The following is a 288,358-nucleotide window of genomic DNA, read 5'->3' as shown; positions in this document are numbered from 1 at the left end:
TTGTACTGTTTACAAGAAATTTATGGAATTTTTTAACTGTTCTTGTGCATCTGATAGTATTTTGAACATGTGACTGAAACACTGTGTGTACACTGCTGCCTTCAAGTCACAAGTTACTTCAGTTTGGAAGTAAATTATAATTAGAATGGGATGTGTTATGTATTTTATTAAAAATATTAGGAAATATTTAGGCAGTTTTAAGTCAGGTCACATTTATTTATATATAATATACCTAACTATATTATCAGTGGTGTATGAAGACCTTAATTGACCAGTTAATGTTCAGGTGGGTGGGCCTGTATAAAACAAGGTGGGCAAAGCTGGGGTGTCTACAGTAAATGTGTCGTAATGAGCACAGTTTAATTTTGTCGAAGTTGATGTTTTCATAAAAATAAGTAGCTACATTTAGCCCTCGTCTAGTGATCCCAGTGCTCTAAATGGTCATTAAACATCTAAAATGGTCTTTGTTTGTAAGTTTTCTGAGAGGTGTACCATACTAAATGCCTAACCTAATAGGCTGCGCACTTGTGCGTCTGCATTTTGAAAAAGTTTCACAAAATGCCTTCCAGGAAAATTCTTCTTAAAATATATAAACATACAAATATATCAAATAAAAGTAGAGCCCCTCTGCTTTTAAACAAACAAACAATAAACAAACAAAACTGGAATTTTTTTCTCTATTTACAAACTCTTAAATATGGGTATTTTTTGATTTTGAGCAAAAAGCTGAAATAATTGGATTTTTGTGAAGGAATTTTGTTAGAGATTAGATTCAGAATGATTAACAAAACATAAACGGAGTGTAAAATTAAAAAATAATGTTTTGCTTCAGTTTTTTTATAAATTGGGTAAGAGCGCCATGTAGGGAATAATCGCAGTATTACAGGTGTTAACCATAAAAACTAAGCAGGAACATGTTTTTCAGTTAAATGTTTTCTCTTAATTGACTAGATAATTTGTCAATGGCGGAAATGAGTTAAGAGAGATACAGTTTGGGACTTTATTTATGTTAAAAGAGTGACAAGACTCGAAAACGTTCTTCCTCTCTCTCACAGATGCCAGAGTGTGCGACCCCGATATATACACATATAACAAATACAGTTTAGAAAATATCTGTTTTGACAAGAATTCACACAGATATAGGGCCCTATTTTAACGATCTAAGCGCAATGTCTAAAGCGCACAGCGCAACATCTAAATGGGCGTGTCCGAATCCACTTTTGCTAATTTAGCGACGGGAAAAATGGTTTCTGCGCCTAGCGCATGGTCAAAAAGGGTTGGTCCAATTGTAATAGGAGTATTTTGGGCGTAACGTGCAATAAACCAATTAGAGTCTCAGCTCTCATCCCCTTTAAAAGCCTGTTGCGCTGGCGCTATGTTTAATCCCTATTTAGATGAAGGACTTTGTAAACTGAAAAACTAAGCGGAGGAAGAAGATCCCCAGTTTAAGATTAATGTTAAATAATTGTGTTGTTTTTCACTTGTATTGAAATTGTTTTTTTTTTTAATTAAAACCTTTAAAAATCGTTTTCTTTTAGTCATGGAAGTAAAATAGCAGGCATTTAATTGCTTTAAATGTATGGCTATCCAATATCATCAAAAAGTATTAATTATTAATAATTTACAAGTATGTAAGATAAGGTTTGTACTCTAAAAATACTTTATTTGTAACAAACAGGAGATAAAGAATTTACAAACGGCTCTCCGCACGTTTCAACACTTGGACAGCGTTTTTTTTAAGCAAAGAGTTTTTTTAAGCATTACTTAAAAATGTTTCTCATCTCACCATATCCACAGGTACAGAGTCATCATATACAATAAATCCGTGAGGTAGCATTTAAAAACATTTAAAAATTGATGCATTTGTTTAAAGCAAAGCATTTATTTACTTACCAGGTTACAGGTGAAGCAGCTCTTTGCGCTTTCTAACGTCTTATAATCGGTCCTCATTTATGTCCAAAAGACTCAATAATAATCTTTTACATTCAATCCTTTAATCTTTCATATTTAAAAGCGTTTTTGTGCTGCTGCGAGTTGTCCTCCCGTTTATAGGCGCATATTACTAATGCGCTCTTTAAATAACATAAAACACATTGCGCCATTGACTTTAGACTTTAGACCAGGTTTTTGTTGGTCAATGACGTAGTCTATTTTAGTTGCCTTAAAATAGCAACGCGTCAACAATGCGCCTGAACACACCTCGTTTTTAGATCAGAACGCCCATGGGCGCATAAAGGGACGCAAATGCATTTGCTATTTAAACAACGTGGCGCTAAACGTAAAAATTGGCAGGGTGGAAATTAGCGAAAGATACTTGCGTCGCGCATTGCACTGCATTGCGCCGGGTGTAAGATAGAGCCCTGTATCTGTTATGTCTGTTATATGAATGTTTAGGTAACTTTTGGAGGAAATATCTGATATGTAACATTTTATTACATCCTTACATTACAGTAAAGCTGTCTGTCTCAATGTCAATCAAACAAAATAAAAGAAAGAAAAGTGTTAAACATATATTTTTCCTATGGTGTTGTTTTTGACTTTGTGTGCGCCAAATCTGTTAGTTTTACCTGTGATTTAAAGGTATGGGTGCAGTGATTTTGTTTTTGAAACTTAAAAAAAGAATAATTTATTATTATTATTATTATTATTATTATTATTATTATTATTATTATTATTATAGTTGTTGTTGTTGTTGTTGTTGTTGTTGTTGTTGTTGTTGTTGTTGAATTACATCTTTCTGGAACATGGCTTTCTGGTTGGGTGGGCAACAAAAATCAAGGTGAGTGGACCTGGGCTAAGCCTCTTCAGTTTTGTTTTTATTATCTTAGAATTATCTTTTGGGAAAATGTAAGTACACTACTGCATTAAAGGGGACATATTATGACTTTTTTCATGTTTAAGTGCTATGATTGGGTCCCCAGTGCTTCTTTCAACCTAGAAAATGTGAAAAAAGATCAACCCAGTAACTTAGTTTTGGTAAACCATTCTCTGAAAGCATGTAAAAAATAGTTAATTGAAATTTGGCTCCCCTTGTGATGTCAGAAGGGAAAAAATTTTGCCCCTTAATCTGCACTATCCAACCACAGCACTGCGCATTAGTGCAGAGAGCAACTCATTTGCATTTAAAAGGACACACCCAAAATGGCACATTTTGCTCACACCTACAAAGTGGCAATTTTATCATGCTATAATAAATTAGCTATATGTTATTTTGAGCTTGAACTTCACATACGCACTCTGGAGAGACCAAAGATTTATTTGACATCTTAACTCTTTCACCGCCAGCATTTTTCATGATTTTCACAAAAGTTTATTGCCTTCCAGAAAATGCTCCTTTTTAAATATATAAACATACAATATATGAAATAAAAGAACAGACCCTCTGCTTTCAAACAAAAAATCTGTTTCATCCTACCTTCATGTGTTCTGTTTTATCACCTCTCAAATATGTGTAGGTTTCATCAAAAACACAACATTTTGAGCAAAAAGCTGAGATAAATCAATTTTTGTGAAGGACTTTTGATAGAGATCAGATGCAGAGCGATCTTTAAAACATACACGAACATACAGCTGTTTGCCCTAGGGCAATACTTCCGTTTTTTATAAGTTGCAGTATTGCGGTATTGCAGATTGACGAGATAACTCGTCAATGGCGGGGAAAGAGTTAAAGTCTTCTGAAATGTCCCCTTTAAACATATCACACTTTGCAATATAGTACAACATGTGATTTTGTTACAAAAAATCTTACCTATTGTGACTTTAAGTTAAGGCTGTAAGTCACACTGAACTGAAACCCCAACACATTTGGTCATTATAAATCCAATGACCAGCTTACAATGTCTATGTTTGACTACTGTATGTATGGATCAGTGTAAATTGGCGTTTATTTTACGTGTTATATGTTTTATGGTTGTGTACCCACAGAAAATATGGTAAATTTACCTGAAGTCAGTCTATAAACTTGCTTTGTGAGTACAATATTTTGAAAGGCTTTTTTAATACACCAAACACAATAACAGCACACAGATTGCACCCAGGCTAAATTGTACCGTGAACATTCACACCCATAATTGTGTTTTTTTTTTATTTGTATTATTGGTTTCCAGCATGAATGTTTTATCACAGCCCTCGGCTCTGAATTCTGGTTAGAAAAGAAACCAAATTTTCTAAAAGACAATTATAACCATGTGTTTGTGGTTATGTGTGTTTATCATATAACTGCAATCATTACAGCAGGACTTATCGCAAATGATGCTACATTTCTAATGGTTTTGTACAAATATCATACCTTTTTTATATTTCTTGACTCTACAAATGATTCTCCCCCAAGCAAGAGTGTGGAAAGTAAAGTATTTCTCTAATTGCCACCTGCATAATTCAGCTTTAACCAACCAAAGTGGTCAGACTTTATTTCTAATTATCTCTTTGGTGTTTCCAATAAAACTAATATAGCAAATGCGGTACATAGCTGGCTTTAATTTTAAAGTAACTCAATGGATTCTCTTAGTGTACCTGCCAGCACACTTAAATTCTGTCTCCATGAATAAGCTGGGATGTAGACAGGGGCGTCATGCACCAATTTTTTTTAAGGGGGCACAGTGTGCACAGCTCACAGAAATTTGTGCATACACAGAGGTTTACAAAATATATTAAAGAGCTTTCAGTCTTTTCCATGGCACTTACATTTCTAACAATCTGAGCGCCTTCATGCAAAAACCTCCAAAATTGTTGACTAAATTTCATATTAAATACTATTAAATCGGAATAATGACATACTGACATTATATTTACATCTGAAAGGGCATGTTTTATTTATTTACGTTTTTTTTAATGACTTGTTTAATTGTGTCATTAATGCATTTTGCACAACAACTGCATTATCCTATAATATTAATGTAATTTTAAATCCATAATGTATATAGCCTAAACAACGAAATGACATAAGCTATAGCCACATGATTGATTTTAATGTTCAATAATGATTTTAATTTTTTTTTAGATTATTAGAGGAATGGATTTTTGCATTCAATTTTACCTCATATGTGAGCATGTGTGATTCCGCGCCCCCGGGATCTTTGGCAAACTAGAATCTCTACTAATATAACAATGAGACGGTCACATTTTAAACCATACATTTTCTACACAGAGGAGGTTAACTGCACATTACCGTAATGGGGTTTGGAAATGTTGCGAGTGTTTCTTTCACGTTTTTAATTCCTCAGATTCCTCAGCCAAATGCAGCAGCAACAGCAAAGCTTGTGAGCGTGCTCAGACACTGAGGTCTGTGGCTACGCTGACTGCAGCGCCTGCCGCCAGAAGTAATGTAACACGATCAAAACGGCAAAAATCTCTGAAAAGTGACAAGGATGCAGCACAGAATTGATAATATTGTGCATATTAAACAGATTAACAGACAAGTAACAGATTGATGGACGCTTCTTTGATTTTGAGGTTGCATGCAAAATCCATTTGGCACGTGCCCACTCAGTTTGAATGGGCATGACGCCTCTGAATGTAGATACAAGTAAACATTTACAACTTTGCACACACTCACAATTTTGTATAGCAAACACACAAATCAGATAGACTACATTCAGTAACATGTTTGCTTTTAATAGATGGATATACGTTACGTACATTATAAGGGTTTAGACGTGTATGGGAAAGTAAAATATAATCATTAAAGATGCAATTTGTATTATCGGCGCCGCTAAATGGCAATAACAATGACGTTGTTTAATGACGCTCTGAAGCAGCGTGGAATTATGGGATTTGTAGCCTTTAACTCAACCGCTGATGGCCATCAATCAGACGCGAACGAGAAAAAACGTTGAAGGATAAGGTAATCAAGTCAATCTTGCGTTTGATGACATCGTTTATTTCATTATGTAAGTTTATATGTGATGTTCAAAACCAAATTGTTAGTCATAGATGTTACAGTTTTAGTCCAAATTCGATGGTTAACACAGCACAGAATTAAGTTTTCAACTTACAATCTACAATAATTTTTTTTTTACATTTTGTATTGACAGTACAAATCTTATTGTGAAGTGTCTTAAAATGACCATTTATATTGCTGTACAATATCTCTTGATGTGCATATCATCCGCGGGAAGACACGCCGATTACAATCTACACACTAATGTTGTGATCAATATAATAGCATACGTTTTTTGAAGGGTTACGAATCAAAACAACTCACCCATCGCGTAAAACACAAGCAGGATCAGAGTCTCTGTCTAGTTAAATGTTGTCGCGAAGCTCTCTACATCCAGATAATACAACACCAAATTGATCCTCTCTCGTTTTGTTCCAAACTCTTTTTGGGTCGTTTGGTTGGCCCGTACGCTTACGGGAGCTGTCTTTGCTGACACAACAGCGGCAGACGGTAAAGAGTAATCCATAAGTCCATAAGCAAGCGCGTATCCTGACAGGCGCTGACGCATAGTTCCGCATTTGTTCACGACACTGGCTGCGTCTGAAAACTCAAGGCAGTGACTTGTTGCCTTGCTGCCTCATGAGGAAATGACTTCGGAGGCATGAAGGCAGCTCAGAGAAAGGCTTTCGGACGTATAAAACATAAACAGAGAGCGCCTTTGTGATAACTAATCACATATTTGAAAACTACAATACTAATTTCTCGCTAGAAATGCAATTAAAATGTGTAAAAAGTGAAAATATATCTTTATTTACACTAAATTTGTGCTCCAGTCGCTTCCTTGGCCGCCATTTTATTTTTTCGAACTCGACCACTGTTGTCATGTGGTTTTTACGTCAGTAAAGGCGGTGACAAAGGGTCACATGGATATTAACGTCATTGACATGAGACTGCACTGCCCCGTGTCAATGTTTTGAATAGAAATTTTCTCACGATTTACAAGTAGTTGAAAAAATTACAGATATTGATAGTAATCAGCTGGACAAAATATATAACACTGAACTAGTGGTTTTTGGACATTTTACTGCAAATATCTTACAAATTGCACCTTTAATATAATAACATAGGTCGTAATAAGGTCCTGGCAGCTGGAGGACGCTTATCCTTAAAACATACCTGTAGGTCTGCTTGCACAAACGGCATATGGGATTGTATTTTTTTCATCCTATTGATTATAATTTAATTAATTAATATAATACAATTTAACACAAATAATTAGAGTATAAATTTAATGATGTTGTAAAAGCAGTAAGGCTCTTAAGGTCTTGAAACACCGCACCGTTTCAATGCTCTAGCAGTGTAAAAATTCACAGCACAGTCTCTTATACTTTATTGTTTACATAACAAATGTGACTATAAATCAGTTTATCATTACACTGTCAAAGCAACAGAGCTAGAACTGCAAACAATTAGGATAACCTGACAGAAACACAGCTGACAGCAAATTACTGCTTTGCAAAATATCCACCCATTTTGCTGCCAATGAGGCCATTTTAGGATCATCATGTCATGAAAATCCTGGGAAGACACTTTCCCCACTGTTTTTGTTGACAAAACATTAGCATGTGTGTTCATCAGTTACAGAGGTAACCAGTCACAGTTCATTTACACAATGGTTATTGATAGCCGAGGAGCGCTTCGTAAATGTTTAGTTAATGTGACTCCCTGCTAATTTCTCTATAATACTACAGCTACATCTGCGTGCTTGTTTCTTACTAATGTGCATGCATGGCGCAGGTGCACTCAGGGCGTGACCGAATCCACTTTTGCGAGTTTAACGACGGAAAAAACGGTCTGCAAATCAGGCGCATGGTCCATAAAAGAGTTGTAACTTAATCTTAATGAGTCATGCTTGTATTTTAGGCGTAACAAAGAGAGTTTACGCACATTGTGCACCCACCTAAAGGCGCGTATTACAAAAGCACCCTTTAAATAAATAAAAAATACTATGCCAGACCAGGTTTTTGCTGGTCAATGGCGCAATCAGTTTCAGGTGACTCAAAATAGCAAAGCGCCAACAATCCGCCTGAACACCTTGTTGGGGCGAACAGATGGGTGCAAGTGCATTTGCTATTTAAACAACGTGGCGCTGAACTTAAAAATTCTAACTGCATCTGGCTGAAACTAGCAAGAAACACCTGCGTCTGGTGTCGCTTGTGCCGGGTGTAAGATAGGGCCCCACATTTATAATTTCCATTGGTGACACCACTGGCACAGAAATTACATGCTTTTAAAGCAGTAAGTACAGAACCCTGTAGAAAGTGTTAATGAAAGTGAAGCAGTAAGTTAATCTTAATAACACAAGACTCATCTTAAAAAAAGCACATTTACTGAAATTTTCATCCTATTCTGCATATCATTAGCACCCACCTGCTGCCACATACTTGGTAATGGGATTCATGTCATTGCAGTGGCAGGAGATGCACTAGAGTGCATTAATCAGATCCCATGCCTCTCCTTTGGGTAACAGCACACTTTTCATGCATGCTAAAACATTAATGTTGACTGGCAGTTTGTGCAAGGGACATCGTCCACCTGGAAGGATGCATACATGTTGAGGGAACAAATACATGCATGGCTTGTTTATGTTTCTAACATCGTTTTAAACACACTATGCTTACCTTTATTTGTTTATTTATTTGTATATTAACACCATTCTAGCATCTATGGCTATATTCATGGTAAGAACCAGTTAATCTATGCACAAGTGGGGGAAAGGACAATTGCAAGAACATGCAAACTCAGAAAGACCTCCTGACCCAGCTGAGACTTGAACCAGGGACTTTCTTGCTGTGAGGCAACAGTGCTACCCATTTAGCCAACACTTTATTTTGATGGTTACCATTTCACATTCTGTTGACTATACTGTAAGTAAAGCTGCACCTATGTGTAAACCAATATTAGTATTAGTAGAGTATTATTAGATTATTAGGGATTGGGCTAGGGTAGGGTTACAGAATAATTTGACACGTACTTGTATAGTCAGTAGAATGCTGCTTGAGGTATCATCACAATAAAGTGTAACCAGATATTTACTCATTCCCTGCCAGGCAATTTTTGAAAAGTTGTCCGCCAGCATTTTTTTGTGATTTTCAGTTAAGTTTTACAAAATACCTTCCAGGAAAGTTTCTTTTATAAATATATAAACATACAAATATATAAAATAAAAAACAGACCCTCTGCTTTCAAACAAACAATAAACAAAGAAAAAAAAGGAAAAAATCGTTTATCAAAACATACACAGAGTTTAACTCTTTCCCCGCCATTGACGAGATATCATGTTTTGATAATCGTTCTGAAACTGATCTCTAACAAAATTCCTTCAAACAAAAAAGGAATTATTTCAGCTTTTTGCTAAAAAATTGAAAAGTTTATTAGCAAAGAAAAAATATATCTCGTCAATCAAGAGAAAACGCTTCCCCGCCAATGACGAGTATTTCCGTCTTTCCGCAATAACGCTATTATCCACTAGGTGGCCACTTTTTAAAACCAGAAGTATTGCCCTATGGCAAGCTACTGCATGTCTGTGTCTGTTTTAAAGATCGCTGTGAATGGGATCTCTATGAAAAGTCTGTCACAAAAATTGAATTATCTCTGCTTTTTGCTCAAAATGTGGTGTTTTTGCAGAAACCTACCCATATTCAAAAGCTGATTACAAAAGAACTACTGAAGGTAGGATAAAACTTTTTTTGTTTGTTTGTTTGAAAGCAGAGGGTGTCTTCTTTAAAATGAGTAAATATGTTTTGGCTTCAGTTTTCTTCATAAATTGGGTAAGTGCGTAAGTGGAAAATTTCGATATTGCAGATTAACATAAAAAATCATCAGGAACACGTTTTTTTATGCAAATGTTTTTCCATAATTGACGAGATCAATGATGGGGAATGAGTTAAGCAAACAGTCTATGTTTGCATTGTGTTGGCAATGTTATACGCATTATTCAGCCTGCCGCCATGTTGATTCCAAACCGAGGCTGTGAGGAATGGAAGTCCAGAGCGTGGGCTTTAAACTTTTTTTTTGGACAGGGATGATGGTCATTCATCCATCAAAACACAGACAATACATAATTTTAGAAATTTCCACAGGACAAACAACCTCAGAAAGCATGGATTGTTCAAATGAGAAGGAACATATGACCTAATTTTTAAATAAAAGCAGCGCAATCTGCACATGAAATCTGTTTTGTTATTAGCCTGATGGCTATTCACTAATTTATAATGTTGTAAGCATCCTTACTGTACTTTAAAATACTAATATAGTCCTATAACTACGTACATATCTCCAATTTGTACAGATTACCAAAAGCTCAAGGCATGAATACGTTTTAAACGTTTCTCCGGTAAGTTTTTTAAGCACATTGACTGGAATCCACAGAACGGGTGTGCCTTATTAGTCTTGAAAAGTGAAGCCGCTGGCTCTTTGATCGCCCCCTGGTGGCTGGCTGCAGTACAAGTCATAAACCCCACCCTCTCCATGCAAACAAATGGGACTCTGCTCTAAATAAAAAAAATATTTACACTTCCAATAAAAGATTCCGAAAGATGGTTTTGGTCCTGTCAAGTAGTTGTTATCACGCTGATATATGTTCAAGTGTTCATTTTTGTGATAAGTTTCATTTTAGCTAATAATTTGATGCTATAGGAACGGGGCGTGTCGTTATGATTGGCGTGGTTGAATTGGTCGCGCGGAGGTTTGATACCATGGCTCCGCCTCTGGCTCCCTGGACGATTCCTTCTGTGCATACCTTGGCTCCAAACTGACGTTATTACGTAACATGGCGGCGACCATGTTCTGATATTTTTGGCTTCAATTCATTAAAATGGAGGGAGGCGATGTCGCGTCATCCATCTTTTTTTACAGTCTATGCCACAGAAGCAGTAAATAACTAAATAACATTTACCCAACATTAATGGGGTTTTACCTCTAACAATACTTGCACAACGAACTATCATGAAAATAACTTGTTATTAAGCCAATTGTTATTAAGTCAGTGTTTATGTCTTGAATAAACATAACGGAGAAAATAAATGGGGCATACTCTTATGGTCTATACAAACTGGAGATGTATACTTAGTTTTTGTCATAAAACATTGTATTGTTGCACTATATTGGTGTTTTGAAAAAAGTACACATTCTTAAAACAAAGAAATTAGTGTTTGCGACCAAAAAATAGGTTTAAAGCGCACGTCATGGGCTGCGTTCCACTCCAGTTTTAGACACGCACTCGTAAACTTCCTTAAACACTTCCTCTCTAGGAATCCTTGTCACCAGTATGTTCCACATTGTCAAGTGGATGAGGGAAGTTTATATGGACAGACCCTTGCTCCCTCGATTTTGACTGAGGGAGTGAGTCTACTTCATATGTACCCTTCAGGCAGCTCTATATACCACAGTGCAACACGATTGTGATGTCACTACAGCAGCTCGTGCTTTGCACTGTTCAAATGATGGAGGGAAAAGTAGTTCACACCTGTAAGTTAGGGCGTTCAATTTGAACCTTCTTCAAATGTTCCGCCAGTAGTAGGCACTTGTACAACGTAAGCCAAGACATACATCCGAGTAAATGAGACTGAGGGAAGTTAGCAAGGGAAGTTCATAAAAAACGAACTGGAACGCAGCCATGGACATTTAAAAATGCTGCATTCAGACCAGCCGCGGTAGAGACGTCAAGCGCGAGCGACTTCAATGTTAAGTCAATGTAAAGACGCGTGTCTGGAGTAATCACAGTGTGTATGAGGCGTTTAGCGCGGCGCAGTAGACGCGATTCCGCCTCAGTCACGCGTTTAGTTCGTGGCAAACGTGCGAGTTGAAAAATTTTAACTTTGGCCGAAAACGCACCGCGTTAACCAATCAGGAGCTTGCTCTAGTAGTGACTACAGGAAGCAAGCGGAGTCGCAGAAGCCTATGGAAGCCCCTCCCATGATGGGAATTTTCGCGTGAATGTCTCGATAACTGTTCAAGCGGCAAACTAGACGCAGTATACGCGATTTTGACACCTCAAACGCTGCTGGTGTGAACCCACGGTTAGTCTCATCCTCAGGCTACGAAAGACTATGGACGTCTGTCCATCACAGCCTCGGTTTAGAATCAACATGGCGGCAGACTGATATAGACAGTTTCATCGGACGCACGTGCAGTGACGCGATACGCGCCTGGTCCGAACTTTACTTCTGTTTTAGTTTTTTTAATGGTCTGACTAGTTGCTAAACTGATCTCTTGAACAAATACCTCGTCGAAATAACAAAAGTTTTGGTTTCCAAGGTAATCCATGTGTTGTTTATTTTGCTTGTTCTATAAATAAACTACGTTTAAAGTACTTTGTTGTTATTCATTCTTAGCAGAGTTTACCGGAAGTTACGTATTGACCACGAAAGCTGCTTGTTTATGTTGTTACTGCTGAAACCGTAATTCACAGGGAACACCCATAAAATATATACCTTGAATGCACTGTAAGTCGCTTTGTATTAAAGAGACTCAAGTGAACTCTAACTATTAGGCCACGGCTGCCCCTTTATAAAGTTTTAAACAAATTAGTAAAAAAAAAAACATTAATATCATAAATGCATTAATTACATTTCAGTAAACCTAAAATTTTTATTGTGGCAAACTCTTTAACACCTGATGCTGTAACTCACTTTCCCACCTAATATTCCTTCAAAATATATTCCAAGCAAAAAAAAATGTTCATCCATGTGTATATGGTTGTTTTGGAGAAACCTGTAATTTACTTCATCAGTTATAGCAATGCATATCTGAGTAAATATGTTAATCGAAGCATACATCATCAATTTAACATGCATGCTTTGATCCATGCAGAGATACAGTGAGGTCAGGTAAGAAAGGGTCAGGTCAAGCCTCCATGTTTCTTGTGCATAATACAAATGTCTTTGAAATGCGTATTATGTTTATCAGAGCCTCTCACGCTAACATCTGTTGCAGTTTTGGGTTTAGGAGCCTTGAGAACTCCCGCTGAAATTAATTAATGGGGTCAGAATCAAGTTCTGTGGAGTTTGGTGTGGCCTGACTGGAATAAAGAAAATTGAAACGAGTAGGTAGGGGGGTCAAACCTTTGGCTGTTCTGCCGCGGAGCTATTAGCATAAATTAATGTATTTTGGTCAAGTGTCTGCTATAGTTCCTGTGTTCTTGGATCAGCATGTCCTTGCTGCTTACTTATTAAAATGCAGGCTGCAATATAACAAGCAAAGGTAGCAGTAAGTTCAGCCAGAGGTTTTGTACAAACTTTGCCCTGTGTTTGTACGATAAGTGTCAGCGGTTTGGTATCAAAAGGTTTAACAGAAACTCTGCATCCTTGTATTAAGGCATTGACCTACTCTATGATTGGCTTGGCTGCTTTTGCATAAAATGGAATTCAAAGTCACCAAGTTTGAGTAACTTTGTCCATGGTTCCCACACCTTAGTTAACTTCAAATTCAAGGACCTTTCAAGGACTTTCCAGGTCCAATACACTCAAATTCAAGGACTAAATGTGGGGACACATTTCAAGTGAGAGCAAGGTTACATCGTGTTACTTTTTAAGAAACATTGTTACAGATCCCTATCGAGGGAACTCGCGCTGCGTCACTGCAGTGACACTTTGGGGACGCCTCCAGGGGTAACTGCATCTGAATGTGTATATCAAATTCAACCAATAGTTAGGCTTAACGACAAAGACAGGGTGACGCGGGAGCCAGGAAGTATATCGCTATCTGAAATATTGCCAAAGACGGCGTTACAATGACGCAAGAAGTATGGCAAGGGAGACGCAGCGTCTCGTTCCCTTCTCAGGGAACAACAGTTACATACGTAACCCTAGACGTTTTCATGTGTCAAACACAACTATGCAAAAAAGCATTTTGGTATGAATCAACATTCAAATACAGAACATAAAAGCATTTAAAGCGAACAGTTTAGCACGTGTGCTTAAAAGTCTAGAATTTTATAATATTATCCTACACTACACAGGGAATTATATGGATTTGTTTTTTCTGAAAACTTCTTGCATAAAATAGATTCAAGCAGTTTCAATGACCTTTATCTATGTATGTATTTTTCAAAAACTTCCCAGGGCCTTGAATTTTTTCCCCCAGATTCACAAACTTTCAAGGACCCGTGGGAACCCTGTTTGTCTTTTAACTTTTTGTCACCTTTTTTGTCTGTAGGAGGAAGATTTTTTAATTGAATAAACCAGGATTTCGCTCAGTTCCTCATTTAAAGCTGGCATGCATATGAATGTTTTTTAGTTGTTTAAATGGTCCGATACACTTATACTGTACAATGCATTCAAAGTATTATGTTCCCTGGGGATCGAACCTTTCACGTTTGCTTTGCTAACCAATAAGCTACAATAATATTTTAACAAAGGTAAGTGAATCATGATAAATTTAAATTTTTAGGTGAACTGTTCCTTTAAAACTTTCATTCTACGTCCCGCAGAGTTTATTACTAACACACCTGTCTATAATTGTCACATAAAACCTAAACATAAGTGTTAAAGCTAAGCTCTGCATGACAATGGGCCTTCAAAAGCAGGATTGGACACCTGTGACTAAAGCATGTTAATGATAATGATTCATGTGTAGTGCACATGCTGTGCGATGTGCACTGAGCAGTTGCCGTGCCGCTCTATACTACAGCATATAAAGTTGCAGTAAACAGCTCTGACATGACTTTAAAGGTGGCTTCCAGGTCTTTGCAAAAAAGCAGTGTTACCCTTGACACAAAAGACACTCCCGAGCTCAACATCTCACAGTCCAGTGACTTCAGGGCTAAATCACCTGTCAGCTTTGCAGTCTGGTACAGAGATATCTCAATTCCACCTTACATTCAATACCATACGGAAAAAAACACACAGGTTTTGAATCCTACTTCAAATTTATTTCTGTTTTGTTTGCTAGCATTTCATTTTATGAAAAAAGGTTCATCATTGTAATTCACTATAATTTGCGTTGCACTGAAATTAAGGTAAGCGTGGTAATAAACAGGTGTTGTAATGGAAACAATGCATTGCATTAGTGTGCCAAGGATGCTTTTGTAGAAGATGTCAATAAATGTACTTAATATATGCAGGTTAAGAATTATGGCTATTTATTTGTTTAAGCTAATGGCACGTTTAGCGCGAGAATATTGATTCTACAGTATTTGTCTCATTATAGATGTAAATATATGGGCATAGCAAACAAGGCATTCTTTGTGGAAAATCAATAATTCATCACCCTCTGATCTGTAATTATGAACTATTTCATCATGTGCTGAATCCTCGTCACAGCTTAAAAGCAAGATGCAGATGAGAACATAGAGATACACATGTAAGGGAGACCGGGACTATTCGTCACACTTTTTACGACATTGAATGTTTGTTGAAAGTCTTTCTTTTGTTAAAAGCACTGAACACACTCTATAGGCGCTAAGTTGGGATAGAATCTATAGTTTTAATAAAATCATTTAAGAGGAAAACCTTAAAAATATAAACTATATAAAACTACATACATATAAAATTTTATTCCGGTTATTTTAAACAGTACAACATTTCAGAAAAACAAAAAATGTAACTTAAAAGGGACACTCCACTTTTTTGAAAATAGGCTAATTTTCCAGCTCCCTAGAGTTAAACATTTGATTTTTTTACCGTTTCGGAATCCATTCAGCTGATCTCCGGGTCTGGCGCTAACACTTTTAGCATAGCTTAGCACAATCCATTGAATTTGATTAGAACGTTAGCGTCGCACTAGATTTTCAATATTTTTCTTATTTAAAACTTGACTCTTCTGTAGTTACATCGTGTACTAAGACAGACAGAAAATGAAAAGTTGTGATTTTCTAGGCAGATATGGCTAGAACCTATACTCTCATTCTGGCGTAATAATCTAGGACTTTGCTGCCGTAACATGGCTGCAGGAGACGCAATGATATTACATAGCAGCCAAAAATTGTCCCCTTAATATTTTTCAATAGCAGGGGACTATTTTCTGGCACTACTTAGGCTATGTTTACACGTGGGCGGCTATTTTCATAAACGGACAGTTCAACCTCTCCGGTTTCAAAAATAATATCGTGCACACATGTCAGTTTTCAGAAAAGTGTTTATTTACACGTACCTGCGCATATATGCCGTCAAGCGAAGCTCAAGCCCACGTAAGCCAATCACCGGCAGCGCTGGTGGTGACGCGAACTGGTTCTTCATGTTGGAGGGAGGAGTTGTTCCAGTAGGTGATCGATGACGTCAAAGTACCGCGAGAGCGAGTTGAGGAATCACACGTAGAGGTCTAATTTCAAATCGCTCTCCCGGTACTTTGACATCATCCGTCTGTCGGTTCTTGCAGCGCTGTATGAAGTCAAACACGCTTAAAATTGCTGACCTCCGAGCACTCGTCTCTGCTCCTCGACATAATGGAGCAACTGTATTTGCAAATACAAACACACGAAACAAGTTTGCACGAACATAAATGTGATCTTGGAAGCGTTCAGAGTAGCAGTCACATGTAAACATAGGTCGCACTTTTGATGTAGGTGTGAGCTCTGGCGCATACTCTGTGACGTTGCCTGCTTAAACATCCGTTTGTCTCAGTTTACATGCAACCGTGCAACTGAAGATTTTCAAGATCTCCACTCAAGCCGGAGTTTTTAGAAACAATCGGTTTCAGAGGCGAGTTCTACGTTTGCGGGTAAACGAGGGGCACAAACGAAGGTAAATCTCTCAGTTTTTAAAAATAACCATGTACGTGTAAACAGAGCCCTAATATCATTGCACCTCCTGCAGCCATGTTACAGCAGCAAAGTCAGATACAACGCATGCATATACTTCATTGTAGGTTAAAGTATACTTCAACGGAATACAGTTAGCAAATACAGTGGTTTGATATTTTTGCATGCTACCTTTGTTACCTTGTTTTTTTTAAAAGGGACACTCCACTTTTTTTGAAAATATGCTTATTTTCCAGCTCCACTAGAGTTAAACATTTGATTCTTTTAATTTTGGAATCCATTCAGCTGATCTCCGGGTCTGGCGCTAGCACTTTTAGCATAGCTTAGCATAATCCATTGAATCTGATTAGACCATTAGCATCATGCTTAAAAATATATCTTCAGCGAGATCTGGAGGCGTTGCAAATACGGCATTTGGTTATAGTGACCTCTAGTGATGATTATACTACATATTGTGCCTTTAAACCGAGTGAGCCTTATATATCTTAAAAAGTGAAGCTGTTGGCTCTTTGTTCGCCCACTGGTGGCTTGCTGCAGGACAAGTCATAAACCTCTTCATGCAAACGAACGGGACTCTGCTCTTAATAAAAAAATTATTAACACTTCCAATAAAATTTTACGAAAGATGGTTTTGGTCCTTTAAGGTAGTTGTTATCACGCTGATATATGCTCAATGTTCATTTTTGTGATAAGTTTCATTTTAGCTAGTAATTTGATGCTGTAGAAATGGGGCATGTCGTTATAATTGCCGTGGTTGAATTGGTCATGGCAGCGTTTTGGCGGATGTTTGATATCGTGGCTCTACCCCAGGCTCCACAGACGATTCCTTCTGCGCATGCCCTGGCTCCAAACTGACATTTTTATGTAACATGGCAGCGCCCACGGTTGGACATTTTTGGCTTCAATTAATTACAATGGAATGAAGCGATGTCGCGTCATCCATCTTTTATTACAGTCTATGCTTATGCTATCTATTTTCCGCAACGGTCATGGGTTTGGCAGGTCGCAGGAAACACACATATTGATTAAATAAATGTACTTCGTATTCACTGTTGCATAAATGTAGCCTAAATGTAATAAAGGTAAATTCCTTTAAAAAGCAACCAACAGTTTTAATATATTTGTTTCATAGTTACACTGCAAAAAATGACTTTCTTACTTAGTATTTTTGTCTTGTTTTAAGTACAAATATCTAAAAAAAAAAAAAAATTAAGATGCATTTTCTTGATGAGCAAATTGACCTAAAAAAATAAGTCTTTAGACAAAAAATATACAATTTAAGTGAATTTGTGCTTAAAACAAGCAAAAATATCTGCCAATGTAGTGAGAAAATTTTACTTGAATTAAGTGTTTAAGAAAAACGAAATCTTATTTCACAATTTTTTTTCTCACCCCATTGGCAGATAATTTTGCTTGTTTTAAGGACAATTTCACTTAAATTGTATATTATTTTCCTTAAAACTAGACTTATTTTGCTCATCAAGAAAAAGCATCTTAATTTAAGAATTTTTAGATATTTCTACTGAAAACAAGACAAAAATACTAAGTAAGAAAGTCATTTTTTGCAGTGTATCTGTTACTTGTTATGTCAGTGTGTTTTTGTTATACATAATCAGTCTTTTCAAAAACAATACAATCTCATGTCAATATGCACCTGTTTTACAAGTTGGCTAATTGGTATGAATTTATACAATCTTATATTCATCTAATATGATATGATTTCACCCCTCCGATGATGGGGTTAGGGGTGCTTTTTCAGGCAGTCTATGTTTTTGTGTGATTTACATTATACAAATTTATACAAAATCATCACCACGTAAAAAAATATGTGTTTTCCTGAACCTGATAACTAGCTCATGTCTACTATACTGTACCGTATGTGCAATGCATGATTTACAACGATGTTGCAATAACATTAACGCTTACATGTGGGCCGCAGAGTCCATCTAATGTTTCTCGGTTGAGTAGCATTACCTTGGCATGTGTTTCAGTGAGTGATGATCTTAAGAAACTGGGGGTAGAACTGCAGTGGGAGAAACCAGCTGTTAGCCATTTGTCTTCATATGGTCAATGAAGCAGTATTCACTATACAGCTGCTTCTGAGGATCCCACTTATTAAGCACATCTGTTGTGCCGCAGAACATGGCGGCCATTTATTGAGCCTGCAGAACTTTTGTTACAAATGAAAATAGAAACTTTTTAAACTTTGGGTCTCATTCACTAAGCATGCGGACACTCTAAAAATGGCTGGGATATTTTTAACCCAATGCTGGGTAAATATTGGACAGAACACATGCTGATATTACACAGCAGCCAAAAATAGTCCCCTTAGTAACTTTCAATGGCAGGGGACTACTTTTTGGTGCTGCATAATATCATTGCACCTCCTGAAGCCATGTTACAGCGGCAAAGTCCTTGATTATTACGCCAGAATGAGAGTCCATATCTGCCTAGAAAATCACAACTTTTAATTTTCTGTCAGTCTAGTACACGGTATTTCCCAGAATTCGGGCCTATTTATGTCCACAGGGTGTAATTCTTTTAAAAACTAATTAAATCTACCACCATCAATTAGTATAAACAAAAACAAGCCTATACTTTTTTATGGCTGCTCTTACTAATAATCTTATCACATTTTATTGGTGTTTTGTGGTACAATATCTGTTTTTGGTGTTTTCCTTCACCAGAGTTTTCACGTGTTGTGCCATATCTCAAACATTATTTATCACAAATTAATAAAAAAATATGCATATGAATTAAATGTTACTTGAACTAATAAACTACATGCACAGATTAAGCATATATATGCATTTTGTACTTTACTTTGCTTAATTTCTACCTGTCCCGTGGTTTCACTGTCATTACCAACACGCTCTGCATAAAGGGACTTTCCCACTCTTTTTCATCAAAAGTTTATTTGGTAGCCATGGTAACCTAATGACATAGTGGAGCACATGTATTTCAAGCTGCAAGACTGATGCCTTGATGTCCAGAAAAGTAAGTAAATCTACCTTTTATTCTTTGTGTTGGGCATGTACACGTATTATGCGTCATTACCATATGTGTTGTATTTCTGTATTTTAAAAAAATTTTGAAATATTTGTATCACTTTAATGGTTAAAATGGTGTACATTACATGTAGAAAGCTAGCTACACTTGCTTAGTCATCATCTTAGCTAGTAGGGCTAGTTTTTGACAAAAATGTCATTACCAACACCGTCATTACCAGCACCATACATATTTTTGCCAATAAGTTATGTATAAATTACAAAAGCATCCTACAATTATACATTTCGGACAATGTTGGACAGTCTCAATGATCACAATTAAAAAGTTTTGATATATGGCATTCACACACAGTAAGCTTATATTCCAAGTCAGGGTAGATTGAAGAATCAGAAATTTAGATACGTAAATGACTATAATTCATCTTGCAAGTAAAAATCTCATTAAGTTCAAGATATAGTTTAGATTCCATGTAAAACCACAAAATGTTTTAAAAGCACTGATTTATCATTTAAGTTTTATTTTTTACATATATTCGATGATGTAATGGTAAGACAAAGCCGGCTATTTTTAAACATTTTTTAAATATTTTTATCACTTTAATAGTTAAAATGGTGTACATTACATGTAGAAAGCTAGCTACACTTGCTTAGTCATCATCTGAGCTAGTAGGGCTAATTTTTTTTGACAAAAATGTCATTACCAGCACAGTCATTACCAGCACCATACATATTTTTGCCAATAAGTTATGAATAAATTACAAAAGCATCCTACAATTATACACTTCTGTCAATGTTGGACAGTCTAAATGATCACTATTAAAAAGTTTTGATATATGGCATTCACTTACAATAAGCTTATATTCCAAGTCAGGGTAGATTGAAGAATCAGAAATTTAGATACGTAAATGACTATAATTCATCTTGCAAGTAAAAATCTCATTAAGTTCAAGATAAATCAGATTCCATGTGAAACCACAAAATGTTTTAAAAGCACTGATTTATCATTTAAGTTTTATTTTTTACATATATTCGATGATGTGATGGTAAGACAAAGCCTGCTATTTTTAAACATTTTTGAAATATTTTTATTACTTTAATAGTTAAAATGGTGTACATTACATCTAGAAAGCTAGCTACACTTGCTTAGTCATCATCTTAGCTAGTACGGCTAGTTTTTTGATAAAAATGTCATTACCAGCACAGTCATTACCAGCACCATACAAATTTTTGCCAATAAGTTGTGTATAAATTACAAAAGCATCCTACAATTATACATTTCTGACAATGTTGGACAGTCTAAATGATTACTATTAAAACGTTTTGATATATGGTATTCACTTACAATAAGCTTATATTCCAAGTCAGGGTAGATTGAAGAATCAGAAGTTTACATACGTAAATGGACTGCATTTATATAGCGCTTTCATAGACCAATGGCCATCCAAAGCGCTTTACATATTGTCTCACATTCACGCACACATTCATACACCGACGGCGGTGTCAGCCATGCAAAGCGCCATCCAGCTCGTCAGGAGCAGCTGGGGTTAGTTGTCTTGCTCAAGGACACCTCGACACTTGGTCAGGTGGAACCAGGGATTGAAGCACCAACCTTCCGGTTTGTAGACAACCTACATGAACCACTGAGCCACTGCCGCCCTGACTAAATGTAAATGTCTACAATTCATCTTGCAAGTAAAAATCTCATTAAGTTCAAGATAAATTAGATTCCATGTGAAACCACAAAATGTTTTAAAGGCACTGATTTATCATTTAAGTTTTATTTTCTTACATATATTCGATGATGTGATGGTAAAGACACATTTACTTGACATTGTTAAGAAAATGGCAAAAAAAATTCATAAATTCCCTTATCTTATGGTCTCAACCAAGCTCATAACGTCACTCCTAACTTAAGGACTGATAATTTAATGTATACCAATTAGTCAAATTTGGAATTGTAATTTTCAAAATTGCAGCAACCCAATTTGGCCCTTAATCTGAGAAATACCCAACTACAGAAGAGTCAAGTTTTAAAAAAGAAAAAGTTTTAAAAAAGAAAAATATCCAAACTCTTTGGTTATTTTTTAGGCGTGATGCTAATGGTCTAATCAGATTCAATGGATTGTGCTACGCTATGATAAAAGTGCTAGCGCCAGACCCAGAGATTAGCTGAATGGATTCAAAAATGGTAAGAATCAAATGTTTAACTCTAGGGAAGCTGGAAAATCAGCATATTTTCCAAAAAACTGGAGTGTCCCTTTAATGCCAATTTTATTAATCAGATGAAAAACGCATATGCTCGAAATACCCACCATTTTCCCTTCCATCTTCAGATAAGTCAAGACAAATGCACAACGAACTGAACGCCTCCTCACCTTCTTCATGTCCTTGCACAGCACTCGCCACATCGTGAGGCCCACAGAGTTTCAGCTCTCCACAAGCTGTCCATCTAACATTGAGCGGATTGAGTTATCTTTGTTTGATTAATGCACTTCCCTCTGCATTGTCAATATTATTTCTCTCTGCATGTTATCTCTGGTCCTGTATGATGGGCGCACGGCGAATATGATGAAATACATTTGCTGTGTACTGATGCATATTGGTTTGAGATTTTTTTGGAGGGCACACAGATCCAACCTTGACTGAAATGGATTTAAAAATGCAAACAATAGCTTTTCTCAGATTTAGAAAGTTTTGTTGAAAATCGTTTTAAACAATGAGAGTATTTTGGTAAAACCCTGACCACACAAAATGCGCAAAATGTATGCTTTTGGATCGAGATATATATATAATCTGTCATTAACATTGAATTTGCCATTATGTATGCGAGCATATCCTCAGAGAAGAAGATGCAAATTTGGTTTTAATTTCCATAAATTTGCATCTTTGAAAAACTAGCAAGGACATAAGAAAGTATTGTGCATTCAACAAGATAGCGTACTGTATTTACTCCCGGTTGAATCAATGTGAGGCTATATTTGTATTTAAAAATGTATCAAAGACCAATCAAACTAATTATCGTTCATGACTGTGGTAGTCATCAGCAGTAAATTGTTGATTATAATTTCCTCTCATATTTCTTGGCAGCCGTGTCCTCAAAAACCAAGTTTACAAGATGAGGTCAGTTTTGATATAAAGTTTTTACCACCTTCATTTACTCTGCTTTAGTTTACATGCCTCTGTGGTGTCTAACCTGATTAGAGTGAAATCTAAATGCCAATTTTTGCTTCAGTGTAGCTCTTCCCACGAGAATAAATCTCTCTTTAATGTCACTGCTTATTAAAATGGACTATTTATAATTTCCATGTTATTAAGAAATTGCACACATACCCTTCAAGTGGATATACCGTAGATGATGCGTCTGATATTTTTCTAGTTGTCTCAGTGAGAAAGTTTTTGCAGTAAGCCTACCAATAAGTATTCTTTATTCAACTGAAATGTTATTTCGCTTTCTGTTAGCATATTGTTGGCCATCTTTTCGTGTATTTAAATCATTCAAAAAGATCCTAATAGATATAGATATGTATACATTTGGTCCCTGTACTTTTTGAAAAGGTACTGCCCCAGTGACATCTTTTATCTGAGAGTGTAGAAAACAATTAACAATACTTTTACAGCACTTCTTAATCTTAGTTAATGTTAAATGTGCTATTAGCAACGTTTGTTTTTAGAGTGTAAAAGTAAAATAAATACTTATGTTCAGAAGATCATAACTTTTTTACAGTACATGGAACACAAAATAAATGTTATTTAACATTGTACAAAGTCCTTTTAAAAAATCAGAGGTTGCATGTCAGTAAATGAGCAATGAATATTCCACATAAAAGTTAACCTAATATTAATTGATAGTGTAAGAGTGCTGCTTTGAGATAAGCATGCTTGTTTTAACCTTCTAGGTTAATGGGATGACTTCTATTGAGGTCAATGTAACTGGGCTTTAAGCCTATAAATACTGGCTTCACGTACAAGACTTTACATGGTCAGTGGGGTGCAGGCGCATGCACATCTGGAAGTATGAAAAAATGCCCAATCTTTTCTCATGGGTTTTTTCTGGCCCCATTTTTGAGCCAATCACCTAAAACATAAATACCATGTGATCAATCACTCAATATAGGAAAATATAGCCATGACATCAGTGATTGGCTCATGGTACAGTACCACCTAATCATACATAGTACCAAAACCTTCATGAGCTACTCTGTTCCTGCGTAGCTCGTGAGGTCATGAGTTCTGTTCCCATGGGAACACACATACTGATCAAATATATACCTTATAATGCACTGTAAACAGTGTTTCTGTGCCTTAGTAGATTTAATAAAAAAGAAAATGAATAAAATTGAATTCTTGTTTATTAAAACCAAAATATAAATGTGAAAGTTTCACGTGCGCACGCGAAACTAAATTAATTTAATTTTTGCCCTGTGTCCACTTAGGGGCTCCGTAATAATCCACTTAAATTTGTTAGAAGGAATTAATTTCATAATTTTGTTTTGAAACTACATGAATGATTTTTGTAAACATAACTTTGCATGGGACTGCATTTGTAGAGTAACATTTGAAATTAAACGCTATTTTATGTATTTTTAACTAAATAAGAAAGACTTGTTAGTGTTTAATGCTCATTTATTTTTGAGATTTAGGAGAGTTTATGTTTCTTTTTTTAAATTTTAGAGTTACCGTTAGACTGCACTGTTAAATGTGACACTGGTTGAATAAATGTTATTGTCTTATATGGATTGGACGATTACCGGTTTCATGATTAACCACGATAAAATGTCCTGGCGATTAGTATTATCATTTAAAATGTAAATATCATTACAACCGTGTTTGATTACAGTGATTTTGAAAACTCGCAGTAAATCTTGTCCAGCTAGAATCAGTTTGACGCAGGCGCTCGCATGCAACATAGTTTAAGGGATAATGCTTTGTATTCATTCATGGTAAACTTATTAGACAGATTTATTTATTTTTTATCACAGAAATAATGTCAGGGACATGAAATATTAAATTGTGATTTTCAAAAATAAAACTTTTTTAAAAAATGTTTTCTGTGTGTATCAGTTCTTTTTGAACATTTCTATCTCATTTTAATAAAGCCATGATAATATTTATAGCCGTGATAACTTTAATTATGATATGAAATTTTCATACCGTCCCATCCTTCAATAAAATTATTGTCTATCCTCCAGTAGACATTATCAGATTCTGAGGTAATAGCCAGGACTAAATTAAAATGTTTATTTACATATTAAGTGAATTTTACTAAGAACGTAAAATGAGTACATCCATAAATCAGTTACCTGTACCAAGAAAAGTAGGTTAATCTAATATTTAAGTAATGTTCCAGTGTTTACTATCCTTAAAAAATGCTGCAAGTTGACTCAATTTAAAACATCCAATGCAGCCACTTGGCTTACTTTTTATAAGTTAGATTTCGGTATTACTTTTTACAATGTATAGTTCACTTCAAATAAAAGTGTCTGCTAAATGTATACATTTTAATGATTTGCCAAGTTTAAATTATTTGTTTTGAATAAAGTAAATTTCCACACCTAATAAATGTTGACTATTTTGACAACACACCAAACGAGACTAAATATGTATTACAATTTCGTTCTTAATGTGTTATAAACATTTGTCTTATGATAAGGTTATATTCAGAAAACAAATTTAGCATACATACCTTCTATAATGCATATTACTCTGCATATTAAAATGCATTCATGTTCTGTTCCCTCAGAAATAAGAACAGCACATTCGCAAGACTCCAGTACTGTGATTATTATGCAGATGAGGTGAACATTTACTTTGAGTACAACGAGGCACTCATTGCTACCCAGCATATATTTGGGAGAAAAATGAGGTCTATTCTTTTAAAAAGTGATCAGAGTCTGAACATTCAGTCTGAGAGGAGATATTAAGATTCTAGATATTAGCTTCTGTTCTTTACAACAGCACCACACAAAAAGATAAAGGTCATGTTGTACAGATTAAAATGAAGTTATTTGGCTTTGTATCAAAGAAGGCAGCTGGGTTTCATTACATGAAAAAGGCTGCCTTTCCAGTTGAAGGTGATTTTTAAAGTACAATCTGTAACATTTTTACAAGTCAGTTTATTTTACGGTGTTTTAGTTACACATGTTACATGTAATTATTATAAGAATAGAAACAACATGCAGAATTACATGCACCTAAACCAAACCCTTACCCCAACCATATAGTAAGTTGTTAGTCATTACGACCAAGTGTGACTTATGATTACATTGTAACAAGCTAGGGTACTGTAAAATAAAGTGTAACCAAAAAATCTGTATCTCGAATAATTTATTTTAGTATACTGTGTGTTCCTGCTTGATTGTGTTATTAGAAATGTAACAATTTAATGTGACACATGCAAGGTCATGAACGCAGTGGTGGTGACTTCTTTTTTCGAGGGCGCTCGATGCGAAGTTCATCACAACATGTATGTAGCCCATCATGTGTGTGGTTCCTTATTTCAAAATATGTGTTCTGCGCGTCGAGTGAACCTGTGCGCATCACGTGTCTTGTAAAAATAAGTGCTTGCTGCAGACGCGTCTAAAGGGTTTATGATAAAAGAGACGCTCGCGTTTGCCAGATACTCGCATAATCTCATGCGTAATCAGAGTTTAGTGTTAAGGGAGTTTCTCATGTGTAATTTGTGACCATGAGCGTCTCTTTTATCATAAACGTTTTTGAGGCGTGTGCAGCAGGCATTTATTTTGACAAAACATGTGATGCACATGGTTCACATGACGCAACAAACACATATTTTGAAAACGCAAGCAACACACGACACGCCAAACACTTATTTTGAATTTGCGCCCCTCGGATGAGCAGTCACGAGCCGCCACTGCATGAAGGTACAAGGTGCTTCTTAGAAAGAAAATAACATTTTGAACTTTTTAATTAACAAATCTTTGTTTAGATAAATATATTATAATGTGTACTACAAGATGTACTAAACAACTCGGCTATTGTTTAGTACATCTGAAACTATAATATTATATTTAAGCAATAAAGTACAAGAGTATGGAGGACAAAAATGACGTAATTGTGTATAAATAAATTAATTAATAAATACGTAAATAAATTAATTCATTACTTATTTATTTCTGCATTTATTTATTTATTTCTACATTTGAAGAGTTTTGTTGCAAAACGAGATAAATCCATTTTTTTTAATTTTTGTCAAAACATGTTTTTTATTATGTTATCATGTTATTATTTTGTTTTATGGTGCTACTTAGCTGTATTTTTTAAGTTATAAAGGTTTAAATTAAAACAAACCAACTGCAGTTGAATTGATATTAATTGGAATGCACAACCAAAAAACAACATTTCTGAAAAATTAAAAAAACGGAGTTATCTCGTTTTGCAACGAAACTCTTCATTTATTTCCATATATCTACATTTATTTTTTATGTATTTGTATATGTACATTTATTTATTTGTTTACGTATTTATTTATTTATTTATATACAATTAAGTTGTGCTGTATCGTGAATAAGTAACGACTGAAGGGCATTGTTAGTAGGGCTGTGTATCGCCAACAATTTATAATTATCTGTTTATTGTAACAGTTGTGTTTTTGCCATTCATTTAGCTTTTGGGGTAACTCATAGAAATAATTAAAATCTCAGAGTTAGTACTTAACTTATGTTTTTTTAAAAGCAGTTTTACAAAGATGGTGCCTTACTCTAGGCATTATATTTGTCTCTCACTTAATTATTCTATATCTAAGAAATCAGATTATTATCAACTATAGTTTTAAGTAGCTCTGTATCTCTTCTCTAGACGTTCACTTTTCACATGCAAATCTTTGACGTGTTTCTTCTCAAATGCGTTAGTACTGTTTTATAAGAGAGTGGCTAATAAAGCCCTTTGCAGTAGTATAGGCTAAGATATCTGCGCTTTCATACTGAACTTATTGATTTTAAATACGCACGTGCATGCACGCGAGAGAGAGAGAGTACGCGGGTCGCAAGTTATGCAGACACGTGCCTCAGCGAGACAGACACGCACAGTGAAAGTATACCCCGCTACCTTTACCTCTACGTACTCCGCGGGACACATGCGTCCTTTTCATATGGATCACGGATCAACAGCAATTCGTCACGTTACTTTTAAAAGTGCATCCGAATCGATACGGAAGGTGCTGTATCGATGCGTGCATCGTCAGGCGTCCATAACGATGTATCGTCGTATCGATATTTTAAACACATCACTAATTGTTAGGCACACAATATTAAAGTAAAAAAAATGAATAAGTGCAACTTTCATGAAGTTAAATCTATAAAAGCATTCCTTCCACAAGAAATAGTCCCTGACCGTAAACAACAACGTTCCAATGTGTAATGAAAGCTCAAATGAAAACAACAAAACGATACGTGTGGTTGCTTAGGGCGCAGTGATAAATAGAACGGTTGGGTGAAGCGGTCATATCGTGAATGAAGCACAGCTATTGACCAATCAGAATCAAGGATTGGAACTAACTGTTTTATAAATGATTTTAGAGCACTGTTGGGGTATGTTGTCACAAAAGCTCATTGGGCACTCAATGGTCTGTATCTTTTCAACTGGGCAACATCAGTGAAAATAACTGAAAGACTTTATTTTTACTGTATAAGGTAAACTATCTCTGGGAGATAAAATGATGACAGCTAGTCCCAGTCTCTGTTTCCAGACAAGAGGAAAACAAACGGTATTATAAAATGACCCACTTTTTTGTTTCACACTAGCAGAGACTTCTCAATAATTCTCCAATTATTGTCTTCCTAGAAATCCATTTCTGAAAAATGTACTCACGCAAGGTGACTAATAATTTGCGCCGTCATGGTTGATACCTGTGGCGACGTCTCAATTTTTATTCGTATCTCACCATGTTTCATATGAATAAAGGCATAGCGATGCTTGTGCTAATGAGGAAGGATTACACTATTCATTATTATTGCCTTGAAAGGATTACCTTGAACAGACAGACTGGCATCCAGAGGTTGCACCCGGGGAAATTAATCTATTTCAGACGATTGCACAGATGAAGTGCCAGAGAATTATGAAAAGGAAAAGTGGACCGCTTTGCACTTTTCGGTGAATGTGGTCTTACTAGAATGAATCGAAGACAAATCCATTGCTGTCTGACAGATCCTTTCCTTAAAATGAATAGAGGCTAAATATCGGAGGTGGGGGATGACAGCCGTGTGATGCGAGACAGCCCAGGGATGAGAAACAAGAATCCTAAACTTTTTTTAAATTGTAAGACATCGGCGTCTTTGAATGCAGGAAGTCTTGTGTCGTTTGAAGTTTTGACAGAACTAGGAAATGACTTTACACTCGTTTGAGGCAGGGTTTGGCAAAATTCAAAAGGTTTCTGTCAATTTGTGAGTTCGAAATTGGATTTTAATTGTCCATGCTTCACAGAACATTGAATTGCAATGAGAAAAAAATCTCATTTACTGATGTAACAGTTACCCAATAGACAAATCAGATTAGTTCATCTTCAATACTGTAACAAAATGTAATTACATCATTCAGTTTGACTTATTATGCCTATTTATTTGTTGCTTGATTTACTTCTTTGAAGTGGAAAATCTGTGAAAATATAAGCTTGATATCTTTAACATTGACTGAGTAAGATCAGGTCAAAAATTGAAAGTCAATCAAACATTATGAGACTTTAGCCTGGATTCCGCAGATAGGGTCACAAATAAACATACCTTAAACTAAGCAACTCTCCAAATTAATAAGGGCAACAATTTTCATCCTGTTTGCTACCCTCCATATAAAATCCCATTTAAATTTAGGAATTTCTGTTACACACGACTCCAGCTTCAGTCACAACCTGACAGGTGATCCAAACATTTAGTGACGGAGGGCTGGCAACATCTCCAAGGGTTTGAAATATTTAGTTGAAAAGCCATCAAAGAAACCCTATTCCTCCCACATATTTCATCTCGGTTGCAATATTCTCGTCGTTTCATGTTGACGATTGCAGGAGATCTAAAATGAAACGAAAACAAGCAGCTTTCAGCTTTCTCTGTCACATCAAAAGCTGAGCGCAACAAGGCACGCAAGGTAAACAATTCATTAAAAGTGGTGGAGGTTACCCCCAATCCACAAAAACAAATGGTTCAATGCTCCCGACAGAAAATGCAGAAATAACTCCACAAACAGGATCTTCCATCCAATGGGTGTTATTCTTTTGAAGATCAGTCAAATCGGGCACATTGATGTGAATTGGTGCATGTTTAAAAGCTTAAGATTCATGAACTAAATGTACTTATGAATATTTGAAGTATCTTGCTGCTGAAGCAGTATAAAGACCATAGGATGGTTGAGCATGTTAAAGGGACACTCCACTTTAAAAAAAAAAAATAGGCTCATTTTCAAGTTAAACATCTGATTTTTACAGTTTTTGAATCCATTCAGCCAATCTTCGGAATCTGTCCGTACTACTTTTAGCATAGCTTAGCATAATCCATTGAATCTGATTAGACCATTAGCATCACGCTCAAAAATGAAAAAAGAGTTTCGATATTTTACTTTATTTAAAACTTGACTCTTCTTTAGTTATATCATACTAAGACCAATGGAAAAGTTGTGATTTTCAGGCAGATATGTCTAGGAACTATACTCTCATTCTGGCGTAATAATCAAGGACTTTGCTGTTGTAACATGGCTGCAGCAGGCGTAGTGATATTTCGCAAAAATTGTCCCCAGCTAGGTAACTTTCAATGTGACCGGCACTAAAGGGTCGGGTACACTTTATCTGCTTTCGGCTTGCATGCGTCCCCGCAGCTTTCAAAGTATACTCACTTGTGCTGTGTCTGAAACCGCTTCCTCGTTCACTTGTTCACTATTCCCTATATAGGAGTCCACTATATGGGGAAGAAGCAAATGAAAATGAGTGAACGATATCGGACACTGACGTAAATACCATGCGTCAGAGAGCTGTCGCAGAGATTCGACATAAACCCTTACACCTGTGCGGCTTTATTGATTGTACTGCGAAATGATAAAGTCTACTTTCTTACTGTTTGTCACATTTGTCATGTTTATTCTATTAGTTAATAATATAGAGAAAAAAACAACTGCTTTATTTACTGTTCTTTATTTATTTTTTATTACAAATGTGTATTATAGATTAAATAAAAGATATCACAATTATTTTTTTACTTTTAAAAAGTAGAAAATAACTTACAACAAGAACAAAAAAATGGTGTTTATTGTCAGTATCATTCAGCTGATTCCAGTTACACGTTTGTCTCACGTTGTATCATGAGAAATATGAGTGAGCGAGTATACATCGATGTTACCCTAAAAATCAGAGTGCATTGTGGATAAAAAGTAGTGAACGAATGTAGGGAATGAAGTTGTTCACTCAGGTTTCGGACACCACTACAAAATGGCCGACACCCGATATAGTGCACTATATAGGGAGCGGTTTCGACACATCTTTGGGCTTCACCGCAGCTACGTGGATGGTCGTGTTCAACACGTATGCAATACAAATTTTTTTTTTTTTTCAAATTATTTCTCTACCAGGCCATCAGGGCAACAATGATTCACGATATTTACAGATCCACCATTGCAAACAAAGTTTAGAACAAACAACAAATAAAAAACAAAGAACAGGAATCAAAAATTATGGTGACGAAAATGCTCCAAAGTTTTCGGTTTCTGGAAGAAAAGACTGTCTATTGCTATATTATTGTTTATAATGGAGTGTCCTGTCTTAATATTTTTACCCGCATGCGCTGTTGTATGCGGACGAAATGAAAATGACGTCATGCAGACGGTGCGCATACCGGACGCCTTTGGTATACTTTCGGCTAAACTTTGTGTAGTTGCAGAGTTGCAGTCGGGACTATTTTCTCAGCTGAATGGATTCTAAAACCTTAAAAATCAGAAGTTTAACTGTAGGGGAGCTGGAAAATGAGCCTATTTTCAAAAAAAAGTGGAGTGTCCCTTTAAATCTGCAATCTTTATGGATCTGGAGTGTTTTATTACATCAATAAGCCCTAAGAAGCAGTTGGTTACCAGTGCATTTTATAACAGCTAAGGGGCGTTGTTAGGCACGACGCGAAGCGGTGCACTGTAACCCCACAGCTTCGCGGGGCTTATTGCTTTTATAGAAGGGTTACTTCTTATGCATAGCAGGATTTCATAAAATAAAACACAAATAAGTTGTAATTATATTAGTAATAAAGATTACTCTTCCGCCAAATAAAGTAGTTCCTCAGAATCAAGTGTGGCTGCATCAGAGCGCAGTTCCCACAAAACACAGATGTAGCAAAGACACAATGAAAATATGATTTAAGACTGTGGTGTTTATTTTTATATATCAACATTCATCTAAAATATACATTAACATTTATATTGTGCAACTGTTGAAATGGATCAAATATGCTTGGAAGCATGCTTAACTCTTTCCCCATCATCGTTTTAAAAAAAAAAAGTTGCCAGTGCCACTCAGTTTTAGGTTAATGGCTTCCAGAAAAATTATCTTCTTTAAATAAATATTAAATGAAAGAACAGACACTTTCAAAACGGTTTCAAACAAAAAACCCTGATTCATCCTACCTTAATTTGTTCTCTTATCACCTTTCAAATTTTCATCAAAAGCGGAGATAATTCCATTTTTGTGAAGAACTTTTGTAAGAAATCTGATTCCGAGCCACGATCAGAACTTACACACGATGTTTTTAGTGTTGAGTGAATGTGTCAGTGTTTAACTTGGGTAAGATTGCAATCTAGTGGAAAATAGCGGAAATATCAATTTAAGAAAACAACTCAGAGAACGTTTTCTCTTTATTGACTCAACAATGTTTATTGACATTTATCTGGATATCGCCATTAATTGTGCAAATGTAGAAAAATAAAAAAATGATTAAAGACTGTGGTGTTTATTTTCATAAATCAGTATGTAGCAACAGTGGCTCAGTGATACTTATGTAATGCGGTCTGAACCGTGGGGTCACCGGGGTATTTTATCACGGCTTAGAACGCGTTTCAACCAATCAGAATGAAGAACCAGAACAGACAATTTTATAATTAGTGTTTAAGTAGGCTATGTTAAAGAGTCATTTTAGCAGTAATGTACAATTAACATTTTCTATTGTTAGCTAGATTTGAAGATGTTACACCCTGAAGTTGTTACAAACCAGTATAACTTTCTTTGTTCTGCAGAACACAAAGGAAGATATTTTCAGTTTTGACACCATCAACTTCCATAGTGTTTTTTTCCTACTATAAAAGTCAATGGTGCTCCAAAACTGCTAGATTTCAAATACTCCATCTTCCTTCAGCAGAACAAAGCCATTTCTACTGGTTTGTAACAACTTCAGGGTGAGTAAATTCTTTTCATATTTGGGTGAACTGTCCCTTTATGTATTATTAGACATACAGATTGAGATCATAAGATAGTGTTGCACTTGTACTGGATCTGAAAGTTAACTGGCCCACATCTTGGAGTGCTTGGAAGGTAAAAGTCCTTCACCTTTGAAAAGGGGGCAGCTCTTGTAATTACGAAGGAGAGGTCCATGATAGGCAATGGGATTTTCTGCACTTTTATAAGATCTTATTCGTCTCTGAGGACTCTTCGGGGTTATTAAAGCTCTTTTTTGTGGAGGAGATCGGACATCGTTTGCAATTTTAGATTGGGTGTTGCGTTCATCTTGTAACCTGCTGCGAGGGGGAGGTGGAGCTGAGTAACATAACCTAGATCAGTGCTTTTCAAATGCTTCAGGATCGATGTTTTAGATTAAGTGGTGACCCTATTAAGTACCATGTTTGTTATACTACTCTATAATAGTACCCCATAGCCCCAACAATATGCCAAATGTTTGACATAACATGACACATTAGATAAAATAGTTGACTTCATATGGGTGTATTTTGATTTATGTGTCTTTAAATGGATCTTTAAAGGGTACTGCCCCAGTAACAGCTTGGGATTATTTGTACTATTTTTTCTGACAATGTATGATTTTGGAGTATGAAGACGTCACACAACCTGCCATCTGCCGAATTTTGGTCTACTTATCTGAGTTTGTTTAGATCATGGATGTCAACAGCAAATGATTTTCTTCTCACATTTAAAAGTGAATATATACGCTTGTTTGTTTTCCTACCCTGACTATGCACAATTATCAGTTGTTTGCTTGTTATTATTAGCGTTCGTGTTAGAGATGCTGTCTGTAAACATATCAGACTTGATCCACCAAGTTTTCACACCACTTTTAACATTTATGTTTGGCGTCTAACTCACAAAAGAATTATAACAATTCCCTCACTATAATAGTGTGAGATGCATCATGGTATATATGCAAATTCGCTAATTTAGAAACACAATGAAGAAATGCGTTTCTCATTATTGCTGCTCTCAAATAATGATATCCTTGACATTTATCTTAGACCGTGACCTTCCAGCATCAGGGCAGAGTGTGCAGAAATTCACTGTTCATTAAAGGTGTCATCTGAATCTACTGCCAGTTGTTAACAGTAACCAGCTTGTTAAAATTGCTTTCAATACTTTGCAAATTAGACAGAAAAGAGATGCGGTAGATGCTGTTTATTTACCCTCGAATAATCACTGCGCAATACCGCGGACAACACAAATACAATTGCAGAATTATTTATAGATTCTTTGTGATCTTTAAAACCTGTCCAAAACACAAAGAAGCATATAATTTAAATCTGTCTAAAATGATTGAATTTTAAATGCTTTTTAAATGATTGAATGGGATGTGAATGTTGTGAATTCATTTATAAAGGGTACGTATGCACAGATTTGATTGTAAAGTGCAACGTTCACATTTATAAAAAACGGTCATTGATGTGGAAAAGTCTGTTGTGCCTCATACATCTTGAAAAGTGAAGCTGCTGGTTCTTTGATCGCCCCCTGGTGGCTGGCTGCAGTACGAGTCATAAACCCCGCCCTCTCCATTCAAATGTACAGGACTCGGGCCAATATAAAAAAGATTACACTTCCAAAAAAAATTCAGAAAGATTGGACCTTTAAGGTATTTGTTCAATTATTCATTTTTGTAATAAGTTTCATAATTTAGCTAGTAATTTAATGCTATAGAAACGGGGCGTGTCATTATGATTGACATTTTTGATTGACAGCTTTTCTGAGCTTCGAGGGAAGATTGAAGTTATAATTAACTATTAACTTCCGATTTCTGTGTTATTTCACACCGACAGTGAGGCCCTGTTTACACGAGAAAGCTCGACGTAAAAATATTTTATAGGAGCCTTTCGTTTACACGGCGACGGCGTTTTTTGGAGCTTAAAAACCACCCACCAGAGTGGAAATCTTAAAAACACCGTCGCAAAAGTCTGTCGCGTACACGTTTACGTCACAGGCACGTGCCAGTTCAGGAAAATAACAACCAACATGTCTGATTATTTCCATATGTCAGACCTTCAAGTTGCCATAGCAGCTCTGATAAATACACTCACCTAAAGGATTATTAGGAACACCTGTTCAATTTCTTATTAATGCAATTATCTAACCAACCAATCACATGGCAGTTGCTTCAATGCATTTAGGGGTGTGGTCCTGGTAAAGACAATCTCCTGAACTCCAAACTGAATGTCAAAATAGGAAAGAAAGGGGATTTAAGCAATTTTGAGCGTGGCATGGTTGTTGGTGCTTGAGTATTTCACAATCTGCTCAGTTACTGGGATTTTTACGCACAACCATTTCTAGGGTTTACAAAGAATGGTGTGAAAAGGGAAAAACATCCAGTATGCAGCAGTCCTGTTGGCGGGAATGTTTTGTTGATGCTAGAGGTCAGAGGTGAATGGGCCGACTGATTCAAGCTGATAGAAGAGCAACTTTGACTGAAATAACCACTCGTTACAACCGAGGTATGCAGCAAAGCATTTGTGAAGCCACAACACGCACAACCTTGAGGTGGATGGGCTACAACAGCAGAAGACCCCACTGGGTACCACTCATCTCCACTACAAATGACATTAATTGAGCATCGTTTAAAGGCGGAGATCTGAAACTTGCAATCAAGAGAGATTGCAATTTATAAATTTCACATCTTAAGAAAATGGTATGCGCATTTTATGTTGGTTCTATTAATCATATGTACGCATTTTGGAGAAATTATCGTGAGGTTAAATTTACGATGGTTTTTACCCAGCATTTTATAAATGGGCCTCAGATGTCTGACATAAAGCTTTATGCAGATAGGTGTCTTCCATCTTTTTTCTCCAGTTTCTTTATGGTTTAGGGTACGAAAAGTTATCTGGCAATTTAATAGGAAGTATTACAAGTGAGATTAGTTAGTTTAAGGGGGGATTTGCTGTTCCTTCTGTTTGGCAACATTTTCCTTTGATTGTGGAAAAGCTCATGACAGCACCAATGAATGGGATTGTTGCAACATGCAGAAATGCAGGTACAACTAATGGTTGGGGATTTTTCAAAACCATGGCGTTTTACTTCAAGGATGTTTCCTTCTCAAATTATGTTGTTTGGTGAAAAATACACTGAACAAAATGATTCATTCAATTTACTACATTTGTTAAAGTGACACCATGTAATTTTTCAACCTTCATAATACATTTTCAAGACCCTTGTGATAGTACATCGACTTTAAATAGGTTGAATGACATGTCTACCATAGCCTGACGGGGTCTGTATCACTTTTACTCGTATTTTAAAACTTAGGGTTTGTGGTAGTAACCAGAGCACAAAAAAAACTACAAAATTCGACTGCTTTACGGCATACGTCACTTCCTCCACACAATTTGTTTTTAACGTGAATTTTGCTGGAGGCTACTTAAGGAGTGTAGAGAGCAGTTTCTATTATGTGACTCTGTGGCACAGTCTTTAGTGTCACGGACCTATGACACGGGCGACCCGGGTTCGATTCCCCTTTAAGGCAATTTTTTATATAAACTGTTGATTCATACATAAATGCGATGTTCTTTATAAATTACGGCGATTATATTGCGTATAGTTCCCTGTATTCAGATGCTGTGTTCACGTATTTACCTTTCTTTTTACTGTGTCTATGATATTTACATTACAATCCAGGATGCAATAGCAGTCAAACTTGCTCAAACTCACACAGTGTAAAACCAAACCCTATTCATTCACCAATCAGATCCGAGCGTTTCTCTCTTCTCTCTTCCTCATTTGCTGCGTTCCGCTGTCACTCGCGTGACGTATTACAAAGCGGCAGACCTAAACGCATCGGTTTACTTGGATTTGGAGCGATTTTCACACAAAAAAGAGGAATAACGAGCGCCATTGCGGAAAATCCTGGTGGCGAGGGAGAGAGAGAGGATGCAACAATATTTGTTTGGAAAAAGGCAAGGAAATACGTCTGGTCGTTTCTGAATTGGAAGGCTGCAGCCTCCGGAGGTCAAATATGCAGGCTGCACACGTCATCAAGCCTGGGTTATTAAGGTAAACTGAGCATTACATTCGCAAGTCATAAGCATACTGCAACAATTTACGATTAACTAAGTATAATAGTCAACTTTGTAATTGTTAATATTGTGAAATAAGACAGTCTTGATGACGTATTAGAAATACGACATCCGGAGGCTGCAACCTTCAGATTGAGAAATGGCTTCTGCCACGACGAGTTCCTCATCAGAAAGTTGTAACATGACTGCGTTTCTCCCTGTTGTCTCAAAATGTTGATCGTTTAGCATTTTAAATGTTTAGTTTTTAGTTTAGTTTTAAGGTTGGCCAGTTCCTTTCCTTTGCGACAGTGCTTGTGGGCTCTAGGGGCGCTAGAAGTGAAAAATACGTGTCTAGCACCCCCTAGTGGCCAAAAGTTTCATGGTGTCCCTTTAAGGTAAGTGGTTGCAATCAATTTATTTAAAGGAACAGTATGTAGGATTGTGGCCAAAACTGGTATTGCAATCACAAAACTTGTGGCTAAAACTGGTACTGCAATCACACAACTGGTGGCCAATACACAACATGACAACATAAACATCAGTTGAAGGCTGCACCTCCACTTTTTAAATGACAATATTCTGGCCAGACCACTGTTGTCAGTGATATAAGTATTTGAAATGAAAATGATTTCTTAATGTCTAGAGACATATCAGAGCCATTTTATGATTAATTGATATAAATTTCTTAAATACTGTTCCTTTAAGCTACATTTAAACAAAAGTTTTTGTTTTGTTCAGCCTTTCTATTTTTTTTGTTTGTTTAAATGTAGCTTAAATAAATTTGATTGCAACCACTTACCTTAAAAAAATTGAGTAAATTGAATGAATCATTTTTTTCAGTGTAGGTTCAACTTTTAGATCAACTTTTTTGGTTTGGTATTTTGATCTGACTTTCCTGTTTCCAAAGCAGATGCCTCAGGTTGCATGATGGCATACTTTTGAATGCTTAAAATTTATGAACATAACTACTCAAGGAAACAAAACAAAAATGCACAATGAGCAATTCTGATGCTATGCTTGATGTAAATGCAAACCCTGGGTCCTGCAGTACACCAAACTCAGCGGAGATTTGCTGTGAATCTACGCAGTGTAGAAACTCATCTTGTCCTAGAAATAAGATTAGATACTCATTTGAGTCATTATAACACCATACTGTTCATGTACTGTACATGAAGGGACCACACAACAGGTGGGCTGAAGGCAATAAAATAGATGGTGTTAAAATGCCATTTGTGTCTAATGTTCCTGCATGTTAGACTTTACAAACTAGTTACATACTACACACAAAATACTAGCTGAACATACGTAGCTATATAGTCTCCTGTCAATAAATATTTACATTTAGGCATTTAAGCAGACGTTTTTATCAAAGATTAGGAAACAATAATGCAATTAGTTATAAGGAGGCAATAATACAAAAAGTAACATTTTTCACTATTCTGAAACGATACCTGTTGAAAGAGCGAAACAGAGAGTTAATAAGTTTTTGATATTGTATAGTGTATAATAAAAGAAACTGTAATAATGTGTCTAATATTTTCACTTTTATTTTGATGCCAAAGACTCTTATGCTTAAAGAAATGAATTTGATTAAAACAGCAATACTGCCATCTTGTGTAAAGAAAGAAAAAAACAACAGTTGAAGATTGTGTGATGATGTGCTTGACATTAACTTGTTAATTTATGATGATACTTTAAGAATATTTACATACTTTGAGAATGACAAGGAACTGTTATTAAAAATATATACTATTAATAGACCAAATAGATCAAATGTATGGTGCATTTTATTAGTGTTTACAATGAACGCTATGCTGAGGTTGACAAAATAATTTATTGTAAAGGTACAAATCTATATATAATTTCATTCGAAACCAAACCAACCCTTACAAAAATTTACCATGGTTTTACTACACTTAAAACCAAAAAAGCATGGTTACTCTAGTAAAACCATGGTTACCACAAAATAACCATGGTTTTCAAAAAGCATAGTTAAACCATGGTTAGTGTAGTAAAACTATTGTTTTGCTGATAGTAATAAATTCACAAAAAAAAACATGTTTACTTCACTTTTAATAAATAAAGAATAATTTTTGTAAGGGAAAGATTGCCCAATGAATTAACTTGATATTTGAAAATGTTATCATAATCATCATACAAGAAAAATTAACCATGGTTTCATTAAAGTTAAAGGGTAGTGACAACACACTGAAAAAATGCTAGGTTGTTTCAACCCATTGGAAGGGTAGGCCTATTGAGATTTTCTAGGTTAATTTAAACAAGCGGTTTGGGTTTGTCCTTATTCTGCTCAACCATGAAACAACCAAGACTTTTTGAGTTGAATAGAAATGTAAATGTCAAAATAAAATAGATGCAGCACATGCAACAGTTTTCATTCTCAAATCTGATTGGTCGAATGGATCGCTCAGTCTGCAACTCACGAGTAAATTACTAGTTTGAAAAGAGGAGAAGAGAGCAAAGAACCTGTCCAGAGGAGAGCTGGTTTTAAAAAACATGTGCTTGTCCTGCGCTATTGAAGCATAAAGAAACGTAGCCTTTGATTACCCTGCTGAAAAAAACAGCATACCAGCAAGACCAGTATATGTTGTGTTTAGGTTTGCTAGTGAACACCAGCTAAACCAGCACCAGCATTAGCACCAGCTAAACCAGCACCAAACCAGCATTAGCACCAGCTTAACCAGCACCAAACCAGCATTAGCACCAGCATCCCATGCTGGTCATACCAAGCATATGTTGTGTTTTGGTGCTGGTATGCTGGTGACCACCAGCTAAACCAGCACCAAACCAACATGGACCAGCATGGGAATTATGCTGTTTTTTCCATCTTTGAAAGTTTTCCATAATTGAAATTTGTCTTCCTTATGTCAGAAGGGGATCTTATTATAATAATACCGCCCATTAATCTGCACTATCCAACCACGGCACTGCCATTTAGTGCAGAGAGAAAGAGAGAAAACAGCACAATTGAGTTTAAATTTCAAATAAACACCATCATTGTGGTCAGTGTTTGCGTTTCATCAGCTCGTTTGCATTTTGAAGGACACACCCAAAACGGCACATTTTTGCACACACCTACAAAGTGGCAATTTTAACATGTTATAATAAATTATCTATATGATATTTGAATTGTAATAGTATTGTGTGATTTGATTTGTTCATATTTGCTTGTTCAGCACAAAGCTTGTGTGTTTTATCGCCTCCAGTACTGCAAGAAAAATGCATTCATTCATCTGCTTCATGTGATGTCTTCACCTGATCGCCCCCTGCTGAAAAAAAAACACACCATCAAACCAGCATGGACCAGCATGGGAATTATGCTGGTTTGATGCTGGTTTAGCTGGTAGTTACTAGCATACCAGCACCCAAACACAACATATGCTGGTCTTGCTGGTATGACCAGCATGGGATGCTGGTGCTAATGCTGGTTTGATGCTGGTTTAGCTGGTGCGCTGGTGCTGATGCTGGTTTGGTGCTGGTTTAGCTGGTGTTCACTAGCAAACCAGCACCAAAACACAACATATGCTGGTCTTGCTGGTATGCTGTTTTTTTCAGCATTTACAGTCCTGCATTTCTACAGTAATTTCAGGACTGTAAATTATTTGTTGCACCAACCGCCACTAGGGTAAGTCTTAACAACAATTTTGTCTAATTTGAATGTTTAAACTTTTGTTGAAGAGAATAAATAATGACATATGTCACTTCATTTTCATTTAGAACAGTGGTCACCAATCCTGGAGCTCAAACCCTAATCAAACACACCTGAAAAACACCTGAAGCACCTTACACCAGGATTGGTGGCCACTGATTTAGGATGTCAACTGAATGCGCAACTCCAAATGTTGTTAAAGGGGACATTTCACAAGGCTTTTTAAAGATGTAAAATAAATCTCTGGTGTCCCCAGAGTACGTATGTGAAATTCTAGCTCAAAATACCCAACAGATAATTTATTATAGCATGTTAAAATTGCCACTTTGTAGATGTGAGCAAAAATGTGCTGTTTGGGGTGTGTCCTTTTACATGCAAATGAGCTGATCTCTGCACTAAATGGCAGTGCCGTGGTTGGATAGTGCAGATTAAGGGGCGGTTGACATCATAAATGGAGCCAGATTATTTTTTCACACGCTTGCAGAGAATGGTTTACCAAAACTAACTGGGTTGATCTTTTTCACATTTTCTAGGTTGATAGAAGCACTGTGCACTCAATTATAGCACTTTAACGTGGAAAAAGTCTGATTTTCATGATATGTCCCCTTTAATGCAGTTATAGTATATGGGTCTCCAAATTTGTTCCAGGAGGGCACCTGTACTGCACATTTTAGTTCCAACATTACTCCAACACACCTGCCTTTAATTTTTAGGTAGCCCTGAACAACTTGATTAGCAGGTTCAGATGTGCTTGATTTAGGTTGGAACTAAAATCTCCAGGAGACAAGGCCCCTTCAGGAACAGGGTTGGAGACTTATGAGTTAAAGGGTTGTTTATCGCTGTTAGGATTATTGTAGCAAACAATAAAATATTTATTTTTTAATAGTATTTGGCCATAAATGCTTAAAGGGATAGTTCAATTTAAAATTTAAATTCTGTCATCATTTACTCATCCTCATGTTGTTCTAAACCTGTATGAATTTCTTTTTTCTGATGAACACAAAAGAAGATATTTTGAGAAATGATGGTATTTATTTATCACACTTCCAAAATATTTTTTCCTACTATGGAAGTCTATGATCACTTACTGCTGTGTGTTTACCGTCAATTCTTAAAATATCTTATTTTGTGTTCATCAGAAGAAAGAAATTCATACAGGTTTAGAACAACATGAGGATGAGTATAATGACAGAATTTTCATTTTTAAGTGAACCATCCCTTTAATTGTATCATGCTTAAAAATGTTAGCACATATCTTTGTGTGGCGCTTGGTAAAAATAAAGATGAACTCATAAAACCAAATATTACCCAGTCAATTGACTTTTAAAGGACAAGTTTGGTATTTTACACTTTAAGCCCTGTTTTCAGATTGTTTATGATGAAATAGAACGGTTTTGACTGAAATTTGGACATATGCGGCTGCCCCGAGTATTTTCAGGTGTTTGTGTTTCGCCTCACACCTCTATAATGGGTTTAATGGTGCACTGGAACAATCCTTCCTAAAATGCATTAAACTTTCGTTTACAAAGACGTGAAACTCACCGAGTGGTCAGGGGTGTTTACTGATATGCTCACAAAAAAATTGCTGAAAAATATGCTTTCCAACAGGTGTTTTAGCATTCGTTGTTAACTTGTGGACCTATTTTTCCAAACGCCTCACACCCGTATATTCTTCCATTGAGAGCTTGAATAATAGACACTCCAGCCCAGGTGGTGGCGCTAATCCGCCTTTGCCAATTGCAAGAATAGAAACTAAGTTCCCGGCGCGGAGTAATACTGTACCTCACAGCACATCTAATACAAGTCAATGGAGTTGGACAAAAACTACGATAAAACCTGTTGGAATGCGTAATTTTTGTGTGAGCATATCAGTGAACACCCCTGACCACTCGCTGAGTTTCACGTCTTTGTAAACGAAAGTTTAATGCATTTTAGGAAGGATCGTTCCCGTGCACCTATAGAGCCATTATAGAGGTGGGAGGTGACACAACAAACCCCCGAAAATTCTCGGGCCAGCATCACACGTCCAAATTTCAGTCAAAACCGCTCTACCTCATCATAAACAATCCGAAAACAGGGCTTCAAGTGTAAAATACTGAACTTATTAAAGGATAGTAAGTGCCGATTCATTATGAGTGCTGAATTCAACTAAAGTCTTTCAGCCAGCAGAGGGAGCCACAACCTGGAACGTGTTACACCCTCTGATTCCTCCTCAATGTTTCAAAGGTCTTTGCCAGTAGAAACATTTTTACTTAATTGCTCACACATACATTGAGATTTCATTTGTTAAATGTGATATATTTTAAGTGCTTTACGGTCTATTTATTTAGACAGTTCACTTAACACATTTAAAACTGACTGTATAGGCTACAAAGAGATCATCTCTATAACAGACATAAAGACCAGCTTTATTTTGTCTCTTTATGAATGAACAGAACTTTCATTGAGTGTGCCTTTAGATGGCTAGATTCATTAATACAGACATGAAGAATCAGTTTCCCAAAATGCAAATGTCAGAAAATGTGGTGGTTTCCCAGACAGGGCTTTTCATAGTCCAAGACTAAAATGCATATTTGAAAATTAATCTTGTACTGACATTTCTTAACATATATCAGTGCCATTGCTTTGTGCCAAGATGAACACCACTATTGTTTTTTCTTTTCTTTTTTTTTGTAAAAACTACTTAAATGTCCTTATGTTGATATACCTAAGGCTTAGTTCTGGATTAATCTAAACTCTGTCCGGGAAACTGCCCCAATGAGGCACCCTTGTGAAGAGTGAAAACTAGTACAGCTTATAAATTACTAGCACACATTTCCCTCCCACATAAAACTTCTTTAGACTACAACTAAATATACAATAAATCATTAGCTTCCTTTATTTTAAATTGTTCTTCCCATTGCAAATGGAAATGTCTTATATCATATGTCATTCTCTACCCTAAAACAAAACAACTTAAGACCACAAAACAACAGTATAGTGCCTGCCTGCATTCATGCATTCCCTTTTTAGATGAAATGATTGTAACACAGTTGTGTTTTGCAATATTACCAGTAAATAGCACAGTTATGCACATTTTTACTACCTCCAGTATACCAGGAAGCTACACGTACAGAAGTTTGAGGAGTTATTGAAATTAGAAGTCAACGTTTTAGGTATACAAAGTAACAATTTGTTTTATATGAACAGTGATCGATATAGACCATTTTGCAAAATGTAAACAACACTGATCCAGAAGCACTTCCTGTTGTTTTTACGTTTTTAGTTCACATTTATTTTACATTTTAATTCAGTTCTAAATGTTCTGTTGGTTGTATTTAGTTCTAATTAATATTAATATTAATATTTTGTTTGGTGTTAAAAAACTAAAACGGGAAGTGCTTCTAGACCAGTGATGTTTATATGCTGCAAAATGGTCTATTACAATGTAGGCCGATTGTCGTGATTTGCTAATATAGCAGTTTTTCCTGTGTGGCCCCCAAAAAGTATTTGTAACACACTTAAAATGCATGAGTGTAATTGTGTTGCATTGCATCATTTATTTGATCAAAAATAGTACCTAATTATTTGATATTAGAAGAATATGTGGACACCTTCTGGTTATCAAATGATGTAAGGTGTCTTAATGTGTTGTAAAGGCACATGTGAACTTTCTGTGAAAAAATACATTTATACATACACTAAAATGACACTGGAGCCCGTCATTTAAAATAACTACAAAGAAAAATTAATTTTGAGGAGTATTTGTTTGCAGATATTTTGTCTTTCAAGTGTGCCCAAATACTTCACGGGGTCACTGTTTGTCTTTGACTGACAAAGATGCAGAGCCTCCTGAGATCAGTTCTGTAATTTGTTCTTTGCAATATTTTCGTATTATCAATCAAACAATGCCTACGTTAAAAATAAAGAAGTTATGTTATACATCCATGTTAGGCAAACATAATTATAGTAGCAATTTTGACTTGTTTTAAATGCAGGGAGCAATAAAATAAACTCATGAGGTTTCGATTTATGATTAGAAATGTTGCTGCAAGGTTATTTTTAGATGCTGTAAATCATTTTAGGCTGCATTGTGCGGTAACACCAAGCATGCATGTATATTCTGTCCAGATCTAATTTCCATACTAAACAACAGCATTTTTTTCTGAAAGTAATGCCAGAAATCTCTATTTTAAAGAGCAGGAAAGCTTCCTCTGTTGTATCCGTTTGTCAGATCATACGAGACCGGCGGTGCAGTGCAGTCTGTGAAGAAGTTTGGAAAGGTAAGTGCACACGGCGAGCTATGTTCCACCGGCAAAGCGCCAGAAATGTCTGCTTGACTGTAAGGGTTTGGCTGTAGCGGGGCCGTCCGCATGTCCCCTGACTTTTTGGGAGTTCCCCAAGGCTCTGTGTATAAAAAACCAGCAGTCACGAAATCATACGAGCCAGGTTCGGGGCCTCCGCTCACATCCTGTTGGATCCTGGTGTGAAATAGATCCTGCTCTGAAACCATGTTGCTGTAGTCGGGCCCGAGAAGCTCCAAAAACTCGGCGGCTTCTGGCGTCCCTCGCTCCAGGTCTTTAAGCGACATGCCAGACGTGGATGTAACTCTGGAGCTGTTGGCCGGCTCCGTAAAGAAAGACGGAGGGAGGTTTCGGTGTCGCAGCGGAGGCTTCTTGGCCCTTTCTCCTCGTACATCCTTCGCCGGGTTGAATAGGGCAGCCAGACTTTTGCTTTGCAGGTTGGCTTGCATCCCGTCCCTCTTGGGTGGCGTTTTGCTGGGTTGAGGTGAATCTTGTCTCTTACACGGCTCCTGAACAGACGCGGCGCCTTGGGAAATGATGCCGGTGCACCTTTTAATCTGCTTCTGCAGGTACTTGCGATGGTTGACTTTCCTCTTGGACTTGACAGGTTTGTCCAATGCAAGTTTGATATTGCTGGAAGCCGAGTCGATGAAGCTGAGAAGATCTCTGGTGGTCTCTCTAAAGTCACCCTCGCAGTCCACCTCACCCAGAAAGCTGCCCTCCAGACCCTTTTCCATCTCGTACTCCATGACCGAGCCAGGAAAGCAGAAGTTTAAGAACTGAGAGTTCATGATGGCAGCTTGAACAGCCATCGCTCTCCTCCACAAGTGCAAGATGTTTGCAGTAATTTCCAGTAGAGTGTCCCTAAAGCATATTATCTCTACATTTCCAGTGTGGCTTGCTAACCCCTGGTCCGGCGGCGGACACGCTCACAGTTCCCCTCTTTTCTGCCCAAGGTTTGAGTTTGGGGGAAGGGAGGATTATTTTAGGGGGCAGGGCTAATGATGTCAGAACATCAAATGGGAGGGGCAGAGGGACCCTGGGACTTAACTCTTTGCTCATGCTTGACCACCTGCAACTAAGAGGGATTTGTCTGAGGCTTCCCACAGAGCAAAAAGACAATAGCCTAAGGGTTTAACTGTCTTGTTGTGTGCGAATATATCCTATTGGCATTTTGCACATTTTGCCTTTGTAAATAGCATATTTGCACTTAATTACATAAATGTTTGCTATAATATTACTAATATTTGCACTTTTTGGATTTATTATAGGCGAATCTAAAAATGAAGAGTTTAGTTGCAAAACGAGATAACCATCGTTTTTTTAATTGTTCAGAAATCTTGTTTTTTTTGGTTGTGCATTCCAATTAATATCAATTCAACTGCAGTTGGTTTGTTTTGATTTAAACCTTTAGAACTTAAAAAATACAGCAAAATAAAACAAAATAATAACATGATAACATAATAATAAACATGTTTTGGCAAAAATGAAAAAAAAAAAATGATTTATCTTCTTTTGCAACGAAACTCTTCAAATGTTTATAAGTTGAACAAGATAAAGATTAAAATACATTAAGGATAAAGTTAAAGAGGTATATTTGTTTATATTTCAGAACAAACAAAGCTTTTATATGCATACAAATTAAAAAAAATTATTTAATGATGAAGACCAACTAATAGATGCTAATGATGAAAAGTGCATCTTTTAAAATGTGTTTATTTAGGGCTGTCAAAAGATTAATCGCGATTAATCGCATCCAAAATAAAAGTTTGTGTTTACATAACATATGTGTGTGTACAGTGTGTTAATATTATGTATATATAAATACACACACACACACACACACACATGTATATATTTAAGAAATATTTGCATTTATATTCTATATATTAGTGCTGGGAATCGCGATTAATCGCATTCAAAATGAAAGGGATTTTTTTGCATAATATGTGTGTGTGTACTGAGTGTAATTATTGTGTATATTCAACCACACACACATACATATAGTCATTTCAGATTTTTTAATTTATATATAATTTTTATTTATTTATTTATTTATAATATAGAATATATAAAAATATAAATAAATATATATACACATGTAAATGTTTTTCCTACATATATACATGAATGTGTGTGTATTTATATATACATAATAATTACACATAGCACACACTCATATATTATGCAGAAAATCACATTTATTTCAAATGCGATTAATCACGATTAATCTTTTCGCAGCACTACTATATATATACATTTATATAATTTATATTATATATAAATATAAATATTTTATATATAAATATAACCAATTTTTCTTAAATATACACATGATTTAGTGTGTATAAAATATAAATAATAATTATACACAGTACACACACATATGTTATGTAAACACAAACTTTTATTTTGGATGCGATTAATCGCGGTTAATCTTTTGACAGCCCTAGTTTATATAGTCAGCATGAATATTATGTAAACATTTATTCAATGTTATTATAAATTTCAGACAGCAGAACTGTTTTATTTGACATTTAATTATATTTTATCTTTAACTTTTCATGCTAGATTCAAGACATTCAAGAAAAATAAGTAAATTTAATAAGTTTTTAATAATTTAGGTTAACTTTTTTTAAATTACATTACATGCAGTGTTATATTTTTGTCTTTTAATTTATCATTTTGTTTTAGGTTACATAATATCCCTTTGGATGCTTATCGGATATAGGTTTTATAAGTCCTTATAGGAGATGTTTGCTTTGGGACAGGTGCTGTTGTTTTTCTGCAACTTTTGAAACTTGCTAGAAGTCGATTTCTCGTGCATTCCCGCACCAGTGGGAATTTTAGCCTGTGTCTGACAACTATTATAGGCTGGCTTTGACATACAGCTCTACATGGTCTAAATAGCTTCTATTCTTCCTCGGCCAGTGAAAGGGATCTTTGTGCCAGAGATTCATTAAACTGCACCTCACAGCCCCTTCGTAAAATGAGGCTCAATAATGAACAGTCGATTTAACTAGAAAAGCTGCCGGAGCTGTTAAATTAAAGGGGAATAAAGTGCAGTTCAAGCCCAGTGTGGCAGAAGAAATTTTGACCTTAAGAAATCCTAGGTATGAGCGAAATAGCCGCTGTAAACAATTTAGCATTCACTGGAAGTTTCTTGGCCAGCAGTGAATGCTGAGGAGGGATCCAACGCTGGGAGTTTCATACGGGTCCGATCGGATCCTGATTTAGGGAAAGCACATCAAAGATGTAGCTCTGATTTTAAGCATTGAAAGAAAACACTTCAGGATGGAGGGATTAACTGAGTGTTTGAATATGGAGAGATTACCATTGATTTAAGGGATAATGTTGTCTTATCAAACAAGTCAGGATTATATGTCTACATTTTAAAGATAACATTTTAAAGTCACGAAAGAGTTCTGTTTAATATTTTAATACCTTTTAAAGTTTAAACAAGTTTTTATTTTTCCATGGCTCACATCGCAGTTCACAAACTTTAAAACTCACCTAAGATGTGCCGACTTGCAGCTGAACTGGATTTGATTCAGATTTACTCCACTAAACTCTACTTTCCCAGACATTAAACCTGTTTATGGCGGCAAGTGTCTTGTTTTAACGCATTCATTGCACTTTTGCATGTTGTAAAATCACGTGCCAGTGGACAGTTTCTGCCGTACCCTTTTTGTTTCTCCCTCTGAGAGTTTTCCCAGGGAATTCTTTTTATTCCCTCCCCATAAGTGCATTTAAAGGTGAGACGGTGAATCATTTGGATGTTGGAAAGAGAAAAGAAAGTCTAAGCGCTTTTGAGATGGGGGACCATCGAGAGGGTCATTATCATGTAAATTGTGATGGAGAAAAGGGACAGTGAAACTGATAGCGGTGATCTAATTATCTGTAGCCCGGCTCAAGCCCCGCTACTGAATGGGGGTCTCGGAGAAGCTGCCATTGCTTCACAATAAACTGTTGTACTACAATGGTGAAATAGCAACAGTGTAAAAACAAAATTTCCTTTGCTTTTTTTGCTATCACATTTTCAAAGTTAAGCTTATGTTAAAGATTTGTGTTTTTAAAGCTTTGATTGTGTTTACAGTGTTCATGTTTTATGTGTAAAAAAGGCGGTATTTTTCACACAATTTACTTATCTGTATAGCGCTGTTTTCACTGTCCTCAAAACGGTCTGATGTCTTCCTTGTTCTATGAAGTCCCTCCTTCAGAAATACGTATCGAGATCTGATTGTGTAGTTTGTTTAGTGTGTTGTGATTCGATAGCAGCTTAGCTTCCCGTTAGCTTAGCTGGCGACTGACGTATTCCTGTGGGCGGAGTTTAGCCAACAAACTGTTCTAGTGATGTCATTAAAGAAGGAAGTAGAGGGCTGTAGTCCAAACCGGCCGTTCGTTGTAGGCTTTGAAAGGCGAATTCTGTTAAAGAAAATATATCGCCTGACAGTGAACTTTGAGCTTTATCATTTTGCAGGTATTATTTATGCTCTAACAGCAACATTAAACACTAACTAGGGTTTAAAAAATGGGATCAGAAAGAACGTGACCTTTAAACATAAACAGTGAAACTGTTTCCCTTCAACTGAGAATGAATGTTAGTTACAAAAATACGAACTCAAATGCTGATCTCAAATTATTAGTTTACTTGTATATTAGTTTAAAGTGATAATTCACCCAAAAAATGAAAATTCTGTCATCATTTACTAACACTCATGTTCTAATCATGAGTTTATTTTATAGATGGTTTCATCGGATGCACATGGGTTGCCATGGATACACACCTGGTCCGAAGTTAACGTCCGGTCTGTGTTTGTTTATTGGTCTGGTTAGTGGCTACTACCCAGTTAAAAATGAAAAAATTTTCCCTGCGCAATAAGAGATTTGGCAGCCAGGCAATAAATCAGGTGTAGTAGTTAATATGCTAGAACTATGATTTGAATATGAACGTAATGTACTGGTTATTTATTTTGCTTGTTATAAGAAAGAATCTGCTCTCGAGGACTCTGTTGTTATTGATTCTTTGCTGTAGTCTACCAAAAGTCAAGTTAAGGCCACAGAAGCCGTTTTAAACACAACTGAAAGTTCCCGGCGGACAGCTTTATTTCAGCCGACTGCCAGCTTTTTTCAGCTGGGCGCTTTGGTAGCTGTGATACTTCAGCTGTGAGCCGGTTGGTTGCTGTGGTAATGTCCCGCCCCTCCTCCACTGTAATTGGACGGCCGTGTGAGAACTGACATTGACGAGCTGAGCTTTTCACTTAAAGTTGAATCTCTTTCAACTCTCGACGCTCAGCGCCGAGCGCGGAAAAACCGCCTAGCTGCTGGCTCATTTGAAAAAAAGCTGAGTGTCTATTGGAATCAATTGAAAACATGCGCCGGCCGCGGGCGTAAAAGCGTTGGTGTGCACGCCCCATACTTCTGCTTTGTTCATCAGTTGTTGTACAATGCGCCGGTTGGTTGTAGTGATATTTTGTCCCGCCCCTCCCTTACTGTGATTGGACGGCTGGGTGAGAACTGACATTGACGAGCTGCGCTTTCACTCAAAGTTGAATATTTTTCAACTCTTGTCGCTGAGCTTTCAGCGCCAGGAAAAATGCCAGCTGTTGGCTATTTTTGAAAAACGCTGCACTTCCATTGGAAACAATTGAAGACATGCGCCGGCATAAAAGCTTTTGTGTACACACCCCCTTAATGTTGTTGCTGCTCATACAGTCTATTCTATTGAACACAGAAGAAAATATTTTGATAAATTATGGTACACTGAAAAAAAAGGATTCATTGAATTTAATCAATTTTTTAAGGTAAGTGGTTGCAATCAATTTATTTAAGCTACATTTAAACAAAAAAAGATTATTAAAGTAAAAGAAAATATTAAACTTTTGTTTAAATGTTGCTTAAATAAATTGATTGCAACCACTTACCTTAAAAAATTGATTAAATTCAATGAATAATTTTTTTCAGTGTAAGCACACAGTTGATGGTACTCATTGACTTCCATAATATTTGTATTCCTCCTATGAAAGTCAGTGGGTACCATTAACTGTGTGCTTACCATCATTTATCAAAATATGAAGAGCGCAAATGCAAAATCCTCTAAATGCCATCTCCATCAAAAATTAGATAACGATATTAACCGAATGCTCTCGGCACGTATTAAATGTTCATCAAATACTTTTGTTCAAAATTTGCTTAATCCAGGCCTTGAAAAATACCGGTTTGTTGGGAGAATCCATAGATAAAAAATATTCATTTACAAGAAAACATGTCAGACGCACTTGTGTAGCATGCACACCAAAGCTTTTATGCTGGAGTATGTTTTTAATTGTTTCAAATGGAAGCACAGTGCTTTTCAAAAAAAGCCAGCAGTTGCCGTTTTTTTCCCCGCGTTGAGCGCCGATCCTCTGCGGTTTTCCCACGGTCATCGCTGAACACAATGTCAGTTCTCACACAGCCGTCCAATCACAGTGGAGGAGGGGCGGGATAAACATCACAACAACCAACCAGCACATCTCACAACGACTGATTAACAAAGCAGAAGTATCACATCAACCAAAGCGCTCAGCTAAAAAAAGGTAGCAGTCGGCGTCTGCCTGCCGTTTTCAGCCGCGTTTAAAAGCTTTGGTGTGTGCATCCCCTTAGAGGGTTTTGCATCTGAGCTCTTCATATCTTATTTTTGCGTTTAACAATAAAGAAACTCAAACAGGTATGTAACAACATTAGGGTTAGTATTTTCCAGACTATAAGTCGCTCTGGAGTATAAGTCTCATCATTCAAAAATGCGTCATTAAAACAAAATAACATATTTAAGTCGCAGTGGACTATACATCGCATTTATTTAGAAAATTATTTCACAAAATCCAAACCGAAGAACAGACATTTAATCTGGAAAGGCGAGTTATTCAACTAAACAATAGCAGACAGAACAGCAGGCTGAATAGATGTCTGTACTTTAAAGTAATATTATCCGTTATTTAAACGATAAACCATAACATACAGAACTTACCTGGAAGGTTGAATAGACTAAATTAACCGAACAAGCCAACTAGCGTGAAGTTTCATACTCGTCATTCCACATCACTGAATCCATTGAATTACATAAATACAGAAGCAGCATATAGCAGATGTTAATGATGTCTCTTGTTTCATAAATGTCAAAATTAATTCATACTGACTTACAAGGCGCACCTGACTATAAGACGCAGCACCAGCCAAGTTATGAAAAAAATGCGGTTTATAATGACAGAATTTTCTTTTTTTGGTGAACTATCCCTTTAAGGAACCGCTAGTAAATACAGTAGGTTGCCTGGAACAGTTATTATACAACATGTGCTTTGATTAACCAGAAATAAATATTTCAGAGAGTCGTGTAATGAATTAATTATTTCCTCTTTAATGGATCAATTTAATGCTGTTTTTTTACCTTTAACTGAAAAGCTAGATAGGGCATACTGTTAAACCAGTTCTTTTCTTGGTCTCATCAAGGCCCTGGGCTACGTACTTGGCTCTTTCATTTATTTTCTCAACAAGTCTCCAGACCGCCCCTTTCTCTCTCTCTCTCAAGGAGCCTAATTTTGGCACGGTGACATCACCAGACGAATAGCCGATATTTTCTTGTCCTCCCGCACAGAGCTTTTGTACATGCTAGTCATTCACGTTTGAGGGCTTGACGCACTGATTCCGGAAACAAGTTTCTATGGCCACATAAAGGCCAAGGGGATCAAAGAAAGTGGGCAGTGGAATACTAACACAGAAAAAGAGAAAGAACTGCATGACATTAAAGAAAATAGGCAAAGGAGATTCCTAAACACTTGAACTTGCAGGAACTGCCCAGTCTATTTTGGGTCTGGATCCAATGTATGAGAATAAAAGTAAAAAGGCTAATGACGTAACACTACTGACTTTTTTGTTTTCATTAAAAAGAAAAACTTAAGACGCTTGTTATGGCTCTTAAAGGGATAGTTCACCCACCCAAAAAAAGAAAGAAAATTCTGTTATCATTTACGCACGTGTTGTTACAAACCTGTATATATATATATTTTTTTTGGTTCTGATGACCACAAAGGAAGACATTTTGAGGAATGTTTGAAACCAAACTTGATCATGAGCCATTGTACGGAGCCCAAAAGCCAGGGGACATGGAGCAAAAATTACTAAAGTTTAGTTTGCATGCGCACATGAAACTATCGCATGCTCCCGTGAAACTTTCGCGTGCGCATGTGAAACACAAAACTAAACTTAAAAAAAAAAACTGGACATGAAGGTTTCGTGTGAACACATGAAAGTTTTACGTGAGCACATGAAACTAAACTTTAGATTTTTTTACTTCAATGTCACCTTAGGGGCTCGGTACCATTGACTTCCATGTTAGGAATAAATAATACTATGGTAGTGAATGGGGCTCATGATCTGTAAAACACTTTCAAAATCATATTATTCATTCAATAGATAAATCCTAAAAATGTCCTGGAAAGATTTTTGAAACTTTTTGTTTGAGATACATTTTTCATTAACACATGTTAATGTTTTATTAATGAGTTATTAAATAAAACATTTTAAAAAGCATACAAATTTATTTACATTTTGTCAATACATTTATTTATTTAGCAGGCACATTTCTCTAAAGCAACTTACAGAATTCAATATTTTGTCTAATACGAGCCAATAATAAGCATAATACACAAAGCTACATTTACACTACAAGTGGGAATAATAATCAACATCCATTTTAAACTACACTTAATCCCTTAATCCAAACTAGCACAAAATATAAATAAAACATTTGTGAAAAACAAATCATATAGAGTCGAATGCAATCAACAAGGTCAAACTAAGTTGAACGGATTCAATGGGGGAGAACAAATGAGGCGGCCGAGGGAACAACATTCATCTTTCCGCTTTTGATTCCTGTCCATGGAAAGCTGCTTAAGCAAACGGAGCACTGAAAGTGAGTATTGTTTGGTTATCGTTACACACTGCACACCCGCCCTGCACACGGAGCATTTACAAACTCAGCACTCGCTCTCTTTTACCCGTTTCCCTCTGACCTCCAAAGATGGGATGTTCCCTGATCCGACAGCAGGTTACACACACACACACACACATCTTGTCCCATTAGTGTGTGGTCTCAGTGTAAGCAGTGACATACTAGTAATACTAGTAACATATATGATTGATGAAAGTGTCAGAGAAGAAGAAAGAGCATTAAATTAATGGCAACGCCACGGTCCTGAGAAGTGAAGTGAAATAGTGTTGAAACCCCCCACCGATTTTCCCTTATGTTTGTCTACATGTGTAAGCTGAAAGACACAATTGATATTCAGTATGGGTACAAAACCGGATTTAATTTATTTTTATTTGCATTTTGTGACATGTTGTTGTTTACACTTTAATGACCAAGGTAATGATCAATTTGTGTATGCTGTAACCACATAAATGCACATAAACCACAAAATGTTTACACAACAACCTTTATTGCATTTTGGCTGTTTGGAGACATTTCACAAGACTTTTAAAGTTTTCAGATAAATCTTTGGTGTCCCCAGAGTACGTATGTGAAGCTTGAGCTCAAAACACCATATAGATAATTTATTATAACATTTTAACATTAGAACTTTGTAGGTGCGAGCAAATGAGCTGATCTCTGTACTAAATGGCTGTGCTGTGGTTGGATAGTGCAGATTAAGGGGCGGGATTATTATAATAAGATCCCCTTCTGACATCACAAGGAGAGACAAATTTCATTGACATATTTGCGTATAAATAGCACGAAGCGTAAAAATCGTGCAATACATACGCCAAATTTGGCGTGCATATACGCCAGTCCTTCCCATTCACTTAAACGCCGCATCTTTTTTTGTTGTTGTTGTTGTTTTATTTATTGGTTTCTCAATTTTATTTTTAAACCATTTTCGCTTGGGTTTAGGGTTAGATTTGAGATTTGCTTAAGGGGGTTATTTAATATACAGGTTTCTCCATGTTTTTGACTATATTTAAGCCATGGTCGCTTGGAGTTGGGGTTAGAATTGGGGTTTGGGTTAGGATGTCATTTTTATATAACAAAAAAAGTGTTCTAAACCTAAAACCAAGCGAAAATGATAAAAAAGCAAAAAAATTTAAAACCAATAAATAAAACGACAGAAAAGATGCGCCGTTTAAGTGAATGGGATGAACTGGCGTATCACATGCACGCCAAAGTGGAATTTGGTGTATGTATTGCACGATTTTTACACTTCGTGGTATTTATATGCACCTCCGTGAGACTGGGTTCGTTTTTTCACGTGTTTGCAGAGAATGGTTTACCAAAACTAAGTTACTGGGTTGATCTTTTTCACATTTTCTAGGTTGATAGAAGCACTGTGTACCCAATTATAGCATTTAAACATGGAAAAAGTCAGATTTTCATGATAGGTCCCCTTTAACAGCCAAAAATGCTGTATAATGCACCAGGCCACTAGTTGGCGATGTTATTTTGTAAGGAAACATGCACCTGCTCACATACACATTCTTATACAGAGTGATAAATACAAACAATTAAGATGGCAAAAGGATCGAGCAGTTTTGCTTGGATGGCCATTGAAGCATTTTAAAGTTGCATACCGTATTTTCCGGTCTATAAGCCACGTTTTTTTTTTTTTACTTGGCTGGTGCTGCGTCTTATAGTCAGGTGCGCCTTGTAAGTCAGTATGAATTAATTTTGACATTTATGAAGCAAAAGACATCATTAACATCTGCTATATGCTGCTTCTGTATTTATGTAATTCAATGGATTCAGTGATGTGGAATGACGAGTATACAAACTTCAGGCTAGTTGTCTTGTTCGGTTAATTTTGACTATTCAACCTTCCAGGTAAGTTGTGTATGCTATGGTTTATCGTTTAAATAACTGATAATATTACTTTAATGTACAGACATCTATTCAGCCTGCTGTTCTGTCTGCTATTGTTTAGTTGAATAACTCGCCTTTCCAGATTAAATGTCTGTTTTTCGGCTTGGATTTTGTGAAATATTTTCTAAATAAACGCAACGTATAGTCCACTGTGACTTATATATGTTATTTCGTCTTAATGACGCATTTTATTAATGATGCTGCTTATACTCCGGTGCGGCTTATAGTCCGGAAAGTATGGTACTTTCGAAAATGGTTACTAAAGTGCAAGTTTATGAAAACAACAGCTGTATAATTAATGTGTAAATGAAAAAAGTGCAAACCTGTGAAAACAGCGATATCATGGACATGCGTATTAGAGGTTCAGTCTACAGGCACGTGTAAAGGCTTATGGCGGCATAAATGGCATAAACTGTTTATGCTACTCCAGATACTGAGTTTCTTAACGTTTATTAAACCAACCTAGTCAGCCATCCAAACAAAACTGCTCAATGCTTTTACCATCATGATTGTTTGTATTTATCACTCTGTAGAAGAATGTGTAGTAGGTGCATAGTGTGCATGTGTGTAGGCCAAGAGAGACATTGCAATTTGTCGCAATGTGCATGCATCGAACGTTAGCACATATCTATGAGTAAAATGAACTATGCAAGGGTGTGCATTTGACTGTGTGCGTAAGCTTTCATATGCGTAAAAAGAAAGACTATACCAAGGGGTTAGGAGTTCCCTCAGTTTTTGCATTACTATTGTAATAAACCAGAGTACTTAACGGGTTGATAACATCCGTGCCATTAAACCACAAATAAGTAGCCAACTATAAACATGTTGAACATGTTAAACTACTTTGCTAGAAAAAAAACTTTTAAAAAATTGCTTTATTTGAGAGCATCAATGACAGACTTTTGGTAATGCTTGTACTGCAAAAATTACATTTGACACTTTTTAAGTTAATATGTAATAACTTTAGTAGTATAGGCAAAAAAATGTACTGAGCACAAATAAATGTAAATGATCACAAAACACTCAATGACACACAATTGTTTAGGGAACAAAAAGTGAAAATCATCCATCACTTAACACTCATCCTTCCTATGACCTTCCCCAATCCCATAAAACATCCTTCTCTGCTCTCTAGCTGTGATATTAATAATAATATTAGCAGGAGGCAGCTTTCCACAGACCAGATAATGTCTAGGTACTGCAATTTAAAGAGGCAGGAGCTGTCAGCGAATGAATGCAGGTCTGGGGAAGTCCTGCAGGTCTGCTGTTTTACACCAGATGCCTCCTGCTAGCTACTTTATTGCTCGTTGTCTGTGTTTGGGTTTTCATTAAATCACACTTGAAAAGGAGAAACAGAAATATAGTTTTATGTAGTTGCGTTTATTGCGTGTTAAGATTGTTTCATGTTCACTTTTACACAAACCATTATTTCAGTAAAAACATAATACTACTACAACCAGGAGTGCAAACCATTTGTCCAGAAAACAGAATATTGGTCATTATATATGAAAATAATAAAAACAATCATATCATGGTGTAAAAAAAATCTCAGATCACTTACTAGGTCCAGCTAATTTTAGTGACCACTAAGAGTTTAATTTCTAAAGTGAGGAAATTACTCCAAAAATCTAAAGACTTAATGCTTAGATAGAATACTTAAAGGAATAGCAAACCTACATTAAAGTCACATATGTGTCATATGGCTTCAAAAGTCTTGAAATTTAGCCCGTTGACTACTTTAATGATACTTTTATGAATCTTTTTAAAGCTTTACATCATGTGTTCACTGCATGTTTGGTTGTATAAGAGACATGTTTGATATGATAACAGTATTTTCATTTTTGTGAATTTTTCTATTTTCAGTATGTTGGGTAATACATTAGGTAAACTTTGACTTTGGCAAAATCTTGCCCCTGAGAGTTGTTGGATTTTTTGAATCCTTTCAATGTAAAACTGCAAAGCCAGTATCCTTCATTTACACACACAAACAGTAAAAAACAATCCCAATAAAAACATTGCAAACATTGACGGTTTTTGTTCAATTTAAGCACCAACCAAGAGACAACTAATTTTGGCACAAAGCAACCAGCACTTCCAAGGCACATAGGAAGTCAATACGACTGAATTTTTTGGTTTTTCTTAACCTGTCCAATTTCCCTCAAGTGCAGTATGTTACGATATGACCATTTCTGGTGGTCATAGTGTCCTTCCAGCCTCTTTGATCCACTTTCTAAAGTACTGCACTTCCAGTGCTCGTGTTTTGATGACCGAGTCTGGATCGTAATTGTTGTTGTAGCGCAGATCGAGGTGATGAGCTCCTTCATCAATCATAATGGCAACCAGAGATTCAGAGATACTTTTGGTTACTCCACCACTCATCCATGGGTCAAGATCTCCATTGCTGAAAATAGGACACTTGATAAGTTTTTACCAAACATAGTATCTGTAACACCTGCTAGGACATATGTCTTGCACATAACATTAAAATAATAATAAATAAAAATAATTACAATGTAAAGGCTTTACTTTAAATCCTGAGGTCAGTAACCAGAAGAGCCTGAGATTATAACTTTTAAAGGGGTCATGTGATGCGATTTCATGTTTTTGGGGGTTTTTTTGTCTGTGGAGTGTTTAAAGCGGTTCGTGCATATACTGTAGATCCGTAAAGTCGTAAAGATTAAAGTCTCAAACCCAAAGAGATATTCTTTCTAAAAGTAAAGTGCCTTCCTAAAATGCCTCATTCAAACACACCCACACATTAAGATTAACAGAAAAGCTAAACACAAATTTAAATAACACGATAAAAAGCTAAATTTGTATTTATTTATTTTTTAAATAAATGACTTAGACAGAATAAGCAGCCAATAAGAGCCCAGATTAAATGTGAACTCCTTCGATATTCTTTCAAATTCATCCTTAGGTGAAACTTCAAGAAGCTTCTTTATAGAATGACACGAGTACGGTTTTGAAGTTTCTAGACAAATGGTGACTGCATATCAGATGATAAAATTTTATTTATTTTGGATGCTTTTAGTCACAACTTAATTCCCAGAGTAACATTTGTGTTATGCCATAGTTTGTATGATTTTTATATAAAAAATATCAAATTTAAGTGATTTTGTGCATAAAACAAGCAAAAAAACCTGCCAATGGGGTAAGCAAAAAAATCTTGAACATTTTTCTTAAACACTAAATTCAAGAAAAATTCAAGACAAAAATGCCTAGCCCCATTGGCAGATTTTTTTTTGCTTGTTTTATACACAAATCACTAAAATTTAATATTTTTGTTCTTAAAACTAGACTTATTTTCTTGGGTCGTTTTGCTCATGAAAAAGCATCTTAACTTAAGAATTTATAGATATTTTTACTAAAAAACAAGACAAAAATACTAAGAACATTTTTTCTTGAAAATCATTTTTTGCAGTGTACATTTTTACTTTTCATGTTTATTTTAGTTTAATTTTAGTAAATTTGCTATGAGCTTTTGTAATTTTACTAGTTTTTAATTAAGTTTTTACAATAAAATTGCTATTCAACCTAAATGTATTTTTATTTAAATTTTAGATTTAGTTTTTATTTTGTTACAGTTAATAATTTAAGTGCCTCAAACTTCATTTTTTTTCCTATAGCAGCATTTCTAATTATCATTAACTTCAAATTTCTACTTCAAGTTTAGTAAATGATAATAACCCTGATAGGCAGTAGACAACAAGGCATCTCAATAGGTTTTTAAAGCGAACTACTACCGTATTTTCCGGACTATATGTCGCATCAGTCAAAAATGCGTCATGAAGAAGAAAAAAACATATATAAGCCGCACTCGACTATGCGTCGCGTTTATTTAGAAAATTATTTCACAAAATCTAAGCAGAAGAACTGACATTTAATCTGGAAAGGAAAGTTATTCAACTAAACAATAGCACACAGAACAGCAGGTTGAATAGGTGTCTGTACATGTTAAAGTAACATAAACATTTATTTACACGATACACAATAACATACAGACTTTAGCTGAATAGGCTAAATTATTCTGCATCACTGAATCCATTGAATTACATAAATACAGGAGCAGCACAGAGCAAACTCTCACGGCTGTAGACGGTAATGGTTTCTTTTGGTTTATATGAATAATTTTGACTTATAAGTCACACCTGACTAGAAGTTCCAGGACACGCCAAACTATGAAAAAAGTGCGACTTATAGTCCGGAAAATACGGTAATTCAGAAATGTTGTCAAATCAGGTCACACTATTCTGCAATTTTACCTGAAAATGATGTTGCTGTGAGCACTTATGTTCCTCCCACCGAATACAATTTCGGCCCAATCTTTTCGTGGCCGGACTCCAAACTGAGCATAGCACTCATCAGATAAGGCTTGGAAGTCCCATGGTTGTGGCTCAAACATGTCATTTATACCATCTGTACACATCGGCATCACCATCTCTGTACAGGCCTGCACAATGAAAGAGAGCATTATGGAATGCTGAAGTCATTCAAATGCTGAATTATGTTTATTTGATAAGTAAAGATCTTTGCACACTGTTGTCCGTAATTTTCGTATGCGTCACGCAGACAAACCTTACACGCTATTTATCTGGTTAGTTATTTTTTTACAATGACAAGCCGGTATGAAATAGGAGTAACAAGGTGATATTTTAAATGTATGGAGTACAAAGTAATTACTCCAGTAAAGTATAGATACCAAAAATTTCTAATTAAGTAATGTAACGAAGTATTTTTACTTTGTTACTTGACACCTCTGATGATGACTTACTTTAGTGAACATCGTTTAATCAAACAACCCTAAAAAACCTGCCCAACTGCCGACTTTGAACCTAGTTAAAAGTACTGAATCATTCATAACACATTAAAGTATTTCAAAATCAATGTGTGAAAATCTTACCTGGTAGAACCAACCCAAGATGCCAAGATTCCCAGTAGCAGTCTGTGAGGTATTGAGACACAGAGCCTCTCCTGTGTAATTGTAGTAAACCTTTACGGCCTGAGAGATACCATGCAGTAGCTGTTTATCTGATACGCCCGTGTCAAACTTGAGATGTGTGCAGACCACCTGGAAATCCCAAAAGACAGCATGTTAAATGTCAAAAGAAAGTAAGAATCCAAGATGGTAGGACAACATGCTTGAGTTTTATAACTGCACAATAAACAGCTGCTTTGTGTGACATGTTACTGCATAACAAAGGCGTAAATCATCTATTTATTTGTCACTGAGAACATTTCATATGTTTCAGTTCACATTAAAGAATGAACATAAATTTGTTGCTGTCAAAAGCCCCAACGTGCTTTACGTGTGAAATCATGTGATTTGCATGTGAAATTGAGTTCAAAGGAATTCAGCAATAGCTGAATTTATCACCAACAAGCTGGAACAAAAAGAAAAAAAAACAGTTCGAAAGACAAAGAAACATTTTACATTTATGGGTGATTCTCGTGAAATTAGACTTATGAGGTGTCATGAAACATTTTGATAAAAAAAGTAAATTCAAAGTAAGAGTATCAAAATAAGCAGCATACAGTTTCAAACATCTCTTCATGTACTATTTTGCACATGATTTCAAATGACATACAAACCAATTTAGTTTTTTTTCACATTTAAGGGGAAAATTTTCATTACCGCAACGTGTCCATGATTGGATTTAGGTTCTTTGACATGGAAATATTTATAATTAAAAAATCTAAAACATAAAAAGCTTCAGTGCATGTTATACTTTAAACATTTACAGTAAAGAAACATGTGGTATTTGGTGATCATTGGTAAATGTAAAGACAATAATAAGGAATATAAATGTGTCCAAGAAAAAATGTTCTCATCCTCCACAACAATTTTCAATCATTGTTTAAGCCCTCAATGAACTAACATTTTCAAAAAAAAAATTGTTGGAAGGGACATAATTGACTGTGAAACTCAAGATGGCTACCAGGTAAGCAGTTATTTTTTCTCTCCAGATGAAACTTGAAATTTTATTTGTCATAGTACCTAGACAACTTTTTAGTTGTCATTACCGAAACATGAGTTTGCAAATGCATATATTTAATGTAATATCATGTTGCGGTAATGATAATTTTTAATAATGATAATCTAAAAAATGTAAATAATTTTATAGGAAATATTTTTAAATCCTCTAAAAATAATGATTATAGTAAGTTCAGACCTTACTCTTATATGTACAAAAACAAATGGCTTCAAGTTTTTTTTCGTGAGAATGGACACTGGATTATATGAGAATCACCCTTATGCATTTTCCAGACACAGATGCATTTGCGCATTCAAACTATTCGTTTATTTTTCAGTATGTATCTTCCCTGCGATTCGAACCCATAACCTTTGCATTGCTAATGCAATACTTTAACAATTGAGCTACAGGAACAAGAAACCTTTACAAACATATCAAGCTATGCATTATCTGAGGAAATTAACGTAATTATCTAAAAAACATTTACAAAACACTCAACTGTGTCTTTCTAAATACTTTCCAGTAAATGGAAACATGCTTAATGAACATTAGACATGTAAAGCCTGGAGCATAGTCTGTTTTATTACGTTTGCACAAATGTAGGTGTACAGTCGTCGAACACAGACGTTTAACACATGCGCATTGCGACAAAATGCAATGCATCTCCTCGGCTACATACTACAGTCTCCTGTAGGCGCATGCACAACCTACGCGTACAATGTATGCAGGGTTTCAAAAATTCGCACTCTTCTAATGATAAAAAATTGCGTCACGCACACGTTATGTGAACCATAACGTTACGTACACATAAAAAGGGCACATACTTTGGCCTTAAGGGATAACGTACAGCAATTTGGTTGTTATCGGAGAACAAAACTTGATGGGTAACTTAAAGTTTTTCCGAATTTTTTTCTAGAGAGCTACATGAATAAAGCATATATGATTCAATCGCACATTTATTTTCAGTACTGACAAAGTAACACAACATTATGTACGTGCTCAGGAATTGTGAGCTTGTGAGTGGTTTTGTCTGAGTTCAAACGAGGTTGTTGCTAAGGTTTTCGTCTGAGATGGTGGTCTGTGCGCGAGATAAGCTACACGCATGTCCGAGCAGAAATGTGTACTATGACAAAAATGGCAGTGGCTGTCCAAAGCATCTTCTCTACTTTTCAGATGGGATTAAGCTTACACATTCATCTCCGGCAACAGATTTCCCACTCCAAAGCTTTCGAAACCCCCTTCTCCCAGTCAGTCACATAATCACATTAGCTTTGTCATTAAAAAGCCTCCTCTTTGCACCCGTTGCCTAAACTGCTTTAGCCACCCATAGGGGTTGAATACATTATCGGATTTGAGGGGGAAAGAAAACTACTCAAGAGTAAACCATCTGAGTCTACACAATCTGCATACTAAAAGTTTAAAAGTTACCAACAAAGAAAGTATAAAGGATGCAACATCATGCTTTAAAAATAATAAGCATTTGATTAGTAAGTGATTTCACTATGTTATCAAAAATAGACTTATTGATTCAGATTCACACAATTAAAGTCTATCTTTGTTCCAGAACCTTGAATGAAATGTCTAATAGTGCTAATAAAACAATAATTTTCCTCTGTATTGTCAAACATATTCAATGAATTAAAATAAAGATGTTTTCATGAGTCAATAAACATGTTTACATCCACACTACTCTCTGACTTACACTAAACAAAAGCTTAATACTCATTGTGACATAATAATAAACCTTTATGAATATTAATAAGCACACTTTGAGTGTTGTCAGAGGTGAGTCAGCATTAATGAGGAAATAATTTGAGTTTCAATTTCAAATGTTAACTACATTTTATTATCTCTAGTATTTTTTTAATTTTATCGTGTTTCATGATGTTTATTGCGACCTAAAATGGCCGACTCACTGATCAGCCCTGACTACTGGACAAGGGAGCTGACAGAGCTCAAGACAAAGTTTCTTGTACCTCAACAGGCCAGCGTGGGAGCGGTTGAAGAAAGTTGGCTTCATACGGATAGTCCACCATGGCTAAATTCACCCAGGTTTCCTGAAGCCATGCCTTGAATCCGTACACATCCTCTTGACTCTTTAAAGAAGAACACAGTCCAAACTCCTGAGACAGCCACTGCAGACCCTCGCCTACAGGAAAACAATCAGATGAGTCTACAAAAACAAGACGTAGTAATCCAAGAATAAACGACAAATTGACAGTTTTAAAACAACTTTTTTAATAAAAAAAAGCCTGAATGACTTTATGGCAGGACACTTACAAGAAACTGTGAGATGCATGTAGTGGCCAAAGAAGCAACAAGTCTAACACAGTGGTGGCTGGTAAACAATCTTTTGGGGTGGGCGCAATGACCCGAAAATCTTTTAAAAAGTGTTTTTGAACAATACCATAGTAAATATTAAGGTATACTACAGTATTTTCTACCCAACTTAAACACTGACACATTCACTCAACACTGAAAACACCGTGTAGTACTGTTCATGGCTCTGAATCTGATCACTTACAAAACTTCTTCACAAAAATGGAATTATCTCCGCTTTTAGCTGAAATTTTAAGGTGATAAGAGAACAAATGAGGGTAGGATGAAACAGGTTTTTTTGTTGTTTGAAAGTGGATGGTCTGTTCCTTCAATTAATATTTTATGTTTATTTAAAGAAGATAATTTTTCTGGAAGGTGTTAAACTAAAACTGGTTGGCAACTTAAAAAAAAAACGCTGACGGGGAAAGAGTTAAAGTTAAGCATGCTTCCACGCATATTTGATCATCACTTCAACAGTTGCACGATAAAGATGTTAATGAGTATTTGTTGAATGTTGATTTATAAAATAAACACTACAGTCTTTAATCATATTTTCATTGTGTCTTTGCTGCGTCTGTGTTGGTTGGGAACTGCGCTCCGTTGCAGCCACACTTGATTCTGAGGAAATTCTTTGTTTGTACTAATTTAATTACAACTTATTTGGGTTTTATTTTATGAAATCCCGCTAACGTTACGCATATGAAGCAACCGTTTTAAAAAAGCAATAAGCCCCTCAAAGCAGTGGGTTACCAGTGCATTTTATAACAGCTAAGGGGCGTTGTTAGGCACGACGCGAAGAGGTGTGCCTAAAACCCCCTTAGCTGTTATAAAATGTACTATAACCCCACTGCTTTGAGGGGCTTATTGCTTTTTTAATACGCTATCGACAAAAGTAGGTGGTCCGGGGCACACAGAGATGTACCCCATAGCCGGTCTGACACAAGCCAATCAGAGAGCAGCTTAAGGTCACCCTGCCAGCCAAAGGTTTGTGTACCTACATAGACACTCATTTGTCTGGTGCCCTGCACATAGAATATACATGTATTCTCGCAGAAACACATACCGTAATTCCTCAAATAAAAGCTGTCATTCAAATAAACGCCGGGCCTCTGATAGTGGCCGGGGGCATGGTCATCGCGGACAAATAAAGGTCGGTCTCAAATTAAGGCCGGGGAAAGATGAGTGCCGGGGGACAATGAGTGAGAGCTTAGCGCGTCAACTATAAACGCCTCGTCCGTTTGGTGAGACACGCACGCGATTCGCGGAGGCTTGTGTGCGGCCCAAAGCGCGAGTATAAACAAAGCATAGCTTACGCGCAGTGTGAGCGTATTCGCGCCAGAGCACGTTTTAAAAGGAGAAACGTCAACTGCGCGAGCACTCACCTTCATCTGCCTAACTTTTTAATGCGTGCAGCAGGGCTAGTGAATATCTACGGTGCACACGCAACAGATCAACTAAGCGATATCATAGACATGTGATAGGGCTTCATACGACTACATAAAAAACACAGCCTTAAAGAGTAACTAAACCCTTAACCAACTTTTTTTAGTTAATGATCTGTAAGAATGATGCTTTATTAGTGCTGTTCATTGATTTTAGTAAGTTTTTTGACATTTGGATATAAAGTGTTTCAATACTACAATATATGGTGTAAAAACGTCTGAGTGCTGCCCTCTTCAGGTTGAACGGTGGCTACTGCAGTTGGATTTTCCTATTGGATGTTGGGTCCAAAAAGTAACTCGTGACGTAAGCAGGTTCAAGCTCGCCACGCCCTTGTTACGATCTCACCACACACTTGGTACGAGTTTAGTTCGTCCCCTCTATCTCCGTTGGGATCTGCCCACTTTTCTTGCATTTTTCAAATATTGCCAGTGGGTGGAGTCAGGCTCTGACCAGGGGTTTAGTTACGCTTTAACATTAAGATGGGTTCCAGTGTCAAGAGAGTGCTTTACCTCCTGCTTTGCTCAAAACAAAAGCATTCTAATGATGAAAGCGTGCCCGAGCTCAGATTGATAAAAGTACAGTGTGAGCGCGTGCAGGAAGTAGGGGGGGGGGGGCGATCGCACTGGGGCATGATTTGGATAATGTGAGCACCGTGTTATCTCCTAAATGCATTCAAGTTCATCATAATGCACAGCTGCCAATAGAGGGCAGTAGCTACATTGGATGGGTCTCATTTAGTGCTAGTGACGACTTTTCAACAACCTTGAAAAAATATACTGTTAAAAAATGAATGATCTCTATCCACTAGAACGCTATCGCTTTTAATTTAACAATTATTTATCAAACAAATGGAATTTAAAATAAAGGCCTGTCTCTAATAAAAGCCTGCTTCAAATAATAGCCTGTTACCTTTGGCAGTTTAGGTAAATAAAGGCCCCGTCTTTATTTGAGGAATTACGGTATATATAAATACAGAAATACAAACTAATAAAAATTGCTAATAATAAATGCTAACATAACTACTATGTGAAAAAAAGCAAATAAATCATTTAATTTCAAAATGATTTTCCAATGTATAATTTACTTATGTTAACTCGCTTAAACAGTCTTCTTCTGTGGATAATTCGTAAAGTGCCGCCCCTGCACCCTCTTTTGAATAGCCGCCACTGGTCTAACATCTAAAAAGCCAAACTGATTGACTATTTGGCTATACAAGTCAAAAAGTTGGCCATTGTTAAACTGCCTTCGGTAATCGAGGAATCATGCGACAAGCAGCACAGAGATCACATTAGACAACCTGTCGCTGTGATGCCATCAATAGCTGCCCAGGACTTCCTGATGTTGCTGCTACAATTTACACCACCGTTAGTGAAATCACGGGTGACCACTTGGTAAAAACCCCCACAAGGCACAATGAACTGCCAGATAGGAGCAGATGCAGCGAGAGCTCTGAAATAAATGAGAAATTAAAGATGTGAAGAAATGAAGACACAAAAATCAAAAGCCCTTATGCTCTATTCCTTCCTTAATATTTAAGAAAAGCATGTCTTTTGTGAATGGCCAATAATACATCTGCCACAGACACACTAAACAAACCTCTAAACCATTTTTTGTTTTTTCAGGGTTCCCACACCTTAACTTCAAATTCAAGGACCTTTCAGGGACTTTCCAGGTGCAAATCCCCCTCAAATTCAAGGACTACATCTTGTTACCTTTTAAGATACATTGTTACAGTTCCCTTTCGAGGGAACTCGCGCTGCGTCACTGCGGTGACACTTTAGGGACGCCTCCAGTGGTAAAGTGCATCTGAATGTGTATATCAAATTCAACCAATGGTGAGGCTTAAAGACAAAGACAGGGTGACGCGGGAGCCAGGAAGTATATCGCTATCTGAAATATTGCCAAAGACGGCGTTACAGGGACGCAGGAAGTATGGCAAGGGAGACGCAGCGTCTCGTTCCGTTCTCAGGGAACAACAGTTACATACGTAACAAAGATGTTTTCATTTTTCAAACACAACTATGCAAAAAATCATTTTGGTATGAATCAACATTCGCATACAGAAGATACAAGCATTTAAAGCAAACAGTTTAGCACGTGTGCTTAAAAAGTGCTTAAAATTTTTATGATATTATCCTACACTACACAGAGAATAATATGGATTTTTTCCCCCAGAAAACGTCTCGCATAAAATAGATTCAAGCACTTTCAATGACCTGTATCTATACATGTATATTTTTAAAAACTTCCCAGGGCCTTGAATTATTCCCCCAGATTCACAAACTTGCAAGGACCCGTGGGAACCCTGGTTTTTGTTTATTCAATTCTTTATTCATCTTCCACAGTAACCCTGGCTAACGTCTTTGAATCATATTCATTTGGAGACTTTTATCAGCAAATATGACATGTATACCCTTTAATAAAGCCCTTAATCAACATATTAAAAGAATAGTTCACCCAAAATGAAATAAGCTGATAATTTACTCACCCTTATTACATTAACTCATTCACCGCCATTGACGAGTTATCTCGTCATTTATGAGTTCATATTTAACTAATAAATATGCCTTTTTGGACGAATTTCAAAGTGAAAGTGTAATACCGCTTGTATCCACTAGATGGCTCAAAATCGAATTTATCAAAAACGGAAGATTTAATGGTTATTTTAACTGCCTTTATGTTTGATAGTCATTCTGAGTCTGATCTCTAACATAAATTCCTTTACAAAAACGCAATTTTTTAAGCTTTTTGCTCAAAATGTTGTATTTTTGAAGATAAATATCCATATTTCAGTGGTTAAATTAAGTAGAAAAAGTAAATATATAATGAAACGTTTTTTCCCCATTTTGTTTGTTTGTTTGTTTGTTTATTGTTTGTTTGAAAGCAGAGGGTGTGTTCTTTAATTTAATATAATTTGTATGTTTATATATGTAGCGCCCCCTGCCCTACTTAGTTGTGTCAAGACTAAGATCTTTAGGGTGGAGCGACGGGTTCTTTAACTGGGGTCTCTCGACTATATGACTCTCACTACTCTGATACCTTAGCTCTTAAAAACACAATAAACGGAACCTTTTAGAAAAAAAACCCAATGTCAAGTATTTATTTTTTGTAATATGGAATAGATTTAGATATGAATTATAGACTATATATATTTAATATTAAGTTGGAAATATGTATAACAATATATAGGTATGAATCACAATAATCAATATATATATATATATTATAATAACCAAATGAGCACTTATTCAATTCAATTACACTCACTTACTGAGAAAACTCAATATAAACAGTTCAAATGTATCACACTGTAATACACAGTAATACCCAGCAATGAATAATTACTCAAATGAAATATCTACACACTTACACTTTTAAGAATCGTTGTAACTGTGCAACTGTAAACTCTAAACAACCATTAAAGTACACAAAGTTTAAATGTGAACACAAAATATTAGTGGGCCCACTCACACACGTAAACAATCACACACACAACCCCACCCGATGCAGGCCTGTGTTGTTGCTTGTGTGCGTTGTGGCCTTTGAAACGTGAAAATGGCCTCTTCACTCAAATGAGCCAAAACAAATTAAATAACAGCAGGTACCTGTGCTCCAGTGATCACTCAAACCACAACCGGAGACATCACACGATCCTCTGTGAATCTCGGTCCTTTCCTCGCGACCCAAGGCAAACTGAACAGTCTTGATGATGCGAGTTGTCCACGGAGTTCGTTTCACTCACGCGATCACTTGTTTACACGACTGTAACTGATCTCTCGAAGTGTCCCACGCAAAGTAATAGATAGCACAACACACTGCAATACTCTGAATGCAGTATATTAGTCACTGCAGTCCGTAACAACGCGAACAGGAGAGTGCAGTCTGTATTTAAATGCTAAAACGGCTCATCAACTGCTGATAAGACGAGTAAAGTGGTTTATTAACCCATCTGCTGGGTTAACATTAGGTATGTTGCTAACTCCGCTGTCGCGGCTGATTTTTTGGTTCCGCTCAACGAAACCCAAGATTTCCTCAGGCGGCGCGCGGTGTTGTGGAAAATACTGCTTCTGTTGGTTTGTTGATGGTGAAATTTCTGAGTTTTAATTCTTAACATCACCGGAAGAAGCATAGGTACCTTCTCGTTTTCAGTCACCACCTTTTATGTTTCACTGCTGGCCGTGCGAGCTCGCCAAAGTCTGTTGTTTGTAAAATCATCGCTGTTTTTACTGAAGTTGAGTAAAGACATTCTTGAAATTGTAAAGACATTTAGTTTAATTGCTAAACTACAAGTGGACGAAATTTTAATAAATTTGAACGACTACCAAAGGTGGTTTTACCTCTACCAAAATCTGCTTGAATGGTAAAGAATGGGGAGCAGCCGTATAGCTATGCAGTAGATGTCTGTATATATAGACTGAATAAAGAGTGTTATTTGGTGTAATTAGTGGTTTGTTTTTTTATATATCTGACTTTTCAGAAGTAGAATATGTAGAGGATATGGCAAACAGCTTATCCTGAAAGATTCAGGTCAATATCTTAAAAATTTAAAAAGTTATAGCTAAAAACGTCATAATTTTCATGATTCGGTCACACATTTTCTTGAATTTTAATGGAAAACATGGGACCAAATAAAGTGATGATTTTCGAGTTTCAAATGGCCAGTACTTTGTTATTCTTTAACCCATATACATGATCTTGGTCTCATTTAAAAGCTTTTTTCAAGCTCTTTCTATCTGAACAACTCGTTTTAGCATTTAACCATTTTGAAAATTTTAGCAACATACCTATTAACATGAAGGCATAAACAAACAAAACACTTTCACATAAAACAAAACCCATATAACACGCGTTTAGCGGTTATCGCCACTCTTTTCTCTCTAGCGCGAGCGTATCTGCCACCGCTCTCTCTCGAACGCAGTTCGTCTCTCCTCTCTCATTTTGATTGACTCAATTAACCACCAATCACATTACACTCTCATATGCATGGGTGGGTTTAAAATAATAAGCATCCAATCACATAAAATACAATCAAACTAGACAGTAACCCGCACATGTTTTCCAAGTGCATTTAAACCAAACTTTAGCGTTTACACAGGGTTTCTTAAAGGGATACACACACATTTTCAGCTCACTTTAAAATGAGAATCTTTGTAAACAAAACACAGTTTAATGAATAGTTTTCTTAAACCTTATTATAAAACAAGCTGATATATATGAATTAGGACAGTTATTTAAAATGAACTTCTAAATAAGAGTAACTATAGCTTTTAAATAAACATATTACTAGTATTATAAACATGACTAGTAAGAGGGTTACATATATTTATAGAAAATGATTTTTCCTGCAAGGAATTTTGTGAAAATTTTGTTAAAATCACAAAAATGCAGGTGGGCAACTTTTCTCAAAAAGGCTGGCGGTGAATGAGTTAAAAAGAAAGGAAGAACCAGGTTATTAATATAACTCCGGCTGTGCTCGGATGAAGAAAGTAAATTATATATTCTCATGGCATGGGTTCATTTTTGGGTGAACTATTCCTTTAAACACTGGCAATATCTTCAGTGATTTGATTAGAAATACATATATTAATGCAAAATGCATTGATATCCTCACCCAACGACAGCACTGGGATACTTCATCCTCAACCAGGCGGCCAGCATTCCTCCATAAGAGCCACCAATGGCGATGACCGGACTGGTCTGTGCTCCCGGGATGCTTTCTTTCAGAGCTTTGATTAAAACCGCAAAGTCAGCTAATGCCTGTTCTGAGGTCAGGTAGTTCAGATACTTTGCATTCTGAAGAACGGGACAATCACACGAATAAGGTTAATTCTCCGGTAACTACAACACACGTATCGCTTTACGTCTGTGGACTTACGCTATAGGACTTGTCTCCGAATGGCATGGACTCTCCGTAGTAGCGATGTTCGGCAAACACAAGCATGGCTCTCAGCTCCTCGGCCACATCCCACATAAAACCCTTATAAAAATCAGAGACTACTTTAATAAAACATTTATCATGGATGGTAACTTTCAAGTTACTGAAGTGAACTTGCTTTCTACTTATTGGACCCACAGCAACATTAACATCAATGCACATTACAGAGAGGGTTTTCATTATTGATATTCTTCATATGTAAGTGTGATTTAAAACAGTAATGGTATATTTACAGTGTTGTTACAGAACCAGGTGATGTCTCCTTCATTGCCGGTGTAAAACAGGATTGGGCCGTTTTTCTGCCAACGCTGAGCATTGAGAAGATACCTCTGCTTGAATGTGCCATTCTCCAAAAACCCAAAATGATCGATCTGTAATCAAACAATAACAGGAAAAATATATTATTATGATAAATACATCTTATAAAAAGGGGTGCATGCAAAGTCTCTTCATGTGGCCACTTTATAACAAATGCAATTCATCATCAGCAGGCGAATGAGCCAAAAACCAGACCAGTTTAAAGCCTGATTTGAACTTTATGATAAGATATTAGTCTGATTTTATGTTATTGAAGTGTAATCCTGACAAACAGTTTTGGAAGCTTCTATCTTTCCTCATTTAAGCAGAAAGCAGCTACGTGACTGAAAAATAGCCGTAAATGATGGGCCTCTCCGGCATTCCTGTCCATAACATACAGTAAAGTACACTGTCTTTAGTCCTGGGTGTTCCCGGGAATCTTCTGGCTCTGAGCCACCACGTATTGTTGAGTGTTAAATCTCAGAGCAGGATGGAGGGACAATTAGGCTCAATTTGTATTAAAATCTATTGCCAGCGTCAGGGATGCCACATTAGTTCCGGTTTCAGCAGAACTCTGATATCCATTCATTGGGTCCAGGGTTTGTCCACTGTCCTTTACAATTTCCATAAACTCTTCAAGTTTGAGGGAATGAGTAAAACGACTGTTAAAATATCTTCCCAGAGCTGCGATGCTGTTTTCTTTTAGTTCTCGTCTTGAATCCCACCCAACACTTAATAAAGAATGTTCTCGCTAGTGTTTTGTTTTGTTGTAAATACCCTCTTTCTCCTTGCGCCGGCCACAAAAGAGGCAGAAATTTTATGAGCCAGTGACAGCAAAAGGACTCCGAGTGCTGACAGCTACATTCATTCAACAGCAGTTAGATCCTGGCTCCAGGTCAAATGAGTGTCAGCTATATTCACACGCTTTAGTGAGTTATTTTGTGTACGCTGATATGTTAAAAAGGAAAATGACTAACAATGAACATTGCATTTTATATATCTGAGTTTGTGAAAACCCATGTAAGTCATTTATTGTCTTCTACATAAAATAATTTTACATAATGTAAAGATAATTCTGTGAAAATATACCCTTGATATATTTAGTATTGACTGAGTAAGATCATGTCAAAGATTGAAATCAAACATTGATGCTCCAAATCTCTAAAGACTTTAAATTTTAATAATTGTATAAAATTTCTTAGAAAAGATTTTAGGTAATATTTAGGTTATGTATCATATTTTGTACTGTAAACAACTTGTGAAGCATTTGATGTTTTTAGAATGACTTACATGTTTATAAAATGTGTATTTTTATTATAAAATAAACATTTTTTATTTTCAAATTAGATTGTGAAAGTATATTGTGGAAACATTTTTATAAGTTTTAAAATGACCAAACATTTAGTAGAATTTAACAAAACACAATCTTTGCTTTTAAACAAGTAGGTTCAATAGTTCAGTTCAAAATTGTGCAGCGCCACCTTTTGGTGGTTTTATTTCTCTGGCACATTCAGCCATGGAAAACATTAAGAGACCACTTCAGTTTTGACTTGAATTATTATTTCTAGATGTATTGTGACCATTTCAGTAAAGAATCTGTTGAATTTCAACAAAAGCAACCCTCTGGATAACAGGACATGTAAAAGACTTGGAGCATGACAAGACCCATTAAAGATGTGACTAAAAATCAGGGTTTTCCCCAAAAAAATACATGTAAAAACATTAGTATTTAGTTAAAACACTGCATCTTTTTTGTTATTTTGACCATGTTTTCCCCATTTTAATTTTAAGTAAATAAATGCAAAAAATTTCATTTAACTGTTAAGCGTCGCCTTTCCGAATATGGGACACCTAAGTTTGCATTAATATTGTTAATATAAATTTTAATCTATCATTACAAACTATATCAACAGTGTTTTATAAAATAAATTATGCAGGGAGAGTAATTGATTCATTTATGAAGAGAGTGTGCCTCAAAACATTTATTTTCTGCTAAATGTCACTGGACGACTATTTACTTAAATGTTTGCAAATTAATTCTTATCTAATCATGACAAACTGTATATTGTATGAAAGCTCCAAGAGTGTAGATTTAACTCAATAGGGTGGGGTGACGCTTAAAAGGTTAAAGGGTACATATCATGAAAATCTGGCTTTTTCCATGTTTAAGTGCTATAATTGGGTCCTCAGTGCTTGTATCAACCTGGAAAATGATCAACCCAGTAACCCAATAAGTTTTTGTAAACCATTCTTCGGTAGGCCTATCTGGCTCCCCTTGTGATGTCAGAAGGGGTTAATACCGCCCCTTAATCTGCACTATCCAACCACAGCACTGTCATTTGGTGCAGAGATCAGCGCATTTGCATTAAAATGGCACATTTATGCTCACACCTAGTCTACAAAGTGTCAATTTTAACATGTTATAATTAATTACCTATATGATATTTTAAGCTAAAACTTCACATCCGGATTATGGGAACACCAAAGATTTATGTGACATCTTAAAAAAGTCTTGTGAAATGTCCCCTTTAAACACCTATAAATAGTAAATCTAGAAAAACTGAAAGAAACAATTAATGGTCTCTTAATTTTTTGCCACAGCTATAATATTAGTTTTATCAGTTTTAATGTTATTAATAATCCCTATTATTATACAAGTATTTTAAACTAAGGCAGCAAATATAACTCAAATATAACCCTGCAATGGGGTGGTTGTGATCAAGTCACATGTCATCAACCTATTTCCTGTTTCTATGTTAAAATAAGATGTCACATGACTCTTGTTATGTTGCCCAAAATCCTCTAATAGGCTGTTTTATGAACAAGAAAACACAATATAGCCTTACTAGTACATGTGAATATAACCAAATATGTAGATTTTAATGGATAAGTCTGAGTTGATAAAATTCAAAACGTTTTATGAGAATTAAAATTAATTGTTTTTTTTTACATCATTTTGAGCCAAAACAATAGTTTTCTACATTTTGCATTTCTTACTGCTTCATGAAACGTGTGCGTGTGTTTTCAAAAACATGTTTATAAGATAACAGGCAAGATCCATACAACAACTGTATGAAGAATAAAGAAGCCACATATGGATGGAATATAAACCCAAAACAACATTTCACTTCCTGAATTCTCGTCCAGTTTTTTCTCATTTTCTTTGTAAGTCTTTTTAAAAGCCTCGTCTGCTTTACTACAAATCAAAGCTGCTCTGAACTGAAGCACACCAAGTGCTGACAATGGCAAAAACCAAGACAATAAGGAAGAAAGTAAGGAAATGGCCTTATCATCCCGAGGGCTCAGAGGATGAGCCGAGCACACACGGTAAAACAATGGCCATCACTTCAGTCTGCACAGGTCAAGCAGTCATTTGGCTCACAGTACGACCTAACAGGGTTGTTTTGTCTAAAGTAAGACGCGGGGTTTTCCTGTGTCAGCCTTTCACACGAACAGCACGTGAAACAGGCAGGTCATTTCTTCAGGCTGAGATTAAATATTTCTAAGATGTAAATTATTAATACTGTGCACCAAAAGCATTTCTGTCAATAATTACACCAAAACTGTCAAAAATACACATACATAAAATTAAAGGACTTCTCACTTTTTCACATTCAGTTCAACAACAAAAAATCCCTTCAGGCAGAAAGCCAGTATCAAATGATACGTCCCTGAAGGCAAAGCCAAGCCTAGAAATCTTATAGTTGCGCTGTTATTTTGTGGGGGCTGAAAGGAAAAGGAAATTTACAGACACAATACAAAGCAGAACGCAGAGATTATCCACACATAAAATATAGGAAATCCTTAAAGGAAGCTGAGTAGTAAGTTAATGAGAAGCCATGGGAAGTTTAAACTGCTGCCAGCTGGAAAAAAAACAATGTGATAACAATATGTTACAAGTTTTATGCTTTCCTTACTTGTCCTTACTCATACTGTGCTAAACCATATACATACAGTATAAGTGGCAAAGTATACAGACGTTATCGGTAACACTTAATAAGGTTCATTAATGTATTAACTAACATGAACAAACCATAAGCAATACATTTGTTACAGTATTTATTAATTTTTGTTAAGGTTAGTTAAAGGTGCAGTGTGTAATTTTTAGAAGGATCTCTTGACAGAAATGCAAATTATATACAAAACTATATTATCAGGGGTGTATAAAGGCCTTTCATAATGAACCGTTATGCGTTTATTACCTTAGAATGAAACATTTTATCTACATACACCGAAGATCCCCTTACGTGGAAGTCGCCATTTTGTGCCACCATGTTTTTACAAAAGCCCTTAACGGACAAACTTTTTTTACTTAGTTGTCTCAGATGATGACATGTTTGTCCGGTGACAGCTACCATAGCTTCTCTATGTGTTTCAAAAGCGAGGGGTGAGCAGTGGACTGAGGCGCTGGTTGCAATTCACAACATCACCACTAGATGCCGCTAAAATTTACACACTGCATCTTTAATAGAAATAAAGCTTTTAATATTGTTTGTTCATGTTAGTTCACAGTGCATTATAAAGTTAACAAGATTTTATTTATTAAGTAGTAATGGTTGAAATTAACATAAAACTAATAAATCCTGTATAAGTGCAGTTCATTATTAGTTCATGTTAACTAATGTAGTTAACTTATGAACCTTATTGTAAAGTGTTACCACGTTATCAATTATAATCTTTCTCAAATAAGCAAAAAATATAAACCTGGTTTACAACTTTTATAAAAGATTTTGAATATTTAGATTTACTAGTCAACCACTGAACTAATAAACAGGTAGAAATGGTTAAGATTAAATTAACACTTAATAAGGTCTCATTCATTAACATTAGTAAATAAATTAGTATGAACTTAAGCAACATATTTTTACAGCATTGATATTTGTTGATGTTAAAACCAATACAAATAGTTTACTGCTTGTTTATTTTAGTTCACTGTGCAAACTAATGTTGTTAACAGATACAACTTTTGGTTTTAAAGATTGTGTTAGTAAATTATGAAGTTAACATTACCTAAAAATATCAAAAGTAAAAGTATTGTTTATTGTTAGACTATGCAATTGACTACTAACTTGACCAATGTGACCCAGCCTGAAATCCAGACTAAAGTCTCAATGTAAATATGAGATGGGGAGCATCAAAGTTTGATTTCTATCTTTGACATGACCTCACTCGTTCAACACCAAAGATAACAAGGTTATATTTTCACACAATGTTCTTTACACTATATAGGACGATTTTATGTAGAAAACCACAGGCAGGGTCACGAGTAGCATGCTGCATAAATTATAGTTTATTCTTCCAAAGTACTTACATATCTAACTACAAAATGTGTGCAATAAATAATGAATAAACTTACCTGCTGATCAAAATAGAAAGTTTTGTATGAGACAGAGCGATGATGAAATAAACTCTTGAATCTGTGTCTGCCTAACAGATGTGGTTTAAGAGCCCATGCATGACAGCTGATAATGAAGATGATGATGAAGAAAACAAAATCGCTACAGGACAGTCGCATTGTTGAGCTGAGTGAGTGAATAATGATTGACCGTCCATATGACTGCTTGAATATGAATACCGATTGCTTATTTACATAAGCGGAAAAAGGAAGCGACCTGTCAACTGACTTGAGTTTGTGGTTGGTCTATGACGCGATGCCTTCAACTTTCAAACTGCAGTCTCAAACAAAACCGAGTCGCTAGAATTTAACCCTGGAAAAGATATCGGTCCTTTCTACACAATATTTGAGACAGTTATCATCCCGATAAATCAAAAAGTGTCTTTTGAGTGCGTGTTCACACAAATCGGATTATTTCTTTTGTTTCTTTCCACTAACTGCATGTTTAAGTAACTTTCAAGTGCAACAACATAACGTGCTTCCGTATTGAAGCACGTGAGCAGCGCAGTGGCTTATGGGTGATGTAGTTTTAGTGTTCTTGTTACTATAACAAAAGATTTAAAAGTCTTCTATGAGTCTCTTACAACAAATGTTAAAAATAAAAAAGGATGAAAACGTCTTTTATTCTGGGACAAATCTTGAAGAGATTATAATATCTAGATCTTAGAAATGGACATGTATTTATATTTATTTATTTTTGTTTTGTTTTTAATAATTTATATATGCTACAGTATATACAGTACTGTGCAAAAGTCTTAGGCCTCCATGCCAAAATTAGATTTGTTGTTTTTGCAATGTTAAAGTGATCATATATAATTGTTTCTCAATCTCTTTAATAGAATACATCCAGAAAATACAAGAAATGTGTATATAGTATTAAAAACCGTATAAAACTGTAAACTAATGTGTCAATTTTTTATGGAGGATGAAAAATGACTTAAGTGTATATAAATGAATAAATATATAAATAAATAAATGTAGAAATACATAAACAAGTGTAGAAATAAATGTAGTGGTGCAAAAATAATACAATTAAAAGTTGATACTTTTGACAAAACAATATATTTATTTGTTTATGTCTGCATTTATTTCTGCATTTAATTAATTACTTATTTATTTCTGCATTTATTCATTTATTTATTTCTGTATTTCTACATTTATTTCTGTATTTCTACATTTATTTATGCATTTATTTATTTAGTAAATTAATTACTTATTTATTTCTGCATTTATTCATTTATTTATTTCTGTATTTCTACATTTATTTCTGTATTTCTACATTTATTTATGCATTTATTTATTTAGTCATTTATTTATTTATGTATTTCTACAATTATTTATTTATTTATGCATTTAATTAATTGCTTATTTATTCCTGCATTTATGAATTTAGTTATTTCTGTATTTCTACATTTATTTATTAATGCATTTATTCATTCATTTATTTATATACATTTAAGTCATTTTTCGTCCTCCATAGTTTTAAGGTAAAATCCCCTCCCACTTGAGCAATAGGAGAAAACTGCAGGATCTCTTAAACCTATAAAATTGAAATTAAATTAAATCCTAATTTCTAATTTTGAATGAATGAATGAATGGATTTTATTTCGAACATGCAAAAAAAAAGTAAAACAAAACAAACAATCATAATAATAATAATAATTATACATTTTTTCCCCTTTTCTCTATTTTTAAAATGGAAAACAAGAAAACAATTTTAACTTACACATGTCCGAAAAGGAGTAGGAATAAGCATAAGCTTATTTAATCCTACCCCCTCTCCACTACTATTTTAAAGAAATTCGTTTTTTTTACTTCATTCTGCTCAAAAACGCTCAAGACCGACGATGCCTAAAGAAGACATTTAGTCCTGAATTTTTTTATTTTTTTTACAATTTCCTGTATTTTCTGTTTGTATCTTTATAAATTTGATTGAAAAATAGATATGGATGGACTTTAAACCTCTAAAACAACAAGTCTGGTGGTGATAGCCTAAGACTTTTGCACACTACTGTATATATATATATATATATAGTATAATTATTTAATTATATAATTATTACAATTACTTTATGCTTATTTTATTTTAGAGCCATTTTGCCACAACTAATTCTAAATTTGTACCACTTCTGATGTGTTTGCAAACTTTTATTAGTTTTTTTAAGCATGTTAAGTGTGTTTTTAAGAAGAATAATAAACAGAGCAGTTCTGAAATTTATAAAATAAATTAAATATATAATAAAAGTGCACTTATTGGCACAGTTTTGTAGGTGAAGTGTTAGCAACATAAAATGTATTTGTTCAGAATATACAATAAAAATAAAAAGACAAATACAATTATTGGCACAACTACCCGAGTACTGTATCAAAATCACAGTGTCATCTTCTAACTACAAATAATCATAAATTGTTTTTAAATAAACTTTTTAAGGGCTTATTTATTTTCAATTCATTATAATATTTACTTTTAATAATTGTAACATTTATTATTTTTGTTTTTAAGGGAATTTTAAGCAACATAAAATATACTTATGCACTTACAATGCCAACATAATTAGTGTCATACCATGTTTATTTGAAGAAATGTATACTTACAGTCTACTGAAAATTAAAACAAAAGGTACACAAACAGAATTGCTTAAACAAAACACCTTACTTTAGGTGTTGAATTGCTGCAGTTGTGTGTTCAGCTCTTTAGTCATGAGAGAGGTATTACACATCACACACATCTAATGCATCACTCACTAAAAACAACAAATGTACAGTTGTAATTACTTGGATAAGAATCTGGTGGTAGTTTTCGCCCTCACTACACAAAGGATTGTTACCCCTTGACATATATTGTACTTCATATAATGAAATGGTGACGATAATAATGTCTATACAGAATAAGTAAGCACTTAGTAATACTACTATATTGAAAATCAGGGTCCTTAAAATGGAAAACAAATAATCCTAATGCCACTGGTACACAATATGGATATTAAAACAAAGTCAAAAATATCCGAAAGAGACAATACTGTGCATGGCACGTCATAGAAAGAAAATTTATACAAAACTACAAAAGGTTATTACTTGAAAATAAAATGTGTTAATAAAAAATCTTAATATTACAGATAAGCAGCTATGTGCAAATATGAAGAAAATGCTTTTTACTGCAAAGCAATTGGCAATGACAACCAAAACAGGCTGAAAATATGGTTCGCTGTTATGTTGAATGAATTTACTAAACTAAATCAATGAATTATCATCACAGATTTCACCAAGACTTCATCCTTAATCTATATGGAAATTCATCACAAAAAAGCAAAAATGCATGAAATGCACGAAATGCTATTTAGCAGCAGGTAAAATACTGAAAGTCTATAGATTCACAGTTACATCGTAATGACAGAGGTACACAGCCAAGGTTGGAGGTACACGTTCAAACTGTTAAAAGTCATAAAATGCACAACACAAATCCAAAACAAAGGCCGAATGAAATCAGGATCATACTACACCACACCATGACAAAACTCATGTTCCTCAAAATGATCCACTGAAACATCAAAACCATTTGTGCAAGAATTCACTATTGACATCTAGCAAATACATATTTCTCTTATTCATACATGAACTTACACACACACAAACAAACAAACAGTTTTCTCTGCCTCTCAAGTACCAAAAGCTTTAAACATTGTTATGGTTATTACAATAACACAGCTAGACTAAATTAATATGAAGCATCTTGGTACAGTTTAAAAAATCCTTGTTGCACTTTAATTTTTAAGTTTAGTCAACTTGAAATTACAAGTAATTTCACCTTTCTTGACTATTGAGGAGTTGCTATAAATTATAAAAATAAAGTTGGAAAAACTTAAGCTAATTTAACGTAATTCCTTATGAGTCAAGAAAGTTGAATGAATTGAAAATTCAAGTTGATTAAACTTAAAAAATTTTAAAACATAAATGTCCAACAAGGAATTTTTACAGTGAACATTTCAGTTCTAATACTTCAAAAGGTGAAAGGACAGAGTATCTCCAACTATGAATCAGAGCAATCTTGTGGGAAAAACATTATCTATATGGAATGAAATAAGTATTTAGACATTGTACTATGCCATTGGACAAGGAGTAAAAACCATGGTGTTCACTTTTAGGATGTGCAAATACATAAAAAGATGAAATGCCAAAAACCTCTGGCTGGGTGAACACCTGTTCGGGTTAAACCCCAAATCAAAAAAAAACATTTTGCATAACCTATTGCACTGTGACCTTATTTTTTTAAACTCTTTTTTTAAATTGTACAGTGTTTGTATCAGTATGATTTGATTTTAATGGTGTCCAGGATGATCCTAGAATCCAAAGTAAAAATCCGTAATGAAAAATCTGCTTAACTGGAATGAAAATAATGTCACAATGCAATTAAATTTGCTCCAAACAAAATCTAATACCCCAAGGTTTACATTAAATCAAATATAGCACACAAGTTTTGCTATAATGAATAAACCAAACCCATACCAAATGTCATTGGTTTTCTAAACATATGTAAGTGCAATGTAGAATGTTAAAAGAAATGCAAAATAAAAAGTCACATAGGTCTGAAATATCACAAGGGTGAGTTAATAATGGCCCAATTTTCATCAAAATGAACTGTCCCTTTAAGGATGATATAAACAGGCTTTGCGTTTTAATACAGCCTAGATGTGTTTTTCATGAGACTGCCATTTACAATATGACAACAGGATGGACACATGACAGAGGCACATTGGGTTTTTGCTATGGTTTATCAAAATGACACAGTATTTGTTGAGTATTAGCAACCAAACTTCCATGCAAGCTTTAAAGGATTAGTCCATTTTCTTGAAAAAAAAAATCCAGATAATTTACTCACCACCATGTCATCCAAAATGTTGATGTCTTTCTTTGTTCAGTCAAGAAGAAACCACGCCTCTTGAGGAAAACATTCCAGGACCCCTCTCATTTTAATGGACCCCAACACTTAACACCTAATTCAACACTTAACAGTTTTTTTTTACTGAGTTTCAAAGGACTCTAAACGATCCCAAACAAGGCACAAGGGTCCCATCCAGCGAAACGACTGTCACCCTTGACAAAAAATATGCACCTTCAAACCAAAACTTCTCGTCTATCTCCGGTCATGTGACGCGCCAGCGCGACCCCACGCAATTGCGTAATGATGTAGAATATGAAACGCACATTTGCTGACCATTTTAAATAATAAACTGACACAAAGACATTAATTAGTATCATTCCACATACAACAACGTCGGAACGGTCCTCTTTCTCCACACTTGTAAACACTGGGGCGTAGTTTCGATACGTCATTCGTGACCTCTTGATGTGATGACGTATTACGTGAGGTCGTGCTGGCGCAGCACAGGACCGGAGATAGACGAGAAGTTGTGTTCAAAAAGTGCATACTTTCTATTTTTCCAGTCAAAAATGACAATCGTTTCGCCAGACAAGACCCCCACGCCTCATCCGGGATCGTCTAGAGTCCTTCGAAACTGCAATTTTAAACTGCATTAAAACTGTTAAGTGTTGGGGTCCATTAAAGTCCATTAAAATGAGAAAAATCCTGCAATGTTTTCCTCAAAAAACACAACCTCTTCTCGACTGAACAAAGAAAGACATCAACATTCTGGATGACATGGTGGCACGCAAACCATATGTATTTTTTAAGGAAATGGACTAATCCTTTAAACAGAATGTATATACTTATAAAATTAAAGATTTAAAAGAAGTTGGCGTTTTCATTATCATCCTATCATCATATTATTGAAGGTAGCTGGGTGTCTGCTTGCTAAAATAAATGGGCATGCATGTACCACCTCATGATATCACGAGCAAGGAAGTGCATTTTGTGCGAATAATTAATGCGTTCACCTCAACAATGTGGCAATGCATTTTAAAGGAATAATTCACCCGAAAAATGTTACTTCTGCACTGCTCACCCTTATGTCATTCCAAACCAGCATAGCTGATTTTATTCAGAAAGAAATGCAAATTTTTATTCATTGAAAATCTTCTCTCGATCATAGCCCTCATTTGTGAACCTGCGTATTTAAATGCAGGCATTAGTTTGTGTTTTGTAAACAAATCATTTGAATAAGCAAAAGTGTGAATAAGAACTGCGAGGAGCTGTTGGGGTTTTAATCAATAAAAGGAGTCGAATTAAAAAGTGGGTGAGCAAATGATGACAGAATTTTCATTTTTGGGTGAACCGTCCCTTAAAACGGGTAAGATTGAGAATGAAGACCTGCACTTGCTTTGAACTATAATAAAGGATACTACGGATAATAAGATACATTGGCTCACAAGTCAGAAGGAAAATCCCAACTGTTGCATTGTACAGAAGTGTAAAAAATCTCATTGCCTGACCTGTCAGCTGGCATTTTTTGTGTAACAAGATATTTTTCTCCCGTTTAAAATCATAAAACCATCAAGAGCTTCAGTGCCCTCATTGAAAGCAGCATATTCTGATCTCGAATGTACAGAGTACGGTTTAAAATACCCAAGGGTTTGAGGACGGGTAAAGTAGTAGACTTTAAAAGACTAACCACTGTAGTGTTTGCATTGCACTGACAATACAACCACTTTGTATGCAATCCGTGTCGCCCCTCGAGCCAGAAAGGGTGGCCAAATCTACTAGTTCATGCTGCTGCAGCAACTCAAATAATTGATGTTTTTCCCTTCTCCGGGCATGGGGGTGGAGTCGTTGTTGTCCAACGTGTTTTGCTTGGCCTCGCGGATCAGTTCGCAAGCCAGGTCCAGGAAGAGCTTCTCCACGTTGTCCGACTCTTTGGCCGAGGTCTCCAGATACAACATGCTCTGAGACTCCGCAAACTCCTCCGCTCGCTGCCGATGGACTTCACGCTTGTCGGCCAGGTCTATCTTATTCCCTGCAAACAATAACAACAGGTTTGGATGACAAGCAAATATCAAATATGTGTGCGCATTCAGTTTGTCCATCAAAACCCAGTTTGTTCATGGTTCAAATGCAAGCTGTTTGCTTATTTAACAGCTTCAAAAGCAATATTAAACTACCATTGATGGACGATTTCTTGCATCTGCAAACTGCTGAGTGCAATGAAAACATTATTCTAGATAAATACATAAATGCATGGCTGATAAACTTTATTTCTACACCACCATACAGACCATTAACTAGTTGTTTAGATTTGAAGAAAATTTAAGTGGTCTGTTTTTAAGTCGTGGGCTAAAGTGTTGTGGGTGGCTGCAAGGATAGTTGTACAGGTAAGTGTGTATAATATTCTGATCAATGGTTATACAGTAGCTTGAGTGTGCTTTAAAGTCAACACGAAAACATCTTATCGCTCAGAAAATAAACATCTTTCTTTGCAGTATGCGGGACTTTCATTTAAAAATCGTTATTATAAAAATATAAGATCAGCCGCATCTAATGGGGTTTTATAAAACGGTTAGTTCCGGTCCTTGATTCTGATTGGTCAAAAGCAGTGTATTATTTACAATAAAGCTATTGCCGCTGCACCCAATGATTCTGTGTATCACACCGCAGCACCCTTAGCAATGTTGGTTGTTGTTCAACGTTGGTCGTGGACTATTTTTTTCCAGCGAAAGGTAGTTTTAATTTCGTCAGACGAGATGAGACTAAATATGTTCGCCAACGACCTTTTTTCCATGACTAAGACGAGACGATGACGAGACTGCACAGATGTCCAAAAACGCTGACTTAAACTAAATAAAAATGCATTATGTTGACGAAAAAAGACAAGACTAAAATGTCTTGCATGAAATAAAAACTAAGAGAAAATGTCTATTCATTTTCGTCTACAATCGTCTCTACTAGAGATAGAATATTCAGCCGTTAAGTTATGCCTTCAAAATACTCTGAATGAGTTTGCGCTGCCCTGTTGCTCAAGTTAGTACAGGTTCTTCTTATACTCCTGCACGAAACTACATCGAGCAAGAACACAACACCCATAGATAGCGAACACGAGCGACGAGCGCTGACATCATTTTGAAACAATGTCGAAACGACACTCAAAGTGGACCGGGACTTCATTGATTTCACATCTCAAAAAGAAATCGAACCACAAAAGAACCCAAAAGCGAACCGTACTCAGACCACCTTCGGACGTAGTCTGAGTTCGGTTCACTTTTGGGTCCTTTTAGGGGGGTCTGAGATCACTTGAGCCGTTTCTCAATACCAAGTACGCCAAACTCGGACTTGTGTCCTTCGTAGTTCGAACTTGCAAGTTCAGACTCGGAAGAACGAACTTCTGACGCGAAATGCATTCTGGGAAACTTCGCTGTCATAAGTCCACACAAGTCTCCTCTGATGCATCCTCGATAAAATGGGCGGATCAAGAACACATCCGGGGATTTTATGTGAACTTGGGCTTGATGCGAACTTTGAATTGGAACAGTACTTGGGCCGCGACTGATGACGTTTCACAAGTCCACAAGAACGCAAGTACAGACAAGAACGCATATTGAGAAACGGCTTTGGTTTGTTCACATATACACCCTAAACTCCTCCGAGAGCGTTTGAAGGGCTCAAACAAACTAGGTATGAAAACACCCTAAAATGATGAGACTTTTAGTCGACTAAAACTAAAACTAACAAGGACATTTTGCACAAGACTAAGACTAAATTAAAAGTGACAAAATTAACACTAGCGGAAGGAAGACTTTTAGTGACTTTTTACTTCATGAAAGTTGCGTTGATAAATTTTTTTGCTTTATTATTTGTATTGTGCATTATTTACATGCTACAGTAGTTACACTCCTTTAAGATAATGTAAATAATAGTGGGAAATAATCAGTTTTTACAATTTTTGCGCCATCTATCATCGTTTGCCTGACGTTCTACAAATCTGCTTCAGTTTGTGTTTATTAACCCTTTAGTTTCCACTTCCTCACGCAGCTATTCCCATTAGAGGTATCTGTTAAAACATTTAATACATTAATAATCTAGTATGTGTTCATTTTCTGTCATATTTCCTTCAAAATTAAGTTTGATTTGAGTGTTTTAAATAAAAATATTTAAATTTTCATCATGACGCATACGCCCCGCCCCTTTGATTGCCATGCTCTCTGCCCCACCCGCACCCACTCACCCAACCCTACCACCAGTGGCGGCTCCAGAGATTTTCTGATGCAGGTGCTATGGGGATGCTCAACACTTAAGAGAAGGTGCTTTAAATTTTGGGGCGTTTTATTAAGGAGGTCGCATCGGACCACCCTTTATACACGCGTACACACCCGCATTTACTATCCTATACTCGTTCCACGACTATGTAAATGTATTCAACACAAGGGCTATAGATACAACATACATAAGCCTGCCAATGTAAACCTCTGAAAATAATATTTCACAGTTCTGTCACAGTCTAGCCCTGAACACAACGGGGCAGCAAACGCAGCAACAGACACTGTGCACGCTTCGGCTTAAAATGCTCAGATCAAGAAATCACACAGCCAGTTATCAACACTAGTGATGAATCAGCATTGTTTCTATTGTTGAAGCATCATAGGGTGACCATACGTGCCATTCTTACCGGACCCGGATACGTCCTGTCCAGGATTTCGCGTGCATCTTCTGGAAGTCGTAATTGTCGGCCGCATACGTCATAGAGGATTATTATTATTATTACAGAAAAGCAACCGTTACATTTTAAGGTAAGAATTAAACTACGATTGTATATCTTATGTTTTTAACTGAATGGCGTATGCGGTCAACAAATACGACTTCCCGAAGACGCAGCGAAACGTGGACATGACGCGTCCGGGAAGAATGACACGTATGGGCACCCTATAAATGTAACAATGCAGAGCCAAGATTTGTGCTTTAACCACCAAATTAATTCAATTTGTAATAGCCAACAGAGAGGAAAATCAAGCACTTATCGTAGACGTCTTCACAACAAAACAGCATCATCAATGATGTTGACGCAGTCAAGGGTCCTCGTTCTCTTCGTATTCATAGCCAAAAGTGCCAGATAACTGGTCCTAGTGTGTCCACTGCTGTTCCTCGGGTAGTTTTTGGTGTATCCATTTTGGTGTATTTTACTTGGCTAAATTTCCAAACTCGCTATCAAAAACAAACTGCCGTGCGTTAAGGTCAAAAGTTCACCGGGCGCTGCACCCATTGGCCAAAGAAGATCACATGTTTGGGCGTCATGATATTTTAGACAAAAATATATATTTTTAAATTATTATTTAATTCCCTTTTTTTAACAACATGAAAACACTATTCAAACATGACATTAAAATATAAATATAAAAAATTACAGACATTTCTTGGGGGTGCTGGGCGGGTGCTATGGATATTATAGCAGGAGCTACAGCACCACCTAGCTCCTCCCTGGCGCCGCCACTGCCTACCACCTTAACTAACAAATTTTCTGCAGGAAACCCTGCTAGTGCTGTATTGTGAATAAGTCACGAGTGAAGGGGTTAAAGGGTCATGAATTCCCACAACACATTTTTTAGATGTTAATAGTTATATACGTGTTGCAGACATAGACTGTAAAAAAAATTGGCTTTTTTAAAGCCAATATTAGGTGGTGCCTGCCATCGCCATCTTGGCCGCATGTCACTTGCGGATATCCAAAAATGGGTAAGATGTGGGACGTGGATAAGGCTGAGATGGCGGGTTACTGAAACGACGCCCGCCTAGCTTGACTCCAGTGACCGTAGTGGTTGTTCAACCGTCACTCAAGTGGCCACGCCCTTAATTATGCAGAACTTTAAGGCTTAATATAAATTAAGCGGATGAGTTACAAAAAAATTCACCCCCCCTCACAGTTGTCATGACGGGCAAAATTAGCTATAAAGACTAAAATCACTTTTTGTACCAGGCTGTAAAAATATTCTTTTCTACTGTAAAGTTGGGCATTTAACATGGGGGTCTATGGGAATTGACTCCATTTTGGAGCCAGCCTCTAGTGACCAGTCGATGAATTGCTGTTTAAGTCACTTCCGTATTGGCTTCATCAAGAGATTGATCACTTAAAACAGTAATAGCTGTCACAAATTATATTATAAAGTAAAAACTGGTTCTTTCTAGCTTATTGGGGCCATTTCGTTCTTCCAGTTTGAAGCCACGTCATAGCAGTGAGATAAATCCAAGTTTTTCCAGAGTGCTGCCATGTCTGCCGAAATCACATTAACGTCATTGTTTTTTGAGGAATATTCATGAGGATTATTACATTATACATGAGAAAGGACTCGTCTAATCCAATCACTGTGCCATGATTTGCTCAAGCTATCGCAGCATTTATGCATGCAAAGTATCACTCGAGGACTCAGATTTGCATCATGCCTCATAACGCCTTTCGGACGTGACTTACTCCATGATACAGCTACAGCACAGCCTCGAGTACCTTATTGTTTACATAATGTCTGTGATCACACTAGGTTGATGGACATAAAGAGCCTATAGTGAGAATCAGGAACTACATTACTTGGAGGAAAAATCATTTATTTAAAAAATTTGTATTATTAAAATATTTTTTATGGAACACCTTTATGGTGCATCTTTTTTCATATTACTGTTGCTGCCATTTTAGAAAAGCAATTGTAAAGCACCTAAACTGTAAAGACAACACAAAAGACTGCAAACCTTGACTGATATTTATGAAATCCAATAAATAAAGGTAAGAAGTATTAACAGTCATTTTTGTTACTTTCTGCAAAATGCATGCTTACTTTAACATGTCTATCAATAAATATTAAGTTAACTGTGCTTTTGTACTAAAATAAACCTGTGCTCTATTGTGTATTGTAGTTAAACTGATAGGTAGCTAACATCTTAAGTATGCGTGATCTTCACCAGATGACAAAATGTGTACGCTATTGATCTTAAAGGATTAGTCCATTTTCCCAAAAAAAAATCTAGATAATTTACTCACCACCATGTCATCCAAAATGCCGATGTCTTTCTTTGTTCAGTCGAGAAGAAATTATGTTTTTTGAGGAAAACATTCCAGGATTTTCTCATTTTAATGGACTTTAATGGACCCCAACACTTAACAGTTTTAATGCAGTTTAAAATTGCAGTTTCAACAGAGTTTCAAAGGACTCTAAAAGATCCCACACGAGGCACAAGGGTCCCATCTAGCGAAACGACCGTCACCTTTGGCAAGAAAAATCAAAAATACGCACTTTTAAACCACAACTTCTCGTCTTCGTCCGGTCATGTTATCTAAATTGTTTTTAAGAAAATGGACTAATCCTTAAACCACCTGTCTACTTGAATAATTTTTTTATTTTGGAAGCATTTTAAATTAACACTAACCTACTAAGATTGTCACCACTTGGTTGTTGGCATACTGCTCAATCTCCCTCAGCCACTCAGGAAGGCACCGGAAGGAATCCTCGCAGGTGATGTCATAGGTGAGGATGAGGGCGTTGGCACTGCGGTAGTAGCTCTGGGTTATGGAGCGAAACCTCTCCTGCCCGGCTGTGTCCCAGATCTGGAGCTGCGGGGAGATGAACGAATCAAATGATCCCTGAAATCAATCTAGCAGTTTTGCAGAACCCAATACAAGCAGAGTTTCAACCTCACTTTATTTCCAAAAGTGGACTGAGATGTGGAAAAATGCCCAAAGCTGCCTATAGATGCCCAGGCACAGGCTATAAGAAGTGAATATACTTTCACAATGCATCTCAGCAGTCTATCAGCTGTTGGTTTATACTACACAACAGTAGATTTTTGTAAAGATGATATGAAATACTACACTGTATTGCGGTTGCATGTACAAATAGCATCTAGAGATGGTTCAATACATCCATAGATGGTTAAACTCAGTGAAAGTGAAGCAAAAGTGAAGTGAAAGTGACACAGTGGCCAAGGCATGGTAACCTATACTTGGAATAGGTGACTTCTGCATTTAACACATCCCATTGAGTAGTGAACACACACACACACACACACACACACACACACACACACACACACACACACACACACACACACACACTGTGTGCAAAGATGCCTTGCTCAAGGTCACCTCAATCACAACCTGCTGGCCATGAGACTATCTGTCCATTACTCTTGACAAAAAAGGATTAAAAGAGCATGAGAAACAATAAATTATAAAAGACACTGAAAATGCAAATTAATATACAACAGGAAAAATATTAGACATAAAAAACACACAATAACAAAAGTCAACATAAGTTTATATTACAAAACGGTGTGCAATTTGAAAAAAAATTACAATAAAATGATATAGTACCATATAATGATGTAGTGAATTTACTACCTTTACTTTAACTCCTTTTATTTCAACAGTTTTGATCATGAAGTCGACTCCTATGGTCGCACCTTGTCCAGGAGGGAACAGGCCCTAGAAAATTATCAAAAAAAACCAACTTTTAATAACTTTTAATAGCAGGGTACTTTTTTCGGGGCACTGCGTAATATCATTAATAAAATTTCGGAACTTTATGGGGCTGTTTACACTTGGTTTTAAGATGCGTTTTCATTGATCAGATCACAAGTGGACGAGAGAGACACATCACGTTTACACCTGGTATTTAAATCCGTCTCTTTTGTCCACTTTTGACCGCTTCTGTTCCTAATACTGTGAGGGGGTGGTCTGTCGAGACGGTGGGCGAGTCTCTCCGCTGTCATTTAAATGCGAGCAGGAGTAATGATGAGTTTATATGGATGCAAACTAATACTATATCGGAGTTCGCTGCTTGTGTAGTAAGTAAACATGCTGCACAGTGTTTTGTACATTTATATGTAAGAGCTTTCTCTGAATTTTCGGCGCAATTGATGAAATAGGTTCGGGCAACCTTCACTCGCTTGCAAAATAAAACTGCGGAGATCAGCAGCTTTAGTTTTATCAATGAAAGGCTAAAAATAGCGCTGTACACCGTGTTTTCACACCAGAAGTCAGAAAATACGTAAAACATTGTGCTCAGTGCCTCAGATTAGATAAATGGGCGTTTACACCTGACATTAACGTCGTCCACTTGTGATCCGATCTATGAAAACGCATGTTAAATGCAGGATAGGCAGGAATTATCTAAAAAACTTTTTTACTAATATGTTTAAACTGTCTTTATATACCAATACATAATTAAAATGTAAGTACTCTGAAAAAGAGAGTATAAAACTCGAGTCTCTGTAGACCTCTCGCGACTGTTTTGAACACAGCTCATTATTTCCATTCGGGACGAAACAAATGATTGGCTTGCGGGACTATCACTCTCTCTCGCGACCATGGCACCACCCCTGTTGCTACTGGATCTGCCCACAAATGCGCACACCCGATTGATTTGAACGTGCAAGAGGCACTCTAGGAAGAGCAAAAGTACGGCAGAGAAAGAGCATTCACAACTCACAGTACCTGCATATCCAGTCAGCGAAGGCAAACAAAGGAATAAACGAAGAAATCAAACGAGAGTAAATATCGCGTAGCTTTTCCTTGAGTCTACAATGTGGTAGCGGTATTGTATCCGGAGTGTAGTCCTCATCAGAGTCAACAATGCTTTCATCACGGAAACTCTTACATGCAAAACACCTTAAATGTTATGAATCTTCAACGAAATTCATCTTCATCACAGTGTAACTGATGGTAATAAAAAAACTTGTATCAATGCAATCTGTGTTTAGCTTTGTCTTATAAATATAACTAGCTTGTTTGTTACCGAATCAAACAAAATATATTTTAAACTTTACCAGTATCGATATGCTAGCTTAATAGTGAGTACTAAAAGGCATCCTATTTGTTTATATTCCTAGTGATAAAGTTAGGTGTATTATTACATGTGATTGTGACATGATGTTACTACATGCACTGCGATCCTTCATCTCCGCTCGTCTCAGGTAAATGCTTCTCCCAGCAGAGCCGGTCAGCGTTTATGTGTTTTGGGGGCGTGGCTTTAAAAGAAACCCAGAAGGGGAGGGGTGGAGTGAATGGAAAAATGAGCTGTGTTTAAAACAGTCGTGAGAGGTCTACAGACACTCGAGTTTTATACTCTCTTTTTCAGAGCAATTACATTTTACTTATGTATTGGTATATAAAGACAGTTTAAACAAATTTGTAATAAAGGTTTTTTTTTAGATATTTTTCTGCCTATCCTGCCTTTAATGCCAACTGTAAACAGCCTCTAGTGGAGCTGGAAAATGAGCATATTTTCAAAAAATTGGAATGTCCCTTTAAATTCAACATGGCTGATAAAAGTACATTATTTACTGTCAACCTCAATTGAACCTTTACATACTGTAGGAATAAGGTGCACCAATCTAACATTTACATGTATGAACTGTCTTATGAAAAACTTTTATGATGCTTTTTCCTTTTGTATTTCAATCCCCATTCATTGTCACTACACGCAAAAAGTGGCCAACGCAGTGTTTAGAACTTCTATTTTTGAATGCCACAAATTAAAATAATGATTCAGGTTTGGAAGGACAGCAGGGTGAGAAAACATCCCAGAATTTTAATTTCTAGCCAAACCGTGTCCCTTGCTCCTGCTCAGAGAATTAAAATAACCCCAAATATATTGAATTTGTGTGAATTTGTTTGAACAATGACAAATGTTTGTTGAAAGAAATGAAATTATGAATTATAGCACAGACCTGAGTGAAGCGTCGGACGAGGCAGGTTTTCCCCACTCCTGCATTTCCTATCAGCACAATTTTGAATAAAAAGTCATAATCCTCCATGCTCACCAACGCTAGAGGACGAGAGTGAGAGAGAGAGAGAGAGAGAGAGAGAGAGAGAGAGAGAGAGAGAGAGAGAGAGAGAGAGAGAGACAGGTGTGGGAGTTGTTAAGAACCGGTGTGCAACCTACGAATGACCAAACATCTCTCCTGCAAACAAAGCTACATTAACTTTGCATTTCATCTATATTAAAGACTAGGGCTGGGTAAAAATATCGATTCATCAATGCATTGCAATTATTTGTTCCTCAATTCAATATCGATTCATCAAATTCTATGAATCGATTCAGCCTACCGGCCAGTGGCGGAGCTGTGGGTGGGCAACACTCTAGCGCACGCTCCCCGAGGTAATTTGATCCGGCCCTTTATGTAGTCTGTGAAAAAGACATCTCTAGAATAAATAAATGTAGAATTAAAATAAATGTTGTTGGACAACGGGCCCTACAGTTACGAGTTGATGAGCGTGCATCTGTTACAGCATGAGATGCAGAGCGCGAGTCACGTGACCGGCGCGAGCAGCTGTGTCACGTGTTTATATGCGCTTTGGTCCAACGCGAGCCGCTCGCGCCCGCATATCAAGACGCGATGACTGAATGGTGAGACCACTGACTCTATGGCTGTTTTAACTTCTTGTATTTCCATCTTACAAAACCGCCTTTTCCGACAGTTGTTGTTTGATATGTCGGCTCAATGATGACTTGCTTATCCACTGACATTAGATGTCTTAATAAAGGAAACGCATTGAAACGATTAGTAACAGCAGCCCAACACCTGCACCACTGAACGCGTATCTACTGACAAACATACCCCTGATTTTACTGCTCTAGAGAAATCTAAAAGTATAATTTCTCTTATTAGAAGCTAGACTAATGTTTGCCAATTATTAAGATGGCTGTTGTAGTTTAAATAGGGGTAGTGAAATAATTCGCTTTGACAAAAACAGCATAAAACAATGTTATGTTACATATTGTAAACTTTTTTGTTATGTGTACTAAAGTTAGTAAATAAGTTAAATTCTCAATGAGTGTGGCTCTTATTTACCCCTTTGAATGTAAATTAAAGCATCTTACAGTGCACTTATGTTGTTATGCAGTTTTAAAATACAACATATGAACATGTCTGGATGTAGAAAAAGCCTACTTGGACATCTTACACTGCACTAATTTTGTTGTATGCAGTTTGAAAATACATGTTTGTAGAAAAAAACTATTGTACAATGCACTGATTTTGTTGTTATGCAGTTTAAATATAGGAAAATGTAGTCATAAGCACTGATATATCTTCGGCCCATTATGAGATGCTTTTCATGAACTGGCCCTCATGACAAACTAACTGAATAGCCCTGCTCTAGTGAGAGCGGTCAGCGTTGTACAAACAGCAAGATGGCAAACAGCAGCTGCACTCCGTTCAAGTCTGCACCAAAAGCTAAAATTAATATATAGGCTACTCAGGTACTTAATTACTTGTGTATCTACTTATTATTGAATCGATATTGAAGCAAACAAATCAATATCGAATTGAATCGAATCGAATTGAATCGAAGCCTCAAGAATCGGAATCGAATCGAATTGTGAAATTCCTAACAATACCCAGCCCTATTAAAGACCACCTATTTCATTGCTAAAAAACAATGTTATTTTGTGTATTTGGTATAATACAATATGTTCACGTGATTTATGGTTTAAACACATTATTTTCCACATATCATACATTTTTGTAGCTTCAGATTTCACTCGCTTCCTGAAACACACAGATTAAAAAGCGCTGTGTCCCTGATTGGCCAGCTAATCTGTACATTGTGATTGGCCTGAATACCTCTGATATCAGCCATAAATGTGACACTCCTTACCATGTCTGAAAGATTCGCTCACAATGCAATGCTAATAGGAGTTAACTTACAAGCTGTGAGTCAGAAGCGTGAGGAATTATGATAATGTCGGTCTTGTCTGCGTCACCAATCCAAGGAAGTAAACTGTTGCCTACAATCCGTGTGTTTGTTGTAGTCAAAGAAAAGAGATTTACGTTGGAGATGATAACTCGCATCATCGTTTAGTTCAGAGTTTGTACCTTTTGCATATCGTTAAGATGTACTAATACACACTTACACAACAAAGGAAATGTAAAATCGTGAATTGGACAATAGGTGCTCTTTAATAAAACAGTCCCTATTGAACTTCTTGCTCTACATGTGTATTCATTAAAAGAGATTACAAACTACACCTGGGGCCCATTTCAGTAAAAAGGTTTAACCAACTCCGAGTTAAAACTTGAATGGGATACTCATCGACTCGAAGTAGGCTGACTCTGCGATAAGCACGTGAACAACCACTATGAAAAGCCATCCTCAATGGAGCCCGATATTACAATTCACCATGGCAACAGGATGTGAGAAAGAGGTCTGGATACTTTCACTACTAAAACTACAAAATAAAAAATTTCATCGGGGTTAAAGTATCAGATGTAAATAAACTGAGGACTGCAGGTTATTGAACCTAAAATTAATTTTCATGCAGGTACAATCCCATGGACAAAAGGAACACGACAGCAGCTAAAAATGAAATAAGACTTGGGCATTAAAGGCTACCTGACTTTACAAAAGGTGTTTACATTAAAAATATAATCAAAATACGCCGAGGCCAAGCCATTATTTGAACTCAGGTCACCAAACGTATGTCTGCCCTGACCACTGCACACATCACTACCCATTAGACCAGCAACTCTGATGAATGAATTTGTAAAAAAAAAAAAACGTAAAGGCAACTGAGCACGGTCACAAAGGTTGATAGTCACTTAAGGATGAATATTGAAATATATCAAAAAAAGAATCAAATAAAGGCTAGGGCTGCTCGATTATGGGCAAAATCATAATCACAGTTATTTTGGTAAAAATCATAATCACGGTTATTTGTCATAATCATGGTTATTTGTCATATTTATTTAACACGATTAAGTGACTATGAAAACATGCATGTATTTAACCGTTTAATTAACTCTTACCCCGCCAGCATTTTTAAAAAAAGTTGCCAGTCAGCGCCAGCTTTTTTATGATTTTCACAAAAGTTTAATGAAAATGTTCTTCTTAAATATACAAGTCAACATTTGAAGTGGATCAAAAAGGTTTATCAAAGTTGTCCTAAGACAAGAATAGGTATTATGGATTGGTTTTATGTAAACTTTTATTAAAGGTTTTGATCCACTTCAAATGTTGACTAGTGTATATAAACATACAATATATCAAATGAAAGAACAGACCCTCTGCTTTCAAACAAAAAGGTTACATTCTACCTTCATTTTTTCTCTTTTAATCACCTCTCAGATATGGGTATGTTTCTTCAAAAATAGCAAATTTTGAGCAAAAAGCTGAGAGATAATTACATTTTTGTAAAGGACTTCGGTTAGAGATCAGTTTCAGGGCGATCCTAAAAACATACACACCAGAGTATGTGAGCGGTGCGGAGTGGGAGCGGAGCGAGGAGTGGAGTGGCGTAATTTTGCCAGGAGCGAGGAGCGTTTTTTTTAAATGTCGGAGCGTTGTGATTTTCTCTCGCTCCGAAAACGCTCCACTATCGCTCAGTTACGAGTCACAACTCGTCAGACTCCGGACCAAACCACTGTGAGAAAACAGAGGGGGACTTAAATTGTTTCTTAACATATTTTGCATTCGTTTGCATTTGTGTTGTTGTCTAGTACTTTCACAAACATTTATATACAGGGCTTGACATTAACACCTGCCAACCCGCCAAATGCGGGTAGATTTCGGATGTGGCGGGTAAGACAGCCAATCCAACTAGCCACTTTGTCAGGTTGAATATAATTTTTTAATTGTAGTTTTCTTAAAAGTAATGCGATATGATAAACAATACGCAATGCGACACTGGGAAACTACAACTTCCATGAGCACTCTGCACCAAGCGCAACGCACAGAGACCATTTGATGCGCGCGTGATCAGCGGAGCGTTTCGGACCAAAGCCCCACATTCCAGAGAGCCCGCGAGAGCTGATGGATTTGCGAATGAATAGAGGACGCAGTCAGAGCGCATACACACTTCGGGAAATATAGAACAATTGCATGGAAGTGATTGAAGAGATATAAATTGCGTGCACACTCTCAGGACAAGAGCGGATAGAAATTCAGCGCATGTGCTTGGCACCTGCCTGCAAAAGCTCATTTTTCTTAAAGTGAATGCAGCATTGGATATATAGCTTTAATTAAAAATATGTTCAGCCAGCCAGCATTTGTTTTGTTCTGATTCAGAATAGTTCTAGTATTAATATAAAAGTTGGCTTAAAGTGAAGGCAGTAGACTATTATATTTTTTCGTTTGGCTATTTGTCTAAATTAATATTTTAGTTTGTGATTTATTTCTTTGATTTAATGTAATGTTTTTCGTTTGATCATTTCGTTTATATGAGGTTTTTCATTTAATCATTTATTTAATTTTAACACATTTTTTTGTTTTGCTTTGTGGGGGTTGGGCGCGTTCATGAAAGCAGGGAAGGGAGGGGGAGGAGTTAGCTACACTCCGTTTGTTTGAACTGTTTCCAAACATCAACAAAAAGTGACGTCTCGCAGATTCTCTTAGAGCGCCTTTAAGGTCTTAGGTTATGTTTACACGTAAATGGTTATTTTGAAAAACGAAGACATTTACCTTCGTTTGGGCCCTTCGTTTACACGTAAACATAGATTTGGTTCTGAAACTGTTTCTTTCTAAAAACTCCAGCCAAATTGGATATTTTGAAAACCTTCATTTGCACGCTTGCATGTAAACCGAGACAAACGGATGTTTAGGCGGCCAATGTCACAGTATGCGCCAGAGCTCACACCTACGTCAAAAGTGCGACCTATGTGACTGCTACTCTGAACGCTTCCATGATCACAACAGGCTAGTTGAGAAATCACACATAGGTCTAATTTCGAATCGCTCTCACAGTACTTTGATCTCATCGAACACCTACTGCAACAACTCCTCCCTCCAACACAAAGAACCAGTCCGCATCACCACCAGTGCCGCCGGTGATTTGGTTACGTGGGCTCTTGACGGCATATATGCATGGGTACATGTAAATGAACACTTTTCCGAAAACTGACATGTGTGCACGATATTATTTTCGAAACCGGAGAGGTTGAAATATCCGTTTATGAAAATAGCCGCCCGCGTGTAAACATTGCCTTAAGCTGCGTTTACACCAGCCTCGGTAGAGGCGTGAAGCGCGATTGATTTCAATTTTAAGTCAATGTGAAGACGCGTTGACACGCGTCTGGAGGTCTTGCGTCGCGAATGAGCCGTTTGGCCTGTCACGGTAGATGCGATTCCGCCTCATTGTGCATTTTGTGTTTAACGCGAATTAGCGGCTGACGCCCGAGTTAAAAAATTTGACCTTTGGAGGAATTTCACGCCACGTTAACCAATCAGGAGCCTGCTTGCTGCTGTGGCGGAAGCCCCGCCCGGAGTCACTCATTCAACCTGAAGGAACGCTTGATATTGTCCGTAAGCAGTCACCCGAAGCTATACAACACAAGTCTTATTTTTATAGAGACAGGAATAAAAAGGATCTCGCTTGGAAGAGTGTCAGTGAGGACATTGGGCAACCTGGTAAGTTGTATATACACATTTCACTTTTGAGTCACATGATGTTTATCGTTTTAGGTGACAACAAACCGGTAACTCTCTCGATAAATGCAATCAACATCAGCCATCTTGCAAACAGACAACCGCATAGCACTTGCCCCTCCCACAAGAAGCGGATTTTGCCTCTGACGCGCGTCTACTTCGCTCTTCACGCGCAAATGCATTCAAACTGTTCAAGCGGCAAACTAGGTGCGATAGACACGATTTTGACGCCTCAAACGCAACTGGTGTAAACGCAGCATTAGGCATACTAGAAACTCACTAGTGGTCCCTGGAGCGCCATCTGGTGGGCTGCATAAGCAGTGGTAGACTGCTGACAAATTATTTTTATGAATCTTGTTATATTCAGGTCAGATTTTTTCTTATGAATTTATATGAATTAAAAACGCTCATTCAAGATGCATGATCTAAAAACCCATTTATGTTTGAGTATCGCAACAGCAATCACATCACGTCAGATAGAACGTTATGTTCATTCAGATGCACCTAATCTAAGTATATCAAAGTCATTTCAGTTAACTGTTTTAAAATGTTTTGTTGACATTGTATTGTAATATATAAAATATATAGAGTAGTAAGTTAAAATGACTTGAACTGGCAATTTGATTATAACTTAAAGACTGCTAAAAATGTTTTAGTGTAGGCTACATAATGATAATGTGCGCAATAAATGAATGAACTAATGACATAAACACTGTTACTTATTTACAAATGCCTTGACACACCTCACTGTCACGGGTTTGACATACTTTCTATTCTGAAACGGAAAACCCAGACTTTCCCTCATTTTAGAGTTAACATATTCAGAGTTTTAACCTCCTTTCTAAAACGGGCCCCTGATGTCTCTAGGGACTCTGATTTAACCATGCATTATTTAATCAACAGTCCCTGTGTATTTTACATGGCACATTTACTGTGCTTGTGTCTGTGGTGTTGCTATAGGAGAAACTGCTATGCATGGGCTGAAAGGCTGCAGTTGCCAAGGCCTGTGGTAAGATGCTGTGAGGACTGCAATAAATGCACAATGAATAAAGAAAAACTCCCATAGGCCTGTCAACACATACACACACAGGCAAATATGCTTTCAACAGCTGATTAAATGTGGTGGAAAAGTCAAACTCAGAAAAATTAGAAAACAATAAAACAATGAAATATTAATGCAATTAGATGCCGCAATAAATTAAACGAAGGCAGAAATTAACAATCACTACACAACCATGACATCAGTAATGCACGGTTATTTACATTTATTACGAAATTCACTCTCACATTTCTAGCTGTTTGGATTGACTAAAAGTCCAAATAATTTACAGAAACTCCCAAAGCAATTCCCAGCTACTATTTAATATTTATTTCTGTTACTTTACAGGCTTGCCAATTACAAGATCAATGTTTTGCACAATACACAATAAACAAAATGGGGTTTTAGTCTCACTGAATATGTAAAAGCATAATACAACAGACTTTACTCTTGAAATCAGCATGTTGAAGCAATTTTACTATTCATTATAAAGGACAGCATTGCCATTCATGTTTCAGGAATATGTGGATTGCAAATAATATATTTTTTTATCTAAATATGTTATGAAAATAGTAAAAATAAGTATTGCATGTATGACATCTACCTACAGTAAATTAAATGCAGATCTTTTATACTATAAGCAATAAGAACATAGGATAGGACTTCTGCTACGCAATATATACTTTGACATGAAAGAAATCGACAGATGTGGCCTATCCCATTTGTCTACAAAATAAACGTCTCAGTGGTGATAACTGCTCATGTAAACAGATTTTAATATATGCCTGATAAATAACAGCAGTCGTATACCGTTAGTTAGTTAGCTAGCAGGATGCTCTGCACAAGCTCCTGTACATTAAAGGTCACATTAAATCATATTTACACTTACCAATCACAGGGGATTTACCCCGCTGCTTTTATTATATCCAATGCATTCAGTCTTTTCTTCTGGGAGTCTAAACGACACTGGCACTCTTGCAACGCCAGCAATCTCGTCAGATTTTCGGCTCCTGTGTTGCACAATGATCGCAGAGTTTCCTTCGTTTTTACAATGACATCATGCTGCTTCCCCAGTGGAAGCCGAGCCCGAAAAACACGAGCAGAGAAATGCATTGTGGGATATGTAGTTCAGATGTATCGCGCTACGAGCTCGGGGAGATAAAAGTTGTATGCTCTGATTTTTAGTGACACAAATAATAATTTAAGTCGAATCATCTATTTAAGTCTAGTTTTGATGTTGGTGCTAACCTCGATCAAACGCAAGGTTTTCTGGGATTTGTAGTTCTACGCGCACTGCGTAGGATAGTTGGGAACATGTGAATATGAATATAAACTGAAGTCTCATGTCACAATTAAACAGTTAATTAACTCTATGTATTATTCTGAGAATGTTTGATCTTGAAGTATAAAATTACTTATGCATAACTCACTAAATAAACATGAAAGGGTTTCCACATAAATGACAACAGTAACAAACAAACCAATAAATAAATAAATAAATAAATAAACAAACAAAATGTACTGTATATAGTATACCATTTATGTAAAAAAAACAACAAAGGAAAAGCTTACAGTGTTCATCCCTTTTGACCAATAGATGGCGTTGTCACATTACTGATCATGTGTTTTTGTTTTGAACAATTAAGGTTTACTATTATACTTAGTTAATCGTAAATTTTCAATTGTTTAAATTAAATTGATTTAACCACTTACCCTGGGTGAAAAGTTAGTGCTGCTTTAAATTCATATAACTCTGGCATTTTTTGGTCTGGAAGCCTAATCTTGGTCTTGTTTTAAAGAAGACAATGTAAGTTTTTTCACTGATGTTTCTGAAGGTGAAAATATTTAACAGAAAAATTGTTATAGCAGTTTAAATTTATTTTAATAATTAAAAATAATGCAATAACATATTAATTGGGTGGGGTCATGTAACTAAAAACTGTCACTACATTATTTCTATCATTAGATGACCTTGAAATATGAAAACTACATTCTGAGAGCTTTCCAGTGATGCATAGTTTATCAAGATTTTTTAGGTTTAGAGTAGGGGTTTAGTGTTAGAAATATGTGAAAACAAATTGGGCCTATGTTGGCCTGTGACCTTAAATTGACTCTCACTACGTCATTTCTTTCTCAAAAGTGTGATGAAATATGAAAACTACACTCTAAGAGCTTTTCAAAGATATATAGTTTGACAAGATTTTTTAGGTTTAGAACAGGGTAATAGTGCTATATATATGTAAAAACAAATTGGGTCCACCTGTGGCCCGTGACGTTTTAGAAACTGACTCTAACTATGTCATAATTTTCCAAAAATTGTGGTGAAATTTGAAAACTACACTCCTAGAGCTTTCCAAAGATATATAGTTTGTCAAGATTTTTAGGTTTAGGATAGGGTATTAGTGTTATAAATATGTAAAAATAACGTGGGCCCGCTCGAGGGCCCGTGACCTTTTACAAAATGACTCGCACTATGTTAATCTTTTCCCAAAATGATGATCACAAATGAAAACTACACTCTCAGAGCTTTCCATTGATATACAGTTTGTCATGGGTTAAGAATTCATATGCAAAACACTGAAGTAATTGTAGGCATCCCACTGGTGGGACAGTGACATTTAGCAGGATATAAATCTTTTGAAGCACACTCTCTTCATAAATGAATCAATTACTCTCCCTACATAATTTATTTTATTTAAAATTTTTTAATTTTATTATTTTAAACACTGCTGAAATAAGTATTTTAGAGGCTTAGACCTTTCCAAAAATATATATGATTCAATAAACATTTACATCCAAAATATTACAGTAAAACTAGATGTTCCTAGAGGAACAGTGAAAGTATACGCTTATGACTTGCGATTGCGAATGCTCAGTGAAATTAAATAAATCAGGCTATGATGACGTATGCAGCCTTCAAATGCGACCTCCGAAGGATGCAGCCTTCTGTTTGAGAAACGGCTCAAGGGAAGTCAGTTGCGCGAGAAAATCAAATAAAATATTGTTTTGTGAATGGTGGGTGTGACAATATTTTCAAGGTTTTATAATCTTATCAAATTATAATCCGATGGTTGCATATATTATACAAATCCAATTTGTTGGCGCATGTCCATCTATGTTCAGCAATCATATGATCAATTGAAACTTTATTGAAAATTCATTTTATCTTTACTTATTCTACCCAAAATTATTTAAATAAAAAAAAAACAGAAAATACAAATCAGACAAAATGCAAAGCGCTGTCCGGAACGTTTGAAAGCATTTCACTTGTTCACCACCGGACCATTTCCACTTCCTGCTAAACATTGCCCTTGGTTTCCTTCAGGAGGTGATATGGACAGCTAACTGTCTGGTTTGTCCTGACTTTGGAAGTGTTTATAATTTAGGAACATGGGTCTTCTGCCGGACGAGGCGAAGGTTCTGCCTCCTCCGGGGCTCGTTAACAGAAACTCAGTATGGCTCGGGCTGTGCGGATGGGCGACCGCGATGTTCCACAACAATTTGAACCGCAGGCCCGCACTCAAAGCAGGTACGAGCTCAACTAAACCTGAAGTAACTTACTTGCATTCGTAAAAATATACTAATATCTGTAGCTTCATATGATTGTATTGTGAATGCATGTTGACAAGCTAACGTTAATGCTGCCCTGGTCGAATACATAGAGTTACTGTACAAAAACAACGTGGTAATTTATGTATAGTTTATGATAACCATGCATTACGTTGTCAGTGTACAATAGTATTATTATGTATATTCAAAACATTGGATTATCTTTGTATTATACGTGCAGAAACACTTTGCATTATGTCAGTTTTTTCTGTCACTTTACAGCTCAGCTTCATATTATGTATTAATTATTTTGTTGTCTTTTGGTAAAGGTTGTAAGTTGCTTCTTATTTCATAGGTGTTCACCGTCAAGCACTGTTTATAACTGTTGGATGGTTTATTGGATATCATCTGACAAAATATGAAAATTACACATATGCCAGGCTGGACAGGGATATGAATGAGTACATCAGGCACCATCCTGAAAACTTTCCAGAGCCAGGTAAAAGTGTTTGGAAATTTGAAAGTCTTGTTAGCATGAACATAACATTTTAAAAAGTGTGTTTCACCTGACTTTTTCACTTCACTTTTTTTAACCAGAAAAAAAGACATTCGCCGAAATTGTGGAGCCATTTCATCCAATCCGTTAAATGGATGTGGTTGTAAGAAGAAATATGAAGATTACTTTTTGAAATCTGGTTCAACATCCATTACAACAATTGTTATAAATACTCTTATATTGGTTTATGTTTTGTCCTCAATGTTTCATTAAACTATTTAAAAAACATCAGTATTCTCCATTTATCGTGAGCATTTCCCTTTACATGTTGTGATGATTGACACTTGAAATGTTTTAAATTATCATTTTGTAATGGTATAGTATAAAGGTCGGCTCCACAAAAAAAAAAAAAAAAAACATCTGTTTGCCACAAATCTATTGGTATCTTACAACAAGCCTATGAAATATAGGTCAGATAATCTACAATTAAAATCAGAACATACAAACTTCAAATAAAAGATCTAATATGTGACCCTGTCTGTGAAATCCACATTACAGTCTCATAATCTAATGATGAGATCAGGAGCATCAAAGTTTGATTTCAGTCATGACCTTACTCAGTCAATATTAAAGATATCAAGATTATATTTTCACTGAATGTTCTGTATGCAGGATAATTTTATGTTGAAAACAGTACATCGCTAAAACTTTACTTTAGCTGGGTCACATTTATCCTGTCTAATGCAATAATGATTAAGGCCACATTACTCGTTTTGCTTTTGGTTTACTTTTATATTTCAAAATGTAATTCTTTCTGTAAATTGATGTTATTTCAAGACTTGCTGTAAATCAATTTCTGTGTAGGTGCAGTAATTTTGCAATCTTTACACATTCTGGATTTTATAAAGTCTTACATTTATTAATGTGATTTTACAAATACAGAATAAAGGGATAGTTCACCCAAAAATGAAATTATACTGACCCTCGTGTCATTTGAAGTAAACCGTAAATTTTCCCGGAACGGGAATAGTCCTAGACTAATACACATTTCAAAGCTGTCCAAACTGAAAACAACTGGCACTGACATATCTTAAAATACATCAGTGCCCTTTGCCTCAAAATGCACACCAGTGATGTTTTAAGTAAGTAATATTTCTAATCTCTGTCTGGGAAACCAACCGCTCAAAGTCTTTTGTTGTTCTTCAGAACCCAACTGCAGATTTTGTTTGAAATGTGTTTTTTAGGGTTACAATGGGAGTGGATTGGTGACCACCTCGGTGTTTGTAACGTAACCAGAAATCTCTTCAAGGTTCTAAAGGACCCAAAAGTGTTAAAGGGGACATTTCACCAGACTTTTTTAGATGTTAAATAAATCTTTGGTGTCTCCAGAGTACATATGTGAAGTTTTAGCTCAAAATACCACATAGATAATTTATTATAACATGTTAAAATTGACACTTTGTAGGTGTGTGCAAAAATGTGCCGTTTTTGGGTGTGTCCTTTAAAATGCAAATGAGCTCATCTCTGTACTTAATGGCAGTGTAGATTAAGGGGCGTATTATCCCCTTCTGACATCACAGGGGGAGACAAATTTCAATGACCTATTTATTTTACATGTTTGCAGAGAATGGTTTACTAAAACTAAGTTACTGGGTTGATCTTTATCACATTTTCTAGATTGATAGAAGCACTGGGAACCAAATTATAGCACTTAAACATGGAAAAAGTCAGATTTTCATGAAATGTCCCCTTTAATTAACTCCTAATGACTTGTGTCATAAAGACATTTACTGCTCTACTTTCTTGTAGTTGATATGTTTTAGGCAAAAAAAATTCAAAACTGCATTTGGTCCTGAAAAACAAAGGCTTTGGTGGTTAAAACCATAGACATTATATACGTAGACACCACGTAGACTGAGGTGCCTATTGGAGCTGACGTATCGCGCTGCCGCCATCTTGGATGGGTCTCCAGTGCGCTCCCTTGCATTCATTTCTAATGAGGAATAATCATAACTCCTCTAATTTTTACCGGATTTTCACACGGTTTGAGTTGTTATAAGCGGCAGATATTTAGTTATGATACAGGACGCTGTCACACATTGAAAAATACTGCTTTCATGCTAAAATACTTTGTATTATGCTATTTAAGTATGGTATATTGACAGAGAGAGGCAGACACTACTTAAGTATTTTACTTTCTACATGAAAGTAAATTTTCAAGTATCTGTATTTTTATCTGTGTTTTTCTTTAGAAAACTTATATTCCAAAGCATCATAATTTTTACTCCACTACATTTCATAATTTCAATTTTTTGGTTTATATTTAAGTACATTAAACATCTACTTTTTTACTCTTACTTAAAAAGCACTTTAGTACACAATTTTTATGTAATTTTTACGTAATTAGGTATTTTATGTAATTAGGTATTAAATTAATTTTAATATGAATGAATTGGCTTTGAGAATTTTCATTCCAAATAGCGGCCGCGCTACTGAAGCGCCATCTAGTGGCTGTTGCTAAAAACGAGTTTCCCCTCTTGTTCTTCTATGCTCTTTGCAGAGCTTTGACGACTCTGTCACAACAAAACCCTCCCGTTTTATAGCAACTTCACTGGGAAACCTTCAAATGTGAAGAAAAAACAGCGAGAGATCATGAGAGAGAGTACCAGTTCCTGCTGAACATTGACATAATATTATAAATAATAACGTAAAATAACCTAAATGATCGTTCAATCTTACTTGTGAAATGTAATCCCATGTGATCTGGAATCAATATTTCGCCGGTTATTGCAACCGTAAGCTGCACAAAATACGGCCATAGTATGGCTTTCTTGCCGTTAACTCCCATTGACTCTGATGCTAGCGTATAGTGAGGAGACCCATCCAATATGGCGCCGACGCTTGATACGTTCCAGCACGTCATGAGGTGTCTACGTATATAACGTCTATGGTTCAAACGACATGAGAGTGAGTAAATAATGACAATTTTTGGTGAACTATCCCTTTAAGCTTACATTATGGCATGAATGTTCCTTTTATTGTGTCATATATTGACTGCAAATTATCCACAATTATGTACTTTAAAGCTTTGTTATTAACAGAAGTTCATAAGCAGGAGTTTGTGAATGAATTAGTAATTTTATTTTACATGTGCAAAGGCAGTTTTATCAGACTTGACATTTTCATTTACAGTTACTGCCAACATTAATACTACAACAACAACAGGAATAGGATTTCTTTACATTTATGCATCTGGCAGACAATTTCCATCAAAGCAGCTTACAGTGAATTCAGTCTTCATTTTTATTAGTATCTGTGTTCCCTGGGGATTAAACCCATGACATTTGCACTGCCAACGCAATGCACTACCAATTGTACTACAGGAACACTATTTAGCAATTTTCAGTTGAATAAAGTGCAAAAATGCAAGTGCCTGAAATGTTAACAGCTTTCCAAATACATGCTTCCGATAAAATCCTCAAGATGTGTATCTTCAGCGGCAGTTTTCTAACGGCTGACCCCAATGATGCCCAAGTATTTCTTCGTCAGGCTCTGAGACTTCTTCGTGAGGTTAGCCATGACTGTAAACAGGCCTCTGAGATGGAAATGAAACAGCACCTCTGGATCGGCCTCCATCAGGGGCTCCAGGCCTTTGTACAGGGCTGCGTGGCTCTTGGGGTCATCGTGAGGAATGAGCCCGCACTCCACAGTGGTCCTGATGGCTTTCAGCTGTAGGTAGTACTCATACAGATCTCTGCTGTTTTCAGCATCCTCGCAGTGCAAATCATCGTCATCTTCGTCGTACGGCACGTCTCTAAGGAGGCTGGGAAGCAGGACCGTCTGCTCCATGTTGTGAACTGCTGTGATGTAGCACCTCAGTGCCAGCAACAAGGAGTTTCTGTTCAGCTTTGCATCGGCAGACTGCATGGTTGCTTGATAAGATGTTGTAGTGGCCGGGACCTGGATGCAGTGGAAGGTCCAGTGAGAAAGTCTGCCTTTATATAGCCTGCCTGGTGGGCCGGTCGGTTATGCAACATGTTGGCCTGATCTGGCTTTGAGTATGGAGGTAGATTTTATCTTAGGCACTCTTGCTGCTCCCAAAAGATTATTTCTTCACAGCGTGACATTCTGGCAGTCGGTTTATTGAAGGACACTGACCTCAAAATGTTTGTGCGTTGTAAAAAAAGCATATATTACATCAGACAATGGCAAAAAGTATTGTACTGCTTTTGCTATTTAAAAATGAATAACACAGATCAGTCGAGCAGCTTAAATTGTTTCAATAAGCACCTGTTATTTTCAAATATAAGTTTTTGCAGTGTTTACAGATTATAAATAAAGTCAAAGATGGTTTGCGATTAAATATCTGATCATTTACAGTGCAAACTTTTAAGGTCGTATCTGTTTGGATTGGCTCTGATGAATACAGACTGCACATGTATTAGTACTGCCATAAACACAATCAGACTGTACAAGATCATTACTGTGTGGAAACAGCGCTCAGTCTATTTGCACAATTTCTGTGTTGAAATAAAACTGTAATCGGTTCAAGGAAAATGAGGACATATCTTTTAGACAGACAAATGCAAGAGGTCAAAGTTTGACTGGTTTGGCACTTAGCTCCGGCTGGTAGATGGCATAACTGGTTTGGTGAACCATTAAAAGACAGTCATTAGTAACACTTTACAATAAGGTTGCATGCAGTTTATGCAACTAACTATATTGTTCAATGTTTGTTCATGTTAGTTAATGCATTTACTAATATAACCTTATTGTAAAGTGTTACCCAGTCATTTATTGATAATAAAAAATAAAATAGTCTTGCATATTCTTCTTGTACCATTAGCCATCCAGTAAAACAAATCTGACTGATTTGTAAAGCTCAGTGTAATAAAAACAAAACTTAATAGTAAGGTAACTCACAATAAATGTATTAGAGCTGGTATTAGAGCTTGTATTAATCTCATACAAAATAAAAGTTTTTTTGTTGCATAAAATATGAGTTTGTGCTGTGTGTAATTAGTATGTATATATAAATACATAGATGTGGCAGAATGGGTTTGTGCCCCTCCTATTTTTGTAATGTGAGGGTTTAGCCAATGGGTAGTGAGTTTTAAGGTATAAAAGCGCAGCGCGTCAATCGTAAGTGTGCGTCATTGAGGGGGCCGTTACGTCATCAGCGCGCCGCCGCTTGTTTGCTCGAGTGGTTTGTTTACATCTGTGGTGAGTGTATTCTGTTTGGTCTCACGACACTTCAAAACAAGCTTTATTGGGGAGCTAATATGGACTATTTTCTAGTTGGTAGAGACTGCTGAAGCTGCTAACCACTGTTATAAACGTCTATTTGCTGTATGAGGAACCGAGTGTGGACAATTGAGACGGTAAGGAGAGCGTACCGTGTGTATAATGGCGTGTGTGTATAAAATGTTTTGATTTAAATCGCTAGTGCTCTGACGTGCCTGCTTTATATTTAAAGGGTAATTTAGTCTCTGCTTAGCTGGTGCTGCGCTCTTTTGGGGTGGGATCACTAACTGATTAACCTCCAGCGTCTCTCAGTGTTTTCAATTGTGAGTATCACTGGCTGCTTGAGTATTTAAGCTAAGGGAGAAGAACGAGCAGCGTAACATCATCTTGCTTTGTGTTTGTAGGCGCGAGGTGAAGGCAATGGCTGCGTACTACTAAGTGCCGCGTTGCAGGCTGTATATTTCATGCTGCATACTTCCTGCTTTGGGCTGCATATTCCATACGCTGCGCTGCATGCTTCATGTTGCATATTCGATGCTCTGTGCCTCAGCGGGCGCTGCTGTTTTGTTCCTGTTTTGTTCCTGTTTTGTTCCTGTTTTGTTCCTGTTTTGTTCCTGTTTTGTTCCTGTTTTGTTCCTGTTTTGTTCCTGTTTTGTTCCTGTTTTGTTTCTGTTTTGATTCTATTATTTTGTTTTCTACTGTTTTGTTTCTGTTTTGTTTCTATTTTGTTTCTACTGTTTTGTTTTCTGTGTGTGCTGAAACGCGACTGCGCGTTCTCCTTAAACAAGGCTGAAGCGGCTCTGTATTGAGTGCCTGAAAGTTCTTTTTCTAATTTTGTTTTCAGCAGGGTTTCCCTGTCATGTTAAACTCTTTCTTTTCTTTGGTTGATATATAAATCATTTAACTTTATTTGTTTTGGTGTTCTAACTCATTTGATCTGAATCTAAGTTAATTGTTTATTCAATTTCTTTTCTTATTACTTTTACTATTATTCATATTATTTGGTTGTGAAGTCAAGGACATTTTCTATAAAAGTTTTTGGTTTTGTTTATTTGATTTGTGCAGACTCAGAGACTGGGCATTGCATTATTCCCTACACATACATATATTTGAAGCTGTGTAATGTTTTGTGACTTAATTTAGTCTAGTAAGAATCTTTATTTTGTGCAATTCAGTCTTTTGCGCTGCACTAAGTTTATTATTTTATTTCTTTACTATTTTTCTTTAAACTTTCTCTGCTTGCCGCGCTCATTCCAGACACAGCGCTTGCATTCAGTGCCATTATTGTTTATTTTAATACCTCTCTTTGTTTTGGCAGGATCTGGGCGCTGGGTGCAGACGAGTGGCTCTATTGTGGTGGTGGTGTGTCCCTCACCGTGTGTTGTGCTTCTCACTGACACCAGTCTGTGTGTGTGTGCTATGTTCACCTGATTGTAGTGATTTAATTTTGGCATATGAGACTGCCCCAGTTGGTAAGCCCCAGCTCCTTGCCCACAAAAGAAGTGTGTTATGTGTAATGAGTGGCCATATTTTTAATATTTGTACAACTCAATAAAAATATTTTTGTACTATTTACTTCTGTCTCTGACTCCTGGCGATTTGAACCTGTGCGTGCCTCTAGGGGGCACTGTTTGTTCTTTGGTTAAAATCCCAAAGTGGCGTAGTCGGAAATAAATTTCATATTGACTGTTACAACAGTCGTTTAATTGAGTTTGTGTGCATTTGGTGCACCCCGCTAAGGACCCCTCCTGCCACATAAATACAAATACGCACGCACACACACGTATGTATTTAGGAAACATTTACATTTGTATATTTATTTAGATTTTTATATATTCTAAATTATATATAAATAAAAAACGACATTTAAATAACACATTTCTAAAATGTATATATGTATAGACGGTTTCAGCCATAGATATGTATAAAGGCTAGATGGCTCAAGGCGGAGTCCCTAACGGCATCACCTGGCGGCCATCTTACGACAGGGCGCTCGCTCACTCGTAGCATTGAGTTTAATGGTGCAGGTACTTTTAAATGACCATAACTTGCTCAATTTTCTACCGATTTTCAAACGGTTTGGGTTTTTACAAACGTTATTAACGTGGCTATAATTCTGGATGCTTTAACATGTTTCATGAATTTATTTTTTATTTTTAGTATAGGTATGCAGTGTCATAGGTACATCTTTGACGTTTGTAACAGGCCAAGCCGTTTGAAAATCGGTAAAAAATTAAGCAAGTTATGGTCATTTAAAAGTACCTGCATCATTAAAACTCAATGCTACGAGTGAGCGAGCGCCCTGTCCTAAGATGGCCGCCAAAATGCGGACGTTGCACTCCATTGGCCAGCAGCGCGGACGAGCCATCTAGCCTTTATACATATCTATGGTTTCAGCAGTAACAACGGCTGCGTCCGAAAACTCTAAATTGCTGCCTTCTGAGGCAGCTTTCCAAGGCAGCAAGGCATCAAGGCATGTCCGAATTCAATGTTTGGTTTACTTCCTGTCTCCTGAGATACCTATGCGCGGACGTACATTAAGAATGTGATTGGTCGAGTCCGGTCGAGTTCGAAAAAATAAAATGGCGGCCAAGGACGCGACTGGACCACCAATTTAGTGTAAATAAAAGGTATATTTTCACTTTTTACACCTTTTAATTGCATTTCTAGCGAAAAATTACTATTGTAGTTTTCAAATATGTGATTAGTTATCACAAAGGCGCTCTCTGTTTAAATTTCAAACACGCTGCCTTAGAAGTGTGTCCGAAAGTCTTTCTCTGAGCTACCTTTTTTTTTTTTTTTTTTTTTTCAAAACTTTATTTAACAAAGTCAGTTTACAACCAAAAAGGCTTGGTACAAAACAAATAATTTTCTACACAGCAGACAAGCATCAAGCATGGTACAAAAATGTAAACATTAAATAAAAGGACACACGACAAAAAATAAAATAAATAATAAATAAAAATAAGACACTAGGGGTTTTCTGTAAGATTAAGGGTTTCTACCAGATAACACAGATTCACGGCAGATTTTTTCTTCATTAATTTTAATGAAGAGAAATAATTACACAATTCCTTATGAAATATTAGAAACCTTGGAATTGTTCTCTGAAATCTGTTTTTATGTATGAAAAATTTCCCAAGAATAATAAGTGAATTGATTGCCAAGTCATGTGTTCCATCTTTCATAAAAATACCAAATAATACATTTTCTTTATTTAATACAGGTAAGTCTTCAAATTTAGGAAACAACCAATAATGAAAGTCCTCCCAAAAGGCACAGGCATAAATACAGTCAAAGAAAATATGATCTGTTGTCTCAATTTGATCAGTACAAAAAGAACAATTGTTAACCTCAAGCCCAAATCGAGAACTTAAAAATTCTCTGGAGGGATATATTCCATTGATAATTTTAAAGTGAACCTCCTTAGCTTTTGGTGCAAGTGGAAATTTAAAGTACTTAGTTCTCAAAATTTTAATTTCAGTTTTAGAAAAGTACTTAAAGATTAACTGTTTACTCAAATAAAAAGGATATAATTCTTTGACAAAAGCATCCCGAATAATCGTGTTTGGTAAAATCAGGTTAGTGAGAGAAACTCCATTTACCAAAAGCTTAGGAAGGACAGGGGTTACATCGCTTTGAGAAAGGGTTTGAGACATCTGAAATATAGATAGTGGAATAGCTTTAATCATATTATCGTATAGTTTCTTATCATATAAATTATACTTTGAACAAAAAGTTTCAAAAGACATAACACCACTATTATCGAGGATATGCATCACCGACCATATACCTTTCTCCCACCAACTTTGATAGAAAATAGACTTGTTTCTAAATACCACATATCTACAATTCCACAGAGGGACATTATGGGGACTGAAATTATGCTTATAAATCAATTTCCAATAAAGTAAAACCTGTTGATGGAACACTGACAATTTAACAGGGAGTTTTTTAAGGTCATAATCACATCTAAGAAGTAAATTAATACCTCCTAATTTCAAAAAGACTTGGCTAGGGATATAAAACCAAAAACTATTTTCATTTTTCAAAAAGGATCTTAACCAATTGGTCTTAATGGTGGCATTGATGCATTCAATGTCGATAGCTTTAAGTCCTCCTTCTTCAACGTCTTTAACCAAATTCCCTTTTCTAATGTAGTGTGTTTTACCTTTCCAGATAAAATTAAAGATCGCTTGGTTTATAGCTTTAATTTCATTCTTAGAGAACGGAAGTGAGTAAGCAGGGTAGACAAGTCTAGAGATACATTCCATTTTTGTTAGAAATATTCGACCAATAATAGAAATATCCCTTTGAGACCATAAATTCAAAAGAGATTTACACTTCACTAAATTATCACAGATATTAAGAGTACTAAGTGAATTATAATCCTTTGTAATGTGTATACCCAAATATTTTACAGTGTTTTTAATAGGAATATTGCAAAAGGATGAGTGAGGGGAATTATGAATAGGTAATAATTCACACTTTTTAAGATTTAGATTTAACCCAGATGCTTTAGAGAAAAGCTCTATAGATTGAAGAATTTTTGGAATTTGGTTTATGTTTTTCATAAAAATGGTTGTGTCGTCAGCCAGTTGGCTAATGACTAAGGGTTTTCCTAATACTATCAATTTTTCAAAATCTAAATTTTTAATAAGAATGGATAACATTTCTGCAGCGGCAATAAAGAGCAGGGGAGAGATAGGACAACCTTGTTTGATTCCTTTGTTAACTGAAAATCTTGGTGATGTTCCCATTGGTAGTATTACTGTACTATTAGTATCTTTATAAATTAATTTGACCATATTAATAAAATTGTCACCTAAACCGAATAGTTCTAAAGTGCGAAACATAAATGTGTGTTCAATTGTGTCAAAAGCTTTAAAAAAATCTAAAAATAAAATAAAGCCATCATCTTCAATGAAATGACTATAATCCAGTAAATCAAGCACCAGACGTATATTATTATGAATAGAACGCCCTTTTAAGAAACCTGACTGTGTTTCTGAAATGATCTGTGAAATACCAGTTTTTAATCGGTTAGCATAAATGTGAGTTAAAATTTTATAGTCATTATTAAGCAATGTTATGGGTCTAAGATTATCTATTAATTTTGGATTTTTCCCAGGTTTGGGGATGAGAGTAATAATTCCTTGCTTCATAGTTGTTGGTAAAATGTGTAATTCAGAAATTTCTTTTATCATGTGAAAAATTAGGTCTTTTATATGCTCCCAGAAATGTCTATAGAAGTTACTTGTTAATCCATCTGAACCAGGTGATTTGTCTAGTGGTAAACATTTCATGGCTTTTTCAACTTCATCCATACTGATGTCTGCATCACACACATCTTTGAAACTCTCATCTATTTTGGGGATCCAATCCTTAATATGATAAAAGAAAGCATCAGTATCAGTATCCGAATAAGAAGAAGAGTACAATTTACTATAAAATTCAAAAATTTCTTTAGAAATCTTGTTGGGATCCGTACATTCCTGATTATTAATGAGTAGGGCTTTAACACTCATACGCTCTTGCCTCTTTTTCTCCAATCTACAAAAATATGTTGAACTCCTTTCCCCCTCCTCTATCCACTTTGCCCTTGATCTAATAAATGCGCCTTTGGCTTTATCAACAAAAATGTTATCTAGCGAAGATTGTAGGAGAATAATTTTTTGCTTTTCATCATCACTTAAAAGGGGTTTCACACAAATACTGTTTATTTCTTTAATAATTTCCAATTCTTTTTTTTTCCTATTCCTGCTTAATAACTTACCATAAAATATGGATATTTGACGAACCTTATATTTTATATACTCCCATTTCTTACTATAGGTTGTAAAGCTTGAATCTTCAATTACGTTAGAAATTGTAGCTATAACATCTTGACAAAAAGGTTCATTATTTAAAAGATTTGAGTTAAATTTCCAGTATCCTTTTGTCCGCTGGTATGTATTTACAGGTTTAAGAACCAGTTTAACCATACAGTGGTCAGTAAGAGGTGCAGCCGAAACTATGGAACTTAACTCCAGACAAGATCTAAACTCCGATACTAACCAAAAATCTATTCTGGATTTGACTGACCTATCGGGTTTAAACCAGGTAAAGATTTGATTAGTAGGGTTTTGTGTGCGCCATATATCTGTCAATTTAAACACACTGCAAAAGCCAAGCAGTAAGGGATTGTAATGATGACTTGAATATTTTGAAGGACATCTATCAAGCCAATTGTCCATCACCATATTAAAGTCTCCTCCAAAAATTAAGTCTTCAGTTGGATATCTTTGACATAAATCCTTTACAACATTTGTAATCTCATCAATTAAGATTTTGTTTTGGTTAAGAGTATTATATCCGTATATATTACCCAAAATAAGAAAATGATTATCTATTTCAAATACACAAATTAACCAATGACCACATGTATCCCTAACGGTTGCTAAAATTTTCCCAGGAAAATTATTTAACAGTATAGCGACACCTGCTGACCTATTAGAACCATGAGAAAAAATTATTTTATCCCCCCACTGATTAGACCAAAATTTTTCATCAAGATCAACAGAATGAGTTTCCTGGAGAAGAAAGCATTGTGCTCTTTCATTTTTACAAAAAAGGAAGATTGATTTCCTTTTAACAAAATCTCTTAGACCCCTAGTGTTAAGTGAAACATAAGAGAACATTTGACTACAAGAAAACATATAGAAAAAAAACAAAAACAATAAGACCAATAAGATAGAATAGGAAAGTTAGCTTCCTAGAATTAAGACTATTGCAAAGCCCCTTTCAAACAATAGAGTGTAATTAATTGCTTATAACAAACATTCGTTTCTTTTAATGAACGAACTTCTCTCCACTTTTTCCCCTCTTAAGCTTTATGACTTTAAAGTATTAAAGTGGAATTATATAAGAACTTAAATGTGCTTCCATTGAACTAACCGTATCATATTTAAATCACTTAAAGTATCTATTTAACCTCTTTAAACGAGATCTCCGTAAAGTAATAACAACCCTTTACACTACAAGAGAGCAAACAAATTAGAACGTTGATACGGTTAAAACATATTAACCAAAATCTTTTAAAGGTATAAATCTCAAACCTGTGAGAAGATAAAGACATGCTCTGGCACAAAGCTCTGTCTAATCCAGAGTAACCATTTTACCGTTGATATAGCCCACATGTCCCTTGTAGAACACGTTCTGTCCAGCCGCCCTGGCTTGCTCCATTTTCGGCCATGCCGCTGCACGAGCTTCTCTGTCAGCTTTAGAAAAGTCCTGTTTGAAGTGAATACCCAAGTCTTTGCAAATCCTAGAGTTTTTGGACAGCTTCCAGAAGGAATCCCGGTGGAATCGCATGGTGAACTGGATGATTGTTTGTCGGTCTCTCCCTTCTTCTTTTCTCCCTATGCGGTGAACAGAATCAACAATCGATTCCATGGACGTCTCCCATTGCGGTGCTAATTTGGACAGGATTCTCATGACAACGACTCTGATATTTTCGTCGTCTTTTTCTTTCAGGCCATGAATTTTAAGGTTCCAGCGTCTCCTGTAACGTTCCAACTCATTGACTCTTTCTTTCAGCTCCTTGTTTTCCTTTACAATACGAGGCACTTCTTTTTCCACAGCTTGTATCTTGTCTTTGCATTCTTTGATCTCAGTGGCATTCAGTTCCACTAGTTTGGTGATGCTAGCAACCATGACTGAGTTTTCTCTTAACTGGTCACCAAAGCTGTCAATTTTAAAGGTTAGCTTTTCTATAGCTTCAACAAGAGACGCGTTTGGAACATCAAATGAATCTTGTGACGACTTAACTTTAGAAGGAGGAGCTGTACTTTCAGTTGGTGTACCAGGGGAAACTTTCCTTTTCGTCCTGCTACTAGTTGTAGCATCCATCGGCGTGTAATCATGATCCATGTTGGCATGGGCTGGTGTACCGTTAGCGGCTGATTTAGATTCGGCCTTCCCGTTCGGCATTTCGGCAAAATAACTTCGCGTATACCTTAAACTTGGAACTTATAGTGTATCAGTCGGTTAACAAAATGTTCAAAATACTTTATATACAGCCGTACACTCAATCACTTTAAAACTTTAGTTACATTTCGGGGCAAATGAGCAAGAGCTTAAAACGCGGTGCTTGCCCGAGCCGCCATCTTGCCGGAAGTCCTTCTCTGAGCTACCTTCATGCCTCCGAAGTCATTTCCTCATGAGGCAGCGAGGCAACGAGTCACTGCCTTGAGTTTTCGGACGCAGCAATGATAAAACAAGCGGCTGTCGCACTCCGCACGTAACTTCCGGTAAACTCCGCTAATAATAAATAACCACATTAGTACTTTAAACGTATTTATTTATATAACAAGCAAAAAAACAACACATAGATTACCTAGGAAACCAATACATATGTTATTTTCGACGAGGCATGTGTTCAAGAGACCAGTTTAACAACTAGTCAGACCATTAAAAAAAAAGAAACCGGAAGTAAGGTTCGGAATCCGTGTATCACGTGCGTCCGATGAAACCGTCTATGGCCCTGTCCCAAATGGCACACTCCGGACTTGTAGTCCTCCTCAGAGTCCACACTTTGATGACATCACGTAGTCCAGACTTTAGGGACCCTTGATGCGAGTCCACGTGGGTGCACCGGAGTCGTATTTTGGGACAGACTCGAGCATCACACCGGAAATAGGTAGAGAAGTTGCCCGTCAGTGTGAACTCCTCCCTTCCGTCGTCTGATTGGTCTGATTGCCTTTTCGCAAGGACTTCTGGGTTGGTAAAGTGCGCGAAGCCTGCTGCAGTGCGGGCTTCGCTGAAGACCGCATCAAGGGAGCAAAGGAGGCGCTGATGAGCACACTTCAAAGCATAAAAATGACAGATGGGACACCCTACGGACTCGTAGACTAAGCGAGAACGCGCAATTTAAGGCCACGAGACCGAAAGTCCACATGAAGTGCGCCATTTGGGACAGGGCCTATGTGTGTGTTTTTAAATAGCCTGCCCTATACATAATATTTACACACACCACAAACTCATATTTTATGCAAAAAATTACTTTTCTTTTGTATGAGATTAATCTAGATTAATCTATGCCCAGTCCTAAAATGTATAGATAACATTAATCTCAAACCCAAAAGTAATTGCACTCCCTGCAGAAAAGCATTGTATACAATAAAGAATGATGAAATTTAAGCTTCGATAACAAAATAAGAAAGACATTCAGAGAATTCAAATTCAGAGAAATTGCCAGCTGATCTATTGCCATTGAGATGAATAATCACTGATCTGGATAAAATAAATATTTATGTAGCATTGTGATGTAAATATAAGTATAACATTTAAAAGAGCTAAAAAACATTTTAGGCTCCATTAACATCACCTCTCAATGAAACCAATAAATTCATTTGCCAGGCACTGTTCTCTGCAAGTAAACTCAGTAGGCCAAATTTTACATGACAGCTATTAAACTACTTACCAGCTAGCTTTGGCAAGTTGCATTATGGTGAGGGACATTATTTCTAAAGACAGTTTACTTGACAGAGATTACAAAATTTGGTTAACCAACTTAAATGTCAAAATGTTCTTGTTATTTCCATTTTATGAGAACACCGGCATATACATAGATGACCTTGATGCGAACAGACATAAGGACCAGAGGCCATGCAATTTATTTCAAATTTGGTTTGCTAGGGTTTTTGATGTTTAAACACTGTTATAATAATTCTTGCCACAAGGTGGCAGCCTTTAATTTTGATTTCAAAATAACAGGAACAAGCAAAAGCATTCTTTTTTTTCTATTAGTGGCCAACATATAATAATGCATTTATTTAATAAAACAAAAAAGAGAAAATTGTCAATCTGTAAATATAACCAAATGTTTAAACGGTGTGTGAATCAAACATAGGACCGGGTTGGTTAAATACAGGGTGCTATTACTATACCAATAACTTAACTATTAAAATGACAGGCCTGGCCTATATGCTCACATCATTTCATTACCATAAAATGAGGCTTATTTAATCAAAAATAAGAAGATGGAGTGAAAGCAGCAAATGTTTACAATCTTTATTTGAATCTATATTACATTTTGCACAGAATATTTAAAGTCAATATGAAGATTGATTCTGTACAAAAAAAACTGTACAATTATATTCTTAACACTGACTGGCACCTTCATATACAGAGGACACAAAAGGACACTTAAGCAACACTTAGAATATATGAATGTCAGTGCATTTTGGGGGGAAAGCACATGAAAAACAATGAACTTTCATAAAATCTTGTGTGGAAAACACTTTTAAAGGTGCCAAAGAATGCATTGTAATGATCTGTTAAATTGTTCATTTGCATGCATTTACATGCTCTGATTGGTTTCTTAGAGCAGACCTTATGTTTGGGCCTGTATCAGATAAAGATTCAGATTTTGGATGTTTCTGAGTGGTAAGTTTGTGTTTTTTCAATAAGGACCTGCAATACGTAATTGTAAAGTCAATAGTAGAACTTCAGCCTAAACACTAGCATATAGCATTAACTAGCATATAGCGCTAACTCAGCAGTCACAACTTTGTTTATAGCATTGTAACAACATTGTAATTAATGTGTATGGGGGCAACGTCACAGTCAGTGTTATGTTGAGATTGGCCTGTTTTCCAGTGTTTTTTGCATGCACAAGTTTGTGTTTTTTTTCTTGCTTTTGTGAAAATAATTAGCATTTGTTTAATGTTTTATGTAATGCAATGGCATTCATTAATTTGTAAGTGTGGCTTTAGTGTCTAAATACTTTTGATGCATGAAAATGAATAAAATCATACCCCAGAATATGAATAATCCATAAATCAAAGTTTGTCTCCTCTTCTGTTGTTTCTACCAGTGTAAATGACATTGGCATACAGTTGGTGTCGCCAGGTAAAAAGAGGTACAGGACAAAGATCTCCCCTCATTAAACCAACAGAGGCACAGATATAGGTTCATTGCTCATGTCCACCTCTCAAATTCTGAAAGTAACTTTTAGCTTTGCTTTAAAGCCACCGTGCGGTCATCTTTTCATGGCAAGGAGATGAATCATGACACATTAGTCAATTTCTTTTTTTTTCTGTCCATTGACTATAATCTCCAGGACGTGTGTAAGGTCCATCATTTTGGTAAGCATCTCCATGATATCCGGATGTTCTTTAGCTCCTGTGATGAACTCCTCCAATGTCAACTCACCTGCCAAATTCATTAATAACATACGGTCATTCAAGTCAATATCAGAAACCTAATACAGTAAGCTGAAGGCTCTCTAACTCCCATATCTCATTATGATATATCTCGCATACTGTATGTCAAGATCTTAAGAATATACATTACCTGTTAATGGAGCAGTGATTTTGAGCTGGTACTGTATTTTGCTAAAACTGTATCAATTCAATCCTAATAATTGAACTACAGAGAAAAATTATTATAATGTAAATGGTTAAAAGGGGTCATAATATTAGTTCTATGTGATCCAGTTATAGCGTTAGAAATATTTTTTACCTAAAAACTAAATAGGCCTAATAAGAAAAATGTAATAATCTGTTTTTGTGGGTGTCACATGGAAGACTTGTAAGTAGCCGCCCACTGCTATTATTGGTTAACAGTGTTGCATATGTAAAAAGTCTTAATGTCCCGTCTCTGCATGTGTGGAATTGCATGTTGTTTCTCCTGCAGAGGCGTCTTTCACGTTACTAGGATGTCATAGTCACACGCTTTTCAAAACAAGTCGTATTCTGACTTTTTGTTATATAAAAGCTGTTTTTTTTTAAACGTACAGGATATTTATTTTCAGAAACACTTTAAGATTAAACACAAAATTCTGCCATATGGCTTTTTTTTATGATATGTGGTAGTTCTCACCTTCATTGTTGACATCAATTCTCTCATAGATCAGATTGACAATATCATCTGGAGTGATGTCATAACTGCGGGTGATGTCCTGGATGGCCTGAATGAAGATAAATAAATAGAATTAGACTTTAAGGGACAGGGTTTAGATTAATCCAGCACCGTGCCTTAGTTGTATTAGGACATTTAAGTATATACCTTGCAAAAAACAATACTGGTGTGCAACTTGAGCTAAAACAATGGCATTGATATATGTTAAGATATGTTACAAGGTCTTTTTAAGTTATGGCAGCTCAAACATGCATTTTAATCTGGGACTATGCCCTGTCCACGCACTAAGACTTCATGATAGTTTCCCCTAAAAATTAAAATATTCATTTATCATTTATTCACTATTAACTGACCTGTTTCTTTTCTGGTTTACATAAACATGAAAGTGATAAATGTAGCAAAAAATAAATGCTACTTCTTTCCATATAAAGAATAAATAGTGACCAGGGTCTGTCAAGCTCAAAAATGTTAAGTTTAATTTAATGAATTTTCAAAACATTATGCCCATTTTTACAAGATCTCAAGTTTGCCTAAAATGTGTCTGAAGTTTCAGCTCAGAATACCCCACAGATCATTTGTTATAGCATTTCGAAAAGCTTTGGTAAAATTAAGCAGTCAGTGGCCGTGGGTGGAGATTTGTTTGTGTGACATCACATTAACAAGAGAATGAAAACAGCATGTCTAATGAGACTGCTTTTGTTTAATGGGGATTCAAAATAAAGAAAATGGTTATTGTCAACACACATTTATGTCCAAAATTGGGTTTTGCATAATAGGTGCCCTTTAAAATATTAATGAAATGTTTTGACACCACTGTGTCTTTAAAATGATATTCACATTCGCATCTGTACCAATAATATTACAACACAACAAATTTTATTACACTTTTTAACTCTAAAAAAGTTTTTAAATGGCTCTTCACAGCGATGCCATAGTAGAAGAACTGTTTCTGGTTCTCCAAGGAACTATTTAAGTCAAAGGTTTTCAAAAGAAGCATTTCTTTCATACCTTATAATCTGTAGAGAGTTTTTCACTACAAAGAACTTTTGGTGAAGCTTAAAGGTTCTGCAGATGTTAAAAATTATTTGCTTTTTTAGCAACTTTTTTTAAGAGTGGAATATTAAACTGGCAAATTTTCAGTCTTTAAAATTTTTGACAAAGTTATTGTTGTATGTAAAGTTAAATGGATTAACTTTATTATGCTTTTAGTCATTTCTTCGGACCTTGACAATCCCCAAGCTTTACAGCTTTAAAGAGAGAGAAAACATTCTGCTGAACATCAACAACAGCATTGGCTATGTTTACATGCACAAAATTTTGTCAATCTGACTGAATTTAATACGATTGAAGGTTACGACTTTACAGTTTACATGCACCCTAAACTTGCAATCTGATTAAAATATTTGTTTACATGTACATCCAATATAATCTGAACCAGACGTCTGCACAAGCACACAGCCAGGGTTGCCAGATTTGCATATCAAATAATAGTGGACATTCAAAACTAGCACAAAAGCATCAAACTACCAAAGGATGAAGATATACCCAGTTTATTTGGAACAACATGCGTCTCCTAACCACAACCAGTAAGTACGATTATAGCTACATACTTGCTTAAATGAGTGTAAAAATGTTAATGTCTGTCGTCATTTTTATAACTTGGATTAATGATGAATGATGTGTATTGATGTCATTGTTTAAACTCTTAATTTACTGTCAGAGAGGCACGTTAGCAAGCGGCTAACGCATGTGCACTAACTTAAGTTTTTCCTTTTTTTTGCTATGGTTCGGTTAGCTTACATACTTAAATGAGTGTAAAATGTTAGTTTCTGTCGTTGTTTTTATTGCTTGGATTAATGATGAATGATGTCATTGTTTAAACTCTTAATATACTGTCAGAGAGTGACGTTAGCAAGCGGCTAACGCATGCTGCACTTACGGTTTTGCTATGACCTGGTTAGCTTGCATACTTGCTTAAATGATAGTTTCTATCGTAGTTTGTATTGCTTGGATTAATGATGAATGATGTTGTTGTTTAAACTCTTAATATACTGTCAGAGAGTCACGTTAGCAAGCGGCTAACGCATGCTACACTTACGGTTTTGCTATGGCCCGGTTAGCTTACATAAATGCTTAAATGAGTGTAAAATGTTAGTTTCTATCGTAGTTTGTATTGCTTGAATTAATGATGAATGATGTTGTTGTTTAAACTCTTAATATACTGTCAGAGAGTCAAGTTAACAAGCGGCTAATGCATTTGCACAAACTTAAGTGTTTACATTTTTTGCTATGACCTGGTTAGCTTACATACTTGCTTAAATGAGTGTAAAATGTTAGTTTCTGTCGTAGTTTTTATTGTTTGAATTAATGATGAATGATGTTGTTGTTTAAACTTTTAATATATTGTCAGAGAGTCACGTTAGCAAGCGGCTAGCGCATGCTGCACTTACGGTTTTGCTACGACCCGGTTAGTTTACATAAATGCTTAAATAAGTGTAAAATTGTTAGTTTCTATCGTTGTTTTTATTGCTTGGATTAATGATGAATGATGTGTATTGATGATGATAATGTCTTCTCAGTAAATCATGTTAGCACTAGGTCAATACATGTTGCACTTTTGTTGGTCTTTGCCACTGATCTGTGGTCTGTGCTGAGACTCTGTCAGTTGACCAATCAGAGCGGAGTAGGCTACTGAAAGGTGGGGTTTAGGCAGACTGAGTCGTTGAACGGCTTCACACAAATCGTTTGGGGATCTCTGAGAAATGGGGTAATTTTTAATTTATATTTTGAGAAAATTACTTAATAATGTGTGTTGCCATTGCCTTGCTATTGCATGTTTCTGTGACAAGATGTAAATAAAAGGGTAAATATAAGACGTAAACTTAAGCCAAATTGTTCTGCGCATGTGCAAAAGCTAATTTTGCATCCGATTGAGACAATACTACGATTCACCCATTTACATGCATACTTTTCTCCTGATGATCAGATCACTGATCGGACTACCCCACCCCTTTCAATACGATCCAAATTTGCATCCGATTGACCTTAATTGAGCCATCAATACGATTACAAATAGATTATTTGGTTGCATGTAAAAGTACCTATTGTGTTGGATAAAGTTAAAAATACAGGTTTAGAATAAAGGTGGAAAAATAATCATCAAAATGTTTTCATAAGGGTGACCTGTTCCATTAAATGTTATCTTGAAGATATAGCCTACTGTAGTAATGCCAGGACACCAGATGCTAGAAATAATATTATCTTAATACAGTAAAAAGAATATAATAACTATGACTTTCTGTCTCAATAGTTACTATCTGAATATAAGATAAAAATGTACTTTTATACAGATTTGAGATTTTGAAATAGCAGGTATATTAAACACAAAGTGCAGAAGATCACATCCTTGATTTGTCATATACAGTAGATTGGATCTATATTCATCTGTATTTGGCAGGTTATGTAATATACAAACTGCATTTTGTAAATGAGGCAGGTATACGCAAAGGGCAATGATGGATTTAGGTTAGGATTACATGCAAGACTTTCCCAAGACTAATCTCTACTCCAGCAAGCTATTTAAAAAGTAACCTTTGACAAGACACCGGAGCAAACAGATTACTGTGAAAAAGCAAAATGGTTGCTTTACTTTGAATATGGTCTCCATTTCATCTCTGTCAATCTTGCCGTTTCCATCCTGATCAAAGAGTTTGAAGTACCACTTCAGTTTCTGATTTATCTCTCCTTTCAATAAAAGACTTACAGCTGCGATATATTCCACAAAATCTATATACCCATCCTGGTGGAGAAAAACATTAAAAGATGACAATTAGACATAAATAATAATAAACAAAATATTGTGACCATATTTAGGCTATAATCTCATAATCTAATGATAAGATTTGGAACGTCAAAGTTTGATTTCATTTTCATTTTAATCTTTGTCATGACCTCACTCAGTCAATATTAACATATCAAGGTTATATTTGTTCATTATTACATTATGATTTAATGAAGTCTTGATGCCTGCAAAGATCATTGTGCATAATGCCTAAATATACAAACAATAAATTGATCATAAAGAGTTTCTCTCACCCCATCCATGTCAAAGGTGACAAACACTTGGTCCACATAACTGTTGGCCTCCTCAGTCATGCCCTGCATCTGAAGCATGGTCTTCAGTTCAAAGAGTGTGATGAGACCAGACGGTGATTCCCTCATGAACTTGTTATACCAGTGATGCATATCTTCAGCCAAGACCTCATCCAGGCAGGATCCATGAGCACCCATAACTCCTCAAAGAACCTGGAGATGTTTTCTCAGAGACAGTATCTGTGTCTATCAAGCGTCTGTTGTTCAACACTGCATTGGGATTGACTCTAGAGGACAACACGGGGCTTAAAGCTAAAGATCAGGCGACTAAATGAAGAGATAACCCTTTAATTGGATAACTGGCAACCTCTTCTAAGAATTAAAGAGCTTTTTTGGCTGGTACACGGCGTCAGAGAGGAAAGTCAGACGTCTGGTCTTAGTGTCAATCGTCATTTGTGAGGAACAAGTAGATATCTGGGGAAACCCTTACGAGTTCAGTAGAGAACTGTGTGAAATTTAACTAGGATTAAGAAGATATTTATGGTACGCCTCGGCTAAATTTGAAGGTACAAACATTTGGAAACTATAAATAGTTATTTGTTGAGAGTTGCCTGTACAAAATCTCTACATGTTCTGTATTAATAGTACAAAAAGTTTGATAACACTTTACAAAAATATTTTACAATACACTTCTATTTGTTAACGTTAATTATAAAACAGGCAGTTCTGGTTCTTCATTCTGATTGGTTGAAACACGTTCTAAGCCGTGATAAAATACCCCGGTAACCTCACTGTTCAGACCGCATTACATAAGTATCACTGCGTCACTGTTGCTACATACTGATTTATGAAAATAAACACCACAGTCTTTAATCATATTTTTAATTTTTCTACAATTAATGGCGATATCCAGATTAATGTCAATAAATATTGTTGAGTCATCTCGTCAATAAAGAGAAAAAGTTCTCTGAGGAGTTGCTACCTCAAATTCATATTTCCGCTATTATCCACTAGATGGCGATCTTACCCAACTTAAACACTGACGCATTCACTCAACACTAAAAACATTGTCTAATACTGTTCATGGCTCTGAATCTGATCTCTTACAAAAGTTCTTTACAAAAATTTAATTATCTCCGCTTTTAGCTGAAATTTGAGAGGTGATAAGAGAACAAATGAAGGTAGAATGAAACTTTTTTAAAAAAAGCGAAGCATCTGTTCTTTCATTTGATATATTTTATGTTTATTTAAAGAAGATCATTTTTCTGGAAGCCATTAAACTAAAACTGGGTGGCAACTTAAAAAAAAAACGCTGACGGGGAAAGAGTTAAAGTTAAGCATGCTTCCATATTTGATTATCACTTCAACAGTTTCATGATATAAATGTTAATGTATAAATTAGATAAATGTTGATTTATAAAATAAACACCACAGTCTTTAATCATATTTTCATTGTGTCTTTGCTGCATCTGTGTTGGTTGTGAACTGCGCTCTGTTTCAGTAACACTTGATTCTGAGGAGCTACTTTATTTGGCGGAAGAGTAATATAATATAATTACAACTTATTTGTGTTTTATTTCATGAAATCCTGCTAACGTTATGCATATGAAGTAACAGTTTTATAAAAGCAATAAACCCCGCAAACCAGTGGGGTTACAGTGCATTTCATAACAGCTAAGGGGGTTTTAGCTGTTTTTAACAACGCCCCTTAGCTGTTATAAAATGCACTGGTGACTAGGGTGGCCATTCGTGCCAGTTCCGCCGGACACGTCCCGAACATGTTTTCGGGTGCGTTCTCCGGAAGTCGCGTTGCTCGACCGCATACGTCATCGAGGTTCTCACATTTCAGTTAAAATACATTAGAAAATTAAGATTTATTTCTTTTAAGACGTACAATCATTGTAGTTTCATTCTTACCTTGAAATGTAACAGTTGCTTTTCTGAAATTGAACCTGAAATATTAAACCTTGATGACGTATGCGGTCGACCAAAGCGACTTCTGGAGAACGCACCCGAGTCCGGCAGAACTGGCACGAATGGCCACCCTACTGGTAACCCACTGCTTCTTGGGGCTTATTGCTTTATTAATGCATTAGCTAACAAAAATAACCCAATGCTGGGCAAAATTAACCCAACAACAGGTTGAAACAACCCATCAAGTTGGGTTTGTCCTTTTTTGACCCAACACTGGGTTGAAAACAACCCAGCATTTTAAGAGTGTATAACCCTTTAGTAAGGTGTACCTGTTTTTTGACTAACCTTTCAAAAACATAGTGTTTCGCGATAATGATATTTCAAAAATGACACAAAATCTACGCACTGCACCTTTAAGGTATAAGGAAAACCTGCTGTTGCTATTTACTTTACCTTTTTGTAAACATTAATTTAAAGAATGTTAACATAAAATACAATGAATGTACATTTATATGTAATGATTCACTGTAAGTCATTGCATTTAATATTCTATCAGAATAATTGTACACTGTGTCCATTCAAAAGAAATTCAATATTTTGTCGTTTTTTGTCCTGTTTAGACTACTAAACAATGCGTGACCCTGATCTCTGATCTACATGAGCCTGGCATGTACACAATCTACTTATAGTAACACATACAAGTGTCCTGTAGAAGACATTAGCTAAATGAATCAGACTATCAAAGATCAACACTCCAGTTATAGTAAATCTGTCTTTAGAGGATTAACAAACTCCAAAACAGATTAATAAAGTATGTTGAGATTCTTATTAGAGAACTCACATGCATACATGATCATAGCATGCGTCCATTATGATAGAGAACTATGAAGGTTGTAACTATGAAGATATTTGTGGTTTCAGTTTAGTGAGTGAAATGAAAAATTTTATCCCAAAATTCTGTATTTTATATTTTCTAAAATAAATTATAGCATCACTCCTAATGTAAATTGATTCTGTTTTGTTATTATATATTAATTTGATAAATTAGACAGATGCAGTGGTCAAAATCTCACCCCTGCCAATCTGATTTAAGAGGCACTATGAAGAGGATTAATGAAGTTAATCTTCTTGCATATTTGAGTTTTGGCAGGAAGCCCATACACTCATGATCAGCAGGAAGCACTAAATTTAAAGGCGCTATCTTTTACACTTTCACATATGCTCCATCTCTTTGCTATTTCAGTTACTTCTCGGAAACAACTCAAGCATTGTGTAATTTGTGAATTTAAGTTTTGCTATCCACGGCTGAGGCTGAATTTGTGGACACAAGGGTTTTTGAGACACTTATTGGTTTTTCATTACTTATCCAAATCTCAGCTGTTGACCCTGCTCTCCTTTTGTGCAAGGGGTGTCGGAAACCTTGAATCTAATGAATATTTGGATGCATAATGTGATGCAGGGAAGGTCTTTGAGTTTCATTGAAATTTACAGTCAGTAGTGGCGGAACTAAACAAACTATGGAAGTTTGACTTTCAAAAGTTGTATTGAGTACCGCTGTAAAGAAAAATGAATTACTGTAATTCATCCCAGTGAGTAATACATACACACACACCTGGAGCAGTAAGCAGCTATCCCTACAGCCCCTGGGGAGCAATTGGGGTTAAGGTGACTTGCTCAAGGGCACCACAGTCGCAACCTGCTGGCCGTTTCTTATTGCATCATACATATGGAAAGACCTGACTAATCTAGCTTTATCAGTGACATCACAACCATGCACATCTTAAAGTTCACTCCCCAAAAAGAAGATATTTTGCTAAATTATGGTAACCGCACAGTGGATGGCACCCATATACTTCCATAGTAGGAAAAATAAATCTTATGCAAATCAATGAATGCCATTAACTGTGGGTTTTACATCATTATATATAATGAAATATCTTCATTTTTGTTTAACAGAATAAAGAAACTCGTATAGGTGAAGAACAACATGTAGGTGATTAATAGATGACAGAATTTTCATTTCAAAGCCACAAAATGCACATGCTGGTTGTAACAATCCTCCAGGTTTAACATACAAGGCTAGTCCTAGACTAAAACACACGTTTGAGTTGTCTTAACTAAAAAAAAAAAAAAACTTGTACTGACAGATCTTAAAATATGCCAGTACCAATGGTTTATCTCAAGATACACACCAATAATAGATTTTTCTAAAGCATGTTTATAAAAGATGCTTAAACATTCATTTATTTAATTAAAGGATTAGTCAATCAAAAAAAATCCAGTTAATTTACTCGCCACCATGTCGTCCGAGATGTTGATGTCTTTCTTTGTTCGGTCGAGAGGAAATTGTGTTTTTTGAGGAAAACATTCCGGGATTTTTCTCATTTTAATGGACTTTAATGGACCCCAACACTTAATACTTAACAGTTTTAATGCAGTTTAAAATTGCAATTATAACACAGCTTCAAAGGACTCTAAATGATTTCAAAGGTGGCATAAGGGTCTTATCTAGTGAAAGATTGTCATTTATGTCAAGAAAAATAAAAAAGAAGCACTTTTAAACAACAACTTCTCTTCTTCCTCCGGCTGTGTAATTGCATAATGACTTTGAAAGGTCACGTGTCACACATATGAAACGCACATTTGTGAACCATTTTAAACAATAAACTGACACAAAGACATTAATTAGTATCATTCCACATACAACAACGTCTGAACGGTCCTCTTTCTCCACACTTGTAAACACTGGGGCGTAGTTTCGATATGTCATCCGTGACCTTTTGACGTGACGACTTACGCACTGGCCCATCAGGACCGGAGGTTTCGCTAGATAAGACCCTTATGCCTCGTTTGGGATCGTTTAGAGTCCTTTGAAACCGCAATTTTAAACTGCATTAAAACTGTTAGGTGTTGGGGTCCATTAAAGTCCATTAAAATGAGAAAAATCCTGGAACGTTTTCCTCAAAAAACATAATTTCTTCTCAACAGAACAAAGAAAGGCATCAATATTTTGGATGACATGGTGGTGAATAATTTATCTGGATTTTTTTTAAGAAAATTGACTAATCCTTTAAGGACTAGCCCTGGCATTAGCTAAGCCTTGTCTGTGAAACCAGGCCAATGTGTACAACAAATACAACAAGCAATACAACAAATGACTCAAAAAAGTGAATGCAGAACAGTCTCTGTTCAATTAATGTTTTTAATTTTAATTCAGATTTTGTGCATGAACATTCACCCCAAACAATTGGACAATAACACATGTGAGTAAAGTTTAGTCTATTTCCATTGTTTATGCAAAATAGTTCCCTTACCTAAATCCTGTTTTGAGTTTCTAAAGAGATGCATACAGTAAAAATCACAGGATTGAGCCATATTTAGACACCAGTATAGCACAAAAGTGGGGTTTGTTTTAAGCCACCACCTTACAACTCATCCAGCACACCAAGACAATCATCAGGCAAACATCATAGCAACTGCATAGCAACATACTGTACTAAAAACTAACTAATGCAATGCATAGCACTTGGCAACCCACTTTTAACACCTTAACATTAAAACATTAAATAATGTAAAAAACTTGTTTTGTTAAGAGAATCATTACAGTAACCGCCAGATAAGGTTAGTAAAAACTTTCACTATAACAAGTTTTAGCCAAAAGGGCTGGATTTTTAATTATCTGCATGTAAGAAGCTAGTTCTTGTAATTAATTTTACAGATTAAAAAACATGAACATCTATCATCCATTATCTTCAAAGTGTGAAAGAAAATTGTCCAGTTTATTTCAATTTCACAAGAGAAAATATATAAAAGTTCATATAAGGGAACAGTAAAAATCTATTAAATATAGATACACCAAAACCTCTTAAACTGTATACAAACTGTACATTGTAAAAAAAGCATTAAAAGTTTTATTAGTGTTTTAAAAATGTACTTGGGACTGATCCTACAACGTTGTTTTAATACCTTAGAAGTCTTACAAAAACTTTACATTGTTATTTGCTAAAAAAGAGAAATTTCTATATGCATCAATGCATCAGGTTCCTCTCGTCCAAACTGAAAAGCAACAAAGAGTTATTTTACATATCATCAAAAACAATTCAATCACAGCACATTAAATATGCAATGGGCTTCATCTCACCTTCCATGCTGAGTGACGTTGGTTTGACATATAGAGAGTTTCCAGCTGGGTCCTGATCATAAAAGTGTTGGAAAAGTACATTTTTCACCATCTCCCGACTCAGAGTGTAGCGTACAAGCTGCTCATTTTCTGAAGGGATGATGAACTGCAGCTCAAACTGTGCTGTATCATCACTACATGAATGCATAAAACATTAAAAGCATTAGAGACTGCGTCAGTTCTTGTCCACCTTAACTCAGACATTTGTCTACACTTTACATCAAAAACTACACTGTATGATTGTATGAACAAGGTATATTAAAATGGCATTTTGTATACAAAAGTGTGAAAAGTGTGAAACTGAGTCACCTGAAACTGTTTATGGTAACACTTGAAAAGTACCGCGCCAATGCAGAAGAAGAATTGTAGACTGTAGTCAACTAAAGAGAGGTATAAAAGAGATACAGAGAGATCAGGTTATTAACTAATGTTTCATTTGTGTGTTCAAAACAAAACTGAATGTGGGATATTTCTGCTTGACATCTCTGACCATAAATGTGCTCTACTGGTAAAAGAAACTAACTGCAACTGTTAATATTTTAACACCTGCAAATCGAGTTATAATCAAAATCGTGGAGGACAAATGATGCTACGCACTGCTTTCGCAGGGGTAAAATTATCAACAGAAAAGTCTTACATACCTGTCTCTGTCAGAAAATTACAATCAAAATATGGTCCCTAGCTATTACTGAGGCGGTACCTTTTCAAAAATTACACCTTTGCACATAAAGGGGAAGTGCACACCAAAGCTTTCAAGCCCACGGCCGGCGCATGTTTTCAATTGTTTCCAATGGTAGCCCAACGTTTTTCAAAACAGCCAGCAGCTAGCGGTTTTTTTTTTTCGCTCTGAAAACCAGCGCTCGGCGGTTTTTCCACGCTCGGCGCTAAGGAGGCGTGCACACCAAAGCTTTTACGCCCGCGGTCGGTTCATGTCTTCAACTGATTCCAATTGAAACTCACATTTTTTCAAATAGGCCATCAGCTAATTTTTTTTTTTTTTGCGCTGAAAACCGGCGCTCTGCGGTTTTTGCACACTCTGCGCTGAGCGTCGAGAGTTGAAAGAGATTCAGAACTTTGAGTGAAAAGCTCCGCTTGTCAATGTCAGTTCTCACACGGCCATCCAATCACAATGGAGGAGGGGCGGGACATTACCACAGCAACCAACCGGCTCACAGCTCAAACAGGTGGCAATCGGTGTCCTCCAGCCATTTTTAGCCACATTCATAAGTTTTGGTAGAGGTGTCAAGCGCTAGTGGTTTCAATGTTAAGTCAATGTGACGACGCGTTCACGCGCGTCTGGAGGTCTTGCGGCGCACATGAGGTGCTTAGCACGGTGCGATTCGCCAAAATTTTTTTTAGCTTTGGCGGAAAAACGCCTCACATTAACCAGTCAGGAGCTTGCTCTAGTAGTGATGTGATTACAGAAAGCGAGTGGAGTCGCAGAAGCCCCTCCCATGATGCTAATTTCCGCATGAATGTCTCGATGACCAGAATTTCACAATCAGCTTTTACGCGCGAATGAAGCGAGTAAACTCAAACTGTTCAAGCGGCAAACTAGACGCAGTAGATGCGACTGGTGTGGAGTTCATACTCTATTAGTACCTCAGAGGTACATATTTATACCAAATGTATACATATTTGAACCTCAGTTGTATACTTTAAAGGGGTGCATCTCTGAAACCCAATGTTGATATTTGAAATCACCTAAACAAACACGCCCCTACCCCAATAGAATCTGGAACTTCTTTTGATAGATCCGCCCCACAGATACGCAACCCAGGCAACAATGTTGTTTAGTAGACACGCCCCTTACTGCTGATTGGCTACAAGTGTGTTTTGGTACTCATCCCAACTGTCTGTTCCAAATAGTTTTTCAAAAATCATGCACCCCGCCTTTAAGGACCTTTTTAAAGGGTACTGCCCAAGTGACAGCTAGGGATCATTTTTCTGATTTTTCAAATTTTATCCTTATTTTTTGATTCATTGATGCAATATATTTGCTTTTAAAGGTCATAGCTTAAAAATATGCCTTTTTTCATGTTTAAGTGCTATAATTGGGTCCCCAGTGCTTGTAACAACCTAGAAAATGTGAAAAAGATCAACCCAGTAACTTAGTTTTGGTAAACCATTCTCTGCAAGCATGTTAAAAAATAGCTAATTGAAATGTGGATCCTCTTGTGATGTCAGAAGGGGATAATAATACCGCCCCTTGATCTGTACTATAAAAACCACAGCACTGCTATTTAGTACAGAGAGAGAAAATAATTGACAGCACAATTGAGTTTTAATTTTCATCATGGCGATCAGTGTTTGCATTTTATCAGCTCATTCGCTTTTAAAGGAGGCACACCCAAAAAAACAGCACATTTTTTTCCCACCTACAAAGTTAAAATTGCCACATGTTATTATAAATCATCTGTGTGGTATTAAGAGCTAAAACTCGACATACTGAACTATAATCTTTGGTTTTATCCACTTTGAAGACTGATTAAAGGGAGGTGGGGTTTGTGTTACTTAATATTTATTCTCTTGTGAAACAGGAAGCCTTGACTGGACAACATCATGTTTCTAGTCACCATGGTTTGCTAAGAAAATGTTAATGAATTTCAGAGATATTTAGGTATTACAGAAAAACATTTATATTTATAATGTAATCCCCCCCATTCAATTGTTTTGAATGAAACATTATAATTTTTAGATTTTTGTTATTAACGCTTAAAGGAGGAAACATTATAGATTCTTTTTAATAGCTTTCTTTGCTCATATTTACCAAGGGTGCCAACACTTTTGGCCATGACTGTATGCACTCACATACTATGTCCCCTTTAAAAGTGAATTTAAAAGAGGGTTACTATTTCATGCATTTTGGATAGATGGATGGATTGCTCATGTTAAACATATGCAAAGTGTCAAAAAAGCAGCAGCATTTTAACATGAGAGATATTCTTTTTTAAGGGCACACAATGCAAAGCTCTTTAAAACATGCATTTACCCCGTCATGTGTGTCACTCGTCATGTCAAAATGTGTTCAGCGCGTCATGTAAACTTATGTGCATCATGCACCACGTCAAAATATGAGACGCGTCTAAAGGGTTTATGATAAAAGAGACCCTTGCGTTTGCCAGATTCTCGCTTAGTCTAATGTGTAATCAGAGTTTAGTGTCAAGTGGGTGCCTTGCTAGTATTTTGTGAACGTGAGCGTCTCTTTTATCATAAACCCTTTTGATGTGTGTGCAGCAGGCACTTATTTTATCAAGACGCATGATGCACATGGTTCACATGATGCAATGAACACATATTTTGACATAATGAGCCACACACGACACTCCGTCTAAATTCACGCCCCTCGAGGTGAAGAAGTTTATTTTAATCCCAATCTACATGAATATCAGTTTACTATTATATCTACATGAATATGTGAATTTTTGCAATGTGTGTCATGAGTTTGTAGGTCACAGGGGGTCTTAACTTATGCAGGCCAGCTGTGTATATACACATAGTTTCATGTCAAAGGTCACAGAGGGTCTCAGTATAATGAATAGTCTAGAGTCAAACAGGTCATGGGAAGGAGACACTGGTCTGATGAATGTCATGTGGTTCTTCAAGTTACAAGCCTGAACAGAAACAACTAGTTTGAACCAGGGAGGGGAGGGAACAAAAACCAAGCCATGGCTCAGCGGGTCAGACTGATTTTGGAGGATCCTCCCAGGACCACACTCTGGTTCTGGGGGGATTCCCCAGGGCGGCCTCGGCTTCTTATTTATCCGGAAAAATAAGTCTATCTCTCGAAATCAAAACCTAAGACCGAAGATTGTTTCATTTGAGGAAAAAGAAAACCACAACAGAGGAAGAAAAGGCCAGCGGCCGCCACTGATGGGCACTTTAACCGGAATAGCATACGCACACACCAACCAAGAGCTGACACAGAAGCAACGTCACAGAAGAAGTGCGTTGTTGTTCGTGGGAGAAATTTAAGCTTGTGCAGCTTCACAAAGAACCCAGCCTTATGGAAACAATGAATATAGTTTGTTTATCAGGGGTCTGCTGAAGTTGTGCGTAAGTGTTTGTTTAGTGGTGGAATTTTAATCGGGCGGTCCTAACCAGGTCATGAGGCGCAGGCGGGAAGATAAACTGTGTCTGTGTTTTGTTGGCAATCCGCGCGTATAATGTAAACAACACGAACATGCAGTGAATCATAAATGATCCAGATTATGTGTCTCATTTCTGCTCCAGAAGCCCATCATGTTACAATCTCACCACTGTGAACATCCACTTCAGTCATGGGTGAGACTTTGTTGAATCAGGTGTGTTTAGACAAAGATCCAGATGTCCTTTATCAAGGCTTTGTTATGAAATAGTTAAGAGGAAACATTGGTTTAAGCAGCATGTTTCTGCATGTCTCTTGTGCAATAAGAAACAAGGATCTATGACATTTTTTTCAAAGAGTGTTGGGTGTGATCCACAACCATTTGTTAAAACTCTCAAATCAACTGACAATGTTTAGTACAGTTTAGGCTTTACCTATAACATTGGTAAAACTAACCTGATATGTGCATGTTTATTAGAATAAAATACACTTTTTATTTATTAAGATTAAAGGATTAGTCAATTTTCTTAAAAAAAATCCAGACAATTCACTCACCACCATGTCATCCAAAATGTTGATGTCTTTCTTTGTTTTTGTTAAGAAGAAATTATGTTTTTTGAGGAAACACATTCTAGGATTTTTCTTATTTTAATGGACTTTAATGGACCCCAACACTTAACAGTTTAATGCAGTTTAAAATTGCAGTTTCCAAGGACTTTAAATGATCCCAAACGAGGCATAAGAGTTTTTGGCAAGAAAAATAAAAAATATGCACAACTTCTCATCTTCCTCCGGTCCTGCGACGCACCAGCGCGACCTCACGAAATACGTCATCACATCAAGAGGTCACGGGTGACGTATCGAAACTACGCCCCAGTGTTTACAAGTGTGGAGAAAGAGGACCGTTCTGATGTTGTTGTAAGTCGAATGATACTAATTATATCTTTGTGTCAGTTTATTGTTTAAAATGGTCCGCAAATGTGCGTTTTCACAAAAAAATAAAAAATTAAAATATATGTAACGTGTGACCTTTCTACGTCACTACGCAATTACGCGAGGTTGCGTTGGCGCGTCACAGGACCAGAGATAGACGAGAAGTTGTGGTTTAAAAGTCCATATTTTTATTTTTATTGTCAAAAATGACAATCGTTTCCCTTATGCCTCGTTTGGGATCGCACAGAGTCCTTTGAAACTGCAATTGTAAACTGCATTAAAACTGTTATGTATTGGGGTCCATTAAAGTCCATTAAAATGAGAAAAAATTCCGGAATGTTTTCCTCAAAAACATAATTTCTTCTCTACTAAACAAAGAAAGACATCAACATTCTGGATGACATGGTGGTGAGTAAATTATCTGGATTTTTTTTAAGAAAATGGACCAATCCTTTAAAACAACTTTACAATTTAAATCAAAGCTGCTCAATTCTGCTTTTAAACCATCCTGAATGTCTTGCTCTATACAGTTCAATTTTGTAGTAGTTTAGTAGAGTAGGTGTAAAATATATTTTATAATATGCATTGGAAATACTGTCAGTATATTAATGGTACTTATAATTCACTGACAGCATTTCACATGCATACTCATAACATGCTGACAGTGTTTCCAAAGCAAATTAATCTTTAATGTTTTGTAAAGATCGTGTGTAGTATTTACCTGATGTTTCAGTTCTTCTAGCAGTTTCTCTCTTTCTTCTGCTTGAGTTTCAGGGTGTGAAATAAAACTGTTGGCAAGAGTAAAGTTCCCTCTGAAGAAGCGCTCCACCACAAATGATGATCTGTCATATGTCTCGTCCTCATCGACATGACCAGCTTTGTGACAGAAAGAGGATCAATTTTAAAGATACAAGAGTAAATAATGTTTGAAATTATTATAAATTATTAGGCCCTATATAAAATTATCTGGTCCTGAATGTTCATTGGTCAAAGAAAACAGTAAACAGTATATTGATCTGAGTTCACGTCTATTATGGGCTCTTACTGGCTGATTTTTTTCTTCATTATTCAGCCAAAATCATAAAAAAATGTTTTTTCAATCTTTCATTATCAATGTTTATGTATTTGTCTAGCATCATGAAGTGCTTTATGCAGACTCTTTTTTTCCACCACAAAAGTTTACCATTTTGAAAAAGTTAAATTTGCGTTTTTATACCCTCTCAGAAGTCAAAAATAAATCAAGCGTAACATTTGACCATTAAAACTTATTTTTCTACTAAGGACGTACACTCACCTAAAGGATTATTAGGAACACCATACTAATACTGTATTTGGCCCCCTTTCGCCTTCAGAACTGCTTTAATTCTACATGGCATTGATTCAACAAGGTGCTGAAAGCATTCTTTAGAAATGTTGGCCCATATTGATAGGATAGCATCTTGCAGTTGACGGAGATTTGTGGGATGCACCTCAAGGGCACGAAGCTCCACCACATCCCAAAGATGCTGTATTGGGTTGAGATCTGGTGACTGTGGGGGGCATTTTAGTACAGTGAACTCATTGTCATGTTCAGGAAACCAATTTGAAATCATTCAAGCTTTGTGACATGGTGCATTATCCTGCTGGAAGTAGCCATCAGAGGATGAGTACATGGTGGTCATAAAGGGATGGACATGGTCAGAAACAATGCTCAGGTAGGCTGTGGTATTTAAATGATGCCCAATTGGCACTTAGGGGCCTAAAGTGTGCCAAGAAAACATTCCCCACACCATTACACCACCACCACCAGCCTGCACAGTGGTAACAAGGCATGATGGATCCATGTTCTCATTCTGTTTACGCCAAATTCTGACTCTACCATCTGAATGTCTCAACAGAAATTGAGACTCATCAGACCAGGCAACATTCTTCCAGTCTTCAACTGTTCAATCTTGGCCAGCTTGTGCAAATTGTAGCCTCTTTTTCCTATTTGTAGTGGAGATGAGTGGTACCCGGTGGGGTCTTCTGCTGTTGTAGCCCATCCGCATCAAGGTTGTGCGTGTTGTGGCTTCACAAATGCTTTGCTGCATACCTCGGTTGTAACGAGTGGTTATTTCAGTCAAAGTTGCTCTTCTATCATATTGAATCAGTCGGCTCATTCTCCTCTGACCTCTAGCATCAACAAGGCATTTTCGCCAACAGGACTGCCACATACTGGATGTTTTTCCCTTTTCACACCATTCTTTGTAAACCCTAGAAATGGTTGTTTGAAAACCCCAGTAACTGAGCAGATTGTGAAATACTCAGACCGGCCCGTCTGGCACCAACAACCATGCCACGCTCAAAATTGCTTAAATCACCTTTCTTTCCTATTTTGACATTTAGTTTGGAGTTTGGGAGATTGTCTTGACCAAAAGACCACATCCCTAAATGCATTGAATCAACTGCCATGTGAATGGTTGATTAGATAATTGCATTAATGAGAAATTGAACAGGTGTTCCTAATAATCCTTTAGGTGAGTGTATGTGCCTGTTGCACATGCGTCCAAAGGGTTTACTATAAAAGAGACTCTCACGTTCACAAAATACTCGCAAGACACGAAGTTAACACTAAACTCTGATTACACATGAGATTAAGCGAGTATCTTGCAAACGTAAGCGTCTTTTTTATCATAAATGGTTTTGACACGTGTGCAGCAAGCACATGTTTTGACATGACTTGTGACGCACATGGTTAACATGACGCAACCATTTTGCACCCCTCGGAAGAGAAGTCACCGGGCACCACTGGATTAACAATTACAGAAAAAAATATTTTGAAAAAATATAGTGTATGTGTGTATATATAGTTTATATACAACAAGAAAAACAATGAAATTGACATCAGTTTGTTAACGTTGCCCTTCTTGGAAAACCGCTGACATTTAACCATATAGTCACAGTAGAAGCAGAAGGTCATAGCAGATCTTCCTCATCTAAAACAGGAAGACGAGGCTACAGTGGTCAAACATGCAACACATCTTGCAAACCGCAAGATCATATGTGATCCATGTGGTAGAATGTTGTAAATACTACAAGCCTACACTGTTAGACTTTTTATTTTATGTATGCGGTAACTCACTGGCAACGTGTTACTGTAATTGCGACATTACAGTACCATAACTGTACATGTTTTTTACAGTATGATGCCTTTACCGCAGTTCCATTTTACAGTATAATACCCTTACTGTAACCTAGTTTTAAAAAATATATTGCCTTGAAGGGGAATCGAACCCGGGACACCCGTGTCGTAGGTCTGTAACACTACAACAGCACCACAGAGTCACTTCATAAAAGTTCTCTCCCGAGACTCCGAGGAGCGAAATCTTGGCGTCACTAGTGTTTTGAAGTCTTTGAAGTCAACTTCAAATCTGACGGTCAAGCATTTATCCATAATCCCTTTCTTGTTTCTATCTACAATTCTCAATAAATTATTTACACTGCTGATAATAATTCACATTTTGAAATTGGCTTCAACGTATTTCATTTATTTTATTTTTCCATTTTATATGCTACTGTTTTATTCAACTGCAGTAGCACTATGGCTGTTGTTTTACAGCAGTCTATCGCAAATTCAAAACATACAGTAAATCACTGTAAATTAAATGGTAATGCAATGCATATTACAGTAATGAACTGGAAAAGAAAATGATGGTATTTTACTGGGCATTTTGTGGTAAGTAACTGTAGAAATTACAGTTAAGTCTAACAGTGTATGCATCTATATTTCTCTATCAAAGGTACAGTCTGGCAATGTAAAGAAATAGGGAATGTTTTCATTTGAATTTTTTTATAATAATGCTATAACATTCATTTTTAAATGATTGCAGATTGCATAAAAGAAAATGAATGAAAGTACCTGCACACACAATGAAGGAGATTGCAATGATCAAAGCAATCAGAAGTAATACGATGAGAATCACCATCCACTTTTTGAGTTTCCACACCGCCACCTCATTCAGCTCTCGCTTCACCCTCTGCAGTTCATCCCTCCACTGCAAACACACACATACACACACATCAATTTACTGTATCAACAAACAACCCGACATAGCACTGGACTGCCATCTGGAGACATGCTTAGACTTCACAAAGCCCACGGGTGAATTCCTTGGACTGGTAGTAATTCCAATCAAATCAAAACTCAGGAAATTAAAATCATAGTTGGCCAACTCAGATCATTTGTACGGCACATAGCATTAGTTTTGATCTGATAAGCAGCCTTGAGGTTTTTTATTACTGTGCTGTTAAAACAAAGAAAGTCTTTTAAAGGGCAAGCTTGTTTACTAAGGCAATTCTTAAGTACAGTTGAGATATTTGCTTATGCAAAAACGATACACCTTGCATATATTTGCCTTATGCAAAGTCCAGTAATCTTAACAAAAATCCTAAATGATGCACATAACTGGGCAGATTTACAAATAACATTTGGGAAAGATGTGACCCTGTCTGAGAAATCGAGGCTAAGGTCTTATAATCTTATTACTGTATGAGATTAAAAGCAAAAAAATGTGATTTCACATTGACTTCAATATTTGACATGACCTTTTTCAGTCAATATTAAAGATATTAACGTTATATTGTCACAGAATGTCCTTTACATTATATAGGGAAAACAGTAAATCACTAAAAATGACTTTAGCTGGATTTTAACCAGCAAGGTCACAAATATAAATGTTATGAATGTGTTCAAATTTACCCGTGGTTTGGATGAATTTACAGATTCAATAGTAACATCACTGCACTCTGCATTGTTGGCGTCGCCCACCTTATCACACAAAAAAATAGAAATGCAGTTAAAACATACAGTGTAGGGTGTTTGGGTAATTATGCATTTGAAAAAAAAAAATATTTAAAAATGTAAGACAGAAGTAAGATTGACTGCAGTTAGATCAGTTCAAACCATATTATGTTTGCATACTCATTGTATATCAGGTTTCCTAAAAAAAAAAAGGTGGCAAGACCTGCTGATCTATTTTTATATGGAGTCAAGGCCGCGAGCAATCTTAGGCTTTATGATGCATTTACGATTCAGTACCTGTGGTGTTGATAGAAGGGGAGACACTTCATGTGCCGTGTTGACGTTGTCTGAGCGCGCTCCATTTCCTGAAGACACCTGCTAATGTTTACATAAGAGAAGAAATCAGCCTGAAAATATGTACCGTTTTATAAATCTTTACAAGACAGTTATAGTACGTACGGACGGACGGACAGACAGACAGATAGATAGATAGAACGACAGATAGATAGAACAACAGATAGATAGACAGATAGATAGATAGATAGATAGATAGATAGAGACAGACAGACAGACAGACAGACAGAACAATAGATAGAACGACAGATAGATATATAGATAGATAGATAGATAGATAGATAGATAGATAGATAGATAGATAGATAGATAGATAGATAGATAGATAGATAGATAGATAGATAGATAGACAGAACGACAGATAGACAGATAGACAGAACGATAGATAGATAGAATGATAGATAGATAGAATGATAGATAGATAGAACGATAGAACGATAGAACGATAGATCGATAGATAGATAGATAGATAGATAGATAGATAGATAGATAGATAGATAGATAGATAGATAGATAGATAGATAGATAGATAGATAGATAGATAGATAGATAGATAGATAGAACGATAGAACGATAGAACGATAGATAGATAGATAGATAGATAGATAGATAGATAGATAGATAGATAGACAGACAGAACAACAGATAGACAGAACGACAGATAGACAGAACGATAGATAGATAGAACGATAGATAGATAGAACGATAGAACGATAGAACGACAGACAGACAGACAGACAGAACAACAGATAGACAGAACGACAGATAGATAGAACGATAGAACGACAGACAGACAGACAGACAGACAGATAGACAGACAGACAGACAGACAGACAGACAGAACAACAGATAGACAGAACGACAGATAGACAGAACGATAGAACGATAGATAGATAGAACGATAGATAGATAGAACGATAGAACGACAGACAGACAGACAGACAGACAAACAGATAGATAGATAGATAGATAGGTAGATAGAATGACAGATAGATAGAACGACAGATAGATAGAATGACAGATAGATAGAACGACAGACAGACAGACAGACAGATAGAACGAAAGATACTCGAAAAAGATTCTTTCCACGCTGCCTCGCAAAAGAAAAATTCCTTGTGATGTGGATGAAAATTTGTGGCCCAACAGACAGGAAGCACTGCATGTACAGTTTTCCTTAAGGAGATTGTCCTACGTTTTAATTTCTACTTTTTTGTGATATCCAGTGCTGTCTTCTTCTTTCTGTATTGCATTGATGTCTGCCAACAAATTACAGTAAATTACAGCGACTGAGTAAAACTGTAAAAGGACCCACCCAAAACGGCACATTTTTGCTCACACCTACCAAGTAGCAAATTAAACATGTTATATAATAAATTATCTATATGGTATTTTGAGCTAATACTTCACATATGCACTCTGGGGACATCAACAATTTATTTTACATATTAAACGTGCCATAGAATGTAAACTGTATTAACCTACAGTAGATGAATAATAAGTGTTCTGTTACATGGTTATGACATATGTGAGCCTCAAACGCAATTGTTTCATCATTCTTATGTAAACTTGTGCATGCAAAAGATCACTGAAAACAGGCCAATCTCAACATAACACCAACTGTGGTGTAACTAGGGATGGGTATCGTTAAGGTTTTAACGGTATTACTACTCTTACCTATACTACTTAACGGTCCGGTACTTTAACGGTATTCTTATCGGTACTTTAGACAATGTTAACATTTTATCATGAACCTAATAATGTTTCTGCTGCATTTCATTATTACAAAAATAATTTCTGGATATAATTTTTAAATAATATACATTTGTTCATGCACCAGCGTGAAAGCTGCAGAAAACATACTCTAAATAGGATATTTATATGTAGGCTATTTTGTAAACTAATTTGAAGTGCTTTGCATTTATCCAAATAAATGTTTACATACTGATTTTTCTTTATTTGGGATTTTTAAAAAAAAGTAAAAAATATGTTGAATGCATAACGTCATTTCTCCCAAAAGAAATCAACAGAATTTCAACGTAAGGTAAGCAAACCAATTAAGGAGATTGTACATATTTTAAATGTCGTGAACAACATTGATTCAACATGATTTTAGCATACATGCCTGACAGGCGCGGTGGGCGCGTGCAGCAGGTGACGCAAATTATGTGTCCTCCGAGGGTTAGTCCGTCTCATTTCAGTTCTCTTCGCAGACTTCTGAGGCTGCCACCCTGAAAGACCAAGTGCTCGCCTTTTAAGGTCGCATGCTTAGAAGGTTGCAGCCCTTGAATTGGTCCCTGTTTCTGTCTGCACTTTTAAAAGATGCTTTGACAGATTGCTTGTGTTTCCGCCCTTACATGCAAACATCTTGTTGCACTTACCTGTATGACAACAAGCGTTGTCTGCATCAACTCTAGTGAAGTATGACCACACTTTTGAACGTTTTGCTCTATCCGCCATCGTCACTCTTTGTATTAAGCGAGAGTTTTCATGCTGTTATGCGTGGGCCGCGTTCGTTCTTGTGTGTGTGTGTGTGTGTGTGACAGGCAGCCTCCGCGTCGCCCATGAGAGATCTCGCAGATACAAACGTCAAACGACAAATCTCTTAATATTATCGATTCGCAAATTACAAATGTTTGGTGAAATAAAATGTGCACGAAAACATTATTAAGCAAGAATACATAGTACATTTATTTTAATTTTTTTCTCCAGGACCGCAAGTAGAACCGATAGCGTCAGATCTTACTGATACTACGGTCTTTCATAATTTAGCCCTGGGGTCAGTTTAATACCGGGTTTAGGTACCCATCTCTAGGTGTAACAGTCGAAATGTACGACCCCAACATGTTTACTAATGTGAGCTACTGGCATGAGCCTCAGAGCAGAGCTAGGCCTGGGGCAGTAACCGGATTACCGCCATACCGCGGTCACGTGACCCATGCCGCGGGTCTGAGCTCCTCATCGTCATAACCGCAAAAAAAAAAAACTTGAAACATTGGCCTGCACTTGTGTGTATACAACCCTATATCACGAAATTGCGTGACTATTTCACGCATGGACCAGTGTGAAAATGTCACGCTTTGCCGCGTTTTCTGTTTGTGTCACTCACTGTCACGTATTGGTTACTTAACTTTTTTGTCCTATTTTCAAACCATTGTCGCTTCGGTTTAGGGTTAGATTTGGTGCTTGTGTTATATGTCACTTTAAGTATTTGTCACTTTAAGTATTGGTTTATTAAAAAAAAGATACAATACTTATTCTTTTATATTTTCTAAACTTTAACCAATTGTCACCTGACGTTGGGGTTAGAGTTTGTTTAGGTAAGGATGTCATTTATGTAAATCTAACCCTAAACCGAAGCGACAATGGTAAGAAATTAGGACAAAAAAGTTGAGCAACCAATACATGAAAGTGACACAAACAGAAAGCGTGACATGGTCACGCTCAAACGCGGCAAAGCGTGACAGAGGCAGACTGCCCGGGCGCGCGCGAGACAGACCGTGTCATTTTGCGCACACACACGCATCTCCGTGCAGCTTCCACGATATATCTAAGCACGGACACATGTGCAGTACAAGTGATTTCTCATACAAATTATTATTTTACCAGACCGTCAGGGCAGCAAGACTTTGCGTCATTTACAGGCCATTCATAAATTAAAAATAGAAAAGTGGCGAAATATCTGTAGGCACGTAAGTGTGGACACGCGCAATGCGTTAACATTTTTTTAACTGATAATATTAATTGTTCAAGTTGTTGAATGTTGAAATTGAAGAAATGTGGAGGGAAATAAATAATATTCACTTTACATGTTCCTTAAGTAATTTGCCCATGTTGTTTATTGAACATAAATAAGTCATGCATGTTATTTAACTCGTTGTCTTGCCAATAAACCGCAAAACCGCGGGAATTTGTTGATTACCGACCGCGGTAAGAAAAAATTCAAACCGGCCCAGCCCTAAGCAGAGCCAATCAGAGCAGAGCTCAACTTTATTATTCATGACCCTCTCAAATAAGGCAAAAATAGATAATTTCATTCTAAAGGCAAATCCTAGGGTTGTACATGGACATAAGACATTTCTGGATCATTTTTGCACTTATTAAAGCCACATACCTTTTAAGAAGAAAGAACATTTAACATACTATTTCAATGCATTCTTTGGCACCTTTAAAAAGTCTTGTGAAATGTCCCCTTTAGCCATACTATAGTAGTAACTATAGTAGTATGCGCCATAATTTTTTGTTAAAAATTACAAATGTTTTTTTTTTTTTTTTGACCGACTGACAGAGAGGCAGCCAGATACCAATGTTTTTGTTGCAGTTAATGAATGGACTACTGGCCGGCCAGAAGATAGACAGACAGAGGGACAGACATCTCTTGTCATTTTAATTTTGACAGACAGACAGTGTGTAAATGTTCAGTCAGACAAACATAGGAATCGTTAAGGGTCGTATAACTTACCAAAACACAGTATGCACCATGATATCAACACCACAATATACGTTTTATAAAAAAATACTAAATATGTTTTACAAGGTAGCTTTTCTAGCTTTAGTTTTATAACAAACAAACAAACAAAAGAAAGAAACGCTCCGTCTCTGTAGACGGGACAAGTTGGCGCTTGTACAAACATCTAGTGAGATTCATACTAACTCAACTAGTTAAACCGAAGTCAGCACGACGTTGAAAGTAAAATGAAATGAGCTCTGTCATATCTTACCTCAACTCTAACGTCACTGGCGATATTATTGTTGTTACTGACAACTTGAATGGTTTTTAATTCCAGCTCGTCGCTCATTCTTCCATAGTCACAGTCCCACAACAACTCGTCCTGCTTTTTACCCGGAACTAAGAGACGCCTCAAACACGCCTGCCCGTCACAGGTTAACAATACACTTTATTACACCACCTTACATTGTGTCATCAAACGATAAGTACTTTGATCTCCGATTCCTTTCAAATGTGAATGAAGTTTGTGATGATATGCAGGTAAAATACACAGAGTGTTAAAATGCGTCTCGTATTTCAGTAAAAAATGACTAAAGAAGCGAAACTAAAATGAAGATCAAATGGGATGTGCAAGCACAAAACCTGAAGTGGGGGAGTGGGGCGGTAACTTGAAGTAAACTTGAAACCAAAAATATAAATGTAGGGAGATACTACTTAGGTATTTTCCTAAATTATGACAATATTCGCATGGCCTTTATATTTTATTCTTGTTGTAGGATTAAGTGTTAAAAGCTTTTTGGCAGATTTGTCACATATTTCTAGCATATTTACAGTTAACTTGCGTTATATTTTACAGTTTTATAATTAAACAGAAGGTGTCTGCTAAAACACCTGCTTCATGTCCTCTTGTGGACACTCGAGGAACTGCACGCTCTCAATGTGTGTCCACCAAAATACCTTTTACTATATTTATAATAAAATACAACCAAATCCCCTGAAAAATATTCAGCATTCTTTATTAATTTATTTGTCTCTCATTATATTTAATTACTTGAAATTACTCAATAGAAAACACAAAACAACTGTATTTTCTCTGGCATTTTGTCAGAAATTAAAATTACATTATTTAATTTTGTAGATAGTTAAATACAGAATAAATGCTGCTATAATTTATGATGTAACAACTGTAGACTTTTTATTTCTAAGGAAGAAACAAAAACAAAATACTTTTGTTTAAATCAACCACATAGCATTTTGCTCTCTTAATGTTTTGCTCTCTTAATGCTATAAGTAATATGATAAATTATCTGTTAAAATCAAGCTTTCATTGGGTCTTATATGAAAAGTAAAATGTCTGTAGAGTAGTATTAAAGTCACAGTAATACATTCCAAGCATTCCCATTTAATATTAGCATCACAGTACTATAGCAATTGAGGCTGCTGGTAAATTTGGCTTTTGCGCTTTCTCATCACCCTATATCACGCAAATACGTGACTGTTTCACGTATGGACCAACGTGAAAATGTCACGTTTTGCCGCGTTTGAACGTGAGCATGTCACGTTTTCTGTTTGTGTCACTTTCACGTTTTGGTTACTCAACTTTTTTGTCCTATTTTCAAACCATTTTCGCTTCATCATCAATTCTGTTACAACAATTACAATATGTGCAAGCTTAAAAAATGAGAAAATACATGATGGATTTTAATAACAAGTTAAAAGTGGCACACAGGCTTAGGGCTATTGATCAAAGAGGAACAGTGATGGGACTTTAAGTTTCATTAAGGATGTACATGTAAGAGTAGTGAAGAGTGGGGTTAAACATGTGCTTTAATCTAACAGTGTTGTTTTTCAGTTAATTGTAGTACTAATTAAAATTTGTGAAAAGCCCAATATAGATCAATTTGAATTGAATACATTTAGAAAGTGTCCATCTTGCAGCTGCCCTACACTCTAAAAACAAACGGTGCTATATAGCACCAAAAGTGGTTCTTTGCTCGTAATCATAGAAGAACCGTTTTTAGTGCCATACAGCACCGGTGAAGCACCTGTGCAGAACCATATAGTGCCATGTAGAACCAAATGTGGTGCTATAGTGGTTCTATATGGCCCCTATATGGTGCTTCACCGGTGCTTCACCGGTGCCACATGGCACCGGAAACGGTTCCTCCATGGCCACAATTCAAATCAACAGTTTTGGTTCTATATAGCACCGTTTGTTTTTTTAGAGTGTAGATTAGAAATGCACATAATTTATAAGGACTTTTATGTTATAATATTTTTCTACTCTAGATAGTTGCAATAAGTTACAAAAGTTGTCACTGGAGCGGTACCTTTTCAAAAAGTCGTAAAATATGCATAATCGTACCTCAAGGGTATAGATTGGTGGCTTAGAGGTACAGTACTGGTAACTCAAAGGTACTAAAATCATACATATTAAATCTTTTTTTTTTAAACGTACACTCTAAGAAAGGATGTGTTAATTTTAACACATTGTTTTGTGTTAAACTATTTAACACATTATGTGTTATTTTAACACATTGTGTGTCATTTCGTGTAGAATGTGAGCTTAAATAAATGAAATGGACAACACAAGATGTGTTAAAACAACACAAAGTGTGTTATTCCAAAAATAACACAGAGATGTGTTAAGTTAAGGACAACACACTAGATGTGTTGTCCTTAACTAGACACAAGATGTGTTAATTTAACACATTAATTTTAAGAGTGTAGCATCCCAGTGACAACTTTTCTAACTTTTCTTGAAATGTGCCTGATGTTTCATGGTAAGTTGTGCCACTATCTCAGCTAATAGTGATAATGAGCTTTACCTCCAAATGCAGGAAATACTATAACAAAATTCCCCTTACATTCATGCTTTAGCTATACATTTTATCATGAGGTGCTGTAAAGAAACGTGGCACAGCTTACCCCACACTCCCGTAACCTCAGGGGCGTATGCAGAATTTCAATAATGATCACAAAAATGGGATTGTGCGGAAACATGCAGGGTTGTTGATGTTTAGGTTGTGCATTATTATCCTTTAAAGATTTAAACAGGATTTTGTAAGGGATTAAATCACAGTGTATGTGATACAAAAATGTATTCTATCATCATTATTTCATTCAAAACACATGACTTGTATACTTCAGTGAAACACAAGAGGATATGATTTTTAAATGTCAATACTGCTCTTTATCATACATTAAAAGTGTTTGATGACTGACATTTAGCTTAACTTCTCCCTTTGTGTTTCAAAGAAGAAAGAAGGTGTTAAATGATGACGAAATTGTCTTTTCAGCTGAACTATCCCTTTAAAGGTGCATTGTGTAACTTTAAGAAGGATCTATTGACAGTAATGCAATATAATCTGCATAACTATATTATCAGGGGTGTATAAAGACATTACAAAATGAACTGTTGTGTTGAACTGTTACCTGGGAATGAGGTGTTTTTATCTACATACACCAGGGTCCCCTTAAGTCCGGGATACACTGCACAATTTTTGACTGTCCCAGGCGAAAGATTTCCATTGTGAAACAATGGTCGCGATTTCTGTGATCCTATGTCGTCCATTGAGGCCGTTTTCCCGGTCTTGCGTCCAAAGATAGCCTACGATAGTTTTCAGCATGATCAATGCACAGTGTGTTTGCTGCTACGACCTGCGTACCGGTTACCACTAGCGCATGCTGGTGATGCGGTAACGTGTGACGCAGCCGTCGAAGCCTCCGATTCAATTCGTACAGTCTACGTGCTTGTCGTAGCCAAGTTTAAATGCTCCATGTCGCACAGTGTGATAAGGTAATGATCTGACAGGAGTGCAAAAATCCTGCAGTGTATCCTGGGATTTACATGGATGTCGCCATTTCGTGCCGTCATGTTTCTACAGTAGCCCTAAGAGGACAATCCGCTGTACCCTCTGTGTTTTGTCCCTACGTTGTCTCAGACCATAGATATATATACACTAGATGCCGCTTTGGGGTTCTTCTAAGCATGCGTCAAAACCGCCGCCATCTTGGAACAGAGGTCTTGTCATAGGAAGTATCTAGGTAATGCTGCTATCTCCGCCTGTACTTCGGATTTAATGAACGATGCCGGACTTTTGTGCTGCGTATGGGTGTTAGGCCTACTAGCACTATGCATTATAGTTAGAAAAAGTAGATTTTCTTAACATCATAACATTACATTTTCTCTAGACTCAATGCTTAATAGATGTCTGATTGTTGGAACAAAAAAAATCTAATTTTTCCGTTACACCTTTGCCTACAGTGATGCTGATGCGTAGTTCCCCTGTTTCAAGATGGCGGCTCCATTTGACGCATTTGTTCTAATGAACTGCTGTAGCCAAGGCGACATCTAGTGTACAGTCTATATCTATGGTCTCAGATGATGACGTGTTTGTCCTGTGGGGGCTACCGTAGCTTCAATATGCGAGGGCTGTGGACTAAGCCGTTAGTTGCAATTCACAGTCTCACAGCTAGATGCCACTAAAAATCTACACACTGGACCTTTAATTCTCCACAGCTGATAGCAATTTAATAAATCTGACCAGCCAATAACAAATCATGTTAGGGAAAAAACAGACAATAGGGTTTGTGTAAAAAACTATTGACATAATGGCTTTTTGGTATTTTGGCCAGCCTAGATCTATTCTCTATATGTAACGTGGCAAAGTCCACAAATCCATTATTTTGCAAAAGCATTGTCTGTCTTCATTTATCCTGTGTATCTATCCATCTTTAGCATTTTTATGTCAATTTGCCTCATTTTGAGAAAGAAAAAGAAGAAAGCATCATTATTGTTACACAAACACGTTCCACCTGAACTTCTGTGGCCTAAACTGGTCATTCAGAAGTGAACAGATAACCTTCCCACTACTTTGCTTTTGGTGACTATAACACTTTCACTTCTCTTCTGGGTCCTTCTCAGTGTCTATCAGTTCCTTGTTTTCCTTCATTTCTATCTGATCGTCCTCTGTATTATCATGCTGTTCTTCAGAAGGTTGGTGTTCATCTGAAGTCACTTCCTCAGGGACCTCCTGCTGATTTCCAGTTTGGGTTATTTCAGTCCTCTCATTTTCTTCAACAGCATCTCTGTTCTCCATCCTGTCTTTGTCCTGCTCTTCTGGCTCTGGGTCATTGGTGACATGAGAGGAAGCCATCTTATCTTTATCATCCTCCGGTAAAGGACCACTCAGCGTCACTTCTTCCCCTCCATTCTGTCGCAGGCTCTCTGCTTGACACGATGACTCATCTTTCTCGTAAGACTTCGTATCCTCACTTGCTGATTTCCTGTGATGTCGCGTGGGCAGCCGTCTCTTGAACAGCCGAGCTCGACTCTGCAGGATTGATACACAACATAAGATACATAAGACTATTTGTGCATTAACATTTGGATTTGTGCAAGTTTAAAAACTGTGGAAATATATAATAAGCTATAACTGATATCATAAAACTAATGTATACTGTAGATCAGGAGTCTCCAACCTTTTTGTGAGCAAAGGCTATGGATAAAACTGTATCTGGAGGGCTACTTTTTTTGATATAGTCTACTTTAAACCTTTTTGTTTTACTTGTTGATGTGTTTCATCATTGTTTAAAATGGTAACACATAAAAGAAGCCAAGCTAATATAATAAAATATGTAATAAATACATATTCAAATTGAGGTGCTTTGATGGGCAACTCACAGACTCTGTGTGGGCAAACCGGTGCCCGTGGGCACCATGTTTTAGACCACTGCTGTAAATTATGCTTAATAACCCAAATGCATGCAAAATAAACATGTGATCATAACAGTTATAATACATGTAAAATATATCCCCCACCAAAAAAAACTAAATGTCACTCATGCTAAAAAGCATGGAGTGCAACAAAAGAAATCTATATATAAATACACACACATGCATGTATATATTTAAGAAATATTTGCGTGTGTATATAAATTTTTTAATTTACATTATATATATTTTTTAAATGTATATTGCAATATATTGTATAGATATTTTCTTCCTTAAAATTAAGCATGCATGTGTGTGTATTTATATATAAACTTTTTTGTTGCATATCTTAGAAATCCAGTATAATTATGGTTGCCAACGTTGGTTTTGTAGCATGGAGTGAGATATAGTTTTTTTTTTTTTTTTTGGGGGGGGTACATTTAACTTATATAATAACTGTTATGATCAACCCAAATATGTAAGCAAAAACCTTTATTCTGCAAATGACTTGTCACTAGGCAGCCCGTATATGGGACACCTGGGTTTACTTCAATATTTTTGATGTACATTTGAATCTATCACGACAAACTATATATTGTTGGAAAGGTCTAAGCATCTAGAATACATATTTCAGCAGTGTTTTATAAAATAAATTATGTAGGGAAAGTAATTGATTCATTTATGAAGAGATTGTGCTTCAAAACATTCATATCCTAATGTCACTGTCCCGCCAGCGGGACGCCTAGGTTTACTTCAGTGTTTTGCATATGAATTCTTATCTAATCATGACAAACTATATCATTTGAAACTTCTAAGTGTGTAGTTTTCATTTATCATCACTGTTTTGGTAAAGGAATGACATAGTGAGAGCCAGTTTCTAAAATGTCATGGGCCCACATGTAGGCCCAATTTGATTTGACATATTTATACCCTATTCTAAACTATAATAATCTTGACAAACTATATCATTGGAAAGTTCAAGGAGTGTAATTTTCTATTATCCTTATCATTTTGAGGGAATTATGACGTAGTGAGACTCAGTTTCTAAAATATCACTTTGATTTTACATATTTGTAACACTAAACCCCCACGCTAAACCTAAAAAATCATGATAAACTATATATCACTGGAAAGCATATTTCAAGGTCATCTGATGATAGAAATAATGTAGTGACAGTTTTTTGTTACATGACCCCACCCCCCATAAGAATGCATATTAATTTTCTATATTCATAATTCTAATATCATATTATAAGTCTTCAAAAAGTTGACAAACTATATATCATTGGAAAGCTCCTAGTTTTCATATTTCAAAACGTTTTAGCAGTAATAATAATAATGCAATGACAGTAATTTATTAATTTGTGCCAAGAGTATGCACCAAACCGATGACACCTAGTGGCCTTTGTTGGTAAAACGACTAAAAAAGTGACACAAATTTGTGATTTTAAATGAAATTTGGATCACAACTACTTTTTATTTTTTATTACATTATTTATTTTTTGAAATATTTACATTTTTATAATTTTATTTATAAAATTAATATGTTATTGCATTATTTTCATTTAGTAAAATATATTTAAACTGCTAGAACAATTTTTCTGTTTAATATTTTCATGTCAAGAAACTTCAGTTTGAATTTGAAGGTGCACATCAACTCCCCCCACACTTAAAAGGGATGGGTGACAGTAAAGAGGTTAAACTACTGTAACCCTGGACATGATACCCATAAACATCCTACAGTACTGTATGTTTGTAATGTAATATTAGTATATTGCAAACTGTGCAGTATAAAATGTATATTGCCCAGTATTTTTACAACTACTAATAATAATATGCATGTGAAACAGCACACAGTATTAAACAGTAGAGCTTTAAGCAGTTTATGAGAGTGGCATAAAGTTATCGTCAACATTTAGTAATAACATATTTTGGGAGTCTGATAAAATAATGGAAGGCAAGCTGAGTGCATTACAGGATACAATATTTCACACAGTGTGCTCATCTTGTAGTTTCATCTAGGTAAAAAATACATACTGTGTACAGTACATCCTAAAAAATTGCGGCAAGTACGGCATTATGAATATTATATATAGCATTATTATTTTCTATACTATTCTGTGACTGTATCTCTATAGAGGTTGTGGTGAAGAAGTGGGTTGATTGGATTACAGTTTACAAACCCCACTGCTGTGTCCTCTGGCGGTTCATGTGAATAGACTACAGGCTTACTAAGTGCATAAGCCCTGAAGACGTGCAACTTTGTGCTGATGTCATCACATCTCACACATCACAGATGATTGGACACAATGACTGACCATGCAGTGGTTAAAGGTAAATATGTTTAAAGATAACACATATATAGTCGCAAAACTCTGCTTTTAATTCTGACTTTGAGATTCAACTTCACTTTGTAATTTGAGTACTTTCTCAATTGGTTGGGCCTGTTTGTTTTAAGAATGATAAACAAAGGAGAAATTTGTAGCTCCCTTCAACAAGTATGTTATCTGCAAATGAAAAATAGCTCTGCTTTTAAAATGCATTATCTGTATTCTTTACTTGCACCAAACATTATTTTTAAGTTCCTAAAAAGTGTGGCTTTTACAAAGAAACGTCCTTTAAATTGTCCAACTGAATTGAAGAAATGTCCTCCCAAATATTGCATTGGTGTAATACAATAAATCCTATTCTTATAAGTATTAGTAGGCCTCATGTTCCTAATGCATTTTTTAAAACAAACAGTGCAAAAAGTGTCCCTTGTTGGCAAACACTGTTTACACTAGCTCTGCCCACCAATATCTGGTAGGACCTCGCTCTTCTCCCTTTTCCTATCATATATCACATCGAAAAGGCATTTGTTTTCAATGTTTGAAAAGTGTAAATAAAGTGTCTAATGGGTTTTTATTAGGAATTTATTTGGTAGGGAGAGCTTTTATTCTCCCAATATCCATTTAATCCAATCAGCCAGCATTAAATAATTTTACTTTAATAATTATGTTGAGGTGCAAATAGCCTCTGCCAATATAAAGTATAGCATCTAATTACTCGTATTTCAAAGACCTACTTTTATATAGTGTAAATAGACACTATCTGTTACGGTACGTTCACATGGAGCGTAAGCGTTAACGCTTCCCATTCACTTTTAACGGGTGATGACATGCGTTGCTGAACTGAATTGTGGATCTGTCGGTGCCGCGTCACTGGCGTTGCTTGGGGCAGAAGTTGAACATTTTTCAACTTTTTAAGCGGCAACGCATGCGTCAGCCAATCAGATCGCGTTATGCAAATAACCTAGGCAGTTAGTGTCAATTTTAAAGCTATAGTGCAAATACTGCTTTTTATAATTTGGAGTGAAATATGACCTGGATATTTCTTCAGAGTTTCAGAGAGATTTCCACAGAAAGCTGACTTGTATTAAATGCTATGGATAAAATATCAGACCTTGTTGATGCTAAGCAGTAGATTGCCTTCGGCCGGTTGTTCAAAGCTAACCGGCATTTCATCTTCACAGGACAGCTGAGCGGGTTGCGGTGTGGATCTCAATGAGCTGGAGGGACTGCTGGGATTGGAATTGGTGGGAGACTGTTTGGCCTCTGGACTTTTGGGTGGAGACAGCAGTATAGTCGGAGAGAGAGCAAGGTTGGCCTTGGAAAGAGGAAAAAATCATTGAATTACTGTAGGAATTCATTTACGGTCCCATTATAGAAGACTGCTAAATCTGATCAATCTGTTAAATGCAAAAATCTTTAATTAACATCCATACATTTACCAAAATGTAAATTTTCTTTTTTGTAAGATAAAATATCTGAAACAGAATTAAAAATGTACATTTCATAGTTACAGGCTGTACCTGTATAATATGTATAGAGCAGGTTGGTCAAGTATTTAGTCAAAATTCTGAAAGCAAAAAGATGAACCACCACCTTTCTCAGTACAGGTCAATGCTTTTTTCAAAATGAAAGAATGGACTCATAGGCAGATAATCCTTGAAAGCTTGTTAATCTGGGGTCAAAAATTCAAGGCCCTGGAAAGTTTTTGAAAATATACACAAGTAGATACAGTTCATTGGAAGTGCTTGAATCTATTATATTCAAGAAGTTGTCTGGAAAAGATTCATATTATTCCCTGTTGAGTGTAGGATAATATCATAAAAATTCTAGACTTTTTAAGCACACGTGCTAAACTGTTCGCTTTAAATGCTTATATCTTCTGTATGCGAATGCTGAAAGCTTTTTGAATAGTTGTGTTTGACATATGAAAACGTCTCGGGTTATGTATGTAACTGTTGTAGCTGCGTCTCCCTTGCCATACTTCCTGCATCCCTGTAACGCTGTCTTTGGCAATATTTCAGATAGCGATATACTTCCTGGCTCCCACGTCACCCTGTCCTTGTTGTTAAGCCTCACCATTGGTTGAATTTGATAGACACATTCAGATGCACTTACCCCTGGAGACGTCCCCAAAGTGTCACCGCAGTGACGCAGCGCAAGTCCCCTCGAAAGGGAACTGTAATAATGTATCTTAAAAGGCAACACGATGTAACCTTGCTCTCATTTGAAATGTGTCCCCACATTTAGTCATTAATTTTAGGGTTATTGGACCTGGAAAGTCCTTGCTTAAGTCATTTTTTATAATTTACAGCAACTTCTAACTAGTCAAAAAAATGACTTATTAATTCAAGTTGTTTAAACATAAACCATTAAGTGCAATGAAGAATTTTTACAGTTTATGTAAAACTGGGGTACATACAGTAAGACACACACACATATGCATAAGAGATTACATGCAAGTTTCTATTTGTATTCTCATTTCCAGATAGGTGAGTACTATAAAGCATTTTACACAATTTCACATCAGTATCTAAACACACAGTTTTGTGTCATCAGTGCTCCTGATTTATCAGCTAACATTAAAAAGATAACAAAATAGCTCATCTTACTGAACAAATGACATAGGCTATTATTAATAGACTCGAACCAAATATCAGATAACCAAATAACAGCTAATATAAGAAAGCATCAAAATGCTAAAGAAGGCTCAGATATTAAATTCCTACCTGTACAGGAGAAAAGTAATATAGCGAGAAATGACAACCCTTTTGTCCCATGACTGTCTGATAGCTTGTACTTTAAGTCCTGTCAAGAGCAGCTCAGCATTTAGCAACAACGTCTAAGCCATTATCTCATTACTGTCTGGGACTGATATGATTGGACAGCATAGACTCCTCCCTTCTGTCAGTGCACGTGTCACACTGACCCAATGACAGTTTAAATTAAGTAGACATGATTTAGAGAGGTCATCCATATTTTTATTTTGCTTGCTTGTTTTCTAATGATCATGACTTAATTTTCTCGAGATCATTATCCTGACATGATAATCCAAATGTCATAATGTCCTGTCCATAATGGACTGCTGATGCATAAATAAATGAAGTTGGACGTTTGATGTTCGTGAATTTAGGGACCGTCTTTAAAGTAATAATGTACACGTTTCTATCTTCAATAGTATTTAACAGTTTATTTGATTAAATATCAAAAATCTAAAAAGTGTGCATTATAGTTGACAACCACCTGAACACTGTACAGTTGGTTTTGTGACTATTTGTTGACTTTAAGTACTTCAATGTAAATGCATGTTTAAAGTATGGAGTTACTTTAGAGACGGTTCCTAAATTCACCACTTTCAAATTGTCAATTATTGACAAATCTATTTTATCTTGACCGAATCCCTGATCCAAGTAAAATCTCATTTGTTTATACTGTATATGCTTTTGCTGTCTACAAACAAAACAACACGTTCTATCGAGTACACGCAATCTTTAATCACATCACAAGAATACAACTTTTGTTATGTCGAGTCGAGATCATGAGAAAGGAAGTTGTGATGACGAGAAAACAAGCAAGCAAAAATGAATATAGTACACAACCTCTCTTGGCTTCCGTAGTCCTCCAAAAGCATTATGCTGCGTTTACACCAGCCGCGGTAGAGGCGTCAAGCGTGAGTGATTTCAATGTTTAGTTAATGTGAAGACGTGTTGACGTGCGCAGAGGTGTAAAAAGTACTCAAAAATGTTACTCAAGTGAAAGTACAAGTACTGAGTGTAAATTTTACTCAATTAAAAGTAAAAGTATCTGGCCAGAATCATACTTGAGTAAAAGTAAAAAATACCACATTAAAATTGTACTTAAAGGAATAGTCTACTCATTTTCAATATTAAAATATGTTATTACCTTAACTAAGAATTGTTGATACATCCCTCTATCATCTGTGTGCGTGCACGTAAGCGCTGGAGCGCGCTGCGACGCTTCGATAGCATTTAGCTTAGCCCCATTCATTCAATGCTACCATTTAGAGATAAAGTTAGAAGTGACCAAACACATCAACGTTTTTCCTATTTAAGACGAGTAGTTATACGAGCAAGTTTGGTGGTACAAAATAAAACGTAGCACTTTTCTAAGCGGATTTAAAAGAGGAACTATATTTTATGGTGTAATAGCACTTTTGGGAGTACTTGGACTCGGCGCAGTAACACCCTCCCTCTCCCATTATGAGAGTGAGAAGGGGAGCGGACTTTTCAGGCGAGTCGAAGTACTCCCAAAAGTGCTATTACGCCATAAAATATAGTTCCTCTTTTAAATCCGCTTAGAAAAGCGCTACGTTTTATGTAATACCACCAAACTTGCTCGTATAACTACTCGTCTTAAATAGGAAAAACGTTGATGTGTTTGGTCACTTCTAACTTTATCTCTGATTGGTACCATTGAATGAATGGGGCTAAGCTAAATGCTATCGAAGCGTCGCAGCGCGCTCCAGCGCTTACGTGCACGCACACAGATGATAGAGGGATGTATCAACAATTCTTAGTTAAGGTAATAACATATTTTAATATTGAAAATGAGTAGACTATTCCTTTAAGTATTAAAAAAGTAAAAGTAACAGGAACAATAAAATATTTTGTTTAATTTCTAAAAACATGAAGTGAATGAACCACATACAAGGTTTTATCCTGCTTTACAACTGTTTGTATTTAATTGTATTTAATTATCAAACTACAAAACTACCTAATTTCAGTATGCAACATGCTACTCAAAGTTGTAAAACCTCAAATTTAACTTAAGCAGTGGCTGATTTTCAAAATTGAGTATCAAGCCTCTCACAGACAGCCGATGCAGAAAGAGTTGTGTTAGACCTTGTTCACACTGTCTATCCAAATGTGATTTTGGTGCATATCCGATTGGAATCCAATCACATTTAGAACGTGTGAACAGCCAAAAACCAAATTACTTTTTTCTAATCCGTTTCAGGCTATATCCAGAGGTGGTTTAGCCTGTTCAAATCACATTTCCAGAAATAGATTTAAGTCTGATCGCATTTTTGTAGCTTTTCGTTTACGTCATGCTGTCACGTCATGTAAAATGTAAACACAATTGTTGTGACGTTATTGCCATAGAGACAGATAATCCGCAAAACGCTAGAGGACGCACAGATCAGATCTAAACAGTTGTGATACACAATGTGGACAGTGGGTCCAATGCACCAAAAACAGATTTGGACTGACCGTGTGAACAAGGTCTTAGTCTTGATAGACAGGCTGCACATAGCAGGGAACGTGAGCAGAGACTCCCTGGTGTCTGAAACACAGAACAGATTTCCATCCAACTCTTTGCTGGCGTCATGTGTTGTCGGTTTCAAATAAGCTAAAAAATCTTAATCCTATGAGCCCACCCGCAAGTCTCTAGCACTTTCCCGGGCCGAGATACAGCCGACCCGTCCCGAATTTTCCCTTGGTTGCCCTTCGCTTACTCTACCCGAGAGGGGCCCTCCAACGAGCCCACCCACGAGTCTCCAGCCCCCTCCCCGGCCGAGACACAGCGGTCCTTTTCCCGATTTTTCCACGGCCGTAGCTTGGGCGACTTAATTCCCCTCGGGCAGAGTAAGCAACCCAAAGGTGTCCAAGCTACGGCTATGACCGCTGTGTCTCGGCTAGGGAAAGGGTTAGAAGGTTGGGGGTTGGCTCATTGAAAAGGCCCTCTCGAGTAGGATAAGGGACTCAAAGGGCGAACACCCTGGACTTAAGGTGCTCGAGCTATGCCCGTATGAGTTTCAGGGAGTGGCACGCTGTATCTCAGCCACGGAAAATAAATAACATTTAAATTAAACTGACCATCAGCACAATTCAATTGGTTTGGTAAGAGCAGGGAGAATAGAATAGTAATCTCTAAAAAATAAGTACTTTTTGACTCAAAAAAATTGTAAGGAGTAAAAAGTACTTTTTTTCTTAAAAAATGTAATTAAGTAAAAGTAAAAGTAGACGCGCTTTTGATGCCTCAAATGCAGTTGGTGTAAAAACAGCATTGTACATTTAAACAGTGGCAGCTGTTCAATAGGAGGCTCTGGGGCGGCAAAGTAGAGGAAAGCTACTTTAACATGTTACCAAAAAGTTAAATATATATTGCAAATTAATACAAAGTTAAATCCTTTAGTTGTACTATTACTGGCAACAAGCGATTATCTCATTTAATGATTTCATAAAAAGAATCAACCATGAAGCGCTCATAAGCGATGCTCAAAAATGAAAGTAAACAGAAAATCAAATACTGAAAAAAATTACTTTTTTCATCTAAAAATATAAATGAAACATCTAAAGAGGAGGAAGACCCAGCCACGCCGCCCACCGAACAGGCTACGCCCCCACCTGTCACTACTTTTGCCAGCAGTGGAGATGAGTGCCCTGTCCTTGAAATCAGGAAAAACTATAGACAGCAGATGTCAGAAATTGCATGCTCTTGAAATACAGCATTGAAAGGATGTTTAAAGCAGAATAATTGCCATTGTCTGTCTTTTGGCAGAAAGAAACCAGGCACAATGAGGGCGTTCAGAAAAACGTTTTGAGCCACATAATGGCAACTTTCTTGGAGAGGTAAAGCTCATGGCACAATTTGACCCTATTAAGGGTGAACACCTCAGAAGAATTGAGAAAAGGGAGATTAAAGATCCCTATTTAAGTAACATCATTTTCTCCATGTGGACTCTAATCAGCTCAAACAGATGCAAGAGAAATTGCTGAAAAGGTGCAGATAGACATGACCAGTTTCCTGTTGCACGACAACCGAGAACAGAGGAGGAAGCTCAGTTCACACCCGATGAACAATTCAAGCAAGATTTTTTCTTCATCTGCTTGATACAGCACTTATAAGTGTTGGTGAAAGAGTTCACACAAATTCACTACTTTTTTTCTCTGTTTGGATTTCTATATTCGGCTGATAAGCTCAAGATGAATCATGTAAGAAACTGGAGCAGACACTGGGAGACATTGACAGTCAGTCAGGACATGATTCTTGAAGTGAGGGCAGCTGTTCATGTTTTCCCAGATCTTGTCTTTACACCTGCAGAGATGTTATTACATCTATAAGGAGAATCTCATGGAGCTTTATGGCAATTTAAGCATTGCCTTGCATTTACTGTTGACTTTGCATATTGCCTCAGGAGAGACAAGCTTCTCCACTTTGAAGCAAATTTAAAGTTACCAGCGGTCCACAATCTCCCAGGAACGACTGAATGGCAAAGAGTCAGAAGATCCCTGAACATTAAGGTTTTTGCTCAGAAAGGTTCAGTTCATCTGAAAGGACTAGATCTTTGAATATGCAAGAATATAAGAATATGCTGTGTAAAACCAAAACCTTTCATTTATTAAAGCTAAAGCATGTGTCATTATAAATTTTGGCACAGTGGCATAAAACTATTGCACAGTACTGTTGGTATGGCTTCTGTAGTATTGTTTTGTAATAACTTATTTTGAACACTAGGTGTCAGTAAACTTCCATAAATTCTGAGATGCATAGTAAAAAGCTACAGTGTTTGCTTTGTCTACCTCACTTAGATTTAATGAACATTTCTGTATATATCTTTGTAGATATAATGGTATTAAACAGATGCCATTTTCCCTTTCATCATCAGCTCTTTAACCTCTTTTTTATAAACTACAAATGTGTACCTTGCAAAATATAAAACCAAACTTTCTGATGATTCAACGTTTATCATTGCATGCATTCATACTTTAATATAAACTACATACAGAACTACAACAGAATTCAGTAGATAGTTTCAGTATGATTCAAGGGATTTCCTGTTTCCTGTACGATTGCTTACTTTACAAATGATTTGTCAAACTGATAAACAAGCTCTACATTCACATGTTAATCATATAGTTGTTATTTTTATAGAGCAATATTAATAAAATCTTATAAAGTAATAAATTAAAAAGCTTAGAAAAATTCTCACCTGTAGTTTTCCGATGAGAGGAGAACTTTTAATCTTCATCTTGGCAGGATGAGGGCAGATGGAAGGTTTCTACACCAAAAATGCACAAATATTTACTGTAACTTTTTAATGCAATGTACTGTAAACTATATTCATCTTGTATGATATCCATTAATTAAATATTGTAATAGTTTGCTGTAATAGTTTAAGAGTTACATTTTTTGACACTGTGTCTCAGGTCAAAAGGTGACAAACCCAGTCAGTTATAATTTAAAGGGGCCATGTCACAATAATTTTTTAAGATGTCAAATAAATCTTTGGTATCCCCATAGCACATATATGACGTTTTAGCTCAAAATTCAATATAGATTATTTATTATAACATGTTAAAATTGCCACCTTGTAGGTGTGAGCAAAAATGTGCCATTTTGGGTGTGTCCTTTAAAATGCAAACGAGTGGATGAAATTCAAACACTGATCACAATGATGGTGGTTTGTTGTAATTGAAACTCAATTGTGCTGTGATTTCTTTCTCTCTGCACTAAATGGCAGTGCCGTTGTTGGATAGTGCAGATTAAGGGGCGATATTATTATAATAAGATCCCCTTATGACATCAAAATGAGAGCCAAATTTCAATGACCTAATTTTTCACATGATTGCAGAGAATGGTTTACCAAAACTAAGTTAGTGGGTTGATCTTTTTCACATTTTCTAGGTTGATAGAAGCACTGGGAACCCAATTATAGAACTTAAACAAAAAGTCAAATTTTTATGCCATGGCCCCTTTACCATATATGCTTGGTTTAGCCCAAAAAAAGTTGTTTTAACTGATATATAGACGGTTTCAGCAGTAACAACATAAACAAGCGGCTTTTGTGGTCATCACGTAACTTCTGGTAAACTCCACTAAGAATAAAAAAAACTTTTAAAGTAGTTTATTTATATAACAAGCAAAATAAACAACACGTAGATTACATAGGAAACCAAAACATTTGTTATTTTCAATGAGGTATGTGTTTAAGGGTTCAGTTTAGCAACTTGTCAGACCAATAAACAAACAGAAGCCGGAAGTTGCGTCGCAGCATGTGCGTATTTATAAAACAAGCAAAATAAACAACACGTAAATTACCTAGGACAGTGGTTCCCAAACTTTTTCAGTGTGCGGCCCCCCCTTGTGTACGGTGCATTCCTTCGCGGCCCCCCAAAGAAAATTTGTGACAGAAAACTGTTCTAAAACTCAATATTTTAATAAAAATAACATTAAATTATACAGAAAAGTAGTGATTTTGGTTAGTAGCCTTATTTTTTTAGGTTTAATTACACAAACTTCATGATAAATTAATGTATTTCATAAAATGTCATAAAACTGGGGCACCCCTGGCACCATCTCGCGGCCCCCAGTTTGAAAACCACTGACCTAGGAAACCAAAACATTTGTTATTTTCAATGAGGTATTTGTTTAAGAGTTCAGTTTAGCAACTAGTCAGACCAATAAACAAACAAAAACTGGAAGTTCTGACCAGACGCGTAATCGTGTCACCGCACATGCATCCGATAAAACCGTCTATATACATTTTTGGGGCTAATTTAACCCAACGGCTGGGTTTGTCCCTTTTTTGACCCAATGCTAGATTAAAACTAACCCAGCATTTTTAGAGTGTAGTACATTTTATCGCATGTGCACCTAAAACAAACAAAATCCTGATTCTGAATGATGAGACATATGAAACAATGACATGAAAAGAGCAAATGTGTCATGTTCCAAACACATTACCTCCGTGTTTCCTGGCACTGGACCTTTAAGTCTTCCAGCCAACTGAGCCACTGATGCTTTTACTGGAGTTTCCTCCTAAAACACAAAACTTTAGTTTTAATCTGTTTGCTTCACTCTTTTCTGTAGAATCTCACTGTAATGACGAAGGTTTACATATGCAGACAGCCTGTCAGTTACATAAGAAAAGCATCATGCAATGACTGGGCACTGAATTCACCACATGCTTATTTACCAAACATGTTTTTGGAAAATGACATTTCAAAACCAAGAAATGGTGACATAAGAATTGGTAAGGGAAAACATGTTGCTTGCACGTTCAGGATAGCATACTGTACTGTGCATAGTGCCTTGTGTATACTGCACTGTGCATGCCATAACTGGACACTGTTTGTTGTAATGTTTTCTCATTGACCTTTAATTTCCACTGGGATGAATTAACTAGTCTAAACTCTGCGTTTTCTGTGATCTCAACAATGTCTAAAACTGAGCTTTTAAAGTCGAAATATTTAATTTGAACTCAAACATTTTTCTGTATAAAAGATGAATATAATCCATATGAAATGAAAACATTATAAAGTCTTATTTGCATTTTTATTAACCTCATTTGCACCTTTCTTCAGTGTTGTTACAGCCAAAGTGTTATATTTGTCCACTAGGTGGTGGTGTCCTGTGATGCGTTTGGGTTAAAACAAAGGATGGTGCTTCTGAGAGCAGGACAGATTTTTGGACTGGGATCATTCCTCTCCTGTCCTGGATTGTTTAATTTTCTTTATATTTAATGTTGTATCATTTAAGTACTTTTGATTAAATCTTTATTTGTTAAACATTCAGTTTTTCTGTGGCCTTCCCTTTTTGGTAATGTTGCTTCACCCTGAGCCAGGTGGTTGTAACAAGTGTCCTGAGCAGTTTTAAACATTACAATTCACGAGTTCGCACTTACAAATAATTCAGAACAGAGTTATTAATATGCGTATTTGGCGTGCTGTCCGAGGAGAGGGCTCCGAGCTCGTTAATGGCCTGAGCCCGGAGCGCTTCCTGGCGGGGAGAGGGTTCCGGGCCCAGCCTTACGTCCGAACCCAGAACAATCCCACCTGTTCTGGTTAGTAAGGTGACTAGGCAATCGTGCGGCGAAGGGGAGGTGGAGGGATGCTGAAACTATCGAGGAATGAGGGTGAGTTGATTTCCAGTCTATATAGGTTTCTGTTGATGCCGATCAGGTGGACACATGATTGCTGATTGTCGACAGCTGGTCGTAGTTGAGGTGATTAGGTTGATTATTTGAACGTGCTCCTCCCGAACTTTGTTAATAAAACATCATTTATTATAGGTGGACGCCACACACTGACTTGTAGCAAAGTCCCTTTAGGACCACTAGGTGGCCATGTTTGCAATGCCTCTGAGTAGTTGTTTCAGTAATGTAATATTATAACAAAATAGAAGCAATTGGGACAGTGCACAGAAGTCAGCAACTTTTTGCAGAGTCAATAACTACAGACCTCAAAACTTCATGTGTCCTTCAGATTAGCTCAAGAACAATGCGTAGAGAGCTTAATGTAATGGGTTTCCATGGTCGAGCAGCTGCATCCAAGCCTTACATCACCAAGGTCAATGCAAAGCGTTGAATGCAGTGGTGTAAAGCACGCCATCACTGGACTCTAGAGCGGTGAAGACATGTTTTCTGGAGCGGTGAATCTCACTTCTCTGTCCGGCAATCCGATGCAAGTCTGGGTCTGGTGATTGCCAGGAGAACGGTACTTGCCTGACTGCATTGTGCCAAGTGTAAAGTTTGGTGGAGGGGGGATTATGGTGTGGGGTTGTTTTTTAGGGGTCGGGCTTGGCCCCTTAGTTCCAGTGAAAGGAACTCTAAATGCTTCCTTTTGGAAGACATTTTGGACAATTTCATGCACCCAACTTTGTGGGAACAGTTTGGGATGGCCCCTTCCTGTTTCAACATGACTGTGCACCAGTGCACAAAGCAAGGTCCATAAAGACATGGAGAGCAAGTTTGAATCAATATCACGTTTGCACCCTCCATTAATATAGAAAAAATATAGACTTTTCAACAAACCACTATTATGTTTATCAGTGTTTCCTTTAGTTTTCTTTGTCAGTCTAAATCAGTCTATGAAACTTATCAATGGTGACGATCAACAAAAAAAATCATGCTGCATTGCATGCTGGGTATCAACATAGTACTAAACTAATCCATGACTAATCCATGATCCCAGCATGCATTGCAGTTGATTGCTTAATCTGAATTTGATAATTGTCACTATTTTTGAGATTTGTAGGATGAGTGATGATGTCTGAATGTGTCAATATATATTTTTTTCTATTTACCTTGTCACAGAATTTACAAACCAGAACCATTATAACAGTCACAAAAGGATCAACCTTATCAGGTAAAGCAGCTTAATTTTATCTCAAGGTCCATAAAGACATGGATGAGCAAGTTTGGTGTGGAGGACCTTGACTGGCCTGACCTCAACCCAATCAAACATCTTTGGGATGAATCAGAGCGGAGACTATGAGCGAGGCCTTCAGTGTCTGACTTTACAAATGTGCATTTAGAAGAATGGTCAAAAATTCCCATAAACAGAAAGTCTTTCAAAAAGACTTGGGTGGGCCAACTCTATATTAAACCCTATGGATTAAGAATGGGATGTTTTTTAGGTTCAAGGACATATAAAGGCAGATGTCCCAAAATTTTGGTAATATGTATCTCTAAAATTGGTTTAAATTATTAATTCTGACCAACAATTTAAACAACTTCAAATGTACTAACTTTTGTTTCTTAAGCTCAAATTGCACTAAAACAAATTTTTTAAAGTTGTTTTAGCTACTGCGCATACGCACAGGTTGGCATGCGTCTTACACAACTCTGTATTGAGCCCAGAGAATCGTCAGTCTTTATCCAATGATGATGGTTCTTTTAACTGGAGGCGGGACTTTCATTGACAGAGTGGCCATATTGAGCATTGCATAGACCCCTATTCATAGTAATAGTAGTGCTTATGTGACTGTTTGACAGTTTGTAAATGAAAATACACAAATGTATAATAAAAAATTACACTGTTTATCATTGCATATTGCATGCTGCTTACATACTAAGCAATATATAGGGGGGCGTGAGATGGTGCCTGGGGGGCCCCTTTTATGACATTTTTTTAAGTACATTAATTTATAAGAAATTTTGTGTAATTAAACCTAAGAAATTTAAGTTTAAGATTGTTTTATGTAATAGATTTTTTTTGGAAAAGTGAGCCACTGGCATAAACTGTCCTGCAGTATTTATTACAAAGCCAAGATGATGTCAGATGATATGGCATCAGATGATACTCAGTGCCTGGAGAAATCTCTCTCTCTCTCTCTCTCTCTCTCTCTCTCTCTCTCTCTCTCTCTCTCGCTTATCAGTGTTTAATTGAAAACTGAGGGCCATTTATATACAAAAGTATGTATTCCGCAGCAACAAATTATTGCATTTATCATGGTTGAATTGGTGCAGAACATTACTTAAAAGTATGCATCAAATCCTCAAAAAAATCCTCACTTATTCTTGGCAAGCGCGGACCTACACTTCACTCTCTGTGTGGCTACACCAGAAACGCGCATCTCTACCACAACATTCTTCCTAAGCCCCACAGATATACATACACTTTAATATCCCTCTTTATTTAACTAGTTTTCCACACACATGGTGACAGCACCCACCCTGTTTCCTCCACCTACAAAAACATACATCCCACCACTTTAACAACACTCGCTCTGAAACAGTACGGCGATCGGATGTGCTTACGCACACTGAAAAAAGGAAGAGAAGAGTTTTCCCCAATCCACTTTCTTTTATTTCCTGCAGTCGTTTTTCCTCACAGTGATAAGCAGAATTCCCCGGCGACCACCCAACCCATTGACTCATTATTTTGGCGCCTGTGATTGTTAACTCTTTCCTGACTTTTAAAACAAAGACCTTCTTGAGCACTTACAGGGCACAAATTTACAATTGAGAAGACAATTCAGAGAAGACAACTGAGTCAACCCTTGTTGTTCTCCATGACTCACTTCTTAGATGGCAAGCAACCATTAAAATTATGTTAAAAATAGTTGATTTGTCAATGTTAATCTCATTGAATCAATTTCATGTTTGCACCCTCCATTAATATAGAAAAATTATAGACATTTCAACAAACCACCATTATGGTGATCAGTGTTTCCTTCATTTTTTTGTCAGTCTAAATCAGTCTACGAAACTTAAGGTGACGATCAACAAAAAAGTTTCATGCTGCAGTGCATGCTGGGTATCAACATAGTACTGAACTAATCCATGACTCCCAGCATGCATTGCAGTTGATCGTTTAATCTAAATTTGATGATTGTCACTATTTTTGAGATTTGTAGGATGAATGATGATGTCTGATGATGTGTCAATATTTTTTCTATTTACCTTGAATTTACAAACCAGAACAATTATAACAGTCAAGGCTTAACTAAAGCAAACACTGATCACCACAATGTTATTTTTATTTACTTTTTTACTTTCAATACCTTTTTCAATATTAATGGAGGGTACAAACGTGATATTGATTCAATGGGAATAACATTGACAAATCAACAATTTTTTTACATAGTTTCAATGGTTGCTTGCTATCTGGGTTGTTACTAGTTTTTGTAACAAGGACCACAGAAGGAGCTAGAAATAGAAAAACAGCACAATATTCCAACATAAAATGATCTAAGCAACACTATTTTTGTTAAGTTACATAATCAATCTTACTGTATTTTACAGTTGCCTCATTTGTGTCTGTTTTGTAATTTCTCTTCAGGAATTTTAGGAGAACCATCTGATTAAATACATTAATGACCATAACCTCTTTCTGCACAAGGTATTTCATGTTTCAAGCAAAGTAGTTCCCATTACAGTTGTTATTTGGTTTTAAACCGGACACATAAAATATGAATAAAATCGGAAAGCCTTGAGCTGGGAGTCTCTGAATAGTGGGTGGGAATCGTAGGACTGTTGTGGGAGTAAAGACGGCTCTATTTTGGGAGTTGTGCTCTGAGAAATAACCACAGAGTAGACGTGAAAGTCTGGGTCAGTTGACAGTCCTTGAGCAAAACCATGTTCAAGGAGAACGATCATGTACAGTTGAGACTGGAATGAGAAACACTAACAAGTTCATGAGTTGAATATATGGTTCCTTAAAAAGTTTCTCAGATCAGCATATTAGTTTCTTGGTTCTTCAAAGCACCAATAAGGAGATTTAAGTTTAATACACTCCCTGACAAAAGTCTTGTCGCTTGTGTACAAATTGACCTGAAGTGCCGCTAAAATATATTTCTAATCAAGATTTGTTTTCAAGAAATTGCTCACTTTAATCCCAATAGACTTTGAAATAATGTTTCAGTGCAAAACAAAAAAATTTGACCATTCTGTCTTGATTAAATGATAAATCTTTTTTCAGTGAAACTAATTTATTTCAGTGCATTAAACATCATCTGGGAGGGTTTTAGCTTTTCATATGAGCTGTTTCTAACACCAATTGATTAATTAAAAGTCAGGTTAATAGCAGGTGTTTCTACAAAATAGATAAGCGACAAGACTTTTGTCAGGGAGTGTAGATCTAATGAGTTAAATGTTTTTGTGGTACCTAAGACAGGACAATATACCGAAATACCGCAAACGTGCATATCGCAATAGTTTGCAATAACTAAATGTAGGTTCGGGAGGAGCCTGTCAATCATCATTATGGGCGTATAGAATGGCGCTTTTCCATTGCCTAGTACCTCACGATTTGGGTCAGGTCGGGTCAGCTCACCTCACTTTGGCTTGATTAGCTTTTCCATTGAGTTTAGTAACACTTCGGAGTGGGAGGGATTATAGGCGTGTCCTTATATTTGCACTGCCTACTGCTGTGACATCATGTGAGTCAGACACATGACAGTTTCTGTACAAACACCCGTGGCGTAGGTCGACGCACTCCGCTGAGCCTTATTTAAGTTGCATGTAAGCATATATGCGGACGAGCGAGTCGCGAACTTCAAGTCTGGAAATTGTGTTATGGTGTTCCTGATTCTCAACCTGTGGATGTTTTTCATCGCTAAAAGGGAGTTTGGAAACAGCACAGATGACAACAGGTTTACTCGAGAAAGCGCAAGCTCGCATGAAGGTAAAGCTAATCTTTTACATTATAGCGATGACGCTGGTAGTGACGATTTTCTCAGACCAATCAGTGATCTACAGTGTTTTTGCGTCACATTTTGCTATCAGCTCGGGTCCCTTGGAACCCAGACAAAGATAGTACAAAAAAAAAAACATTGAGGACTACGTACTGCACCCAGTGGAAAAGGCCCCAAAAGTAAGCTGACCAAAACCAAACCGTGGGGTACTATGCAATGGAAAAGCGTCATAAGGCAGCCTTCATGAAGTACCAATGCAGGGGGGTTGAACTTGTTGCTTGAGCCCTGGCTTCAGGTTCGCTCTCTCTCTGAAGATTCAGAGCTTAGGTGCAGAGCTCCCTTCGAGGACAGCAAGCCAAGTTCGTATGCACAGGCAAACTAATAAAATGTTTTTTATCATTCCGGTGCGTTTTGTTAGATTTTCTTGAATTTGGCTGCTCAGTCTTTCATGGCTCGCCAACGTATTAGAATGTATCTAATACGTAAAATAATAAGCAGGACCAAGTGCATGTGGGGAAAAGAGATTTAATGAAGGTTCTTATGTAGCATTGTTCTTCAGGAGCGATGTTGTCGTGTCAACCTTCTACATTCTTAACCCAAAGATCTGCCTGTGTGAGCAGACCTTTATACATCTTACACAAACAATACAATGGCACCCCATGGAGACTTTGATCTCTGAGGTGACAATCAACCCCACAGAGAACCTACGAGAATGTGACCTAATGACCTGAGGGGTAACTGTATGGGCCATTTGGATAGTTGATAACATCAGGTCACAGTTGTAATGTAATCAGGCTAATAATAAAGTTGATAACATCAGGGCACAGTTGCAACGTAACACATCAGACATTGATTTCACATAAAGAAATATACACAAAATCCTTCAGTTTCGTGGGTGAACACTCGAGTTCGGAAAACAGTGTTCACATCATCCAAAAGAATCAAATTCTGGCATCAATCGGTGCCAGTGTGAAGCCCTCTTTAGTTAAGTTCAAAACCATGTTAAAATGTAAAGCAATATCTTATGTCATATCGAATTGCATCATCCAGAAAGTTATCATCAGATATCAAAATTTTCTTCAATATGGTGTTGCCTTAACTTTATACAGATAATCCCATGGCATCAAGCTACAAAACTCTTAGTAGTTTCAATCAGAGCTTTTTTGAATGGTTAACCACTAAGATTCTGACAGGGCTTCACAGCTTGATCATATATTTGCCTGACTGCCAAAGCTACTGTGACTAAACCAACTTACATGCCAGTGTATTTAAAATCACAAGATGACTTAACCACACAACTGATCCTAAAACAGCTGAATCTAAAACCGCACAGCACCAGACACAACACGTCTAAGATCGTCTGCCAATTTACTGAGACAATAAAGTCACTCAAAGCAAGAAACTACAATGAATTTAGCACTGTTAGGTGTTGGTAAAACCACCTGTTTACAAATCAATGGTTTTGCCATTGTGTCGGTGTATATGTAAGTGTTTCAATTCTGCTTATGTAAGGAATAATTGACGACGGGCCATTGAATTATAAGAAAATAATGCACACCAAGGTGGTAATGCGGCACGACGTGAAGCAGAGTGCCGTTACACCGCAGGTGTGCATTATTTTCAAATAATTCAAAGGACCGGAGTCAAATATTCCGCTTATACCACGGTTACCACAAACATTGCTCTGGTGCCTATTTTTAAGACATTTGACAAGTTAGGTGTGCGGTTTACAGAAAAATAATCAACACCCATAGAACATTTCTCAGCCAATCAGAATACAGCATTCAACAGAATTATACCCGTGGTATAATCCCATATAATGTACACCCAGACAATGGTATTTTTACAAAAAATCATGGTACTTCGATTATATTCTTTGTATTCTACTGCATAAATGGATGCCATACAGTGCAAATAACACTATAGTCCATGCATATGGTAATCATGTGTACTTGACCTGATCACATTCACTTACAGTCATTTAAAATTATGGTTTAGCATTAAAATGAAGATGGGTAGGAAAGATTGCTGGCCACATATCATGTCCACAGCCTTCACTTTTCTTTTGACCTCCAGGTCTAAACTACAGTTTGATGTTCTGCACAGTGAGAAGACTCTTTAAAAAATTTTATTGTCAAAATGTGATTAAAACAAGAGATCACATAATACCATTACCTATAATTCATGCTTTCTGAACACTCACTTCCCTGAGATTGAACCCTTTGCGCAACCTAAAGTGTTATGTGCATGCAGTACATACAAAAGATGGGATTGGTTTTGGACTTGAAAAGCTTGGACAAATAACATTACTATTCTTGCAGGCACATATGATTCTCTCTCTCTCTCTCTCTCTCTCTCTCTTCCAGGAAAACATGATGTTCTTGAATTTTACATCATCATCAGACGATCACACTTTTCCACTGTTTTCACGGGTCTTTCAGGCACATGGTTTGTGCTCTTACAAAGGTTCTCTGTGTGTTACATCACTGAAAGCAATGAGAGAAACAGCACTTATGCTGAGCCCTGACATGAGAGATCATTATGACACAGACAAGGTGTACAACAGGTACAATTCATACTCATAACCTAAATACAAGACGACGAATAGTGTACTATTATACAAGATGGATCGCGAGTGGATCATCGCAGTTTCCCCTCCAGGCTGACAGCATTACGCAGTCCATCTGCACTTCAGGTGTTCCAATATGTTTGTAATAATATCATAAATGGCTAAGTTGGATCAGCACTGCCCTCGTACACTGTAACACAATGTGGGCTAGACTTATTGTACTGTACATTGCGTTATGAATTGTGCAACACTGCGCAGAAGCGTTTGAGTTCATGTACTTATAGATTATGATCTAACATCTTTGAGATGAGTTATTTGTGAATGCTTCTATATGCATACCGAGATATAAAAAAGATGTGATCATCAAGTTAAAGGCCACAGAGCTTCTGCTTTCTGGTTGGGTTGATTTGGCAGTGGAGAACTTGGCCTTAGAGTCTTTGGTTGGTTATGACTGTTAATCCGTTATGTGTTTAAAAAAGAAACACTAAACCTTGAACCTTCATAACACTAAAACTGACCTTTTTTGTATATTAATAGTTGTTTCAGTTAACATCCAGAATTCCCGAAAGCCATGAGATCTAGCTTTTAAGTCTTTAAAAACTTATCCTATAAGATTTTGTATAATATTTAGCATAATTTAATAAGGATGTCTGAAACCTATTAAAAGATACTAAATAAGATTAAACAACTATGGTGGAGCAGTATAGCCCACATAACTTTTTTTGTTCCTGGCCACTACATGCTTTCATTGTATTTCAATGAAATATTTTACAAAAAATCTGGGCTCGATCCATTTATATTTGATTTCTTATAGTATAAGGCAGTGCAGCAACTCGTCCTTATCTTAGTTTCTTTCTTTTTTTTGCTAAATATACCATGTGGTCTATATATTTGGCAAGTCCATTTGTATTAAATCTTTGTTTCCATTTTGTCCTCTACAAACATGAAGACCCAACCACATAAACACACACAAGCAGAGGAGAATCCCAACACACAACACAATGTGGTGAAATAGTATGTGAACAGTTTTCCTCTTTGCTATTCTCACATGTTCTTGGGTCTTCTAGGAATAGAAATGTCTAGAAATAGTGCTGAACTTCCCTTAATCTCCATTAACCTTTGATCAAACTTTATAAAATATTATATTGTTTATAAAGCATACTGTATATGAATAAAATTCTCTCTCTCTCTCGCTCTCTCTCTCTCTCTCTCTCTCTCTCTCTCTCTCTCTCAGATTAAAATACAAGCATCACATTGCTACTTTTCATGGCATGTTCAAGACCAGACAAACATTTGGACACTCTTAGTCTTTATTTGTGTGTTTTTACATAATAATAAAGTTGTACCAACTATAATATAAAATTAATGAAAGAATGAGAATTATGTTGTCCACACTTTGACTGTATAACTCCACCCAAGTATCAGTGTTTCGCCTTCCGAGAATATAGTTCCCAGTATGTATACGGTTAAAAAATGTCTGTGTCTCATATGACCTTGTTATTTGTACACCTTGACTATACAAATCACAACATATGAATAGATAAATGTTGGTGTTATTTTGTCACTTATTGGGAGCAGTACGCTAGCTGGAGCCATTTACTTCCAGTCTTTGTGCTAAGCTAGGCTAGCGGTGGGTGCGTTAGGCCAGTGGTTCCCAAACTTTTTCAGCCTGCGGCCCCCCTTGTGTACGGTGCATTCCTTCGCGGCCCCCCAAAGAAAATTTGTGACAAAAAACTGTTCTAAAAGTCAACATTTTAATGAAAAAACATTAAATTATAAAAAAAATAGTGCTTTTGGTTAGTAGCCTTATTTTTTTTAGATTTAATTACACAGAATTCACGATAAATTAATGTATTTCATAAAACTGGGGCCCCCCTAGCACCATCTCGCGGCCCCCCAGGGGGCCCCGGCCCCCAGTTTGAAAACCACTGCGTTAGACAGAGTTATGGGACGCACAGAGATGAAAAGGTTATGTATGGACTTATCTAACTCTGGGGCACACAGTGAATAAGCTTAAAGGTGCAGTGTGTAAATTTTTGTGGCATCTAGTGGTGAGGCTGCCCATTGCAACCAACAGCTAAGTCCACTGCTCACTCCTCGCTTTTGAAACGCATAAAGAAGCTACGTTAGCCACCACCGAACAAACATGTCATCGTCTGAGACAACTTAGTAAAAAAGTTTGTCCGTTAAGGGCTTCTGTAGAAACATGGCGGCACAAAATGGCGACTTCTATGTAAGGGGACCCTCGATGTAGGTAGATAAAACATCTCATTCTAAAGTAATAAAAACATTACGGTTCATTATGAAATGTCTTTATAAACCAGTCCCTCCAGAAAAACGCGATTGTGCGATCGCGCGATATATTGCATAATCAGCCAAAGTCCGCATATTTATGCGGGACTGCATTTTTTCCAAATACGACGCACTTTCGCCGCATTAATTACATATTTCCGTGCACAAAATATGCGGGGCTTGCATGATTTCAAAATCTCCGCATTTTCGTAGCAAAAAGTCACATATATATTAGAAGAAAGTTGAAAAATTTTGCATTTACTTCCCAAAAGCGCAGCTGTGTCTTCTATTGCCATGGGAACGTTATGAAGTGACATGATTATGTTACGTGAACATCATTGCAGCTTTTGCAAGTTTCCGCAGTTTTTGCAAGTTCCGCAATTTTCGCAAATTCTCGCAATTCCATCGCATAAATTGCATAAAAATCCTGCATATTCCATCGCATTTTTTAAGAAAACGTGCCACAAGATCAAGGATTTTTGCCCGCAACAATTACAAAAAAACCCTCTGCGTTTTTCTGGAAGGACTGATAAACCCTTGATCATATCGTTTTTATTTTGCATTTCTGACAAGAGATCCTTCTAAAAATTACACACTGCACCTTTAAGTCCCAAAAAGTCGTTGTGTTCCTTTAAATAAACACTACTGATATACTGTGCACTTGCCTTTTGGTATCTTTTCAGTCCCTATATACACTCCAACCATATATATTTAAAAGTTAATCAAATTTATTAAAGAAATGAATGAGCACAGTCCATATTAGTTTACACAAATCATTGCAATCTCAAATGAAAAAGCATTTACTTTAAAACGATTGTGAAAAACAAAGATTCAGTTGTGCATCTAAACTTTTGTTTTATATTGAAAACTTGGAGACGAAAGGTCAAAGGCTTTTACGCCTTTTTTACACTAACAGTTAACCCTGAGTCATTCCAAAACCCTGATTAAGAGGTTCCCCATTATACACAAGCTGACGTTTCACACTGTACATTCTGTAACTCTGGGTTAACATTTTTATGCAGTAATTATGAATTCTGCTCAGAACTTTACTTCTGGATTCTGTTTTTTTAATGGTCTGACTAGTTGCTAAACTGAACTCTTAAACAAATACCTCGTCGGAAATAACAAATGTTTTGGTTTCCTATGTAATCTACATGTTGTTTATTTTGTTTGTTATATAAGTAAACGACTCTAAAAGTACTTTGTTGTGTTATTGATTCCTTGCGGAGTTTACCGGAAGTTACGTGATGACCACGAAAGCCGCTTGTTTATGCTGAAACAAGGTGCCTGTTTCACAGCAGTATTTTACAAATTATATATGAAAAATGTGAGATGGTAAAGATGGATAACCCAGGATTAAAGGTATAGCGGAACATTTTTGAAAAGAAGAGGGAGCATGCACGAGCCTCTTCGCTCTGTTTACAAGTTGCTGCCGGCATGGCTCATACATTGAGATTATTACCGTGTCTGCGTGGATTCGTGACTTGTGCCAGGGCTAGCATGGCTAATCATAGCTTACTAACTTTTACTAACAGTCATTTTAAATGGATTTCTCCAAATAGCATGACAAACTTTAGCTGTCGAGTAGAAACTTCGCGACTGAGGCATCAGTGGGAAGCTCAACCTGTGTGAAATATTCTCACAAAAACACTCTGGCCTTGTTTCTTTCTTCAGAGGCCTTTCTTTTCTTGTCATACAATTCGTAAACACTTTTTCTCTTGCGACCCTCAGACATTTTGAAAAAATATGGTGAGAATGCGAACTTCAATGAATGGCTGAAACCGTAGCCCACCACACATACAGTACATAATACTGTACACCTGAAAGTGCGCATCCGCAGAATGAGCCTAGGGATGAGCACGTACGATAGGGGTGTCAACAATAATCTATTCGGCAATGCATCGCAATGCGCACATGCACGATTCAGCATCGATGCAGCAAAGTGCCATAATCGATTATGTCACTGTTTCTTATTTTGGCCTCGAGTGGACAATAAAGATGTGAAGTTTCAATTACTTCCGGGGGCATAACAACAACAATCAAGATGGCTGAGGCGGAGAGAGATGACTGTGATAGAAAGGTAAATAAAAACGTACCATTTTCCATGGAAAGTGGACATATGTGCACATTTCGGATTCTACGAAGTTAATGAGAAACTAGAAAAGACTTACGCTGTGTGTAAATTCTCATCTCAGGTATATAATTGTCATTGTCTTAAAGCTGCTAAGCTTCCGTTTTTGTTGAGAATAGTTGCATTTGACTGATAAAAAATTTGCCTTGTTGTGTACAGTAGAATTCTGATGCATCGTAGAATCGAATCAAATTGAATCGTTACCTGGTGAATCGTAATTGAATCGAATGGTGAGGGCAGTGCCAATGCACACCCCTAACGTACGACGGCCTTAGGTCAACATATCATCAGAATGATTGACAACTGGGATGACCAATAGTCTTGATGATCCACCCGGAAAAAGAAAATCTTCCGCTATACCTTTAAGTGCAATGTGAAAAGCCTTTAGAAATCGTTTAATTTTTCCAAAAAGTGAGCTTCAATTCTGTGAAGCATCAACAATCTTTATATATTTTCCTGCATTTAAATGAAACAAAAAACACAGCTTCAGTATATGCAATTTTTTTGGTTTATGGGACACTTTAGGACCCTACATTTAGTTGTATAAGGGCCAAGAGTTTGTTGCTGGTGTGTAATGGCATTTCTCTGGTCATATAGTTATATTTATCCAGGTGTTCTTTACAAATTTGCAACTCTGGCTGTTTGCCATAAGCATTCTTGATGTACTGCTGACATAGTTTCTGATAAAAAGCATACATCCTTCCTTTGACTTTTAAAAGCACACTAAGAAACATTTGAATACTCTTTGCATACACAAGCAAAAGTGTCAACCCAGACAACACGTGCAGTCTGAGGAACTGTAACACTTGTGACCAAGAGGAAAATACAAGCTTTGCCTTTTTTACAAAGGAAGATATTCTGCAGACAGCCCTTCCTGTCCTTATTTGTGGTCATTTGGGGTTAAAACAGTCTGAACCTTCATCACCAGAGCCAATGTGTATGTGTATCTGCAATAACTCACATGAGCTGCTCAGAGACTATGATAACACCATTGACCTCAGTAGTGTACTTGCAGTGTAGCAGGTGTAGTTTATCATATAATTACTGCTTTTTAAAATTAACTACAATAATGTATCTTTGTGACTTGCTTTTCCTCAGAAGTAGTTCAATCTTTTTTAAAGACATTTACCCATGCACAAGTTTACAAATACTTTTTGGAGTCCCTGTATAATAACGTCATCAAATATTGATAGTCCAATATTAAATATTAGTTATTGACTTGGTAATAAAGTTATTTCAGTATTAAAAGTATTAACCAAATCCGAACACATTTACAGCCTGTAGTAGAGTCCCCTATTTTAAGTCGGCACAACGCATCCCGTGTACATGACAACATATCAACAAAGCATCGCAAACAAAAGTTTGTGTTTGGCAGTTTCCTTAAGCATTTATGAACTACAGATAAAGTTAACAGAAAAAAACACATCATACCTCCATCCTCAAAGCTCCAATTTATCCGCGTTAAGTGACGTTATGCGATCCAGTGCGCAGTGCGCGGCGATGTCCAGACGCGTCTAATAACTGCTTCACTTAATCTATCTTTCTGTTCCTCCAGTCAGCCGCAGTGAGATCTGTGAACGCGTGGAGTCGTAAAGAAGAGGAAGAGCAACTCCTTAATGAACGCTCACATGAGTTGTGTAACAATGTGTCCAACTGCGCCTGCTTGCCATTCACCCACTGGCACAGTACTGACTTTAGACCTGTACACAGTTTAACAGTTTTTGAGTAGTTACATCAGAAATTGGTTTTGCTGTTTAAAACAGTGATCTGCCTACTTACACTGCAGTTTTGGGTATCACCCCACATGAATAAGTAAACTTTTATGCTTTAATAGTGTTTACTACAGTTTTTCCCACTGAAAAAGTTTTGACTTTGGAGGGGTTTTGGCCAGATTTTAGCTGGTCTTATTACTTCGTGTGTTTTGGGGCATCGCAGGCTCATTCGTGCGTTTTGTTGGGGTGATTTCAGGGATCGCAGGCGCATTCACAGGTTTTGTTGGGGTGTTTTTGGGCATCGCAGGCGCATTTATTTAACCTCCTGGATATAATTTCCTAATTAAATTTCATAATGTCAGATGAAATATAAAGTCTCACGGTACCACCCTTTGTTAATGCGCCAAATATGCGCCATCTGCGCACCTGCCTTTTGTTTATGTTGTTGAGCGTCTGGTGGTGCGCAAACTTCTGCTGTGCGGTAAATTGTCTTTCTCAAAGAACGCTAAATCAGGCCACCAAAAATGAAAGGAAAGACATGAGAAGGAAAAAAACAAAACGATTTGTTACTGCCCTACACTGAAAAAAATGAGTCATTGAATTTAATCATTTTTTTAAGGTAAGTGGTTGCAATCAATTTATTTAAGCTACATTTAAACAAAAAAGATTAGTAACGTAAAGTAAAATATAAAACTTTTGTTTAAATGTAGCTTAAATAAATTGATTGCAACCACTTACCTTAAAAAATTGATTAAATTCAATGAATCATTTTTTTCAGTGTACTGAAAAATCCAGCAAAGACCAGCATAAGCTGGTATCTGGTTTTAGCTGGTTTAAGGTGGCAGTAGCTGGTCTAAGCTGGTGCTCTCAGCCTGGCAAAGCTGGTGGGTCAGCTGGTCTTCCAGCATGACCAGCTATGTCCAGCTAGACCAGCTTAAGAAGTGATCAAAACACAGCTAAACCAGCTTGCAATACCAGCTAAAACCAAGCTGGAAGACCAGCTAAAATTAGCTCACCAGCATTGCTGGTCTTAGCTGGATTTTTCAGTAGGGTGACTTCTTTTCAAAGAAAGGTGAGCACAAACTAGAACACGAAATCTATAGTGCTAAACTGTTTGAATATCCCCGCGATTGTTAGTGCTAAAAATGAACTTAGACAACCCAATGGAAAAGCAGAACATACACTTTCAGATGATAATTTGGTTAGACTACATGCAATTTGAGGTGAAAGTCTAAATAAATTAACTGTATACTAACAATCCTGTTTGCATACAAAACACCATTATAGTCCAATTTGAAACATGTTTATTTTTGAATGAATAGGTTATAAGATCTAAAATTAGCAATGATAGGCTAATCAGTGTCATAGGTAGCTCATCGGTATAGCTACATATCATGTCAACACTATAAACGCCAGTGAGCATTTACTGGGGAATAAACTTCAGTATAAGCTTAGGAAGCTATATCATGTAAGCAATAGCATTTGTTTCGTTTTGCCTTTTCTCTCCAAAAAAAATGACTAGTGACTAGTTTTGTTTGTCTTTTATTACGAATTGAGCTTTTTTGTTAATGTACAAAACAAAAATGGCATATTTAAGATTTAATTTAAAGCATAACAAAAATAAATGTTCTAAGTAATGTAAAAATGTAATGTCTTGTTCATTCAGCAAAATAAAATATGACTGAATCAAGTCTTGTTTGGTTATCATATAGTTTGTTTATGTAGTGATTAGAAAACTAAAATGGGGGCCCATCAGGAGCTTATGCATAGTGCCCGGGACCTTGTGCTACGCCCCTAATCGCAGGCACATTCAAGGGTTCCCTTTCAATGCGGTTCACTTCGCATTGCGTCAATTTGCTGACACTATGGGGGAAACTACTGTTTACTCTGTGATTGAAGCCTATTGGTTAACGTCTGTAAAAATTACAGACCACTGGTGTTCGAACCTGCGAATTTCCTGAGTGAATTTCCTCTAAAAGAGTATTTCCAGAAGCGCGCCGTAAAATGTTGCTTCGCCATTGTGGCTCATGCTGAATCCCTTTGCCCATGGAGGACCGTCATTCTGAGTGCATCACCTGCCTGGGTCCTGCTCACGCGGAGTCTGCGCTCAACGAAGCAGGTTGCGCCTACTGCAAGCTCCTTCCCCTTGCTGTGCTGCGTGCCCGTATCGCTGCCTTTAATGTGGCTTCCCGTACTACCCTGCCCAAAAAGCAGCGGAGACATGAACCAGAAAGGCAGCCCGAGACAAGTCCATGCCGGCTCATCCCCCGCGTGCTCTGTCTCCCCACCGCCAGTCCGTCACCTTTGTCCAAGAAGACCAGCGCCCCCTGCCGAGCGCCAGCAGCATGGTCTCTTTTGGTGTGGCGGAATTGTTTAAGATGTCAAGGACGCAGAGCGTGTTGCTCTCCTTGACTCACCTGTGTCACCATCGGGTCTGTTTGGCACCGCTGTGTAAGGTTTTACTCAGCGCTTCACAGAGGCTCAGAAATCCTCGCAAGCTATGCGCCACTTCCTGCCTCCTTGACTGACATCGGCCATCCTAAACCACCGCCGGTTTCTAAGTCTGTGCCACCAGCACAACCTCAGCAGCACAGACCTAAACCGGAGGTCAAGCATTAGTGCCCGTTATGGAGGGCACCCCCCAGCGACCCGTGGTCCCAGTCCTAAGATCACTCTGGAACCAGCACCGCCGCCGTCTCTCTGAAGTGAAGTTGAGTAGGAAACGAAGCTTAGGTCCCACTACGTCCGGCCCACCCTCGAAAGATCTGCGTGTTTCAGTCCCCTCAGGCGCTGGACACAACCTTGCTGCCACAGCAAAATAAAAAATTTTTGCTTTTCACAAAAAGAGCAAATTTCCTCCTCTATGGACTCACACACACGGCTCGGCGTCCATAACCTTATTGACGCTCGCCATCAAACTTAACGTTTGGCAATCCATCCCCGTTATTCTGGGCTGGATTCTTAATGTAATTCAGAATGGTTAATCATTTCAGTTTGCTCGCAGACCACCCCGGTTTTACCGCTTCAATATGGACCATCAAGAGAACGCGCACTGCCCGACGTTTTTCTTAAAACAGCACAATGCCCTGTCGCAAACATGGCCAGCTTGTCTCCTTTACGCCTTTCCTCCGGTAGCCCTACTACCTCAGGTCCTCCAGAGGATCAGGGAAGAAAAAAGCGCAATGCTTCTGATTGCTCCGCTTTTGCAAAATCAACTGTGGTTCTCTGACCTATGGCAGCTGATGGTGTCAGCACCATGGCCGATACCGCTGAGGAAAGACCTCCTCTCTCAAGCTAGAGGGACAATTTTGCATCCACGGCTGGAATTATGGAACCTACATGTGTCTCTGAACGGCAGCCTCCACGCCTTTCAGGACGAGTTTTAGAAACTTTAACGGAAGCTAAGGCCCCATCCATAACGCGCCTCTATGCTCAAAAATGGACTATTTTCTCTGATTGGTACACAGTTAAAAGCTTAGACCCAGAGATCTGTGACATAAAACACATCCTTTACTTTCTACAGGAGTTACTGGATGACGGTTGCGCGCCCTCTAAACTCAAAGTCTACGCAGTAGAGATGCATGGTTGGCAGTTACAGCTGCAGACTCCACGGATAACATGATTGTAAAACATGACCTCGTCATTAAATTCCTAAGAGGCGCCCGTCGGCCCAACCCGCCACGACCACACACAGTTCCGCCCTCTATCCATGGTCCTGAAAGCTTTACGAGGTCCTCCCTTCTAGCCGCTTGAACAGGCGGACCTACGAGCCCTCTCGTTTAAAACCGCTCTCATTCTGGCTTTGGCATTGGTTAAAAGAGTAGGCGATTTACACGCTTTCCCCATCGACCCATCTTGTCTCAAATTCGGTCCTAACAATAGCAAAGCAATCCTTAGACCGAGAGCAGGTTACATTCCTAAAGTTTTATCTACGCCATTAAGAGTTCAGGTGGTCTCTCTACTCGCTCTCCCACCGATGGACGGCAAATAGCCTCCTAACCCTCTCTGCCCTGTCAGAGCACTAAGAATTTACATGAACCGCTCAGCCGCTTTTCGTAAGTCAAACCAGCTGTTTGTGAGCTTCACATATCACTCTATGGGTGCCGGTTACTAAACAGCGGCTTTCTAAATGAATCGTCTGGGCTATCTCTCTGGTGTACCCCTCCCTAAATGAACAATGCACACTCGGTGTCAGAGCACACTTTACACGGAGTATGGCTTCATCTTGGGCTTGGTCTACAGGGATTTCCATCTTTGCCATTTGCGACGCGGCCGGCTGTTCATCACTGTCTACGTTTGTCAAATTTTACAGCTTACACGTCACGGTTACACATGTTTTTAGTTACATGTATACAAATGCGGCGCGCTCTGGGAACCCGCCGGCATGTATATTATTACATGACGCGTCACGGTGCGTTAAAGGATTCACCCGTATGCGTGTCATTATGTTTGTGTGGTGCTTTTACTCAGGTGTCACAAGGAAGCCGTGTATAGACTGGTAATCGGGCCCCATTCAGCTTCTCTCCAATAGGGCACGGCGTGATGGGATGATGTTCCCCCATAGTGTAAGCAAACTGACGCAATGCGAAGTGAACTGTATTAAAAGGGAAAGTTTAGGTTACTTAAGTGTTTTCGGGCATCGCATGCACATTTAAAGGTTTTGTTCAAGTGTTTTTTGGCATCACAGGCACATTTAAAGGTTTTGTTCAAGTGTTTTTTGGCCTCACAGGCACATTTAAATGTTTTGTTTGAGTGTTTTCGGGCATTGCATGCAGATTCAAAAGTTTTGTTTAAGTGTTTTTGGGAATCGCAGGCGCATTCAAAGGTTTTGTTCCAGTGTTAACAGGCATCGCAGGCGAATTCAAAGGTTTTGTTGGGGTGTTTTCGGGCATCGCAGGCTCATTCAAGGGTTTTGTTGGGGTGTTTTCAGGCATCACAAGCGCATTCACGTGTTTTGTTGGGTTTTTTTCAGGCACCACAGGCGCATTCAAAGGTTTTGTTGGGGTATTTTCGTGCATCGCAGGCGCATTCACCGGTTTTGTTGGGGTGTTTTCGGGCAATGCAGGTGCATTCAAGGTTTTTGTTGGGATGTTTTCAAGCACTGCAGGTGCATTCAATGGGTTTTGTTGGGGTGTTTTCGAGCATCGCAGGCTCATTCAAGGGTTTTGTTGGGGTGTTTTTGTGCATCGCAGGTGCATTCACGTGTTTTGTTGGGGTGTTTTTTGGGCACCGCATTCAAAGGTTCTGTTTCTGTGTTTTCGGGCATCGCAGGCGCATTCACAGGTTTTGTATCAGTGTTAGCAGGCATCGCAGGCAAATTGACGGGTTTTGTTGGGGTGTTTTCGAGCATCGCAGGCAAATTTACGGGTTTTGTTTGGGTGTTTTCGGGCATTGCAGGCGCAGTCACTGGTTTTGTTGGGGTGTTTTCAGGCATCGCAAGGGCATTCACAGGTTTTGTTGGGGTTTTTTCGGGCACCACAGGCGCATTTAAAGGTTTTGTTGGGGTGTTTTCGTGCATCGCAGGCGCATTCACCGGTTTTGTTGGAGTGTTTTCGGGCAATGCAGGTGCATTCAAGGGTTTTGTTGGGATGTTTTCAAGCACTGCAGGTGCATTTCAGGTTTTGTTGGGGTGTTTTTTGGGCACCGCATTCAAAGGTTCTGTTTCTGTGTTTTCAGGCATTGCAGGCGCATTCACTGGTTTGTTGGGGTGTTTTCAAGCACTGCAGGTGCATTCAAGGGTTTTGTTGGGATGTTTTCAAGCACTGCAGGTGCATTTCAGGTTTTGTTGGGGTGTTTTTTGGGCACCGCATTCAAAGGTTCTGTTTCTGTGTTTTCAGGCATTGCAGGCGCATTCACTGGTTTGTTGGGGTGTTTTCAAGCACTGCAGGTGCATTCAAGGGTTTTGTTGGGATGTTTTCAAGCACTGCAGGTGCATTTCAGGTTTTGTTGGGGTGTTTTTTGGGCAATGCAGGTGCATTCAAGGGTTTTGTTGGGATGTTTTCATGCACTGCAGGTGCATTCAAGGGTTTTGTTGGGGTGTTTTTGTGCATCGCAGGTGCATTCAAGGGTTTTGTTGGGGTGTTTTTGTGCATCGCAGGTGCATTCAAGGGTTTTGTTGGGGTGTTTTCGAGCACTGCAGGTGCATTTCAGGTTTTGTTGGGGTGTTTTTTGGGCATCGCATCGCAGTTGCATTCAAGGGTTTTGTTTGATTGTTTTCGGCAATCGGAATGTCAATTTAAAGGTTTTGTTCAAGTGTTTTTTGGCATCACAGGCGCATTTAAAGGTTTTGTTCCAGTGTTTTCAGCAGGTGGATTTCAGGCTTTGTTGGGGTGTGTTTGGGCATCGCAGGCACATTCACGGGTTTTGATGGGGTGTTTCCCGGCATCGCAGGCGCATTCACAGGTTTTGTTCGGGTACTTTCGGCCATTGCAGGCGCATTCAAGTTTGTTCGGCTGTTTTCGGGCATCGCAATGTCAATTAAATGGTTTTATTCAAGTGTTTTTTGGTATCACATGCGCATTCAAGGGTTTTGTTCGGGTGTGTTCGGGCATTGCATGCACATTCACGGGTTTTGATTGGGTGTTTTCGGGCATCGCAGGCACATTCACAGGTTTTGTTCAGGGTTTTTTTTTGCTGGCGCATTCAAGGGTTTTGTTCGGGTACTTTCGGCCATCGCATGCACATTCAAGGGTTTTGTTCGGCTGTTTTTGGGCATCGCAATGTCAATTTAAAGGTTTTGTTCAAGTGTTTTTTGGCATCACAGGCGCATTCAAGGGTTTTGTTGGGGTGTTTTCGGATATCGCAATGTCAATTTAAAGGCTTTGTTCAAGTGTTTTTTTTGGGAGGGGGCATATCTCTTATGGTTTAAAGATTTTGTCAGAGTATTTTGGGGCATTTTTGTGCATATGTTATGACACATGACATATAAGTTTATCTTCTTACTTATTTGTCTAATTTTAATAGGCAAATATGTGCACCACTATTAATACACCTCATTGTAATTTCCATTCATTTTAATAAAATAGAAACACTTCTGTATTGTGTATGACTCACATCCTTAAAAGGGTGACTTCAGTTTGGCACTGAGTACGTATTATAAATGCCCATGAAGAAAGGTGGCAGATATTAGAAAACAAATGTTGTGTTTATTTCCTGAGCTGGTTTCCATAAAAGAGAGGAAGCATTAGCCAAGAGTTAAAATAGACACTCTCAACACAGTTTATATCTCAAGCATGTGACAGCAGAATATGAAGAGGTTATGTGTGTGTGATAAAGGGGGAGGGGGGCAAAGCGGAAAGTTAAAAAGTTTAAGGATAAAGCATGTACAGTAATCTACAGTACTCAGCAGTGCTGTCTTAATCCCCTCTTGTGCATTGAATAAATAGCTTTTTTATTATTCACTATAAATTAAACGCAACCGTGGTCCTGTTAGACATATTTTAGCAGACTCATCCAATATAAAATCAGTACAGTTACTGAACAATAACCCTCCTCTATAAATCCATTTATCAAGAAGGCACCATTGAGTGTTCAGTTCATTTATAAAAGCAGTGCCAAGGTGACCCAGATTCAGAGTTTCATCATTTGCGAGTGTGTAGCCACAAATGACCCTGTCCCTCTCCTTATATACCCATATTTATAAACATGGGCACAGCTGAGTGAGATCATGTCCTGTGGAGTTTGAGATTGGCCTCCGTCTGCAGAGAAATATAACAGGGTTGAGTCTGATAATTGTGCTTTGAAGTTGTTTGGAAGAGAGCCACAAAGTAGGCCAGGACATTCCTAACACAAGGAGGAAATGACGTCTCAACGCTTTGTGTGACCGTCCTTTCCTGACTTTATAACAGATCAGTCATGTGAGATCAGACCCATACTGTTGATTGGTTTAGAGGCACACTGTGTTAGCAAGTAATATGTCTGCAGAGAAAAACAGCTGGAAGTTTAAAAATACAGTATAGAGTTTTCACTTCTTGTGTTATTCTCACTTTGGATTAAAGGGTTTAAATTAAAACAGCTGATACATGTACAGTGAGTGTTAATATATCACAGAATATTAAAAACATGAACAGAAATTGGATTGAAGAGCCCCTTTTATGTGATAAAATTATTAAAATTAAAATGATGTTAAAGTAAATATGACATCAAAATTGTATACGTTTATTTTTAACCAAATGATGCTAAAGTATAATTTATGTAATTGGCTTATCAAACCATGATTTTTTCTTTGTTCTGCACAATTTTGTTTTAAACTTTATTTTATCCAAGAAAGTTGCTCTCACCTCCCAAAAGTTAAATAAATGTTATTTCAGTAAAATCAGAGGAACCAATGTAAGTCCAGCATTAATTTATGTTTAGTATGTCTCCCCCTATAGGGGAAATCACAGTACTGCATTGCTATTTGTTTCAGTTTTTGTATTAGCTTTCAAACATTACATTATAGCAAACACATTAGAGTATGCTGTCATCTCACGTGGTTTATATCAGTCTTATTAAAATTAGGAATTTATTGAAGGATTAAAAGATACATTATTAATATAGTTTCCATTTCACAAGACAACAATTCTACATCCAAACAGTATATGTAGTATATTGTATAGCGCACATATACTAATGTTGAATAGTGGCCGCTTGGAGGCGGAGGGATTTTCTGGGAGTGATGTGTTCTGTGTTTTGACTGATGCAGGTTGTAGCCGGGCCTGCAGTTATTAAAAAAGAGCAAACAGTCTACTAAGTGGCTTCCTTCCTCTCATTTCTGATGCACAATATAAATGGTTACAAATGAAAAATACTACAGTATAGGCTAAATAAGATTGGACAGATAGTAATAAAAAAACACTTAAGCTTGTGTTGCATGTGTGACTTAGCAGCTTTGTATCACGTTGTACTGAGAAAACACACAAACGGGTGCAGCAGGCTAACCCTAAAATTGACGTTCCTGATCCGGTTAGAAAAAAAAAATAAAGTTCCAGAACCGGTTAATAAGGTTCCATGGCAGCTTTGCAGACATACAAATAAGTAGGCTGATCATTAGGACATTAAACATAAATTATTAGTCTACATAATTTTCCTTAAGTCTTTACCTTGTCATTGAACATTAATAAAGGCTGCATTATGTAAGCGGCATAACTGTAGTTCTGACATTTCTACATTTGTTTCAGCATTAAAGATGAATTAAGACAAGGACAATTTCTGCCATGTTGTTTATTGGCAAACAACTTTAACAAATGTTTTTATTTGTTCGATGTCATTTTGTTTGTATGTGTCCTGTCAAGAACAGAAAGAATGTTTGATTGCTTTTTGAAACGCATCTCTCCGTGTATGCACTTTTGAGTGCACTTAAACACACGCACACACACAGACGGAGGACGAATCCCAAAGGGCGCTTCGGGAAGATGCAGCATAAACAGTCGCTCCACATAAAGTTGTGTTTCAGTGCTTTATTTACCAAATGTATTTAATGGACTACAGTATGAGACACAGTAGCGAAACTCTCTCTCAAGTTTACACATTAAGAGTTCTGATCTTTGAAGGTCATAGGAATAATCACGTTTGAATAGAGTTGGACCGGACACATTCAAGCAGATGTGCGTCTGTTCGTACAGAAAATTGCTCACTTAAGCGCCTTTTTGTGGTTAAATAGTTTAAAATCACTTAAGTGTTAACATTTGCAAGCCTTTGAAACACGTGCAAAAAAAAAAATCAACTTTCACCCTATTTAAATTTGCGTACTAATCCGTGAATCGCATGCGAGCCGAACCGTGTGTTATGTTCTGTACGGATCACGGATCAACTAAGATCCGTTACACCACTAATTATTAACAAACGTCTTGAGATACATGGTAGCCTACAGTATTTACCCTTTATGATTGAGCATTAGAGACTTGGGCTTGAGTAGGCTACTGGCTGGTTGCAAGCTTCTCATTTCTCTGATGAGTCAACGACGACCGGACATGAGCTTCACTCAGTCATATTGCACAGAATTATTTTCAAAGAATGAAAAAATAACGGTATTAACCAGTTACCTTTTTTTTTAAATAAACGATTCTGTTCGAGAATATATATTTTTTGAAAGTTTGGTTTCATTTCTGTTCCTTGCAAAACATCAAAGGTTTCTGGTTTTCGTTCCGTGAATCGGTTCAAAGGCTTGGTTGAAATGTAAGAACAAAAATATATTTTAGTCATTTTCAATTAGTTTGACACGCCTATATGAAGAGGATATGATGTTACACTCTTAGAACGAATGTGTTAAAAACAACACATCAGTGTTAGTTTAGGGACAACACACTAAGGGGCTCTATTATACACCTGGCGCAATGCAGCGCAATGCACAACGCAAGTGTCTTTTGCTGGCGCAATTATAATTTCACGTTTAGCGCCACATTGTTTACACAATTTTGCACCCATGTGCGTTCTGGTCTGAAAATGAGGTGTGTTCAGGTGATTTGTTCAGGTGCGTTGTTATTTTGAGGCAACTAAAGTCAATGGCGCAATATTGTTTTTGTTATTTAAAGGGCGCATTAGTAATATGCTCCTACAAACTGGACAATAACGCGCGTTTGCTTATCACACACATGGATGCGATGCAGCACCCAAATGTTTTTAAATATAAAAAATTAAAGGATTAAAATGTAAAAGATTATTATTGAGTCTCTTGCATATAAATGAGGATCGATTATGAGAGGATAGAAGGCGTTAAGAGCTGCTTTACCTGTAGCCTGTTAAGTAATTCAATGTTTTGCTTTAAACAATATCGAATCTATTTTTAAAAGTTTTTTTAATGCTACCCCACAAATTAATTGTGTATGATGACTTTGTACGTTTGAATATGGTTGGAAGAGAACCTTTTTAACCTTAATTGGTCCTTGGGGTCTATATGACCCTAATCAACATGTCATTGGTTAAATAAGTGGTCCCCTTTATCTCAGAGATATAAAATTTGGTGACTTTTCCTGAATAATCTATCTATAAATACACAAAAAACTGGCCTTGATTCGGTTGTTCTGAAGGTATGTAATTAAAAATGATGATTCACACAAACACATACACAGCCACAACTGCAGAACAAAAGATATAAAGGGGTGTGACCTAACAAAATTTGAAAATGCATCAAAAACTACAAAGAATTCTATTTGAAAAATATTTATTTTTAATGTCCTTTCTAATGTTTATAAATACATAAATTCACAACATGTATCACAAAAGTAGTGATGTGAGCAGTTGGCAATATCCAGTTAAATGAATGGCTTTCTATGGCCCTCTGCTGGTCAAAGCTATTTTTTGCTAGATCAATATCCAGAAACAATTTCAATTAAATTTAAGCGATTTTTCATTAAAAAAATCTATATTTCACATGCAAGCTAATGGTGAGATCTCATTAAATGGCAATGACCATTTGGTAACCTTAGGTTTTACCATTGTATTAAAAATCCTAATAGGGAAATCTTATAAAATAAACATTCCCCTGGATCTTACACACCATCAAAAATATAAATCTATCTTTATTCCTGACAATTCCTAATAAAATGGATTTGTTATTTGCTATAATACTTATAATAATCGCTTTCTATAGGCCTATTGTAACAAGAGCTCCATGACATTTGACTCCGCTATTGCACAGAAAACTAAAGGAAATGAAAAGTGAAAGTGTCAGTATAGTATTTGTTTATTGGGCGCCAGTTTATACAGGTGAAGTCGACAAATAACTTTGCGTCTGTGATATACCAAAAAGTTTAACAGACATTTTAAAAACATACAGAGACATTTTCTGAAGGATTTTCAAGAATGTGAAGTCAGTCAGACGGTGAAGACTGGGAGTGTTCGGGTGAGAGAAGATGCTTTCATTTCCTCATTCTTAGTTTTTCAAAAGGAGTCGGGCAGGTTCATTTTATATTAGTTTCATTCTTTAATTTATTTATTGAGCGCTATTTTTTGCTTCCATTCTGACTCTTAAAACAGCATTTGTGTTAATGTTGTGTGAAGTTATATTGTTGAGGTGGCGCAGCTTTAAAGCCTTTATTTTGTTTTGTGTCTAAATGTTATTTTCATACAGTATCAGTTGTGAAGATCAGATTCGGCTCTTGCAGCCCCATGGACCAAACACAAAAATCCACAGATGGAGATTTTTCTCCAGGGTACAGATAAAAACTTTTGTAATCCTTCATATTCAAGAAAAATTAAGGAGAAGACGTTTTCAGAAAACAAAGAAGACAAAGTGTTTTTAACTACATCTCCTTAAAGTTATTTTTAATTAAAAGTAATTTTTTTTTAATCTGGTCAAAAAGGAAAAACGAATCTAAAGTAGAAAATGTGTCCGTGTAATAGTTCAGTTCATCAGAAGAGATCAGATCCAGAGGCCAGCTGTGTGTCTATGAAGAATGACCGGTCTATGGAACAGACAGTGACATTAAAGAGTGGAGATACCTGCATTTATCTCAGGTATATAAAATAATCTTTAAAACAAATGATTGTAATTTTACATTTCTGTATTATTTTGAGCTAGAAAATATTCTTGTGATTTGTTTTTTGTTTACACAGTGTTTTGCCCATAGACTGACACATAGCTATAGGGCGCTTCACAAATGCACAGGCACATTTATTAAAAGCAGTCAAAGTTTACAAATTAATGAACTGTAAATGAAATAAGTGTTCTTTAATTGTATGAGACTTTTTTAAGATGTTAAATAAACCTTAGGTGTCCCCAGAGTACGTATGTGAAGTTTTAGCTCAAAATACCTTATAATTTATTATAACATGTTAAAATGTACTTTCACTTTGTAGGTGTATGCAAATGCAAAATGCAAATGAGCTGATGAAATGGAAAAATTGATCACCATAATGGTGGCTTGTTTAAACTGAAACTCTATTGTGCTCTCTCTCTCTCTCTCTCTCTCTCTCTCTCTCTCTCTCTCTCTCTCTCTCTCGCTCTCTGCACAAAATGGCCATGGTTGGATAGTGCAGATTAAGGGATTATTATAATAAGATCCCCTTTCAAGATCAAAAGGGGAGCCAAATATGAATGACATATTTTTATAGAGACAGAGTTCAGCGCGTCATACTACTAATAGGAGTAATACTACTAATACTACGCAGCAGTTCTACTAAGTATTATGAAAAGTTGCCTGTATCCACTTTTATGTCTTTAAATGCTCGTTTTTTGGGGTCGACATCTTATAAAAACTTATTTACAGATTAAACTTAAAAACAGAATAATGCCTAAAAGCTGTTGTGTGACAAGGTGTACAGCTAACAAGCCAAAAACCCAGAAATAAGGTTTTATAAGCTGTTGACCCCCCAAAAAACTAGCGTTTAAAGACACAAAAGGGGAAACAGGCAACTTTTCATAGTACTCCTATTAGTAGAACTGCGTCCACTATGGAAACGTAGTCGGGTCGCGATCAACTTTTTTCTCCGTTAAGGCTGAGTTTTACGGCTTGACAGCTTATAAAAACGTATTTCTGGGTTTTTTGGCTTGTTAGCTGTACATATTGTCACACAGCAGCTTTTAGGCATTATTTAGTTTTTTTGTTATAAGCCAGAAATGACAAGGAGGCGGCCTCTCGCAATACAAAGTCAATGAAGACGGTTGAATTGTTTTCCCCCCGGTGGGAGTGGTTTTCAAATTTGCATAACTGCACTCTGTCTCTATACATGCTTGTAGAGAATGGTTTACCAAATCTAAGTAACTTAGTGAGTTTTTCTTTTTGACATTTTCTAGGAGCACTGGGGACACAATTAGCACACATGTAAAAAGTCACAATTTTCATGATATGTCCCCTTTAATGATAAATACAATTTTTGGAACACAGCAATTCACTACAGGATTAACTGTAATCTGTTTTGTGTAATAGTTCAGTTCATCAGAAGAGATCAGATCCAGAATCCAGCTGTGTGTCTATGAAGAGTGATGGGTCTATTAATCGGCCACTTAACTTTAAGAATGAAGAAACAAGGCCTGCACATAGGTATAACATTTCTGTACATACATTTTAGTAAATTATTCAGTTATCAAACACGAGCAGTCAGTTTGTGACTGGTCATGACAACCGGACATTGAGCAGATTCACAGAGTAGAATTAATTTTATTACAATTATGCACTCAAGTACTGTTAAAATGTATACAAATGTATAAAACCTGTAGAACTATTAATGTTGTGATGACAATAAGTTTTTAATAAAAAATGAAGTCCAGGATTAAGCAGATTTGAAGTGAACGTATTTGATAAACATATAATAGAGTGAATTGCCCTAAAGGGGGACACTCCTTAATGTAGGACACCTAATGTATTTGTAGGTCCCCCTAAAAAACATATATGCCAGTGAAACTATGACATCACAAAAATAAAAAATCAAGTGACCTCTCAAATGTCCAGTGAGTCATGTATGAGGGTCAAGGAATCTTAAAAAAGGAAGCACATTTTACAGAAGTCTGAAATTCAAAAATTGTCCCACATTAGGGCAATTCACCCTACCTGTCAAGAGCATTCGATTAATATCATACATTTTTTTAATGGAGGTGGCATTTAGAGCCTTTTCTCAATTGTTGATTTTCTGATGTTGAAGGTCAGTCTTGACTCCCAGACAAGTTGTAACAGAAACCTGTAGAAAGTTTAAGCAGTCTGAGAATAAACCACAAGACCTTAGTGAAAAGATGGACCCTGGTTTCAGGTAAGCTGTAGGATTTTATTTTGTTTTTTTTAGGTGTTTGAAAGGGCATAATTGGCAAATTTCATTAACGTAATAAATAATGTGATGTTTTGCTCTATACATCTACTTCTGCAAATGATGCATTTAATTTGAATTGTATTGGTAATTTCGTTTATAGCAATGAGTCTGAAGTCCTCAACACATTCAGATCAAATCTGAGAAAGAAGTTTGAGTGTTTGCATGAAGTAACATCCAATCAGGGAAACCCAACACTACTAAATGAGATCTACACAGAGCTGTACATCACAGAAAGTGAAAGTGGAGAGATTAGTAATGAACATGAGGTGAGACAGATTGAGACACAATCCAGAAGAACAACAACAGAGGAGACACCAATTAAATGTAATGACATCTTTAAACCTTTACATAAACAAGACAAACTCATCAGAAGTGTGCTGACAAAGGGAGTCGCTGGCATTGGAAAAACAGTCTCTGTACAGAAGTTCATTCTGGACTGGGCTGAAGAGATAGAGAATCAGGACGTCCACCTCATATTTCCACTTTCAGAGAGATCAATTTGATGAAGGACAAAACACTCAGTCTTTTAGATCTTCTTCATCTTTTCTTCTCAGAAACAAAAGAAATTGATCTGTCTCGTGATGAGTACAAGATTACGTTTATCTTTGATGGTTTGGATGAGTGTCGTCTGTCTCTGGATTTTCACAGCAGAGTGAAGTTGTGTGATGTAAGTGAATCAACCTCAGTAGACGTGATGCTGACAAACCTCATCAAGGGGAATCTGTTTCCTTCTGCTCTCATCTGGATCACCTCCAGACCAGCAGCAGCTGATCTCATCCCATCTGAATGTGTTGATCGAGTCACAGAGGTACGAGGCTTCAGTGATCCACAGAAGGAGGAATACTTCAGGAAGAGAATCAGTGATGAGCGTCTGTCTGATCAAATCATCTCACACCTGAAGTTATCCAGGAGTCTCTACATCATGTGTCACATCCCAGTCTTCTGCTGGATTTCAGTCACTGTTCTAGAGAGAATATTGAGTGAAGCAAAAAGAAGAGAGATCCCCAAGACTCTCACTCAAATGTACACACACTTCCTGATCATTCAGACAAACATCAAACATCAGAAGGACTATGAGAAGAAAGTGAAGGATAAAGACATGATCTTCAAACTGGGTAAACTGGCTTTTGAGCATCTTGTGAAAGGTAATCTGATCTTCTATGATGAAGACCTGAGAGAGTGTGGCATTGATGTAGCAGAAGCATCAGTGTACTCAGGATTGTGTACTCAGATCTTCAGAGAGGAGTTTGGTTTGTATCACGGGAAAGTTTACTGCTTTGTTCATCTGACCATCCAGGAACATCTAGCAGCTCTTTATGCTCACCTTTCCTTTGCAAACAACAACACAAATGTGTTTGAAAAATGTCCTGAATCTGGTAATTATTCAGAAATTTTGGAAAAAATAAAGAATAAATCAACAAATCAAGACTCAAAATCTGAGTTGCATCAGCATGCTGTAGATGAAGCTTTAAAGAGTAAGAATGGACATCTGGATCTTTTCCTACGTTTTCTTCTGGGTCTTTCACTGGATTCCAATCAGATTCTCTTAAAGAAACTATTGGAAAATACAAAAATATGCTCCTACAAGAAAGAGGAAACTGTTGAGTACATTAAACAGAAGATGAATGAGAATCAATCTACAGAAAAATCCATCAATCTGATTTACTGTCTGAATGAACTGGGTGATCCATGGGTGCAGGAGATTCAACGTATGCAATTTGAATCAGTGGGAAAGTCCAAACTCTCCTTTTTACAGTGGTCAGCTTTAGTTTTTGTGTTGTTGACATCTGATCAGCATTTGGATGGACTTAATCTAAATAAATTTATTGGAGATGAAAATAAAGCAGATGAAGTTCTTGTGAAACTGCAACCTGTAATTAAAGAAACCAGAAATGTTCAGTAAGTAAAACAAACAACAATCAAATGTTAATATACTGTATAATGGCATTTATTTTTATGATTCCATTTTAAATCTTATTTTAGGACTTATCAGAATAGTGTTACGGATCTCATTTCTCTTATGTAAACTTAAAACTGCAAGTGTCGTCAGAAGCAGATTTTTATTCAGTACTTTGATATTGTTGATATACTGTAGTCTGTGTTATCAAAAGTTTTGTGTCATTTAAAAGACTGTTAAGTCCCTCTTATCACTGTAATGTTTTCAACCAAATGTTTTTTTATTTACCTCATTACAGGTTGAGTTATTGTGATATCACACAAGATGGTTGTGTTGCTCTGACTTCAGCTCTGAGATCAAGCCCATCACACCTGAGAGATCTGAATCTGTCTAATATTAATCTAGGAAATTCAGGAGTGACGCTGATCTCTGCTGTGCTGGAGAATCCTCAATGTAAAGTGAAGAAACTGAAGTAAGATTATGTAAATCTCTCAACATACTCTTTAATCGTCCGCCCACTGTGAATAATTAATCAAATATCAGTGTAACAAAGATTCAGCGACCTAGTGTTTCCTCTAACAGATCTTCAGCCTGCATTGTTTTAAACATTCGTTCCTAAAATGCAACTTACACAAGCTAGTAATGTCGCTGTCACTATTACCAACAAAACAGGACACAAAACCGAACTATAGATAAGTCAGAATTTCTTAATAAAGCTATCAGGCTAACTACTTCAGCAGGGCAAAGAGATGAGGAAAGAGTCACTCCAGTTCGCTATTGGGGGAGTCTAGTCAGAATAGGGAACAATCCGAAGAAAAGAGCAGGTGAGGAGTCAGTCGGGCAGCAGAGAGATCAAATAGCCAAATAGTGACAAACCAGGAAGTACCATCAATGCCGAAAGGAGAGACACATAAAATGTACGTAAAAAAATCAAAGATATAACTTTCCCAACATTTGTTTCATTGTTCTTAAAAGCATTGCTCATTACTTTTCACAAAGAAACAGTTTTCTTTTTTATGTGAGACTGCTGCATTATAATAATCCTAATTAGATTTTTCTGGGTATAATAACGCCTTAGTTTTATTAATATTTCATATTAGCTTTTTAATTTTTGTATTATTATTTTAGTTTCATTAGTATTTTATTTATATTTTTGTAGCAATTTAGTTGTTTTTGTAATTGTATTATTTTTTGTGGTCCTAATATTTACATTTGTTTTATATTATTAATATTAATTATGTTTCAATTTTTAATTCAGTTAATTCAGTGCTTCAATTTAAACTTATTTCAATTACTTCATTTTTGCTAAAGACTGGAGTTATTAACCCAGACAGCAGCCAGCAGCTTCATTTAATAAATAAACCAACAAAGTTTTTAATAAAGTCTGATTTATCTTCCTAGACAGTTCGCTTTTGTGTCTTCCTCAGATAATGATAGTGATAGCAACATTACTAGCTCATGGAGTTGCATTTCAGGGATGAATGTTTAAAACCTCGCAGGCTGAAACATCAGTCAAGGAAACGCCACCTAGGTCGCTGAATTCCACTGCGCTGTACCTGAGATTAGGTAGTTGCAGTCATTTTATAAATGCAGTTATACACGTTCTTAATTAAATCACTATATCAACTATATCACTGAGTTAACTGATAAAGCTAACTCCTCACTAAACTAATCCATGAGCAGAGGAAGCAAAGAGCACAGACATAGATCTTCAATCACTTGATAAACTTTACAAAAGTTATAATACAACCAAACTAAAGGAAACAGTGCTTCCACAAGAAAGGGAAAAGAAAACACACAAAAAGGGTCAAAAACCATACATTTACAAGCTTATACGACTGACAACTGGTAACATTGGTTCAAGATGGCAAGGCAAAACTCAGCAGGCAGGAGAGAGGCGCTACCTGCATGCCAGGAGGAAGCTAACAGTCCAGTTATGATCTTAGATAAATGAAAATGTTTCAAATAAATCTAATCAGATTATGTCATAAGTGTTCGCCATTAGAGCAGGATGATTATTAGAAAGATGTTACCTTAGACATAAAAAGAAAGACATAATGAATAATAATAAATAATTTGTCTTTACATGTTTTGGCTGCATTGCCACATAATTGCTGATTGCAGTTATAATTTTTTTGTTTTTATTGAGCTGATCCATGTTTCTCTGTTGTCTGTAGTTTGAGTGGTTGTAAAATCACAGATGAAGGTTTTGTTGCTCTGACTTCAGCTCTGAAATCAAACCCATCACACCTGACACATCTAGATCTGAGCTGGAATAATCTACGAGATTCAGGAGTAAAGTTGATCTCTGATGTACTGAAGAATCCTGACTGCAAACTGAAGATACTGAAGTAAGATTGTGATTTGATGCTCAGACATACATTTTATATAGATTATAGTGAGACCACTGTATATAGAGATCATAACATCTGTAATAGATTAAGTGTTGTTTCTGTCGCAGTAAGAACATTGATAACTGAAGTTGATTTCATTTAACAATCATCACAGCACTTTACCTGTTACTAAAAGACAAAAACATAAAACATAATGTCGCGGTTTCTTGGACAGGGATTAATTTAAGACAGGACTAGGCCTTAGTTCAATTAGGAAATATAACTAGTTTTAACAAACATGCCTTACTAAAAACATTACCTGTGTGCATTTTGAGGCAAAACGAAGAGTACTGATGTATTTTAAGATACAGTCTTGTTCAAAATAATAGCAGTACAATGTGACTAACCAGAATAATCAAGGTTTTTAGTATATTTTTTACTGCTACGTGGCAAACAAGTTACCAGTAGGTTCAGTAGATTCTCAGAAAACAAATGAGACCCAGCACCCATGACATGCACGCTCCCAAGGCTGTGCAATTGGGCAACCAGTTGAATTAGTTGAAAGGGGTGTGTTCAAAAAAACAGCAGTGTGGCATTCAATCACTGAGGTCATCAATTTTGTGAAGAAACAGGTGTGAATCAGATGGCCCCTATTTAAGGATGAAGCCAACACTTGTTGAACATGCATTTGAAAGCTGAGGAAAATGGGTCGTTCAAGACATTGTTCAGAAGAACAGCGTACTTTGATTAAAAAGTTGATTGGAGAGGGGAAAACCTATAAAGAGGTGCAAAAAATGATAGGCTGTTCAGCTAAAATGATCTCCAATGCCTTAAAATGGAGAGCAAAACCAGAGAGACGTGGAAGAAAACGGAAGACAACCATCCAAATGGATAGAAGAATAACCAGAATGGCAAAGGCTCAGCCAATGATCACCTCCAGGATGATCAAAGACAGTCTGGAGTTACCTGTAAGTACTGTGACAGTTAGAAGACGTCTGTGTGAAGCTAATCTATTTTCAAGAATCCCCCGCAAAGTCCCTCTGTTAAAAAAAAGGCATGTGCAGAAGAGGTTACAATTTGCCAAAGAACACATCAACTGGCCTAAAGAGAAATGGAGGAACATTTTGTGGACTGATGAGAGTAAATTGTTCTTTTTGGGTCCAAGGGCCACAGGCAGTTTGTGAGACGACCCCCAAACTCTGAATTCAAGCCACAGTACACAGTGAAGACAGTGAAGCATGGAGCATGATATGGGCATGTTTCTCCTACTATGGTGTTGGGCCTATTTATCGCATACCAGGGATCATGGATCAGTTTGCATATGTTAAAATACTTGAAGAGGTCATGTTGCCCTATGCTGAAGAGGACATGCCCTTGAAATGGTTGTTTCAACAAGACAATGACCCAAAACACACTAGTAAACGGGCAAAGTCTTGGTTCCAAACCAACAAAATTAATGTTATGGAGTGGCCAGCCCAATCTCCAGACCTTAATCCAATTGAGAACTTGTGGGGTGATATCAAAAATGCTGTTTCTGAAGCAAAACCAAGAAATGTGAATGAATTGTGGAATGTTGTTAAAGAATCATAGAGTGGAATAACAGCTGAAAGGTGCCACAAGTTGGTTGACTCCATGCCACACAGATGTCAAGCAGTTTTAAAAAACTGTGGTCATACAACTAAATATTAGTTTAGTGATTCACAGGATTGCTAAATCCCAGAAAAAAAATGTTTGTACAAAATAGTTTTGAGTTTGTACAGTCAAAGGTAGACACTGCTATTTTTTTGAACACACCCCTTTCAACTAATTGCCCAATTGCACAGCCTTAAGAGCGTGCATATCATGAATGCTGGGTCTTGTTTGTTTTCTGAGAATCTACTGAACCTACTGGTAACTTGTTTGCCACGTAGCAATAAAAAAATATACTAAAAACCTTGATTATTCTGGTTAGTCACATTGTACTGCTATTATTTTGAACAAGACTGTATGTCAGTGCAAGATGTTTTCAGTTTGGACGGCTTTTAATTTTTTTTGTCTAGGACTAGTCTAATCCCTGTCCATTTTAAGAAAACACACATAAATGAAAATAAAATGAAAATATAAATAACCACTAAATGATCACAAGAAGAGAAACAAATTCAACTCGCTGTAGCTTTGATCTGCGTGTGAACAAACTGTGTGTCTCTGTTCTCTACAGGTTGTGTTCTTGTGAAATCACAGATAAAGGTTGTGTTGCTCTGACTTCAGCTCTGAGATCAAACCCATCACACCTGACACATCTGAATCTGTCTAATAATAATCTAAAAGATTCAGGAGTGAAGCTTTTCTCTGATTTACTGAAGAATCCTCAATGTAAACTGGAGAAACTGGGGTAAGATTGTCTGTTTAAATGCAATTCTTTTGATATTACCTTTAGTACATTGGTTTCTTTTACACAGTTTTTCTAGCTCTGCTACACTCACAGTTCATATAACCAATTTATTAATTCGAGCAATTTATGTATTAGGTAAACTGTTGTCTAATAATCAGGATAACACAGTTCAGTTCATAATAATTTTGAGTTATAAAATACAGTTCCAATAATAAACTTTTTTACATGAATAAATTTGTTTATATGAAAAATATGAGAATAGGTTATATGAGAGATTACTAAAATTAACAATTAAGTTGTCCAGGTAATCTGATCTGTGTTGTTTTTCTCCAAAGCTTAAGTAGGTGTAATATCACAGACGAAGGTCGTGCTGTTCTGGATTCAGCACGAAGTTCAAACCCATCACACCTGACAGATCTGGACCACTAAGGAAATAATTTAAAATGTATAGTGTATATGTTGAGTACTGTATGTATAGTTTTACAACAGTGGTCTCCAACATGGCGTCCACGGGCACCAGGTTGCCCGCACAGAGTCTGTAAGTTGTCCCCCTAAGCACATTCCATTAACAGCTTAAATTGTAATATTTATTTATTACATATTTTTATATTAGCTTAGTTTCTTTTATGTATGTTAACATTTAAAACAATAATTATATCAAAAACGTACAGCCTTCCAAATTGTTTTATCCATTGTGGTAGCCCTTGCTTACAAAAAGGTTGGAGACCCCTGGTTTACATTAGGCCTGTGTTTTATTATACACTTTAATGTTATATCATGATGTCGCTTTTTTTAAGAATAACATATTTAGACTTCACCTGCAGTGCAGTAAATATTTAAAAATGTATTTATTTATCATTAGTAATGTGTGTTGTAAGGGTGATTTATTCCTCAGATTTTCAAAAGGTATATCTCAGCCAAATATTGTACCATCCTAACAAACCATAATGGAAAGTTTATTTATTTAACATTCAGATGATGTATAAATTGTATAAACCAGATTTAAATATGAAGTTGTTTTTATATACTGTAGCTGGTGTTTTCGCTGTGACAGCGTTGGCTAACTGTTGTTTTGTGCTTTCATTCATCAATAAAACAGTAACGAGAAAGACAGCTGCTTTACTAGCGTAATATCAATGACTGAAATCTTTAGAAGTCATTTCATACTCTGAGATTTCTGTGCCTCAATATAATACATAAACAAATAATTAGAGAGCAGATTTATTTTAAATCCTTAGTGTTTTAGAGGTACACTATGGATATACTTTCAGAAGTGGTGAATTAGGATTGTTGTGGTGAATAAGATGTAAGAGCACAGCAAATGTAAGACAGGCTAGATGCTAACACAACAGTTGCACATAGACACCCACCTCCACAAACACATGCACACACGAATAAATACAAAAACTGAGATCCTGAGGAAGAATGTGAAACTATAACAATAAACAAATTCCATCCATAAAAGAATCATCATTATCATAATATCTACAGTATATATTCATGATGATTATGCGATATACTATAAGTGAAAGGAAATGACAACCATTCGGATTCAATCAAATTATTTTATCATAACATCATGATACAAATGGCACATTACAGGTTAAACAACAAGATTATATTAACATAACTCAGTGGTAATGACGAAAGGAATCATTCTTTTGCGATGCACTGAATAATAAACAGGCTTAATTTGAATTGAAAGATTTGGATTGCGGTTTACGTAAGGTGTAATGTGCCTAAAGAGCCTTTGTAATACAATAGTGATGTCAGATTGCAAATAAAGACGTGTACATACATCTCATTTACAGGGCTCAGGTGCACCACGCAACACATTCAATAGAAAAACAACATTAAACTGATTTACATACTGTATTCACATATGCATTCATTTAGTTTCTAGCTTCTAACTTTTAAAGACATCATGTGATTTTAAATGGACAGTGTCACTTTTAAACTACAAGTAAAATCAACTTCTTTAAATACAATATCAAAATTTTAAGTCTTGCACTATTTCAGCAGATGTCACTACTATTCATTTGACCAAAACTCCAAGTATTAAACTTGTGTGTGTAACTTGTTCCAAAATACAAATCACATGGTTAAAACTACAACTCCCAGGATTTTTGCTAAAGACTTAAAAAAAAACCCACTTCGGTTTATGAGTTTATAACTTGGGTCAGATCTAGTAACCAACCCAGACTAAAAAAATCAACTTTTCTCAATATTATGCCGTATACTTTTAAATAACCACAGCTATAAAACATCTAATTGATGGAGTAGGTTATACAAAAATCTATATTACAAATTTCACAACATAGTTCTAGGCATGTTTTTCACTTATTACCACCGAAGCAGTCATCCATCATTTCCGTGTGTAATAACCCCCAAATCAAAACAGTAAATAATTAATTTATGAGTCATATCAGCACTATCAATCACAGCTTCCTCCACAACGCTTACAGTCTTTCCTACACTCGTCATTTCTCTATTCAGTCACACAATATTCCAGATCTCATCAATCAGAGCCACACGACACTGACACGTTCCTATATATATATATATATATATCTATCGGGTTTCCGTAATCCTCTTCAGCCGGTTCCTTAATGAGACACCGTACTGATGATGGTCTCTTTAATCCCGGTGAAAGTCTCTGTGCAGGCTGTGATGTCATCACGAGATGAGAGATGTCTCTGGTCGGGTCTGCGATGGAGTCTACGAGGCAGCATAAAGAGACGTTTGACGGCGGAGCGGTACTTGTTGGACATGAGGTTGTAGAGAACGGGGTTAATCGAGGCGCTGAGGTAGAACAGGACCATGGAGGCCACGTTGAAATCCTGACTGAGCCGGGCCGAGTGGTAGTCGTCTACATTTGTGAAGAGAAATCGACCGATGTGGTAGGGCAGCCAGCAGATTGCAAAGACTAACACAACAACAGCTAGAAAAATAAAAACAACATTTATTTAAAGACTATTTTATTTTATATACTATATATTTTTTTGTCCTTCTTGTAAAGATGCTTTAGCGATGTAAAAAGCACTATACAAGTAAATGTGACTGGACTTAAGTCTGCAGCACAAACATGGAGGGACAAGATAAATGTTTATTCCAAAATTCAATACCTGGGGTTATAAAAACAACCCACTACTAGTAAGGCTATCCTAACCAAATAAACAACTTGTCTGTCATCAATCCATAAGCAAACACTCACCCAAGATCTTGACGGTCTGTCTGTGAACCTTCTGCCTGGCTTCCGCATTAGGCCCGTGAAGCTCGTGACGGCTCTTCCACAACTTGCGGCCAATGGACCCGTACAAGAAGAGCAGACAGAACATGGGGCAAAAAAAGTATGCAGTTGACACCCAGATAGTGGTGTGAAGAAGTCCCGAGTCGATGGCGTAGCGCGTGTGCTTGCACTGGCGTGTATTTGGGTCAGGCATGGTCTCGTTCTCATATTCCACACCCATCAAGAAGAACATTGGTGCGGCGGAGAGCAGCGCAAATCCCCACAGTGCAAGAATGACATACTTGACCCTACGCTTGGTGATGGCAGCCTTGGCTTTGAAAGGAAAGCAGATGGCCAAGTATCGCTCCATGCTCAGCACCATTATGTGAAGGATGGTAGCGTTGGTGCAACCTTCGTTGATGTAGTGCGACAGACGGCACACGAGCTCGCCGAAGACCCACGGGACGTACTTCCAGAGACGGTAGAGGTCAAAGGGCAGGCTGAGGAAGATGACCAAGTCCGAAACGGCCATGCTGGAGAGGTAAAGGTTGGTGGTTGTCTTCATATCCTTAAAGCGCTGGATGAGGAGGATGGTCATGGTGTTGCCGGTCACACCCACGACGAAAAGGAGGAGGCAGATGATGGTGACCGGAATGAGGGTGGAAGTTGGGAACAAGGAGTCTCCGCAATGGTGGTCCTCCATATTGATGGAAATCTGTAGGTTGTAGCTTTGTAGCACTAAAAGATTTTTACAAGACAATGCGAAAGTCAGATCAGATGGCTCATTGGCTGAACATCATCAAAGAGGCGGTGTGTTTGAAGAGTTCAGATGAATGAAGCTTGTGGAGGCTACAGCTCTTGTGCTCTGTTGGAAAGACACGCGCGGAGACGGCATCACCTCGACTGTGTGCCTGTAAAACATCACTTAGTCCGATTCTTAATTAAATCTTGAGATCACAAGAGGTGGAGACAGCATTGACATACAAGGACAATATAGAAGAGGCGGAGCTTTAGACATGCACATATGAATGACCACAGACCTCTTGATTCATATCAATAAAGTTCAGCTTGGTGGTCCAAAAAAGGATGTAATTTCTGGAGTGTAAAATAGTTTGCTTTGCCTTACTATACTGTAAGTCAGTCACTCATACAGTAGGATGACTTTGTGTGTGTGATGTGATATGGGCTTTAGATTGAGACCAACATTGGAAGATGTTTTTTTTTCAAATGGCCCTTAATAGAGATTAAGGGGTGGACTCTTTTGGCAGAATATATACTGTATATCAACTAACATATTGATTATAACATCTTGTGCTTTGACATTTAACTATTTTATAGGTTATATCCACTGCGTGCACTTTGTGAACCCGTTTACCTCTGTCATTGCCATTCCCGTGTGTGGCAACACCTGTATAAAATCAATTGAAGAAACAGTGCAATGGTTTGTGTGTTATCTGGTGTGAAAGGCTTGATGTCTTCGTTTGTTTATATCTAAAAGACAACAGATTTATTTGTATAGCTTAAAGTCAATATGCATGGCTGGATGTTAGGGGGGGCCTGGGGGGACATAGTCTGGGGAGTGAATTTCAGAGTTCCACTTCAAACAGGTTAGACTTTTTAAAATGGTGAAATTGGAAAGGAGTTATAATTAACATAATAGCATTTAAAAATGACTCCCCATTAAGGGTTTTTTATTGCAACTATTATTTTATAACATATTATCAAGCTTGTCACCACACTTCACAGTCACAGTGGCACTGCATGACTGGATATTTAGTTAATGGATATTTTAAATAAGAGAAATCATACATCAAATTTTCACACTTCACCATTTTTTCTTTAATTTGAGGACAAACATATTGTTAAAAGTTTGTGTGACTAAATAAATACTCAAGAAAATATACTTAAGAGGAAACGTAAAAATGTTTAATGTTATGTTATTTTGAACCCATCTAAGTCATCTAAAATCCCCCCCAAACTAGACTCCCCCAGTGAATGTCTGAGGTATAGGGTATACACAATAAACACAATCTCGTGGCAATTTGTAACCATATTTACAAGGTGGCTAATTCGTATGCATTCTTATTCATACATTTTACTATGATCTGCTTTCATGCCAGTGACCAGGAAAGCTGAAGGTATGCTAAGGCCGTCCACATACGCACACTGGCCGCATGACGTCATTTTTTTCATCAGGAGGGTCCGCGGTCTGTCCACGTCCAGCCCAAAATTTGAGACCGTGTGGACAGTGCACATATACACCGCGGTCCAAATGATCATGCACATGCCATTTTTGTTCATTTCTCCAACACAGACAGCAAGTTCACACATTTTATTTTACCCCCAAAAGTTATATGACAGTGTGGATGTTATTAAATTAAATTAAAAGGTCAAAAGATACTTTAATACTTTGAAAAAATATGCAAAATATGCTGTTCCAAATTATAATGCAGAATGCAATTTAACCAAATTTATTATGATATAAATGGACTAAAATGATCCAAAAACAGATATGTGTCAAATGTGTTGCATAGACACAAAACAAACATTGTCCAAAAAACAAATGCAATGTAAAATAAATTATGTATTTACACAAGTTACATAATAATATCTTTGACATGACTTTAACTCTCCCATTCATTAAACTTACAAGTATACAAAGTATAGGTTTTGTCTTTATTTCACTTAAAGACGCTAGTATTGCATCCCTAAGTTGATGTTTGGAATTATAGTGCTGTCCACCTCACAGATATTTCATATAATGATGCTCCACAGACTCTTAATAAGACTAAGGTCAGAGGATGATGGTGGTAATACCTTGATTTGTAAGGGGTCCAAATAATGACCCCATCCATCCGTTTGGCCCAACGACGGAATCCAAACGGCATGGCCGGTTTATAGCGGTCTTTTCCGGTGCTTCCGGTTTTAACATTACGCAACTTAATATCTGACTCCAAAGATATGAAACGTATTGTAATATGAATCAAATTGATATAAATATAGAATTTGGATAAACATTTGATCATTCCATTTACTCATGTTAACATTGAACTCATTCATTTCGATTACCAATATCATATCAGCCCACATCGGCCGTTGTGCGGGTTCTGAAACATAAACTTAACCACACCAGAGGTCCTGACTTATATAGCCCTCGAATAATCATCACAATTAAACACAACTTAGTTAGGGTTAAATAATTAGTCTATCCGTGTAACCAGAGGAAATGGTTGAAGCAACTGCCCCATGCTGGCGTGCCCTTCATTATTATTATAAAATACTTACGCAACCCCAGCCAACTATATACAACTTAATACAGAACTCAGAAACTATAATTATAGTAGAGATACTGATTAGAGGTCCTGACTTATCATCTGATAGCCCACATATAGTAAAGTAATGGCTGTACATCTTAGTTCATCGGTATAGACCATTAGCATGAATTTACACCCCGGTTATAGATTTATGGTGACAAAGGATATCGTAATACTTATTGTAACTTAGAAGAGTCAATGATACAGAGAAGATTAGAATGAATGCAAATGTAACAATTTATTTACCAGGTAAGAAAAACATAATTCAGAAGCCAATTTACATTCCAATTCAAATACGAAAATCAAACGAAAAACCATTGCATACCTGGTAATGAGATGAAGATCTTGTTACAGATTCCTCAACATAAAATAAAATACATGATGCTGTGCCAGGACAGCATCATGGGGGTGCATTTCTAGATATAGAAAATCCCGTCTAAATCTTCTACACATCTCCTTAAATAACCAGAGAACAAAGCATATAGGAATTTGGTACTGATTGGTTGTTGTAAAATCAGGGGTGTAGCCTAATATACATGCAGTGGGTGATTGGTCAACATGTCTAAGTTAGGAGTTGTCTCCCAACATTAGATAAAGTTTACTTATTTATTGTCACAGATTAACCTTGAATCCTGTTGTCATATTAATAAACCCAAATGTACCACTTGCATTAAAACACTTCATATAACACCAAACAAAACCAGTTTCACATTCTTTGTACATGTAGAATGTATTGCTTTTATAAAACATGCGGAGAGGGGGACAAGAAAGTGTGGTCGGGTGTGACTCTGTCCCACACCATGGGGTAACTGTCTTGGGGGGTAGATGTGAATTCTTTGTGGAGGGTTTCAGATGATAATTCAACAAGGAATTAGGAAGCGGTTTCCTGTGGATTCAGCCATTTGTTGCTGGCTTCAGGAAATACCTTTTGTCAGGGTTTGGCACCACCATTCAGCTCTTACAATTTCTTTCTTATTTTATGCCCATATGAATTTAAATAGTCAGTGATGTTTGCAGTATGGGATGGTGTATTATCCTCCATGAAAATAAATTCATTTCAGAAGACATGATTCCTTTAATATGCCACAGTGAAAAACAATCTTTTAAGGAGCTCTGCATATCTTCTAGATGTCCTTTTGACCCCCTCAGGGACCCTAAAATGACCCTACCATCTTACTTCCCAATATTCCAGCCCAAATCATTACTCTGGCACCTCTCCCTAATGTTACAGTCTTGTTTGAATATAGTGGCAATTCACCCACAATCCAGAATGGCATTCATCTACATTATTCAGTGTATTATGGCATGTTAATGAATAAATAGTCTTCTTGTATTCTGAGCTCACAGCAATGTTTAATTTTTGCAAGTTTTGGTTTGGTGGAGGGGTAAAAAACAGCTTTATGCACTAAAGGAACCTGCATTAAAGGGGTTATTGGAATTCCAGAGACATCAGCTGGTTTAAATACATGTTTGCTTCTTAACGGGGGCTTTTTATTTGCTGACTTTTCCTAAAAATATATTTTAAAAATCCTTTATATGGTGAAATCTTTCTGTACTGTGAATCACTCATGAATCTTATAGTAGTTGAATGATTTCTGCTTAGGTCCACCAAATATAATTTTTTATAGGAAATAATTTTTTAAGATAATGCACACTTTTTGTCTTTAGAAAGATCTTTTTTCATGTCCATATTGTATGAGAACTACAACTTGCTTAATAATTTGGAACAGCATATTTTGTATTAAAGTATCTTTTGACATTTTTATTCCCTTTAAATAGAATAACATCCACACTATCATATAAGTGTTGAGGGCAAAATAAAATTTGTAAACTGAATAAGAAAAAATTTGATTAAGAAATAATTTGTATTGCGTACGTGTCGAACACGGCCATCCCTGCGTGGCCACAGCGAGTATACTTTAACGGCTGCGTGGACACGGAAAGAAAGTATACCCGGCCCTTATAAGTCCCGGTTAGGGGTGATCATATATTTTTGTACGACTTGAATCATATTATTTAATGTGAATTGCCACCTTGAAAAATATTTAGGAATTCCTGTGAAAGTATCCCCATTATTTTACAGCGATAAAGGCCATTAAGTAAAATTCTAAGTTCTTTAGAAAGTACTTTTAAATTCTGTATATGAGATGTGTTTATATTACACTTATTCTTACTTGCTATGCAAAAGTAGTTTTATGCCACAATTTTTGGATACAATGGGTTTATACACTCACCTAAAGGATTATAAGGAACACCTGTTCAATTTCTCATTAATGCAATTATCTAATCAACCAATCACATGGCAGTAGCTTTAATGCATTAAGGGGTGTGGTCCTGATCAACACAATCTCCTGAACTCCAAACTGAAAGTCAGAATGGGAAATAAAGGTGATTTAAGCAATTTTGAGCGTGGCATGGTTGTTGGTGCCAGACGGGCCGGTCTGAGTATTTCACAATCTGCTTAGTTACTGAGATTTTCACGCACAACCATTTCTAGGGTTTACAAAGAATGGTGTGAAAAGGGAAAAACATCCAGTATGTGGCAGTCCTGTGGGTGAAAATGCCTTGTTGATGCTAGAGGTCAGAGGAGAATGGGCCGACTGATTCAAGCTGATAGAAGAGCAACTTTGACTGAAATAACCACTCGTTACAAACGAGGTATGCAGCAAAGCATTTGTGAAGCCACAACACGCACAACCTTGAGGCGGATGGGCTACAACAGCAGAAGACCCCACCGGTTACCACTCATCTCCACTACAAATAGGAAAAAGAGGCTACAATTTGCACAAGCTCACCAAAATTGGACAGTTGAAGACTGGAAAAATGTTGCCTGCTCTGATGAGTCTCGATTTCTGTTGAGACATTCAGATGGTAGAGTCCGAATTTGTCGTAAACAGAATGAGAACATGGATCCATCATGTCTTGTTACCACTGTGCAGGTTGCTGGTGATGGTGTGGGGGATGTTTTCTTGGCACACTTTAGGGCCCTTAGTGCCAATTGGGTATCGTTTAAATGCCACGACCTACCTGAGCATTGTTTCTGACCATGTCCATCCCTTTATGACCACCGTGTACCCATCCTCTGATGGCTACTTCCAGCAGGATAATGCACCATGTCACAAAGCTCAAATCATTTCAAATTGGTTTCTTGAACATGACAATGAGTTCACTGTACTAAAATGGCCCCCACAGTCACCAGATCTCAACCCAACAGAGATCTTTGGGATGTGGTGAAACAGGAGCTTCGTGCCCTAAATGTGCATCCCACAAATCTCCATCAACTGCAAGATGCTATCCTATCAATATGGGCCAACATTTCTAAAGAATTCTTTCAGCACTAGTATGGTGTTCCTAATAATCCTTTAGGTGAGTGTATACTACCTCAAAGCTTTCTGCAAAGTCTGAATAAATCAATCCACACCTTTGCTTTAATAATTAATAATAATAATAATAATAAACCTTTTTTTACTATTAAAAACCACCAAACGACAAGAATGACGTACATTGCATCATGGAGTAAAACATTTTCAAGACAATTAAGAATTATAAATCTTTTATTGTGCATGTATCCGTATGTAGATATCATAATTATACAGACACCCTTTAGATACATATATATGATTACACATTTCCTAACTGATAACGAACATTTTTAAGTGATATGTTTGGTAGGATGTTTACTATAACAAATTTTTGTTTTGGAATGTACGGTGTATGAGGTAACTGCAAACATTAAAATTACATAAAAATGGTCTCATTTTTTGTGCATATTTTATTGATTTTTTCTTGTAGTTTTTCTCCCAAGAACCAAAATGTAGAGGCATACTATGGTAGGGAGATGTTAAAATGGCACACTTTGCAATTACATTTCATCACTATCAAAAATAGGAATTTGAGATTTTTTTCTTCAAATGACAAACAGAAGAATATCTATTAGACCAAATCATGTAATTCATTTTCGTTCAAGACTTCTTGCAAGGTACCTGTAGCCGTTTGCGGTTGCGACAGCGCTCGTATGCCCATAACCAAGCACGACACGAAACCCTACGACCGGATTGTCACAATGCCAACATGCAGCACTGGCAATCAGTCACAAGACTTAACACACAGAGAAAAAGGCAAAGTTTTCAATTCACAGGAAGTACATGTAAGATCAACACAATTCATTACTGCTGTTTGCGTTTAGTTTCTGGCGCTTTTCTTAATTTCTCTGCCGGACAGAAATAAACGTTAAAGGTTTCTTTAATATAAAAAATAAAGCTTAAATGTGTGTTCTTCGAACGAAAAAATTATATATATATATAGTCCTATACTCAATACTCGCGAGATTACATCGAAAAATAATATTGTATCGTTAAAATTAACTGATAACTCAATGCCATAATCTGCTTTCTAAAGCTATAAAAAATAAACGAAAAAATTAGTCAGAGAAATTAAGAATCGACTAGGTGAATAATTTTTTCGTTTGAATCTACCATTTCAAAAACAAATGTGACACTACAATTTTAAAACAGCCAAAACACATCGAGGGCTTGCACGACTGGAGAACATGTTCCATAAAACGCATCACAAGATCAAGACGCATTCAATACGTAGGCTTATTTTTTTCTCTTCTCACTAAGGTGCAAAGGTAACAACCGAAGGAAAGGTTTTCCGAGAAGCTTACATTGTTTGTGCTGAACGACAATATTTTGGAGCAAAGCAGCTGCTTGATTGTAAAAACAAGCTACAGTATACGTACATGATAGTAAAAATAACTATTAAGCTGTTAGGTTTGGTATTCATAGTCTTAATCTCCATACTACGCCGGTTTCTCAATGAACAGGTCCTCAACGCTGTACAAAAATATACCTACATTTCTCTAGATATTTTTGCATCCTTTACACATTCTGAACATCAAAAAAGTTCTGAGGAAAGTGCTAAACCAACGTTTGCTAATTTCAGCTATCCGTCTCGCCTCGCCCCCTTCCTTACTTCGAAGACTTAATCTCCCAGGGAATGCTCGGTCCCTCGAGACCCCGGGCGGGGCCTTCTCCCATGTGCTTATGAGAGAGACGCCCCCCTCACGAAAGCGTAGTCACTGGCCCTCAGTCCCAAGCCCTCCGAGCTAGTTTGGAACGCTGATCGAAACTCAGGCTGGACAGTTTACAACTATAAACTATAGGTATAAATAAAGGCTACGACTACAGAAATAAAAACGTGAGTGGTACGATGAGTTGAGCATTAAGCTTCACTGCTGATCCTTCAATAAACCGCCTCCGACCCCAACGAGACAGAGAGAGCCGTTCTTTTCGAGAGCGTGCGTTGAGAGAAAAAAGGGACAGCGGAGAGCGAGAGAAACAGAATGATAGCGATTAACTGAGATAATTCTACTATTTCTTTTTCTCATTATTTCCCTTCACGCGCAGCTACTCGTCGCTGGTGCCGGAACACGGAACGAACTGAAAACGGAAAAATCAACAGAAAATAAAAATTCGCTCGGACGACTACGCAGGCCCAGAGTGCGACGGCTCATTCGATGACAAAGTACTGGATGGCCACCGCGATGAGTATGGAGGTCACGGCCAACAGGGCGATGATTATTAAAGAAAACTGTTCGTCCGACAGGCTGCGTTTTGGCTTCTGGGCCTCTGAGGCTTTGGACCCGGTGGCGGCCGAGGTCCCTGGGGTTTCCACGCGAGGTGGGAGCAGGATGACGGTGGAGCTGTAGGTGCCGATGATTTCAGGAGCGTCCTGGCACTGGCGGATGGCGCAGACACGGAAGCGGTACTCCGCCGACGAACTCATGTTGGAGAACTGGAAGGAGGTGGCCGAGCCCTTGTAGATCTGTAGAGCAGAAAGAGAAGAATGTATTGGCCACATTGTTTTGAAATATCTTTAGTCATTAGTGCTGCATCTCACGACTATCAGATTTTTTTACATTTTATATAGTGTTTATATAGTGTTTTCTAAATTATAGCCTAGTTGTGAAATTGCAGTCTGTACTAAATGCAGGGGCGCAGTCATTGTCGAAATGCAGAAAAAACACATTTTGGGATTGTGTTATTTTGAAGTTAATTATTTCAGTTTGTGTAACTAATTTAACTGTGGCAGACAGGGTAAATTAAGGCCAAAGTATGGTACATTTTTGCGTGTACATGAACGTACATGCATGGTCGAGAGTTCAGCCCTGCAAAGCATAGTTTATTTGACTCTTACCGTGGGTTCACACCAACCGCGTTTGAGGTGTCAAATTCGCGTCTAGTTTGCCGCTCGAACATTTTGAGTTTACTCGCTTCATTTGCGCTTGAAATTCTAGTCACCGAGGCATTCACGCGGAAATTCGCGTCATGGGAGGGGGTTTTTTCACGTCACTACTAGAGCAAGCTCCTGATTGGTTAATGCGGCGTGTTTTCCGCCAAAGTTCAATTTTTTCAACTTGCGCGTTTGCCGCGGCAATGCTCAATTTGCGGCATTTGCGCGAACTAGGTGCGTGAATGAGGCGGAATCGCATCATTCACGCCGCGAGACCTCCAGATGGGCGTCAAAGCATCTTCACATTGACTTAACATTGAAATCACTCGCGCTTGACGCCTCTACCGCGGCTGGTGTGAACGAAGCATAACGTGCACGCATGAGCATTGGGATACATTTAGTACCTAGAGGCATAATGAAATTAGACTTAATATTTAATATACAAATATTTACATTTATTTCGGCCTTAATATTACAGCTGGGGAAAATACACTCTAATTTTATTTGATCTTCAGTGTAACAAAACGATTTTCGGGAAATCCCTGAATTGATTCTTAATGTGTAAGAATTCAAAATCATATAAATAAGAATTTAATCGGTCGCAATACCAAGGCTCTTACTTAATATTAGCAATAATATAAATAATTTGCCTGTAAAAAAGATTTAGAGGGGCGTGTACACCAAGGCATTTACGCCTTTGGCCGGCGCACGTTTTTAATTATTTTCAATGGAAGCGTAGCGCTTTTCAAAAATGCCAGTAGCTGGCGAGTTGTGTCAACGCTGAGCACCAACGCTTTTTCTGCGCTCATCGCAGAGCGCTTAGACTTAAAAAATGTTCTTGTTTGTGTAAAACTCCTCAATGCTCGTCACTTCCACCTCGGCCATCCAATCACTGTAGAGGAGGGGCAGGACAAATATCACAACAACCAACCAGAGCAGCGTTTAACGACTGATAAACAAAGCAAAAGTATCACCAAAGCGCTTTGCCCAAAAAAAGCACCAGGCTTTAAATGCTTTGGGGTACACTTTTAAAAAAAATGAAATTAAGCATTATTGTAATTGTTTAACAAAAACCTAAAGAAAAAGAATGCAGATGTGTAGGCAAGGATATGCTTAAAGACTATATGTACATAACTTCCTGCATGCTTGCACACGCACACATGGTGTGTGGGTCACATCAACACAGACACACAAGTCTCCTGTCTCGCCTGCCGTCTCTCAGCAAGACACAATGAGTCAGGCATCCAGTGAGACTGCTATACCCCTCCATTATAGAGTGTGGGTTTAGTCATCTCTAAAGTCACTCAAAGACTCACGCCAGAGTGCCTTTCAGTTAAATCAAACAGTTCGACTTACTCCCGTCTGAGATTCGGGTGTAGTGATCATATCTTTAGTGAAACTCACTATTAGCATCACAACACCACTGCTATAAACGACTGGGTCAGCTTGTTTACCTGGCTCTCCAGTGGGTCCCTTAGGACCAACATTAAAGAGATTTTTACTGTAAAATGGTGCGTGGTTGTGTGTCCTATAGCTCAAAGTCCCTATGCTTAGTTTGCAGCGCTTCGACCTCGGGGGAGTAGTCAGGACTGATGATGTTGCTGCGCCCTGAGTTAAGTGCTCTTCATAGTTCTCATTTTTTATCTGCTTAAAAAAAAATCACATTTTATTTCGTGCCACCATTCTTACACGTGTAACTACTCATGTAACAGTCTTTAAATAGGGAAAACACGGAAGTGTTTGGTGGCTTCTAAATTCATCCCTGTTTGGATCCTAAGGAATGAATGAGGCTAGGCTAAATGCTAACACATTCACGACCGCTGTACAAAGATTAAAAGTGCACGCATTGAAAAAAGATAGGGATGTATTAATTTTCTAAGATGAGGTATAAACATAGTAAAATATAAAAAAACGGTGGTGTTTTCCTTTAAGACATTTGACAGGTCATGTATGCGTTTATCAAAAAATAATGCATACCCATCAGTGGCGGCTCGTGACTGCTCTTCCAAGGATGCGCTAATTCAAAATAAGTGTTCGGATTGTCACGTGTGTGGTTCCCTTTTCCAAAATATGTGTCATGCGTGTAGAGAGATCCTGTGTGCATCACGTGTTTTGTCAAAATAAGTGCCTGCTGCAGACGCGTCAAAACCGTTTATGATAAAAGAGACGCTCACGTTCCCTAAATATACGCAAGACATTCCCTTAACAGTAAACTCTGATTACGCATGAGATTGTGAGAGTATCTGGCACACGCTAGCGTCTCCTTTCAAGTTCAAGGCAGCAGGCACTTATTTTGGCATGACACGTGATGCACACACGATCTCTCAAAGCGCAGAACACATATTTTGAAATGACGAACCACACACATGACAAGCTACATACATGTTGTGACGAACTTCGCATCGTGCGTTTCAAAAAAGGCAGCCACTGATACCCATAAAACATTTCTTAACCATAGGAATAAAGCATTCAACAGCCCTGTGGTATAAGGATAAGTAAACAGGGACATACGTTTTATTCTTAGGTATCACTTTAACATCTTTGATGGCCTTGCTAAACAGATATTATCAAAGCCATTAGCAAAACATATGATGACAGAAAAAAACATTTCAGTGGCTGGATTTGATTTGGCCCTCACATTAAGTCTAATAACCATCACTAACTGGATCACCATTATCCTATATTACTATTCATCCAGACAGCCGGACCCAACACCTGCCATCCCGTAGGAGCGTTACCTGTGCTCACACATAAATGACATAAAACTTTGCCAGGTGTTTATTTCAATGGTTTGCATTGAAAGAGACCTCTTATGTTAAAGATTCCTTAGAAACAGAAGTATTGATGGTATTTTCATTTTATTTTCTTAATAGACAACTTAGCAAACACGCCCTCTGAGGTAAAAGCCAAAGGAAGAAACTATAAAAACAAAGTATGACTGCACATACACGTGCACATTTTGTTTTATGCATTTTATTTGACCAAATCAAGCACCACTATTACCTAGGTTCCCACTTAGACAAACCCAATATATTTAATTCAACGGGTTGGCTTGTTTAAAAGAGGTATGCTATTACATTTCCAAAAAGGAAGTAGAAAAAAATACTATGGAAGTCAAAGGGACCTCTGATCGGTTTGGTTACAAACATTCCTTAAAAAAAATCTTCCTTTGTGAACAAATTGAATAAGAAATGATAGTTACCTGTCTGAAGTCAGAATTTCCCTGCATGCACTGCAGACAGTAGATGAGCGGGTCTCCTTTCATAGGTGGCAGTGACTCCCAGCTTATTTCACACGAATCGTCCACGCGCTCCACACGAGGGGCTAAACGCACACATAGACAGAAAAACAGTTATGGCAAGATGACACTATTATTGTAATAAAAAAATGTGCATCATATTTTCCATATGCTTTTAAATTAACTTTTGAGGTCTGGGGGCAATTCTTGTAAGGTTATTACGTAATATACAGCCTTCTCTTTAACTTTATAACACAAATAGTTCCTAAATGGGGTACCTTTGAGGGGCGCAGGTGGTGAGCGGGGTGTTGTGAAGGTGTAAACAGTTGAGAAGGGACCCTCGCCCGCCTCATTAAAGGCCTGCATGCGGAACGTGTACGAGGTAGACTCATTTAGCCTCTGCACTTTGTGTGTGTGGCAGGGTCCTTTATACAAGGATATAAACCTTTAAAAAGACACAACGAGAGAAGCAGACAGAGAAGAATACTGTTAACTGAGATGAACTCTCACGAGGCCAAAAAACCAATAAAACGAAAGATTCATCTCTTTCGTGTTCAAAACGTAGAATATTACTTAAAATTCGACTGACAAACACACACAATTTGCATATAATTTAGTGAGCAGATTAACACAGTTTTAAACCAGATTCAACACAATTATATTTACGTGTAGGCATTTATTTTACTTTTGTTAGAGATCAGATTCGAAGTGATGATCAAAACATTTTTTTGAGTTTTTACTGCTTTTGGATCAGTGGATGCTTCAGTGTTTTATAAGTTGGGTAAGAGCTCCACCTAGTGGATAATAGCGGAAATATGGATTGCCATAAAAACTCGTCATTGGCAAGGAAGTGTTTTCTCTTAATTTACGAGATAACCCATTAATTGCGGGGAAAGAGTATACTAATTTTTTTAATTAAAAAAAGAAAGCAAATTTGTGACATTAACAAAGCATCGATAACAAACTCGGATAATTACAACCTGTCTCTAGCACCAAGTGTCAATATGTTTTTACTTTTTATGTATAAAATTAATCCCATCATGAAATCTTGTTGGTCCTAAAACATTTAAGGGGCTTTTTACACCTGGTCACTTTATGCGTTTTTTCTGATCAGATAGCTATCCGATCGTAAAAAGTAGGGATGTCCCAATCCGATATGCGAGACCGGGGCCGATCCGGGATTTTTTGGCTGGACTGGATATCGGATCGAGGACCGACAATATGACCAATTCCAATTCCGATATGTGCGTTAGCCGTGGTTGTTACTGGCAAGCTATTAAAAAAAGTATTATAAAAGCACCATAAACGTTTTATACACCCAATAGCTTCATGTAAAGAACAAATGCCCATTTAAAGATATTTTACCTCACAGAAACACTGTAACTTACTCGCACACTGAGTTAATCCACTGGTGAAGCGGACAGATGAAATGCATCATTCAACACGCGCACACACAAGATAACCAGGGCTTCACAAAACGCCGTCAAGTGCATCTCTGAGAATAGCGCGTATACGCGCGCCACACGGCCGCACTGATAAAGACATGGTCCGTCATGTCTGGAGGATAGCCAGTTGATAAAACGCGTGTCCGTGAGAACTGTAAGTGGACTTATGTTTTGGGGTTATTTAAGCCTGTTATTGTATTAGTCTAAAGTTCTTCTTATTTTAAAGGAAGTTAACTGGTGAGTTTGTTATTTAAGCAACCTGCTAGCTAGTTTTCACGTGCCTGTTAATTAGATATAATTGTTGAGCGCTCTTGCTCACTTTATTTATGTGCATTATTTACATGCTACAGTAGTTACACTCCTTTAAGATATTGTAATTAATAGTGGGAAATAATCAGTTTTTACAATTTTTGCGCTATCTATCATCGTTCGCCAGACGTTCTACAACATCTGCTTTAGTTTGTGTTTATTAACCCTTTAGTTTCACTTCATCACGCAGCTATTCCCATTAGAGGTAAAAACATTTCATTCATTAATAATCTAGTATATGTTCATTTTTTGTCATAGCTTCTTTAAAATTAAGTTTTATTTGAGTGTTTTAAATAAAAATATTTTATTTATTTTATTAAAATATTTTTATTTTCATCATGACGCATACGCCCCCCCTTTGATTGCCACCCCCTTTGCCCCAACCACCTTACCAACCCTACCACCTAAACTAACAAATTGTCTGCGGGAAACCCTGATAACTGTAGACCATTTTAAAGATTTGATTTTATAAAGTCTCAGTAAGCCGTTGGATGGATGCAATTTAGTTTGTCCCGAGCACACGATGCATCTATTCTCTTAGTGTTTTAACAGCTATAAACTTTCCATTGCGGTGTGACGATTCTCATGAGAGGATGATTCAAGGGCATCAATTCTGCGCCCAGGAAGCCCATAAGCGTAGTGTACAGAATGATTTAGGCACATCAATTCTGCACCCAGAATGTGCATAAAAATCCGGTCAAGCGCATAATTCCCAAAATAACCATCTGCACACTAAAGCTTTTTACTATGACAGTTTTTTGCAATTAAGAAACAAATATTTAGCATACATAAATGATCAAACACCTATTATATGTTCCCCTAAACACTGCCATGATTAATAATTACTAATGTTTCCTGTAACTTGTAAATCATTTTAAATGATTGATTTTTACATTTTAAATGATACTAGATGTAGCAGAAAGCACTACACACATTTAATTACAATAGTATCGGGCATACATCAGTATCGGCTGATATTCTGAATTCTGGTATTGAGGGATATTGGCACATCCCTAGTAAAAAGACCAGGGGTCTCATTTATAAAGCGTGCGTATGCACAAAACAGGTCTGGAAACGTGCGTACACCAGTTCCCACGCAAAGCTTGTGATCTATAAAAAACACATTTAATGGGAGAATGGGCTTGCAGGGAGGGATCTGATGATGATTTATGTACGCACACTTGCAAGTGATATGTGACTTATAAAGGGAACATTGCTTTGTTTTAGAAGTCTTGGCATATTTTTGGCTTTTGTGCATACGTAGACTTTTAGTAAGGATCCTATGCACAATTTTATAAATTTGGTGTAAATGCCCTCCGAAACGTTTCCGAGACGGATTTAAATATGATCGCTCAAACCACTTGGTCTGGGATGCATTTCAGATGAAACTAGACAAGTGTAAATACATCTAGTTGATGAAACCACATATGTCAGCGCTTTACTTCTCCCAATTAAGCACGTCACTCGCAAGTTAGCCGGAAGAGATCCAAAAAAGACGACACGCTTATTGCTTTATAGAGTGACTACAGTGGATCCAATAAAATAGTCCAATGACAAACTCAATTAGATTAAACAAAAAATTAAACTTGAGAAGTGCTTTTCCCCGTCATAGTCCTATCAGTTATCACACTGTCACGCTCTCAGTCTCCTCTGTACTGGACGCTCCAGCTCATGCTGAGCAAGGAGACACACGTCCCCTACCCATCATACAGTACAACATATAGTAAGTGCTGCCTTTTGTTGCATAAGCCTCATCTTAAGTTTTTTAAGGCGGAATAATCAATAGTGTATTTGCATTTTGCAAAGGAGAGTAGAAGATTGGATTTATATCCTTTTTGCCAAGACGCATTTATGTGGCCTAATGTAAATGAAACAATCAGCGAAAACACATGAAGTGACCAGGTGTTAAAAGGCCCTAACGTGTTAACCGTCTGTGCATTTGGTGCATTCAACTGAGAAGTAATTGACCTTGGAAACTTGCCATGTCACGGCTGGTTAGGATGTCAAATAAAGCTTGAGCAATATAAACCTCCCAAGTTTATCCTCCATTTGGAGATGGTACTGTATAGAGTCGGTGGGCTGGGCCTTGGACGGGCCATCGCCCCACTTGAGCCTGAGGGTCTGGTGACTGATCGCAGTGCACTCCAGACGTGGAGGGAGGGGTGGCAGTGGCTTGGTCTTCAGTTTAAAGGTGTGACTAAAGGGACCTGCGCCCAGGCTGTTCAGAGCCTGGATCCTTATCCTGCAAACATATAAACATCATTACTTTAGTAACAGCTGGTCTTACAGAGCACTTACGCAGATGGCACAGATCCTGATTGGATAAACCGCATTTGAAGCATCTGTAAAATGATAAATAAATGCACCCGATGCCCGTGTTGCCTGGCGACTGTGAGCAGTCTAAATTGCTTGAGAGACAGCGTTCATTTAGATTATTATTATTAATATGAATTTGAGCAGCTTATTAAACACTGCGGATTTTTCAACGCAAGCCACACGAGTCAGTCTTACTATTTTAACGTTAAAAAGACAAGTCAGGTCTTGGATTCTGATTGGCCAGTACAGCGCCAGCCATAATAAAATAAACAATTCAGCAATAGCTATGTTTTTTTCTACATTTTAAAATAATAGTACACTTTATGAATTTATTGAAATATGTGTCAAATAAATCCAAAATGTTGTCTAGTCACATTTGCCTAGAACAGTGGATTGGATCTATGTTGGGCTCTCATTGGCTGCTTTTCCCCCCTTATTATTCATGCATTTCAAACACATTTCATAAATCATGAGATCAACTGTAAATTAACAAAAATACGTACCAAGCTTACGGAGTGACTGACTTTTGTGTTAACAAGTAACCAGTGCCTCTATCCTGTAGGTGGTGTCGGGCTGCAGGTTCTGGATGATATATTTGGTTACAGGCCCAGTAAGGATGGGCTGTTTCTCTCCCAGGTCGATCAGGTACGACGTGATCTCAGATCCGTGATTGCACGGCGACTCCCAGCGCAGCCCCAGGCATGTGGATGGAGAATAGAGGAGCGGGGCGGCCTCTTCGCTATCTTCATCCTCGTCGTCCTCGCCTCTCTCCGTGCCCTCCACTCTCATCTCTGACTCCCGGAGGGCGTGGACGCCGCTGACCACCGCAGGCACCGAGCAGGGCGTCTGACAGTGCACAGCGTCGCTGAAAGGCCCCACGCCGGCTACGTTTAGCGCCTGTAGGAAAACGCATGCAGGTTAGAAAGTTAATAAAGTTTGAACAAGACCGACAGGAGTGGCGAATTAATCTTTAATCTTAAATCTTTAATTTAAAAGATGCTATCCGAGCCGGACGGGAAGTCAACAAGACAGATAATACATTACATGCCCAACGGTACACGACACATTTATAGTAATTCTAAGTAATGAATCTGGCTAAGCACCTTAACTTTAGGACAAATGCTATGCCATACATTAGCAGTAGTCAAATAACTTTAGTTTCTTCAAAGCTCAGACCTGAACTTCACTGAGCATCCATTTAACGTCTGACAAACGGTAAAGTCAAATTGCTCAGATATCCTGAACAAATCACACAATTTAAAATCATCATCCACAGCACAAACACCAAGGGACAGTTTATGCCTCGGCAAGCACCACTTAAAAGGTAACTGCTCTGGATCTCATGACAGTCATACAGAGCAATATTACAACCTATGCAAAAACCCTTGATAACCACTGGGTGGCGCCAACAACGTAACATTGGCAAACACCGCTTCATCTCATCTTTATGAATCATCATCTAAATGATTTGGCTTAAAGGAAGTGCAGGCAAGATCAGAGCTGGTTTATTTCACAAGCCAGATCCATAAATGGCTCACTTAGTTAAAATGAGTGTATTCTCACCTGCACCCTGCAGAAGTAACTGGTGGCGGGCAGCAGACCTCTCAGCTCATGTGTTAGTGCAGCACCGGTGTAACAGATTTGCATACTGCCCTCTGCAGCCCCCCACTCCAGCCGATACTCCGATACGGCCGCTCCGTTACAGTGAGGGGTCTGTAAGGTGTAACAAAAGGTAAATGTAGGAATCAACAAAGATGTTTGAAGGCAAAAATATCTCTATGGTATTTTAGGACTACACATATATAGTATATGGAACAAAACCCTAATGGTCTAAGCATGTTACTAACAGAATAGCATATTTACTTGAGAATCAAAATTACGTAAAACAAATCTTGTTTTCTGAAAAAAAATTATTAAAATGAAGTGAGTTTATGCTTAAAACAAGAAAAATATCTGCCAGTGGGGTTAAGAAATAAACGTAATTCAAGTTTTAACTTGATTCAATAATCTTAATTCAAGTTTATTTTACTGGCAGATATTTCTTACTGTTTTAAGCATAAACTCATATGATTTACATTTTTAGTTTTTTTTACAAAATAAGACTTGGGGCCAGATTTACTAACAGCTTGCACCAGCACAAACCACCATGTTAAGAAACAACTGTCGGGATTTATTAAATACGTGCAGTGGATAATTAGCGCTGAAAAGGTGTGGTCTAGTTATTTTTGCGACTGACCTTATTGCATATGCATTTCTAGGAGTTTCCTTTTAGACACACAATTTATGGAAGGAGATTATTTAATTGATCACGCAACGCAATTTAATGTTTGAGCGCGTGATATTACTGGTATTTGCAGTAGCGCCTCACTGCAGAACACGACATCCAGGGGGTGGGGTCGGATTCAGATCCAGGGGCGGAGCTGGATCCAAATCCAGAGATCTCTTCCCACTGCATTTTGATTGGTCGGCAGTTTTACCACAAGACACGTCATACACGTGTTGTTGCGTTACCATTTCTGCATTGATTCGTAACTAAATTAAGTTATTCTTTTGACAGAAAAACAAACTTTACTTTTGGCAACAATAAAAGTAGTGACTTTAAGGTGAAATGTAAGTGTTTTTGCAATAATATTTTGGATTAAAACATTTCGGGCACTACGAGTAATCATTCAACATGCAGTTTAATACCTATGAATGTATACAGTATAAATATGCATAATTATTAACATATATATGGCAAGTTATTTAGAAATTAATAAATTGAATGTTTATCTTGAACGTGTTTTAACGCGTCTTTGCTTACAGCCATTAGGAAACAGGTTTCCTTAACATGGTTTACATTTTTTCAATGTGCTAATAAAAGATTTCAAATAAATTTGTGTAATGGTTTGTGTGTAATAAGTGGGATAATGTACAGCAATCCGGGGTCACAAATAAATCCCTTCAGTGATAGGCTATCACTGAACATCTCCCTTAGTTCCCCTTACACTAACTGTGATCATCACTTACTAAATTATGAATCATTCTCGACTATATTATTAATCAAACGTACACTTAAACTGATAAGAGCAAACGTTGGTAACCACAGGATGCAACTAATTGCGGGCTGCAACAACGCAAATATACTGGTTCATTTTACGAAACAAAGTATATAAAGTGGGAGGCCACCCCCTGGATCTCGTGTTCTGCAGTGAGGACTATCTCGGTATTTGCGCTATTATTTAACGTAAAAAAGCATCTCAAATTATTTTGCATATGAAATGGCTGCAATTGTTGCTGATAGGAGAGGCATCGCATAGATCAGAGAGCGCATGGTACAATGCAGAGGATTTTAACATGAAATTGTTTATTTGAAATGCCAGAGGAATATAATATTCAAAAAAATATTATTTTTAATTCGCTGGTGGAAGAGGGGTCACACAATAACAGGTGTTTATTCTTGTAAACCTTCATTTTTTATCCTCCAGTTTTTTTCAGTGTACTATGGCTTCGTAGCTGGGATTACACACCCCAGATTTTCTGCTGCGATGTCAGTGGTGCTGAACTCAAGTGCATCAGGCGTTAGTAGATCACTCGCACCTCATTACCTCTGCTTATTGCGACCTTGAACTAATTTGCGCTGCTCTTAGTAAATTGCATTGGTCAATATGGAAATCAGGGCTACGACAAAACGTTGCACAGTGTTTTTTAAAAAGAAATGGTGGTGTGTTGAACACCCTGTTCTGATGACACAAAAGTTGCAACTATGGCAGCTGAGAAGGCCATTTTATATGTTGTTTTTGAAGAATTTTCGGAGACTGATAAATTCATTATAAACAAGTTTTTAATACTGTAAAATACACTCGATGTCCCTGCCCTTGCTGTCTATTATAAAAAATAACACATATGTAATGTAAACCACTTTACTTGGACCCATTGTGCGGGTTGTCTCTTTAATACCTTGTGCTTTATATCATGTTGCTGCTGATCATAGGCTGGCATTTTTGACACACCCACTAAACAAAAGAAAATGTATCTCAAACCTGTTCCACACCGGTGCACACCGTTTCCAGGAAAGAAGTTGTCCAACGCAGAAAACATAGCAAAACGTTGCACATCGGTTGCGCCGGTGTCATTTATTTTGTGCCTTTTTAGTAAATAACCCCTCAGATATTACGAATCCCACCAGCGTTTTTTTTTATTGATCTCTCACGCTAATTTGCCCTGTTTAGTAAATATTGGGTCATTTTGTTTATCGGGTAAACCCATCTAAAAACCACCAAAACAGACATACATTTTTTGCATTTTGAGTGTACAAAAAGCTACATAAGAACTTCAGGGGATATATCTGCTTGACAACTTAAATAATATAGTGAATTGAGATTTAGTCTCATTGAACAGATTTATTGAATTAAACTGGACTTTTCAAAATGTCTTGCTAATTATTATTTTTATTGAGAGTTTGTATCTTACCTCCCAGCTGACGACAGCACACGTCGGTGATCTACAGTTGATATGAGGGGGTCGACATACGTCAGGAGCACCCGGACCTGTAGTTACCTCAGATCGCTCTGAGAATGGCCCGTACTGTTGGTCACACAATAAATACAGACTAATTTGCATGCAGACAAAAACTATACACAGTTATTGTTTATAAAAAGAACAACTAAAAGCGATTACTTGTAACTATAAAGGAAATAATATGTGTGAAAGCTCTGCATCAAATTTGGATCCCGTGCACTCACCCCAGCTTTGTTGCCGGCTCTGAGCCGAAATCCATAGGTCCTGCCAGGCAGTAAACTACCAACCGTACAGTCCAGTTCAGAGCCCTGGTACACCTCCCTGCCCTCATCTGCCTGAGGAACAAACATTTCCATGCTGTACGAAGACACCGGACTACCACCGTCCACCAGAGGGGGTGCTAACAAATTCAAAAACAATCAGTCAATTTCGATCTTAAATCAAATGCATATAAAAAAGGTGCATTCTGTGAGTCTTTGAAATCCAAGTCTGATTATGAGATGTTGAGGATCAAAGTTTGATTTCACATTGATTTTAATCTTTGGCATGACCTTACTCAAATAATATTCAAAAGATATCAAGGTTAGATTTTTACAGAATTTTCTTTAAATTTTTCAGAAAAAAAACCAATTAATCACAAAAAATATAAACTTTGTTAGTGCACTTCCAATAAAGCAGCATGCATATCTTTGCTCGGTAAGTAAATTGGAAAAAAATGTAAATGTGAAGTATCTTCTGAAAATAAGCGAGGGGCGGCGAAATATATTTTAAAGACAGATCTGCTGAAAGGTTATTGGTAGGTTCCATTATCTGAACGCGCTTCTGAGATCTCAGTGTTTGTAATTCCTGACGCATTTCTGCAAATTCATGTGAATGCCGTTCGGTCTGTGAAACGCACCGGTGACATTTAAGAGTTTGATGTCTGTGGTTTTGGGAGAACTTTCTAACTGTACCATCTATCTGGATGACTTAGTCGTTTATTATACAACAGTTTAGATCAAACTGATTTATCTACATGTGTGACAGCAAAACTTACCCCAGCGTAACTGAACTTCTCTGGCTTTGGGTTTGCCCATCACCCTGGGTGGCTGACAGGGGCCAGGGGGAACAGGTGGTGTTTGGATCTGTAGAACCTCTGACAACTAAAAACAAAACACAAACATAAGTCAGAATTATTACAATCCATAAATGTCAAATACAAGCAGCAGTGAAATTTCACATGCCTTCAAAAGCACTACTACTGAAAACGCCTTTAAGCATCTAATAAGATTTAGACATTTTCACTAAGAGTCACGCAAACAGTCGTATAGAGTTTAGTAGAAAGTTATCAATAATGGATCACACGCACATAGTTTTAAATTGGATGTATTTGGAAGCTTAAACGTGCCAAAGAACGCATTGAAATAATCTGTTAAATTGTTTTCTGATATCTACATAGAAGATTTGTGGCTTTATTAAGTTCAAAAATTATCCAGAAACATTTACATGTCCATTTACAAACCTAGGATTGGTCCTTTAAATAAAAATGGTCTATTATTACCTTATTTGGTCATGAATATAATGTTGAGATCTGCTCTGATTGGCTGTTTCTCAGAGCGGCTCTTTCAGTAGCTCTGTGTGTGTGTGTGTGTAAACAGACCTTATGTTTTAGCCGGAATCAGACGAAGATACAAATCTTAAGGAATAATCAATTGTTTTGAGATTGTTAATGGATGTTTCTGAATGGTAAGTTTGTGTTTTTTTTTCAGTATGGACCTGCAAAATGTAACTGTAAGATCAAAAGTAGAACTTCAGCCTAAACTTTAGCATATAGCATTAAAGGCGTTCTAAGCGAATCTGTGTGTTGATTTTTGAAATGTGTTTTCAAACAAACTGAGCGTAGTTAACTCCCCCCCCTCCCTTCCGTGCTATCATGAACGCGCTCAAACCCAACCCCCAAATCCTTCTTAGAATACTTTGTTATGGTTTCTGGTGTAGGTTTGGCCAGTTTGTTATTATTGCAGTTTGTGGAGGCTGGGCTGGCTACAGAGATCGCGTTTTTTACAGTTTGATCAGCGGACAGGAAGCAAGCAGATAGTGAGGAGATGTTTGCTGTATGTAACAAAAAATGTTTTATGGTCTAAAACGCGTGAATTCGCTTAGAGAACCTTTAACCAGCATATAACGCAACTCAGCAGTCACAACTTTGTTTTTAGTATTACTGTGACTAATTTAATGTGTAATTTAATGTTGGGTTAGCCTAATCTCGACTGTAACATCACAGTCAGCGTTATGTTTAGATTGACCTGTTTTTCAGCAATCTATTGCATGCACAAGGTTTATTTAAGATAGAGGAAACAATTGCGTTTGAGGCTCATATATGTCATGTCATTGCCATATGCAAATCTCCTATTATTCATCTAGGATTATGTAAATACAGTTTTATTTACATATTTAGCATTTTTCATTACTCGGTACAACCCTATGTATTGTAGATAGTCTGGTATTGTTACAATTTTATATTTTATTTTAGTACCCTTACATTCTTATAACTCCCTGTACTCTGAATATGGATATATAGATCTATTCAATGTGAACTGTTTGTTTGTATCTACCCATCAGACCGCAACCATGTGAGCATTCTCTCACACGACTGTGAAAAGATGCTGCCAACATGAGTCATAGCTGTGCGCTGGCAAGTCCCGCATGCAGATACGCATCTGTGAAGCGCTGACAATGCCATTACCCAGGGGATCAGGAGACGGAAGCAAGAAATTATTACCAGCCGCATGCCAAAAGCTTCCCATTGATAAAAAGCGTGTTGAGATTCTGATGGCGAGGAGATGAAGGCAGAGGGGAAACAAGCTGGCAATCTCAGTGGAAGCGACCCGATAAACGGGAGGCAGATGACTGCGACAGATTGAAAGAACCTGACCCTGCTCTGCCGCGTGGAGCGAAGCTTGTCTTCTTTAATAAAATAGAAATGTTTTGAGCGATGGTGTTGTGAAACAGTCTACATCCCGGTGAAAAAATAAGTGTGACAGTCTGTAGAGATGAGCGACCTTGACTGATGTGGCTAACCTGGCCCTGGTGTAATAGAGTACAGCATCAAGATCCAGCAAAAGTACATTTTTTCAAAATTGCTCTTTAAAAGCCACCTTCATTAAAAAAAAATCATGCTTAAGAGATACATTTCAAGTGAGAACTGCACTACCCATAATCCTGAAATCCATGAATCAATGACTGTCGCTATTTCCATTTCCACAGCATCAGCAAAGCTGTGTATCAATCAGCTCCCTAGCTCCAAAGTCGTGAATCGGTTTATCGTGTATGCAGGTTCGGGCACTGGTAAGGATCCTAGCTCACATCACATTGAAACATTGTTCATTTTATTTCCTGTGACTTGGTTGCATAAGCGCATTGTAAAAATGAACAGCTGTTATTCATCATCAACATCTCTTTGACTTAACTTTTAAACACTTTTTAAATTATATTTTGAAAAACACTTTCATTAACAATTTCTATCTCTTAAATATCTGTGCGTAAATTTGAAGAAATATTACATTAATCTATATTAAAAATGATATTAAAATTAAATCAAACATTTGTCTTTTCAAAAGTTTTTCTGTGGTTTTCAAGTTTATTGAGTTGTATCGATTTTGGTTGGAAAGATTCAGAAAAGGTCATGTGATTTCTGGTATGGGAGCACAGAGACCATTGATGCTCACTGATTCTTGCATTGCGGGAATTTTTAAGATAACGAACGTTCCAGTGCACTGAAAGGATTTTGCGATTAAGACAAACCTTAAAATGGCCGACTCTTTGATTAGTGCCCTAAACAAGTGAGCTGATTGAGATACAGCCCAAGAATGCACAACAATAGAGTGCCGGAGGGATGATGCATTTTTGGTAGGAAAAACTCAGAAGCGAGTCCCGAGTTTAGCGCTTCCGGTTTCCAGATATTAGGTTAACACAAGATTCATTCAAAGATTTATCCAGAGTATTTTCTTATCAGGAAATTTGTTTTCAAATGTGTTTAATAAAGTTTAAACGAGCTGTCGGAGGCTTGCTGGTGATGGCGTTGTGTGGTTCGCTTGTAGCCTAGCTAGAGATTAGCTTTTAACTTCTAGTAAACGCATTTAGGATTCAATATCCATAAAAGTTGTGTTCATCTGTGACTATCTTATTGTACAAAACGTGTAAGTGTCATAAACTTTAGCTAAACATAGAGCTTATTTTTTGCGATAATCCCATTGATCAGGGGTCTCCAACCTTTTTCCGAGCAAGGGCTACAACAATGGATAAAACAATCTGGAGGGCTAATTTTTTGATAAAGTCTACTCAAAACTTTTTCTTTTACTTGTTGACTTTATTCTATTTTACTGGTTGATACGTTTTATCTTTGTTTAAAATGGTAACATGCATAAAAGAAGCCAGGCTTATATAAAAAAATTTAATAAACGAATAAACTAACACATTAAATAGCGCAAGCTTCGTCAGATAGCGTCTACTTCAAAATGCAAAATATACGTTAGCAACCAATCTTAATCATTAAAGATTTGGGGCAAATATGCAGTTATTTAATGTTAAACTATGTGAGGGGCGCTATGTGGTGCGACAGCTACATTTTATGGCGTAATAGCACTTTTGGGAGTACTTCGACTCGGCGCAGTAACACCCTCCCTCTCCCATTATGAGAGGGAGAAGGGGAGCGGACTTTTCAGGCGAGTCGAAGTACTCCCAAAAGTGCTATTACGCCATAAAATATAGTTCCTCACGCTGATGTGTTTGGTCACTTCTAACTTTATCTCTAAATGGTACCATTGAATGAATGGGGCTAAGCTAAATGCTATCGAAGCGTCGGCTTTACGGCATACGTCACTTCCTCCACTTCCTCAAATTCGGACTTGAGAGCGCAACTATTTATTTTCCTGATGTTTTTGTCATGGCTGAAGCAGCAACTAAGAAAAAGAAACCTAAGGTTTTGTCGGAGGAGACCAGAAAGAGAAAACGGGAGCATTACAGAATAAAAGGAAGGACAAGTATCAATATTGGGACAGCGTTCACTCGCTTGCGTGAATTAAATGAGGAGAAGGGGTTCCTGACCGATGCTGACTTGGCCGTGATGCTTTTGTACTAGTAAGCAATGTTATATTGCTTGCATATATAAGTCGTGTCTGGCACCCGAACACTAATTTTTTTTTTCAGAACATGAATTTTGCTGGAGGCTACATGGGGAGTGAAGAGAGAGACTTCTATCACTTGACGATGTGGCATCGTAGTAGTGTCACAGACTTACGACATGGGCGTCCCGGGTTCGATTCCTTTTTAAGGCAATATTTTTTTATATAAACATTAACCAAGCAACCACAATTAAAACTGGATTGTAAATGTGAGCTATGCAATCTTTTGGCGTTTGAAAAAAATAAAACCCATGAAATTGTATTCATATGACATGCTGGAAGGCACATCTTGGACTTTGTGACCTAAAGAGTTGTCTTCTTTTCCTTTGCGACAGTGCTGCGGCGCTTGTGGCCTCTAGGGGCGTTAGAGGTGAAAAATACATGTCTAGGCCCCCCTAGTGGCCAAAAAGTTCCACAGCGGGCCTTTAATTAAAATGTCTAAACTTAGTTTTGAACAATAAAATTAAAACGTTTTAGACATTGAACATAATTTTCTTCAACTCTTTTTTCATTAAAAAAATGGTGAAACCAAAACCGGTGCAGCGTAAAAAAAGGTGTGCGTTACATACTGGACTCTCTCCTCCGGCGCTGATGCAGTGGACTCTGGCCTGGTATGAGCATCCTGGGCTCAGACCATCACAAACACACTCCGTTGCCAAACCGCTGTACACCTGACTCCAGGAGGAACCTGACAAACACACACACACACACAATCAATGACTTACAATAACAACATTATCAAACAGAGAATGTGCAGACACAAGGAGATATCTGAATGAAACGTACCACTTAAACCATCTGACTGCTCCACAATGTATTTTGTTACATCTGAACCACCGGTATCTTTGGGAGGATCTAAACAGACAAAAACATCTTTGATATTAACAACTACAACAAGTAAATACACTGATAAATACTTCAAGCCAATAACTTTATTAAATAATGTAACCAATGATACAGAAGTGTATAAAATTGGCCTTGCCTTAATAAGTCATTGCAAAAGTTTGAGGTTAACGTGTTGCTAAAATAACTTGAACAGTCTGCATTATATTAATTCCTTTAAATCTTTAATGCGGAGTAAAATAACCTTATAATAAAAATTTCACCTCTCTGACTGCCATTTTGGATGAAAATATGTAATTGAGCTCGTCTCTGTGCATTATGGGATTGTACTAACTACTAAGTATGCATGTAACGCTGCCTTGGAGTTTGGCCAAAACAAGGTACCCAAGAGGGCATTTAAGATGCATTTTCAAGGCAAGAACCAATCAGAGAGCAGCCATTTTCAGTGTGTATTGAACTGACCCCAGGTCAGACGGAAGCTTGTCGGGTGAGGTTTTCCCTTCACTGAGAGCCTGCAGGGGCAGCTCGGTCTGTCAGGGGCCGTGGTGAACTCAGACACAAGGCTGGGGTTACTCTTTCCTTCTGCATTATAGGCAATAACCTGTGATGACACAAATGTGATGATACCAAATAAGTGAAGTATTGAATTTGTTCAAAAGCAGAGCAAACATGGTAATACAGTGATAACTGCTGCATCTTTGATTTCAATTAAAGTCTCTTGTATTAGAAACTTTAATGAAAAATACAATTTTCATGACAAGCCCGCTTCCTAATTCTCATTAATGCAATGCAGCAGACGGTTGAGGTCTATTTATATAAGCTACTCATAATCATACATCAAGGTTGCACTTTCTTTAAATGTACAGTATGCTGTTTTTAATTAAGAACAATAATTATTTCACCTGGATAGGGTGATTTTCTCTGCTGTATTACAGTAATGAGAATCTAATGAGAATCATCATTAGGAATAATGAGAATTGGGAAAAAATTCAAAAATTAAACATCTGGGCATAATGCAGTAATGAGAATTGTGTAAGACACGTCATAGATTGTACTTAATAAAGTAAAAATGTTAATGGCCTTAAAACTAATTCGAAATATAATATCTTTATCCTTCTATTTTAGGAAAATATGTGACCTGGACACGTTCTTCCTGAGAATCACTCACACACTGCCTGTGGAGGGATTACAGATCTGTAGGGACTTTAAAAAACCCTTAAACCATTATTAAATTGATATCCTACTGAAATATACTGTCCAAATCACAGAATGAGGCCGTGTTGTTGTGATTTTAGTTTCTCTGTCATGTGTTATAGTAATTGGCTGTAATTGGGGATGCGAGTGGTCTCGCAGGTAATCAGCCTCTCTCATCAGGATACATGCGGCAGTTCTGATCGCATTAATACACTTTTGTTTTTGGAAACACGATTATGATCAGTCGTCTCTAAAGACAACAGAGAGCAGAGACTGATCTCATCAACCACAGCCTCGCAGGCAGCCGGTGAGGACCGATAACAAAGAAAGAAAAAGAAACATTATAAAGGAAAAAAACTCAATTCAAACGAAAGAAAGAGCAAAGGAAATGATCACATGAAAAACAAAAAAGAAAGATCGACAAAAAGAATGTCAGAAAAGGACACAGACAGAAAAACAAACAAAGTCAGAGAGAAAGCAAGACAGACAGAAAGAAAGACAGACAAAAATACAAACAGACAGAAAAGAAAACAGACAGACAGAGAACATACAGGCAGAAAGACAGACAGACGGAAAAATGACAAAATGGAGAGAAAGACAAAAAGACAAGACAGACAGACAAATAGAAAAAAAGACAGTCAGACAGACAAAAAGAAATACAGACAGAGAGAAAGACTGACAGAAAAAAGACAAAATGGAGAGAAAGATGGACAGACAGAAAGACAAAAAAGAAAGACAAGACAGACAAAGAGATGGACAGACAGATTCAGAAAGACAGACAAATGCAGAAAGACATACAGGCAGAAAGACAGAAAAAAAGAAAGACCGAACGACAGACAGACAGACAGACAGACAGACAGAGAGACAGACAGACAGACACAGACAGACACTGACAGACAGACAGAAAAAGAAAACAGACAGACACAGAACATAGAGGCAGAAAGACAGACAGAAAAAAACAAAATGAAAAAAAAGATGGACAGAAAGACAAAAAGAAAGACAAGACAGACAGACAAATAGACAGAAAGACAGACAGACAGACAGACAGACGGAAAAAGAAAACAGACAGACAGAGAACATAGAGGCAGGAAGACAGACAGAAAGACAAAAAGAAAGACAAGACAGACAGACATACAGACAAAATGACAAAATGACAAACAGACAGACAGAGAACATAGAAGTAGAAAGACAAACAGAAAAAAGACAAAATGGAGAGAAAGATAGACAGACAGACAGACAAAAAGAAATACAAGACAGGCAGAACAGACAGTCAGACAGACAGAAAGACATACAGGCAGAAAGACAGACAGGCAGAAAGACAGACAGGCAGAAAGACAGACAGGCAGAAAGACAGACAGACGCAGAAAGACAGACAGGCAGAAAGACCGAAGGAACGACAGACAAAAGAACGACAGACAGAACGAACGAACGAACGAACGAACGACAGACAGACAGACAGAACGACGAAGACAGGCAGACAGACAGACAGACAGAACGAAAGGCAGACAGAACGAAAGACAGACAGAAAGACAGACAGAGAGGCAGACAGAGACAGACAGAATGACAGGCAGACAGAATGACAGACAGAACGAACGACAGACAGACAGACAGAACAACAGGCAGACAGAGACAGACAGACAGACAGACAGACAGACAGACACCGACAGAATGACAGGCAGACAGAACAACAGGCAGATAGACAGAGAAACAGACAGACAGACATAGACAGACAGGCAGACAGACGGATAGACAGAATGACAGAGAGACAGACAAAGAGACAGACAGACAGAACAAAAGACAGACAGAATGAAGGACAAACAGACAGACAGACAGAGACAGAGAGACAGAATGAAGGACAAACAGGCAGGCAGAATGACAGACAGACAGAATGAAAGACAGACAGAACGACAGAAATGAAGACATACAGAACGAAAGACAGACAGAGACAGACAGAAAAAAGAAAAGAGGAAAGATAGAGACACAATAATTTTGTGCATGTTTATTGTGTTCTTACCCTGAACCTGTATGTGGTGCTCCTGTGTAGGTTTCTTACAGTGTGTGTGAGTTCTTCACCATCATAACTGGGCTGAAACCCATAACCCTGTACAACACAAAACATACACATACATCAACATAACTGACCTGAAACACACAACCATCAACAAAACAAAACATACACACGTGTACATAGATCAACATAACTGACCTAAAACCCTTAACAACACAAATTAATAGATTACTCTGGACTTTGAAACACTCACATACAACGGTTTAAAAATAACTAAAGTAAAGACTTTCAAGACATTTCTAATGTTTATATATCGTCGTAGCACACACATGCAAATCAAATCATTCCCATTTCTTAGCAAATAATGCTTTGTGATTAATCACGGTTAAAATGTCTGATCTGACTGTCATCTGTAAACGTGTGCGACCTGAGAGCACTTACTGAGCCCTCCTCCTCCATCTCCAGCACGTAGCTTATTTCGTCTTCTTTGGGTGAGCCGGTCGGTCTGTTCCACCGCAGACAGAGCCATGTGACTCCGGGCTGAACCAACTCAGGGCTGAGAGGGGGAGCAGGCACGCTGCACGACGTCATGATGGTGACAGGTTCGCTGAACTCGCTATGCAGAGAGAGTGAGATACAACCTCAGCGAAGCGGACACACGGAAAAACATTCACATCCGTCAACACAATTATCTTTCCTTGCTCTCACACCACGCACACATCGCCTAAGGGCTGGAACCGAACACTAGGACACAGTCCACTGGATACACACCTGTCCCCCATGTCGTTTTTGGCTGCTAGGCGGAAAGAATATCTGGAAGCTGGCGAGAGTTTGGTGAGCCTGTACTGCTTCTGTGGGCCGTAGTAGCACTGTTCAAAAACACCCGTCCCCTTTCCCTATACACAGATGAGTGAACAGAATGATTAAACACAAACACAGAAATCTCACCTTACCATAAATCACAAAAAAATGACCAGGTCACCAATTTTACAACAGTTATACAGAAATACAGAGAGAAAAAAACAAGTACCTCATCCCATTGCAGGGTATAGTTTTGGATTTTGGAACCGTTATCACATGGAGCCTACAGAAAAAGCATTTCCTTTAATGATCAGCACATAAGATGTTTATAAGTGTGTATTTGTTAAAGTGATTGTGTGCACGTGTCCACCTTCCACTGCAGGACGAGGCTGCTTTTGGTACCACTAGCTTTTCGTGGTGGGTTGGGGATGTCGGGCTCACAGCTCAGGGTGGTGAAGCTCGCAGGCTCTGAAGGGACGCCTTGTAAACAGTTACACATGGCCTGGACCCTAAATCATACAACACTGTATCAGTACACTAACACACTATTAAAACACCAAATTAAACACAGATTAAAGCAACTGGGTTACGGTAATAGTTCACACAAAAATAAAAATTCTTAGTTAAATCAAGTTAGGATGTTGCATGTTATTGGTTCTTAAATACGATTTGAAAGCTATGGCACAAAAGGCTATTCTGTAAATGACTTCAATTGCACTTTATTTATTAAATATTTTTGGCCAATTATTTAACAGTAAGTAAGGAGAGGACATGAAAGTATAGGGAGAAGAAAGGGGTATGAGATCGGTAAATGACCTTGAGCCGGGAATCGAACTGGAGTTGTCAAAAGTGCGAAAGCACTACATGTCGGAGCGCCGCCCACTACACCATCGGCTCCAACCAAAAGCACTTTATTTTATACTGCAGTTATGTGTTTATATACTTACACCATACTAACTCAAAATACTGGTATATGGGTTAGATTCAGGGCTGTACCCATTTTTTTCTCCTAGGGGTTTTTTCAAACCCTAGGGAGTCAGCTGACATTGTCTTAACTTAGCACCCTCTTCTATGCATTACATTATTACTACGCTCACTAGTATGGTTTAATCTTAGCTGCCGTATTTTGCTGCTTATGTAGATTTTTCTGTATCTATTAATGTAAAGCTGCTTTGAAACAATTTTAACAATTGTGAAAAGCGCTATATAAATAAAATTACATCGAACCGTACCTGGTAAGTAAACTGCAACTTTTTATAGGTGATTACATAATTGCAGGTACATTTGGTGTACAAAGTGATTATCTTTCTTCTTTTTTAAGTATTTTAATTAGGACTGTCAAAAGATTAATCGCGATTAATCGCATATAAAATAATTTGTGTTTGCATAATATATTTGTGTTTATTGCGTGTAACTATTATGTATATATAAATACACACATATATGTATTTAAGAAAAACATTTATTTATTTATGTTTATTTATGTATATATATATATATATATATATATATATATATATATATATATATATATATACGTATATATATATATATATATATATATATATATATACGTATATATATATATATATATATACGTATATATATATATACTTTTTATCTTTCTTAAAAGTATACATGTATGTGTGTATTTATTAGGGATGCACCGAATCCATATTTTTTAGGTTCGGCCGAATCCCGAATCCACCGTTTAAGATTCGGCCGAATCCGAAACCGAATACCGAATCCTACTCGCATCCTTATTCCATTAACACAGTAAAGCACATTAATGAAGTAAACAACGCCCACAGTGTATTTTTCATTTCATTTTATTTAATTTTAACTGTACATTATGCCAGGATGACAAGTTGGAAAAACTATTTTGACAATTACCATAAGCCTATGCATAATGAAAGCGATGCGTTGCAACACGTTCGTTTTTCCAATAAGCAAGCAGCTCCGCGCTGAAAACTATATTTAACTTTGAGTGAGAAGCTCCGCTCGTCAATGTCAGTTTTCACACGGCCGTCCAATTACAGTGGAGGAGGGGCGGGACATTACCACAGCAACCAACCGGCTCACAGCTGAAGCATCGCAGCTACCAAGCGCTCGGCTGAAAAACAGCTGGCATTCGGCGTCCTCAAGGCGTTTTCAGCCGTGTTTAAAAGTTTTGGTGTGTCCAGCCCCTAAGGCTCACCGAAAGCAAAAGCTCATCTCCACGTCAGCACCCGATGTGCGTAATCAACGGCCGCGTGACATCGACCAGGGTAGCGCAAGCCTAGGGGTCGGTGGAAAAAAAATCTAGGATTCGGCCGAACCTGAACCCCGTCAAAAAGCCCAGTATTCGGCCGAATCCGAATCCTGGATTCGGTGCATCCCTAGTATTTATATATACATAGTAATTACACAAAATAAACACACATCTATTATGCAAACACAAACTTTTATTTTTTGTATGTGATTAATCGCAATTAATCCTTTGACAGCCCTAATTTATTATTTATATATAATATAAAATATTTCAACATCTAAATAAATATATATGCCCATGTAAACATGTATTTATATATACAAAATTATTACACAGTGCACAAACACATACACACATAATATTATTATGCAAAACAAACTTTTATTTTGTACGCGATTAATCGCGTTTAATCTTTCGACAGCCCTGATTTAAAAATGTAGGTACTCATCATTGTCATATAAAAATATTGTATTTTAGAAAGTATTTTATGTAGTATTAAAAAGTGTCTTGTATAGCTAAAATTATGATTTCCTGTTGTCCGAATTAATCACTGTCAACTAAGTAACTGTCAAGCTCTGTATTTAAATTAATTAAAAAATAAAACAAATGGTGTGGGGGGGATGACTTTGGACACAAAAAAAACTAACCAAACTAACCAAAATAATTTTGTATGATTTATTTCCATTTTCAAACGAACTGTTTCTTAAAACGTGTCAAATGTATAAGACACTGGCAGTGTTGACACAAACCTGACATGGTAGTCTGTTGCTGGTCGTAAGTCTTGTAAAGATGTACTTAGTTCCGCACCACTGGGTCAAAACAAACAAAAGACAAAGTAAAGTAAAGCTTTGCATAAAAGGCTAATATTCAAAACATCAAGATTCATATATTTATCTGCTCTCAGAACAGCTGCAAATGTCACAGGAAACAGTCAACAACTGAACTGGAACTGACCTCCGTCTATCGCTAAATTCTGAAACCCCACAGCAAACCACATTAAAACAACAGCAAGTTCCTCAAGTGCGCAGACACAGTCTCCGCCCCTTGCCCGAAACCCTCTACGCAGCATGCGCTCGCACCTGTAGGCGGCCTTGTACTTCCCGTCCTTGCCGTTGTATGAGACTGAGACTTCATACGTGAAGCTTGGCTCCACAGGGCTTTCCTCCGCCTCTTTGGGTTCTTCGTCGCTTTCTGTCTGTGATGGGGCCACCCAACTAAGACTGACCCCTCTGGCCTGAATATCTGTCACCTGTGTATGCATCACAACACAAAAAATGATGCAGATTTTATATATGGTGTTTTGGAAAAAAAATCCTATTTCAACCTTTGAATTAAATGATTACATTTAAAAAAAAAATAAATGTGGTCTGTCCAGCTGGTTTTGAGGTGTCCTATATAAGTCCTCATGATTTGCACAGACATCATGCCCTATTCTACCATTTACTTTTTTGCGTTTTAAAGACATTCACAGCATTCCTTCAGCTGATTTCAGTGGAGGTTAACTGCTTCCTGGCTAACTGACTGTATATTTACCCTTGTACCCATCTTATGGAAACTTCACGTATCTGCTCATTTCAAGTCAATGGAAGGAGATGCTTCAGTTATTTTAATGATACATGGTGCTCCCATCCAGAACAAAGAGAACTTCCGTTATGCAAGAGGGAATATTTTTAGCTTTATTCCGGTTGAGAAACAACCGTCTCCTTTAGTTATAACGCATGACTATGTACCTTTCCGGTTTTTGCCCTAGAATAACTCAAGTTGGCATGCATTAGTAGGATAACACTAACTGGGCCAAAAATCTCTTTATCTGTGCTTCAAGGGTCACAATTATCTCCTCCGCACTTGTGTACTTTGCTCCCTCTTAGTGCTTTTTAGTGGAAGTAATACATCTATTTTTGAAGACGAGTTACCCAAATTTGGTCGACACGTTTGCCAGTCTGGCCAGGCAAAATTTTGTGACAATAAATATCTTGGGTACGGATTAATGATCAGTGAGGTCAGAATACTTTCTAAACTTCAAGATTAGTGTCTAGGAGCAGAATTAGTGTAGCAGGATGCAATATTAAAAAAGGTCTTCAATCACTGTAGATAAAAACGGCACTGAGTCAGATCTTCGCACAATGCCATTTCGTTTTTCTATGAATCAAAAGCATTAATGGCACATTACACATGTGAGCTATTACGGTTCTTTTTCTGGGGACTGCAATTGTGCATGGATGTCAAGATTTTAGAAACAAGAAAAAGAAAAACATAGACTGACCTAGAATGGACCTAAACGGCACATCAGAAAAAATACCAAGTAATAATAGTTATAGAAATAGTATGGTATATAACTAAATTAAATGAGATATGAAGAATTTGGTTCCAAAACGCGATGAACGCCATTTTTAAAAAAAATCAGTATTATATCAGGTCAGTATTTAAAAGTAAATTCTTAATTTTACGCAAAATACAATATCTGCAGTGTTATTCTGTCACCTTTTCTCCCTTTTTTCCCAAAACGCAATAAACGCCACTCCTCCTTTTCTGCAGAATGCAATAAATTACAGCGCACCATTCCACGCAATGTAAACAACAATGGCGGCGCGTTGAGTACACTGACTCCTAGTTTTTCTCATCTTGTACTTCGTGATCAACAAAAACAAAATAATACTTTAATGTCATTGATAAACTTGTGGTGGTTTTTGTGACGGGAAAGAAACATAAGCCATCCAAATCGAATAATTTACGCGAGAGGCACTCGGGAGATGGAAAAATGCCGGTTGCTGTTCTCCCGACAGCATCAAGCTTCTGTCATGCTAACACATTGACACCAGGGGATCTTATGAAAAACTTTACATTATTTTACGCAAAGCCAACGAAAATCGAGCAGGACCAAAATATTTTACAGCTGATCGCCATGAAAAATGTTGAGCGACGACGTCCCAAGTATAACCGCAGCAATGACAGTGTTCTTAATATGACAAATTAAGTGTTTTGATTAATGCCACTAATGTTTATTTCTTAATCCCAATAGTCAACTAAATGAATATAACATACATGGCAAAGATGAATGCACATTTATATATTGATTCAATAGATTTATAGCATTTTGAAAAAAAATATTTTTAAAATAAAAATAATAAAAAATTATCAGTTTTTATAATAAATCTTTAAAAATCTAATTATAGATTTGAATTTTTTATGTTATTACAACCTAAAGATGCTATGTGAAAGTTTGTAACAGAAAAAAATTGGTTTTCATGTTGTCACTTTCTTGGTATAGAAAACACATTTTTACCGAACTTTGTCAAAATGGATTTATTGCGTTTTGGAACCAAACTCTTCATATATTTGCAGATACATCTAAAACATTTTGTTATTTTGAGATTATTGAGATCGACTGAGATTACGGATACATTAAGAAATTAAAAATTAACAGAAGTGCTAATTCATGACCTGTATCGCATACATAAAAGAATAAATGATAATTTTCTTACCACTGGCTTGCAGATGGAGTTTAATCTTTCCTGAAGAGCCTTTGCCTTTTCATCCAGTTCTAGACAATAATAACAAACAAATTACATAAGACAACCCACTTATTGACGGATTCAAAACTGTCTCTAATCAAATATTCGAGGGATTTATTTTCAGTTTGCACGTTAACTTGAGCCAGCATACAGTAGTTACAGCCGAGCTTCTTCAGGCTGAGAGTCAGTTAGCAGTGATGAATGACCGAGTCAGTGTAGAGGTAATTACAGCTAATGTTATGTGCTAAAGCCTAAAGCTGAAGGAGCTAATGAGAGCCAAGACAAGCGGCTCGGTCGTTTACACAGGACCCGAAAAACCGGGAGCTCTGTTACACCTCCCGACTGGCTCCTAGATCATTTCTACTTTCAACCTGAGACCATTAGATGAGGAATTTGATGGGCCAATGGTGTCCACTACTGATGATATCTGATCGCAATAATTACACTTTGAAAAAACGATCAGGGATTGTTCACAAGTAAATCTGGGTGCTAAGAAACTGACAGAGAGAGAGATAAGTGATAAATATGCAATTGTCTGTTCATTTGTAAGTTCGTCTCTTAATCAGATAAACTAGAAATTCATGTGATTTATAGAACAGCACCAGCTGTGAAATAGTTCTGGATGAGCCACACTGGAAGCTGTTAAATGTGCCCACCTGTGCCCACATGTCAATTAAATTGTGCAAATAAGTCTTTTTATCGGTGTTAGCTGCAGTAGTATCTTTCCAATTCAATTTTATTAATAAAAAAAAGTCTAAGCCTTAAACCAAACGATTACAAATTTTGACTTAAAACCAGGTAATAGTCCTTAAAAGGGGACATTCACAAGACTTTTTATGATGTGAAATGAACAATTGGTGTCCCCAGGGTACGTATGTAAAGTTTTAGCTCAAAATACCATATAGATAATTTATTATAACATGTTAAAATTGACACTTTGTAGGTGTGCGCAAAAATGTGCCGGTTTGTGAGTCTTTTAAAATGCAAATGAGTTGATGTAAAATGCAAATGAGTTGATGAAAAATCTAATAAATAAATAAATAAAAAAATGTCTGCACTAAATGGCAGTGTTGTGGCTGGATAGTGCAGATTAGAGGTCGGCATTATCCCCTTCTGACATCACAAGGGGAGACAAATTTCAATGACCTATTTTTTACATGCTTGCAGAGAATGGTTTATCAGAAATAAGTTACTGGGTTAATCTTTTTCACATTTTCTAGGTTGATAAAAGCACTGGGGACCCAATTATAGCACTTAAACATGAAAAAATGTCCCCTTTAACTCAAGTATAAAATGTGATCAACAAGTCTCTCTATATGTTTGTATGATTTTGCATCTGTGCAATATAAAAATTCTATGGTTAATTATATTATTTTAGTCATTTTCTTCAAATCGCTCCTGAGATATAATATTGTAAATATTGGCTAGGACTTATTTCCTTTAGTGCATAAAACTTTGAAGGGCGGATTCCAGGACAAGGTATATCCAAGACCCAGACTAAAAAGGCCTAGTCCTGGATTAATCTAAACCCTGTCCAGGAAACCACCCCTGAATGTGTTTCTAGGTCAAAGTGACTTAAAATAATAAAGTTGGTGACATCAGTGTCTAATACATTACTTGCCACTGTGGGTGTTTTATGAAAGCAATAAGCCTCTAGACACAAATCTAGATTAAAAATGGGCTATTAAAAACAAAGTTTTGTGGTATGACTGCCTGAAATTTTAGGCACCCCGCATGACTCTGTGCTAGGACCCCTTAACTTGTAAAACCACTGTTACACACAATCTCTTGTGGTCCTAGGAAATTTCTACAGCATTCCTGTCCACCCTTACAGTACATTTACATGGGGTGGCAGCGTTAACGCTTTACAGAAGGCATTTCTGAAGTGTGGCCAACAGCCAATCACAGTGGCTCCTCTGTTTCCCAGCCTGGAAATTTTAACTTCTGCCGCGAGCATTGCCAGTGGCCTGATGCCGTCGTATCCACAATTCAGTTTGGCAACGCATGATGTCATCCATTCAAAGTAAATGCGAAGTGTTAGCGCTGACGCCCTGTATCAATGTAGGCCGCAACTAATATGTGTCTGAAGATGAGGCTGCAGTGCACTCTACCTGCTGGCTCTGCCTCTTTCCCTCTCCTTGATGGACTTCTTCCCAGGCTTGTGGCGGCAGCACTGGTCTGCGCTTGCTCTTCTGTGCTCTTACCGGCCAGACCATTTTGGAGATCTCCTCCTCCAGGTGGTGTCCCACGGTTCTTTTGCGGGGACGGAGGCGGGCTGTCTTTGGACGGCGTCAAACCTCCGCCCACCCCCTGTCGCTCCTTCAGTTTCTTCTGCAAGCGCTCGTAAGTTTTGCTAGTCCTTTCATTCATGTGAGGAAAAGGTGCACGTCCGTGTCCCGGGTGAGGCTCTGTAGTAATCAAAGGAATATACATGTAATATTTGCGATTAAATTATTACACAGATAAATATCAACATATTAGACACAGGCACATGTTTACAAATAGTCTTGAAAAGATTACATTAGCAGAGTAGGTGGTCCATTCCTTGTTGACCAACAGACCTCAGGATACATTAAGGCAAATTCAAATGTCAACGTTGACGTGGAAGAATGGAGTGTTTACAGACAATATAAACAAACCCATTTTAAATTGTTTATTATGGCCTTTATATTACGTTATTAAAGAGCTATAATGGGTTTTTAAAGACACTTTAAATTGGTCTATTGCATCCACGTCACATGATGTGTGCGCACCTTACAAAGTATGTTTACTTTAAGTATGGTTTTATTATTATAATGCACAAAAATATTTTAGGGACAGGGTTAGTTTAGTGAACAAGTCAATCATCTGAATTGACTCAAATTTGCCTGCAAATTGGACGGCACATTTTTGCATCTGATCATCAAGGACAATGCAATATAAAGTTTAGACTATTTTAGAATAAAAATATAAGGGCACCTGTGACAAAAAAACTGAATGCGTGACTGGGTTTTATCGTTCATTTGCACGCCACGTATATCTTTTTATGTCACCATGCTCTCAGTTAATCTACCGATGGGTTTACGCAGCATGAAGTCGAACACAACTTAACACATCTCAATTAGAACCACAAGAAGGTGTGGGGTCATTACACATTGCAGAGATTAAAGACGGAGAGAGCGAAAGAACTTCTAAATGAACACCAAAAACATTACAGATGAGAATAAAGGTCTAAGAGACTGCACCTGAAAACTGGATAGAAGGCGAAATCAGGAAAACTGGATAGAAGACGAGAAACGAGTAAAGAATAAAAGTATGTATATAGACATGCCACTCATCTCATTATAATATGCTAACTGCATAACACTGGATATATACACTCACCTAAAGGATTATTAGGAACACCATACTAATACTGTGTTTGACCCCTGTGTCAAGAAACCAATTTGAAATGATTCGAGCTTTGTGACATTGTTCATTATCCTGCTGGAAGTAGTCATCAGAGGATGAGTACATGGTGGTCATAAAGGGATGGACATGGTCAGAAACAATGCTCAGGTAGGCCGTGGCATTTAAACGATGCCCAATTGACACTAAGGGGCATAAAGTGTGCCAAGAAAACATCCCCCACACCATTACACGACCAACACCAGCCTGCACAGTGGTAACAAGGCACGATGGATCCATGTTCTCATGCTGTTTACACCAAATTCTGACTCTACCATCTAAATGTCTCAACAGAAATAGAGACTCATCAGACCAGGAAACATTTTTCCAGTCTTCAATTGTCTAATTTTGGTGAGCTTGTTCAAATTGTAGCCTCTTTTTCCTATTTGTAGTGAAGATGAGTGGTACCCAGTGGGGTCTTCTGCTGTTGTAGCCCATCCGCCTCAAGGTTGTGCGTGTTGTGGCTTCACAAATGCTTTGCTGCATACCTCGATTGTAACGAGTGGTTATTTCAGTCAAAGTTGCTCTTCTATCAGCTTGAATCAATCGGTTCATTCTCCTCTGACCTCTAGCATCAACAAGGCACTTTCGCCCACAGGACTGCCGCAGACTGGATGTTTTTCCCTTTTTACACTATTCTTTATAAACCCTAGAAATGGTTGTGTGTGAAAATACCAGCAACTGAGCAGATTATGAAATACTCAGGCTGGCCCGTCTGGCACCAACAACCATGCCATGCTCAAAATTGCTTAAATTACCTTTCTTTCCCATTCTGACATTCAGTTTGGAGTCTTGTCCAGGACCACACCCCTAAATGCATTGAAGCAACTGCAATGTGATTGGTTGATTAGATAATTATGAGAAACTGAACAGGTGTTCCTAATAATCCTTTAGATAAACGTATATTATGCAAACACAAACTTTTATTATGTATGCGATTAATTAACCCTAGTTGCAAAGTACTCACAGATGTCTGTAGACTAAACACGTAGTGCACATGACATCACCTTTTTTTCAAATTTACATTTTTGCCTTTGAAGGAAACTATAACAACACTGATCAAAAACGTGCACCTAAATAACAATTTTCAATAGTTTGTGATTTCAGGACCCCAAAGACACTGTTGTCGTGTTAAAAAAACAGTCAAAATGTTGGTTGTAAAGGCTTCTGAATAAATGTGTGTACTGACCCTGCTCCGAGTAGATGGCGGGGTGTGCTGGGTGGTACTGGGAGATGTACTGAGGGCTGATGTCTCCAGTTCCTCCAGCCATGCCTGAGTACAGGTGAGGGGGATGGTGCATGATGTGTGGGTGTGGGTGTGGCATAAAGGCCGCCAGATGGGGATGAGGAGGTGGAGCGGCCGCATGGTGAAGCGGAGAATGCCCACCAGGATGAAACTCCGTCTGAGGTAACACCAACACCCGCCGAACTCCACTTTCCTCCTCAATGATCTACACAGAAAGAGAGATAAGGTTTTAAATCCTAACTGTCTTCTTGAGACATTGCATTATGGGATTGTGGCCCAAGCAACATATCTTTTAGAGAGAGGCATACAAAGTGGACACGTGGACGCATTTTTAACATAGCGTGTCAAGTTTAAATTCATTTAACTTTTCTGGTTCTCTGTGTTCCATTCCAATGCTGTTTTTAAACACATGAATGATTTTTGTACGAGTATCTCCTACTACAGACTTCACATTAAGTGTGCATCTATCATACCTAAAAATCCTGTTATGCGTTCAGAGCAGCCGTGGTAGGGGGTCAAGCGCGACTGATTTCAATGTTAGAAGACACGTTGACGCGCATCTGGAGGTCTCGCGGCAGATGCGATTCCGCCTTATTCTCGCATCTAGTTTGTGCGAATGGAGCGAATTGAGCGTTGCCGCAGGAAACGCACGAGTTGAAAACTTTTAACTTTGGCGGAAAAACCAATAAGGACCAATAAGGAGCTTGCTCTAGTAGTGACTTGATTACAGAAAGCAAGCGGAGTCGCAGAAGCCCCTCCCACAACGCGAATTTCCGCATGAATGTCTAGATGATTAGAATTTCACGCGCAGTTTTCATGTGCGAATGAAGCGAGTAAACTCGAAATGTTCAAGCGGCAAACTAGACACGGTAGACGCGAATTTGACGCCTCAAACGCGGCTGGTGTGAACCCACAGTTAAACATGCAGCTTACTAAATTTGCAGGATCCACTAAAGGAAATTACACTGAAAATAGCATCTCTGCAACAATATAAGTCAAAATACCATAAGGACCCACCTGTTGAACATATCCAGGAGGCACAAAGATTTGAGGCACTGAACCATTTGGGGACATCATGGGAACCTGAGCAGGACCTGTGTGAGAAACATTACAAACAATTAAAACACCAAAGTTACATACAACATAAGCTGCAATGCGTTCCCCAAATCACAAGACTTTTGCTGTGACCAATAAATGTAATCCTGTAGTGACAAAAGTGAACATGCTATTGTAGCCCATTTTGATTTTGTAATGACATCAGCATTGCTTTTAACCAAGCTGGGCACACAGTTTGAAGAAATCGTAACTAACTTTATAAGCACGGAGCTCACTGTGCGTGAAGCAAATGCGTATCCGTCATCAAAAACGACGGTGGTGCAGAAGCATTTGACGTCTCAGATCAACAAGTTGATAATGACATTCGTTGACTGCTATTTTTATAATCGATTATTAGCAATTAGTTGTTGCATTTCAAATCTATTATTATATCCAATTACTATCACAACTTTTGTAACCATCACTGACTTAGCATGCTTTACATAGCCTGAAATAATTTTGACTTTGTGCCAATAAGTAGTTTCAAAGTCATTGCATGATATTCCGTTTTATCGAAACACATTTTTCTTTCAAACATAGTTTACTGATGAATCATACATCCTGAAGTACGCATTAACAAGTGTGAATTTTGAAAATCGCCTGAGGGAAGAAAATCTGCCGTTTCGGGTCGCAGTTATTGTTTTTGCTAGCTCACCCCAGCACGCCAAAATGATTTTCAGTTTTCTACCCACTTGTTTATGAGCATATTTAGCATGTGAATGCAAACAACCGCTGACATTTACCTACAGTAACCTGGTCAAGAAACACATCGGGCTGAATGGGCGTGCAGCACCTGATAAAACCGAGGCGTCTGTGGAAGTTTTGGCGCTGAACCGTGTGTGCAGAAAAGACTGTGACTCAGCAAATCCTCTAACAGATCATCTCTTTCATGCATTCCCTCATACTGACATGTTACTTTCAGAAAAGAGCCGAATGACGCAGAGAAGAGTAAACACACAGACAGAAATGCCAAAAGGACACAGTTAGGTAAACGCAGACCTCCATCTTGTTGTGCAGGTGTGGTAACTTCACTCATGGTAAAAGTGAAGTGCGAAAAGTGCAAAGCAACAGAGAAAACAAGAGTCAACGAATGTGAGCGAGCAGGTTTGTTTTTCTTCATCTACTGTATAGTTAGAGTGAAAGTATCTCGCACGTTTCTGCGCTGGAGCTGCTAGTCACAGGTAGAAGGTAAAAGTCCAATTTTGGGGGTCAATGTTTGCCTGGTTAACATGATTCAGTTAACCCATGATGATAGATGTAGTCAAAACATCATTATGTAATAAACGGCTTAAAGGGCAACTATTTCATTGCTAAAAAAAAATGTTATTTTGTGTATTTGGTATAATACAATGTGTTCGCGTGGTTTATTGTTAAAAACACATTATTTTCCACATATCGTACATTTCTGTAACTCCAGATTTCACTTTCTTTCTGAAACGCACGGATTTGAAAAGCGTTGTGTCCCTGATTGGCCAGCTAATCTGTACGTTGTGAATACCTCTGACATCAGCCCGAAATGTAACGCTCCTTTACCATGTTTGAAAGATTCGCTCACAATGCAATGCTAACAGGAGTTAACTTACAGACTGTGAGTCCTAAGCAGGAGGAATTATGATAATGTCGGTCTTGTCTACATCACCAATCACAGAAAGTAAACTGTTGCCTACAATCCGTGTGTTTGTTGAAGTCCAAGAAAAGAGATTTACTTTGGAAACGATAACTCGCGTCATCGTTTACTTTGGAGTTTGTACCTTTTGCATATTGTTAAAATTTACTAATACACACTTACACACCAAAGGAAATGTAAAAACGTGAATCGGATAATTGTTGCTCTTTAATTAATTTTTCAATCATTTGAAATTGTGATAAAAATGTATCTTGTGATTTTTTGCCTGTAAAATAATTATGTGCGCACCTGGAGTATTAATAGATTTACCTTGTCTAAAGAGACTTGCAATGCATTCAAGGTATACATATTATCATTATGTGTGTTCACTTGGAATCAAACCCATGACCTTTGTGTTTAAAACCGTTTAAAAATATAGGATTAAAAACTAATCACAAGCTTTTAAAATTGTTTTTCTTCTTTTTTTAATCTGTTGTTTTCAAAGTAATGCTGAAAATAAATATCTATTAAAAGAAAAAGGGAGTCTACTTTGTAGTAGTTTACAGTTGTATTATATTTTATTGTTATTACAGTCTACATATTTTATTTTATTTTATTATAGACTACATTTTTACTGTAGTAGACTTTATATGAAGACAGATATTCCAAAAGACGTAGCAGGAAACAAACATTGTCATTACAGACATCAATAATGGTCTACATATGGGTACCTTCAAAACATTTTATATTGGTCCACTGTACAAAAATCTAATTGCACTTATTCAGTCATGCTTAGATGATCAAAACTCACTCTATATTACAAAAGTTGTGCTTGTAAAAAGTCTGTTTTTTTACTTTTGGCAGACAACCTGACCACAAACTCTACACACATTCTCTTCTAAAATCTTTGATGATGATTTTAAAAACATCTGTGATATTATTTGAAGTATTATTACAAATGACATTCGGTTAACCTTCATTTTAAAAAACGTACTTTGGGAATATCAAATCAAAATGCACATGGAACTCTTTAGTGAATGTTGTCGAATCTCGTGTCGAACTTCCCCCGCCCAATGACCAGATCGCATCTGTTTTTATTCCACAAACAGACTAACTCGCATAATCAGCGAGTGCTAGCTGGAGGTAATTACGGCGTGCGTAAGCCTTCGCCGCTGTATAATCAGGGTGTCAGATTGGGTCTGTTCATAAAGGAGAGCATACGTAGTTGGTGACAGACCTGAACAGGCAACATCTGATCGCATCAGAATAGCTCTTGGTAAACAGGTATTTAAATATGATATTAATAAAGGTCTATAATTAGATCACTGTCATGAAGGTATTTAAAGGGGCCACGTCATGGACATTTACATTTTAAGCGACATCCTTGAACTTTCTGAACTTTAAGAGTTCGACATTGATGCAAATGAAGAGTTTGGTTCCAAAACGCAATAAATCCATTTTGACTAATTTGGGTAAAAAACGTGTTTTCTATACTATATAAGTGACAAGAAGAAAACCACTATTTTCTGTTACAAACTTTTACATAGCATCTTTAGGTTAAAATAACATTAAAATTCAAATCTATAACTTGATTTTCAAAGATTTATTAATTATTAGTGCTGGGAAAAGATTAATCGCATTCAAAATAAAAGTGATTTTTTTTGCATAATATGTGTGTGTGTACAGATTGCAATTATTATGTATATCCAACCACATATACATATAGCCATTTTAGATTTTTTATTTATATATAATTTTTTATTTATTTATATATATAAATATATATATATATAAATATAAATAAATAAATATAAATAAATAAATATAAATATATATATATATAAATATATATATATATATATATATATATATATATATATATATATATATAAATATATATATATATATAAATATATATATATATATAAATATATATATATATATAAATATATATATATATATAAATATATATATATATATAAATATACATATAAATATAAATATAAATATATATATAAATATATATAATATATATATATATATATATATATATATATATATATATATATATATATATATATATATATATATATATATATATATATATATATATATATATATATATATATATATATAAATATATATATATAAATATATATATATATATTTATATATATATTAAATTTTATATATATATATATATATAAATATATATATATAAATATATATATATATACTAAATATATATATATATAAATATATATATATATAAATATATATATAGTTAAATATATATAATATAAATATACATATAAATATACATATAAATACATATATATATAAATATACATATAAATATATATATATAAATATATACAGTCACACACTGTGCAGGGCTATTGCGACCATTTTGGTCGCATATGCGACCGAAATTTAATCTGTGCGACCTTAAAATATATTTGGGAGCATTTGTGCGACTGCCCATTTTGTTGTGATGCGCAGGAGTTGATTGTGGTCCTGCGTGCTGGCGCTGTCCCAGGTAGTGTTCTCTCCAACGATACATAACCAATCAAATTTCACCATTAAGTTCTTGCGTTTAATGAAGACCGCAGATTGGCTAATATGAGCGTCAGTCATTCCTTGTTGAAGCGCGGATATGTGAAAAGACGAACGCGTCGCGAGCATGACGAGAGCGAGCCGATTGCAGCAAAGGTTATTACTGTATTTGACGACGATCCGGATTCAAATGTAACTTGACGCCCTTTACGAGTTTTTATTAGACCTTAACATTTGCGTCTCTTTCTCGTCTTTCCGATCAAATATGTTTGTAAGCTGTAAATGGCGCGTCAAACTATCGCTCTAGCAGCGCACGTGCCACTGATATAAACGCGAGTTTTGTCTTAGCTTGCTTAAAGTGCCAAAAACAAAACTTTACAACTATTAGTTTATTATGTTCGAGACACCGAACTCTTTATTTGGCGTCGCAGCTCCTTGCGCTTGCCTAGAGAGACCTCTACACGTGACGCGAGAGACCGGCCGGCTGCTGCATGGAAGACGAGAGAGAGAGGTATGTTTTTGAGAGAGAGAACATTGCCTATCTAGAGAGAGAGAGATGAGAGAGAGAGAGAGAGAGAGAGAGACTCGCTGCGAGACCCGCGGTGGATTCACTCACTGGCAGTTATTATAAAAGTTACACAAATCAGTGTTTTACTCGTTTGCATTTTTTATGAGTGAATTATTTTACCTGTAATTGTTAAATTATTATTGTCATACCAACTGTTAAGTCTAACAAGCGTGAGGGCAAAAAATAAAATAAAATAGCCACGCCCACTTATTAAATGCATTCCGCGGAATAGACGGTGGTGGTGTTTTAATAAAAAAATTTGTTACGTCTGACATTTTATTCCGGTGCTTTTTAATTTTTGGAATATACCGTCATACCGCCCAGCCCTAAATTTTTGCTGGTGCTATATATATATATAAAGTTGGGATACATATAAATAAATATATATATATATATATATAAATATATACAGTCACACACACACACACACACACACACACACACACACACACATGTAAATGTTTCTTAAATATGTACATGAATGTGTGTGTATTTATATATACAAAATAATTACACACAGCACACACTCATATATTATGCAAAAAAAAAATCACTTTTTTTTGAATGCGATAAATCGTGATTAACCTTTTCCCAGCACTATTTATTATAAAAACTTTTTCCGCAAAATGCAATAAATCCATGACAAGTTTTTTTTTCAAAATGCTATAAATCTATTGAATCAATATATAAGTGTGCATTGATCTTTGCCATGTTATATTCATTTAGTTGACTAGTGTGATAAACATTAATGGCATTAATCAAAACACTTACTTTGTCATATTAAGAAAATGTGTATATAACTTCATAATCGAAGCATAAGTGAAGAATTATGCATACATTTAAATAAAAGGCATATTTAATTGTAATGTTTAAGACAAACAAATCAAACAAATACACTTACTTCTGTCATAAACTTCTGTGATAAACTTGATAAATGTTTTTTTAAGTAAAATTCTGCCTTTATTCTGTTTTAATCAGAAATTCTCTATGTGGTTTGAAGTGGGTTGGTAATGACATTTCGTGTAGACCTTAAAAAAACAAATATTTTTAGAAATGCTAAAAAACAGCACTACTCATAAACAACATTACTCAGCGCATCCTTTTAAACTCATTAGCCTGTCTCATAATAAGTCTTGTAGTACTACAAAGAGCACAGAGGACTATTATCTCATCACTTTGATGTGGAGTGGTACGCTCGCTTTGAAGTCTGCTTTAGGAGAGACTGAAGCAGACTAATTGATGACTAATGACTTGGACTACTGGCCCTGAATCAGGTCACCTCAGAGCCAAATCACACTGTGGGAGGACCTGATTGAAATCCACATACGAGGCCGCCCAGAGCAACACCATCGATTTCTGATTTACGACGTGCTTTAGCGGGGGTGTGGATAGATGCTAATGATGCATCCGTTTGTGGCCGTGTCTTCCGGCTACGTTGATGGATAGAGTTGTAGATGTTCGTAGCTGCTCGTGCAACATGTTGCTTGTAGTAATGGTGAGCTGAGAATCGCTCAAATGAGGATATGGGATTTAAGGGTAAACTGCACGACAACATTGTTTGCACACAGAGATACACATATATGATATAACAAATGTAATATAATACAATTAATGTTATATTGTAATGTTACATTATGTAATACAATACAATACAATAGTGTTTTGTATTTGCATTGTAACAATTATTGGCTAGTTTCCAAATGAGTGCATATTAATGTTTAAAGGATAAGTCCATTTTCTTAAAAAAATCCAGATAATTTACTCACCACCATGTCATCCAAAATGTTGATGTCTTTCTTTGTTCAGTCGAGAAGTAATTATGTTTTTTGAGGAAAACATTCCAGGACTTTTCTCATTTTAATGGACTTTAATGGACCCCAACACGTAACAGTTTTAATGCAGTTGAAAATTCCAGTTTCAAAGGACTCTAAATGACAAGAAAAATAAAAAATATGCACTTTTAAACCACTTTTAAACTTCTCGTCGTCGTTCTGTGACGCACCAGAGCGACCTCACGCAATACGTCACCACATTAAGAGGTCAAGGATGACGTATGCGAAACTACGCCCCAGTGTTTACAAGTGTGGAGAAAGAGGACCGTTCAGACGTTGTTGTATGTGGAATGATACTTATTTATGTGTTTGTGTCGGTTTATTGTTTAAAATGGTCCGCAAGTGTGCGTTTCACATGGGTAACGCGTGACCTTTCGACGTCATTACGCAATTACATGAGGTCGCACTGGTGCGTCACAGGACTGGAAATAGACAAGAAGTTGTTGTTTAAAAGTGCATATTTTTTATTTTTCTTGTCAAAAATGACAATCGTTTTGCCAGACAAGACCCTTATGCCTCGTCCGGGATCACTCTGAGCCCTTCGAAACTGCAACTCCAAACTGCACTAAAACTGTTAAGTGCTGGGGTCCATCAAAGTCCATTAAAATGAGAAAAATCTTGGAATGTTTATTTTTTTCTCGACTGAACAAAAAAAGACATCAACATTTTGGATGACATGGTGGTGAGTAAATTATCTGGATTTTTTTTAAGAAAATTGACTTATCCTTAAATATAATTAAAAAAAAATAATTAATTAATAATTTAATAATAATCCTATTAAAATTTAAATTACTTTTTGTCAAGTCAACTTGGGACATTTGATTTGATTTCAGGCTTAAAGATAACCAGCACATGTTCTTGATAGGTTTTGTCAGATTCAACCCAAAGACATCTTAATGAATTGAGAAAAGATGAAAAGCGTGCCTGAAAGCTATAAAAATTAGAAAATAAAAGGAGGTGCAAGGTGATAAGAAGTGAGTGACTTAGAAACAGGGAGACACAAGGCAAATTGATCAGAGGAGGGCAACGTAACAGGAAAAATGATGAATAAATGAATGGCTGAATGATGAATGAATGATGGGGGGATGAAAAGTAATGGGCTAGGACGAGAAAAAACACCCACCCTTTTACATCAGACTGACGCACGAGCACAGACAGAGATCAGACACAAAAGGCCACATATCCCCCCCCTTCCTCATTCTCGCTCTCATTTCAGACTCCCCGTCCATGAAGAACACGGGCGGTCCGCTGTTCTGCTGACGTCGACCCTCGGTGCCAGCCTTCAAGAGCAAACATCAACAAACCCGGGGTGGAAAAGAAAAACACACGCACGAGGCCAAGAATAACCCCAAACAGACGTTCTGTTCCGAGAATAAATAGCAGTTAACCTTTTCTAGAAGTGTGTGTTTCTGATAGCGATAGATTCGACAAGTTTAAACATTAACTACCACTCACAAGTCCAGTCGGTGCTATCTGGAGCGTCATGTGTAGACTAGGTGCTCAAAACGTACTGTTAAAATGTACTCATATTTATGCATTTGGGAGATGATTTTATTCTATGCGATTTACTGTGCATTACAAGGTATACATTTCATCATTATGTATTGAACCCACAACAACCAAGAAACAAAACAATAAATACAAATTTAGAAATTTTAGATTTGTATACTCCTTAACTCTTTCCTCACCATTGACCATTTAACTCTTCAGTTAAGAGTAAACGCTTCCCTGCCAATGACGAGTTTTCCGTCAAATCCGTATTTCCACTATTATCCACCAGGTGGCGCTCTTACACAACTTATAAAACCCGGAAGCAACCCATTAGGGCAAACAGTAAGAACTCTGTGTATGTTTTGATCATCGCTCTGCATCTGATCTTTATCAAAAATCCTTCACAAAAATGCAATTATCTCAGTTTTTTGCCCAAAACTTGGTATTTTTCAAGAAACATACCCACATTTGATAGGTGATAAAAAAAGAGAAGAAATGAAGATATGATGACTTTTTTGATTTAGTTTGAAAGCAGAGGGTCTATTCTTTCATTTGATATATTGTATGTTTAAATACTTAAAGAAGAACATTTTCTGGAAGGCATTAAACTCATAAAAAATGCTATATATAATTTATTTAATTTATAATTAAATGTATTTATTTATGTTTTTTATTATACACTTGAATATTTAAAATATTAAAGATTAAATATTATTTATCTTATGAAGTCAAATCTTTAATCATTAATATTACCAGTGGAATTTGTCTCCAATAAATACTTTTTTTAAAGATAAAGACGGTATAAACTAAACCCTGTATATTTTACGTTTTTTACTACAACATGTAATGCTTTTTGTTTCATTTTCCTGTAAAAAAAACTAAAACAAGATTATTTTACAGAAGCAAAAATGTATGTCATGTATAAAATATATTTTCAATCAAGTTTACTGCAAACAAAAAATCCAATTCGCTTATAGACGGTTTCAGCAGTAACAACATAAACAAGCGGCTTTCGTGGTCATCACGTAACTTCCGGTAAACTCCGCGAAGAATAAATAACAACAAAGTCCTTTTAAAAGTAGTTTATTTATATAACAAGCAAAATAAGCAACACGTAGATTACATAGGAACGCAAAACATTTGTTATTGTAACAGAAACCGGAAATAAAGTTCAGACCAGACGCGCAATCGCGTCACAGCACGCGCGCCCGATGAAACGGTCTATAAGGTTAGAATTTTTTTTTCAAGGATGGAAAAACTGCGTTGGTCTTTTGAGTATTCTAATAATGAAAAAAGAGAAAGATTCACAAAACAGGACAGCCCTGTCCGTATTTTTGGCTAATCTAACCTAAAATATTATGAACTCAACCACAACGTTGTTGTCCAATTACAATTGTCCTTAATACAATCCAATTAAACGCAGTCTCACTAACCACTCATCTGGGCTAATTGTTAATTACATCAATTTAAGCCAGCTCTAAACTGGCTTGACTAATTTTCTCTTTGTCTTTTCAACCGTTACAAATTTTCCTTTCTTGTATAGGTGTATTGAGGGCTTTATCCGCTTAACAGACCGTTACTGGTTGAGAAAGACCTAAACCACTCTATTAACGGATTAGCGAGATGGTGTCCAGAGAGGTGATGCGCGAGTCTGGTGAATGGATAGTACGATAATAATTTACTGAGTCCTTTCTCAAATCAAAGAACATAAGATGAACTCTGAGGTTATTATAATGTAAAAATTAGGCATTTAAATAAAAACAAGTGTTTCTATTTTGCCAACCTCCCATCGTCCTCTCTTGGGATGCTCGAAAGAAAAACATAATATGAAGGGAATGGTTGCTCACTGGAATAATCCGCTTGTTTCTTGGACAATATTCAACGGGGTATGATAATTCCGGCAGCCCACACAAATTTATCTGAGCCTGTGTCACCCCATGAGTTATGCTAATACATCATCAAAGACAGAGGATGTACATGCATGTGGGATATAACATGAGAATATTGATTGTGCTTGTTGAACCCTGTACCTAGCTAATTGCTGAAGGATTATCAGTGCATAAAGAAAGACCACTTGGATCTTTCTTTTTACCATCTCTCATCCTCCCCTACTCTTTCCCTCTCTCTCTCTCCGTCTCTCTCTCTCTCTCCATCCCTAAAGGGTTCAGCTAAGTGGGATGAGTCATCGATTCATTCATTCCGAAAGCTAAAGACTGCAGATGCAGTGAATGAAGCGTGTGTGCAGGAGAGAGAGAGCAGGAGATCCAATTTTATGAATTAAAACGTCGTATCATAACGTATCATTTTAAAGAACCCCCACATATATAAGCACTGAGCCTTGTTTAATAAAATTGTTAGAAACAACAAGATCCTGGCACATCAGAACTGGACAATATGGTAAAATTTTGACTGATTTGCGCTATAGACTCATGGGAGTATATAATTCAAAATTAAACGTAATCAAACTTTTAAACTTTCTTGCTTTATTTCTTTTATGATCAATTTCAGTGTAGGAAGTACAGTGGAAGTCCTTATATGGGCACTTTAACCGAAAGAGCGCGCACACACGCACACCAACCAAGGGCTACCAAAATGCATCTCCGCCTTGTCCGTCACACTATCTTATGCGGCTTTCACATAGGACTAGGGTTGGGAACCGAGACCCCAAGAATCTTTTTTTAAAAGGAACCGGATGCGATGCACAAGCAAAGCACTAGGAGCGGTCACTTTAAATAGCCATATGTCTTACCTCATGAATATTAATTACATTGAGCCACTGTTTACAAAGAAAACACTCGCGCTGCTGAGGTAACCTTTGTAAACTTCATGTTAAACATGTCTAAAAGTGTGGATTCTAGGGCTGTTGACGCTACAGTGTGACCCGCGGTGGCGTGCACTTTACAAACTATAAAAACTATGAAGTACAGTCTCACCCAGCGAGATCGCGTGAACGGCCATAAAACTCAAGAGTTAGTGCACTATAAACTGATATTAGTGATGACCCGCTGGCTTGGGCGCTTGGTCAAGGTTGCGAAAAAGTATCAATTTGCACTACCAGTACATCATCAGAACGCGTTTTCACATGTGCAGACATTATTATTAGCCTCTACTTTTCTGATCGGAAATATAATCCGATCTATGTATAATAATCCAATTCTACATTTTTTTCGGGCTACTTATATTCATTTCGGGCTACAAAAAAATGAAGAGTACCTGCTTTTACTAGAAGCAGCCATTTTGTTCTGAAAGTTGTGTATTTATATTTATATATATGGTCATTAAAACTAATTTTAAATAAACAAAGCTGGTTATGACCTAAGACTTTTGTACAGTACTGTGTATTATGTATGTGTCTTGAATGCTTGTCTTATATTACCCAACTAACTTTTCTCTTGTTTTACACCATACATAAGTATCATGTATGCATGTAAGGATAATTTACTGATAGACATTATCAGTTCAGACTGAAACAAACCCTAATTTACTTTGTGACAGTGACTGTATATTGTCCCTTACGTAAGTTACCATCAGTTATCGGCGATAATAAAATAATGATCAGCTGTTGGTGGAATTTTAATATTGCTTAAACTAAACCTAAAAGACTAATATGCCCACAATGTCCACTTTTAGACAAACAATCTTCTGTGTTTAGTTTCAACTAAGAGAAAAATGTACATTAATATTCCCTTTGATGTAAGCCTACATTGCAATAATTTTTCCGTTTAGACTGAAAAAGGTGATCTTGCCACTTATATATCGTGGGATGGAGAAGGCCGCCACTATCTGTTAAAAGCCATGCTGCGTATTTAGACAGGTTGAAATAAATAAGAGGTTCTTTAGATGAATGAATGGATAGGGTCATAGTACCCAGACCTGACCACTGGACTTAGTCACAATCCGAGTGGCTCCAGTGAGTAACTCTATAAATACGCCCACATAAACGTTCAGTCGCAGGGAATGTTCGGAAAAAAACAGGCTATGGTGCCTTCCAGAATAAAATAACAAACTATGGCCATCGTGTCATGCACACATCAGAGAGCTGATATGACCATAACCGAAACTATAAAAAAGATGCAACACCTTGTACACCTTGTCATTGTAGCTATTAAAAGCTTACAAAATAACTATTGTGGCTGTATTGTGGCAGAGATGATATCAGATAGTAATATCATGGTAAGTACTAAAGTTTGCAAATGCAGACTATTGCTCTTTTGCTCATTTGTTACAGATAACAGTAATTACTGTAACTGAGGAAAGGGTGCCATTACTTTCAATCACACTTTTGTTTAGGATAAAACTGATAATCATCGATAATGAAATTATTATTAGTTGGACAGTGCGTACACTACGGCTGCACAATAAATCGCATGTGTTAGTCACGCACATCTTGTCAGTAATGCCGGTTCCTTGATTAGTATTAAATCGCCAACAGCTGTTTTCAGATGGCGCGACATTAACTGCACAGAGCCGTAGTTCCCTGACAATCGGGGCAATTTCGCATTAATTATCGCGGACGTATCGCCTGCGATATGGCCCAAATTGTCAGGGAACTACGGCTCTGTGCAGTTAATGTCGCGCCATCTGAAAACAGCTGATGGTGATTTAATACTTATCAAGGAACGGCATTACTGACGTGATGCGCGTGGTATGTATCGCATGCGATTTATCGTGCAGCCCTAGTGGACACGCGTCCGCATCATACAGGGCAAGCTTTGCGCTTATCAGGCCCTTTTTTTCATACAATGCAAGCTGCACGTTTATCAGGCGCTTCTTTTTATAACCGCGCGACCAGCATTTGAAAAACAAAGCTGTGTTGCCAGGTCCACAGCCAAAGAACGCTGCTTAACAAAGGTTTCATTTCGTCCTTTAATATAAGTAAGTTTGTATTTGTTAAATTGATGTTGAGTTTTCATAAAAATAGTAATGAACCACAAGCATTTGCTTTAAAGTAAGGGGGAAATTCAAGTTTTTATTAAATAAAGTTGAAGATAAAAATGAGTTTAATAATCTGTGGCAAAATGTATTCACCAGAACATCCCTGAAGACTCGATTTGTTTTATTTATTTATATATTTTCACATTTAAATATGGCTTACTATTTAAAAGCTGCACAAACTTTATTAAAATATCAAAATCAAAAGATTATATTAGCAAAACTCTGTAGTAGTGTGTGGCTTTTGCACTTTTAAAAGTACTCTTCTACGTGTGAATGCCCTTCAGGACTGTACAGTGCGATATATATGTAGCACATGCTATGAAAAAAACTGGTCTGTGCGATGAATACATTTTCCATTGTAGCACATGTGCGAAAGTACAGTTTTGATGTTTATAATAGCCGCTTAATAGTGTGTGAAGTGATATTCTTGTGCTTGTTTGTGTGTGTGCGCGTGACATTGACGGCGCACTGTTATTATACATGGTAGTTGTAGTCTATTGTGCGATTAAAAAACTCACGTACCTGTTGCATTAAGTCATTTCGTACAGCTACATTTCCCAGTAACGCACCCATAATTTCTACACCGCTGGTAGTTTAGCGTGTTGACAGGAAAACTGCATGTTAAATAGCACAAGTTTCATTGGACAGAGTCCAAATATGCGTTAGCAGCCTATGTCAATCGTTAATGATTTGGGACAAATATGTTATTTAATGTTTAACTATGTAAGTGGCGCAGCAGGGATTTAAGCAGCATCCAGGTCCAGAGTCACAGCCGCCATCAGATGCCGCAAGTGTGTGTGTACATTCATAGATAAAATAAAGAATTTTTTTATAATAGTTTGTATTTTGGCGCTCTGTATGGCAACTTAAAAGTGATGAACTTCATTACTTGTGTTTGTCTACAGACATGATAACTTAATGGTAATGATGAAGTTTTATGTTTGCGCTACAACAAATTGGCCTGTGGCACAAAACTTTCTACCTCTGTAGCACCAGTGCTATGTGCAAAAAGAAGGTAATGTAATGTAAAAATATTTTTTAATCAATTAGTCATAAAAATAATCGCACAGCTAATGATTATAAAAGATTATCGTTAGTTGCAGCCCTACTATTGTTTTTACCTTTGTACTAGGGCTAGGTATTGTTAGGAATTTACAATTCGATTCGATTTCGATTCTTGATGCTTCTGTTCGATTCGGTGTTGTTGTTTTTTTCTTGCTTCGGTATCGATTCAGTAATAAGAAAATACACAAGTAATTAAGTACCCGAGTATATTTTTACAGTGTTTCCCACAGGATTTTGAAAGACTGTGGCGGTGATGACGTCACACGCCGATTAGCATATATGTGACATCATTTTGTCATGTTTTACTCTTTGATCTGTCACATTATATTGCATTTTAACACAACTGAATGTTATTTTTACATATTATCTGGTCTGTTGTATAAAAAAGTGACTAAACACAACCCAGTAACGACCCACGACCCAGTAACTCCTTGTTTAATCCAATCAGCTCTTTCTTTAACTGCTGCTAAAAACGGGACATCGTCTGACAAAATCACCATACATTTACATTGAGGTTGTACTGATGTTGCTCTTCTCATCAGTGTTGTTGCTTGCACACAGACTCACAACAAGAGAATGGGTATGTGTGGGAAACACTACTGCTAACCTTTCGTTAAGTCATGATGAACTCGATCATCCGTCTTCTCTGTCAGTAACATCCGTGACTATTGTCGTTTACGCGAAAAAGAAAGTACATGGAGGGACGCGGACTTAAAATACTTTTCACTGTTTTTTATGCGCGAGAGGCGCGGTGTACAAGAGGGAAGGGGGCGCACGCTGTTGAGGCGCTCCACGTTACATGAGAGAGAGAGAGGGGTAGGGAGGGAGCCGTGGCCGATGGGCTGAATCGATTCATAAGATTTGATGAATTGACATTGAATTGAGAAACAAATAATTGCAATGCATTGATGAATCAATATTTTTACCTACTTTGTACATTTCAAGGCATTGCAAGACCTGGGGGTTAGGCTCTTTAAATTTTGGTCAGAACACTGTCAGAAAAAAATTTCACCAGGGTCCCTTAAGTACACCTTGGCATAGAAATAGTTCATATTAGTACCTCAAAAGGTACATACTGGTACCAAATGTATACACATATATATATATACACCATTTAGGTACAGATAAGGATTGTTTTAAAGGATACTGGCCCTAGGGACAGCAAATAAAAAAACAATTCTGACAGTATATGTATCCCTAAAACCACGCAGAACACCATAAAAACCGCATAAAACCCTTCATTCTGTATCATAAGGGAACCAAACTCCAGAATAATATCACACTCACCCAAACCAAATCAAAGCCCACTGACGCACAAACATTCAGTGATTCAATTCTAAAGTGTGTGATGTCACCTGAAGTATGTGAATCAGGACACGCTTTCGTGACACTCTCGCTGTCTGCACTTCAACGTCTGAATGTCAGTGTGGTAACGTGTCAGGCTGAAGACGTGACCCGGCACATGAAACGGACGTCACAACCACTTGAAGTGTTTGTGAAGAGAGATGAAGTAAAAGAGAGGGCAATGAAGCAATAGAGGGAAGGATAATAAACTGAAGAGAGAAACAAGAAAAACAGTAAAAAAGTAGACCTTACTTATTCTGTAGAAAGCAGCGCTTGGATGCAAACCTTATGCTGCGTTCAGACCAGCCGCGGTAGAGGCGTCAAGCACGAGTGATTTCAATGTAAAGTCAAATGTAAAGACGGGCGTCTAGTTCGCGCGAATGGTGCGAATTAAGCGTTGCCACGGGAAACGCGCAAGTTGAAAAATTTGAACTTTGGCGGAAAAACGCACCACATCGATTTTTTTCTCGATGCTTAGAATTTCACGCAGGAATGAAGTGAGTAAGCTCAAAATGTTCAAGCGGCAAACTAGACGCGGTCGACGCGACTTTGATGCCTCAAACGCGGCTGGTGTGAACCCACGGATACAGTTGCGATGCTAGAATGTGGTGGATGGATGTAATTGCTAGGGTGTTTTTTTCTATGGGGTTGCTAAGGTGTTAAGTGGTTTTACGCATTAAGCGAAGTAGTTTTAGGTGATGGCCTAAGTCAAAAAGCTCCAAGGTCTCTCTTTCAATGTAAATGCATACAATTTTACATCGTCCACCAGGCAAAAACGGCTTAATAGCTTAAAGGGACAATGTGTAAAATTTAGAAGGATCTATTTATGCAACCTCTTCAACGGATAATTATATCCACACGAGGGGCTTTTTTAATTTGTAGTCAAAAACATTGCAACTGTAAAATTGATCAAATAAACATATGCTTCCCATCATCTGTCACGCTCCTGCATTTGTCTGGCAACCCAAGAGGGAGGCGGAGAATAAACTGTCTCATACTTTAAAGCATATCAAAAATATAACACAGACATATAAACAACAATAAAAAAACTTCACCACAGGGGGACTTTAAAAAAGAAATAGCACACCCCTCCTTTAAAAGTGTCACTATTCGACAGCACTTAAGTTTAATACTTAAGTTTGGGGGTATGTTTAAATCCAAACCCAAATATAAACAACACTAATAGTAGTGATTGACTTAGCACATAATATGAAATAACAACGCATTACCAGACTGTTATTAGCAGTTAAGACAGCAAATGAGAGTCTGCAAAACGAACCTCCTGGACAACATCCTACATGAGTAATTGCGAGATGTAAATAGACAAATATGTTCCCGTTCAGCCCACCACACGAATTGACATTGCGCTTGCAGGCCGACCACCAATGCCCACATTTAGAGCGGGCAATGCCACGAAAACATTTTAACAGCAGGACGTTAAACGGCCGTGTTAATAAGCTCCCCCTCGGATGTCATTGTCCTCGACCGCAGCTCACCCCCGGCTGTCTGGGATGTCTTAAATTAAATTCTCTCTTCCCCTCGCGAGGCTGTCGTTTCATATTAAACTGAGACATACAAAGCGCCGTGGCACGCATGTGCTATTTACGTACGTCCAGCTAAACATGAATGAACTTAAAAATATACCAAATGCCCATCTGGACCAAAACATTCAGGAAGAGAGGGACAGACATGCTGCGGATTTTAACATTACCTCCGGCTTATTGTAAGGTTAGAGGTTAAAGACACACACACACACACTTTCCTCTTCTCCCGCAACAGTGAGTCATCACTCCATTCACGTCACTGACAGGCATCGGCTCCCAGTAACAGCCCAGTGTGCATCAGCACCGCTGGTCCTCTAGCTACTCTTCCTCATCAGCTCCTTCCTCGAAGAGGGTTGAAGCATGAGGGTAAATTTAGCCATGCTTTGTGACGGAAAGGTATTCATTGTCCCACAAAGACCTTTCGGCGTGTGTTAAAACGCAAGACTCACTCTATAAGACTTTTTTAAATCGAATAATTTCGTTCAAAAGGTCATGGGTTCGATTCCAAGGGAGCACACATACCGACTCATTTCCAAGCTGTAGGCTGTATACAACTTTCACAACTCGCCATATTAATATAGAAACAGCTTCAAAGGTGCTACATCAAATCAAACTTTACCCTACCAGGCACAACATGATAAAGCATGGTTTACATTGTGTCATAAAATTTCTTTCATTGATATCCAAAAATAACATTTAATCCTATAAGTAGAGACATTTTGTGGCATCATAGTTTTTATACTTTAATGGTTGTCACATGACTAAGAAACAAGACGTTCTGCATTTTTGTATGGGCTGGGCAATCACCTGACTTTCCGTGTCAGTGTCGTTCCTTGATTAGGGACGAGTTAATAAACGCAAGAAAAACACAGCCCTAGGTTTTTCCGAACGAATTGGTTATCACTTCCATTGGGTTTTCAATAAAACACTAATGCCCAATGATCGCGTCAATCTCATTTCAACGCACCCGACTGCTTACGTTCACACGTTCAAATCCCAGCCAAACTAATCAGGCCGGTTAATGGGGAAACAATCCGGCATGCTGCATACAGTGAGTTACATGCTATTGTTTTTCTAATCAATAGCTTCCCAAGGCCCGGTAATCTTTCAATTACAGTCGCACTCGACTTCCCATTGCAGCAACTGCCAATCAGGGACGCTGGCGGTCTGTAGCGCATTCGCCCTGTCCCACACAATGGCTGCAGACAAAAGAGCTCCTCGCACACCGAGGGAGGGTGTAAGACATCTCATTGCTACCCCGTCGAGACCCGGCAAACTCTAGCTGAGTGTTATGACTGAGCTTCCGACACATATGGCAATTAGACCCAACACTGGATGGCTCTCTTAGTGAATGAGGATGTGTTCATTTAGATGGGAGTCATGATGAAGTCTGGGAAAGAGTTTAGGGGAGGCATTAGACTGTCAATGCAACGTATCTTTAAAGCCACAAAATAAAGGATTTTTATAATGAAATATCCAGCTGTGTTCTTACATTATCCCAAAAACGCGGAAGTAGCGGTTATACGGTTATACAGCATTTAACACACAGCTGTTTTGCCTTGAAGTTAATTCACAACAATAACATAAAATAATATGAAAAAATATACAGGTAATAAAACATTAATTCATTACCTCATCCATGAACACGATTAATGAATTCCATACGTCTCTGAATGGTGACAACTAGAGGTCGAACAATATGCCAATTTCAAGAAAGCAATATGTGGCTGACTGGCCGATATAAGGCCGATATTTCATTATAGTAACTGAGAAACATACAAACAATTAGTAAAACTAAATAGTAAATAAACATTGATTTTGCATATTTATGCAATATTCTCTAATAAAAAAAAATTGTAATGAGGTAAAATTGTAATGAGGTTTAATAATTAATGCTTATAGATTAAGATAACATGTAACATGTATAATTAATGACAAAAACAGTATTTAATTCCTTAATATTACCAAATAAATTGCATTATGTTACTATACCCAGTAAGAGCTTTTTTCACTTTCTTAAAGTTAAAAATATATTATTAGACCAAAAAAAGATTTGTACCTGCTCTTAGTTTTTTCTTTGTAAAAATAATACAAAACACGACAATTGCACAGCTGAAGTTATATATTTGCTTAGATAGAGGAATGTAGCATCAAAACAGAATGATGTCTTGTCCTCCTCACACACGCACGAACGCACGCAAGCACCCAACCGGTCTGTGGGTCACTGCGTAGCTTGAGTGTATTTATCTTTGAACACATTGCTAATGCGCTAGCGTGACACAACCAGAAAATCTATCGGCCAAACGAATAATATATATCGTCGAAGGTCGATAATAGAAAATGGCCAAATTTCGGCCGATAAATCGGCCTCTGCAATATATCGGTCGTTCCTCTAGTGAGAACAACATCTGCCAATGTTATACCCCCTTCATTATAATGTCATTAAGCTAAGCATTTGTTGTTGTGTAACAAATGTGACATCTAGTTGTGAAAATCTACATACTGTCGCTTTAATTCGGCAGGGTGCAATCTTGTGAAAAAAGCTTGACTTATCAATAAAGGCTGGGAAAAAGGGTCATGTGGTTTATGTAACAATGTGCTGTAATAATAATAATATATATATAATTAATATAGATATTAATATTACTAATATTTATATTAATATGACTAATATTGATATTAATACTTTTCATATCACCAATTTGAACAATAATACAAATAAAAACAATAATAATAATAATTATTATTATTATTATAAAAAATAATATTATCACATTTATTTATATAGAGTTTCTAAGCAGCTTTGATATGGAAAAAATATCAGAAAAACTAACTAATTAAAATTATATACTAACCTAATAATAATAACAAAATTATATATTGTATAAATATATAAATACATATATTTATATAATTGTATATAATTTGTATAATTGTATAATGTATAAATAAATCAAATAAATCGATAATAATAATAATAATAATAATTTTGAACATTGTTTAAAAACTCTTTAAAACCCTTAGTGCCTTGAAAACCATGTGTTTGTTTTTATATTGCTAATTCTATAACAATCATGCATTTAAAAGTCAAGGACTCTTGATGTATTGCTTGATGCTTTACAGAACTGAGGTGATAAAAACACCCTGATGCATATTGCTGCATAATATAAAATGTTTAACAGAAAACATTTATTTATATATACTTTATGAGGCTGTTCACACCTGGTATTAAGATGCGTTTTTGTCTATCGGATCATAAGTGGATGAGAGAGACACATTCACATTTACACCTAGTATTTAAATCCATCACATTTGTCCAGTTTTGACCGCTTCTGTCCCGATTACTTTAAGGGGACGGTCTGTGGAGACTGTGGGCGAGTCCCTCTGCTTAAATGCGAGCGGGAGAAATGACGGGTTTAAATTGACGGAAACTATTATAGGTCCACTGCTTGTGTTGTTAGTAAACATGCTGAACAGTGTTTTGTACATGTGTATGTAAGAGCTTTATCTGATATTTCAGAGCAATTGATGAAATAAGCTTGCGCAAGTTTCACACGCTCACAAAATAAAAAGAATAAAAAAATTCAGCTTTATCAATGAAAGCCTAAATATAGCGCACACTGTGTTTGCGCGTTTACACCACAAAAGCAATTCGGGCGAAAGTGTTTTTGACTATTTCTGAATGTGTTCGAAAGTAAACGTTTTACACCCCGTTTCTGATCGACAAAAACACATCTTAATACCAGTTGTAAACAGCCTCTACGACATAAAGAGTTTTGCTCAAATGACGGTAAATTGGCTTAACTTTTTTTTTAAATTGCTGCCGCATGCAGTCGTTGCTGTAAGTAGCCTACGCAAGCTTTGCAGGCTGCACTTCTGTTGGCAGCCTCCACATAACGTCACTGCTTTTGCAAAAACTTTGCTAACGTGCCAGCTGTCTCCAAACATGTCATGAATTTTCATAGAAATTAATGACTTTTGATCAGTTGCAAATGCTTTCATGGTAATTGCCTCTGCAGAGTTTTAAACATCGAAGAAATTAAACCTTTAATAAAGTTGTATCTGGTTCATTCTAGCTGTATTTCATGTAAATATAAACACCAGATTACAAACACAAATCAGTTAAAACCTTTATAGGAGCATCAGTGGACATGCAAGCATTAACATGCTTTATTTATTTCAACCGTTTAAAAAAAAACATTGGTGTCCTCCGAGTTAGTTACATTTCTTCAATCAATTAGGAAGTTTAACAGGTATTAAACAGCACTTTAGCGGCATGCAATTACCGAGTAAGTGTCAAAGCGGTAATAGCGTTCATCTGAACTTGTGATTTGGGGAAAAGAAACAGCAGTTGTAGACTAATGTAGACTAAATTACACACAAAAAACATCTTTCAACACAACAGGTGGTTAGAAAGGCCTTACCTGTGATACACTGAAACTGACCATCATCTCGCTGGATTGTGAAGGCCTCTCCTGGGTTTACTTGAACCAAGATTACCTGAAGCGAGACAAAATTTTTTTAGTAAAAATAAACCTTTCAGATGACTTCAAATCAGTAATACAGCTACACACACTCACCCAACTTCATACAACTGACCAGTATATATATAGACTAGTCAATGAATGGTCCTAGCTGTAAGAGATATGCGAGTAAAATCTAATACTAAACTTCCTGCTGCCCTCATCTTGACCAAACCACACGGCTCTGTTTGATTCCAGGATAATACATCAAGACACAAAAGTGGCCGCCATGTGGCTACACAAAAACATTCATCTATTACCTTCATTTTCATGTGGTTATACGTAACCGACACACAAATAGATAAAAATGTACACATCCACTTCTAAGTGCAGTAGAAAATAGAAAACATGTCTTGTTTACCAGCTGTGACGCATTACCCGTTTCCCAGAAATAGGAGGGGGAAACACAGTTTTTTTGGAGGGGACATTATTTTATTCACACCAACCATTGGGTGGCGGCAATACTCTGCCAATTCCAGAGTATTTCTAGGAAAAATAGGCTGAGGGAACATGCTTTTGTTTCTATCGAGAGAGACATCAAAATGGATTTGTTATTATTTTTGAGCTACTCCAAACTCTTACAGATGTCCGATCAATGATTGTAGTGTAACAGTAGTGAAACACATCTAGCCTAAGTGACAAAAAAAATCCCACAGAGTGAATGGGTGAGATTGACCAAACTTCATCCGGTTGGTTACTGCGATATTTGTCCCGCCCCTCCTCCACTGTGATTGGACGGCCATGTGAGCTTTTCACTGAAAGTTGAATATTTTTAAACTCTTGACTCTTTTTTTTAAACGTTGCACTTCCACTGGAAACAATTGAAAACATGCGTAAATGTTTTGGTGTGCACACACACTTAGTTAAACACCTCTATTTACATTTTTGCCATAGTTTCTTATGCAAAGAATGAGGATCAGACCATAAAGATACTGTACAGACGATTTCAGTAGTAACAACAAGCGGCTGTCGTGGTCCGCACGTAACTTCCAGTAAACTCCGCTTAGAATAAATAACAACAAAGTTCTTTAAACATAGTTTATTTATATAACAGGCAAAAAAAACCCCACATAAATTACCTAGGACAGTGGTTGCGGTCCCCTTTGTGCACGGTGCATTCCTTTGCGGCCCCCCCAAAAAAAATTTATGACAAAAAACAGTTCTAAAACTTCACATTTTAATTAAACAAAACAGTCAATTATACAAAGTAGTGCTGCCTTATATTTTTTAGGTTTAATTTCACAGAATTCATGATAAATAATGTATTTTATAAAATGTCATAAAACTGGGGCCCCCCTGGCACCATCTCGCGGACCCCAGTTTGAGCACCACTGACCTAGGAAACCAAAACATTTGTTATTTTCGACGAGGCATTTGTTCAAGAGATCAGTTTAACAACTAGTCAGACCATTAAAAAAATTAAACCGGAAGTGAAGTTCTGATCCAGACTAGGGTTGCTGCGGTGACAGAATTTCCCCACCGGTTAATCGGCGCGTGACAAACCCGGTGGTGGGAGGGGCTTATAAATGCGCATGCAGACGTGTGCATTTTACTTTCACTTTTGAATTGCGCAACTGTTTAAATGCAGCACTTGCGCACGCTGCGCTAAATCGTGTATGAATTTGCGTGCAATGCGAGTGCAACAGCTGGTATAATTAAGTGCTTGAGTCAATGTGCGCAGGAAATTTTCACATAACCCGCCAGTCCCAAGCAGAACAACCGGCTACTCCTCCATAAAGCACTGCTTGAATGATGGGTTTATTATTTTTCTGGATGAAAAACACAACAACAAAACGATCTCGCTTATATTAAACATCTGTATATTATAACAAAAACGAGTAAGCACGCGGCTTCTGCCATTGTCTGGTCGGTCAGCTCGCCTCGCACACTGACAGAAATAAATGAAACCTGACACCTGCTGCTCTGTGACGTGACGCGCGTTCAGCTCCGCTGAAATCAGGCAGCAGACACATTCAGTTTTTAGCGTTTGCTCTCTCTAACGAAACTAAATGATTTAATTACACGAAAATATCGCGGCAAGCCTAATCCAGACGTGTATCGCGTCACGTGCGTCCGATAAAACCGCCTATAGACAGTATTGTCTCATCTTGTTTTCTGTTGGGGAAAAGTACCAAATCTGGGGATTGACAAAAGTCGATATACCGTTCATCAAAAAAATTTAAAAAATGTGTTGCATGTTTTCTAAACAATTTTTCCTGATTAGAGTGAGCCGAAACCTGAGATTCGTAAAATAGTAGAAGCTATTGCATTCAAAAACATCATCTATACATATCAGTTTGAATAAAGAACTAGGAAAAAAGCAGAAAAGAAAATCCTCTAAATCCTCAATACGCTTCTGAAACGTTCTTGATGAAATAAATTAATTAATAATGCTCTGTCTGTTTTCACACATGCATAACTGTGCTATATTAGTGATTCAAATTGCTTTGTAAGAGAATCTGTCTGCCAAGTAATTAAATGTGAAAGTAAACATAACCAAGTGCGGGTAAAAGTGATGATTTCTTTTCCAAATGAGCTTTAAAAAAAAAAATTAAAAAAAGAATAAACGCACTAGAAAAATCCTTCTCTATAAAAGGGAACCCACTTTAATATCACACAACAAAGAAGGGCAAGGCAACAGCCCACAGTTCAATAAACCTTGTGCAAATCACTGACATTAGATCATTCAAGGATGAATGATGGTGAAGTGGAGAGGACAACATCAGTGGCTGTGACGTTCAAACCCACGTCACAGGCATGGCTCTGATATGAGGATGGTGAGGCAGGTTCGGTGCTCATCAGAGTACCACTTGTTCCATGAAATCACTCCGAGTCACTTTTCCATTGAGATTTTATTAAGGTACTATTGATGACACATCTGTCTTGGAGATAAGCTGGAGCGCTGATCTGTTTCAGCAGAGGAGGGGGGTCCTGATCTGAAAGCCTTCAACAGGAAGTCATTTGACTAGCTGATTTTAAAAACATGAACACTTCATCAGCTTTCTTTTGGTTTTAATCAGTGAATACACAATGAAGTGTTTCACATGAAATGAAGTGGGTGCAAATGAACCATGTTTTATGTTATACTGAGATCAAGGAAAGGCACTTTCACTTTAAATTCTGCAAGGTTATTTTTAACCCAATGCTGGGTAAATATTGGGAATGTTGGGTTATAAATAAACCTATGCTGGGTTGTTGTTAACCAAACCATGTGTTGGAACAACCTAGCATTGCACTGAAACAACCAACCAAGCATGGGTTTATTGGTTAACCCAACATGTGTTCTGTCCAATAATCCAGCAGAATTGAAAGTGTTTCCATCAGTCAACAGGTAGAAGAATAGTAAGATTCAGAGCACATAAAACATCACACTAGTTGAAAAGTCAGTATTTTTTGTTCTAACATCCAAATAACTATTAAAAATTGACTCTGAGAACAACATTAATGGTGAACATAATACCAAAACTATTTCTTTCATTCATGCAAAGTAGTGTTAGATCGAACAGACTAATGTCAAAAGACCTCAGACGCCACTTTTAAGCAGCACTGCGAATTTGTTCTCAAAAGAGTTGAACCGGAGCACAACCCGTGCAAATAATGTACCATGCCAAAAACAACAGGAACATGTGGCTCTCGCCTGAGCTGTGGGTTAAGAGCTGACAGCCCATCCAGAGGTAGAAACCGACTGAACGCAAGGACCACGATCTCAACCACAAATCTTGTACTTAAAACTGACATCCTTAGCCTTCCACAATTAGGAACCATAAGGACCATTTATTTATTTAACAGACAAGCACACAGTGAGTATCATTAACGAAAGGCAAACATGCACTACGCGCTCTCTTCCGGCATGCATCATGTTGAATATAAATTTGTCAGCAAGTGCTTTTCTTTTACCTCAGATTTGTGATGGAAGTCACAATGATAGCGCCTGAACTCCCACGGCTTGAGGCTCCAACTGCGGGTCTCCCCTAACACAGCCATCCTCTGTATTTCCGTCTCACTCTCTGTTCCCATTCATGAGTACCACTGAGAATCACCAGCTATCCTTTCGGCTGCTACGCACATACACACACTCATGAGCGCGCTCTCGCGCAGCCACATGTGCAGCCGCAAAGAGCAATGCATGAGCAACAGTGCACACGCTGATGGGGGTGGCTGAGGGAGGTCTTATTGAATTATGTTCAAGCAGCTACATGCTGTTGCGTTGTTTCCTTGCACACAATTACTTGTTCCACTCACCCTTCCTCACTCCTTTATTCTGCAACGCAGCTGGTTACCTCTTTCTTTCTTTCTGACACAGCCCTCCATCTCTCTCACACTGCATTACTGACACATCTCCAGGGTCCCTGGCAGCATGCAGTTTGTGTAAACACATGTAAGTGTGAAAAAAGACAATATCTTGACTTACTGTAGCCCGCATCTCCCTCTTAAACAGCCACAGCTGCTTCAACAGGCTGGATTATTTCTTTAAGGAATCTGGTACCCTCCCAGCGCTCGGGGGGTCCAAGCCACCCTTCTCTGGCTTTCACCCGGTGCTCATGAGACTGGAGGTGCAGCACGTTGCGTTCGACACATGGGGGCCCGAGTGAACTCTTCACCCCCTTTTGAGCGAACCCCAGGTGGGTGGAAGGACGGAGGTCTCGCCTAAGTGCACTCGCTGGAAGGCGTTCACAAGATAACAGGAGCGTAGCCCATGTTTGCGCTCTCTCTTTTTGTTATCTCTCCTCCGGCTCTCTCTGCAGTAGATGGATGACTCTCTCGCTCTCGTTTCTCTCTTCCCGGCTCCAACTCTCCCTCACCACCACAGCCAGTCTCCACGGCAACCTCTTCAACAAATAAGCCCTGGCAATGTCCGCAGCGCACCACCAATGAGGTGGACAGCTAATCGCTGGCGTTCCACTCACGGGGGGAGGAGAAGAACGAAAAGAAGCGAGGGAGGAAGGCCACAGACGAGTGGACGCAATTGCTCTTTCCTCCGAGGGTTTGTAATTCGCACCTCTCCCTCTGTGTTGTACCGGCGTTGACTCGTGACTGTCTGCTTTGTGGCGAGCGCAAGCAAATATGGATGTCATCCAAATTGTAACACGCACTTTCAGAGCACTGCCAAGTATTAGGCTGGCATTGATCTAGCAATTAAAACCAATGATAGGGCTCTTCAAGTTATCATGGACTCCTTTGTTTTGCTTTGACGACGACAGTGTCGAGCGACACATGCTTGTTCGCTGACTGACACTCACGCAAATCCTCCCTCCCACCTCTGTGTCTTGTTCTTTCTAGCCTTCATTCACAGAATGATGGTGGTACTGTTAACACTATCACTGGTGTCTAGGATGAGATTTAGGTAATGCAACAACTTTAAGGAGAAACTCAGCCCTTGCCTTTATTATAGCACTGTGTCTTCGCAGGAGAGATGGAAGGAAGGTGTGAAAGTCAGATACATAAACAGCAGTGACAGCCAGGAAAAATGAACCTACCAGGAAAATATGGATATAAAGTTAAGCCTGTACTGTATATTCACCAAGCTGAAAAGAGTGAGAAAGACTCAAGTTTCTTTGACATTTCTCAAAATACAGAAAACATGAAAAGCAAGTTCCCGGGTTAGGAAAACGCCTCTTATGATGGGAAAGCCCTGAGGCAGCATATATTCTTTCATACGCTGCTAGTCACAAAGCAGATATGGTACTATATTTAGCAGTTCTCACATACCTTTCCTGAATGATAAAATCCAAGCCACTCTAAACAAAAGATCTGCTTTCTTTAAAGCCAAAATAAGTGGACTGTAGATATGTAAAGTGTACACATTTTCAAAATAGTCAAAAGGTTCACTGAACAACTTGTTGCTCTTGTTAGGGTAAGGCCAAGTTGTATAAAACAAGTATACTTACAGTAAACGATTCAAATTCCGACAGTAATAGTCACAACATTTGTTGAAGGCAGCAAGTTTGTAACAAAATAGGTGTCATGATGCTTTAAAAATGGATGAATAAGGACCCACCAGCTCACCAGTTTACAGTGCTGACATTCTCCTCATAAACCTCTACACTGCAAGTATGCAATGTAATACACGCTCACTACCAGTGTAGACAAGCACAATATTGTTAGCATGGTAAATCAACTGCTGGGTCAATGTCGTCAATCATCCTGACACATACCTGGTATAGCTGCCCTTTAAAACATTTTTTATCTATTCACGTAGGTACGCATTTAGCAAAACTGGCGGCCAATTCTTTTAATATGTTAGGACTATAAATTCAGGTAGTAAAATGTCAAAGATAAGAGATTTAGAATCCAGGTGGTTGAATGACAATGATTTGCATGAGTAAAGATTAGAAATGGAAACACTGTTGCTCTTATGCGTCACGGACGAGCTGAACTTGCCGGGTTTAGGCACAAGGCCATGAGAAAGGGAAGAAAGCGAGAGTGATTAGCAAACACAGCTACAGTGGTTAGCGTTGGCTTTATTACCCTGGAGATGGGCCAGCACTGCCGTTGTGTTCGCGGCTGTTAGAAATTGACGTCTCCTCCGATGAGTCAGGGCTCAGGTTCCTCACTATTTGTTCCTCTTTAATTGTTTACCGTGTGACAACGTGGCACAGCAGCTGAGCTGACAGGAAACAGTATGTGACGTTGAAGAAAGAGCCTGTGGATATCTGGGCAATTCAAAATGAATGAGACCCAAAATGAAGCTCATGTAGCCTCAGGTAAATGACTTGCCAGTCACACAACTTCATTTGTGTCCTGTATGACAAACAGTGCATTCTAGGCAAGATCTGGTGGCGTACTTCCTTATGCCTTTTATGCACAATGCAATTGGAGTTTTATGCCCTAATTATTCGGCAATTGATGCTTTACATTTTTTGTCTGCAAAAATGTTCTCGCTGTTCATCATCTCGCTTTGTTTTGCCCACTAGCAATATAGTGAGATTCTGGTGAATCAATCTACAACACTTTTTATGAGGTCAAAGTGTCTGTATTGAAGCGCTGCAAGTCATGTGATGGGCTGCAATTATTCTTACAATTGGAGCTAGAAAGAAGAAAAAAACTAAACTAGGGTGCATTGCATTACTGTAGGAAATTAAGAGACCTTTGCAGTCACAGTGTCACTAATATTAGCATTTATTAGAGCCCCATAAAATCATCATCACTGGTGCCTACTGGGGATGTTGGTTCTCCCAAAAGCACTTTTGGTAAAGATGTTTGGGGCTGTTGGTCCAAAATGGCCTTCAGCAATTAGTGGTCACTCTTTATTCTCACACCTCTCATGCCACAAAGACACTCCTGAAAATATTATCAGCTTGATAAAAGATGTTAGTGGGGAACTCAATGCAAATAAACTAAAACCATTGCTCAGTTCTTTTAAGTAATCATTGGTTATCTAATGTAAATGTTGTTTGAAGTGATCCCTTCACAATAAAACTGCTTACAAAAAATCTTACATAGGTGAAGAAAAATGCAAACACAGAGTTCTATGAGAATCAATATGAGGCAAAAACCTTTTCGACAAGGTATGCCGTAAAGCCAACCTAATTCTTGGAGCGACTACAAAGAAAATGTGCCCCCAATACAAAGCCTGCTAACATCAAAGCCGGGCCGCCACTTTCAATTTGTATTTTGTATCACCCTGTATAGGAGAGCCTGAACTAAAGGTGAATAGGAAAGGTTCAGCATTGCCGAGAGCCATTATGGGAAAGCAACCTCGCCTTATTGATCAAACCCTTTTTACATGATGCCCCTGACAACAGTGAGAATTCTGCTCCACATCGGTGAATGGAAGACAGTTACTTGAGATGACTTTGTCATCCCTACTGAGAATTGTCCATTTTCTCTCCTATTAGGTGATAAGTGAGAAACCCACAAGAGAGAGAGAGAGGGAGAGAGAGAGGGAGAGAATGGGAGAGAGACAGAAACTCATTGCTATGGAAACATTGCTTAGATCACCAATGAGCACAAGGAGTAACGTGTGGGGGGGACAAAGGGAAAGATTAATGTTCGGTTCAGCCATTTTATGGTTTCAGAGGGCACAGTTGGATGAACAGCCGTAACTCAGGCACGGTGTGGTATCACAGGCACGACACATGAATCCACCCCCGACTGTGGCCCTAGGCCCAGCTATGTGTCCGCTGTCTCGTTCGTCACGTATGGTTGGCGTTAAGTGGGGGGGGGGGTGTGGCGCAGTCACCCGACTGACTCACTCGAAAAGAAGAGTCTCATTATCCACAACATGGTGGGAGTCAATTCTTTGTGAAGGAGGCATCAAAAAGGCGTTTAATGAGGTAGACTAATGCATTCATAAACAATATTGCGTTTAGGGTATTGCCAGATACCTCACGATTCAATACATTGCGGTGAATCATAGTATAATAATTGGGATCATCTAAAACTCCACAAAACGCATCAGACAGACTCAGCATGTCCACAAGAGAGAGCACATCTGTGTTTCGATTTTTTGTTCAGTATTGCGACAGAGAAACTTGGCGAAAGGGCAGATTTAGGGTTTCATCTTATTTAGGTAACCTGTTGCTTCGGACCAGTGTTGAAATGTCACATATTAACATATACATGTTTTTTTTATTATTCAAACTTAAAATGAAAATCGGTTATTGAGCAAGTACATAAAATCAGTGTTTAAGACGGTATCTTTTTCCGATCTACAAGGGTAAGTATTAAAGGACAAGTTCGGTATTTTACACTTAAAGTGTTTTACCGTTCGTTGTAAACTTGTGGACCTATTTTTCCAAACGCCTCACACCCGTATATTCTTCAGTTGAGAGCTTGAATAATAGACACTCCAGCCCAGTTGGTGGCGATAATCCGCCATTGCCAATTGCAAGAATACAAACAAAGTTCCCGGCACGGAGTAATACCGTACCTCACAGCACATCTAATACAAGTCAATGAAGTTGAAAAACCTGTTGGAGAGCATCTTTTGCGGCGATTTTTGTGTGAACATATCAGTGAACACCCCTGACCACTCGGTGAGTTTCACGTCTTTGTAAATGAAAGTTTAATGCATTTTAGGAAGGATTGTTCCAGTGCACCTATAAACCCATTATAGAGGTGGGAGGTGATACAAGAAACACCCGAAAATTCTCGGGCCAGCATCATATGTCCAAATTTCAGTCAAAACTTTCTATTTCATCATAAACAATCTGAAAACAGGGCTTTAAGTGTAAAATACCGAACTTGTCCTTTAAAAACGGAAACGTTTTACAGATATTTCTGATATCAATGTGTCATATAAAGATCTTTTAAATCATAAATGAAAATAAAAATGATTTTGTTCAATTTTTCATAATCACATCACATATATGACGGCACAGCATTAATTGCGTAGAAGTCGCATGATGAGCGATGTGACTGGCTTTTGCTTCGACCTCTTGGTTTAGTTTAGAGCTGCAAATTTCGACTATTTTTTCAACCGATTAATCTATCGATTATTTTTTCGATTAATCAAATAGTCTAAAGATTTTTTTTACAAATAATAAATGTAACATCTGCTATTAATGTCAACATTTTATTGAAGCATTTTCTCAATTAAACAAATACACAAACAGTGCCAGTGCCAAGGAAAATATAACAAATTACATAAAAACAAGTCCAACATTAATTCAGCCTAACATAAACAGTGCAAAAGGGGCATTATTCACCTTAAACAAATAAAATATATTATTATTAAAGAAGTAAAATAAAAATAAATCAAACTGAATAATAACTCCTTATTAATATAAAAACATGTCCCGCTCTTTATTGTTCCAGCCCTAGTGCTAATCATAAACTAATGAAGAGTCATCATTAACTACAAAATGACTCACATGAAATCATTGTTTATTAATACATTAACTAAAAAACATGTCATGTTGTACTTAATGATGACTCTTCATTAGTTTATGCATTTACTCAGCATTAGTTCAGACTGAAGTAAAAATAAGTTCATTGTGATTCATGAACCCTTATTATAAAATGTAACCATTATATTATTACTGTTAATATTATTACTATCAGTAGTAACGTTACTGCATTCTCATTTAGCATCAACTTTAACATTTAACTTTTCTTAAGTCTCGGGTAAATACAAATTTAGTTAGTATGATCTTCTAATATTTTATAAACGGCGTTTACACTGCTGTTACTTTAAATAAACGCATGTCAGGACGAGACGAGCTTTTATAATATCTGCGCACATAGCAAAAAAAATAAGCTATGGGAACTCCGCGCTGCCAGCTGGCTTTCAGTGCACGCGGGCACATGCCTATCTCAGTGTAACAGTAACTTATTATTTCATAACTTCTTAATATAAGAAGTTAAACATGTCCCGCTCTTTATTTACTGTTTCAACATACTGCCCAGACGCGATGCAATGTCGTGTCTGTCAGGCGTCAAGCAGCTCGTATTAAACTAAGATGTAAACACAGCTGTATTAAGCACAATATATGCCTGCATTGATTCTATTGTTGTATAAAAACTTACTGTAAAAATTCAAATACTTACGCTGCCGTCGAGTCATTTTGAGGTCGGAGAGCTCCAGGTTGTTTTCTTTTAAGATGATCATGCGCAGATGTTGCGCTGCTGTGGTATGCCATTTCAGTTTTACACAGTATGTGTTTTATTTGATCTCTGCTTAAAGTATTCCCACACTTTTGATCACGTTCTGGCTGTTTGGTATAACACTTGTATTATCCGGTCGGAGCTGAAGCCGCATTCATTTGAAAACGTAAACAATGCGACGCATCGACGCATTTCCGGCAAATCGACGTAATTACGTAATCGACGTAATCGACTACGTCGACGCGTCATTCCAGCCCTAGTTTAGTTTACCTTCCAAGTACAATGTTAACAAGAAAGAGCGTACCAGATCAAAGAGAGAGTAAATCAAAAACATCACTGCTTTCTGGTCGATTTAGGGCCATTTATACAAGGGGCCTTTCAGCACGACTAACAGCACCCTGTTCTTATTCAGCTTAGACTTCCTGCAGAGAAGTCTATTCTACCCTGCCTAGAGTCTTTGCTCTTAAGGTAAGCCAGACTGTTGCTTCAAAAAGCTTTGTGCACATAAAAAAAACAAACTGTTTGAAGACCATATAAAACCCAGAAACAAGGGAGGAAAGGCAAATAAATGAAAGCGTAAAAGAGCAGACGTCAGTGCTTACAGGCAGAGCTCTGCCGGAGAATGGGGGACGTGAGGTTTCACCAGATCTTTACAAAGAAGAGAACAGCTGGGCACATGGGCTATTAGGTAAGTAATGATAAACAAGGTCTGATTCATGGTTGTACCACAGATAACCAGTCAGGCAGTCCACAGGGAGGAGAGAGAAGAAACGGAGATGGCCTGATTGGCATTTTACGGAGGGCCGATAATCAACAGAGTACATGGAAGGAGGAATGGTCTCATATCATGCCAATCACACTAAGACAGCATCCAGGAGTACACGAATTAAAACACCAACAATCTGTTCTATACAGAGTCTTGCTGTATCTAACTGTTTGAAAGGTCCTGTGTGCATATCACCTTTATCTTCTCCAAGCGTACTGACCACTGCCCAGGCCTAAAAGTTTTGTAAAACTTTCATTAAAACAATTACAAAAAATAAGGCACGTTACATTTTTTTCGAACAGTGTGAAATATTCTGAAGTTGATAAAGTCACACAACAACTACCCACTCAAGTGTAGCTCAACTGGTACAGCACGGCATTAGTAGTGCGGAGGTAATGGTTTTGATTTGAGCTTAAATGCGCCGTAAGTCGCCTTGAACAAATGAGTAGAAACTGCTAATTATTATGCACATATTTCATTTAATGAAATAGCAGTAGTGTTTTTGTCAGGAGGATTTAGCATCCCTTGCAATTGGAGTTCAGTACAAATCCAGGGTGGCACAAAAACAAGGGAGAAAGCCATCTAAGGGGGCAATCACACCAAACGTGTTTTAAACACTTGAAAATGCAAGGCGTGTTTTACTTAAAAATCGCCATGAAAATAATTTTTTAACATTTTAAAATTTAGATTTGTTTTAGAATATTTTTTTACAAATGACTTATCTGTGAGCTTCATTATTTAAAAAAAATTAAAGTGCCCTCATAATCAGACTTTTTTGCTTTTCTGTGGAAATTTTTTGAAAACTCTGCAGAATGATTTTAAATGTTTTTAGACGATATTGGAGAATTTAAGCTATAAATATTACAAAATTGCGTCTTAAATAATTACTTTTTAAAGGCTTACAATGAAAATGAATAAACCAAACCCATTCTTCAAACAGAGTCTTCTGAATTAAACTGGACCAACATGTACCAGATAATGTGCATGTCAAGATAGAATTATATTTTGTATATAAAATGACATATATTATTGTTTATAGTGTTATATATTATAGCAGAATAACAAAGCTTGTGTTAATACGTTCTCATTATGAATTCAGCACGTATGAAGATAATTTCATTATTTTTACAATACAATGTCAACTTTATATTAAACATAACAAGAACATTCATCTTGTAAATGGATTTCAAATGATGATGTGCCGAGTGCTGACTGTCGCGTCACATAGACGACAGAGACAAGTAAGATCTGCTTAATTTAGCGGTAAGTTTTATTTCATCTCAAATATTAAATGGTTTGTATCATTAAGAACAATCACAGCAAACAGCGCGCACAGGGTTAATGTACTTGTCAATGCCGCTCAAACACGCGAGGCTATGTGTGTGCTTGTTGTCAATGACAGTTAATGGTCACAAACACGCTCAAGCACGGGCATTAAATCCGAGGAATTCTGTGGAGTTCTCTGCTGAAATCTGCGGGCGCGGATTCCGTTTGACCCTGCACATAATCTTTAATCCAAAACACAAATCTTCTCCCCTCCTCAAAACGATCTCTCTTTACTTCCGGTCATAAGGTATAGCAGGTGGGCGGGGTCTGGGAAAAGATCGCAGCGATTAGCAATTAGCAACCCAACTTCAAATGATCCAATCAGTTATTGATGGACGAATTCAAATCCAGCCCTGCCTTATTTCATTTCAGAAGCGGTTATACGTCACCATTGGGAGAAAAAAAGTCAGTTTCATGGCGACTTAAAAAACAGGAGCTTGCTCTGATCTTGATTGAGGGTGAGAGGCGCACAAACAAACAGGAAAGAGTTTAGTGAGTGCAGTCCGGTTGTTCCAAACAACTGTAAACTTCCGTCAACACAACGGAAAGCCCACCTCTCCAATCATTTGATTGGACAATGTAAGAACGCGAATGACGCCGGGTGCTTTTCCGTTCTGAGCGCACCTTCAAAAACGCAGTCAGCAAAAAAACGAAAGGCATTCGGTGCGCATAAACAGCGCGCAAAACGCTCACTGCCCATAGAAAATCATTCAAAAAGGACCTGCAACTGCCATAAACGCGTTTGGTGTGATCAGCCCCTAAGGATGCAGAGCGAGAGTCCAGTGGGAAAGGTCAGAACAGAAGGGTAAACCATCTTTGTACACTGTCATCCATGTTCCGGGCAGGATGTGTAACTCCGCCTGAGCCACAGATCTTTTTGGCTCCTTTAAGTCTGTTAAAAAGCTCCTGCAGTCACATTCGTGTTCTCATGCGTGCCGTGGCTCTATGCACAAGCACATCTCCACTGACACGTGGACCAGTGAACACCAGGAGTCACTTAGTCACTAATTTTACCTTGAGCTCCCTCTGTCGCAAACATCAAATGCACACCTGGAGAGGCGCCACAGTGATTAGATGTAGGCGTAAAAGGCCACACATGAAGATAAATGCCAAGGGCACAAACAAACACGTAGGCGCGCACACGTATGCGTGGTAATTAACACCGAGGTAACCGTGGCTTTTTATACCAGTTAAATGAATTAGTATTCTTAGGCTGCGGTGGAGACGTGTCAAGACACCCATCACGCTATCTCTTGTGCATCTGGATCTTGATGGATGGCACCTACCTTTTCACTAACTGAAGAAAGCTTCTGAATCATAATCTTGCATTCTGACACCAAAAAGTTCACATAGAGCAAAAGTCATTTCAATGAATGAGTTGGCTTGAAGGTGCTATTTTGCAGCCTGTGGTTTTATGAATGAGGAAGGAGGTGATGCAAACGCATGGGGATGAAACTGAACATTTGAACAGAGGAGTGTGGTAAGACCTTTTTTTGCTTGCTTTAAGTGCTCAGTAGACCATAGGGATGATAAGGTAGGTCTTGTCAAGTGACCGCCACAAGGTCAACAGCTGTTCAATGACGTTTAAAAACAAGGCCTAGATACGTGGGTGAATAAAATGTCCTCAAATTAGGATTTCACTATGAGTGCAATATATTTAACAAAGCTACAAGTGTACAGTTATTGACTGCACTTTAAAGTAAGCTGCCTTTCACCAAAAAACACACACACACCAACATATTTGACGTAAACAAGGTAAACTTGCATTACGACTTCCTATCTTGGGAACGGCAGTCATGGTCACTAAGCAAAATCAGCTTGATGTCCGTGAGAGTGACAGCGGTGCCACCTGGCCTTGTCATGGCCACTCACTCTCTCTGTGATGGCCCCAGGAAGTGGAAGCGAACGGACAGCTCCTCTCCATGGCCTTTACTCCCATCACACTTCTCCATGCCAGGTCAGGGCCTATGACACGACGCACATCCAGAGTCACAAGACCAGATGCCGACACCTAGGGAGTCCTACTACTATCTACTATGATGGAATGCTAACACTGTTAGCGTTCAGAATACTCAAAAAATGCTAATAGCATCTGATAAGTACAAGTACTGCGTATCGTTAAAGCTGCCAAGAATATGGGTTCTTTTTGGGCTGGCAAAGAAAAATTCTTTTTTGACCAATGTCCGATTATAAAATACAAATTTATTGATGCATAATAAATAGTATGCTGAATAAAATAAAGGTATAACTACAACATCCGCTATATCATTCAGCACTTGCTCATCCTCTATTATAAAAACAGACAGACGTGCCTCAGCTTGGTCTCTGGGTTCGGCAGAACCATATGATCTGTCATGAGGAATTATGTCAGCAAAAATTTCAGCAGTCTGCTGTGCAGAAAATTGCTTTTATGTGGAATATAGCTTAAGGACTTGGCAGCGAAGACAGAAGTGAGTGAGAATGATCGTAGATGATTTATCTTACCTGCTGCGGTCCGTCTCCATTGACGATGTTGGGCTGGTGCTGAGAAGGCGGCGGAGAGGTGAGTATTGGGATGTCTGGACTGAGTAACTGGCCGGACTCCAGCGGGGAGGTGTGGTCAGCCATGACTCCCTCATTCACACTATAGAAGAGGCACTGCTTGCTTCCGCAATCGCAAAAAAAAATAGGCTTAATCGATGACTGAAATTTACATTATTAAAGACAATTTGTCATCGTTTACTCACTCTCAAGTTTTAAATATCTTTGTTCTGCTAATCAAGCAGGATCACCACTGACTTCCATAGTAGAAAATATGGAAGTAAATTGGGCTCCAAAACGGTTTATTTACAAACAATGATGACTAATCATCTTCCTTTGTGTTCAGCAGAACAAAGAATTTAGACAGGTTTAGCACGACTTGAGGGTGAGTAAATGATGACACAATTTTTGGGCAAACGATCCCTTTGGCTTTGAGCTCTTTTGTCATGCATTTCGTAAGACAAACATTCACAGTATTATAAAATTATATTATTTGTGCTCATATTTAGGGCTACTTGAACAAGCCCCTAACCCTTATGGTACATTCACACGGGGCGCCACTGTAAACCCTTGACGGAGGGCGTGTTTAAAGCGTGGCCAACAGCCAATCACAGTGGCTGCAACAGGTGCTCCTCTGTTCTTTGGTTGTGCATAAAGTAATTGGCTGGCTCCTCACCAAGTTATTTGCATAAGGCGATCTGATTGGCTGATACACACGTGGCCGCAACTTCTGCCGCAAGCAATGGCAGTGACGCAATGCTGATGGATCCAAAATTCAGTTTGCAACGCATGACGTCACCCATTCAAAGTAAATGAGAAGCGTTAACGTTTATGATCCATGTGAATGTACCGTTAGGTTTAAAAACTCACCTTTAACCTATGAAGCTTATTAAAGCTTTGTTTATACTCGCGATTTGGTCCGCAACGCAAGCCTCCACGGATCCCGCGCGCGTCTCACCAAACGGACGAGGCGTTTATAGTTGACGCGCTCGCTGTTGCACTATTTTTTGAACTGCCAGGGGGTGACGTGAGCAATCAAGTAAAAAAAACACAAAGAAGAGAATAGAAGTCGTCGTCCGTGGTGGTTGTAACATCAGAGCGTGACATATAAATATGAGAACATGAATAATTGAATATGTCTTTATTAAACATTATCATTTCATTGACGTTTTTAACTTAAACAGCACAGACATCTTAAGGTTTGTATTTTATTCCTCGTCCAGTGGTTCATTCAATACAAATATAAGCCAAACATTTTGAATCATGTAAAATAATTCGTGTTTTAAACTGCAAAGTTTCCATACTTTACTTCCAGAGTGTCAAATAAATATATACATTGTTTTGCTTGAATTGATCAAAGAGATACATCACAGGCTTGCCTGCTCGGACAGAATCGGCTCGAGTTCGGTCATTTTCGGATGCGGAGCCGCGCGCACAGTTACAAAAATGCCGTGCACACTTTCATGCGAAATGGGGTCTCATACACCCAACACGCACGACTGCCCACTCCGCGTTGACGTCATTTTTGCCGCGCGCATCAAGGCGACCGTGTGGACGCAGCGAGTATAAACATAGCTTCAGGTGGGCTATTACTTTTCTTATCTTTTGAATGGTAAAACATCAAATCTTTTCGTATACAAAAAGAACAAAAATCTGACTTAAATTGCAATAATGACTAAAATTACTTACATCTTCCTTTAAAGGCGGAGTCCACGATGTTTGAAAAACGTGTTGGAAAAGGAGACGGGCCGACTAGGCGACTACCAAAACACACTAATAGCCAATCAAATCAAATCAAATGCCGGGTTGCGTATGTGTGGGGCGGGTCTATCAACAGAAGGTCCAGATTCTATTGGGGTAGGGGCGTGTTTGTTTGGGTGATTTCAAATATCAACATGGCTTTCAAACATCGTGGACTCCGCCTTTAATGTTAATGCATTTGCCAGATACTTCTATCCAAAGATACTTGCAGTGCATTCATGCTAAACATTTATTTGATACGTCTAGGGATCGAACCTACAATCTTGACCTGCTAAATCAATCCTCTACCAACTGCACTACAAAAATCATACACAGACCAGAATATGGCAGTTTCTGGATCAGACTCTTTTGATATGGGCCAAGATTAAAGCCAGGGTGCATGATCTCTGAAAGCCAATGTTGACATTTGAAATCACTTAAACAAACACGCCCCTACCCCACTAGAATCTGGACCTTCTGTTGATAGACCCGTCCCACACATACGCAACGATGTCGGTTAGTAGACACGCCCCTTACTTCCGATTGGCTACATGTGTGTTTTGGTAGTCGGCCCGACTCCCTTTTTCAAATTGTTTTTCAGATATCGTGCACTCTGCCTGCAACCAACCCTTGAAAACCTCAGAGGAACCTACTATAGCAACAACCCGGCAACTATTCACAATATGATGTGGCAGTCATTTAAAGGGACAGTTCACCCAAAAATAAAAATGCTGTCATGATCTTCACACACGTATTCATATCCCTGTAAATCATGACATGAACACTAGTAAAACTTGTTATTAACAAAAATAAAGATTCACAGGGTCATTGTTAACCTCACACCCTCAACGTTCCCAACATCCCATATGGCCTGAGTTTTATTTTCAACTTTACGAACTTTATGGGGGAGGCAAGTATTTCCACTGACTAGCTTATGCTCTTGCACTTTAGCAATTTATTTAAATGTATTCATCCTGTCAGGGTCAGTCGTGGTTGTGTGGGACGTCAAACACCAACAGCTACTCTTAAACAATAGATGCTTTTTTTAGAATTGTGCGCAAGCAAAAAAAAAGCTTATTTTAGACTGCTTGCTTTATTTAGGGACTGTTTGACCCTTGCCTGGCTTCTGTACAGCAGATGAATAAAAATGCGTCAGTTCTTTGCTGCCACGTCGGCACATGCTCCGAAACGAATTTAAATGAACTAATCAGGGCAACTCATAAGAGTTCGGTCCAGTGTGGATCTCTCTCGCTCTCTCTCTCTCTCTCTCTCTCTTCAATACATCACACTCGCTATGAGTCACAGGCAGAAAGATAATAAGGAGGAAATGACATGTGTCCTTGAAGCTCATTAGTCTAGCGCATGCGTGTTCAATGATCAGCATAATCCATGAGCTAGTCCCCTGCTTAAACCTACACACAAAGTCAGGTTATGGGGGTGATGTTCAATAAGATGAATCCTGCTAAGACTTAACAAATGGCTCCTCAGCATTCACAGGCTTTAGGAAGAAGGGCACATGAGACCACCTGCACGTGCTGGTCTAGTATTAATAGTGTTTGGGGTTTAACTAATTCAGACATGGGCAAATAACTGTAAAGACAAAAACCTGGGACTACATTTAGAAAATATTCTCAAGAAAATACTGCTATTTTTTACATAAAATGTACCTTTCTTGGACACTAATATTCCTCCACACTGCTGACATGATGGCTGCATTTATAAAACATACACGTCTCTCACTCGACGCAGGTTGCTGTTTGATTACGTCATCTAAAATGTCATTAGTCAGTCAAATTTATTCAGTCTTTTTACTTATCCGGCCGAACAACGAAAATGCCTTTTTCGGCTTTTTTAGCCTAATAGTTTCATTTAAAGAACATTTGGTGCATCTTTTTAAAATGTATCTTACGAACATTCTTAATTTTTGTCTAAAGGATATTTAGATGAATCCAGCCCCTGATGAATTGGGACTACTTTCTTAAAATAGACCAATGATGTCATTTCAGGACCAAGTCAATACTACAATAAAACATTCAGTGGTGCTTGGCGATTCAAGTCACCATGCTTTTGGTGTTTTGTTAGTGCTTTTAACCTCCGTAATTAATTTGTGATGTTTATATATCACACAGAGAGAAGGGAAACCTTTTCTACCAGCCATCAAACACATAACAGCAAGCTTGCTAATAAGCCTTACAACTTGAGATTTAATTTGAAGCATCATTCAGAACTGTAACGTAAACGGTTTAGGAGTAGTTACACACCGAAGATTAATACTCAAGCGCACATCTTTTTATTTCTTAACCCCATTAGAAAATTACAGTCATTTCTTTTTATTGAGTTGGCCACTGAGTCTCGTAGACTTGTCAATAAGCTGTAAGCACAAGTTGTTGTTATTTTTCCCAGCTCTCTGCCATTACCACATTGTTTATTAGCAGCATTTATACCACGGGACTGTTAAATGCTTTATTCTGATTGGCTGAGAAATGTTCCATGGGTGTTGGTGTCATTTTTCTGTAAAACGTTTTTTTTTTATCTTTTTACTATTGCTTATAATAATATAACTGTAAAGTGTAATTATATTATAAATACGTAATTTCTTTTATTGACAAAGAAATGATCGACATGTGAAGAACCCAGCAATAACGGTTTCACTGGGTGGGGGACTTATAAATTGCTTATGAACACCAGTGCACAGCACACATTAATTAGCGCATGCAGCCGTGAGTCTTTTCTTTTTAGAGGCAAATAGGGATGCACCAAAAAGGAAAATTCTTGGCCGAGCCAAAATAAAACACTCAGCCGAAGGCCGAATACCAAACAATTTTCTTTAACTTTTATTATTTAACAATGACATTTTACGGCCTTTTACACCTGGTCACTTCTCTGATCAGATAGCTATATGGCGCTTTTCCATTGCATAGTACCCCACAATATGATTTGGGTCAGCTTGCTTTTGGGGGCTTTTCCACTAGGTGCACTACATAGTACCCAATAGTTTTTTTGTACCATCTTGGTTGGGGTTCCAAGCGACACGAGCTGATACCAAAATGTGACACAAAAACACTGAGGATCACGGTTGGCAGGGTTTCCCGCAGCAGTTTTCAAACCCTACCGCCTTAACTAGGGCGTTCAAAAAAAAATAATTTCGCCACAAAAAAGGCCGTCAAGTGCATCTGACACAGCGAGCAGGCACGCGCGCCGCACGGCCGAAATGAGAAACACGTGGTCCGGACCGTCACTGTCTGGAGGATAACTAGCCAATTGATAAAACGCGTATCGGTGAGAACTGTAAGTGGACTTATGTTTTGGGTTTATTTAAGTAAACAGTGTTGGGTAAACAGTGTTCAAAAAGTTTTGAGCTCTTCCACTTTCAGCCACATTCAGAGGTAGTCGAAAACCCTTTAGATCAGATTGCTTTTGTAGTGTAAACACACATGTGGTTGAATGTGTTCGAACAGCCACACAGACAGGCCGCCTTCTCTCCACCCATTTATCTAATATGAGGTACTAAACACAATGCTTTACGTCTTTTCTGACGTCTGGCATGAACACACGGTGTACAGTAGGGATGGGCAATAACTTCCTTTGCGATATACCGCCAAAATTTGTCCTCACGGTGAAAATCTGTCGCCTCACGATAAATCTAGTTGATGGGGTAGTTTGTGCACGCCCAATTCACTGTTCACGTGCGTGCGGAGTGAAAACAAACATAGCGGAAGGCGGACGTGAGGCTGAGGAGGTGCTTGTTGTTATTTCCATAAATTTAATGCATTTACCAGTAAATACAAAAACGTGCTGTTCACACATGCAGTGACGTTCCGTCTTTTTACCAGTAAGACATCATTCACACATATCAAAATACCAGTAAACTCGGAGAAAAAGCGGAAGTTACCTGTGGCGCGCGGCCGGTGAGCTCAGTGTCGTATTTGTAAACAATGGCGGGTTATGACTTAATATCCGCGGTCCGTATTTTGTTGTTTACACATCTGTGGCAAACGCTGACGGTTGCGAAGTTGCTCGTGACAAAACAACATTGCGTTAGGCGGCATCAAATGGAACCTGCGTTTGCACATTAAGCTTCACAGAGGAGCGAGGTAAAGTTGGTTTTAGGTTTGATATTCGCTGCATATCCGCCTAGGCTGCTTTAGGGGCCGTCTGCAAATCACAAAGGGTGTGCTAAAGACGTCGGCAATATGGCAAATAGAAGGTAAGCTGTTTAAAACCACTTTGCTGAAGAAATGTGGCTGTTGACTTGGTGTGCTCGATTGCAGCACATGTAAACAGTGCGAGGGTAAACGCGTCATCTATAAAAAAAAAAAACGTTCTGATTGGCCCGA

The 288,358-nt window shown here is 37.2% G+C and overlaps 11 protein-coding genes, 3 long non-coding RNA genes and 1 pseudogene across 18 annotated transcripts; 5 read left to right on the top strand and 10 right to left on the bottom strand.

Annotated features, from left to right (window-relative positions):
- Nucleotides 1-43,150: 43,150 nt before the first annotated feature.
- Nucleotides 43,151-46,290, bottom strand: fam181b (family with sequence similarity 181 member B). The gene has a single exon (XM_055195947.2). It carries the CDS (start codon nucleotides 45,856-45,858, stop codon nucleotides 44,935-44,937), a length of 924 nt encoding a protein of 307 aa, XP_055051922.1. The 5' UTR covers nucleotides 45,859-46,290; the 3' UTR covers nucleotides 43,151-44,934.
- An 11,003-nt stretch (nucleotides 46,291-57,293) lies between these two features.
- On the bottom strand, nucleotides 57,294-77,795 carry prcp (prolylcarboxypeptidase (angiotensinase C)). Its single transcript, XM_055195946.2, has 9 exons — nucleotides 77,260-77,795; nucleotides 71,840-71,977; nucleotides 71,547-71,648; nucleotides 71,283-71,464; nucleotides 66,969-67,120; nucleotides 63,886-64,058; nucleotides 60,838-61,005; nucleotides 60,200-60,387; nucleotides 57,294-58,335 (listed from the first exon to the last, which is right to left on the bottom strand). Exons 1-9 carry the CDS (start codon nucleotides 77,416-77,418, stop codon nucleotides 58,131-58,133), a joined length of 1,467 nt encoding a protein of 488 aa, XP_055051921.2. The 5' UTR covers nucleotides 77,419-77,795; the 3' UTR covers nucleotides 57,294-58,130.
- A 2,057-nt stretch (nucleotides 77,796-79,852) lies between these two features.
- Nucleotides 79,853-100,729, bottom strand: rab30 (RAB30, member RAS oncogene family). The gene is made up of 5 exons (XM_055195953.2): nucleotides 100,514-100,729; nucleotides 92,891-92,988; nucleotides 90,561-90,644; nucleotides 89,591-89,774; nucleotides 79,853-84,206 (listed from the first exon to the last, which is right to left on the bottom strand). The coding sequence occupies exons 2-5, from the start codon at nucleotides 92,975-92,977 to the stop codon at nucleotides 83,953-83,955; spliced, it is 609 nt and encodes a 202-aa protein (XP_055051928.1). The 5' UTR covers nucleotides 92,978-92,988; nucleotides 100,514-100,729; the 3' UTR covers nucleotides 79,853-83,952.
- A 2,178-nt stretch (nucleotides 100,730-102,907) lies between these two features.
- On the top strand, nucleotides 102,908-103,957 carry ndufc2 (NADH:ubiquinone oxidoreductase subunit C2). The gene is made up of 3 exons (XM_055195956.2): nucleotides 102,908-103,153; nucleotides 103,529-103,672; nucleotides 103,771-103,957. The coding sequence occupies exons 1-3, from the start codon at nucleotides 103,015-103,017 to the stop codon at nucleotides 103,818-103,820; spliced, it is 333 nt and encodes a 110-aa protein (XP_055051931.1). The 5' UTR covers nucleotides 102,908-103,014; the 3' UTR covers nucleotides 103,821-103,957.
- A 2,991-nt stretch (nucleotides 103,958-106,948) lies between these two features.
- Nucleotides 106,949-107,654, bottom strand: thrsp (thyroid hormone responsive). The gene has a single exon (XM_055195955.2). The coding sequence runs from the start codon at nucleotides 107,594-107,596 to the stop codon at nucleotides 107,177-107,179; it is 420 nt and encodes a 139-aa protein (XP_055051930.1). The 5' UTR covers nucleotides 107,597-107,654; the 3' UTR covers nucleotides 106,949-107,176.
- A 1,107-nt stretch (nucleotides 107,655-108,761) lies between these two features.
- Nucleotides 108,762-110,488, top strand: LOC141361454 (uncharacterized). Its single transcript, XR_012367519.1, has 3 exons — nucleotides 108,762-108,892; nucleotides 108,968-109,050; nucleotides 110,232-110,488. It is a non-coding gene; the product is annotated as an uncharacterized lncRNA (long non-coding RNA).
- A 2,621-nt stretch (nucleotides 110,489-113,109) lies between these two features.
- LOC129423122 (uncharacterized) lies at nucleotides 113,110-117,070 on the bottom strand. The gene is made up of 2 exons (XM_055179281.2): nucleotides 116,074-117,070; nucleotides 113,110-114,297 (listed from the first exon to the last, which is right to left on the bottom strand). Exons 1-2 carry the CDS (start codon nucleotides 116,882-116,884, stop codon nucleotides 114,275-114,277), a joined length of 834 nt encoding a protein of 277 aa, XP_055035256.1. The 5' UTR covers nucleotides 116,885-117,070; the 3' UTR covers nucleotides 113,110-114,274.
- Nucleotides 117,071-119,633: 2,563 nt separating this feature from the next.
- guca1c (guanylate cyclase activator 1C) lies at nucleotides 119,634-126,274 on the bottom strand. The gene is made up of 4 exons (XM_055195954.2): nucleotides 124,913-126,274; nucleotides 124,467-124,616; nucleotides 120,779-120,866; nucleotides 119,634-120,109 (listed from the first exon to the last, which is right to left on the bottom strand). The coding sequence occupies exons 1-4, from the start codon at nucleotides 125,105-125,107 to the stop codon at nucleotides 119,973-119,975; spliced, it is 570 nt and encodes a 189-aa protein (XP_055051929.1). The 5' UTR covers nucleotides 125,108-126,274; the 3' UTR covers nucleotides 119,634-119,972.
- A 3,737-nt stretch (nucleotides 126,275-130,011) lies between these two features.
- On the bottom strand, nucleotides 130,012-146,210 carry LOC129437675 (TPA-induced transmembrane protein). Of its 2 annotated transcripts, none has more exons than XM_055195952.2 (8): nucleotides 145,855-146,210; nucleotides 141,080-141,157; nucleotides 140,741-140,809; nucleotides 139,901-140,036; nucleotides 136,745-136,899; nucleotides 131,313-131,383; nucleotides 130,965-131,137; nucleotides 130,012-130,879 (listed from the first exon to the last, which is right to left on the bottom strand). In XM_055195952.2, exons 1-8 carry the CDS (start codon nucleotides 145,930-145,932, stop codon nucleotides 130,860-130,862), a joined length of 780 nt encoding a protein of 259 aa, XP_055051927.2. In that variant the 5' UTR covers nucleotides 145,933-146,210; the 3' UTR covers nucleotides 130,012-130,859. The 2 variants fall into 2 exon arrangements, with proteins under 2 accessions (XP_055051927.2, XP_055051925.2); XM_055195950.2 differs by having other exon boundaries at nucleotides 141,080-141,160; nucleotides 145,855-146,208.
- LOC129437680 (uncharacterized) lies at nucleotides 145,265-154,932 on the top strand. Its single transcript, XR_008642321.2, has 3 exons — nucleotides 145,265-146,017; nucleotides 153,438-153,633; nucleotides 154,811-154,932. It is a non-coding gene; the product is annotated as an uncharacterized lncRNA (long non-coding RNA).
- LOC129437674 (capZ-interacting protein) lies at nucleotides 150,091-178,199 on the bottom strand. 4 transcript variants are annotated; one of them, XM_073862815.1, is made up of 6 exons: nucleotides 177,932-178,199; nucleotides 163,335-163,409; nucleotides 161,581-161,649; nucleotides 154,864-154,944; nucleotides 154,741-154,824; nucleotides 150,091-150,919 (listed from the first exon to the last, which is right to left on the bottom strand). In XM_073862815.1, exons 1-6 carry the CDS (start codon nucleotides 177,935-177,937, stop codon nucleotides 150,485-150,487), a joined length of 750 nt encoding a protein of 249 aa, XP_073718916.1. In that variant the 5' UTR covers nucleotides 177,938-178,199; the 3' UTR covers nucleotides 150,091-150,484. The 4 variants fall into 4 exon arrangements, with proteins under 4 accessions (XP_073718916.1, XP_055051923.2, XP_073718917.1 ...); XM_055195948.2 differs by having other exon boundaries at nucleotides 154,741-154,944; nucleotides 177,932-178,193; XM_073862816.1 differs by lacking the exons at nucleotides 161,581-161,649; nucleotides 163,335-163,409; nucleotides 177,932-178,199 and adding an exon at nucleotides 156,356-156,596.
- An 11,696-nt stretch (nucleotides 178,200-189,895) lies between these two features.
- On the top strand, nucleotides 189,896-190,647 carry LOC129438814 (uncharacterized). Its single transcript, XR_012367806.1, has 3 exons — nucleotides 189,896-190,033; nucleotides 190,262-190,343; nucleotides 190,534-190,647. It is a non-coding gene; the product is annotated as an uncharacterized lncRNA (long non-coding RNA).
- A 1,416-nt stretch (nucleotides 190,648-192,063) lies between these two features.
- LOC129437669 (protein NLRC3-like) lies at nucleotides 192,064-200,580 on the top strand (annotated as a pseudogene).
- Nucleotides 200,581-201,748: 1,168 nt separating this feature from the next.
- Nucleotides 201,749-203,493, bottom strand: mlnr (motilin receptor). Its single transcript, XM_055195944.2, has 2 exons — nucleotides 202,749-203,493; nucleotides 201,749-202,475 (listed from the first exon to the last, which is right to left on the bottom strand). Exons 1-2 carry the CDS (start codon nucleotides 203,464-203,466, stop codon nucleotides 202,141-202,143), a joined length of 1,053 nt encoding a protein of 350 aa, XP_055051919.1. The 5' UTR covers nucleotides 203,467-203,493; the 3' UTR covers nucleotides 201,749-202,140.
- Nucleotides 203,494-209,613: 6,120 nt separating this feature from the next.
- Nucleotides 209,614-282,413, bottom strand: fndc3a (fibronectin type III domain containing 3A). The gene is made up of 26 exons (XM_073862814.1): nucleotides 282,246-282,413; nucleotides 267,023-267,098; nucleotides 245,580-245,656; nucleotides 244,506-244,767; nucleotides 243,115-243,147; nucleotides 242,002-242,298; nucleotides 239,861-239,919; nucleotides 237,458-237,627; nucleotides 237,128-237,187; nucleotides 234,498-234,636; nucleotides 234,357-234,410; nucleotides 234,098-234,222; nucleotides 233,768-233,942; nucleotides 233,333-233,419; nucleotides 230,587-230,725; nucleotides 230,068-230,136; nucleotides 229,851-229,969; nucleotides 225,156-225,261; nucleotides 224,344-224,519; nucleotides 224,072-224,185; nucleotides 221,183-221,332; nucleotides 220,163-220,516; nucleotides 219,333-219,532; nucleotides 215,828-215,994; nucleotides 215,514-215,635; nucleotides 209,614-211,903 (listed from the first exon to the last, which is right to left on the bottom strand). The coding sequence occupies exons 1-26, from the start codon at nucleotides 282,366-282,368 to the stop codon at nucleotides 211,589-211,591; spliced, it is 3,768 nt and encodes a 1,255-aa protein (XP_073718915.1). The 5' UTR covers nucleotides 282,369-282,413; the 3' UTR covers nucleotides 209,614-211,588.
- Nucleotides 282,414-288,358: the final 5,945 nt, after the last annotated feature.

Source organism: Misgurnus anguillicaudatus, chromosome 24 (assembly GCF_027580225.2).
Source record: "Misgurnus anguillicaudatus chromosome 24, ASM2758022v2, whole genome shotgun sequence".
Classification (NCBI taxonomy): domain Eukaryota; kingdom Metazoa; phylum Chordata; class Actinopteri; order Cypriniformes; family Cobitidae; genus Misgurnus; species Misgurnus anguillicaudatus.
This window is presented reverse-complemented; position numbering and strand designations above follow the sequence as displayed.

What these genes read in the sequence shown, in the direction of transcription:
- fam181b (XM_055195947.2), bottom strand. Translation starts at nt 45,858, where the DNA reads ATGGCTGTTCAAGCTGCCATCATGAACTCTCAGTTCTTAAACTTCTGC.
- prcp (XM_055195946.2), bottom strand. Translation starts at nt 77,418, where the DNA reads ATGCGACTGTCCTGTAGCGATTTTGTTTTCTTCATCATCATCTTCATT. An exon ending in CTTTCTATTTTGATCAGCAG is followed by an intron (nt 71,978 to 77,259) that starts GTAAGTTTATTC and finishes GTTTGATTACAG; the next exon opens with ATCGATCATTTTGGGTTTTT. An exon ending in TCCCACGCTGGCCTGTTGAG is followed by an intron (nt 61,006 to 63,885) that starts GTACAAGAAACT and finishes TGGGATTTCCAG; the next exon opens with GTGGTCTGCACACATCTCAA.
- rab30 (XM_055195953.2), bottom strand. Translation starts at nt 92,977, where the DNA reads ATGGAGGATTATGACTTTTTATTCAAAATTGTGCTGATAGGAAATGCA. An exon ending in TAAAAGGAGTTAAAGTAAAG is followed by an intron (nt 89,775 to 90,560) that starts GTAGTAAATTCA and finishes ATCTCCCCGCAG; the next exon opens with CTCCAGATCTGGGACACAGC. An exon ending in AGTGGTGACAATCTTAGTAG is followed by an intron (nt 84,207 to 89,590) that starts GTTAGTGTTAAT and finishes TATTGTTTGCAG; the next exon opens with GGAATAAGATAGACCTGGCC.
- ndufc2 (XM_055195956.2), top strand. Translation starts at nt 103,015, where the DNA reads ATGGGTCTTCTGCCGGACGAGGCGAAGGTTCTGCCTCCTCCGGGGCTC. An exon ending in CAGGCCCGCACTCAAAGCAG is followed by an intron (nt 103,154 to 103,528) that starts GTACGAGCTCAA and finishes CTTATTTCATAG; the next exon opens with GTGTTCACCGTCAAGCACTG. An exon ending in TGAAAACTTTCCAGAGCCAG is followed by an intron (nt 103,673 to 103,770) that starts GTAAAAGTGTTT and finishes TTTTTTAACCAG; the next exon opens with AAAAAAAGACATTCGCCGAA.
- thrsp (XM_055195955.2), bottom strand. Translation starts at nt 107,596, where the DNA reads ATGCAGTCTGCCGATGCAAAGCTGAACAGAAACTCCTTGTTGCTGGCA.
- LOC129423122 (XM_055179281.2), bottom strand. Translation starts at nt 116,884, where the DNA reads ATGCCGAACGGGAAGGCCGAATCTAAATCAGCCGCTAACGGTACACCA. An exon ending in ACATGTGGGCTATATCAACG is followed by an intron (nt 114,298 to 116,073) that starts GTAAAATGGTTA and finishes TATCATATTAAG; the next exon opens with GATTGGATCCCCAAAATAGA.
- guca1c (XM_055195954.2), bottom strand. Translation starts at nt 125,107, where the DNA reads ATGGGTGCTCATGGATCCTGCCTGGATGAGGTCTTGGCTGAAGATATG. An exon ending in TCACCTTTGACATGGATGGG is followed by an intron (nt 124,617 to 124,912) that starts GTGAGAGAAACT and finishes TTTCTCCACCAG; the next exon opens with GATGGGTATATAGATTTTGT. An exon ending in AATTGATGTCAACAATGAAG is followed by an intron (nt 120,110 to 120,778) that starts GTGAGAACTACC and finishes TGAATTTGGCAG; the next exon opens with GTGAGTTGACATTGGAGGAG.
- LOC129437675 (XM_055195950.2), bottom strand. Translation starts at nt 145,932, where the DNA reads ATGAGCGACGAGCTGGAATTAAAAACCATTCAAGTTGTCAGTAACAAC. An exon ending in TAAATTCATCCAAACCACGG is followed by an intron (nt 140,037 to 140,740) that starts GTAAATTTGAAC and finishes GTGTGTTTGCAG; the next exon opens with TGGAGGGATGAACTGCAGAG. An exon ending in AACGTCACTCAGCATGGAAG is followed by an intron (nt 130,880 to 130,964) that starts GTGAGATGAAGC and finishes GTTGCTTTTCAG; the next exon opens with TTTGGACGAGAGGAACCTGA.
- LOC129437674 (XM_055195948.2), bottom strand. An exon ending in CAGTGCCAGGAAACACGGAG is followed by an intron (nt 161,650 to 163,334) that starts GTAATGTGTTTG and finishes TTTTTGGTGTAG; the next exon opens with AAACCTTCCATCTGCCCTCA. An exon ending in TACTGCTTAGCATCAACAAG is followed by an intron (nt 150,920 to 154,740) that starts GTCTGATATTTT and finishes TCAATCCTGCAG; the next exon opens with AGTCGAGCTCGGCTGTTCAA.
- mlnr (XM_055195944.2), bottom strand. Translation starts at nt 203,466, where the DNA reads ATGGAGGACCACCATTGCGGAGACTCCTTGTTCCCAACTTCCACCCTC. An exon ending in ACAGACCGTCAAGATCTTGG is followed by an intron (nt 202,476 to 202,748) that starts GTGAGTGTTTGC and finishes TTATTTTTCTAG; the next exon opens with CTGTTGTTGTGTTAGTCTTT.
- fndc3a (XM_073862814.1), bottom strand. Translation starts at nt 282,368, where the DNA reads ATGGCTGACCACACCTCCCCGCTGGAGTCCGGCCAGTTACTCAGTCCA. An exon ending in CGCCATCTACTCGGAGCAGG is followed by an intron (nt 243,148 to 244,505) that starts GTCAGTACACAC and finishes TCTTCTATCCAG; the next exon opens with TTTTCCTGATTTCGCCTTCT. An exon ending in GCCTTCTATCCAGTTTTCAG is followed by an intron (nt 242,299 to 243,114) that starts GTGCAGTCTCTT and finishes TGATTACTACAG; the next exon opens with AGCCTCACCCGGGACACGGA.